This window comes from Pinus tabuliformis, chromosome J (genome assembly GCF_031772625.1).
Source record: "Pinus tabuliformis cultivar Carrire ecotype Pingquan chromosome J, CPIR1, whole genome shotgun sequence".
Classification (NCBI taxonomy): Eukaryota; Viridiplantae; Streptophyta; class Pinopsida; order Pinales; family Pinaceae; genus Pinus; species Pinus tabuliformis.
The window spans coordinates 1,469,410,664-1,469,699,021 of NC_142295.1; the positions used below are offsets into that span (position 1 = coordinate 1,469,410,664).

Consider the following 288,358-nt stretch of genomic DNA (forward strand, 5'->3'; position numbering starts at 1 on the left):
GGATAAATCAACAAGTGGATATAGAGTGACCCAAATAATCCCTCTTTAGAAGAGGTTGATGAATATAGCTTTCCTGCTTTCTAAGCAAGGTACAATGTCTTCTAGGAGAAGGATGGGAGGATTTGAGGGTTAGGTTTAGGGAAAATAGTTTCCCCAATCCCTAAAATCCTTATTGAAATTGGTATCCCGGATGGTTATTGAAGAATAGTCTTTTCAAAGGAATGGGACCACACGGGACAAAGTGGCCCCAACCTAGGTTAGGAGGTAAGAGTTTAGCAACCAACAATGTTCTTAACCCAGACAAGGAGGGGAAAAGGATCAAAGAATGGATTTTCACTTAAATGTGTTGAATTGATCCTGTGAAGCACTAGCCTTGGGGATACTAGGGAAAATTTTGATCTCGGAGCTAGGGCTTGGATTTTCTCACAACTCCACTGTCGAAATGGCTTCAAAATTGGAGGCTTGAGGAGACACCAGCGCAAGGGAGGATAGGAGATCGAACTTCTTGGAGGGTTATTTTGTCGGAAAAATGATGCCCTAGGTGACCCAACATGGCTAAACCTAGGAAAAGGTGAAAAAGAATTGATTTTGGGTGACCACCTCTTGGTATATCAGTGCCTTAGTCTGGGGAGAATGGAGTTTATGATAAACATGAATGAGTACCTTGTTTCTTAGTCGTGGAGGCCTTAAGACTACCTCGCTAACCTCCTAAGGCGAAGGGAAGCAACTTTATAGATTTCATACTTCGACTTGCAAAAGGTGATGGCTTATCAAGATGAATTTGTTGATAGAATTATCCTTAGGAATTTTCATTCAAATTACATTGCCCATACATTAAGAGATGTTAAATAGAGACAAATTTCCACAATTTAAGTAGTAAATGCATGCAACAATTAGCCCTAAAAATAGTGAAAATCTCAATCCAATGTATATGACAAAGTAAAACAAGAATAAAATTAAAAGCATCTACTTACATCTAATTGAACATATCCAACCATCCACAATTTGACAATAGAGAAGCTCGAAGATAAGATAAACCAAATCCAAACGTCAAAATTCATCCATAAAGCTCCAATTCATCCTCCAAGAAAAAGTATCAAATTCTCAAGAGAAAGAAGAGATTCAATCCAAAGTGGTGATGAGAAAATGAATTCATCTCACTTGTATTTATACACTAATGTGGAGTTCGAATTAGTCTCATTGGCCTACATAAGCCCCAAAAATAAAGTAATGTGCTAATAATCTAACTTTTGGTGACAAGCCCACCAAACTAACTCACAAATGAAAGAATAAGCCTCCTAAGAGATTAGATGATGAATAATACATGTTGTATGGCCGTCCAAGAGGCCTGATGAGGTCCATAGGTGCCATAATGAAGAATAGGACCCTCAAAAGTGATGGACAATGGGTTGGCCCCTTGATCTCCAAACAATAAACCTATGGTGCTCCCAATGGGTGTGGGGGCACAATAATAACCTCATGAGTCTCCAAATGAGTCAAAGATGCCTGTAGATCATCTACAAGGGCTTTGATGATGGTGTAGGTGATGCCACATCATCCTACAAGTCCTGAGTCAACTGCCAAGTGTATGGTACATCTGTGGGGTCGACTGGGCAAAGGTGAACCAGGTGCATCTTCCTCGTCCAATAGGTGAATCTCGAGCATCTCTGAAAATCTTCGGGGATCCATGGAGTATTATCTACTACTGTGGAGGCCCATGGCTCTCAATACACACCCTGCATGTGCCAATGTAGCCCTATGGAGGATTAGGACTTTGTATAGGGAGACCAAACCCAAGATGGAAACCATTTGCAATCCTGCATAAGATCCAATGCATCCCCTAGCTTTCCAGTACAACAAGTCATTAGATAAATCGAGTAAATGGGTTTACCAACCATAGATCACAAGTGGAGACTTCATAATGGTTTGTCCTTCCATAATGAGCTTCGAGATGTGTCAATGGCTGCTAAACTCCAAATGGGATTAACCAAGTATCCTATTAGGTGGTTTCTACTTCTAAAGGGGATAATATGTTGAAGGTACATCATTCAAAAGGTGGTGGCATGCGACAGATAGGTGAATGAAGTAGAGGATGAAAGGGGGCAGCCCTGGGTCATATGCTGGGCTACAAGGGTAGCTAATAAAAATGAAGCCCACACTTGGGTTTATAATGTATAGGAGGGAGCAATCGTGGTACATGAGGTGCCCCAGCCTTGACTTTTCCACCCTTCTTTATATGCATGTTTCCTTTCAATGACTTTTTATGATTAACTGCTCGGGTCTCAAGGGGTAAGAGCATGATGCATAAGATATAGTAGTGAATACCCACTTTATGGTAGGGTGGTTCATTGTCCACCAGGGATTGGGACAATCATGGGTTCCTATATGATGAAGGAGGCTCATAGAACCTATAGGAACCAGGGTGATGGCCATGATGATGGGGTAGAGCTCATGTATTGGCTTTTACCCACGTGCTAAATGTGTTTGTCATGTCCATCTTTTGCATTTTGTGGTACATTTTCCTATTGAATGTGACCAAATATGCTTTTATCCTTCTTTTTAGCTGCATCAACCATCGGGGCATCATTTTAGGCTTGACCCAAGGTGGGGCAAGGGGAAGGGGTGAGCTAACCCTGTGTTGACGCCAATGGAGGAATGTGGACCTAGGTGGGAGAAATGATGAATGGGGTAATAATGAGTGGAAAGGGGGGATAATATATGTGGATAAGGGAGCAGGACCATGCAACCAAAATTAGGGTTTCCTGTCAAATACCATTCCTAAAGCCAAATGGTCAGTAAAAGAGATCCCACAGGACTAGGATCCAAGATTAATATCCAAAATGGGTTTAGGGAACAAGAGCACAGACCCATCCCATTCTTTCCATTGAATCCCCCTATTAATACATGCCCAAAAGTGTCCATGATAAGAAAACTACAATACTTAATTACTCAATGACAAGGCATACCTTTATGTTCAAAAGGTTGACCTTCAAACATACGATCATGGCAGATGGGCAAGGGACCACATAGTTGGCTCAGGTGGTGAAGAAATGGCACAATGAGCTAGCTGGTGGTTGCAAGGGGCTGTTGGCTATTGGTTGAGGACCATCTTGGAGAAAAAAAAGTTATCCTAGGGATATCACCCACAAAATGGTGGCTAACAAGCACTACAAGAGAGATTGTCCTAAGCTCGAGAAGGACAACAATAAAAGAGGAAAGGAAGAAGCGCATATCACTGAAGAAGTGGAATAAGATGAAAAGAAGAAATCCAATAAGGAAGAAGTGAAATATCTCTATTATGATTGAGATAATTCTTCTCCACCTAGCTCTTTTTAGTTCTTGTAAAACATGGCTATCATGGTAGGAATCATTAGAAGCAAGATAGGTTGCATCATTTTAAGAAATGACATCATAGGAGCATACAACTGAAGCAAGAGCTCAAGACGTCATCATAAGAAGCTTGAAAGATAGTTGAATTAGTATTCTATGACAGTCTTCATTAGAAGGAAGTAGCTCTTGGTAACCTCATTAGAAGCATAACACTTATGGGTAAAAATAAGTCTAGTATAGAACTCATCATACATCATTGGGAAGGAGCATCTGCAAGATGAGGATAATCAGGACCCTCTACTGGAATCTTCATTAGAAGGTTCACCTCTTGAAAAATGTCTCGCTAAGAATTCCACTTGGGATGGGATTCACTGTGTAGAAAAGAATGATGGTGCAATAATAAAGGAATGCAGCAGCACAAAGTTGATTGAAGCACTCTCAATCAAGGACATGAAGTTATTGAAGGAAGTATAGACGACCAAAGAATAAAATACGTATGTATGCATATATTCAATGAATCAACTCATGTCATTATATAGTTGCAGATAGTAAGAATGAATGGGCGTGATCAAGATAAAAGTGATCTCTTTCATTAAAAGGGTTGCATAAAGGTATGGGTCACATATTAACTAGATGAAATCAACATAATATGTTGTCATATGGAATATGAGGTGGTTGACAAAATGAAGGAACTATGATTGGGAGTTCCTTAGAAGTAACATGTGTGTACACCCAGTGTTCCATGTTTCTTGATTTAAGAAGGTGATTGGTGACAAGATCTCAATCCAAACTATTCTACTAGAAAGTAATGAAGCATGAAAAATAATATTATAAATGGAAACAATCTTGGAGGCAAAGACTAAGCAACTAAAAAATCGAGTAATTACTAAGTACCTCATCAAATGGGAAAACCTACCAATAGAAGAAGTGATATATTAAGATGAGTTGTTCATGCATAAACACCCACAGATAGCCAAGTGTTGGGGACAACACTTCTTTCAAGGGGAGGGGCATGTTGTGCCCTATATAAGCCCTTGTTAGCCTTAAAACCCCTCATTAAGCCCTAGATATTGAGTGATTACATTTCTATTATTATATTGTTATGTAGACTATAACCTCTCATGGTCTCATTTTATTATAATTTACCGTTTCTCCTATATATATAATAAGGATACCTAGTTCTAGAATCATCAAATATTGTCTTGTACATTTATTCATTGTAAAAAGAGGTCCCCCCCCTTGCCGAGAACTGTAATTATTGGTTTCTTATCATTTTTTAAGGTGCAAGGTTCATAACAATAAGGCATTGATTTTAACCAAACATTGGAAAAATGGATTGACAATGCTACGAACGAAAATCAAGCTCTAGCTATAGCAAAAATTGAGTGAAAATCACTCGCCAAGAATGAATCAATTTTCATGACAAACAAGCTTTCCCTTACAAGGTCTTTTATAAACTAACAGCTAGCAGGCTTATAGGTCATCAACACCTACACCCACGCCTCTCCAAGCTCTCAATTCTCCTACTCACAGTCAAGGGAATCCCAAGGTATTTAGTATGGAGCATCCAAGGACAACCTAAGTGCTACTAGTGCAAATGTTTGGCTCCTACTCCCTAACAATTGCAAAATCTCATTCTAACCCGGCATTAGACAATGAACCAACAACAAAGTTGAATTACTGGCAAACAACATTCTTCTAGACATTGTTATGGAAAAAGGGATATGGACATAGATGTTTATGGTGACCCCATATAAACCCCATGTTAACCTTAAAGCCCCCTATTAAGCCCTAGATAATAAGAGATATTGAGTGATTACATTTCTATTGTTATATTGTTATGTACGTTATAACCTCTCATGGTCTTATTTTATTATAATTGTACCGTTTGTCTCCTATATACATACGAAGGAGACCTAGTAATAGTATCATCAAATATTGTCTTGTACATTGTATTCATTGTAAAAGGAGGTCCCCCCCCCCCCCCCCCGCCTTACCGAGAACTGTAATTATTGGTTTCTTATCATTTTTTAAGGTGCAAGGTTCATAACAATACGGCATTGATTTTAACCAAACATTGGAAAAATGGATTGACAATTCTAAGAATGAAAATCAAGCTCTAGCTATAGCGGAAATTGAGTGAAAAACACTCGCCAAGAATGAATCAATTTTCATGACAAACAAGATTTCCCTTACAAGGTCTTTTATAAACTAAAAGCTAGCAGACTTATAGGTCATCAACACCTAAACCCAAGCCTCTCCAAGCTCTCAATTCTCCTACTCACAGTAAAGGAATCCCAAGGTATTTTGTATGGAGCATCCAAGGACAACCCAAGTGCTACTAGTGCAAATGGTTGGCTCCTACTCCCTAACAATTACAAAATCTCATTCTAACTTGGCATTAGACAATGAACCAAAAACAAAGTTGAGTTATTGGCAAACAACATTATTCTAGACATTGCTATGGAAAAAGGGATATGGACATAGATGTTTATAGTGACTACAAAGTCACCACTAGCAAGCTCAATGGCACAATCAAAACAAACAACATACTACATTAGGCAAGTGAGAGGAGCACTAAGGATAAATTCCCAAGTTTCAACAACGTTAACTTTGCTTACATTTTCATACAATTGAACTTGGAGGCAAACTACTTGGCCAAGGCAACGTTTTTGTCATGTGATTTACATATAGAAACATCTTTTGGGGAGAAAAACTCCTCAGACACGAAGATCCCTTTTAATTGATATTGAAGTTTCCTATTTTGTGTGATAGCAAATTGTCTCGCGACCTCTCTAGACTTTCTAGACACATGTCCAATGAATGGTTTGTACAAGTTTAATTTTTCAACCAATGCAAATGTGCTCACTTTATTAACTAATAGGTGTATATTTTTCCATGCATGGTTAAAAACAATAAATGTAAAAAAGTTGAAAAACAAATTCCATGTTTTAAAATAGGTCAAAGCAATAAAATTTGTATTTGAATATTGATGCATTGTTCTACATGTGTTTTCATACTAAGTTTATTTTCAACTAAATTCGTATTATGAGTTCATTGTTCTAGGAGTTTTCATATTTATTTTCCATACATGAGCAATAATATCATTGAAAAAAATTAAGTTTAGTGGAATTGTTATCCAAACATGTGCATGCCTTAACATTAGACAAAAAGAAATTACCTTTCATGTGGATTAAATTGAAGATTATGGACAACAACAAAAAATAATACAAGATGTCTACCAATTTATATCTTTCAAAAAAGTCTCTTTCAGAATTAACCACCACTAAGTAGGAACTTGAAGTCCATAGGAGTGAGCAAATCATGTCAAGTAGATCCCACTAGTTGCAAGTATGCCACAACCTCATAGGAGTGGCTAAATCATGTCAAGTAACTGATTATGTAAGGTCCCATTAGTTACAAGTATGCCACCACCTCCTGGAGTGATACTTCGCCTTCCAACACCATCACTTGCTAAGAACATTTCACTTCCATCCCAACTAGTGACCTGAACAATTCACAATTAGATTATTAAAGGCATTTTCATTATACACATAGCTCAAGCTCCAATATTTGATTTAACCCATAGCAAATAATTGAAAAAACAACTATAAATTGCTAACAAATGAAGGGGAATTGCATTTATAGATTATTATTTTAGCTTAATATTCTAGCAACAAACAATACTTATAATGAGATTGTGCTAATGACAGTTATATGATAACAAGGACACATTATTGATAGAAATTTAGTTTTATTTTAAACTAATGAATACACTTTTCCATGGAAAGCAATTTAGTAGAATGATGGCTAGGAATCTAGAGAAAACAAATCACTATATAAATTTAAGTTTGCTTAAACCCTTACTAAGTTGGACTTAAACATGATATATTGTAATGAGCACAACTAACTTGCTTTGTGGAATAGACACACTCAAAGATGATAGTGGACATTGTTACCCACCACCAGTGGGTGACCCCATAGGAGAAATTCTCTCCTAAGATTTGTCTTTAGTTGATAGAGCCCCTAACGGCCACCGGTGTAGCCGATATTGTGGCAAGATGTCTCTACTCCCTAAGTCAGTCATATGTCCCCTCGTCCATCTGTCAAGATCATATGTTTGAAGTTGGGCCATCTAATCCTAAAGGTATGGTTTTTCATTATGCAATCGAGTGCTTATGCTTGTTTTTCTTGGGCACACTTGGGTATGCCTTATTGGGTGACTTGGAAGGAGGAGAGATTTTGACTATAATTGTGTTCCCTTACCTTTATTGGGGAGTTAATCCTTAACCCTATTCCTGTGGGATCTCCTCTACCGGCTTACAACTTTAGGATGGGAACTACTTGGGAAACCTGATATTGGTAGCACGGTCTCATGCACATTACATGCCCTATTTCATCATCTTCCCTCTCTAGGTCCACGTGACCACTGAATCCACAAGGCTTTAGTATTCCCCCTCCCCTTGTCCACATGTTTGGGTCGGGCCTGGAAGGAAATAATACCACAAAATGAAAAGGATGGTCAGGACAATAAAATTTAGCATGTGGGTAAAAGCAAAACATGAGCTCTACCCATTATTATTATAGTCATCACCCTAGTTCCTAGGGCCCCTATGAGTGTCCACTGCATCATTAAGGAACCCATGTATGTCCCAACCCTTGGTAGGTGATGAACTACCCCACCTCAAGGGGGTAATCACTGGTATATCATACACATCATGCTCTCATCCCCTTGATCCCCGAGTAGTAAAATAAAAGAAAAATCAGTAAAAGGCAGAAGGCAAATGAAAAGGGATGGCAAAACAAAGGTCAAGGTGACACATGTACCACGATTTCTCCATCCTAGATTCATACACCCAAATATGTGGACATCCCTCACCATTACCACCCTTGAGCCCATGACGTTTGGCCTTGAGACACCTTGTGTCCCTATCCACCTCATCATTATCCACATGAAACCTACCACTTGAAGGATGTGCCTTGGACATGTTCTTCCCTTTAGGGGTTGGGAATACCTAATAGGGTTGTTTATTAACCACTCGTACTTAGGGAGGTAACACCATTACAAGCTCAAAGTCCCAAATTTGGAAGGGAAACCCACTATGAAATCTCATTTTTGCCCTTGAATAACAGGCTTATTCATTCGATTGCACTAATGAATTACTGTGTCTGAAGGTGAGGAGGCACATTCGATCTTATATAGGATTGATAGGTGGTTTCATCATGGGATGGGTAACTTAACTAAGGCCCAAGCCCACCAGAGGATCATATTGACACATGTAGAGGAAGCATTGAGAGCCATGAGTTTCCATCATGTGACATAACATTATCTCATGCCATGGGTAGCCTTAACACCTTCAACAACTTGTTCATTGCCCCACATTATATGTCAGATGATGCACTTGGACTAGCAATGCCCCTAGTCGGCTTAGCAGTATATACAGGGTTTGGCAGTTGATCCAAGGCCCAAAGGAGGTTTGTCTCATCCTTGAGACATGGGAGGGAAAGAACCATCTTATGTGCCCTCATAAGGAGCAATCTACAAGCTTATTTTTCACCAGGAGACCCATGAGACCACTACTTGTGCCCTAGAGCCACTTTGGAGCACCACATGATGCTTTACTTGGAGATCAAGGGGCCACCCCTTGACTATCATTCATGGAGCCCTCACTCTCATCATGGCACCTTGAGGATTCGATGAGGCCCTCCAATGACCCTCTTACACCATTGTTTCATCATTTCAGCTTCACTTTGGATGGCTTATTCTTCACTTTATGAGCTATTTGGTGGGATTGTCATGAAAGATATGTTATTTTGCAAATTAAAATAATTTTAGGGGCATCTTAGGCAAATTCGAATAGGATAGAGGATCATATATATTTAGATCTCTCCCATTGAGAGAGAGATCATCATCATTACACTTGGATCTATTTCTCTTGGAGATTTCACACTTTTTCCTTGGATGTCTATTGGAGATCTCTTGATGCATTTCGATATTTTTGGGAGTTGATTTCATTTTCTCTTGGAGAAAGTTTCTTGATCTTGGATTGGATATATCTCTTGTTATCTTGTAAGTGAATTTGTTGAATATTTTTCATGAATAATGTCTAATATGTGGAGTTATTGCAAGTAGTTAGTTCTTTTATGCCCTAATTTATTGAAAATCATTGTGAAGATTGTTAGATTGTGGAATTGCACATGTTACTCATTGAATAACAAGTAGATGATTGTTCCTAGTGGATTGAAACTTGTTTTTCTTCCATAAAAGACCATAGATCTTGGGTGGGTAAATGTTGAAAAGTAGGTGCTAGGGCATCACGTTTTAGCCTCTGAGGAATGATTTAGCCAAATTTCGAATCACGTAGACTCCATAGCCCAAGGGTAAGGCACTGATCCAAGCAAATTTGGTGGTCACCGTCTCCTTACCTCTCTTTTTCTCTTTCCCAAAATTTTCGACCCCTTTCCTAAACGTCCAACTAGGGCTCCCTTGCGAATTACATTAGAGGAAGTATTTTGAAAAACCACTTGCACAGGAATCTACATTGGTGTCTCCTCTAGTGATCCTCCAATTTTAGAGCAATTCCCACAGTTGGTTTGTGAGAAATCTCAAGCCCTAGTTGCATATTTGAAAACCATCTTGAGCGTCTTTGGTCGGTGGTCTTCTTAAGGGTCTCTTGCACATGGTATTTAAGGAATTGATTATTTTAGACCTTTTTCCCACCTATATTGGCCTAGTGAGCACATTGAAGGGAATCCTCCCATGCTTACTCATAAACCCTAGGTCTCGTATAGGTTTCTTTCTAGGCTTCTGTAGTGGAATGAAAACCCTATTTTGAAGAAGATTCACCTTGCAAAGTTCCTAGAGAAGTCTTGACTCTAGGCATATTGATCATAATTAAATATTTAGAACCCTAGGTCTTGATCTTCCTCTTAGGTCCTTCGTGGAGGTCCTTCCTTCATCAAGCCACAATTAAGCCTCTCCTTTGAATGGGTCTTGGGAATCACTTCATACATCATCATTGATCCATTCATTTCAAGTGATTTCCTCCATACCGAGACTCCTCCCATCGGTCATTAGAGAAATTTTGAGATAAAAAATGGGCCTTGAAACAAAAACGTAGAACAAAAATCAACTTTATAAAAACCAATAGGATTCAATATAATGATGTCAATCATGGGGATGATTCACCATTTTTGGACTAAAAAGGTAAAAATATAAAAAACAAAAGAACTACATTTTTCAACTTATCTCCCTACAATTTTACTCAAATTTCGAGCAAGAGCACTTGTTGGATGTCGAATTTAATTTTGCATCTAAGGAGTACCCATGTTGCATACTTTTGATGGACCCCACTACATAAAAAAATGTGAAATACATGAAAAAACATTATTGTAATCATGTTTTTTCATGTATTTCACATTTTTCATGTAGTAGGGTCCATCGAAAGTATGCAACATGTGTACTCCTAGGATGCAAAATTAAATTATGCATCTAATGAGTGCTCCCTCTCGAAATTTGAGTAAAATCGTAGGGAGATAAGTTGAAAAAAGTAGTTTTTTTGTATTGAACAACATTGCACATGAATAACGCTAGCACTAAATACATATAATGGTGTATGTGGCTCCAAAAATAATATTGGAAATGATAACGTTGCTCCAAAGGCACATGAAAATAACCCTGCTCCAAAGGAACATGCTCCAAAAAGACGCTTGCTGACATCAATCTTGTACCACGTCCCTTTCAAATCCTTTACATAGCATATATAATGACCAAAAAATGAAGCATTCAACACATCCAAATGAACAATCATTGCATACAAATTGTATAATGGTGGCTTATCACCAATGGAAACATGTCTAAGACGTCAGGGAAAGCAACAATCTCATTGTAGCTTACCAAATCTTCCAGTCTCAAATCTCCTTAGAACGATAGTAAGAACATTCAGAGCTTCATGCATAGTCAACTGCTTTTAAGTTTTCACATAGCTTTTACACCTTTCCGAATGACTTGATATATGTCACGACTTCGTTTAATGAATAAACACACCTTCCCAGCCGAGACAAAAGCTCGACAATGGCCACCCTTTCCAACTGGGGCTCCAACAACAGCAGAAAATCTTACAGAGGCATTCTTGCACCTCAAGCTTTCCTCGCAACTCTTTTACTCCTCTTGCACAGCTATGAAAACTATGTTGAAACCATATTGAAGGATTTGTTTGGCACCATTAAATAGAATGATCAAGAATACTAGGTGAAATTAATGCCATCAAAGCTTATCGTAGCCTTGCAGTGGTCTGGCCTTTCATACATCACAAGTTAATTGATTTTGAATGGTCTCTAACCCTTTCCTTTCTCGTGCCAACGACTTTAAGAGATGCGATAATAGTAAAATGCAGCACCAGAGGTCAGAAATGTTGGCAATTTATGTCTAATTTAATGTTTGTTGGGAAATCAGGATCTCCAAACGAACTTCAGAAAATCCACATGCAATCTCTTCGTAACATCAACACTGCCAAAATTATGAAGGTATGAAAGGTTGTAATGAGAATGCACTATCAACAACCTCAACGCAGCCATCATGTATCCTTTAGCAACACCTCCATATATTTTAATTACTGCAGATGAAATTAAAGTGACACCTCAATACATACTGCAGACATAGTTTGAATGAATCATGTTGCCAAACCATTAACTAGGGCATAAAACCCTAATTTACCAACTGTCTCCAGCTCATTAAAGCAATGTTATACACATCTTCCATTTTAGTGTCTTCACCAATAGAGTTCAATCCCAATCCAACAAATCGAAGATCCTCAACAGTAGCATTACCCATACCAACGGTAACTATATCAAAACTGTATTAAGAACAAGGTGGTTCAAACATCATATTTTCACTTATGCTAATTTCACCATCGTAAATGAAGTTCATTCACCACATAGAATTTCTTCATAACATTAACAACACTTTAATATATCACTGCGTTGATATATATGCCGCATTAATTGTAGTGTTATTGTCATCATTTGGCATCCTTTGCTCTGGCATGTTCAGACTGCTCTGGAATAGTGAAAATAATGAAAAATATGCAATGCATACCTTTTGTTGGTTACTCTCCTCTACACTCCTCATTTCTAGGCGCGCTATGTAACATATGCTCATAACTTAACGCACACTGCCATATAATGCACAATGAACTACAAATAATAATAAGATATAACTTGACACCATATAATCATTCAATGCACGTTGTAATAAATGCTTCGTTGCCAATAAGCTCATGTTGTTGTTGAATTTTCATGACCTTGGGGTCTAGGTTGAGTCTTAAATCGTTGACGCTACCAAACCAAGAATCTCAACCATAAACTACTTTGCTTAGCGGAAATATAAAGCAGTAAATCACACATGCACAACATAGACAATTTTTTAATTTTTCAACCCAACTTTGTTATATTAACAAAATATAATACAATAGCCTAGGGCTCCCATACCAGGGATAATGGCCTTAGTACAAGATACAAAACTAGGGCTTGTTGTTAGTCCATTGACAACCAATCTTCCCTCAACAAGATACACTAACCATCTGGTTGATGTAGTCGACTCTCTCAGCTCCCCTCGATCATACCCTGTACCTGCTTGGTCCTTCGGCTTCCGATCTACAGCTCATGCCTCTATCAATGCTCCAAGTCCATCTGGCCACTGAACCTCGGCTATCCAATCTGCTCACTAGTTGTGCGTTAGTCCATCAAGGACACAACACATCGAGACTTCTATCATGTTGTTCACAACTCCACTTGTCGACGACTCTCAACCGCTCACTGCTGCTCCTCAGCTACTTAGGGACTTTAGCCCACTATGGTCTTCCTGCACTGCACCTGATGAAGACCAACATAGGGCACGAAGGCTTCCACCTATCATTGCAAGATGTCCATCTCCCACAATGAACACGGGCTAGGAGGATTGCCCATCATTTGTTGTAGAAGTCCTTCTCCACACACAAGTCTTGGGCTCCAATCTGCTTTCAAGTAGCCTCTTTTGTCCATCAAAGAGCTACACATTAGGTTGTAATACTTCACCCAATCATGCACCAACAATGTCCTTCTTGTCTTCTGCTCTAGGGCTACTCCGGGTAGTCAACACACTGCCCTCCAACAGATCTATGACACCCAATCCATCATCCAAGGGTCCATCTGCAACACACCCTATTGTTGTCCTCTTGCCTTCTGATATGATGTGTTTACTGTCACCTTGGCTGCTTGGTATGCCTCCCAACGATCCATGTGGGCTCCTCCAAACAACTCCTAAGGCCTCTTCACGCCGCCCATCAAACGCTCCACGCAATAGTCAACACTTGGACCCAAAAATTACACTGTTGGTTTTGCTCCTAGGAAGATCCTTCAGCTCCTTGGAAGATCATCCACATGGCACCAATAGGATGCTCATCAAACTAATCCAAAAATGGTCAATCCTTGACCCAATACATCTTCTCAAAATGTTGTTGTCCTCCACCGTTTGAGGTCTGCTCATATGTTGCAAGTTTGGGCCTGATTAGGGCACAAAGAAAAGCCCCCTAACAGTGCCAAAATCTACCCAGATTTTCCCTTAATTAATGTGGTTGTCCTCCAAGGGAAGGTTGTCCCCTTCGCTGAAATTTTGGGCAGCCTTCTAGCCCTTAACAATGGCTTTGCCCTCCTCTCATTACAACGGCATCCTACAACCCTTAGAACAGGCTTGTGGCAGCCTTTCTAGAGGACTGTTCCACCGTCTATGAGCTCTCAAACAACTCCCTTTCTCCTTGGACTTCTAGCAAGATACTCGACCTCCTTTCAGCCCCCCAGTCTTCTTGAAATGGCTTCAAAACAGCCCTATTTCACCCACGTTGAATTGCCTCTTCTTGTTGCGACCTAAACTTCAAACTTCGACCTTCCTCCCTGCAAGAGCATTCAAGAACAACACCAAAACAACCTCTCTTTCCCATGCTGCACCTACAGCAAAATAGAAAACTTCCACTCTGCTTCTAGGGCTTCCACATTGTCCTTTAGTCTCCTTGCTTCATCGAAATTTCAGAGGATATATTGCTCAAGTTGGATGCCTAAACAATGAGCCTTTGTCCCCCTTGTATAGGAGTAAAGAGGGGCTCAACGTCTCACTTCAAGTGGCACATCTATTGGCTCTCTTTTACATCAAGTCGGCCTACTATCAATATCTCTCTAACGACAACTCGAATTCGGACGATTTTCATTATGTTGGAATCTTCTTTCCAAGCACTATCATTCTCATCCATCACATGTCGTAAATCCATCATCGCTTTGTCCCAAATCTCGATTGGTGCCAAAACCCCACACTTGGGTTCCAAGCCCACAAGCTTCCCTTGTGGTGTTTTTCTCTTCAAACCTTGAACCCTAGGGCTTGGAGTACCTCCCAAGCTACACAAATCAACACTACCTCTTAGCGAGGGAGGTACTTCCAAGACTACGAAGTAACTATCATCATTCAGCGACACTAGCCCATCTGGGATCCATCACTGCATCATACGTTGTAGATGAATCCGACAATCTCGGTAGTGCCTCTGCCTCATCATATCCGAACCTGAAGATCCCAAACCTCCATACGGTTTCTCCCTCTAAGGCTAGACTCCCTCCAAGCCTACACAATCTCCACTGGATCAGTCCTGCAAGCACTCATCCTCTTGGATCAAATACCACTCGTGCAAATCCCACCAATCTCGGATAAGAAACATCATGATCCGATGAAGACTCTAGCCTGCCAATCTATAGTCCATCACATGAAGCCATCTCGGTCAACATGATCTCGTTCATGCCAAACAAACCCTCGAGCTATCCCAACCATCCATGACAAGACATAGGAAGGCCACGATCTACAAACTGCCACAAAACATACTGAAGTGCACCAGGTTCACCACCAATCCACCAGAACTCCCAGCCTATCTCATCATGTAGTCTAACGAGACCGCATCTCCATGTCTCCAGCTAAACCCTCTGCTCCATGATCTAGACACTGACAACTCCCTCTGAGTTGCTTCGTTGTGCACACTCTGATTCACTGTCCTTCAAAGTGGCTCAGACACCCTCTGATACCATGTTGAATTTTCATGACTTTGGGGTCTAGGTTAGAGTCTTGAATAACTGACGCTACCAAACCAAGAATCTCAACCATAAACTACTTTTCTCAGTAGAAATATAAAGCAGTAAATCACACATGCACAGAACAAAGACAACTTTTTAGTTTTTCAACCCAACTTCGTTATATTAACAACATATAATACAATAGTCTAGGTCTCCCATACCAGGGATAATGGCCCTTAGTACAAGACACAAAACTGGGGCTTGGTGTCAATCCATCGACAACCAATCAGCCCTCAACAAGATAAACTGACCATCTGGCTAATGTAGTCGACTCTCTCAGCTCCTCTCGGTCGTACCCTGTACCTGCCTGGTCCTTCGGCTTCCGATCTGCAGCTCCTGCCTCTATCAATGCTCCAAGTCCATCTAGCCACTGAACCTCGGCTATCCAATCTGCTCACTAGTTGTGCCTTAGTCCATCAAGGACACAACACATCAATACTTCTGTCGAGTTGTTCACTTCTCCACTTGTGAACAACTCTCAACTGCCCATTACTGCTCCTCAGCTACTTAGGGACTTTAGCCCACTATGGTCTTCCAGCGCTGCACATGATGAAGACCAACATAGGGCACGGAGGGTTGCCACCTATCATTGCAAGATGTCCATCTCCCACAATGAACATGGGCTAGGAGGACTGCCCATCATCTGTTGTAGAAGTCCTTCTCCACACACAAGTCTCAGGCTCCAATCTGCCTTCTAGTAGCCTCTTTCGTCCATCAAAGACCTACACATAAGGTTGTAATACTTCACCCAATCACGCACCAACAACGTCCTTCTTGTCTACTGCTCTAGGGCTACTTTGGGTAGCCAACATGCTGCCCTCCAACAAATCTATGACACCCAATCCATCATCCAAGGGTCCATCTGCAGCACACCTTGCTGCTGTCCTCTTGCCTTCCGATCTGATGTGTCTACTGTCACCTTGGCTGCCTGGTAGGCCTCCCAACAATCCATGTGGGCTCCTCCAAACAACTCCTAAGGCCTTTTCATGCCGCCGATCAAACGCTCCATGCAATAGTCAACACTTCGACCCAAAATACACTGCTGGTTCTGCTCCTAGGAAGATCCTTCAGCTCCTTGGAAGATCATCCACATGGCACCAACAGGATGCTCATCAAACTAATCCAAAGATGGTCAACCCTTGACCCAATACCTCTCCTCAAAATGCTGTTGTCCTCCACTGTTTGAGGTATGCTCATATACTGCAAGTCTGGGCCTGATTAGGGCACAAAACACAGTCCCCTAACAGCCCCAAAATCTACCCAGATTTTCCCTTCATTAATGTGGTTGTTCTCCAAGGGAAGGTTGTCCCCTTCGCTGTAATTTTGGGCAGCCTTCTAGCCCTTAACAATGGCTCTGCCCTCCTCTCATTACAGCATAATCCTACAGCCCTTAGAACAGGTCTGCGGCAACCTTTCTAGAGGACTGTTCCACCCTCTATGATCCACCAAACAACTCCCTTTCTCCTTGGCCTTCTAGCAAGATACTCGACCTCCTTTCAGCCCTTCAATCTTCCTAAATAGGCTTCAGAACAGCCCTATTTCACCCATGTTGAATTGCCTCTTCTTGCTGCGGCCCTAAGCTTCAAACTTCGACCTTTCTCCCTGCAAGAACACCCAAGAACAGCACCCAAACAACCTCTCTTTCCCACACTATACCTACAACAAAACAGAAAACTTCCACGCTGCTTCTAGGGCTTTCCACGCTGTCTCCTTGCTTCACCAAAATTTCAGAGGATATATTGCTCAAGTTGGATGCCTAAACAATGAGCCTTCACCCTACTTTTATAGGCATAAAGAGGGGCTCAACGTCTCACTTGAAGTGGCACGTCTATTGACTCTCTTTTACATCAAGTCGGCCTAGTTGACAACCAAATTAATTTGTCAACTTCAAAAATCAATATCTCTAACGAGAACTCGGATTCGGACGATTTTCGTTGTGTTGGAATCGTCTTTCCAATTACTATCATCCTCATCCATCACATGTCGTAAATCCATCATTGTTTTGTCCCAAATCTCGATGGGTGCCAAAACCCCACACTTGGGTTCCAACTTCCAAGCCCACAAGCTGCCTTTGTTGTGCTTTGCTCTTCAAACCCAGAACCCTAGGGCTTGGAGTACCTCCCAAGCTACACAAATCAACAGTTGCAAACATAATAACGCTTCAATAGATTCACTCCATCAATAATATTATATGTTGCGCCAACATATAATATCTGGCAATATAATATCCACACACTGTATATACATTGTATTTACCAAACTTATATGCACTGAACACACCATAGCATTAAATTAAGGCACACACGATGATTCATTTCAGGCTTAGTAATGCACCATTATCATTGCTGAAGATTCAGGGTTGTTGGCATATGTTTGGTCATAGTCTGAATAACGTTCATCTGACCATCTGCATATTTCCGTTACTATTACATTTTCATCTGAATCGGTTCCATCTCCGAACATTCAATATATTGTTCCCTTGGTTATTCCTTTTCATTTTCTTGGCCATCACAGTCTTCTTTTCTTTCTCACCAGTTCATGATTTCTTTATCGCTTGGTAATATTATCACCAATTTGTCAGGGAGTGAAATGCTCTTCCATTGCCTTTGCTTCTATTGCCGTGTCATATTCATCAGTCCCACAAATTTATATGGAAGTGCATTACTCTTTCACATTACTGGCAGCTTGGGTGCAACAACACAGTGTTCCTTCCCAACTTCTGGAATATAGCCCATGGTCTCTGAAAAAAAATCTGAGTAAATGGATGCTTTCAACCAGCGCAATGAAACAATTGGGACCATGAGATTCGAAAAGGAAAATGAAAATGGGGAATATAGATTCATTTTCCAGTAAGTGCATGCCACCCTCATCATTACTTCAGAAACATGATTTGGAATGAGCCAATATCCATACAAAACAGAGAGAATAAAGGAATGTCAATTCCAGGGCTAATGTCATATTACGATACATATATTTATATAGGAAGATTTGATTCATGCCCCTCTAATTTCATTGTAATTTTCCTTTTATCGCTTATTTGAGTCTTCAATTTGCATGATAGCGTTAGGAATTTGATTAGGATTTGCTCCAGCTTATGTGCAATGTGTCTCACCATATCCATTATCTTTTCCAAGACATTTTTGGGGTGCTCTCCCCTTAAGATGGTGCTGGTCTGACACTGACTGGATGACTGCTTTCATTCCCTCCACTAGCTCCCCATGAGGGAAAGATGACTTCAATTTGCCATTGAAGTTTCAGGCTGCTCCTTTTTCTTTCTCTTCCATACCTTAGTTGGATACATCAACATAGCTGAGCTCATTTAACCTTTTCTTGGAATAGAGAAATTTTTCAACAAGAGAATATCTATGGAAGTCATTATGAATACCTCCCTAGCTAAGAGGGAGTGTTGTATTTTGTAGCTATGGTCAGTCTTCATAATCAAGTTTTAGCCCTCCAATTAATCAAGAAATGATAAATATATATGTGGATTCCTAGTCAGCTTCATAAGAAGAAAATTTGAATTTTAAAATCATGAATTTTCCCTCCAAAATGTAAGGTCGGCTTCAAGTCGGCCCCAGTGAAGGGACACACCAATTCGGCACATTCGACCACTATTTATTGGCATTTGCCCTCTCCATTTTAGCAAGAATTCGGATCACTTCTGAGGCCAAAATTCAGATTATTTCGGGACTAATGATGGACAAATCTGAGGTTAATAAAGAAAGATGAATCTAAGGAAGAATGAAGGACGAAATTTAAGGCAGACCTAATTCTCTGAGGAAGGCTGAAATTTCTGAGGCACAACAGACCAAATTTCTGAGGCTAATTGAGGGCTGTTTGACCAGGTTTGACTTGGGTTGGTTACTGGTCAGATTGTATTCCTTGTTGAATGGACAAATTTCTTTAAGAAAAGGTTGCTGGGTTTTTCCCTTGGTTTGGGGTTTTCCCCGGATAAATTTTGTGTCTCTTGTATTTGGCTGTCTCTACTGTCACTATTGTTTTACTGTTGATGATTTTCTTGTATAAATACTTAATGATGAATAATTACTTTTCTCTCCAGGAAAGAGTTTGAGGGGTAACAAAACAATCCTTATTCCTTCATGCAGTAGTTGGAGGCATAGACTGGTGGAGGATTGCCTTGAGAAATGGTGCCCATTTGTTATTTGACATGTTCACTGTTAGGAGAAATAATTGTTTGACTGCATAGACTAGTGGGGTATTGCCTTGAGCAATGGTGCCCATTTGTTATTTGACATGTTCACAGTTAAAACAAATAACTGTTCAACTTTCACAGAAGCATATCAAGGACCGGCACATGGCTAAACCTTAGAGCAACATTGAACTAGTATAATTTTTGTTCTATTCATATTGCTCAAAATAAAAAGTAACAAAAATGATACAACTTTCATACTCTTTGGACTGCTCTTAATATGCAATTTTAATTTATTTGTTGTTTTCTCCCATGCAAGACTTCCATTTCTAGCACACAATGATATCAGTATATGGAATTGTCTAACTTTTCTACTTTATGGACCTATTTTGGTTGTATATTGATCTTTTTTAGTCATGAATTCAAGGATTTTCGTCATATATGGGTCCAAAAAGTAGAACAGTTAGACTACTCAGCCTTTTACTTCAATCTTTCATAGATTTCTACTTATCATTCAGCCCATGCACATACATCAGTTTAAGCAACGTTAAAATAAAAGACAAGTCCGAATATTGAATACCTCTCCCCCAGCTTCAGAAACACAGATCATACCAACTGCGTGATCCCACACCTACATCGTATGAAACCCAGAATTTGCTCAGAATTCAGGATTTGCTGTGATGTACCAAACTATCTTTGAAATGAAGAACCAATTTCAACAGCAGACTCCAAGGCTAACCTTCACAGAAGGTTGTTTTTTCACTTGAAGCAGGAAAACTGAAGCTCTCCCCATAGCAACCATGAAGTATTTACAAAGGCTGGTGAGCAACACATCATTAAGCCTTGATAGTCAAGAATGAAATTATGGACATCACCAAAATTTTGTTTTCAATGCTGTATTTTTTTTAACAGAGATTGCTTGTTCATGTCATTCAAAGGTAGACTTAAAAATAAATAAAAAAATTAGCCAGTCACTTATATTAAATACTTTGCCTTCTCATTTGAATATCCACAATGAATTGAAGTGTCATCCTTGACATTATATATATATATATACACACACACACACACACACTCACAGATGGGGTAGAAAAAAAGTAGAAAAACAATAACACTTAATGAAAAAGAGGTGAAAATGACCTTCCACAACAAGTTGGTATAATTGTCGGTTGCCATCTCTCTCCAAACCCTTTGGGAGCGGAAGTAGCTGGTAATGCATTTGACAATGGAAGGAGTTCCCATGTTTCACGATCAGCAATGCAGAAGCGTGCTTCCTGTAATGAATCACATTTGTCCACCGAACACCTGATCCAATCATCAAAACTCCCATCTACATCCACATTAACTGTGTTCAATGAAAGCTTTTTCATCCATGTTCCATAGCCATAACATGCAGCCATAATGGCTCCAGTTCTAGGAAAGTCGCTTATTTCATTTTTATTTGTCATTCCTCTAGCAAGATTGTCTGGAAGGTACGTGCTATCTGTATCCCAATTTGGGCAACCCATAACTCCCAAAATGGGCCTTCCTTCAACTACAAGAGCCAATCCAACCTGCAAATTACATTAATTGCTTAGCCAAGAACCAGCAATGCTCCATTAAAGTTGATAAAGCAATATATAACCGCTGAAAATGTTAGACAAAAACTTTAAAACAATGTTTTTCACAAGCATCTGAAAATGGTTTTTCAAAATAACTCATTAAAAAATCCACACATGTTAATTTTTCCTTGAGCCTAGAACCCAGCAATTCATTAACCTAGAAGATTGCAAATGTACGGAATGAAAGCACAACTAAGTTCTTAACATAATTAGCAGATGCAAAATTACACAACCAATCTCAATCACAGTGACACAAACATATTCTGCCCAACCAACAGTTCTTCATTAAATCTGAACTTACTTGAGCTCCCATCCTAGGATAAAGGCCCAACTGAGAAAGTTACAATACAATATGCCTTGGATCTGATCCAGCAGATCAGGCCCTAGATCGGTCCTTTACCTCCTTGGCTGATCTGGATCTCCAATGCACACTAGAGTATCACACTGTTCACTTGAGAAAATCCCTCTCCAAGGCTAGTGTCATTGTATGATGTGTCTTCTCCTTTCTTTAGCCTTACTTTTATAGCTTTACAATGAGCTGAATCCCTAACCCTAATCTCCAAAGTGATTGACACCCAAGATTAGATATCGCCTCACTTGAGATCGATGGCTGAGATTGAAACATAATCACTAAAATAATTTACTTTATTTTTCCTAAGTTTCTCTAGCTCAATTAGCTAATATAATAATTATGTGCTTTCCAAAGTTAAAACTTAGGCTATGAGTTACATTAGCTATTAGCCTATTTTCTCACACTTGAGCAAATGTTCTAAGGAGATCTTGAGTGACTTCTTGCACGCCTAGACACTTAGGCCTGTGCAGAAGTACCTGCCCGAGCTACAAACATCACACGCAGACATCAAGAATACAAGTACAAATCAAATAAATTTCTACAACACTCCTTTAAACTTTGCTATTGTTGCCTCATAAAAATATCATTTCAATTACTATATTTTATTTAAATACATGCTATGTATTTCACTGAAATAGAAAGCATAAATGCAATGTCAACTCAAGTTAAACTTCACATGACACAAGTGACAAAATAGAATAAGATTGTTACAACTTAAATAGCCTAGAAGATTGTTACCCCATGTTGTCACACAATCTTGCACCTTAATGCACAACCTTCACAAGGTACAAAGATGACTAGAACATGGAAGCATTGTCACTGCCACCTAGACAATTGCTTCCCTCATTTTAAGGACAAGTCCAACACAAGGGAAGCTTCCCTGGTAGCACCTAGGGTTCCCAAGGCAAGACAAGTCAAGCCTGAGGTTGCCTAGGTCATTACCCAAATTATTACCAAATTTGTTATGATATTCAATTTAAATTTTTAGGTGATTACTCACAGTAAATTTCAGATTTAGGGTTTGCTCACTTTGGGGTTGTTTTAGAGAGTTTATTAAATGAGTATCCAATAGAAAATTATGACGAAACAGTCCAAATCTAAAAATTACTCGAAGTTGTCATAAAACATGCATAAAAGATGAACAAATTATAGAAGTAAACAAGTTACAACATCAATATATTTCAGCCCCTTAAACAAAGTATAAACAAGTGAATATTAGGGCTAAAAGAAGGAAAAAAGATAGGGTATTAGTAACTTGTATATTTTGAAATTTTAAGAGCAAGTGACAACCAATAAGGCCAAGATGTCCAGCCCTAAAAATTATGTTATACAGAACAAACATAGGATGAAAGGATCATTAAATACAGGTGTTGACTTTTTGCTTAGTTGGATCTTCTTCAGCAACAGCAGATTGCTCTCTTTCTTTCTTGATTTCTCTCTCCTCTTTTCTAGCTTCTATTCTATTGTACAGGAACATCACTGTATTAGTTCAGTAACTATCTTCTTGGTACAGCCAACCTCCTGGATTTTGTGGAATAAAGTTCGGTTTTGAACTTATTTCTCTGTGAACATCTTTTTTCGTAAAAAAATCTGCCATTTGAAGCACTTTCTTCCTATGTTTTATTTTGTCATTAAAAGATAATGCTGGCGTTAATTCCACCACTTTATCCACAAATTGTTTATAACCCCTTGGGCTGCTTAGTCGTTGGTCAAAAGAAACTTTTGCATACCTGTTTCGTGTGTTTCTTTCGCAGATTTACAGGGAAACATTGCATGCAAGTCTAGGGAAACCCCCCTGTGGTTGGCAAGTACCAGCCTGAGTGAAGAGGAATTTGCATGTGACAAATTAGGGTAAATTTTTCTAGATTTTGCACTGAGACTTTCCTATAATCCTATTACAGATCTACCAAGTCATTCACTTTCGAAAGGGGTAAATTTCTGTGCTAACAAGGCTACACATCCATATAGAAATGTATGCACTGTGGATTTGAAGGAAATCCAAGTGTTCGGTTTAATCAAGGACGTTTAGGTCAAGTTAGCAACTTATCCAGCTATCACGTTGCTGATGGTTATAGTTGTGACTGGGTCCCAAACGCATGGGGTATGCCTTTAGAAAGGAAATAGGTTGCCAGTCTAGGAGGAAGGCTTTTGATGGATTTATCATATATCACTATATCCACATGTTTAAACACATATATTACATTGTAAAAGGAGCCAATGAAGTATCATGTCGAAGATCATAATGATCCAATGAATGAGTTCGTTTGCACAGAGGACAATCTAAGAAATTATGCAACATTGGCTCACTCCTTAGCTCCTAAAATATAAAATATTCCAATCGAGGAAAGTCGGCCAAATTGGAGGATGCACTTTGATGGAACCCAATCTAGGACTAGAGCAACTGTAGGAATGGTTTTCACTTCTACTCAAAGTAACATTACAAGGTTTTTGTATAGATTGGAGTTCGATCACGCAAGAAATGTAGCGGGTTCTGAATCTTTACCACTAGGATTGGAATTGGCTAGAGACATGCGCACCAAGGTATTGAGAGGTATAGGTCATTAGGATTTGGTTGTCATGCTAGTTAAGGATCAGTTTGCACAAAGAATGATAGGTTGAGGAGATATGAGAATGCAATGTGGGACACAATAGAATTATTTGATGCTTTTTACCCATAAAATCTCTCTCAATAGAACAAAATGAGCAGGTTGGCGCATTGGTAGTAGCATTGCTACTCTTAACGGTGTAAATAATATAGGTAGGAGAAAAAAGATAGAAGTCATTTTTGGACCTTCTATCTCCAACATCTTTCAACATTGACAAATCTTTCAAGAGGATGCCCAAGTGATAAGATTTTTGAACAATTTGCAGGACTTTTTCCTAGTATCTGTAAGAACCATAAAATAGATGTAAATGTTTTTATCATGAACCTGTAATTAATTTCCTAAAATCTTACAAACTTAACCAACAAAACCGTTGAGGGTACTTACTTGTGCACTTGCGGTTGATGATGCCTCCAGCTCCCTGCTTTGGTTACCAAAAGACCGAATCCACCCAGCCAAATTGCGCAGAACCTGGCTACTTAGTCCAGTAAGCTTCTGAGTTGAAGCAGACTGTTCCCCCGTACCCAGAAACCTCAGAACAATCCTCGCTCTTCCTCTGGATAATTTCAGTTTATCATGTTCTTCCTCCTTCAGTTTTCCTTTTCTTCCCCCCGCCCCCTTCTTCAAATTCTGCTCAGTGGTTTTATCGGGTTTCTTGGCAGTGGCCGCTCTTCCACCAGTAGCCCACCACTTAACCTTCCAGTGACACCTTCCATGTCACGTAGCATATATAACTCGGTGATACCAAATTGTAAGAACCATAAAATAGTTGTAAATGTTTTTATCATGAACCTGTAATTAATTTCCTAAAATCTTACAAACTTAACCAACAGAACTGTTGAGGGTACTTACCTGCGCACTTGCGGTTGATGATGCCTCCAGCTCCCTGCTTCGGTTACCAAAAGACCGAATCCACCCAGCCAAACTGAGCAAAACCTGGCTACTCAGTCCAGTAAGCTTTTGAGTTGAAGCAGACTGTTCCCCGTGCCCAAAAATCTCAAAACAATCCTCGCTCTTCCTCTAGATAATTTCGGTTTATCATGTTCTTCCTCCTTCAGTTTTCCTTTTCTTCTCCCCCACCCCCTTCTTCAAATTCTGCTCAGTGGTTTTATCGGGTTTCTTGGCGGTGGCCGCTCTTCCACTAGCAGCCCACCGCTTAACCTTCCGGTGACACCTTCCATGTCATGTAGCATATATAACTCAATGATGGTCACGTATATAATTAATTTCATTTATAATTTAATTAATTATATTTCTTTATGATCTATTAAAGTACTTTTTAATATTAAGATTATAATTATAGATAGGTCGTTACAGTATCAGATTAATTGGCAAGGAGAAGGTGATGAAGGTTTGAAAGTTATTGACTGAGAGAAGGTGATGAAGGGTCTTATTCGTATTAGAAAATTTTCAACATACATGAATTGTATAAAGAGGGAAAGGAAGTAAGGACATGTGACAATATTGAAATAAATATTTGATCGACATAGAGCCCTGATCTCATCTGGATTGGAAATAATTTCTCAATAGAAGAAAGGAGAAACATAGAAAATCTTATCAAGGAATACAAGGATCTTTTTTTTGGTCCTGTGATGACCTCAAGGCATATAAGGGAGATATCAATAGGCATATGATCCCATTGAAAAAAGTAAAAACAATCAAACAAAACCAAAGATATATCAATCCTAAATTACCTCCTCTCAATCACAAAGAACTTCGTAAGATGTTGACTGCTCAGATCATAGCACCTACAAGACAATGATTCTAGGTCACAAATCTAGTAGTAGTGAGAGAAAATTGGTGAAATCAAGTTGTATGTTGATTCCAAGAACCTGAATCGAATATCTCTCAAACATAATTATTCACCTGCTTAAAAGGAATATCTGCTGCAAAAGGATATGGGATCAGGGATGTTATCCATCTTGGATGACTTTTCAAGATGTAATCAAGGGTTAGTCAAAAAGGAGGATCAACATAAGATAGTTTTCACTCTGCCATGGAGAGCATTTGAATATCTTCAAATGCCATTTGGTTTATTGAATGTTGGATCTACTTTTCAAAGAGCCATCAATTTTGCATTTGAGGACATTAACGGTAAGATCATTGAAATCTACCAAGATGCTTTGACAGTGTTTTCAAAGGAAAAAAATTATCGTGTTCATCATCTTAGGCAAGCACTTGAGAGGTGTAGAAAGTACGGCATACCATTAGATCTCAAGAAATCAATATTTGGAATTGATGAAGGAAAAGCCCTCAGACATGTAATATCAAAGAAAGGTGTTAAGATTCATCCATCCATAACAGAAGCAATTCAATAAATTCCATTGACTAGATGCAATGGAATTTATTGAATAAGAAAAATTGCAGGATATTGGTGCAATTTTTCTTAGGTATGTATCAAAAGGTTTAAACCCAAATTTGCAAAAATTATTAAACTATATCAAATTTGTTGAATAAGGATCAAGAGTTCAAGTCGAATGATGAGAGGAAAAATACATCCCAAATAATAAAAGAAGCTATTGTTACAACACTAGTTTTTGTAATCCTTGTTACCCATCCATATACATGGGTAACAGTGGGCCATCTGCCAAGTGCATGGTACAACTATGGGGTCGGCTGGGCATGGTGAACCAGGTGCATCTTCCTCGTCCAATAGGTGTATCTCTAGCAATCTCTTAGTGTCTCTAGGGATCCATGGAGTGTTGTCTGTTGTTGTGGAGGCCCATGGATCTTTGCACAGACCCTACATTTTCCAATGTAGCCATTTGGAGGGTTAGGACCCCGTATAGGGAGACCAAACCCAAAATGGAGACCATCTGCAATCTTGCATAAGATCCAATGCGTCCCCTAGCCTTCCAGTACAACAAGTCATTTAAAGAAATCAAGTTAAAGAGCTTACAAACCATGGACAACAGGTGGCACTTCATAATGGCATGCCCTTCCATAGTGGGCTTTGGCATGTGCTAATGTCTCCAAGCTCCAAAGGGGGTTAACCAAGTACCCTATTAGACAGTTTCTACCTTTAGAAGGGATAGTATGTCTAAGGTACATCCTTCAAATGGTGGTGGTATGTGATAAAGAGATGAATGGAATAGGGAATAAAAGGGGCAATCCTAGGCCACATGTCAGGGTACAAGGGTAGCTAATAAAGGGAAGCCCACACTTGGGTATATAATATTATAATGTATAGACGGGAGCAATCGTGGTGCATAAGACACCCCGGCCTTGATTTTTCCATCCTTTTTTATATGCCTTTTTCCTTTTATGATTTTTATTTGATTAACTGCTCGGGGATCAAAGGATAAGAGCATGATGTGTAAGGTATAGCAATGGATACCCCTTTTAAGGTAGGGCGGTTTTTTTCCCACCAGGGGTTGGGACAATCATGGGTTCCAAAATGATAAAGGAGGCTCATCTAGGGCCTATAGGAACCAGGGTGATGGCCATGGGTATGGGGTAGAGCTCATGCATTTGGCTTTTGCCCACATGCTAAATGTGTTTGTCCTGGGCATATTTTGCATTTTGTGGTACATTTTCCTATTGAATGTGGCCAATTATGCTTTTACTTTTCTTTTCCGCTGCATCAACCTCCGGGGCATTGTTTCAAGCCCGACCCAAGGTGTGGGCAAGGGAAAAGGGAGGCCAACCGTATGTGGACCCAGTGGGGAATATGGACCTAGGTGGGAAGAATAATGAATGGGACTATAATGAATGGAAGGGGAGTAATGTATGTGGATGAGGGAACGAGACCACACAACCAAAATCGGGGTTTCCCATGTAGTACCACCCTAAAATCCAAAGGTCAGTCAAGAAGATCCCACGGGACTAAGATCCAAGGGTAACATCCAAAAGAGGTATAGGGGACAGAAGCACAGACCTAGCCCACTCTTTCTGCTGAATCCCCCCATTAATCCATGCCTAGAAGTGTCCATGATAAGCAAACTACAGTACTCAATTACCAAATGACAAGGCATACCTTTAGGTTCGGGAGGCCCACCTTCAAACATACGATCATGATAGATGGGTGAGGGACCACATGGCTGGCTCAGGTGGCAGAGAAATGGCATAACGAACTAGTTGGTGGCTACAAGGGGTTGTTGGTTGTCAGTTGAGGACCATCTTGGAGAAAATTCTCTCCTAGGGATATCACCCACAAAATGGTGGGTAACATGTCCTTCCTATCAAATTTATCAATCAATCACCTGGTAAGCTCGATGTAGGAGGTGATATGAATGTGCCCTAGTGTGATCAGGCCATGGTACCACCACTCCTGGGCATACCCCTCTAAGTGCAAAGAGGAAAACCGAATAGCATTTGTCTCCCACATGGGGTTCAGGTGGAGGTAAGTGTCTAGCTTTTGCACCCATGTTTGGGAAGGGTGACTTTCCCAACTATCTTTTGAACCTCCTAGCTAGACCTCCCTCCTCTACAATGAGTCACTACTCAAGTGGTACGGCTCTCCTTGAGGTGGATATACTCCCCAAAGGACATGACTCTCTAGATCCTCAGGTCTAGCCCCTCATACTCATTAATATCTGAGGCAACCAAATTCACCAGATTTGCAACCAAATTGGGCTCTCTCTCCCACTCAAGCTAATCCACGAAATGGGGCATTGTAGGACGACCCGTTTGGCTACGCAAAGGAATGTGAGGTGGCTGGTATGTACGCTAAAGTAATCATCATTCAAAATTTATAAATTAATAATATATATATTACATTACAAAAGTTTCTGTGTATGTCTCTGAATTCAGTCATCAGTTAAAAATTAATTTATTTAATAGTGGTATCGGAGCTAGGTTGCGTCTGGTGACACCCCCACGTCACCCTGCTGGCCGTCAGGCCTGGCGGGCCTTCCATCTACGCGTCCTCAGCCCCTCTATTCCTCCACACCTCTGTCACGTCCACTACTTCACAACCCATCCCTACCTTCCTCCACATTCTGTTGCATCTACCACACCACATCGTACGTCCAACTCACCATTGTGGTTTGCGATTCGAGTGCTCTGTGACCTAGAGAAACATTCGTAGTGTCTACAGGTTTCATTTCTATGTAGCGTGAACAATCGGCCACCATTCATATCGCCTGTGTGTTCTAGCGCGAAGTAAACGTGTCGTCGGGCGTCTGCAGGTTATCGATGCTGCGTAGCGTAAACAATCCTTACGTCGCCATACGCTCAATCTGTGTTGTTGTGGCCCTATTATTGACCCGAAACGGCGGGTTCCAATCAACAATTGTGACTCAGTTATCCTGTCAACACCGTGGCTCAGTTATTGATCAGAAATTTGGGGTGTAGCACAGTCAGAACGTATAGAAAAAAAGTTTATATAATGACAATTATAATATATATATATATACATATATAACATATATATAATTTATAATTACATAACTATTTATAAAAAATTATTATTATTTAGAAAACAAATAAAATTGGGTCTACAAGAAAAAATCGAAACAAAAGGGCAACAACAATGACGATATGAAAAAAATTCAAGAGGACATCAGCAAGCTAAATAAATACCTGGATACGTCGAAAAGTCGGTTAGTAAGCAGGACCAAATGGCCAATGATATCTCTTACTTAAAAAACTTGATGAGTCGGTGCTTCAGAGAGACCAATCCACCTTCAGCAACACAAAGTCCCAAGACTTCGGAAGGTGAGACTTCTCTAGAGCATGAGTTCCTGAGGCATGAGAAGCAGCAAATACCTCAAATTCGCTTCAAAGGAAGCCAATATTATACTAAACTTCCGAAAGGAACCATCTTAAAATCAAAAATGAATTACCTAAGTATGATGGTAAGAACTTTAAAGGTGTCGTCGTATGGGTAAATAAGATGGACGCCATTTTTTAGCAAACCCTCCACTCGGCAAGCAAGAAAGAGTCATGACTACGTCCAACTACTTAGAAGCAAAAGCGTACAATTGGTTTTTGTGGTAGTCATCTAAATGTATGGGTTGTTCATTCATTTGGCAAAACTTTAAAAACACCTTGCTAAAAAGGTTTCATGATGAGGAGGAGGATGACGTCTACGAGAGATTCGTTCACCTGAAACAAAAAGGATTAGCGAGTGAATACACTCACAAGTGGGAAGTATTAGCAATAAGGCAAAGAGGGTTCTTAGATGAGGAGTTGCTAAAAATGTATTGTTGTGGCCTTAAAGATTACATTCGCGAAGAATTAAAATTGCATAAACCCAAAACCATTGAGGAGGCCAGACACGCAGCCATAATTATCGAGCGGAAATATAAACTTCACAAAGCACCATATGCCAGTAACGACAGAACTAACAACTATTCCAAGGGGAAGGCAGGTAAACCCTCGTCAGAGAATACTAGCAAGTACGTTCCACCACCATTGCGAAATGAAGGGAAACAACAATCTAATGTCGAAAGGAAAAAGGATGGCAAATGCTGGAAGTGCGGAGACAAGTATTACGCAGGACACAAGTGCGCAACACAAAAATTGTACAACTGTGAAGCTGAACAAGAAGAGGAATCTTCAGAAGACAACTCTGATGAAGAGGACAATGAAGAAAATGCAAACCCTAGTCCAAAATCAGAAGAAGATATGCCACAAATTTCCTTAGCAGCCATCACAAGGATAGCTCAACCACAGACACTGAAGCTTAAAGGTCACATCAAGAAGCAAAGCGTTATTGTTCTAGTAGACTCAAGAAGTACGCACAACTTTGTAGATGTCAATGTTGCAAAAAGACTGAACATCTTTGCTTACCCGGTAGCAGATTTAAAAGTTATGGTAGCAGATGGAAAATGTATAGATGGAGTAGGCAAGTGCCATAAGGTTAAGTTGCAATTAAGCGACTATGCAATGGAATCCAGTTTTTATACGGTTCCCCTAGGAGGAGCAGATGTTGTTTTGGGTGTACAATGGTTAAGAACACTAGGCACATATTTAGCAAATCACATAAAGCAGTTCATTAAATTCAAATGGGACGAAAGGAAATATAAGTTGTTTGGATTTCAAGCACCACCAACTCAAGTCATTTTTGCTCAACAGATGAAGAAACTTATTTGCAAGGGGGCACAAACATTTGTTGCACAATGTCAGCAGTTGGAGTTATTATCGACAGAAGGGACTCATCAATCATCAGAGATTTCATCCTTGATTCATAAATACGAGAAGGTTTTCCAAGATCTACCAATGAAGTTACCCCCGGAGAGGAAAATTGAACACATTATCGAAGTCAAACCAGACTCAACACCAGCGAATGTTAAGCCATATCATTATCCCCATCACTACAAGACAAAAATAGAACGCTTAATACAAGACCTGCTGAAGCATGGAATCATTATGAAGAGTAGAAGTCCATACGGTGCACCCATAGTATTGGTCATGAAGAAGGATGGATCCTTCCGATTATGTATAGATTATAGAGGTTTAAACAAAATCACTATTAAACATAAGTTTCTGATTCCGTTCATTGATGAAATGTTAGATGAACTACACGGCGCAGAATATTTTTCCAAGTTAGATCTAAGATCAAGCTACTACCAAATACGAGTAAGGTTAGAAGACGTCGAAAAGACAACATTTAGGACTCATGAAGGGCATTATGAGTTCAAGGTCATGCCATTTGGATTAACAAATGCGCCAGCCACCTTCCAAGCAACCATGAACGAACTCTTTCACCCTTATCTACGGAAGTTTGTATTAGTTTTCTTCAATGATATTCTAGTCTACAGTAAGACGTGGAAAGAACATCTCAAACATCTGGAAGAAGTATTGTCTGTTTTGGAAAGGAACCAGTTTTATGCCAAGCTATCAAAATGTACGTTTGGGCAAAAGGAAGTTGAATACCTAGGACATATTATATGGAGCGAAGGAGCCCAAGTGTACCCCAACAAAATCAAGGCAATCAAGAAAAGAGTCATGACTACGTCCAACTACTTAGAAGCAAAAGCGTACAATTGGTTTTTGTGGTAGTTATCTAAATGTATGGGTTGTTCATTCATTTGGCAAAACTTTAAAAACACCTTGCTAAAAAGGTTTCATGATGAGAAGGAGGATGACGTCTACGAGAGATTCGTTCACCTGAAACAAAAAGGATCAGCGAGTGAATACACTCACAAGTGGGAAGTATTAGCAGTAAGGCAAAGAGGGTTCTTAGATGAGGAGTTGCTAAAAATGTATTGTTGTGGCCTTAAAGATTACATTCGCGAAGAATTAAAATTGCATAAACCAAAAACCATTGAGTAGGCCAGACACACAGCCATAATTATCGAGCGGAAATATAAACTTCACAAAGCACCATATGCCAATAACGACAGAACTAACAACTATTCCAAAAGGAAGGCAGGTAAACCCTCGTCAGAGAATACTAGCAAGTACATTCCACCACCTTTGTGAAATGAAGGGAAACAACAATCTAATGTCGAAAGGAAAAAGGATGGCAAATGCTGGAAGTGCGGAGACAAGTATTACGCAGGACATAAGTGCGCAACACAAAAATTGTACAATTATGAAGCTGAACAAGAAGAGGAATCTTCAGAAGACAGCTCTGATGAAGAGGACAATGAAGAAAATGCAAACCCTAGTCCAAAATCAGAAGAAGATATGCCACAAATTTCCTTAGCAGCCATCACAAGGATAGCTCAACCACAGACATTGAAGCTTAAAGGTCACATCAAGAAGCAAAGCGTTATTGTTCTAGTAGACTCAAGAAGTACGCACAACTTTGTAGATGTCAATGTTGCAAAAAGACTGAACATCTTTGCTTACCCGGTAGCAGATTTAAAAGTTATGGTAGCAGATGGAAAATGTATAGATGGAGTAGGCAAGTGCCATAAGGTTAAGTTGCAATTAAGCGACTATGCAATGGAGTCCAGTTTTTATACGGTTCCCCTAGGAGGAGTAGATGTTGTTTTGGGTGTACAATGGTTAAGAACACTAGGCACATATTTAGCAAATCACATAAAGCAGTTCATTAAATTCAAATGGGACGAAAGGAAATATAAGTTGTTTGGATTTCAGGCACCACCAACTCAAGTCATTTTTGCTCAACAGATGAAGAAACTTATTTGCAAAGGGGCACCAACATTTGTCGCACAATGTCAGTAGTTGGAGTTATTATCGACAAAAGGGACTCATCAATCATCAGAGATTTCATCCTTGATTCATAAATACGAGAAGGTTTTCCAAGATCTACCAATGAAGTTACCCCCAGAGAGGCAAATTGAACACATTATCGAAGTCAAACCAGACTCAACACCAGTGAATGTTAAGCCATATCATTATCCCCATCACCACAAGACAAAAATAGAACGCTTAATACAAGACCTGCTGAAGCATGGAATCATTACGAAGAGTAGAAGTCCATACGGTGCACCCATAGTATTGGTCATGAAGAAGGATGGATCCTTCCGATTATGTATAGATTATAGAGGTTTAAACAAAATCGCTATTAAACATAAGTTTCTGATTCCGTTCATTGATGAAATGTTCGATGAACTACACGGCGCAGAATATTTTTCCAAGTTAGATCTAAGATCAGGCTACTACCAAATACGACTAAGGTTAGAAGACGTCGACAAGACAACATTTAGGACTCATGAAGGTCATTATGAGTTCAAGGTCATGCCATTTAGATTAACAAATGCGCCAGCCACCTTCCAAGCAACCATGAACGAACTCTTTCACCCTTATCTACAGAAGTTTGTATTAGTTTTCTTTGATGATATTCTAGTCTAAAGTAAGACGTGGAAAGAACATCTCAAACATCTGGAAGAAGTATTGTTTGTTTTGTAAAGGAACCATTTTTATGCCAAGCTATCAAAATGTACGTTTGGGCAAAAGGAAGTTGAATACCTAGGACATATTATATCGAGCGAAGGAGCCCAAGTGTACCCCAACAAAATCAAGGCAATCAAGAAAGAGTCATGACTACGTTCAACTACTTAGAAGCAAAAGCGTACAATTGGTTTTTGTGGTAGTCATCTAAATGTATGGGTTGTTCATTCATTTGGAAAAACTTTAAAAACACCTTGCTAAAAAGGTTTCATGATGAGGAGGAGGATGACGTCTACGAGAGATTCGTTGTTAAGTTATGGTATGTTCTATGCTTATAACAGTTTACTTCTTTTTCTTATTATATTCCACCGATTAGCAATCACATGTACATAAAGTAAAGTGCAGATAGAATATTAAACGATCGATAGAAAACAAGCCAAGACAAGAGACACAAGATGTGGCGGCTAGCCAGGGACAAACCCCACAATGTGTGGGGAAACCCTTTGATCAAATCTTCTTTTATCTTCAATAATTCAGCAGAGAGAAATAGTACAATAAATCTGATTCATATCAGCAGTAGCAAACCCTAAATCAGTAGCATCAGCATTAGCGGCTTCATTATCAAACTAGGGCAGACCATATCTCACAAACTGACGGTCGGATTGACTTCATTCCACCACCAAAAGTTTCGGCTTCCAGAGGAGGTTCAGATGAACCTACAGTGCAGTTCAGATGAGGAGATCTTCTAGGCGACGCAAGTCAATCTTTACTTCTGCAGTTGCAGCTTCAGTTTCAGCAGTTTCAAGCTTCAAACTAGGGCAGTCGATATCTTGCAAACCGTTCGTCGGATTGACTTCATTCCACCACCAAAAGTTGCGGCTTTCAAAGGAGGTTCAGATGAACCTACAACGCAGTTCCAAAGAGGAGATCTTCTAGGCCACGCAAATCAATCTTTACTTCTGCAGTTGCAGCTTCAGTTTTAGCAGTTTCTGGCTTCAAACTAGGGCAGTCGATATCTTGCAAACCATTCGTCGGATTGACTTCATTCCACCACCAAAAGTTGCGGCTTTCAAAGGAGGTTCAGATGAACCTACAGCGCAGTTCCAAAGAGGAGATCTTCTAGGCCACGCTAGTCAATCTTACTTCTGCAGTTGCAGCTTCAGTTTCAGCAGTTTCTGGCTTCAAATGTGTGAGAGAGAGAGACCCATTTCAGCGCAGTAGAGAAGAGACTCATATCTGTGCAGTAGAGAGAGAGAGATGTGATGAGATGAGTGAGTCCAAATGAGGAAAAGTCCTCTTATATTTATACACAACGTTGGTGGGTGAATAGATGCGACTGTTGGGCTTCTGAGCCTACATGAGTTGTAGGTCGGCTTGATAATAATTCCATAATCAAAATAAATTCATATCTCCATGAATACTTATCGGAATTGGATGATCTTTATATCAATCATACACCTCTCGACGAGAGGAATCTAATAAAAATATTATTAGCCATGAATAAGATGACCCACATGAAGTTTTGCCCTGGTTGCCAATTTTAACACTCCCTCTCAACCATGGAGAACTTCATCTGCAATCTGTCAATCGGTCGTTACTATTCATCCATCAAATGCACTGCCTTGTACAACCTGACCCTTGCCCTGCTTTGCTCTATTTTGCCTGTTCTGCTTTGTCTTGTTCTGCCCTGCACTGATTTATACTGTTTTGTTCTGTTCAGCTCTGCTCTTGCATTTTTCTATTCTACTCTGCTTTTGTCCGAATTATGAAGAAGAAGAAATGATCGAGGATGTATCATACTAACTCAAAGTTAGTCTCAGAGTATGTACCACTTGTCCCAGACCAGTCTCAACCAACCCAAAGTCAGCGTCATAGTGAGTACAACTCCAATGGTCCCAGACCAATATCATCCTCCACTGACTCAAAGTCAGTCTCAGAGTATGTACCACTGATCCCAGACCAGTCTCAACCGACCCGAAGTCAGCGTCATAGTATGGTACAACTCCTACCACTGGTCCCAGACCAGTATCATTGATCCCAGATCAATGGAGGTCATCCTAGCGTAGGGAGTACGGTAGTTACAAAGATGCGTCCATCGGTACTACTATGGTCCCTAACTTCATTTCCCTGCTCATTGATCAGATAAGAGGTACTTCCCATGAGTCCCAGACTGCATGGGTAGGATGCCTCGACAGGAGAACTAATCAATCCTGTCCTCACAGGAGAACACATCAATCCTGCTACAATTTGCCATGGAGAACACATCAATCCAGGCCTCACAGGAGAACACATCAATCCTGCTACAACTGCCATGGAGAACACATCAATCCAGGCCGCCATGGAGAACACATCAATCCAGGCCTCACAGGAGAACACATCAATCCTGCTACAATCGCCATGTAGAACACATCAATCCAGGCCTCACAGGAGAACTAATCATCCTGCTACACAGGAGAGCGAATCATTCGGTTCCACAAGAGAGCGAATCATCTTGTCCCACAAGAGAGCGAATCATCTTGTTCCAGTGTGCACCACCAGGGGAGGGTGAGTCACCCTGTGGTCATATGTTGCTCCAGTAGGAACCGCAAGCCCTCAAAGCTCCCAGAGCTCAATGTATGCAACATGCAGGACCCTTGTACAAGGGTTTCTTGCCGACTCCAAGTCGTTTGGGAAAATCACAGATTAGATCTTTCCTCGGGCTTTGACAAGGTGTATCAACCTGTACATCATCTTAATGTGATGGAGCTTCCTTGCTTACCATATCCCAGATGATGTCTATCTGCTGGAGCAATTGACAAATACGGGATTCCTCAATAATCGAATCCCACCTCTGGTTGTTACAGAGAATCACAGTGGTATCCAATGTAAATCCAAATAGCACACTGAAGAGCTTTCGCAACCAGACTGCCTCACACGAGGTTATGCTAGCAACAATATATCCTGCTTCGGCGGTGCTCAAAGCCAGCGACTTCTGCTTCCTGCTCATCCAGGATATCGAAGCAGATCCCAAGGTGAAACAGTACCCGGAAGTGTTCTTATGGTCCACCACACTACCTGCCTAATCAACATCAGTATATCCAAGTAGTCTCACATCTCCGGCAGTGTATCTTAATCCATGACAGATTGTGTCCTGAAGACATCTCAGAAGATTCCTGGCATCAATCCAATGAGGCTCAACCAAATATGAGCTCACAATGCTAACTGCAAAACATATGTTCGGACAGAGGTTCACCAAGAACATCAATGCGAATGAGTTTCTGAAACTCAGAGGCATTTCCCAAGTCTGGTCCGACATCACTACCATATAACTTCTAACAGTTAAGATCCTTGAGGTAGTCACAGGCTTGCAGTCCATCATACCGAATCTTTCCAATATATTTACCACATATTTTCCTTGAGATAGGAAAATTTCCCTTGGCTTCTGCCACACTTCAAGTCCTTGGTCCTTCATTTCAAATTCAGAAGCCATCTCCCTCTTACATTTGTGAATGAGAGGGTTTGCACCTGTTAGAAAGAGGTCATCCACATACAACATCAGTATGAGAGGCTTGTCATCTTCAACCTTAAAGTAAAGGTTAAGATCAGCTTCACTCCTAGTGAATCCCAGCTTCATCAAGTAGCTATCGATCCTCTCATACCATGCTCGGAGTGTTTGCTTCAGCCAATAGAGAGCCTTCTTCAACCTGCATACATGAGATTTTCAATCATAAATCTCAAATCCTTCAGGTTGCTCCACATAGACCTCTTCTTTGATAGAACCATGCAAGAACGCGGTCTTAACATCCATCTGATGTAGGTTCCATCCTTGTGAAGCCACAAGGGCTGGCAACAGGTGCAAATATCATAGTCTATACCTCCCTTCTGGGATAAACCACGAGCAACAAAATGAACCTTATACTTTTCCATACTTCCATTTGCTGCATGCTTTATCTTGTAAAGCCATTTTGAAGTAACAACAGTCTTGTCCTAGGGTCTGGGAACTACTTCCCAAACATCATTCTTTATGATAGACTCATATTCTTCGGTCATAGCATCCTTCCATACTTGATACTTGACGGCATCTGAGAATGACAAAGGCTCATTTTGTATGATCGTGCTCATGATGGTTAGGTATTCTTGATACCTATTAGGTTTCTTGCTTTCACGAAAGGTTCCTCGAGGTGCAGCATGTCCTTCAGCATCATCAAGTAACCCCTTAAGCCATGAGGGCCTCTTCCTAGAAGAGGAAGGCTCACTTGGAGGAGGATCAATTGGATCCATGGGTTCTTCTACATCAGGCATTGATTCATCATCCTTTTCTTTCGGTTCCCTGGTGTCAGCTTCTTGAGAGCTCCTCAAAGTCGGAAGATTGATCAGCTTGCTGAGAGCCATATCTTCGTCAAAGGTGACATCATGACTAATTATAACTTCCCTTTGACCGGCTACATAGATTCTATAGCCTTTAGTATTTTCACCATAGCCCACGAAAATTCCCTTCTTTCCAGATGCTACCAATTTATTTCTTTTCTCTTTCGGCACATGAAAGTATACAGGGCTTCCAAAAAATGAGAAACATCAGGTTTCTTACCGGTGAATTTTTCTTCAGGAGTCTTGGAACCCAATGCTTGATGAGGGCATCGATTTTGTACATATACGGCAGTGTTTGCAGCTTCAGCCCATAGAAACTTCGGAAGTCTTTGATCATGTAGCATGGCCCGGACAGCTTCCATAATTGTGCGGTTCTTCCTTTCTGCCACACCATTCTGCTCAGGAGTATGTGGTGTTGTAGTCTCCCTCTTGATGCCAGCCTCTGATATGTCTGAGTGAACTAGTTGTAATATATCGGAGGTCTTGCTTTGACTTGAAGGGAATGGTCCCCTTTTGAGCTTTCCTTCGGCACATCCCGGACATACACCTTCTTTCTCTACTTGGAATTCAGGCATCCCTGTTACCATCTGTCTTACATCGGGTAGAGCTTTGTAATGAAGGTGGGCAAACCTCCGATGCCAAAGTTCGGACTGAAGCGACGTGTCACAAGACATGACACCTAGCGGACTTCCACCGACTTGATATAAAGAATCAACTCGAAAACCAAGAGTGAAAGCATCTTTAACATTATTTTTCCATATGCGTACCTTACCTTATAGCCTTTGTCTTCCGTTCCCGAGATGGACACTAGGTTCTTTTTGAGGTCAGGTGCATTTAATACATCCTGGAATTTCTGGCCTTCCTGAATGCTTGTCCTCTTCCTTGATTCCCAGCTCTCCTCTTACCTTTGCTGTTGAATTTGTCATTCCTTTGATTTGCCATCAGAGGGATTTTGATCATCATCCCAGTGTGAGTCCTTTCTTTTCTTTGCATGAGAAGAAAAGGCAGCAGCAGGACCTTTAGGCATGGGCATTTCTTGCTCTTCTACCCTTGTTTCTTCTTGAATGCATCTAGCCATTAATTCCTCGAAACTAGGAATTACATTATTGTTCAGAAGAGTAGTTCTGAACACATACCATTCAGATGGTAATCCTACGAGAGTTGTGAGTGCCATTTCTCTGTCAGTAATGGTTTCCCCAATAGATAGGAGATCGTTCTTGATCTCAGTGATTCTTAAGAAGTATGCTTGCATCCTTTCATCTTTACCCTTCTTGATTTCCCTCAACTTATTTCTAAGAAACAAAACTTGATTTGCATCATTAACTTTAAATAAACTCACCAGTCTGTCATAGATTTCCTTGGAGGTGTCTAGATCAGAGATGTAGGCCACCAAGCGCTTGTCGATAGAGTCCCGGATGATCTTCTTTGTTTTGACTTCTCCATTTTTCCATTTGTTCCAGGCAGCAGCAGATGCATTTGATGAAGGCTCAACAATATTGCCTCTTACATGGTCCAGCACTCCTTGATCTTCAAGGGTTAGATCGATAGACATCTTCCATCCGTGATAGTCAGCTTTCTCACGAAGCTTGTCTTCGGCAGGAAAGAGTGTTGAGGACCCCATAGTTCTTTTAGGATAGCCTTGCCAATCTTCTCTTCAATGATTGCTCTTGCTCTTGCTCGGGCTTTGTCTTCACCTCAGCTCTAATACCATGTTAAGTTATGGTATGTTCTATGCTTATAACAGTTTACTTCTTTTTCTTATTATATTCCACCGATTAGCAATCACATGTACATAAAGTAAAGTGCAAATAGAACATTAAACGGTCGACAGAAAACAATCCAAGACAAGAGACACAAGATGTGGCGGCTAGCCAGGGACAAACCCCACAATGTGTGGGGAAACCCTTTGATCAAATCTTCTTTTATCTTCAATAATTCAGCAGAGAGAAATAGTACAATAAATCTGATTCATATCAGCAGTAGCAAACCCTAGATCAATAACATCAGCATTAGCGGCTTCATTATCAAACTAGGGCAGACCATATCTCACAAACCGACGGTCGGATTGACTTCATTCCACCACCAAAATTTTCGGCTTCCAGAGGAGGTTCAGATGAACCTACAGTGCAGTTCAGATGAGGAGATCTTCTAGGCCACGCAAGTCAATCTTTACTTCTGCAGTTGCAGCTTCAGTTTCAGCAGTTTCTGGCTTCAAACTAGGGCAGTCGATATCTTGCAAACCGTTCTTCGGATTGACTTCATTCCACCACCAAAAGTTGCGGCTTTCAAAGGAGGTTCAGATGAACCTACAACGCAGTTCCAAAGAGGAGATCTTCTAGGCCACGCAAGTCAATCTTTACTTCTGCAATTGCAGCTTCAGTTTCAGCAGTTTCTGGCTTCAAACTAGGGCAATCAATATCTTGCAAACCGTTCGTCGGATTGACTTCAATCCACCACCAAAAGTTGCGGCTTTCAAAGGAGGTTCAGATGAACCTACAGCGCAGTTCCAAAGAGGAGATCTTCTAGGCCACGCAAGTCAATCTTTACTTCTGCAATTGCAGCTTCAGTTTCAGCAGTTTCTGGCTTCAAATGTGTGAGAGAGAGACCCATTTCAGCGCAGTAGAGAAGAGACTCATATCTGCGCAGTAGAGAGAGAGATGTGATGAGATGAGTGAGTCAAAATGAGGAAAAGTCCTCTTATATTTATACACAACATTGGTGGGTGAATAGATGTGACTGTTGGGCTTCTGAGCCTACATGAGTTGTAGGTCGGCTTGATAATAATTCCATAATCAAAATAAATTCATATCTCCATGAATACTTATCGAAATTGGATGATCTTTATATCAATCCTACACCTCTCGACGAGAGGAATCTAATAAAAATATTATTAGCCATGAATAAGATGACCCACATGAAGTTTTGCCCTGGTTGCCAATTTTAACATTCGTTCACCTGAAACAAAAAGGATCAACGAGTGAATGCACTCACAAGTGGGAAGTATTAGCAGTAAGGCAAAGAGAGTTCATAGATGAGGAGTTGCTAAAAATGTATTGTTGTGGCCTTAAATATTACATTCGCGAAGAATTAAAATTGCATAAACCAAAAACCATTGAGTAGGCCAGACACGCAGCCATAATTATCGAGCGGAAATATAAACTTCACAAAGCACCATATGCCAGTAACAACAGAACTAACAACTATTCCAAAGGGAAGGCAGGTAAACCCTCGTCAGAGAATACTAGCAAGTACATTCCACCACCTTTGCGAAATGAAGGGAAACAACAATCTAATGTCGAAAGGAAAAAGGATGGCAAATGATGAAAGTGCGGAGACAAGTATTACGCAGGACACAAGTGCGCAACACAAAAATTGTACAATTATGAAGCTGAACAAGAAGAGGAATCTTCAGAAGATAGCTCTAATGAAGGGGACAATGAAGAAAATGCAAACCCTAGTCCAGAATCAGAAGAAGATATGCCACAAATTTCCTTAGCAGCCATCACAAGGATAGCTCAACCACAGACATTGAAGCTTAAAGGTCACATCAGGAAGCAAAGCGTTATTGTTCTAGTAGACTCAAGAAGTACGCACAACTTTTTAGATGTCAATGTTGCAAAAAGACCGAACATCTTTGCTTACCCGGTAACAGATTTAAAAGTTATGGTAGCAAATGGAAAATGTATAGATGGAGTAGGCAAGTGCCATAACGTTAAGTTGCAATTAAGCGACTATGCAATGGAATCCAGTTTTTATACGGTTCCCCTAGGAGGAGCAGATGTTGTTTTGGGTGTACAATGGTTAAGAACACTAGGCACATATTTAGCAAATCACATAAAGCAGTTCATTAAATTCAAATGGGACAAAAGGAAATATAAGTTGTTTGGATTTCAGGCACCACCAACTCAAGTCATTTTTGCTCAACAGATGAAGAAACTTATTTGCAAGGGGGCACCAACATTTGTCGCACAATGTCAGTAGTTGGAGTTATTATCGACAGAAGGGACTCATCAATCATCAGAGATTTCATCCTTGATTCATAAATACGAGAAGGTTTTCCAAGATCTACCAATGAAGTTACCCCCGGAGAGGCAAATTGAACACATTATTGAAGTCAAACCAGACTCAACACCAGTGAATGTTAAGCCATATCATTATCCCCATCGCCATAAGACAAAAATAGAACGCTTAATACAAGACCTGCTAAAGCATGGAATCATTACGAAGAGTAGAAGTCCATACGGTGCACCCATAGTATTGGTCATGAAGAAGGATGGATCCTTCCGATTATGTATAGATTATAGAGGTTTAAACAAAATCACTATTAAACATAAATTTCTGATTCCGTTCATTGATGAAATGTTCGATGAACTACACGGTGCAGAATATTTTTTCAAGTTAGATCTAAGATCAGGCTACTACCAAATACGACTAAGGTTAGAAGATGTCGACAACACAACATTTAGGACTCATGAAGGTCATTATGAGTTCAAGGTCATGCCATTTGGATTAACAAATGCGCCAGCCACCTTCCAAGCAACCATGAACGAACTCTTTCACCCTTATCTACGGAAGTTTGTATTAGTTTTCTTTGATGATATTCTAGTCTACAGTAAGACGTGGAAAGAACATCTCAAACATCTGGAAGAAGTATTGTCTGTTTTGGAAAGGAACCAGTTTTATGCCAAGCTATCAAAATGTACGATTGGGCAAAAGGAAGTTGAATACCTAGGACATATTATATCGAGCGAAGGAGCCCAAGTGTACCCCAACAAAGTCAAGGCAATCAAAGAATGGCCCAAACCCAAGAACATATCCAAGCTGAGGGGATTTTTAGGTTTAACAGGGTATTACAGAAGATTTATAAAAAATTATGCACATCTAACAACACCCCTAACCAATTTGTTAAAGAAGAATGTTTTTCAGTGGAATGGCCAAGCATACAAGTGTTTTGAGAAATTAAAGGAAGTGATGTCAACCACACCATTACTAGCAACTCTTGACTTCTCCAAACCGTTCGTAGTCGAATGTGATGCTTCTGGGTTCGGAATTGGAGCTGTATTAATGCAGGACAACCACCCTATAGCATTTGAGAGCAGGAAACTTAATAAACAAGAAGGCTTAAAATCAACATACCAAAAGAACTTAATAAACAAGAAGGCTTAAAATCAACATACCAAAAGGAGATGCTCTCCATCATACACGCTTTGACGAAGTGGCGCCAATATTTGCTTGGAAGTAAATTTTCAATCCGAACCGACCACAACAGTCTTCAGTTCTTTCTTCAGCAAAAGACATTATCAACAGAAGTGGATGGATAAGTTGTCAGCTTTCGATTTAGAAATATTATACAAGAAGGGAAAGGAGAATGTCGCAGCTGATGCACTCTCACATAAGGATGACAACCACACAACATGTGTCGCCGTGATAGTTGTTCCGGAATGGTTGGACGAAATACGAGCCAAATATGCCAAGGATAAGGATTGTGACTCCATGATTAACAATATCAGTCAATATACCAACTTCAAGTGGAAAAATGACATCTTATGGTACAAGGGTAGAATTTACCTAACACCCGCATCCAAATTTAAGGTGAAAATACTAAAAGAGTCTCACAATTCACCAACAGCCGGACATGTCGGATTCTACAAGACTTACTACAACATCCGACAGTCATTCTATTGGAAGGGTATGAGCAAGGAAATTCATAAATATGTTGCAGAATGTGATATTTGTCAAAGAAACAAGAGTGAAAATGTTCCAACTCCGGGATTGCTACATCCATTACACATTCCAAATCAGAAGTGCGAGGAGATTTCGATGGATTTTATTGAAGGACCACTTGCATCTGACGGAAAGGATAAAATATTTGTAGTAGTCCACAGGCTCACTAAATATGCCCACTTTATGGCTATTAAAAAGACTAACACAACTACGCAAATCGCTAATGTGTTTTGTAAAAATATTTACAAACTACACAAGTTTCCTAAGGTCATCGTTAGCGATAGAGATGTAAGGTTTAAAGGAAAATTTTAGAAGGAATTCTGCCATCAAGCAGGATTACCCCTCAACATGAATTCGGCCTATCACCCCCAAACATATGGGCAAAGTGAAATTGTTAATAAATGCTTGGAAACATATCTTCGTTGTTTCATTACAGACAAACAAAACAGATGGACACAGTGGCTACACCTGGCAAAATGGTGGTATAATACCGCGTACCACACGTCAACTAAGATGACACCCTTCCAAGCCTTATATGGTTAGGAGCCACCTAGGTGGAAGGACTTTGCACTCCTTGATTCTAGGGTACCAGCAGTTAAAGGCCACCTAGGAGAAAGTAAAAGAGGCATCAACTTACTAAAAGAAAATCTAACCATGACTCGTAATAGAATGAAACAACAAGCCGACTAACACTACCTTGAAAGAGAGTTCGAGGAGGGCGATTGGGTCTTTGTTAGACTCCAACCTTATAAGCAACTATCACTAAAACAATAAGGGAATAATAAATTGTTACTAAAATATTATGGACCATATCAAATAATCAAAAAGATAAGTATTGTAACTTATGGGGTAAAGTTACCGGACAACTGTCGAATTCATAATACCTTTCACGTATCAAGTCTCAAAAGAGTATTAGAGCAAAACCAAATAGCACAAACAGAAATACCAGAGATCGATGAAGAAGGAAGAATAGTACTTGAACCTGAAGGTATACTCGCTACCTAAGAAAAGGTTTTACGATCCAAGACAATAAAAGAATACCTCATCAAATGGAAGAGGTTACCAAAGGAAGATTCATCTTGGGAATCAAAATGTTTCTTGCATCAACACCCAGGCCTACCTATGCTTTGAGGACAAAGCATCTAAGGGGAAGGCAATGTTATGAACTTAAAATTCATAACAATTAATTAAAATATTAGAATATTATTTAAATAAATACATTATTAATTATAATCAATTAATTAACAGATAATTAGCTAAATGAAGAGACATGTCCCCCTGAAAAAATGACTCCTTGGTACCGGGGTGGCATTACCTGGTTTTATCTCCCCACACTGTCCAAGAACATGCTCTGATACCACTGTAATATTCCTCAGTGGAATTAACAGTAAATAACACAAGCATGTAACTTGAAACAACACTTCAAAATAGTAAATGCACACACATATAACCAGAGACACTATTAGTAGCACCAAATTTGATTTATTTATTAAATTTTGGGCATAAGAGTACAATATAAACGAGGAGAAATGAAGCTAGGCTTGCAACAACAAGCTAAAGCTAAACCCAGGTGGTAAAATTGTTGCCCGAGCTCTAAAGAAGCCCACAAAATTTTGTAGCCACCCAAGAGATTTTTGGCACTACTGCTAGATGGAAATGAAGTTTTCTGCTACCTTTGTGCTCAGAATCCTCTTAAAATGTAGTTGGTGCCTCTCCTAATTTTTCTCCACACAACCCAAAAAAGAATTGGCCTCAAACCTAGCCACTGGAAAACCCACAAAAAGTGTTATTACTAGCCTTACTAGATGTGTGGTAATTTCTAAGTCTAACACATCAGAAACCCCTACTGCATTACCTGGTTTATTATCTCCTACTTGTTCATTCCATTAACAAGTTATTTATGAATATAAATACCGAAATAAACACAAATGCAGCCTTCACACATATACAGATCAGCAACTGAAATAACTGAGACAAACACACAAGGGACACCGTTATTTTTAGACAATTGTCCCCGAAAAAACCCAAATGCGAGAACGTCGGTGCAGCAAATATGAGGGTTTTATTACTATGCAGTTTCTGAATACAGCTAGGGTGCCAGAAATGGATCACCCTTCAGAGATTATCCTTAGCAAAAGTACCTCTCCTCGGAGACAAATATTCTAACTGATCAACAACCAGAGGATTGATCCTACAACAACTTCGGCAATTCCTTAGCTAGACAGCGAAAGCCGCTCCAAGCTTCTCTCTGGAACTGCGTCACCCTCCAGGGACTACGTCACTCTCTACAACTCTGCGTCTACCTCTCAGCTCTCAGTTTGGCCCACGAAAATTCCTCAGCGCTGCCTCTTCAGCGCAACGTCAACTCTAAAACTCTCTGCGCAGCCTCTGCTGCCATTGCGTCAGCCTCTTGGCCCATTGCGTCACCTGTGTTGGCCTTGTCAGCCTCTGTGTCAGCCTTCCAAGGCTTTGCGTTGTCTCTTTGGCACTTTCTCTACCTCTCTGCAATGTATTCTCGGCCTTTTGTCGAACTGTCCCTCACTGCAACAGATCATTAACTCGATTTCTCAACAAAACCTGCCCGAGCAAATTGAATTGACTGATCAACTTCCTGTGTCTCCAACTGACCCTCAAGCCTCCTCTTATACTTTTCTTATTGAGTCTTCACGGCCGAAATTAAGTCCCTAACCAACGGCTAAGATTAGGTTTGGCTTGATCCTCGTCATTTAGAACTTTCTCACCCATTTTATATTAATATGCATTAATATTTTAATTTTCCTAAGTTTAGACTTAGGAACCCCATTAAAAATATTAATTATTTTATTATCTCTCCATCCGAGTGGAATTTCCCTAAACGATTTCTGGGTCTTGGAGATCTCATGTTCCTTAGCCTCTCCACCAATTTTAATGGCTAGAGCACATCCGATGCTACCACAAATCAACACTCCCTCTTAGCAAGGAATGTGTTCTAGTAATGCTTCACTACAGAAACATCACACTGATCCTCCGCATTGGTACCTGTGCTGATGTTGGGCCTGCTGCCTCACATCCTCTACATTGTTGCTTCTTATACTGCTGCCCATGACACTGCCACTGCCACTGCTACATCTGTACTACAGCTCCCTCTCAACATGCTTCCCATGCTGCCCCTAGCATTGCCACTGCTAACTGCTGCACTACAACTCAATTACCGAGAAGTAGGTAACTGACTTCCCCCAAATACTGACATCCTAGTCAATCTGGAAACCTCGTGATGCTGAAGCTGCCTCTGTTGCTATCTTGTGCTCCATCTACTGCCACTGTGCTGCTGCATACACCTTTGTGCCTCTCGCACTGCTGCAACCTCCATTGCGCTGCCTCAAACTTCTGCACTCAAGCATTGCCTTGCTACTCCACTACACTTTGCTCCACCCGACATCTGTCATCATGCTACTATCATTAAGGGCTCCCGTAGCCGGATGTGATCCAAGAGTTTGGGTACCTCAAGTATCCTGTCCCTAGCATGTAGTCCTCCTGACTACAACTCGATGTCTCCCCACCTCTTCTCTAGAGGCGCATAAGCACTCATGGCACAATCGTCATTAGTCTCGATCTCTTTCTCCGCCTTAGCTGGAGCTGCCTTTGAATCGGAAGCCTCTCCCTTGTTTTTCTTCCTGGGACACTGGGATGCATAATGTCCCAACTCCCCACAATGGAAGCACTTAACCTTGGAGATGTCCTTCTTCTTCCTCTTCCCTTGTTGTCCCGCAGATGCTAGAGCTGCATCCTCCTCCTCTTTCTTGATTCGACCTCCCTTGCCACTACTCCCTGCCTTGGTCATCCTCCTGATCTCTTCCTAGCGAAGAGCTGCCCACATCTCCTCCCAACTGGTAAGAGTAGCCCTACCCAAAATACTTTCAACAAATGTCTCCCACTCCTCAAAGACTCCATTCAGGGTAGTCCTGACCATAAACTCTGGATCTGGTGTAGACCCCATGGAAGTAAGTTGGTCATGAATCTCCTGCAACCTGAGAAGGAATGGATCTATCTACTCTCCCTTCTGCATCTGATATGACCGCAGTTGATTCTCCAATAGCATCTTCCTTTGCACGGAAGAGCCCTGGTATAAGGTAGTCAGTGCCTCCCACATCTCCTTTGTTGTGTTCTTCTCAGCAATATGTGGTATGACATGATCTTTGACCCTGTCTAGGATCAAACATTTTGTCTTCGCTTTAGCCTCCTCATACTTCTCATTAACATTCGGATCAACTGGGACAGCTACGGTTTTCAAGGTGAAGTCCTTAATGCGATGTATGTCCAGGATTACTAGGATCCTGGCCTTCCAGATGACAAAGTTGGAAGCCCCGTCCAACCTGTCCTAATCCCTCAATGCATTCATTTCCATTTCAGCTCCTCTTCTGAACTCCCTCTAAGTCTCGACTCCCCTCCTTGAAATCTCCCTCTAAGTCCTAATTTCCCTCCTGGAAATCCTCTAGCCAACTATCGAACCACTCCTCTCCAATCCTCCTTTGCCACTGCAACACGGATCTGGATTCCTTGGCTAGAAATCCGTCGAGGTAGTGATTCCCTCTACCTTAGCTCTGTCCCCTTAGACATTGTTCTGCTTCGACAAAACCAGTGTCCCACCAGCTCCTCAAATCACAATCTTCCCACGGCTCCCCAAGCTCTGGCAACTGAAGAAACTAAGTCTTTTAGGCTCTGCGCAATCCCGGAAAAGGTTGAATCTGCCCCTCTGACCAACTACGTCAATCCTACCTGGCTGATCAAGATGACGTGGCTCTTCGTGAGCCTCTTCTGCCTCTCTTTGCCTCTGCGCTAGCCCTTCCCTTGGCTCGAAATTATGACGTAGGCTCTGCGTCACTTATTCTCTAGCTGCTTCTACTCTGGAACAGCGTTGTCTCCTGAGACAACGTCTACTGCTGCAAATTTCAGATTCCTGTTGGTGCCTTCAGTCCTCTTGTGATCTGCAATGCTCTTATACCATGTGGGAATTTGTAAGTCTGACACATCAGAGATCCCTACTGCATTATCTGGTTTATTATCTCCTACTTGTTCATTCCATTAACAAGTTATTTATGAATATAAATACCGAAATAAACACAAATGCAGCCTTCACACATATACAGATCAGCAACTGAAATAACTGAGACAAACACACAAGGAACACCGTTAATTTTGGACAATCATCCTCGGAAAAACCCAATGCGGGAAAACCAGTGCAGCAGATATGTGGATTTTATTATTATGCAGTTTCTGAATACAACTAGGGTGCCAGAAATGGCTCACCCTTCATAGATTATCCTCGGCAGAAGTTCCTCTCCTCGGAGATAGATATTCCAGTTGATCAGCAACCAAAAGATTGATTCCACAGCAACTTCGATAGTTCCTTCATTGGACAACGAAAGCTACTCCAAGCTTCTCTCTGGAACTGCGTCACCCTCCAGGGACTGTGTCATCCTCTATAGCTCTGAGTCTACCTGTCAGCTCTCAATCTGCCCCACGAAAATTCCTCAGCGCTGCCTCTTTAGCCCAGCATAAGCTCTAAAGCCCTCTGCACTGCCTCTGCATCAGCCTTGTGGCCCTTTGCGTCACCTGCGTTGGCCTCCTCAGCCTCTACGTCAATCCTAGCTGCCTCTGCATCAACCTTCCAAGGCTCTGCGTTGTCGCTCCGACACTTTCTATGCCCCTCGCTGCAACAGATCATCACTAACTCGATTTCTCAGCAAACCCTGCCCCAGAAAATCGAATTAACAAATCAACTTGGTGCATCTCCAACTGACCCTCAAGCCTCCTTTTATACTTTTCCTGTTGAGTCTTCAACGGTCGAGATTAAGCCCCTAATCAACGGCTAAGATTAGATTTGGCTTGATCCTCGTCATTTAGAACTTTCTCACCCATTTTATATTAATATACATTAATATTTTAATTTTCCTAAGTTTAGACTTAGGAACCCCATTTAAAATATTAATTATTTTAATATCTCTCCATCCGAGTGGAATTTCCCCAAACGATTTATGGGTCTTGGATATTTCATGTGCCTTAACCTCTCCACCAATTTTCTTGGCTAGAGCACATCCAATGCTACCATAAATCAACAAGATGAACGCACTGCCTGAAATTGAGTTGCTAGATACTCCTCCAATCTGCTAGAAAATCTCCCAAAATTCCTTGTAGAATTCCCCTCAAATTCCTCTTTGACTTCTCCAACCCTTAGACCCCTGAATTATGCTTGCTCTTGACCACACTTGGGCCACTGTCAAGAAGACTGTGCAGGCCCTAGAAGGAAATCACTTAGCCCATAAATCTTTCCCACTAATTGACCTCCAATCCACACAAAATCTCCTACAAATAATACTCCAATTCAGCCCTGAAATTCCCGGAAAATGAGCTGCTCCAAAGATGGCTCCCTCAAGTGGTGTGAATTCTCCTCCAGTGTTCTTGTTATGCGCAGAAGTGGAAGCAGACTCCTTTCCCTACTCTAGAATGACTCCAAAAATATCAAGTGACCCCCCCCAGGGTAGCACTCTAAGTCTACCGAAGTAAGAGCTGAGATCTCTGCCCAAAAATCTTCTTGTGCTAAGCAACACTTGTTCACCTGGCTAAGCAGCTCAAGCAAACAATTGAGTTTAGATATAAAATTGTCAAAAATCCCCAAACAAATGGACCTCACCTCTTATTTAAGCTTCTTGCCTCCTTTTTCCTCTTGGTGGGGCCCAACTTCCACTAACTTGAATTTTCCCTCCATTCTCTCTCTCCAAAGTGCATACTCTCAAAGGAGTGTGTATGCCTTGTGGGCGGTCCCCACAACCCACCAAGATTTTAATCATTGCCCTTTTCCTAAGTTGAGCTACCAAAAATGTGCCAATGCCAAAATTGCGTCAAAATTGGGTGACCTCCTTAGTATTAAAAATTTGGGTATATTACAAATTGACCTTGGTTTGGTTGCTTTAGCCCTTGGGAGCTCCAAATTTGGATACTAAACTCCAACGTTTCAATATTAGCCTCATATTCTTTCTTTACTCCATCATAATAGCCCCAAAGTGAATGATGTCATGCCACACATGTGGTACAAGTGCTTGGAAATGCCACCTTAGCTAGAGCGTTGAGCTAATTTGGCTTGTGCAAGTAACCTGCTAGCCACATCTTCCTTGTTCACTTCATCATTGAGCTTCAAATTATGTTGGTTGCAATGCCACATGGAAAGCCCCTTTGCCCCAAAATTGTGTCCATTGTTGTAACTAGACTTCTATGACGGCGTTCTGACTACTTTAAGAGACAAGTGGTTCATCTAGACATAGAGAATCAAATTGTGAAACCCAATTTTACATATTAACCAGAAATGTAAAATGTGTCCCTAAATTAAATCAAACCATTCCATAAGATATACCCACACTTTCATTTTACTCATACATTCAAATAATTGGGATGCAAAAGAATACATGGTTATCCATTTGAAGGTGTTTCTGGTCTGTTGTTGCTCCCGCTCCCGCTACCAAACCGACCTTTTCCTCCCAACCTATCTGGGATCAACCTATCCTGTCCCTAGATCCAGAACACTTCAAAATGGAGGTCTTTTGGCCCTCATGCCTAAATCTCTAGGAATAACTAAGGCTCAATCTTCCTTTGACTTTCTCGGTATGCCTCCTCTGTCTGTGAAAAACCCAAAGAAAATGCTTCCCACTAAAAAAATCCACCCTCTTATAGTACCTTCCACCTTTTTTTATACTAGAGAGGTTTCTTCACCGCCCCAATTTCTCCACTGCCTTTAATTAGATAACTTCGGGAATTTGCAAACGCGGTCACCGCCTTCTCTTGAGTCTTGACACCCAAACTTAATGAAATGTCTTTAATTATTTGTATTCCACCCCTTGTATCATATTATGGTTTCCTTTTGTTTATATTACATTACTTTTATAGTATTATGGTTTCCTTTTGAATCACAATTTAATATATATATATATATATATATATATATATATATATATATATAAGTCCCTTTATTTTAATATATATATTATATTCCCATCGATTTTATAGAATACATATATGATAGTTTCTTTTTGTTAGAATAATATATATATTATAATCCCTTTGTATTTTGTTCAATACATTGCATTTATCTTTAGTTTTATATAATAGAATTACATATTTTATGATGGTGGTACATACATCAAGCACCCCACTATATTCTGGTAAGTTAGGAATTTACTTCAATAGTCAATTCATTACCCTAAACATAGACATTTTTCAATATTAACCAATATGTATATTAGTGCAGTACATGCGAAGCATGCATATGTAGCTATCATATGCATGCCTCGTGTGCATGCTAATTAGTAATATCCCTATCCTCCCTTTAATTCGAGATGGATCATTACACAAATGGACACCTTTTGTGCCTCAAGTCCTGTAATATGATGCCTTGGGAGACACAAATGCATTGAACATTGTGAGACTATCAAGATGCAAAGCCAAGGCCAAAGAGAGTGCAAAATACATAAGACATGTTAGCCCTAAGGTGCAGTGCTGCTATTTTGAAGACTAAAGGAGGGAAATGGTCTATTCTGCTGCCATGGAGAGGTTCCCATACGATCCATCACCTCACTTTTCTCACTCATCCACTCCCATCCACGTTCACTCATGTCCTAGCCAACCGACACATCATAACAAAACTCACTTTCGCCTTGGCCCTACATGAATTAATCCATTTTTTGCCCCTCCTATGTATTATTATTTTTCAAAGCGCATGAAAACATGCATTAAGGCGCAAAAGCCCCCGAAAACCTTACCTTTCTGTCCCTATGCACCCTTTTGCACATTTCTCGAGGTCGTCCCATACCTTTGTGTCCCTCGCCGTCGATCTTCCCACTGATCTGACGGTCCACACTTCATCCGACCAATGTTATACGCTCACCCGCTTCGACCAATCACCACCATTAGATCATTTCCGCCAGATCTAACGACTATCGCGCATATCGCTCAGGCAACAAGAGAGAGGGATACTCGCCCGATAAAGCGGTTTCCTCTCTCTCCTTCGCTGCTACGTGGCGGGCGATGAATGGAATCGGGCGGGCTCCGACCTTTACCACTTACCGCCCGATATAAACCATTTCCGCTTGAATAAACCGCTCCCGAGCATTATCCTTCGAGCACCTCCTCCGCCCAATAGCCGTTCGATCTACCCATCTAAGATCTGACGGCTCAGACTTATTCCGCTCCCGCCACGACTTCAAGCCTCCGGCGATTGATCTCCTCCGCCCATTCCTCTCGATCCAACGGCCCTCGTTCACGATCACCATAGTTCATCCTTCGTCGCCTGACCAACATCCCGATCGTCGATCCACACCATCCAACAGCCCACGTGCCCCCGTACCCCACTTCCCATCAGTCACCCGGGGAGGAAATTTGTTGGCTTTGTCAGTGTTTTTGACAGTCGAACAGTTGAACTGAAATAACAGAATGCATGGCCGAAAGGGGAAAAAACAACAGCATGATGCAGCCGAACCAACATAAATGATCATGGAACATCGCTGGCACGAGCGAACCACCTGACAGCACGGCGAAATTACCAAAATTTGATTACCGCGTTAGTTAGAAACAAAGCTCTCTGAGCTCATGTTTGTTTAGTTATGGCATCAAGTAGTTAGAAGACAGAGGGGATAGATTAAGACATCTCGAGCCTCAAAGAGTTCGAGAGTATTGTAAAAAGCCTATAAATGGCTGAAAGTTCGAAGGAATAGAGGTTCAACTTTTGGAGACTGTGGATACTCTGTTCCTCCCAGCGTCTCATCTTCATTCCAGTAATACAAACTTCTTTTGCTGTTACATGTTCAATTGCCATCTTCTCCTATGTTCTAAGCTTGCACTTGAATAGGTTATTCATGTTTTCTTCTGTGTCTAATGCCAGATAACTGTCATCTTATCTCTGCGTTGGTAAATTAGATTTGCAAGCTTCATTTACTTTCTGTAGTTAGCCATCCATATGTGTTTATGTATGTATCTGCTGATTTCTTCATCTATTCATTGAATCTATAAACTATTGAGCATTAGTGGTTGAAAGCCTTGTCAAGCTGAGGGTGTTCATGCATGTCTTGAGTGGAAACAGAGTTGAAACAGTCATCTGACTTGATACAAACCCCAATCCATTCCAATAGTTCAGAGAACGATATTGAAGATTTATATGTTACCAAGCATCTCCGAGCTAGAACCTATGAGAGTTTCTTGGAGTGCTAACAAGACACATGGCACGTGTGGGGTAAGGGGGTGCACTGGGACTAAAAGGGATAATGTCAAAGAAAAGTACATATGTTGATCACCCTTACAAGGATTTATTGACGCAAGTGCTCCCTTAAACCATGATTCCTAGCAATGCTTATTCCATGATACCTACACACCATCCTAGGATATAAGAATATCCATCAAGGTAGAAAGTTACCACCCACCAGCGGAAGTTAGCAATGCCACAGAGGCAGACATATCATGAAACAAACAATACTAGAAATAGCCATGGTCGTCCACAACAATGGGCATTCGGATGTGGATGATGGTTCTCCATACCTAGGCCAGCGTCCCAAAGGTCATTTAAATTATGGTGCAAAATTCTCGGGCTAGCCCAAGATCCACAACTAAGCTATGGTGCATGTAGCAAAGTTGATCGACACCTGCTCCCAAATTGCACTTCGAACATAAGTGCTCATAAATTTCGAGAGCGCACTCCCAAAAAAAATTGCACTCCCTAGATTTTCAGGGAGCGATCACTCCCATATCGCTCCCAGAGCGATTTTAATGAAGAAGAACGATACGGGGGCGATTGCTCCCCGATTGCTCCCACCCAAAAAATTAAAAATTTCATCTATCACAACAATTGGAAATTATTTTCCTAATTGTTAATTTATTTGCAGGTTGCTACGACAAATACCAAATAATTCACACTGTGATTTTCACAAATAAATAATGCGGAAAAAAATACCACTGGAAATTGAGAAAATCTAGCACACATAAAAAATATGACAATTATTTTTGAACAAAAGTCCCCGGAAAAACCCAACTTGGGAAAACCGGTGCAATAGTTGAGGGTTTTATTATTATGCATCAATGAAATTTCAAATTCTGAGTACAATCTATGGATGCCCAACTGGAAATCCAAGCAACAAGAAAATCTGAACAAAACTATCTAAGGGAATTACCCTTCTTCCACAAGCAACCCCAACACAACTTTCCTTCAGAAACTTGTCCTCTTGGAACCCTTACGTTGACCTCTGCGCAGTGGCTGCACAGGTCCTATGATATCTAGCCCGAAACTGCCTCTAATGAAGTCGTTATACCTGTCTCTGTTGAGAAAATTGCTTCTACGGCTCTATGGAACCTCTGCTCGGCCTCTAGAATTGAAAACGATTTTTCCTCCAGCTAAATTGAGTTGCTAATAGGAATAACTCGGCCTCTTGCTGCTACCTCTCCAGATCTGGAAAACCTCCTCTGGATCACTATCCCTGCCCCTCACTATCTCTGCTTCGATTTCTGGCTCTCCGGAAACTGTTGTTGATCTCTGGAAATCGATCCACCAAGGAAATCGAACTGCTCAAGTCTATTCTCCAAGTGCCCACCGACTTCTTATAAACCTCTGTTGGAGCACCAATAGCCAAAATTAAAATTTAATCAAGGGCTAGGATCATCTTAAAGTCGATCTGTGTGCGTTTTTAGAGAATTTTCACCTTGACTTAACTAATTTTGATTAATTAACCAGTGTTCCTAATTTTAGACTTAGGAAACATGAAAAAATAGGTTAATAATCTAATTAGATCATCTCTAGGTGAAATTTCCAGAAACAATTTATGGGTTTTGGAAATCTCATGCATTCTAGTCTCTCCACCAAATTTCGTGGCTAGAACACATTTGATGCTACAAAAACTAACACTCCCTCTTAGCGAGGATTGTGTTCTAGTGTTGCACATCCTTCCACAACACACTGTCTTTATATCATCTCCTGTCACGATGTTGATGTCTAGCTACTGCTGACCACCAACCACCGCGCAACTCTGATATTGCATATGTGTTGTTCACACTGCCATGTTGCTGCTAACTTTGCATCTGCACTGCAACTCCCTCTCATTTGTTGTTGCTACAAATGCAACTACTACAACTGAGAAGCATCCAAAATATTGAATCATTTGTGTTCAATATGATGCATTTGTCTCCTGAGCCTTGACTGCTACTAGCTACTGCACTATCTACTAAAGTATCTGCGATGTTACTAACTCTGCACTGAGCCACTTGCTTTGCTGTCAATACTGCATTATGCTCCTCAACACCTAACTATTATTATTCTGCAACTGTCACTTTGGTACCGACTGCATCAACTGCCACTCATCCATCTTGCTACTGAATACTATGAGCCCCCGTAGCCAAGTAACGATCCATGAGGTGTGTTGACCCTGCCGCCTACACCTACCTACAAGTCAGTGAGAAAAGCCTTCAAAACCCCACAAGGTGTGGTTGGTGGCAGGGAACTTAGAGAAAGGGTTGTCACACTAATCCTGACTCTCTCCGTTTGAGCTATCTCCTAAGTTAGCTAAGGGGGGTGGTCCCTAATGAAAAGTTAAGTTAAAAGATGTGAGTTTCTAGGAGAGTGTCATAGTGAAAATGGATTACTTTTAAGGATTTATGGGCAAATATGAAGTGAACAACTTGAAATAACAATGTCAATCATTAATATGATTAAAAACCATAAAACCAGTGCCTTATAAGGAATTTGCTCAACAAATTAAAGATATATTTGCTCAAAGTAAAATGCAATGCTCTCAAAAGAGAAAACAAAGTAACCCTGAAATGTAAATAAGAATTGTTAGCACAAGATATGTAAGATACAAAATGCTTTTGAGATAATCAACCTTATAAATCAAAACATGTGAAACATATCTTGCCAAAACCCAAAAATTAGTAATTAACTTGAAAATGTAAAAGAAAGGAAGTGCTAAACCAAGACACCAATATGCAATTAGACTTGAGACATGAAAAGAAAACCCTTGTTTGAAATGATTACAATACTTGCTTTTGGAATAGAATTTGCATATGAAAACTCAAACCATCAAGAGACAAGTAAAGTAAATGTAATGAAAAGTGCTCTTGGTTAATTTTATTAATTAGCTCTACAACAAGATTACTATTTAACTCTTCAATCCTTAGACCTCACCCTTGCCCAATGATATGGATCTCACAGTGAGGAGTCAATAGAGGAGTAGAGGATCTCTAAGATGTCTACTTCAACCAACTTATGTTGGAGGTAAAATTTTAATGAGGTTTGGAGCCTTCCTACACTAAAATGCCTAGATGAAATGCAAATTGTGTTAATTCCCCAAATTAAAATAAAGATACATGCAAATGCTTCAAAGAGATTGATTTGCAATGCTTGAAAATGAAATAGTGTTCAACATAAGTTGCAATTATAACTTCAATTGGAGGAATAAAATTAGCTTACAAGTGTTGCATGTGTTTCATCAATGAATTAAAATGATACAAGTAATTTGCTTGAAAGTAAAATTTGTTTCAAATAGACTGACAATAAATTGCTCCAATATTCAAGATAACAATGTAGCATAAAATTGAAGCATGTATTCAAGTGCTCATGAAACAATTTACCAAGGTAAATGGAAACGAATCAAAGTTTGTTAAGAATATAAAATGTTTGCATGTAAAGGATGAATTGCCCAAAGTAAAGTGTAAGCTTGTAGCTCTAAACAACAACGAGAAAGAAAATGCAAAGCTCAAATGAAATTGTAACAAACTTTAACTTAATGAAATGTGATAGTGAGGTTGTGTTAATTCCCAATTAAAGCATGCATGTAAGTGAATGAAGTATGAGAGCTTAAACCATGCAAATGTCAATCCACCCAATAGAAGCCTCCCTCTAAATGGGGAGATAGGATACCATGGGAGAAATCCCAAGCTCCCACAAGCAAGTTAGATCTTTTATTAATATTACAATGAGAAGAGGGCCCTTCAAAGTTCTCAACTACACTTCAAGGAGAGTCCTCACAATAATTGCTTGAAACTTGGAAACTAGACCTCCTTTCTTGAGAAAGTAGTGACAAGATCTCACAAAACTTATGCAAGGAAAACAAGGTGTGAGTTTCCTCCAAATGCCCACGGCTTAAAGAGGAAAATGGGCAGCCCTCTAGTGAACTCGACCTGGCCAAAATAAGCCTCAAAAGGGCTCATGACATCCTTGGAAATCGAACCCACAACACTTGCCAAAGGTCCTACAAACACTTGTTAGATGTTGCGAGAAGTTGCTCTTCAAAATCTGCCACACAAGAGTTAGCAAACAATCCAAACAATGGCTGCAAAATAAGTTAAGTATTAATGAAAAAATCTGCAAGATAAAATGTATACGTACAATTATAATTTACAAAAGACTAAGCTAAAGAGTGAGAGTAAACTCTCATCTTTGCTTATCCATCTTCAAGCTCTTAGATAGCAATGAAAGAAATAAAGTACAATGTTTTTTTTAAAAGAGATTTAAATTTAGAAGTTCTCGGGTTGTGTACAAACTATGTGCCAAAATCTTTGCAAAACCACTTTGTAAAATAAGACTATGAAGGTTCAAAGAACAAATGAGAGCTTCTTTAAGAATATATCAAGAGTGGGTTGGTTTCTCCAAAGACTTCCCCTCACGCTTCATTCTGTAATCCCAACAAGATGTTCTCTCTACAAAACTTCAATCAAGAATTAGTTCCATATAGATTTAGCAATAAACAATGATAAGAAACTATAGAGATTTATTTAAAACCAACTAGAGCATTCTATACCTAAAGCATACTTCTAAATCAAATGTCAATGTAAAATAGCTCTACTTTAACAAATCTACAAGAGCATATGGAAGCAAATTAGATCAAAGCATGAGTAAAAGGAATTATACCAATGCTCAACAATTCATCACTCTCAAAAAGGAGGAACACCTCATGAATAAAACCCCGAAGTCTTTATTGATATTTTTGAAAGTGTACAAGGCAGTAGCGCTTTCGCAAGCACAATAGCTAGTAACAATATTATACAATGTGAGAGCCCATGGCTCTATTATATAGAGAATTGGGAGCAAATCCCAATGACAAATGGCATTGGAGTCAATCCCAATGTAGAAGTGATTAAACAAGTGGCATGAGGTGACAATTCCAAAGATAAATTCGAATTTTTTGAATGGAGCTCCAATGCCAAGTGTAAAAATCGAATTCTGGCAAGTGGACATCATTTTCTTCTTCCCTTATGTGCCAAATTCGAATTTTATGGTGGAATGACAAGTGTATATAGGTGGTAACCCATGTGGGGACAATTTCCCACAAAAATCTCCACCAAATATTCTCCCATATCCTCCCAAATGTGCATTAACTTCACAAATTCGAATTTCCAAACAGTTTTTTGATTTAATGCCAGAAATTCGATTTTATTTGAGCACATGTCCTTTCCTTGATTTTAGGAGTCCACATCATCTTGGGACTTCACTTTAACTCCCCCATAATTTTCCACCTCATTTCCACAACATTTAGCATGTGTGGATATTTATTTTTCTCAATTTATTTAATTTCTAACTTAATTAATTGTCAGATTTCCCACTAAACTTAAGAAAAATGAGTTTTGAGTGTCCAAAACACATTATTAACCCCTCAAAGTGTGTTATAGTAGAAAGTTGAGGGTGAGAGGTGTAATTTTGATTACTCATACCCCATACAACTTCTCTAGACTAATTACAATTTAAATACAATTTTATTTGCAATTTTGGACCTGTGGGAAATCTAAAAAATTAAAAAAAGACTACCTAAAAACCTAACCAAATTCCACAAAAAATTTTGTGTGATCTAGTATGGTAATATCTATGTTACCGGATCCGTCAACATCGGGGGATGGATTCGCGGATCCCCGGATCTGAGCCGGATCCGGATCCGGATTCGCTTGGATACGCCTAAGAACCGGTTTAAAAATGTTTCCTTCACCATAACACGCATCCCGGTGTTTAAACTACAGTTCGTGTGATTTTTGGTTTTTTACAATACAAATAAAAGTCTCTCTGTTTGTATTCGCTGAATTCCGGTCTTTTTGTTCACAGGAGAAATTCTTCCCCAATTAATACCTACCTTAAAACCTGGCTTGTAAACAGATCCGGTGTGTTGCTTGTACCCACCACTGCGGGGCACCCTCGTTGGGTCCTACCGGCACCAATAGAACATATCAGTATTGGACAAAAAGAGTGTTAAAACTCTGGTTCAGGCTTCAGCGCTATAACCCATCTTTGTTGATATCATGTTCACTGTATTAAACACATTCAGCGCTATAACCCAACATTGATGTTTTTTTTCCGTCGCACAACATAAGTTAGAAATATAGTCAAATACTATTTGTATAAAAAATCAGGGCCAAAAAATTAATGTTTTGGAGATTATTCACGCAGACAAATGTCGCAACTCAACTTCTAGGAATAGCAAAGAAGGGTAGTATTAATAACTAAATAATTTATAAACATATTAAAATGATAGTATAGATATCCTATAAAAAATTAAATTTATAATACTATAGTTTATAGGATTATATAAAGCAAAATAGAATCTGCCTCTTTCCTGAGTTTGACCGAGAGTTAAATGACCCACCTAATATTCAACCCAGCTAAGACACAGCCATTAGCGCACCCAACAACAAATCACGTTTTTATTAATGGTTAAGATGGCGGGTGGAGAATGACTCCACATTAAGTCCACTGTGTTGTTTCATGGCTCGTGAACTCTCCCATTTGTTTTAGGCATCTCGCATGACCCCGCATTATATATATTAATTAAGCTTTATTATATTTTAAAGTTACTTTTTATATTTAGATATTAATTAAACTTTGTTATATTTTAAAGTTACTTTTTATATTTATATATTAATTAAACTCTATTATATTTTAAAGTTAACTTTTATATTTATATATTAATTAAACTTTATGATATTTTAAAGTTACTTTTTACATTTATATTTATACCGTTCAAAATTTATAATTTATAATTATTATAAACTTGTCTTTTAAAAATTATAATTTAAAATTAAGTTCTATTACTTATATTATGATTTGTGTTGCAGGATAAATAGAAATATTAAAATTTATATATTTATAAAATTAAATATATTGATTTATTGTATCATATATTTAAAATATATATTAAATATTATACAAGTTATACATTTAAAATTTTGTATTTTTACAAGTTGTAATTTTTTTGACTAGCTACTGTTTATCTTCTCCGAAAGTAAGTAAACATATTAATGGCTCAAGGTCTAGAGGCATCTTGCAAGTTTGCAAGTCACCCTTATTACAAACCACACACAACTTACAAATTATTTTTAGAGGTGGTCAATTTTGTCTACACATAATGATGTAGCGACATGTTGAGGTCTTCAGATTGTACCAATAGAGGTTAGACTAGTGACCATAAATATTGTAGCCTTTTACCTACCATGGAAAATATTTATATACTATATATACCTGCCGTTTCCCCACCGTATCCGGATCCTGGCTTTTAAAAAATCTGACGGATCCGTATCCGGATCCGCATCCGGATCCGAATCCTGGTAACTTAGGGTAATATACATCGACTCTAGACACTAAGATGCATCAGGGGCTCAACCTTCAAACCGTCACCCTGGCTTTGGGGTAAAACATGAGTGAAAAAAACTAGAAAATAATTTGCCTCTAAAAAAGAAGGGATAATTAACTAGATAAAAAAACACTCTAAGGTGTACTCATTTGTTGATCGAGTCCCAACATCCTAGGCCTGTTACAGACTCAAAACTCATCATTACTAGTATCACTTATTACAATTCCCTGTAGGGTGTGGAATTTGGGTACAAGAAAGATGATGAGAAGATAGAAGTAGAGTTAAAAAACTCTATTGGATGATGATATATGATGGTACAAGTGTCCTCTCGATCATCCTTGGGCATGGAGTCTTCATATAATCATCAGGTGCCACTCTAGTAGTCAACAAGGTGGACTCCTCAAGGACCCAGCCCAATCTATGTAGCTCTATGGGACTACAACACCAAATCACCCGACCACACTCCTAGAGGTATATCTGCGAACATACAAAACTCTTCCTCTAGCCTAGAGGAAACCTTGTCTATTTCCACAGATGTTGCCTGCTAGTCCTACTTCTCCTGCTTGTCATTTTTCCTAAGAAAACGCTAAGTATTGTAGTGGCCAAACTCGCCATACCTGAAGCACTTGACCTTTGACAGGTCCTTCTTTTTCTTCTTCTGCTCCCCCTGCCCTTGACTGTGACCCTTAGATGTGAGGGCCACATTCTCCTCCTCCTTCACACCCTTCGATCTGCTGCTACTATTCCCACTGATGGAGCTCTTTAGAAGAGCTCGCCTCAACTCCTCTTGTTGCAAGTTAGACCACATCCTATCCCATTTTGGTAGCTTGTCTCTACCCAATATACTTTGGACAAAAACTTGCCAATCCTTCGAGACATTGTTCAATGCCAACCACACTAGCTCTATTGGTTGAGGCATTGCCCCAACAGCTGCAAGTTGATCCCAGACCTCCTGAATCTTGGTGAGGAAGGGATCTATGCCTTCCCCTTACTGCATTTTGATGCATCTCAACTTTTCTTCCAGAAACATTTTCCGTTGCTCGGAAGTACTCTGATATAGCTGGGCGAGAGCATCCCACATCTGTTTGGCAGTATTCTTGCCAGATATATGTTGTTGAAGAATCGAGGGCAAGTAGGATTGATGTGATACTTCTTAACTTGATAACTATTTGTGAGGCATTTTAATTTTCTTCTTAGCACAATCTTCTCTTTGACATTATTAGAGTGTGTTAAGTTATGGTATGTTCTATGCTTATAACAGTTTACTTCTTTTTCTTATTATATTCCACCGATTAGCAATCACATGTACATAAAGTAAAGTGCAGATAGAACATTAAACGATCGACAGAAAACAAGCCAAGACAAGAGACACAAGATGTGGCGACTAGCCAGGGACAAACCCCACAATGTGTGGGGAAACCCTTTGATCAAATCTTCTTTTATCTTCAATAATTCAGCAGAGAGAAATAGTACAATAAATCTGATTCATATCAGCAGTAGCAAACCCTAGATCAGTAGCATCAGCATTAGCGGCTTCATTATCAAACTAGGGCAGACCATATCTCACAAACCGACGGTCGGATTGACTTCATTCCACCACCAAAAGTTTCCGCTTCCAGAGGAGGTTCAGATGAACTTACAGCGCAGTTCAGATGAGGAGATCTTCTAGGCCACGCAAGTCAATCTTTACTTCTGCAGTTGCAGCTTCAGTTTCAGCAGTTTCCGGCTTCAAACTAGGGCAGTCGATATCTTGCAAACCGTTCATCGGATTGACTTCATTCCACCACCAAAAGTTTCGGCTTCCAGAGGAGGTTCAGATGAACCTACAGCGCAGTTCAGATGAGGAGATTTTCTAGGCCACGCAAGTCAATCTTTACTTCTGCAGTTGCAGCTTCAGTTTCAGCAGTTTCCGGCTTCAAACTAGGGCAGTCGATATCTTGCAAACCGTTCGTCGGATTGACTTCATTCCACCACCAAAAGTTGTGGCTTTCAAAGGAGGTTCAGATGAACCTACAGCGCAGTTCAGATGAGGAGATCTTCTAGGCCACGCAAGTCAATCTTTACTTCTGCAGTTGCAGCTTCAGTTTCAGCAGTTTCCGGCTTCAAACTAGGGAGAGAGAGAGACCCATTTCAGCGCAGTAGAGAAGAGACTCATATCTGCGCAGTAGAGAGAGAGAGAGATGTGATGAGATGAGTGAGTCCAAATGAGGAAAAGTCCTCTTATATTTATACACAATGTTGGTGGGTGAATAGATGCGACTGTTGGGCTTCTGAGCCTACATGAGTTGTAGGTCGGCTTGATAATAATTCCATAATCAAAATAAATTCATATCTCCATGAATACTTATCGGAATTGGATGATCTTTATATCAATCCTACACCTCTCGACGAGAGGAATCTAATAAAAATATTATTAGCCATGAATAAGATGACCCACATGAAGTTTTGCCCTGGTTGCCAATTTTAACAGAGTGTGTGTTCCTTATTTCATCAAATAGCTACCAAAACCAAAGAGACAAGAACACAAGATGTTTGGCTTTCTGCCAAGGCCAAAACCTCTCCCTCTTGGTGAGGAAAACCCACACACAATTCTTCTTATAGAGATTCCATTTGACGAATACCAAGACCTTGGCCCTTGACCTACTAGGCCACTCCAAGACCAAGACGCCAGTCCTCTAGCTGAGATCATCATCGTTGTTGCACCATTGAGGTCATCATTATTGCATCATTGAGGTCATTATTGTTGCACGATTGCTATTCCTTCACCTAGATTATTTTTTCATTCTTCTCTGTTATCATCACCATGTCTTCATCAATGCACTGAGGTCTTCATCATGCCCTTGTCTTCACCAAGATCATTATGTCGAGGTCATAACTGTGTACAGTATGTTGAGAGAGCATTGTTGTGGGATTACTATTATGTCGAGACAGTGATTAGTGTATCATCTTCATCTTCCCCATAACAAACATACCGAGACATTGATCAGCACTAAGGTCTATGTCATTACATCTATAACGAGATTGTGACTGTGGTCTTTCCTTGCACCCTAGATTGTCACCACCAAGGAGGAGAAGATTGTAATCTGCTTACTGAAATTATACCCGAAATAGTAGGGGTATCCAAGATGTGTCCTTCTATAATGCGAGGTTCAGATTCCTGTACCCATCCAAGAGGACCTGAGGTCCTGTACTTACCCAAAGTTTCAGAGTTCCGAGACACTGCTCTATTGCCTTGATCCGAGATTCCTGTACCTCCTGCACCCATATGAAGTTCAAAGAAGAATCTGAAATCTTCCTTTTCTGTGGTGACCCTAACTGCGTATATATAGTAGTTATGTCTTTGTATTTGAGCCGACGTGATAGTGTGAAGTGTTGTGTCCTTTTATTGAGCCGACATGACTTTCTTTAGTCTATTTAATTCAATTTGAGGCCGACATGACTGCTCTCTTTATCATTTTGCTTGTTGTCTTCTTCATGATGATTGTGCTGGTCTTGGAGGGCTAATCTAGTCATTAGGTAGACTTATATACATTACTGACTCTGACTTTCCTAGACCTATGAAATGAGCCAGAAACTCATTCTCATAATTTACAAAAAAACAATATTTATTTTTCTTGACAAGTACAAAGATCAAAATTACATTTGTAAATACCGAACCTAGTTACACTTTCTTCAACACTCCCTCTTAACTAGGGAGGTATTTATAATGGTACTTGGTCATTCTCAATCTAAATAATTTGTCATAAGAAGAATCGGATTAGTATAGCATCATAGTAACCAACATTGTTTCCACAGCAAGGCCTTGACTGACAGCTCTATCTCTCATTAGATCAGAGCACAATGTTGGCGAAACCAATGATTATAGACACCTTAATCATTGTCTCTCAAGGTACATACCCACCCAGGTGTTCACTGAGTATGGCCTTCTAGGACTATTCTTATCTTGGGTTCCCAACTCTCAAAGAATATTGGTCGTCTTGCCTACTCTTATCTTGGATGCCCTATACATCTTCAAAGAGCATCAGATGCCAAATGATTGCCCAATCCTCCATTCTTTCTTCTTAGGTGAAGACAATAATGTTGTGTCTATCATTTGTCTACATTTCCATTCATGGCCTTCACCTAGACTTACGACTGTTAGTACTGGTCTAGTGCATGACACATGAAATAGAAAAACACAATTGTCACTCCTTTGTAATCAGGGATGATTTAATTCAAGCTCCCTCTTTATCAGGACTAGTCAGAGCTTCCTCTTAGCTAGGGACTCTTCTATACATCAACGACTTCTTCTTTGTGGGTCCTTCAGCTGCTTGATCAACTTCTCTCCTTGATGTCATGAAAGTTAGTTGAGCTTCTTTCTTGTAGGGCAACAGTCATCGATCACTTTCCTCCTTAGTTTGTCATGTCATTCCTTTCTTCATGGAAAGTGGCCTTCTTCATATCTGGAACCTTCGTCATATGACTACTTCTTTCTCATCATACTTCTTCCATTCATTACATGAATATAGTTGTACTTGTAAGTAGCCCTGCATGAACTTATCCAGATATTATTCAAGAAATCAAATATATCATTAAATCAAATCGTACCTTACTAGGTGGCTCTTCATCATGACATCTTTCTGTAGGTATCATCATCCTACACACATATTGACATATCTCCCAAAGATATCCATTGTCAAGGGTCTTCATCTTTTCCAGACTTTCATCAGAGTTTTCATATCTTTCCAGGAGATTTCCTATTCAAATTTTCTTGGTTATTTGGATGTTGATTGCCTTCATCATGGTTTCATATCTCACGATCTCTTCCTTCCTCACACATTCCATTCCTAGTAGCTTTCAATCAGAGTTTCTTCATTGTAGTCAATCACCTCATACTTCATATGAGGACATATTATGTTGATTTCATCTAGTGTGACTTATGCCTTCCTGCATCCTTTCAAAGGAGGAGATCCTTTTTCTCTTGATCATGCTTCTTAAGATAGAAGCAATGATCCATGTTACTTGCAACCATATGACATGACATTATAATATTAAACACAATCATACATACCTTATTGTACGTTCAGGTCATCGACTTTTCTTCCAATAGCTTCCTTGATAGAAACGATCTTCAATCCCTTGATCCGCTTCATGTCATCATATCATCATCTCATGGATTCCATAAGTTGGAGTTCTTGTTGAAACACTTGCTTCCTCTCTAGATTAGTGAACCCTACGACAAGTATTCCATCCGAGAATTTTGAGGATCTTGTATATTCCAAACTGGCAGATGTTTCCTTTTTGACTTGATGTATGATGAGCCTTAGATGACTCCTTTCTTTCCTTCAATGTCCACTGAGGTTCCCAAGAGCTATATATCCTACATGTTGTCTGCCATGGATTTTGTCCTTCATGATCCCTATGGTGATGTTACGAGCTCTTGTTTCTAATGCTTCCATGATGCCATGATGCATCTTATTATCATTGTCATATCTTATAACACAAGATTTAGGAGCTTATGATAGGACCCTTTTGTGAGGGATACTATCTTACTCATAGGAGAGATTTGTTACTCCCTCTTTCCTTGGCCCTTTTCTTTAGCTTCCTCCATCTTTTAGTGATATGAGTTTCCAAAATCTTTCTATAGCATTGAATCTTAACTATACTTATTTTGTCTTGCTTGAGGACCAACCTTGCCTTTCCTTTTTGCACATGGTTGAGTTCTTTTAACCTTCAATATTTTTGCCATCAACTTGTCTTTCTCTATCTAGCATAGAGACCACAAGTTGTTGAATGAGGTAACCTTCTTGTTCATGGACATTTGTTACCTTGCCTATCAGTTAGAACAATGATGATTATCTTCCTTCCTAGATCTTGTAGATGGGACCTAATGAAGATATCCTACATCCTTGATACCCTTTTTACTTTCAGGAAGTGACCTTCTTCATTGCATCTTTAGAGAATGAGTTTATCACCTATATCACTTTGATGTCTCCAATATTGCTATGTGAGGGGATCTTTCATAAGCATCCCTTTCCATAAATTCAGAGGAGACCTATTGATATGTTTAATGACTTCAGCTACTTAGAGGATTATGTCTATCCTCTTTCTTCATGCAAGGAATATTGATGGCCCATCCAACCTATAGATGTCCTTGCAATCATGAAGTCATTTAACCAAATATACAAATTGAAAAGGTACTTACTTGTCATGTGAAGATGAAATCTTCACCTTGATTGCTTTGATGATGGTTGAAGCAGATACATTGATGCTTCCTCCAAATGAGATCCTTGATGTAATGGTATGAAGCTTGCCTTCTTGTCTTCAAGTTTCTTCAACTTATACATCTGATTCTTATGATTAGCAACCTGTCGATGAACTTGAGATAGCATTGTCTTGTTATCACATAAATGGATTATGGAACCTTGTAGTATGCAGCATTGTGTAGAACCATAAAGTCTTGATGTTGCTTGCCATGATGATCGTTTTATGCTATTGAGATCCATCAATGAACAACTTCATTCTATATTGAGATCCCTAAGACTATGAGAGGCATCGAAACCGCTGCCATGAACACGAGTTTTGAGTACTTGTGATTGAAACTTCATTCTTTTACAAAAGCCTTTGTTGTTGTAGACTATTGTTGTGGACTAATCCATTAATCTTGACAAAGCTCTTGCTTTGATGCCCTTCTTGAATACTAGTCCTTGTATGTCTCTTTTGTTGCCCTTCCTTTGACTTTAGCACCTTAGCTCTGATACCATGTTGAAGAATCTAGGGCAAGTAGGATTGATGTGATTCTTCTTAACTTGATAAGTATTTGTGAGGCATTTTAATTTTCTTCTTAGCATAATCTTCTCTTTGACATTATTAGAGCGTGTGTTTCTTATTTCATCAAATAGCTACCAAAACCAAAGAGAAAAGAACACAAGATGGTTGGCATTCTTCCAGGGCCAAAACCTCTCCTTCTTGGAGAGGAAAACCTGCGCACAATTCCTTATAGAGATTCCATTTGACGAATACCAAGACCTTGACCCTTGACCTACTAGGCCACTCCAAGACCAAGACACCAATCCTCTACTGTTGAGATCATCATCATTGTTGCACCATTGAGGTCATCATTGCTGCATCATTGAGGTAATTATTGTTGCACCATTGCTATTCCTTTACCTAGATTATTTCTGCATTCTTCTTTGTTATCATCACCATGCCCTTGTCTTCACCAAGATCATTATGTCGAGGTCATAACTGTGTACAGTATGTTGAGAGAGCATTGTTGTGGGATTACTATTATGTCGAGACAGTGATCAGTGTATCATCTTCATCTTCTCCATAACAAACATGCCGAGACAGTGATCAGCACTAAGGTCTATGTCATTACATCTATAACGAGATTGTGACTGTGGTCTTTCCTTGCACCTAGACTGTCACCACCAAGGAGGATAAGACTATAATCTGCTTACTGAAATTATACCCGAAATAGTAGGGGTATCCGAGATGTGTCTTTCTATAATGCGAGGTTCTAATTCCTATACCCATCCGAGAGGATCTGAGGTCCTATACTTACCCAAAGTTTCAGAGTTCCAAGACACTGTTCTGCTACCTTGATTCGAGATTCATGTACCTCTTTCACCCATCTGAAGTTCAAAGAAGAATCTGAAATCTTCCTTTTCTTTGGTGACCCTAATTGCGTATATATAGTAGTTATGTCTCTGTATTTGAGCCGACGTGACAGTGTGAAGTGTTGTGTCTTTTTATTGAGCCGACATGACTTTCTTTAGTCTATTTAATTCAATTTGAGGCCGACATGACTGCTCTCTTTATCATTTTGCTTGTTGTCTTCTTCATGAGGATTGTGCTGGTCTTGGAGGGCTAATCTAGTCACTAGGTAGACTTATATACATTACATATATGCTCAAGAAGAGCTCTTTGACTCTGACTTTCCTAGACCTATGAAATGAGCAAGAAACTCATTCTCATAATTTAAAAATAATATTTCTTTTTCTTGACAAGTACAAAGATCAAAATTACATTTGTAAATACCAAACCTAGTTACACTTTCTTCAACATATGCGAGACTGTATGTTCCCGGACTCCATCCAGGATCAAACGCTTCGCCTTTGCCATTTCCCTCTGGTATTCCTTCAGCTGATCTGCATCCTGGGGAACTGCCACAACGTTTTCTATGTAGAGTTGGTTCTACTATACGCACTCCCTTCTAGAGTGAGAAAACCTGCACTCAACTACTGCCAATTTGTTGTTGCACTCAACCACTGCCAATCTGTTGTTGGAAAATCGAACTTTTGAGACTCAAAGTTCCCTGAGAGAAATTTTCCCTCAGTGTGTTCTTTTCTCTTCCACCCGACGTTGATTATGTTGCTGCAAAACCCTCTGTGTCCAACTAAGGAATCTGCCCAGCGAAAATTTGAGTTGTTTTGCTCCCTTTGACTGCTGGAATCACTATCCCGACAACTTGACTTTTCTACTAACCTGCAACTGAAAATCGAATTGTTTCCCCAACAATTCGGCCTGCCTATCAATGAACTATGCAATCTCTAATAATTTTGTCCTGTTGCTCCCTCTTAACAGCGAAATGCCCTTCTCCACTTCTGAGCTTCCCAGTGGATCACTTATGCTCTGATACCATGTGAAAATTTCATCTATCACAACAACTGGAAATTACTTTCCTAATTGTTAATTTATTTAACAATTTATTTGCAGTTTGCTACGACAAATAATAAATAATTCACTTTGATTTTCACAAATAAATACTGCAAAAGAAAAATAGTGCTAGAAACTGAGAAAATCTAGCACACAAACATAAAATTGACACAATTTTTTTTGGACAAATGTCCCCGGAAAAACCCATCTTGGGAAAACCGGTGCAGAAGTTGAGGTTTTTATTATTATGCAGCAGTGAAATTTTGAGTACAATTTATGGATACCCAACTGGAAATCCAAACAACAAGAAAGTCTGGCCAAAATTATCTAAGGGAATTACCCTTCTTCTAGAAGCAACCTTGGCACAACTTTCCTTCAGAAACTCATCCTCCTGGAACCCTTGCACAGACCTTTGCACAGGCCCTATGACGTTTGGCCCGGAACTGCCTCTGATGAAGTTGTTATGCCTGTCTCTACTGAGGAAATCGCTTCTCCAACACTATGGAACCTCTGCTTGTCCTCTGGAACTGAAAACGATTTTTCCTCCAGCAAATTGAGTTGCTCTTCTGAAGCAACTGCGTAGTCTTGTGCACTACACCACTGGGAATAAATCGGCCTCATGTTGTTGCCTCTCTGGATCTGGAAAACTTCCTTCAGATCACTGTCCCTGCCCCTCATTATCTCTGCTTCGATCTTTGGCTCTCCGGCAACTAATGTTGCTCTCTGGAAATCGATCTGCCAAGGATATCGAACTACCCAAGTGTATTGCCCAAGTGCCCATCGAATTCCTCTTATAATCCTATTTTGGAGCACCAACTACCAAGATTAAAACTTAATCAAGGGCTAGGATCATCTTGAAGGCAATCTGATTGAGTTTCTAGAGAATTCTCACCTTGACTTAATTCATTATGATTAATTAACCAATTTTCCAAAGTTTAGACTTAGGAAACATTAAAAAATAGGTTAATAATCTAATTAAGTCATCTCTAGGTGGAATTTCCATTAACGATTTATGGGTTTTGGAGATCTCCTGCATTCTAGCCTCTCCACCAAATTTTGTGGCTAGAACACATCCGATGCTACAAAAACTAACAAGAAAAACCACTCTTGCCCAAAGACACCCGCGCACAACCAAGAAAGGGGGAATTTTATTTTGGATGGAAATGGGAGGGGCCAAAAAGAATAAAATACCTCCTCCCCTCCCTCAAAACATCATTTTATGAGGGTGAGAGAGATTGAGAGGGTTTGAGCCTTGAGGAGCTTGTGAGAGATAATGGGAGCTTGCAAGGGAGATTGAAGGCTGCCATTTGTGAGAGCTTGGGAGATTAAAGGTTGCTACAACCATTGGAGAGCCAAAGAGGTAGGCTCTAATCCCATTCTTTTTTTTCCAAGTAACATTTGAGTTTTTTATATGTTGAATGAATCTAGAATCTAGATGTTCTCTTCTCCTACTCTTTCCCATTCCTCCCTCATTTTATTGCAGGTAAGAATCTCAAGCTTCAACAAACATGATGGGTATATGGCTTAGCCTTATCTTGTTGGTTCCATTTTTTGCTATGATGATGGTGTTGGGAAATAGAAGAAGAAGTGATGAAGATGATGAAGAAGTGGGTAGTGGTGGACTAGGATACCCTAGAGAAGAGGAGTACCAAGAGGAAGAGGAGGAGGATAATGGGAGTGAAGATGATGGAAAGAAAACCAAGGTAGACCAAACAACCTTGTGGAAATATGTTACAAGGCTTGGAGGAGGGAAAGGGGGTGGAACCACTAATTTTTTATGCCCCCATTGCAAATCTACTAACATAGGTTCATATACCCGTACCAGAAGCATCTATGTAAAAAAAGACCATGGGATGGAAATAAGCAAATAGGAATCAAAACTTGTGCAAATGTGCCAGCACAATAGAGAGCCAAATATATAAGGTAAGAGGAGGAAGCACAATACAAATCAAAAAGATCAAATGGTGAATATGACACCACTAGCACACATAGAGCAAGAACTCCATCAACATCCACCCATGGTAGTGGATTCGCAACCACAGGTACAGACATCCCTTTAAGGCGTAGAACAATATCATAACTCCTTGATCAAGGTTGTAGGGATGACATGGATGCAAAAATTTTCCGGTTTCTCTTTGCATGTGGCATACCATTCAATGTTCTTCACTCACCTTATTGGCATGAAATGGTTGCCGCCATCAATGATGCCCCTAAAGGATACAAGAGCCCTGGGTATGACAAAGCTAGAACTGTGGGACTTGATCGGGAAAAAGCCAAAATAAAAAATGCTTTGGGTAAATTCACAAATGCTTGGAATGAATATGGGGTATCCATTGTATCTAATGGTTGGACAAATGTAAAAGGCAAGCCATTGATAAGTGTTCTTGGTGTGTCTGCTACTAGTGTAGTCTTCCTTTCATCTCATGACTACTCAGATAAGTTCAAGACCGGCATCAACATTGCAAAACCATTAATTCAAACAATTGAAAGTATTGGGCCATACAATGTCATCCAAGTCATTATTGATAATGCTTCTAATTGTAAGGTAGCAGGAGCAATCATTGAGGATAGATACCCCAACATATTTTGGTCTAGGTGTTTGGTTCACACAATGAACCTTTTGATGCATGACATTATTAAGATAAAGGAACTTGAATATAAATGGATTGGTTCATTGTATAAGAAAGGAAAGTAAATGATAAGATTTATTACCAATCATAGCAATGCCCATGGCCTTTTCCGTAGTCACTCAAGGTTGGAGCTATTGAAGATTGCAAAGACTAGATTTGCTAGCTATTACCTCACCTTCAGGCACCTTTTGAAGGTAAGAGAGGAATTGACTGGCATGGTATCAAGTGAATCATGGTAAGTATTAAAGGACAGGGCTACAACCAACTCTAACAAGGAAGATTTTCAAGAGGTGGAGGACACCGTTCTTGATTGTCAATTTTGGGCGAGTGTGAAGTATCTTTTGCAGTTCACTGATGAGCCCCAATTTTGGTACAATTTGGGCTCATTTTGGCCTATTCTACTTGCTCAAACCATTCATTTTTTATTGCTTATGCATGCATTTCTTAGTTTGTTCATGTTGTTTGTAGGAAGAAGGGTAGGCACTCTATCTACGTGACTAATGCATTATGATTCCAGGTTTTGGCATTAAAAGGGAGCAAAAGACAACGAAAAAGGAGACAACGAGACAACGAGGTGGCACTGCTGGTTTAGGAGAGGATGTCCACGGTCTTGGGGACATTCCTCGGGATTCCCACCAAGAACTCCGAGCTCCAATCCATCTCCCCTCCGAGCTTAGAAGCAGCCAGCTGTTCTACAGGAACAACAGTTACAACTGTTCTACAGGAACAGCACTTATGACTGTCCTACAGGATCAGCAGTTAAACTCTAGTTGGACAGCCGAGCTCCTAAAATCAAGGACACTTGTTGGATCACTGTTTTGCATAAGTATAGAGGCCGTAGCCTTTGATAGGTTGTTGAAACTTTCGCATTACTATTGTAATTTTTGAGCACAGCTCGGTGTTAGTTCTTGTTGTAAGCCAGTTTTGGCATAACATCAGATTATGAATAAAGAAGGCAGATTTTGATCTAGCTCTGAGTTTTTCTTAAGGAGACTATAGCTCTCAGGTTAGGGCCCAACCTGAGAGCCATAGATCCCCTCTGCTGTAGTGTTGTTTCCATTTCGTTTCAGCACTCTGAGTTTTCATTTTCACATGCAATTTGAATTACAGGTTGTTGAATTAGTCTTTTTCATGAGCATAGATAGGACTAGTTTATGGTTGAATTGCTTTCGGTTGTTTAGTTAGATTAGCAGGTTGATAATACATTGGAGCTCCAGCAAAAAAGGTTGAGGAAGTCTCCACTGCCATCTCCGTTTGGAGATTGGAGTGCAGCCTATACCAGCCACAAAAACACGCAATTCTTCACTTCATACATGCTGCAACATAGTCTCGTTATGATAGATCTTTCCACATGATTCACACCTGCACACACACCTTCATCACAGCTTCATGCACATTCTCCTTCGCGTTTTGGATTGTTGTTCATTGAATTTATACGCACAGGTAGTTTAGGTTGATGCATTTTCGGTTTGGTGACAGTCATAAGCATTTGTTTCACTTACACTGCTCTCTCTCGTTCCAGTACCTCATTCTCCATCTTGATCACGCATGCAACCACATCGTTGACCCCTGCTCCGCTCTGTTATCTCCCAAAGTCTTTCACTCCTCACATAGCTTCACTCTCTAGCCCTTTCGTTGACCTAGTCCTCTATCTTCCAACCTACTCCCTACACTCACTCCCTATCCTATTCTTCCACTTTTGAGCCATCACCAGCCTTATTCCTACCTTACACATCTCCCCCTACCATTCCATCACTCCTCCATCACTTCAAACACTCACGGTAGGTCATCCTGTAGCAATTTGTAGACATCCTGTAGAAATTTCTGCGTATCCTGTAGGATCCCCTGCAGACATCCTGTAGGAGGCCACTCACTCGGTTGCTGAGCATCTGAATGCGAGGAACCTCTGTGGATGGATGCTAAGGATCCCTAGGGACCTCTCCTAGCCTCCCCAACCTGTCCCACGCTTTCCTTCCTTCTCCATCCCATCTGCACAACCAAACCCTAGTTAGCACAAACTCACAATCATTCCATCCACTTAAAGGAAAAATACAAAAACATGTCTTTTATGATGCAAGTAGCTTAGATCCATGCATTTCCACTTATTAGAGGTAACAGCAGCATTGGTAGAGGTTTCATTCACATTCTTTGCATTATAGAGGTTAGACTAGTTAAATTAGGGTTTCCTAGGTTTACATGCTTTGATTTGCTTTCAGTCCATTTTGTCAAGTAGAGTAGTTTTCCTTCGAGAATAGCTTTCGTCCATCAATTAGCAAGCTTCTTCTGAGAGCCTATAGAAGTTGGCTTGAGCCCTAGCGGACTTGTGCCAGCTGACCAAGTGACAGCTGCGACAAGAGCTAGTACTTGTGCATATAGCACCGTCGCTTCCAAGTTTGTACGAACTACCGGGTTGATAAAATGAGAGACAGGAAGCCCCAGGAGTTGTAGCATTATTGCTACAATACTGGAGCTCACCATCTTTTTGGCGCCGTTGCCGGGGAAGCGTCAGAGTATTAGTAATTGTTGCTTTTCTTCTACTTTCGTACTCTTACTTCTGCTCAGTAGTCTATTTCATTTCCATTCTGCAAAAGTAGCTTAGTATTTCCTGCTTTCCTAGCTTAGTATTTCCTGCTTTCATAGATTAGCATTTCCTGCTTTCTTAGCTTAGCATTTCCTGCTTTCTTAGCTTAGTATTTCCTGCTTTCATAGATTAGCATTTCCTGCTTTCATAAATTAGCATTTCCTGCTTTCATAGATTAGTATTTCTCGCTTTCCTAGATCAGCTTTCCAATTCCGCAATTTCATTTGAGCAAGATAGTTAGTTGTAGATCACTCTGTTTCAGTTTTGCAGGTACCAAAGAGAAAAAGCAAAAGCAATCAAAAAAGAAAAGTCTTTTCCATTTCATGCCTCGTAGGAACCGAGATAGATCAGGCAAATTCCTACCAAACACCCCCACCACATCACTGAGTCACCCTTCTCTCTTCTTTGGTGACAGTGACCCAGAGGAACCTATAGGTGAACATCCTGAGATATACCAAGACCCTATAGAAGAAGAAGAGTTAGAGACCACTCCATCTGAAGCCATGGCTGATAATAGAAGAGAAGATGAGAGAATAGAAGGAGCTTTCCCCATCCGAGAGACCAATGGAGAGATGAAAATGAAGAACATTAGCCCCTCCGCCTTGCCTCACTTCCATGGACTGACCACTGAGGATCCTGATACCTTCTTGTTTGAGTTTGCTGTCCTTTGTAGAACCTATGACTATACTGAAGATGAGCAAAAGCTGAAGCTTTTCCCTTCCACTCTTAAGGATGCAGCACTACGCTAGTTCATGGGATTACCTGGGAATAGCATCGCTACTTGGGCTCAGATGCAGCAAGCCTTCAATACCAAGTATAGGGATTACTGTAGGTCTAAGGAAACCAAGGGAGAGATCTTTCGGATGACCATGGGGAATGATGAGTCCTTAGAGGATTATGAGGAGAGGTTCCAACTTAGCTATAAGCGGGCCAGGTGCACACTTGACCCTGAATCCCTCAAGTTGGTTCTACTCCAAGGAGTCCCTGAAGATCTCTTAGACACCCTTCACATGTTAGCTGGGGGGGACATTTACCAACTACCTTATGAGGACATCAAAACTGTGTTTAGAAATCATTCCAGGGCAGCTAGGAAACGAGGTAGAGGAAATCTCCTCTCCACTGGTGTCCCTTTCTCCAAACATGAGTTTACAAACCAATTAGAAGATCTTAAGAGTGAGGTGAGACAGACCATTGCCATGCAGCTGGACACATTCAGGATCCAGCAGAAGAAAGAAGAAGCTGAGAGAGCCTTGGCTGTCTTCTGTCCTAGGTGCACCAGAAGACACCCTAAGAACGAATGCCCATTGCATTCGGTTGAAGTGTGTTTCGTTTGTGAGGAGGACCACCCAACAAATCAGTGTCCAACCTTACCTGGGTTTAAAGCCATGTACCAAGGGACCGAAGCTCCCACAGAGCCTCTCTATTACCTCAACCAAAGGAGGCCACAAGGATCTAGACCTTATCAGCAGGGGATGCAAGGGGCATCTCAAGCCTATTACAACCCCAACCAGTCAACTCCTATGCCTTCCTGGGGTCCCCCTGCTCATCCTTCATGGTCCATGCCTCCTCCATGGTCTTATCCACCTCAGTACCCCACTCAACCTACTTCTCATCCATATCACTCACATACCCAGCCACAGCCTCAATGGAATGCACCTCAGCCGGGGTGGAGGCCTCAGTACAACACTCCACCCGCCATTCTGCCTCCACCTCTAGTTCAACCACAACCATTACCTCCTGCTCCTCCAAGGCAACCTCAAATGCCTGCTCAACCAAACCCGAACCCCAACAATAGACAGGCCCAGCAGGTATACACTGGGGAAACCTCATGCCCTACCTATGCTGTGGAGATCCAGGAGATCAATCTTAGATCTGGAAAGACTCTTCCAGATCGCCAGCCTCCTCCCCCAGAGGATGAGGAGGACCATCAGGAGAGTGAACCAAAGCCTATTCCACCCTTTCCTGAGAGACTAACAGCCACCACACAACCTAACCCAGAAGAAGATGAGCTTTTGGGTGAGCTCAAGCAGTTGTGTGTAAAAATCCCACTTCTCCAAGCCATCAAGGATGTGCCAATATATAACAAGCTGGTTAAGGAGAAGTGTTTCAAACACCCAGGCAGACGGAAGAAAGATGCCTCAACTATCAATGTCATAGGACAACTGTCTGACCTTATGCTAGGACAAGTCATCTGCCCAAAGTACCTAGATCCTGGAAGTCCTGTAGTAGATGTTCACATCAATGGCACCATTATCCCCCACACCTTGATTGATCTGGGGGCAGCCATCAATGTGATGACCAGGGATACCATGCTTAAACTCAATCTTCAGGGTTCCTTGAGAAAGACCTCGACAGTACTGCAATTAGCAGACCGCTCCACCGTGACTCCCGAAGGGATTGTGGAGGATGTCATGGTCTCCATCAATTCTTGGGAATACCCTGCAGACTTCCTGGTTCTGCAACCAAAGGCCAAGCTTACTGGATATCCTCTCATCTTGGGAAGGCCTTGGTTAGCTACTGCAGATGCTTACATAAGTTGTCGGGCAGGAAACATGACCATCAAAAATGGTCCCATGTCCAAGCAGCTAGTCCTATACCCTCCTGCCCAACCCTCTTTAGAGCATGATTTACCACTCTGGTTGGAGGAAGGAGAAGAAGACGAGGTGTATTCAGCACCTCTGTGTACCCTAGATACCACTAAAAGAAACCCCCCAACCGAGGATGACTTGATTGAGACTCTGATCCAAAACCCACCTACCAGTGCACTACCTTTAGAAAAATTGGTGGAGGATGCCCAAGCTAGCACCTTAGTGGATCTTTGTACAACCAACCCTGTCACTCCCAAAGTTAAGAATGTGGAGTTCGGCCCTGAGAAAGCATTGAAAATCAGCTCCTCCCTATCTCCTTCCCAGGAAAAGGAGCTGTGTAGTCTGTTGGCCAACCACCTAGATGCTTTTGCTTGGAGCTATAAAGAGATGAAAGGAGTCCATCCCTCGGTCTGTACCCATCATATATATATCAAAGAGGATTGTAAACCGGTTAGGCAACCTCAGAGGAGAATGAATCCAGCACTTAAAGACATTGTCAAGGAAGAATTGCAGAAAATGTTGGATGCCGGATTCATCTACCCCATCTCAGATAGTGAATGGGTGTCCCCTCTAGTGTTGGTTCCCAAAAAGAATGGGAAGTGGAGAATCTGTGTGGATTACCGTGAGCTGAACAAAGCTACCAAGAAAGACCATTTCCCTCTACCTTTCATAGATCAAGTGTTGGATGGACTGGCAGGAAAGAAGTTCTTCTCTTTCCTGGATGGGTTTAGCGAGTACAATCAAATCCAAATCAGCCCGGAAGACCAAGATAAGACCACCTTCACTTGTCCTTGGGGTACCTTTGCCTACCGAGTCCTTCCCTTTGGACTATGCAATGCTCCTGCTACCTTTCAGAGAGCTGTCTTGAGCATCTTCTCAGAGTTGGTCCATGATGCAGTAGAAATCTATATGGATGACTTTACTCCTTACGGGGCTAACTTCCAAGAAGCATTGTCCAACTTGGGAAAAGTCCTCACCAAGTGCATCGAGATGAACTTGTCCCTTAGCCCTGAAAAATGTGAATTCCTAATGACTGAAGGGACCGTGCTAGGCCATACCATCTCTTGCCAAGGGTTACAGGTGGATCCCAACAAAATTGCTCTAATCAAGAAGGTTCCACCTCCCCAAAAGGTCAGGGATGTTAGGAGTTTCTTGGGATTAGCGGGATACTACAGGAGATTCATTAAGGACTTCAGCAAGTTAGCCTCACCATTGTTTGGCCTATTGGCAAAAGATGTGGAGTTTAGGTGGACTGACGATTGTCAGAAGAGTTTGAATGAGTTAAAGGACAAGTTGGTGTCAGCACCAATCCTGAGAGGTCCAAACTGGGCCCTACCTTTCCACATCCACACTGATGCCTCGAACAAAGCCATAGGTGCAGCCTTAGGACAAGTTGAGCAAAAGCTTCCATATGCCATTTACTTCGTTAGCAAAAACTTGTCCAAAGCAGAGCTGAATTACACTGTAACCGAGAAAGAGTTCTTCGTTGTAGTCCATGCACTAAACAAGTTCCGTCATTATATCACTGGATATCAAACATTTGTACATACTGACCATGCTGCTATTAGATATTTGATGAATAAACCAGATGTGAATGCTCGTATTATTAGATGGTTACTTTTATTGCAGCAGTTTGATTTAACCATTGTTGATAAACCAGGTAGAGAAAAAGTTGTTGCTGACTTTTTATCTAGATTGGATTTGTCTGCAGATGAAGATGGGACGGTGGATGACCAGATGCCTGATGAGCATCTGTTTGCTATCTCAGTACTCTCTCCATGGTTTGCTGATATAGCAAACTACCTTGTTTCAGCTCAGTTCCCTCCGCACCTCTCTTCAAAAGAGGAGCAGAATCATCAGAAAAAGTGCCTCATTTACTTGGATCGGGGGCAACCTGTTCAAGCTTGGCCCCGATCAGATCTTAAGGCGTTGTGTAAGGGAAGAGGAAGTCTTTGACATCCTCCTCACCTGTCATGATGGGCCTTGTGGAGGACATTTTGCAGCAAAGAGAACTGCCTTCAAGATCCTGCAGGCAGGCTACTATTGGCCCACATTTCATCAAGATGTCAGAAGATATGTCAGCCAGTGTGACCAATGCCAAAGAATGGGGAAACCGACCCAAAGGGATGAGATGCCTCTCCAACCTCAAGTGACTCTTGAGCCATTTGAGAAGTGGGGCATGGACTTTGTGGGTCCAATCAATCCCCCTTCGAGGCAGAGATCCTACATCATTGTGTGTACTGACTACTTGACAAAGTGGGCAGAGACTAAAGCAATCAAAGCAGCAACAGAAGAGAAGGTGGTCGAGTTCTTAAGAGAGAACATCTTCTACAAGTTTGGCTACCCAAGAGAGCTGGTGACCGATCAAGGGAGCCAGTTCACATCCAACTTGGTTGAAGATCTACTAGCTCATCACAAGATCAAGCATAGGACTTCCACCCCCTATCATCCTCAAGCAAATGGGCAGGTGGAAGTCACCAATAGAGCATTAGAAGGGATCTTGACCAAAGTGGTGAGCAGCAGCAGAAAAGACTGGGCAGATCGCCTGGTTGAAGCCACATGGGCTTACAACACCACTTGGAAGACCACCACCGGCTTCACACCTTATGAGCTGGTCTATGGGAAGAAAGCTTTGTTGTCCATTGAGTTTGAGTATAACACTTTGAGGATGGCAGCTCAGCTGGACCTAGATCTCAGCCATGCACAGCAAGAAAGGTTATTGCAGCTGAATGGACTGGATGAGCACCGCATGCAGACCCTCCTTCACTCAGAAGTGGTTCAACTTCAGAGGAAGGTGTGGCATGACCAACATCTCCATGACAAGCAATTTCAGCCGGGAGATTGGGCTTTGTTGTATGATTCCAGATACAAAGATTTCAAGGGGAAGTTGAGAACCAGATGGCTGGGACCATATTCAATGGAAAAGTGTCATGACAATGGATCTGTCCTCATTCGAACCATTGATGAGGAAGCCATTCCCATGCTTGTCAATGGGCATCGATTGAAGATCTACAGGAAGCCTCCCTCAAGACAAGAGTTCATCAAAACAATGGAGAAGGCAGTATTGGTCATAGAGAAGGGTCCTGCCCCTGCTTTGGGCACACCCTGAAGATCTAAAAAATAAATAAATAAATAATAAAGATCCTTGGGTGAAAACCTCTCTGAGGCGCCCAAGGCAGGTGGTAGGGGTGAAAACCTCATTGAGGCGCCCCTGCTATCTTTCAAAAAAAAAAAAGAAAAAAGAGATAAAGATCCTTGAGTGAAAACCTCTCTGAGGCGCTTAAGGCAGGTGGTAGGGGTGAAAACCTCATTGAGGCGCCCCTGCTATCTTTCAAAAAAAAAAAAGAAAAAAAAACAAAAAAAAAAAAATACAAGATCAATAAGTCATTATGTGAAATTTGCATGCAGATTGCAGGTGTTCTATGGAGGAGAGGAAGCCTCTCAACTCAAGGCCAAAAGTCCTTATCATGCAGCCAGGACACCTCACCAGCACCTCCTCCAAGAATGCTTATGTTCTTCAAGGTATGTGCACTTTCATTATAGATTGAGTCTCCTACAGGAAGACACAGATTTTCTACAGGAAGGTGCGATTTTCTACAGGAAGGTGCCAGTTTCTACAGGAAGGTGCAAATTTCTACAGGAAGAGCTGCCTGTCTACAGGAAGCTCTGTATTTCTACAGGAAACTTCCTGTAGAAGCTCAGAACGGCCCAGAATGCGTTTCATGAGCAGATCTGATGACTACGGGTTGGTGTGGACGCATGCAAGCCTCTTTTGGGCCCATGCACGACGCTGTTACCTCGCTCCACCACCCGTGTCGACATGCGGCCAAGTCCCTGCACCCACAAAGAAAATCGATGAGTTCTCGCGGGCAAGCCATTTCCAAAAGTAACAAATGACGAGATCTCATACCATATGCATCAAGAGCGTTGGGATCATGATCGAGAAGCCAGAACCGCCAGCGTGCAGCATGCACCCAAGGAGAAAGCACTGTGACGAGACCCCTCGCGGGAATCCTGTAACAGTTCAACCTGCTCGAGTGAATAGCCTCCACAGCACTGCCATCCGAGATGAAACGCGGGCGCATGAAAGCAAAACCATCCACTCCAGCGTCAGCAACCTGTAACCATGAGCCTTCGGGTCTGTGTAAGCCGCGTGCAGCAGGTAGATCCGTCGTCCAAAAACTGAAAATCGTGTGCAGACGCGCGCAGGTAAGTGTCTCAACCTTCTCTCCATCAAATCGCATGAATATTACTTTGATTTGTTTGCATGGCGTAAGAGTGAATGGTTGAGCAGCCGTATGGCCAGTTGACTGGCCACGTCGGCTAGTTATGGTATAGTCGGATGATCGGGTGGCAGCCACGACAAAAAAAACACGCAGCACGCACGTGAAGATAGTCCCGTCAACCGAGAAACGAGTTTAACCGAAAAGGGCGGCGGCAGATCTGTGGGAATGAATGCGGCAGCGAGTGAATATGCAGGCGAATGATGGGTGACGTCGCCCAACGGTCCGGCGGGGACAGCTCACCCCCCGCGCCACGAGCTGCGCCGATTCAAAATCTAATCGGCTAGATTATGCGCATGTATTCATCAACCTCCACTTCAAAACTTGAGTGGCTCTTCTGATTTCCTCGGCACGTTGATACGCCAAGCTTTCGGCTACCAGAACACCGGTGAAGCGCACCTCAACCGCAGTCCAATTGCAGTCCTCCCCAAAGTTTGCATACTGCTCCTACAGGAACGCAGTCCTACAGGAAGCAGTCTCTACAGGAACGCAGTCTTCTACAGGAACGCGGGTGTTCACGTAAAAAAGGTGGCCGAGTAACGAGGTAACCCTGGACTCCTCATGCAATTGCTCATTTAAGGTGGTAGGATTGTCAGTTACTGTCTGGGTAAATGAGAAAGTAGACAAATTGCTGTCTGTGTGCCCATACTGCAATTCTACAGGATTGTTGCGTGGTTAGACTGTGTTGTAAAATTTTTGTGGGTTATACGCATTGTTCTGCACTCTGTCACCGAAACTAAAGTCTCTTCCACCATCACCACCTCCGGTTAAGAAAATTGTGCCATCATGTCGGGTGGATTTATCAGGCGAGAGCCCACTGATTCAAATACACTAAGAAGAAATCAGGGAGTGGTAGAGCTCTTCACCAGAGCACAATGGATGCCTTTTTGTGATAAGTTACAGGGGTACGATGAGGAAGTGGCCGAGGAATTCTTGCAGGCCCTGAGGCCAAAATCCAAGGTGCTGACCACAGTCAATTTCAGAGGCCTAAGCCTCAAGATCACCCCGCAGTCTATCAGTAGAATCACTGAGCTTCCTATGGGTCTCCCGTGGGATAAAGAAGAACGAAAGCTAAGCCAGCAAGCCAAGAAGGAGTTCTTCCCACCTGAAGAATCATTCACAGAGGACAAAAATGGGGTGAGGAGGACAAGCCTGTTGCCACCATGGAACGAAGTCAGTTTGCAAATTATGAAATATATCACCTGTGAGGGTCGTTACAGCATCGTATATGCATATCACTTCAGGCTGCTCAATGAACTAAGACACCGGATTGATCTTCCTGCAAAACAGAGGCTGAGCATTCCTTACTTTTTACTACAGTCCTTGATGGAGTGCTCCACAAAGCTCAAGGACGGCATTCCGGATCAGGTAGCCCACCATGGGTTAGTCAAACTTCTTGTGGAGGATGCTCTCCACTCATATAAAGTCCCCCTCGCATGGGAATCATTTAGGAATTTAACAAGGGAAGGGGACATAAAGATGTTGCTTGAAGAAACGGGGTCCTCTAGCGGTGAAGGAGAAGAGCCAGCAGTCGAGAGTAAGAAAGGGAAAAGCCAAAAGATCCCGACTCCAACACAGAAGAAAGAACGAAAGGAGAAGGAGGAGGGAAAGGATGACAGAGCAAAAGAGGACACCCCCATCCTGTCAGCAAGGGAAAAGAGGTTGAAAAGTAGGGCAGTCAAAACCGAGGTGGTCCCTGCCAGCCCAAGCACCTCGTCAGCTCCTGCAGTCAAAGCCAAAAGCAAAATCCATGCAGCCAAGCAAGAAAAGGTGGTGAGAGTTGCATCTGCAGGAACGCAAAAACAGGCTTCTACAGGAAGCCCGGAAGCAGCCTCTACAGGAAAACAAACGCAGGCTTCTACAGGAAGCCCAAGAACAACGCCTACAGGAAAGCAGACGAAGGCTTCTACAGGAGGCCCAAAAACAGAGAAGGGGTCTTCTACAAGAAACCCACAGAGCGTAAAGAAAGAGTCTTCTACAGGAGGGCCGAAAGTGGACAAAGTAGGGTCTTCTACAGGAAGCCCGAAAATAGAAAGGGAAGGGCCTTCCACAAGGAGCACCGGGAAAGTAAAAGGCACGGGAGAGAAAGCTGATCCTCTCGAAAAGGAGGCAGCAGCTGCGCTAGCTGCCCTCAGCACACCTGCAAAACCAAAAAAAAAGAGGGAGAGGGAGATCCCTCTACCTTCCGAGACCAGGAGAAGTCAGAGAATGAAGACAGACAAGCCGCAGCCTCCTCCCAGCAGCACAACCACTTTAGGGAGTGTTCCTACTTCACCCAGTAAGCAAACTCCCTCTAAGACACCGGCCACCCCCGAGAAAGGAAGCCCGAAGATCACCTCCTGGACACGAAAGATAGGCCAATCACCTTCCGAAGCCCGGCTCAAAGAAACAGGAAAGAGGGAAGAAGTTCCACCCTCGTCACCACCAGGGGCAGAGAAGGCAGGGCCATCAAAAGCAGAAAAGAAAGAGCCTGTTCCGGTCCCGAGTCCTCGGCCAAGGACAAGGAGTGGGAGCAAGGTTGCTCAAGGATGAGCAAATGGTTCAGCTGGGGGGTGATGATGAGCCCCAATTTTGGTACAATTTGGGCTCATTTTGGCCTATTCTACTTGCTCAAACCATTCATTTTTTATTGCTTATGCATGCATTTCTTAGTTTGTTCATGTTGTTTGTAGGAAGAAGGGTAGGCACTCTATCTACGTGACTAATGCATTATGATTCCAGGTTTTGGCATTAAAAGGGAGCAAAAGACAACGAAAAAGGAGACAAGGAGACAACGAGGTGGCACTGCTGGTTTAGGAGAGGATGTCCACGGTCTTGGGGACATTCCTCGGGATTCCCACCAAGAACTCCGAGCTCCAATCCATCTCCCCTCCGAGCTTAGAAGCAGCCAGTTGTTCTACAGGAACAGCAGTTACAACTGTTCTACAGGAACAGCACTTATGACTGTCCTACAGGATCAGCAGTTAAACTCTAGTTGGACAGCCGAGCTCCTAAAATCAAGGACACTTGTTGGATCACTGTTTTGCATAAGTATAGAGGCCGTAGCCTTTGATAGGTTGTTGAAACTTTCGCATTACTAGTGTAATTTTTGAGCACAGCTCGGTGTTAGTTCTTGTTGTAAGCCAATTTTGGCATAACATCAGATTATGAATAAAGAAGGCAGATTTTGATCTAGCTCTGAGTTTTTCTTAAGGAAACTATAGCTCTCAGGTTAGGGCCCAACCTGAGAGCCATAGATCCCCTCTGCTGTAGTGTTGTTTCCATTTCGTTTCAGCACTCTGAGTTTTCATTTTCACATGCAATTTGAATTACAGGCTGTTGAATTAGTCTTTTTCATGAGCATAGATAGGACTAGTTTATGGTTGAATTGCTTTCGGTTGTTTAGTTAGATTAGCAGGTTGATAATACATTGGAGCTCCAGCAAAAAAGGTTGAGGAAGTCTCCACTGCCATCTCCGTTTGGAGATTGGAGTGCAGCCTATACCAGCCACAAAAACACGCAGTTCTTCACTTCATACATGCTGCAACATAGTCTCGTTATGATAGATCTTTCCACATGATTCACACCTGCACACACGCCTTCATCACAGCTTCATGCACATTCTCCTTCGCGTTTTGGATTGCTGTTCATTGAATTTATACGTACATGTAGTTTAGGTTGATGCATTTTCGGTTTGGTGACAGTCATAAGAATTTGTTTCACTTACACTGCTCTCTCTCGTTCCAGTACCTCATTCTCCATCTTGATCACGCATGCAACCACATCGTTGACCCCTGCTCCGCTCTGTTATCTCCCAAAGTCTTTCACTCCTCACATAGCTTCACTCTCTAGCCCTTTCGTTGACCTAGTCCTCTATCTTCCAACCTACTCCCTACACTCACTCCCTATCCTATTCTTCCACTTCTGAGCCATCACCAGCCTTATTCCTAACTTACACATCTCCCCCTACCATTCCATCACTTCAAACACTCACGGTAGGTCATCCTGTAGCAATTTGTAGACATCCTGTAGAAATCTCTGCGTATCCTGTAGGATCCCCTGCAGACATCCTGTAGGAGGCCACTCACTCGGTTGCTGAGCATCTGAATGCGAGGAACCTCTGTGGATGGATGCTAAGGATCCCTAGGGACCTCTCCTAGCCTCCCCAACCTGTCCCACGCTTTCCTTCCTTCTCCATCCCATCTGCACAACCAAACCCTAGTTAGCACAAACTCACAATCATTCCATCCACTTAAAGGAAAAATACAAAAACATGTCTTTTATGATGCAAGTAGCTTAGATCCATGCATTTCCACTTATTAGAGGTAACAGCAGCATTGGTAGAGGTTTCATTCACATTCTTTGCATTATAGAGGTTAGACTAGTTAAATTAGGGTTTCCTAGGTTTACATGCTTTGATTTGCTTTCAGTCCATTTTGTCAAGTAGAGTAGTTTTCCTTCGAGAATAGCTTTCGTCCATCAATTAGCAAGCTTCTTCTGAGAGCCTATAGAAGTTGGCTTGAGCCCTAGCGGACTTGTGCCAGCTGACCAAGTGACAGCTGCGACAAGAGCTAGTACTTGTGCATATAGCACCGTCGCTTCCAAGTTTGTACGAACTACCGGGTTGATAAAATGAGAGACAGGAAGCCCCAGGAGTTGTAGCATTATTGCTACAATACTGGAGCTCACCATTCACCAAGCCCATTTATAACATGATTGGTTTTGTCAATGATTGGGGAGGTGTAGCAGATGGATATCATGTTATGGCAAATCAAAGATATTAACCGAAAGATGTCATCTTGTATGATCATATTCACAAACATGTGGTCAAGGGGTGGGATAATCTTAAAGTTCCACTCCATGCCTTGGCGTATGCCCTTACACCAAAATACTACTCTCCATCTTCATTGGCCAAACCTACATTGGGGTTGGGCTTAGAATAAAACCCCATATAGATCTAGAGGTACAAAATGGGTATATGCTAGCATTAGACAAGTTGGCCCCTGACATGGAGGAGTGTGCTAGATTGCGTGGAGAATTAAGCAAATACTTCAGTCAAAATGGAATGTTTGGCTTTTTGGATGCAATCGATGATAGAGATAGATTGGATCATGTTGAATGGTGGAAAATGTATGGCTTCAGGGGACCTTTGGCAAAATTAGCAGTTGAAGTGCTTTCACAGGTAGTTAATACTTCTTCTACAGAGAGGTGTTGGAACACATATAGCTTCATCCACAATGTTAAAAGAAATTGCCTCAATGAAAACCGAGCAAAAAGCTTGGTTTATGTAAACTACAACTTGAGGTTGTTGACACATTATTGTGAGCGGGCTTGATTTGATAGAGCACATATCACTTCGGACAACAACCCAGAGGAGGATAATTTGGAGGATGGAGTCTTACATTTAGAACAATTGGAAGCATAACTTTTGGATGATAAGGATGTAGCAACATCAACAGAAATGCCACCCCCATCCACTAGCAATGCTCAAGTTGCACCAGTTTTGCCACCAATTCCATCTGCAGCTTTGCGTGGAGGTCATGTGCCTTCCAGTTCTAGAAGTGGTCGTCAGACTACGCGAGGGAGACTCCCATTGTTCATAGATCACGAGAAAAGAAATTAGAAGTTTCTCATGACAAGAAGAAATTTTAGTAGATAGTAGATTTACTTGTTCTTTCTAGTTTCTAGTATTTTTTATAACTATTAACACTTTCATATTTATTATGGTATCTTTTGTAAACAATATATGACAATTTAAGTTTGAAGTTTGAAGTTGGCAATTATAACTCATTGGTAATGAATTATGAATATGATGCTTCGTGAAATGTTTCATTTCATGTTTGATATTCTTTGTTATAGTTTGGTAATGGTTACAAATACAACTTTAGTGATGACAAATGTTATATATTGAATTTTGAAACTTTAAAACTTTAGGATTGATGAGAATCGAGATGTTGTAACTTGTGGACCTGTGGTTGATGAAGATTATAACTACTAGATGATTGATGTTATATGGTTTAATCCATGTTTTTATGCTTTTTATAACTAATTCATCATTCTGCATGCTTTTGTTGACATATATGCACCAAAATATATAAAAATATATATTATATAAAAAACATTGCCAACCCGAAAGCTTCTGAAAATTGTCGCTCATGCTCCCACTTCCAAGCAGCCTTGTGCTGGAGTGATAATTGTTTTGATCCTACAATACATAACAAGGGGCAGGTGAGGATCGGGGAAAACTCTGTTGTGGGGTATAGGCATCTGATTTTTCTAAGATTGGATCTAATAAATCACTTGGATGATAAAGTTGTTTTCACCTTGAACTATATTTTGGAACCCCTCAATTACTTTTCATTTTAAGCTTCAAGAAGATTGCTTGTGGTGGTCAAAAATTTGGAAGATTAAAGTTGTTAGTTTTTGTAGCATCTGGAGGTGTGTTGAAGAATCAACGACAATAGTGTATAGTAGGATTCTTCTAGACTTAATAACAATTTGTGAAGCACTTTTACAATTTATCTTTGTTAGTTTGATCTTCTTTTTATTATCAATGTGTGGTTACTTCATCAAACTGCTACCAAAACACAATAAACAAGAACACAAGATGTTGGCTCTTTGCCATGGCCAAAACCTCTCTCTTAGAGAGGAAAACCCTTTTGTAAGTTTCTCTTATTGAAGCTTCTATTGATCAATGCCAAACCCTAGACCCTACACAAAAATGTCCTCCAAGCACAAGTCAAGTTCTTCCTTTCTGAACTTCGTTCCCCGGCACTTTGTCATCCTTCGGCCCTTCGTTCTTCTTACAACTTGTTGGTAGTCCTTGTTGTAATTTCCCAAGAAGAGACACTTATTCTTGGTCCCTAGTGAGGCCCTTCACTAAAGATAATTTTTTCCTTCTTCTTGACCAAACGAGCTTCTTTCTTCAATGCATAGGTGCAGACTTGATATGACAGTCCTACAACCCTAAATTCTCACACGTGTGAAAGGTTTCGTGGTGTATTTGGTTCCTTTCTCCTACATATGAGAGTCTCTTCTTCGCTCTAGTGTGAGGCCTTATAGGCCTAAGTTTCAAGCCCAAACAATGAGAAGTACGAAACTGTTGTATTGTTGCTATTATGAGCACAATAAGCCCTCCTTTTCTTGCACGTGTGACTGTGTTTTTCCCTAGAAACAATCCTCCAACCTTCGCTTAGACTTCTTCCTCCTTCGTGTGAAAATTTTATCACTGCAACAACTGATTTATTTTACCTACTTATTTCCCAATAAGTTATTTATGAAAATCCTTTAATAAACATTAAAATAAATTATGTTGCATATATCACACCATAATATAGAAATAAACACATGCACAAGAATCAACACATCAACACAGATATTTTGGACAACAGTCCCCGGAAAAAACCAATGTGGGAAAATCGGAGCAACAAGGGAGGATTTTATTATTCAGCAATTCTTCAGTACAACTGGGTGCCAAACTTGCTTACCCAACAGAGAGAAAATTCTCCAGCACTTCTCCCAATCTCAGCGTCAGACTAGCTGACCTTTGTGTGGCTCCCAAACCCTCTACGTCAGCTCATGCCTTTCTGCGTCAGCACTGGGCCTCTCTGTGTCACCCACGCAAGGCTTCCAGTGACTGCGCAGTATACTGCCTCTACGCCTGCCTGAGAGGCTCTACGTCTTCTTCTCCAACCTCTGCGCTGGTCTTCTGGTGATGTTCCCGACTCTCTGTTCCGTACTCGCTGCCTCCTGCTGTTCTCCAGACCACTAGTTAGAATTTCTCAGCTAACCCCGCTCCAGAAATCGAACTCACTGGTCTCCCTCAGTGTGTTCTCCAATTGACCCTCAAGCCTCTTCTACTTTTCCTATTGGTCCTTCAACGGCCAAGATTAAATCTCTAATCAACGGCTAAGATTAGGTTTGGTTTGATCCATGACTTTTGGAACCTTCTAACCCAGTTTTATATTCATACCCATTAATATTTTATTTTTCTTAAGTTTAGACTTAGGAACTCCATTAAAAATATTAACTATTTTAATACCTCCCAAACCGGGTACAACCTGTCCAAACCATTTTTGGGTCTTGGAGATCTCATGTGCTTTAGCCTCTCCACCAATTTTCATGGCTAGAGCACATCTGATGCTACCCCAAATCAACACTCCCTCTTAGCAAGGACTGTGCTCTAGAAATACTCCTCATTGAGTATCACACTGATCATCTGGCACCGGTACCTGTGCCGATGCTAGGCCTCCCTACCCAACATCCTCTGCACTGCTACATCCTATACTGCTGCCCATGGCTCTGCCTCTACCACTACTGCTTCCGTACAGCAGCTCCCTCTGCATCCCTGTTGTTGCTCGTCCTTTCTCCCAACATTGCATCTGCACTGCAACTCCCTCTGCATCTGTGCTGCTGCTAGTCCTTCTTCCCAACACTGCATCTGCACTGTGTCCTCTTCTCATCATGCTGCATCGTGCTACTGCACTACAACATCACCCCCATTTCTGCTACTGAAATGGATTCTTTATCATCCCCATCTTTTTCCTGAAATAATCAAACTTTGTTCTTCCAAGGGCCTTGGTGAGGATGTCTGCCACCTATTCTCCTATAAGAGTGTAACTCAACTGTACAGCTCCTCGTTGGGCACAGTCTCTGACAAAGTGACACCAGATATCAATATGCTTTGACCGATCATGAAACATTGGATTCTCAAAGAGCTTGATGCAACTATTATTATCGCACATGATCCTGGTCGCCTCCATCTCTCGTCTGAATAGGTTCACAAGCAGTTTTCTAAGCCATATGGCCTCACACGAAGCTGTACTCGCAACCATATATTCTGCCTCAACTGAGCTCAGAGCCACGGATTTCTGTTTCCTACTGCACCAGGAGGTCATTCTTGATCCAATGTTGAAACAGTACCTAGAGGTACTTTTCCGATCCACTGAACTTCCTGCCCAATCTGCATCAGTAAATCCACTCAATCTGATATCCTTACTCTTGGTGTACAAGAGTCCATAATCGACTATTCCCTGTAAATATCTGAGAACATGTTTGGCTGCTACCTAGTGCGCCCTCTTCGGCTCCACCATGAACTGACTGAGGGTGTTGAAAGCATAGCAAATGTCTGGCATGGTATTGACCAGATACATCAGGGACCCCATGAGCTGCCTGTATAAGGTGGGATCAACATTCTTGTCTTCTGATGCATCAATCTTCTTCCAATTGGTGATCATTGGAGTGGCCATGGGTCTAGAGTCCTCCATCCTAAATCTCTTCAAGATTTCTATAGCATATCTCCTTTACCCAAGGAAGATCTCCCCCTTTTGCTGCCAAACTTCCAAACCCAGGAAATAATGCATTCGTCCCAAATCCTTCATGTCAAATTCTATGGCTAGATTCTTCTTGCAGTCCCCGATGAACCTGGATGATCCTGTCAGGAAGAGATCATCCACATATAATACTAAGATTAGAGGCTCATTCTCTACAACCATATAGTAGAGATTTGGATCTGTGTCACTCTTAACAAATCCCATTTTCTACAAGTAGCCATTGATTTGACCATACCATGCTCTAGGTGCCTGTTTCAGCCCATACAAGGCTTTCTTCAATCTGCATACATGAGACTTCTTCTCATGTGTCTCAAAGCCCTCTGATTGTTCAATGTATACCTCTTCTTCTATCACTCCGTTCAGAAATGTCGTTCTGACATCCATCTGATGAATCTCCCACCCCATTTGTGCTACAAGAGATATCACGGTCCTAATAGATGTATACCTGGCTACCGGGGCGAAGGTCTCTTCGTAGTCAATTCCTTCCTTCTAAGCATACCCCTTAGCCACAAACCTGGCTTTGTATTGCTCAACATTGTCGTCTGCAGCGTATTTGATCTTGTAGATCCATCTCGAACCTACCAGTCTTGAGGCCTTGGCACTACCTCCCAGACATCGTTCACCATTATGGAGTTGTGCTCCTCTACCATCACATCCAGCCAAACCTGATGTTGAGTTGCCTCCTGGAAACTGGCAGGCTCCCCATCCTGAGCTACTAATGCCTGATATCTATCTGGTTGTTTTCGCTCCCTCTTATCGTTCGTTGGCACTCTGATGAAGTCCTCTGCATCTCGCAAAATCTGACAAAGTTCCCTGCTCATTCTTCCTCTGCCAGCAAGGGCTTCTATTAGCTCCTCCTCATCCCGTGATTCTTCCTGACCCGAGAAAGAATTCTTTTCTTCCGTTGGTTGAAGAGGTTTGACCAATGGTTCCTCTTTTGACTGCTCCTCAGAAGGCATTTCTCGATATTTTCTAAAAGCCCTATCCTCGATGAACTTCACATCTCCTCGAACTACTACCTTCCTGCTCCCTGGAAGATACATTCTGTATGCCTTAGCGTTCTCACTATATCCCACTAGATATCCATTCTCTGCAGTTTGATCCAGCTTCTTCCTCTTTTCCTCGAGTATGCGGCAATATGCTAAGCTCCCAAATATCCTGAAATGACCGACTTCAGGCGTCTTCCCTGTGAAGACTTTCTCTAGAGTAATCTTGCCCAATGCCCGATGAGGAGTTCTATTCTAAACATAGACTGATGTGTTGCATGCTTCTGCCCACAGGAATTTTGGCATATCCTGATCATACATCATGGCCCTAGTTGCTTCTACAACAATCCTGTTCTTTCTTTCTGCTACTCCATTTTGCTCTGGATTGTAAGGAGTTATCCACTCTCTTCTGATGCCCTCCTTAGCGCAAAAATTTACATACTCTCCACCATTATCTAAGCGCAAAACTTTTATTTTCTTCCCAGTCAAATTCTCCATTAGAGCCTTGAACTCTTTGAATTGACAGAAAACCTCATCCTTGGTTTCCAGAAAATAAATCCAAGTTTTCCTTGAGTAGTCATCAATGAAGGTGAGGAAGTACTCGGCATCACTAAGAGCCTTAATAGACATGGGTTCGCAGATATCTGTGTATCAATCCTAGTACACTCTTGGCCCTGTTTTTACTTCTAGGAAATGCTACTTTGGCATACTTTCCTAGAGCACATCCTCTACATACATCATCTCTTTCTGTACTAAGATCTGGAACTCCTGTTACAGTGCTCCTGAGAATTCTTAGAGCCCCATGGTGCAAATGTCCGATTCTTCTGTGCCATAGTTCATTCAAATCCTTGTCTCCATGACTGCCTATTAGTGCCATTGGTGATTCTAGTCGTAGTCTGTACAACCTGTTACTTTTGATCCCGATCTGCACTTTCTTTTTCCAACTCGGGTATTTGATGTATACTTTCTCCTTGATGAAGAAAATGCGATAGCCTTTGCCTTGAAGTTGCGACACAAAAAGCAAGTTCAACCCCAATCCTGGTACATGCAGCACATTGGTAGCGCAGAACCACTCTCCCATTTCTATTTGAAAAACTATGGTACCCCTCCCTACTGGAGTACACTTTGCCTTGTTCCCCATGGTGATCTGAAAGTTCATCTTCTTCTCTTGATAATCTGAGAAACATTCCTGGATTCCCGTCATATGCCAAGAGGCTCCACTGTCTATATACCATACCTCTGATGATGCAGAGCTAGTCACACAAGCCACTTCTTCTTCCGACCTAGAAGCCAACATAGAGAAATCGAAATTACTTTTTCTTGTGCAATTTTCTAAAAATCTATGTGAGTCTCCTGATGTAGATGCCTCTGCATCATGATCTTAACCCATAACTGATTTTCCCTTCCTGCCTCTGATTACTTGCTCTAATACCATGTGAAAATTCTATCACTGCAACAATTGATTTATTTTACCTACTTATTTCCCAATAAGTTATTTGTGAAAATCCTTCAGTAAACATTAAAATAAATTATGTTGCAGATATCACACCATAATACAGAAACAAACACATGCACAAGAATCAATCTCAACGTCAGGCTAGCTGACCTCTGCGTAGTCTGCTGCCTCAGATATTTTGGACAATAGTCCCCAAAAAAACCCAATGTGGGAAAACCGATGCAGCAAGGGAGGATTTTATTATTCAGCAATTCTTCAATACAACTGGGTGCCAAATTGGCTTACCCAAAAGAGGGAAAATTCTCCAGCACTTCTCCCAATCTCAGTGTCAGCCTAGTTGACCTCTGCGTAGCACCCAGACCCTCGGTGTCAGCGCCTGCCTCTCTGCATCAACACTAGGCCTCTCTGTGTCACCCACGCAGGCCCTCCAGTAACTACGCAGTCTGTTGCCTCTACGTTTGCCTAAGATGCTCTACATCTTCCTCTCCAACCTCTGCGTTGGTCTTTTGGTGTTGTTCCCGACTCTCTATTCTGTACTCACTGCCTCCTGCTACTCTCCAAACCACTAGTTCGGATTTCTCAGCGAACCCCGCTCCAGAAATCAAACTAACTGGTCTCCCTCAATGTGTTCTCCAACTGACCCTCAAGCCTCTTCTTATACTATTCATGTTGGTCCTTCAATGGCCGAGATTAAATCTCTAATCAATGGCTAAGATTAGATATGGCTTGATCCATGACTTTTGGAACCTTCTAACCCAGTTTTATATTAATACACATTAATATTTTATTTTTCCTAAAGTTTAGACTTGGGAACTACTACCTTCCTGCTCCCTGGTAGATAGATTCTGTATGCCTTCGTGTTCTCGCTATATCTCACTAGATATCTTTTCTCTGCAGTTTCATCCAGCTTCTTCCTATTTTCCTTGGGTATGGGGCAATATGCTAAGCTCCCAAATATCCTGAAATGACTGACTTTAGGCATCTTCCTTGTGAAGACTTTCTCTGGATTAATCTTGCCCAATGCCCGATGAGGAGTTCTATTCTGAACATAGACTGTTGTGTTGCATGCTTCTGCCCACAGGAATTTTGGCATATCCTGATCATACATCATGGCCCTAGCTGCTTCTACAATAGTCATGTTCTTTCTTTCTGCTACTCCATTTTGCTTCGAATTGTAAGGAGTTGTCCACTCTCTTTTGATGCCCTCCTTAGCGCAAAAATCAGTGAAGTCCTTATCGACATACTCTCCACCATTATCTGAGCGCAAAACTTTTATTTTCTTCCCAGTCAGATTCTCCACCAGAGCCTTGAACTCTTTGAATCGACAAAAAACCTCGTCCTTGGTTCTCAGAAAATAAATCCAAGTTTTCTTTGAGTGGGTCATCAATGAAGGTGAGGAATTACTCGGCACCACTAAGAGCTTTAGTGGATATGTGTCTACAGATATCTGAGTGTATTAATCCTAGTACACTCTTGGCCCTGTTTTTACTTCTAGGAAATGTTGCTTTGGCATACTTTCCTAGAGCACATCCTCTGCATACATCATCTCATTCCGTACTAAGATCCAGAACTCTTGTTACAGTGCTCCTAAGAATTCTCAGAGCCCCATGGTGCAAATGTCCCATTCTTCTGCGCCATAGTTTGTTCAAGTCCTTGTCTCCATTACTACCTATTAGAGCCATTGGTGATTCTAGTTGTAGTCTGTACAACCTGTTACCTTTGATCCCGATCTGCACTTTCTTTTTCCAGCTCGGGTGTTTGACGTATAATTTCTCCTTGATGAAGAAAACGGCATAGCCTTTGCCTTGAAGTTGTGACACGGAAAGTAAGTTCATCCCCAATCCTGATACATGCAGCACATTGGTAGCGTGGAACCGCTCTCCTGTCTCTGTTTGAAAAACTATGGTACCCCACCCTACTGGAGTACACTTTGCCTTGTTCCCATGGTGATCTGAAAGTTCATCTTCTCCTCTCGATAATCTGAGAAACATTCCCGGATTCCCGTCATATGCCAAGAGGCTCCACTGTCTATATACCATACCTATGATGATGCAGAGCTAGTCACACAAGCCACTTCTTCTTCCAGCCTAGAAGCCAACATAGAGAAATCGAAATTACTTTCTCTTGTGCAATTTTTTGAAAATCTATGCGAGTCTCCTGACGTAGATGCCTCTGCATCATGATCTCGACCCATAACTGATTTTCCCTTCATGTCTCTGGTTACTTGCTCTGATACCATGTGAAAATTTTATCACTGCAACAACTGATTTATTTTACCTACTTATTTCCTAATAATTTATTTATGAAAATCCTTTAGTAAACATTAAAATAAATTCTATTGTAGATATCACACCATCATACACAAACAAACACATGCACAAGAATCAACACATCAACACAGATATTTTGGACAATAGTCCCCGAAAAAACCCAATGTGGGAAAACCGGTGCAGCAAGGGAGGATTTTATTATTCAGTAATTCTTCAATACAACTGGTGCAAAATTGGCTTACCCAACAGAGAGAAAATTCCCCAGCACTTCTCCCAGTCTCAGCGTCAGGCTAGCTAACCTCTGCGTAGCTCCCAGACCCTCTACGTCAGATCTTGCCTCTCTGCGTCAACACTGGGCCTCTTTGTGGCACCCACGCAGGCCCTCCAGTGACTACACAATCCGCTGCCTCTGCGTCTGCCTGAGAGGCTATGCGTCTACCTCTCCAACCTCTGTGTTGGTCTTTTGGTGCTGTTCCCGACTCTCTGTTCTGTACTCGCTGCCTCCTGCTGCTCTCCAAACCACTAGTTCGAATTTCTCAGCTAATCCCGCCCCAGAAATCGAACGGACTGGTCTCTCTTAAAGTGTTCTCCAACTAACCCTCAAGCCTCTTCTTCTACATTTCTTGTTGGTCCTTCAACGGCCAAGATTAAATCTCTAATCAATGGCTAAGATTAGATTTGGCTTAATCCATGACTTTTGGAACCTTCTAACCCAGTTTTATATTAATACCCATTAATATTTTATTTTTCCTAAGTTTAGACTTAGGAGCTCCATTAAAAATATTAATTATTTTAATACCTCCTAAACCGGGTACAATCTGTCCAAACCATTTATGGGTCTTGGAGATTTCATGTGCTTTAGCCTCTTCACCAATTTTCATGGCTAGAGCACATCCGCTGCTACCCCAAATCAACACTTCGTTGCACTAGAGGATCCTTATCTTTGCACTATTTCACTCTTATCTCAGCTCCTTGTCTTCGCTAATTTCAGAGATGCTTGCTTGTCATTATGAGGGAGCAGACAACCTCTATATATAGAGGATTGTCCCTCCTTTAGGCAAACTTGAGGCCGCCTTGATGTCTTTAGGCCAACTTGGAGATTCTTGATCATTTTTGCTCCTTGGATGATGTTGTTGTATGGAGAGGACTTGACTTTGCTTGGAGATATTTCCTTTGACTCTTATACAAGTTTATACATAGTGTAACATGCCCTTAAGGGTCTTCAATAAATACATTGACTCTTTGACTTCCTAGAAGCACTTAAATATGTGTTTGACCTACTTCAATGAGCAAGAAACTCATTGATAAATATAACAAAAATAATATTTCTTTTCTTGAATAAATACAAATATCAAAAGTACATTTATGAAGACCTAACCTAGTTACACTTTCTTCAACACTCCCTCTTAACTAGGAAGGTATTCATAAATCATTACAAGGTGTTTGGAAATTTTTCAATCTTGAAGAATTCACATAAGAGAAACTGGATTGGCAATCCATATGTTATAGCATCATAGTAACCAACATTGTCCATAGCAAGGCTTTGACTAACAGCTCTATCTCTCATTAGAACAGAGCACAATGTTGGCGAGACCAATGACTTGTAGACACCTTAGCCATGGTCTCTCAAGGTACATACCCACCCAGGTGTTCACTGAGTATGACCTTCTAGGACTATTCTTGTCTTGGGTTCCCAGCCCTCATAGAATATCAGTCCTCTTGTCTACTCTTGTCTTGGATTCCCTAGACATCCTCAAAGAGTATCAAATGCCAGATGATTACCCAATCCTCCCATTCTTTCTTCCCAAGTGAAGACAAGAATGTTGTGTTTATCGCTTCCTCTCAATTGAGGAAGACATGCCCAAGTATCCTCTTACAAGGTACTTGTCCAAGTTCCTTTGTAATTGGGAACTTGTTATAACTCCCTCTTAGCTAGGGATTTGCCAATTCATCAGCAACTTCTTCTTCATGGGTCCTTCCGTTGCTTGATCTCCTTCTTTGATGTCATGAAGTCTCTGTTCTAACTTCTTCTTGGTAGGGCACCAGCCATTGATCACTTTCCTTCTTGCCTTGTCATGTCATTGCTTCTTCATGGAAAGTGTCCTTCTAGATATGTGTGAGCATCTTTTATCATCTAGCTACTCCTTTGTCGTATGTTTATGCTTTTAGAATACTTAACACATAGATGCTTAGTTGTACTTGCTTGTTTACATGCTTCAATTTGGTAGCCCTTCATGACTTTATCCTAACTTGCTTCAACATTAGATAGTGTTTTTGTTGGATGGCCTCTTCATCATGACATCTTCGTAGAGTTGAATCAGTTATCTGTGTTAGCGCTTGAATTTGGTCTCAGGCTGAAAAAGACAAAATCCAAGGCAACATCAAACCACTTAGCCTCGTAGCTAGCCCTACGGGAATAGGAGAGGGCTCTCTCCAGGTCTATCTCGGCAAAAGGTCTTCAAAGGGCTGAGATGACCAATAAAGAACACTGATTTTAGGCTAGTAAACTGATAGGGAAAGTTTGATTTTAGATTTTTAGGGTTTTGTTGGAAAACTGAGCACGGCAATTTTGGGTGTGGGGATGAGACACAGTTTTTGCAGAGGTCTTTTTGGGGCAAGGTAGGAGATTGTCTTGATGCCTTTGAAATAAGTGAATGGATAGATATGACCGGTGAGGAGCTAAGGAGAGCAAGAAACCATCGAGAGTTCTCCTTAAACAGATGAAAACATAGATATTAAGCAAACTTAAAGGCAGAGCATAGAAACCATGAATTCTACCTTAACACTTCATCTACTTAATTTGTAGAAGAGAGGAGCAGGAAAATAATACACATAACAAACTTACAAGTACATGACAGAAGCACACCATCAACACAAATCACCACAGGAATCCCAAATAGTGCTGCAAAACCCTGGTCTTTCCTTTGCCAAAATTGCAGAGGTACAAAGTGTAAAACAGTCTAAGATTATCCCTCAAGAGTCCAACCATGAAAATGACTAAGAAAATACATAATATAGGCAAGCTAACACATTCCCTTGCCTCTAGGGGTCGAGCTCATCATCCTAGGAGCTGTTTCAACCAATTCTAAACTGAGCACTACAATCTAGGCAATCAAAACAACTTGTCTCTATAAGCTAGGAAACCAATTCATTCATTAAATTTTTGCTATTTTATGAATGAATCTTCTAGAAAAGGTAAATAAGTGTCATGTCAACATGAAATTACATCAATTACATCAAGGAGGATGAAAAATCCAACCAAAAAGTCAAAAATGATCAAATGTTGCGTTTTCCTGAGCTGAAGGTGAAAAATTGAGAAAATGTCCTGATGCGTAGCGCGCCATTTCTCAATGCGTAGCGCGCCTTTGAGCCCACTTTTGGGGCACTTCCGGCATCCAAATGAGGCACAAGTGAGCTTGTTGGAAAGGTCTGGATGTCTACTCTCCAGCTCAAGTGGAATTTCTCAATTTGGTGGCCATTTGCCCCTCCAAAAATGCAATCTCCCAAGACTGCTTCCTGTGTGTCCAAAAAGTGGCAAAAGGTCATTTTTTGCATGTTTTTTTGACCTTTTGGGGGCTCAAATCTCCATGAAATGTCTTGGCAGTGGCTGAGCAAGTGTAATTTGTCATGACAAATCCAAAAATGCTGAGTTTTTGTGAAATGGACCTCACCAACTTAAGGGTAGCGCGCGGCACGCTACGCGTTGAGCCAAAACCCTGATGCGTAGCGCGCCTGAGCCCTACGCGTAGCGCAACTTTCAGATGCTTTTTGGAGGCCTTCCCGGTGTCCAAATTGGGCGCAGGATAGCTCGTTGGAAAGGTCTTTGAGTCTACTTTCCAACACAACTGGAATTTTTCAATTTGGAGTTCATTTTCCCTGTCAAAAATCAAATATCCCAAGACTGGTCAAAATGTGCCAAATGAGGCTGCCTCAAGGCAGAGTGCTGTTGCAGTCAACTTTTGAATGCCTTCCTCAACTCCAAATTGAGCTCATGATAGCTCATTGGAAAGCTCTTTGTGTCTAGTTATCATTTGACTCATCAAGAAAGTCATTTGGCCAACCAAGCTAGGAGAAAACTTGATTTTCCCAAGGTCACTTCAGAGGTGCATTCGATTCTCCTAAGGCGATTGTATTTTTGACATTTCTCTAAAACCATGACACCTGTGTAAAAAGTGAGGGAGGTTTTTCTTCTTTGGCATGTTGTGGACAAAAACCTCTCAGTTTTCCAAAATTCATCTTTGATTGCTCTGAAACATCTTTTGAGTGAAACTTATCCCGATGTGTAAAACAAGGAACTTTGTGGAAATGAAGCGCAATGAAGGGGATGAGGGGCTTCTAAATTCTTGGGGAAATTTTTGGAAGTAGGGAGGGATGTTAGGAAACAGGGGAAAGTGGAATCTCAGAAATCCAGTGAGGGGAAGGGGTCCAAAAGGGCAAAACACAGGTCCAACCTAGAAAATTGCCACGTTGTAGCAAGAAACTAGGGTTTGTGCGAAAATGAGGAATTTGGGGAATCTCAGTGATGGGAAGCATTTGATAAGGTACTTTAACGATAGGGGAAGGTGTATGAACATCAGGATACAAGTTTTGCCGATGATTTGACCGTCCAAGAGAAATTGCCTTCAAAACCCTAGGAGAGGGAAATGACCTTACCTAGGCGCAACTGAAGCATGAACAAGGTGTAAAATGACTCATTAGACACTGACATGATAATGACAACCCTATGAATGATGATAGACTCAACTGAATAGTGACATAGATTGGCATTTGGGCAATTTTGAAAAGAGTGAAAGCAAACCCTAGACCTAATGCCGAGTGACCAAATTTTGCTTGAAAACTCTTTGAGATGACAAAATTTGACCTGGACACTCCAAAATCACTTTGTAAGAGCATATTTGATCACTGGAGGAAGGCTGGAAAGGCTGACACTAACAATCTGCACCTTAATATCTCCAAGGCCTTCATAGGTGTTAAGGGTCGTTTGATCTTTTTCTTCCTTTGTCAGAGTTGTCATGCCTTCTTTCGGGAGATGTCTTTAATGGATCTTGTCGGATAGTGATTCCTTATGACCATGGTGTTTTTCACATGCTTGATCTCTTTCTTCATTTGCTTCTTCTTGAGTTGTTTAGATAACAACCTTATACTTCCAATGGGAGCACTTTCTTCTTTTCCTGCTTACTTGAGCTAGTCAGCGTTTCTTCTTCACATGTCTTTCAGTTAGCAATCTTGTACTCCTTAGGAGAGTATTTCTTCTTCACTTGCTTCATGGAGTAGTCAACAACCTTATGCTCCTTATGTGAGCACTTCTCTTGTTGACTTGTACATGCTTTTGAGTATGTCTTCGGTGAAAAAGATCCTTTTGTACTTGATCATGTATTAGATCTATTCCCATGACTTAATAATATATAAGATGACATGACTTTACCTTTTAGTGCATACATACCTCATCTTGATTCTGCTTTGATCATCTCAACTTCATTTGATGGTCCTTCTTGATTGATGTAGCCCTTCTTTGCTTCATCCATTCTTCCCTGCACATCATTCTTCCTTGCATTCCATGAATGGAATTCTTGTTGACACATTTGCGCCTATTTATGAACCTTCTTTTGAAGATTCTTGTCATAGGATCTTGTAGATCCTCATCCTACAAATGTCTCTTTCTTTTGATGATGGTGGCCTTCGAGGATATACAATCACGATCACTTATTCTTTTATCATGGATGAGGTCTTATAATAGGTATACTCCTTATATATGAATATCTTGAGCTATATGTATACTATGCTCCTATATTCTAGAAGATATTTCTAAGCATGCATTTTGTTCTATTTCTAGATGCTCCTTCTACATGAGTATTTTGAACTCTATGTACATCATGCTTCTAGATTCTAGTAGATGTTTCTAGCCATGCATTTTTATTCTATTCCTACATTCTCCTATACTACTCAAAACTTTGAAAGAAGGTTTTAAGTAAAGAAGTAGACTTAGTCATAGTAGAGATCTGGAGGATCTTCCTTCTTTTGCTTCTTGTCTTCTTCTTTCACCTCTTGAGTCATGTGAGTTTCTTCCCTTTTTCTTTTGTTGTTGTTGTTCTTTTTAAGTTTAGGACAATTCCTTTTGTAGTGTCCATATTCTTGACATCCAAAGCATTGGATTATGGACATATCTCTATTGTTTGTTCTTCGTGGACCAAATTTGCCAAATTTTCCCTTTTTCATGACCATGGTTGCAAATGCTTGCTCCTTTGATCCCACATCCTCTTTTGCTTTGAGTCTAGTTTCCTCTATCTTGCATAGAGACCATAATTCACTTAGTGGGGTAGCTTCTTTCTTGGCATATATGCTTGATGTGAAGTTGCCCCAATCCTCAGGTAGAGCATTGAGTACTACGGTTGTCATTTCTCTGTCAGACATGACTTCTCCTAGCTCTTGAAGTTGATCCCTCATCTCAGAGATCTTCATGAAGTATGGAGTTATTCCTTCCTTTGATATCTTCATCTTATACAAACCATTTCGAAGCGATATCACTTCTCCAGCTATGCTTACCGAGAATAGCTCTATTAGTTTGTCATAGATTTATTTTGGTGTTTCGAGTTTGAAGACATAAGGAATGAGAGTCTTTGATGGATTCTATTAGAATCCTTTGAGCTCTAGTCTCATCCTTATTGTACTTGGCTAAGGCTTGAGTTTGTTCCTTAGCAGGGATAGTGATATTCCCTTTGATGTGTTCTAGAAGTTCATTCTCCTTAAGAAGTAAATTAGTCCTCTTCTTCCATGCAAGGAAGTTAGTGGTCCCAACCAATTTATTGATTTCCTTGCAAAAAGACATCGATGTATAATCAAAAGGGGACATATACTTACTTGATAGAGTTTGAGATGCAGTGGACTTGCTTTCTTCTTGACAACTTGATGGCTTGCCTTCCTTGGATCTTGATGTTCTTGATTGATTGCTTGATGACTTGGCTTGTAGTGCTTTTCCTTTTGAAGATGGTGTGGCTTGATGTACGTCCCTTGATTTTCTCTTCTTGTAGGTGCCTTTATACAAAAGGCTTCTCCTTTTGCTTTGTAGTCTTCTTGTAGTCCTTTCTTGTCCTTGATGAGATTGAGACTTCTTGGCTTGATGCTTCAACTTTTGTAGATGTCCTTAGCTCTGAAACCATGTTGAAGAATCAAGGGCAATAGTATATGGTAGGATTCTTCTAGACTTGAAACAATTTGTGAAGCACTTTTACAATTTATCTTTGTTAGTTTGATCTTCTTTTTATTATCAGTGTGTGGTTACTTCATCAAACTGCTACCAAAACACAATAAACAAGAACACAAGATGTTGGCTCTCTGTCAGGGCCAAAACCTCTCTCTCCTAGAGAGGAAAACCCTTTTGTAAGTTTCTCTTATTGAAGCTTCTATTGATCAATGCCAAACCCTAGACCCTAGATAAGAATGTCCTCCAAGCACAAGTCAAGTCCTTCCTTTTTGCACTTCGTTCCCCAACACTTTTTCCTCCATGTTTGGCACTTCATTCTTCTTACAACTTGTTGGTAGTCCTTGTTGTACTTGCCCTAGAAGAGACACTTATTCTTGGTCTCTAGTGAGGCCCTTCACTAAAGATAATTTCTTCCTTCTTGACCAACCGAGCTCGTTCTTCAATGCGTAGGTGCAAACTTGATATGACAATTCTGCAGCCCTAAATTCTCGCACGTGTGGGAGGTTTCGTGGTGTATTCGCTTCCTTTCTCCTTCGTATGAGAGAATCTCTTCTTCACTCTAGTGTGAGGCCTTATAGGCCTAAGTTTCAAGCCCAAACAATGAGAAGTATGAGACTGTTGTATTGTTGTTGTTATGACAACAGTAAGCCCTCCTTTCCTCGCACATGTGACTGTGTATTTCCCTAGAAACAGTCCTCCAACCTTCGCTTAGACTTCTTCCTCCTTCACTGCACTAGAGGCTCCTTATCTTCGTCCTATTTCACTCTTATCTCGGCTCCTTGTCTTCGCTGATTTCAGAGATGCTTGCTTGTCGTTATGAGGGAGTGGACAACCTCTATATATATAGGATTGTCCCTCCTTTAGGCCGACTTGGAGATTCTTCACCACTTTTGCTCCTTGGATGATGTCGTTGTATGGAGAGGACTTGACTTTGCTTGGAGATATTTCCTTTGACTCTTATACAAGTTTATACATAGTGTAACATGTCCTTGAGGGTCTTCAATAAATACATTGACACTTTGACTTCCTAGAAGCACTTAAATATGTGCTTGACCTACTTCAATGAGCAAGAAACTCATTGATAAATATAACAAAAATATTATTTCTTTTCTTCAATAAATACAAATATCAAAAGTACATTTATGAAGACCTAACCTAGTTACACTTTCTTCAACAAGGTGTTATACTCTCGAAACTTTGTGGAGAGACTAAACACATAAGATCTCCATAACCCAAAAATCGTTTATGGAAATTCCACCTAGAAGTGTCTCAATTAGATTATTAGACTATTTTTTAATATTTCCTAAGTCTACCCTTAGGAAATTTGGTTAAATAATCAGTATTAAATGAGATAAGGTGTGAATCATTTAGAAACTCACACGGATCGATCCAAATATGATCTCATTCATCGATTATGTTTTAATCTTGGTTGTTGAAGTCCCAAATAGAGATTGTAGCATGAGGTCGATGGGTAGATGGAGAACACACTAGCGCAGACACTCAATGATCTAGGCGGATCAACATTTCCAATAGCAGAGTGATTCAGCAAGAGGATTCGAGCCAAAGATCGAGTAGAAGGTGGCACGGGAGTGAGGTAGTATTCTGATGGAGGTTTCAAGTGTCGAAAGGGTCAGATTGAGGGAGTGCAAGTTTTCCCAGAGAGACTGCGCAAGGACTCCGCAGGCAACAGCAGCAAAGCAATTCGATCTAGCTAGATGAGTCGTTGATTCAGTAGTTGGTGGACGGGATTTTGATCAGGGAGGCCAGTGAATTAGTTCCAGAGCTAGAGAGAAGCCAAGCTGTAGATTTCAGGAGTTTCCGGAGATAGAAAAAGCAAATCCTGCGGAAGCACTACGTAGAGGTTGACGCATAAGGAAGTGCGAATTGTTGAAGGACTTGTTTCAGGAGATGAAATAAGTTGTGGGGTGAGGAAAAATCCTCACAAGAATTTTGCCAGTGATTCTCTTAGATTGGATTGTCAATTTGACATACAAATTATTGTACTCAGATTTGCTTTCGAAGAATAATAATAAAACCCTCATCTGTTGCACCGATTTTCCCACATTGGGTTTTTCCGAGGACAATTGTCCAAAAATAACCGTGTCAAAATTTGTGTGTGCTAGAATTTCTCAGTTTCCAGCATTTTATTTTTCCCCAACGTTTTTATGGTGAGAATTGCAGTTGTGATTTTTTATTCATTGTTTGTTGTAGCAAATAAACTGCATAATTAAATTTACAGTTAGAAGAATAATTTCCAATTGCTGCAATAGTTGAAATTTTACATGGTATCAGAGCATGATTGATCAGTCGGGAAGCTTAGAAGCGGAAGAAGAAAATTTCGTTGTTCAGAGGGAGCAGTAGGCCTAAATTTATGTTGCGTAGTGCCTAGTCAGGCAGGCTGAGTTGCTTAGGGGAAGTTCGATTTTTCAATGCAGGGTGGCAAAAAAATTTCGACTTTCTAGATTGAGTAATTCCAACAGGTAGAGGGAGCAGCAGCAGCTCAGATTTTTGCGAAGCAGATTCCTCGGTTGGACATAGACGGTTTTGTAGCAAAACTACTAGAGAAAAATCTGTGTCGAGTGGAAGAGAAATAACAAACCAAAGAATTCTCCAATATGGCGATGGATCGATTTGATATTCAGGGAGTTTCAGACTTGTCTTCCAGATTGGAGGACGAATTTGTTGTTAGTTTTTGTAGCATTGGATGTGTTCTAGCCACGAAATTTGGTGGAGAGGCTAGAATACATGAGATCTCCAAAACCTAGAAATTGTTTCTAGAAATTCCACCTAGAGTCACTTAATTAGATTATTAACAAATTTTTAAATGTTTCCAAGTCTAAACTTAGGAAAACTAGTTAATTAATCAGAATTAATTAATTCAAGGTGTGAATCATCTAGAAACTCACACTAATCGACTCCAAGGTGATTCTAACCATTGATTAAGTTTTAGTCTTGGTCATTGGTGCTCCAATAGTGGATTATAAGACGAATTTGATGGGCACTTGGAGAAGACTCTTCTATAGTTCGATTTTCTTGGCAGATCGATTTCCAAAGAGCAGCAACAGTTGCTGGAGAACCAAAGATTGAAGCAGGGTTAGTAAGAGGCAGAGACAGTGATCCGGAGGAAGTTTTCCAAATCCGAAGAGGCAGCAGCAAGGGGCTGAGTTATTCCCAGTGAGGCAGTGCAGAGGACTGCGCAGTTGCTTCAGAAGCAATTCAATTTTGCTGGAGAGAAATTCGTTTTCAGTTCCAAAGGTCGAGCAAAGGGTCTAGAGTATCAGAGAAGCAATTTCCTCAATAGAGACAGGCAGAAGGATCTCATCAAAGGCAGTTCAGAGGCTAGAAATCATAGGGTCTGCACAGAGGCTAACGCAAATTATCCAAGAAGACGAGTTTCTAAAGAGAAGCTATGTTGGGATTGCTTGTGGAGGAAGGGTAATTCCCTTAGACAATTTTGCCCAAACTTTCTTGCTATTTGGATTGCCAGTTGGGCATCCATAGATTGTACTCAGATTTCACTGCTACATAATAAAATAAAACCCTCATTTGCTGCACCGGTTTTCCCGCAATGGGCTTTTCGAAGGACTTTTGTCCAAAAATAACAATGTCATTTTCATGTGTCTGTGTGCTAATATTTTCTCAGTTTCTAGCGCTATTATTTCCATAGTATTTTATTTGTGAAGGCTACAGTGTGCTTTATTTGATATTTGTCGTAGCAAATAAATTGTTAAAATAATTAATAATTAGAAAAATAAATTCCAGTTGCTGCAATAGGATTCCAGTTGTGGAATTTTCAATTGGTATCAGAGCGTGAGTGATCAATCGAGAAGCTCATAAGCGGAGAAGAGAATTTCACTGCTCAGAGGGAGCAGCAAGCCAAAATTCTTGAGGTAGTGCAATGCTCAGACATGCAGGCCGAATTGTTGAGCCAGCAATTTGATTTTCAGTTGCAGGGGTGTAGAAAATTCGATTTTCCCAGGAGAGTGATTCCAACAGTTAGAGGGAGCAGTTGCAACTCATATTTTCGCTGAGCAGATTTCTAGTTGGACGCAGCGGGTTTTGCAGCACCAGAACCATCGTCGAGTCGAGTGGAAGAGAAAAGCAAACACAACAGAGGGAAAATTTCTCTCAGGGAACTTCGAGTCTTAGAAGTTTGATTTTTCCTTGCAGATTGGCAGTAGTTGTGAGCAGATCTTCTCACTCCAGAAGGGAGTGCGAGTAGCAGAGCAGTAGCCAAGCAGAAGGAAAGGGGATTTTCAACAGTTTTCGAGATGGCCACTGCAGGGCTTAGAGATAAGGATAGGTTGGATGGATCATCCAAATACCTCATTTGGAAGGCCAGGATGTCCTTCCTTCTAAATGAATATGGCTTGAAAGCCTACATTGATAATGTAGTGGAAGTTCCTCAGGATGCAGACCAGCTCAAGGAATGTAGGACGGAGATGGCGTGGGCGAAGCATTTGATCCTGTATGGAGTCCCAGGACCATATAGTCTCACATATAGCGGCCAAGGGAATGGCCAAAGAAATGTGGGATGCTCTCTCCACGCTATACCAGGGTACTTCCAAGAAACAAAAGATGTTCCTAGAGGAGAAGCTGAGATGCGTTAGGATGCACAAGGGGGAAGGCATAGATCCCTTCCTCACCAGGATTCAAGAGGTCCGAGACCAGCTTTCAATTGTTGGGGCAATGCCTCAACCTTCAGAGCTAGTACGATTGCCACTCAACAATATCTTAGAGGATTGGCAGGTCTTCGTCCAAAGTATATTGGGCAGAGACACGCTATTAGGATGGGACAGAATGTGGGCCGATTTGCAACAGGAGGAATTGGGATGAGCTTTGTTGAAGAGCTCCATCAGTGTTGGTAGCAATGGCAGCAGACAGAAGGTGGTGAAGGAGGAGGAGAATGTGGCCCTAGCATCGAAGGGTCCCAATCAGAGGCTGGGGGAACAAAAAGAAGAAGAAGAAGGACCAGTCAAAGGTCAAGTGCTTCAGATCTGGTGAGCTCGGTCACTACAACACGTAGTGTCCTCTCAAGAAGAAGGATAAGTTAGAGAAGTAGGACCAGCAAGCAGTGTCAGCTGAGATCAACAAGTTGTCCTCCAAGTTGGAGGATGACTTCGCGATGTTGGTAGCCATACCTCCAGGAATGAGGTGGGGTGACTTGGAGTTGTAGCCCCAAAGAGCTACAGAGATTGGGTAGGGTCCTTGAGGAGTCCACCTCATGGATCATTACCTGGCTACGGGGGACCACTGTATTCAGTGGCAGGATGGATCAGTGGCAGGTGATGCAATCACTACCAGAGTGACAGTTGCAGACTAGTAGCAGTGAAATGCTAAGGAGCGCAATGTAGTGTTGGCAACAAAGCAGGTGGCTCAGTAGCAGAGTCAACAACAACATAGATTCTTCAGTGACAGTGCAGAAGCTAGTAGCAGTCAAAGACTCGGGAGACAGATGCACCATACTGAACATAGTTGATTCAGTATTTAGGATGCTTCTCAATTGCAGTAGTTGCAGTTCAAGCAGCAACAGATGAGAGGGAGTTGCAGTGCAGATGCAGAGTTGGCAGCAGTTCAGCAGTAGCACAGATGCAACATCAGAGTTACGCAGTGGTTGGTGGGAAATATGGCCAGACATCAGCAGCGTGACAGACGTGATACAGAGATAGGGTGTTGTGGCAGGATGTGCAGCACTAGAGAGAGAGAACACAGTCCCCGCTAAGAGGGAGTGTTAGTCTCTGTAGCATTGGATGTGTTCTAGCCACGAAATTTGGTGGAGAGGCTAGAATACATGAGATCTCCAAAAACCGGAAATTGTTTCTAGAAATTCCACCTAGAGATTACTTAATTAGATTATTAACCATTTTTTTAATGTTTCCCAAGTCTAAACTTAGGAAAAGTGGTTAATTAATCAGAATTAATTAAGTCAAGGCGCGAATCATCTAGAAGCACACACGAATAGACTCCAAGATGATCCTAGCCATTGATTAAATTTTAATATTGGTTGTTGGTGCTCCAACAGTGGATTATAAAAGGAAGTCGATGGGCAATTGGAGAAGACACTTCTGTAGTTCAATTTTCTTGGCAAATCGATTTCCAGAGAGCAGCAGCAGTTGTCGGAGAGCCAGAGATCGAAACAAGGTCGGTGAGGGGCAGAGACAGTGATCTGGAGGAAATTTTCCAGATCCAAAGAGGCAGCAGCAAGGGGCCGAGTTATACCTAGTGAGGCAGTGCAAAGGACGGTGCAGTTGCTTCATAAGCAATTCAATTTTGCTGGAGAGAAATTCGTTTTTAGCTACAAAGGCTGAGCAGAGGGTCCAGAGTGTCGGAGAAGCAATTTCCTCAGTAGAGAGAGGCAAAACAACTTCATTAGAGGTAGTTCAGAGGCTAGACATCATAGGGTCTGTTATCACTCCAGGAAACTCTCCGAGGTTGTAAATCGGAGAAGCCTGGTAACATATGATCTTTAATATTGTTCTCTAAACTATTGGAATAAATGATGGTTTGGATCAAGCCAGATAACCATTTCAACTATGTTTTTACCCAAGACATGCATGAACACCCCCAATAACTCAAGGCTTTAGACTGCTAATGCTCAATAGTTTGTAGATTTAATGGATAGATGGAGAACACTGACTATGCCAGCAGATTGCATACATGAACCTATATGAATGGCTAGCTACAGGCAGCAAATGAACTTACTGACTATACTGGCAGATGCATATATAATCACACATATAAATGGCTAGCCATAGGCAGCAGAGAATCTTGCAAATCTAACGTATCAAAGCAGAGATAAGATGACAGTTATCTGGCCTTAAACACACAGAAAACCTGAACAAATTGTTCAAGTGCAAGCATAGAACAGGAGAGAAATGGACATTAAACATGTAACAGCAAAAGAAGCTTGTATTACTAAAAATGAAGATGAGAAGCTTGAGTAGCAAAGTCTCATGAGTCTCCAGAAGTTGAACCCTTATTACATCTTACTAACAGCCATTTATAGCCTGTCTACAATGCTCCTGAGCTCTCTAGAAGGCTCCGAGTCTTAGTCTTCCTGATCTGTTCTCTAACTGTTTGATTCCCCCTACCGGCAAGCATGGCTCGGTGGTTTTCCTCTTCTGACAAGGGAATAACTGCATCCAGATATTTTGGGTAGTGGTTGCGCTGTCTGGGAGCTCTACCATGCCAGAAACGCCCCACAATCATTCTGTTTGTTTTCTGGGCTATGCTGTCGATCTCCATGATTGCTTCTCGGCCTTTGTCTCCCGGCAGTTATTTCCCGACCTTTGATTATGTGATAGAATGGGTCATTCGGGCCTCTGTTATACTTTAAATGCAATACGAGAACTGTTTTCTGGTATAACAGACAAATGATGCGACCGTGAGAAATCCCACCCTTCTTTGTTCTTTCGGGCTTTAACAGTCCTGCAAAATGGTTAATTCCTCCATCGGGTCCGCCCTTGGGTCGCTGTCACATGTCGCAATTGGTAACTAATTGCTCCGCCCTTCGGGTGTATGATACAAGTCAAAGGCATAAGGACTGTATGGCGGACGCATGAGCAAGCCGGGGATTACATATCAGCTGTTGGATCAAGTGAACGGACGACAGAGATCTCTTGGCGGGAGAAATCGGGCGGAAATGGTAAGCGGAGTTGATCGCACCGCTTTTGGGAGGAGAGCGGTAAACGTACAATGGCCAGCGATTCCATTTAGGTGATTACACGTGGTAGACGGGATAGGGGAAAACTGCTTTATCGCGAGTTATCGCGCGGGCGGCTTGCGAGAGTGGGAGGAGCGATCACCATTGGATTGAATGGATGGACGACAGAGATCTGTTTGCGGTGGGATGTGAGAGCGAATTGGGCGTGGGCTGTTGGATCTTGGCAGAACTCTCCAACGGTGGAGGAGCAATCGCGATATCACATCGACGAAAGTCAAGGGAGAAGAGCCCTTATACGTATCCGATCGCTGATAGCGATTTAAGGCCCGGACCCGATACACCACTGTAAAATGAATTATCGCAATATCGCATCCGAGGGGCAATCAGCAATCGGCCATCGGCGATTGTCAAAGACATGGATTATGAAAGACCCGCTGAAAGCTCTGATGGCGATGAGGAATGAAAGCGCCGAGGTTATATGGTAGGGTCTTATGGAAGGCTTGCACTTCATGCTTAAGGAATGGGGGCTAAAACAGGGGCTTTGTTGGGTTTCGGAGGGTTCAAACGGGGAACGGAGAGGTTTTAGGAGGAAAAAACAGAGATAGCGGGACTATGGAGTATAAGGAAAATGAAGGAGAAGGGAGGAAAAGACTGCTGCGATCTGCCCTTCTGAGCGTAAACACACGGCCACGCTGGTACTTGGTCCTCCAAACGTTGGAGTATGTAGCAGAGCTAACACTAGCTCCTTCTGGGGATGAGAGCCTCCCTGTGAGGTCTCAAGAACTTACAGAGCAATGCCTTTCCTATAGAAAACAAATTAGCCAAAATTTCCTAGTGTTCCATTGGGCATGGAGTCTACTTTGCTTATACTAAACTGATAAAATAAAATATTTACAGTTTTAAGGCCCAAAGACCTTAAATCACATAAATTTTCAGAAAACGCCCATTGACTGGGCCATCAAAAACTGCTTCCCCTTCCATGCTCTTCAGCATGAAGGTATTGTTCCCTTGGACCTGAGAAATGATAAAAGGCCCTGTCCAGAAAGCATCAAACTTCCCATGGTTGCCTTTCTTTTCTTTTAGTGCATCCCATTTAAGGACCATGTCTCCAACTTGAAGATTATCTGTTTTTGTCCCTTTGTCAAAGGCTTCCTTGATCTTTTTCTGATGTGCTGCAGACTTTTCAACCAGCTTCTCTCTAATCTGATGTACCTCTGCTAAATCAGTGATTCTTTTTGCCATACCTTCTTCCTCATCCTGTTCTTGTTGCAGGAACTTTGCCACAGGGAGAGTTAACTGAATTGGGAACACAGCTTCGGTGCCATACACCAGCTTGAATGGAGAATTTCCTGTGGATCTTTTAATGGTCACTCTGTCAGCCCAAAGTGCATATTTGAGCTTAGAATCCCAATTCTTTTTGTTGTCCTCCAACAGCTTCTTAATTATCCTTATCAGACTTTTGTTGGAAGATTCTGCTAGACCATTGCCTTGAGGGTAGTATGAGGTGGAATGAACCAGTTTAATGCCCATTGAGTTACACATTTCCACCAATTCTTTTGCTCTGAAGGCTGCTACATTATCTGTGACTAATTTATGTGGACAACCAAATCTGGTGAAGATATGCTCAATCAAAAACTTCATGACCACATTATGATCAGCCTTTCTAGTAGGGATTGCTTCAATCCACTTAGTAAAATAATCAATGGCTACTAATATCCATCTGTGCTGGCCACTGGAATGTGGATTGATTTCTCCAATGAAATCCAAGCCCCACTGCTGAAAAGGTCCTTTTGCATGTACTGGTTTTAAGGGCAGGGACTTCAATTGTTGTTTCCCTTAGAATCTTTGGCACCTGTCACAAGATTTAACAAATGAAAAGACATTAGAAAATAAAGTGGGCCAATAGTACCCAGCTCTGAGGATCTTGTGGGCTGTAGTTTTCTAGTAATGATGTCCTCCACACATGCTGGAATGAAATTGCTGCATAACTTCCATTGACTGTTCTTTGTCCAGACACCTCAAAAGCATTCTAGATGGGTCCCTCCAATAGAGCAGATTTTCATGGATGCAATATTTTGCTGCCCTGAGTTTAACAGTTCTGGCCTGACTTTGAGTAAGGCCTAGATGGATTTCTAGCTTCAACAAGAAATTAGCTATTGCAGAATACCAATCACAAGAAGCTAGATTCTCTGTCAATGACTGCTTTTCTCCTGGTTCAGCTGCTTCCTCTTCTTCTATTTGACCATTCTCTGAATTTGAACACATGAGGTTCATGTCCAATGTTCTGCAATTTTCTTCAGCTAATAGTCTGGCAAGACCCTGACCTCTGACAAGCTTAGTGGGCTTCAATTCTATATTAAATTCAATTAACTTCGCGATCCATTTAGCCCTTCTTCCATCAGCATCAGGTTGTGTTAAGACATCTTTTATTGCAGCAGAGGGTACATATGCAACTATTTTGGAATGCAGAATATAAACTTTGAAATCTTTCAAAGACTTCATAAGAGCGTATGCTTGTTTCTCAATAATATCATACCTCAGCGCAGCATCCCTTAAGGTTTTACTGAAAATGTCACTGGATGCTCTGAGCCTTCTTCATCTGCTTGCAATAAGACTGTTGCAAGGGTGTTGTCAGAGGAAAAAGAAAATATGTGGAACTCCTTGCTGTAATCTGAACTGATTAAAGTGGAAGCCTCCATAATTGCCATTTTAATGGACTCAAATGATTTTCTTGCTACACCATTCCATTTGATCTCTGACCCCTTCTTCAACATAGAGGTAATATGCTTCACAAGTTCTGCAAAATTTGGGATAAACCTCCTTACAAAATTAATCTTGCCCAGAAAGGACTGGATGTCCTTCTTCGATCTCGGGACAGACAAGGTCTGTATCACTTTTACTCTTTCTGGGTCAATTCGAACACCTGCAGTAGAAACAATATGTCCCAACACCTTGCCTTCTTCTAAAGCAAATTGTGACTTCTTAGGATTTACTGAAATCCCAAACCTTCTGCACTTCAAAAACACTTTCTTCAAATGTTGCACATGATCTTGATGGCCACTGGAGTATACTGTTATATCATCAAGGTAGATAAGGACAAATTTATCCTTCTCTCCCACAAATGCTATATCCATAGCTCTCTGAAAGGTGGCTCCAGCATTCATCAACCCAAAAGGCATCTTGGAATACATAAAGGTGCCCCAAGGAGTGGTAAATGCAGTCTTCTCCTGATCATCTGGATGCACAGCAACCTGATTATACCCTGAAAATCCATCCAGGAAAGACATCACTTTGGCTCCTGAGACCTTCTGCAGCAAGTGCTCCATCTTGGGTAGAGGATAATTGTCTTTCTTGGAGCATTTATTTAAGTTTTTGAAATCAACACAAAGTCTGATTTCTCCACTTTTCTTCCTCACCACTACTAGGTTGGCTACCCACTTGGAATATCTGAGAGGGACTATGATTTTGGCAGCCAACAACTTTTTTATTTCTTTTTCAATCAGAGGGAGGAGCATAGGATTTATTGGTCTCAGCTTCTGTTTGAAAGGTATGGTGCCTTTCTCTAAAGGGATTTTATGCTGGATGATATTCTTATCATATGTTTTCAGGTCACTATATTCCCAGGCGAAGACATCAGCAAATTGCTTCATTAATTTGCAGTATTCAGAACTTTGGTCAGCAGATAGATGAGAAGACAGATTTATGTACCTAGGCTGACCTGGACTCCCTATATCACGCTGACAGACTACAGATGGATCTTCTTTTTGGGCAGCCTTATAAGGTACATCGTTTTGGTCAAACAGTCTTTCTAGAGGAATTAGACCCTTAGGAATATGATTGTTGGGAAGCTGGACAATGCTATCTTTGCCAATTTTGTTTCTAAGCTGGGATTGGGGGGTCTCTTGCAAGGCTTCATTTTCTTGGTCAATTTGCATTTCAGAAAATTCATCAATGACTTGCAGAAACCTATTTATCTCATCATCATCATCAAAAACTTTCCAATGCTGGACATTATCAGGCAAGGATGGTCTATATTTCATTTGGACTTCATAAACTAGTCTGTGAGGCATGGGAGGGATAAATAGACTAGCAGACACAGCAGGGGAATCAGCAAGCTGATTTTTGGCTCTAGGAATATATGAAATACAGAAATAATCAAAAGAATCTCTGATCCTCCATACCTCATCTCTGTATGCTTTCAGCCTTGGGTGCTTTGCTTGAAATGTTTTATTTACTTGCTGAATGATCAAATCAGCATCTCCAAATACCTTCAGATTCTGGATTCCTCTGTCTTTTGCTGCATTAAGGCCCAGTATCAGAGCTTCATACTCTGCTATATTATTGGTGACTTGGAAGGCCAGCTTAAAAGACAGCTGTGTGCTTTCTTGTTTTGGAGATATCAGCACCACCCCTGCTCCTGCAATCTCCCTGGAACATGCTCCATCAAAGAACATCTCCCAAACCTGATTTGCTTGCTCCCCCTCAGCCTGAACAATTGGTTTCTTGAGCTGCAACGAGGCCTTCTGAGATTCTTCAATTTGGAGGATACATGCTCCAAAATCAGTGTCCACCGCATAAATGGGATGATTAGAAGGATTCTTTTCATCACTGATGATATATGCCAGCTGTGCTTCTCTATACAATCTCCTACTTTCTCCTCCGAAAACTGGGACAGTGGCATAAGATAGGTCATTCTGCAATGTCCCACCTAGTCTCTTAATCCACCCTCTGGACAACAGCATGCCAAACTTAGGAGGGACATCTGCCACCACAATATCCATCATTATGCTCTTCATGGGCAGCTGGGTTAGGGTAATGGCTAAATCTTTAATCAATCCCAGACATTTCACCTTTCTTGAATCAAATGAGAATAGGTCATGATATGGTCTGGTGATGTCAAGGCCTAACTCTTCCATGACAGTTTTAGGCATCAGATTGTGACTGGCACCTGTATCTAGCAGGCAGTTGTGGAGAATTTTGTCATGAATGGTCAAGGAGACATAAAAAGATGGAGAATTATCATTGGCAGGTTCAGTCATTGGGCTTAGCACAACTGCAGGCCTATCGTCTTGCAAATTGACAAAGTCAGTGGAGGTTTGTGTGGTTTTCAGCTCAAGAGCTTCAAGGATAGGCTTTCTAAACACTTCACTCTTCACCAGTTCTATCAGAGGCACAGATATTTTTAACTTCTGAACTTTTGATTCAAAGCTGAAAGAGAGAGGTAACTTGTCAAAACCTCTTACCTCTTGAACTGGTGCTTTGAGGATGACTGGATCAGCTGCTGGTCTTCTCTGCCTGCTATTCTGGGTCTCTGTTTGGACGGCAGCTTTTTGGGCAGGATTCTCCTTGACATTATTTGCATTTGACCTCAGATTATATCTTTGCTGCTCCTCAGTTTGTAGAACAGCCTCTCTGTCCCACCTTTGACTGTCTTGCTCCTGCAGCAAAGACTCTTCGTATGCAGCCAATGTCAAAAAGGCATCACTGCCTTTATCTTCCATACAGTGAATTTCATCCTCATCTTCAATCTGTTCCTCCTCCATGACTACATTTTGGAAAGGAGCTTTAACTCTTTGATCCTCATTAGTTTCTTTACCCTTCTGAATGATCTGCATTTGCTCATTTGTTCTTCTGAATGGATTTGAATTTCTTAGAGCAAATGTATTTGGGAGCCTCGCCTTCCCAGAGTTCTGCTCAACCTCCAGCTTAGATATTTTAGCAGCCAATGACTCGATCATTCTAGTCATTTTATCAAGTTTGGTATCTGAAGATGAAGCAAAGGGAGAAGAAGCCTCACCTCTCTGCCTCCTTCTATCAGCGTGACTTTTGAGCTTTTCTGCAGCCATAATGTTAGATTCTACCTCTAGTGCCGCATCCTGCATTTCAGCGAGGGTAGCACATCTTCTTTCTCTCAGCAGCAAACAGAAATAAGAGTCAAAGGCACTGACGTAGGCAAGTTTGGCAGAGGTGGGGGTAGGCTTTACCTCAGCTGGTATCTTACTATACATACGATTGAATCTTTTATTAAAATAGGGCAAGGATTCCCCATTTTCCCTCTTCAGGTTCCCAAACTTCGTATGATAGTATAGCAGGTCCTTTTTATCTCCCCAATGTTTTAGGAATGTACCATCTAAAGCTTCGATATCTACTATAGATCTTGGGGCTTGTTCTCTGAACCATTTCCTAGCCTCCCCATCTAGGCTTTGGACAAAGACTCATCCACACATCATCTTCACTAATATCCAGATTATCAGCATAGCTATAAAATGACTCAAGGTGTTCTTCAGCAGTGACACCTTCAGTCCCAGTGAACTTAGGCATATACTTCTGATATTCTCCAGTGGGCATAGCATTCAAAGTAGTGGGCAATATTAGAGGTCCATACCTAGCGGCTATGATTCTTTCCATTTTGGTGGGTGCTTGCGGACCTGCCATAACTGTGGTGACTAAAAGAGTACTAGAAGTCTGAATGACAGAAGGCGGAGGAGTGATTGACGAGACCAAAGGAGTATGGTGAATAGGAGGCGAGGTTCCCTTTGGGCTAACAACGAAAGGAGAAACTAAAGAATAAGGAGCTTTATGAATTTCTAAGGGCTTTTCTTCACTGCTAGTATTAGAATCTATACTCTCAACATGTATTTGTTCTATTGAAGGATCTTCTTGAAGAGATATAGAATATTGTTTAGGTTTACCTGAACCCGATGCTCCTTTCTGCGATACTTTCTTCTCCTTGATGGTCTTTTCCGGGTCAGGTACTGGGTCAGCTTGCGATTTCTGAGGATTTCTCTGAGTATGCCTCACAAACTGAGCCAGAATTATGAAGTGGAGTCGCCAAGAGGTTCGGCCTCCAGTAGAGTCGCCAGATAGATGATTACAACCAAAAATGTGCCCAGACTTTGTCTATCATCAAAGTTGGGTCTATGTCGTTTCCCAGGGAAGCTGAGCTTCAGTTTCCATTCCCCGGCAACGGCGCCAATTATGTTATCACTCCAGGAAACTCTCCGAGGTTGTAAATCGGAGATGCCTGGTAACATATGATCTTTAATATTGTTCTTTGAACTATTGGAATAAATGATGGTTTGGATCAAGCCAGATAACCATTTCAACTATGTTTTTACCCAAGACATGCATGAACACCCCCAATAACTCAAGGCTTTAGACTGTTAATGCTCAATAGTTTGTAGATTTAATGGATAGATGGAGAACACTGACTATGCCAGCAGATTGCATACATGAACTTGTATGAATGGCTAGCTACAGGCAGCAAATGAACTTACTGACTATACTGGCAGATGCATATATAATCACACATATAAATGGCTAGCCATAGGCAGCAGAGAATCTTGCAAATCTAATGTATCAAAGCAGAGATAAGATGATAGTTATCTGGCCTTAAACACACAAAAAACCTGAACAAATTGTTCAAGTGCAAGCATAGAACAGGAGAGAAATGGACATTAAACATGTAACAGCAAAAGAAGCTTGTATTACTAAAAATGAAGATGAGAAGCTTGAATAGCGAAGTCTCATGGGTCTCCAGAAGTTGAACCCTTATTACATCTTACTAACAGCCATTTATAGTCTGTCTACAATGCTCCTGAGTTCTCTAGAAGGCTCCGAGTCTTAGTCTTCCTGATCTGTTCTCTAACTGTTTGATTCCCCCTACCAGCAAACATGGCTCGGTGGTTTTCCTCTTCTGACAAGGGAATAACTGCATCCAGATATTTTGGGTAGTGGTTGCGCTGTCTGGGAGCTCTACCATGCCAGAAACGCCCCACAATCATTCTGTTTGTTTGCTGGGTTGTGCTGTCGATCTCCATGATTGCTTCTCGGCCTTTGTCTCCCGACAGTTATTTCCCGGCCTTTGATTATGTGATAGAATGGGTCTTTCGGGCCTCTGTTATCCTTTAAATGCAATACGGGAACTGTTTTCTGGTATAACAGAGAAATGATGTGACCGTGAGAAATCCTGCCCTTCTCTGTTCTTTCGGGCTTTAACAGTCCTGAAAAATGGTTAATTCCTCCATCGGGTCCGCCCTTGGGTCGCTGTCACATGTCGCAATTGGTAACTGATTGCTCCGCCCTTCGGGTGTATGATACAGGTCAAAGGCATAAGGACTGTATGGCAGACGCATGAGCAGGTCGGGGATTACACATCAGCCATTGGATCAAGTGAACGGATGGCAGAGATCTCTTGGCGGGAGAAATCGGGCGGAAGTGGTAAGCGGAGTTGATCGCACCGCTTTTGGGAGGAGAGCGGTAAATGTACAATGGCCAGCGATTCCATTTAGGTGATGACACGTGGCGGATGGGACAGGGGAAAACCGCTTTATCGCGAGTTATCGCGTGGGCGGCTTGCGAGAGTGGGAGGAGTGATCACCGTTGGATTGAATGGATGGACGGCAGAGATCTGTTTGCGGTGGGATGTGAGAGCGAATTGGGCGTGGGCCGTTGGATCTTGGCAGAACTAATCCAACGGTGGAGGAGCAATCGCGATATCACATTGGCAGAAGTCAGGGGAGAAGAGCCCTTATATGTATCCGATCGTCGATAGCGATTTAATGCCCAGACCCGATACACCACTGTAAAATGAATTATCACAATATCGCATCCGAGGGGCAATCGGCAATCGGCCATCGGCGATTGTCAAAGACATGGATTATGAAAGACCCGCTGAAAGCTCCGATGGCGATGAGGAATGAAAGCGCCAAGGTTATATGGTAGGGTTTTATGGAAGGCTTGCGCTTCGTGCTTAAGGACTGGGGGCTAAAACAGTGGCTTTGTTGGGTTTCGGAGGGTTCAAACGGGGAACGGAGAGGTTTTAGGAGGAAAAAGCAGAGATAGCGGGGCTATGGAGTATAAGGAAAATGAAGGAGAAGGGAGGAAAAGACTACTGCGATCTACCCTTTTGAGCGTAAACACACGGCCAAGCTAGTACTTGGTCCTCCAAACGCTGGAGTATGTAGCAGAGCTAACAGGGTCTACGCAAAGCAGCGTAGAAGCTTACGCATAGAGTCCAGGAGGACGGGTTTCTGAAGAGAAGTTGTGTCGAGATTGCTTGCGGAGGAAGGGTAATTCCCTCAGATAATTTTGCCTAGATATTCTTGTTGTTTGGATTGCCAGTTGGGCATCCATAGATTGTACTCAGATTTCACTGTTGCATAATAAAATAAAACCCTCATTTCTTGCACTAGTTTTCCCACATTGGGTTTTTCCGAGGACTTTTGTCCAAAAATAATGGTGTCATTTTTATGTGTGTGTGTTAGTATGTTCTCAGTTTCCAGCGCTATTATTTCCACAGTATTTTATTTGTGAAGGTTGTAGTGTGGTTTATTTGATATTTATCATAGCAGATAAATTGTTAAAATAATTAACAATTAGAATAATAAATTTCAGTTGTTGCAATAGGATTCTAATTGTGGAATTTTCACATTTTCTTTCCTATCAAGGTCATCTTCATAGGGTGTATGGTATATAGACAGTGGAGCGTCAACTCATATGATAGGGGTTAGAGAATATTTCTCTAACTACAATGAGGAGCAAATGAATTTCCAGATTACAATGGGATACAGAATGAAATGTACTCCAGTAGGGAGAGGTACCATCGATTTTCGGAGTGAGTCAGGAGCAAACACTAGTGCTACAGAAGTGCTGCATGTGCCAGGATTGGGTATGACCTTGATTTCAATATCCCAGCTACAGGATAAGGGATATGATGTCCACTTTGTGGGGAAAAGGTGTTTGTCAAACACCCAAGCTGGAAGAGGGTGAGACAAATTGGAATTTGAAGCAACAGGTTATACAAGTTGCAACTTGATTCTCCAATGGCACTAATAGGCAGTGACAATAGCAATGGAAAGGAACTGAATGAGCTATGGCATAGGGGAATGGGACATTTACATCATGAAGCACTCAAGATGCTCAGGGAACCAGTAACAAGGGTTCCAAAACTTGGCACAGTGATGTGTGGAGAGAGTGCGTGCTTGGGAAATATGCCAAGTCAGCATTCCCAAGAAGTGACAACTGAGTAGATGGTGAGTTAGGACTTATACACTCAGATATTTGTGGCTTGATGTCCACTAGAGTTCTCAGTGGGGCAGAATACTTTGTCACCTTTATTGATGACCATTCCAGGAAAACCTAGATCTACTTCTTTAAGACCAAGTGTTGATTTGGGGTAGCATCGGATGTGCTCTAGCCACGAAAATTGGTGGAGAGGCTAAAGCACATGAGATCTCCAATACCCAGAAATGGTTTGGGCAGATTCTAAACAGTTTGGGAGATATTAAAAAAAATAAAAAAATTTATGGAGTCCCTAAGTCTAAAGTTAGGGAAAATAAAATATTAATGTGAATTAGTATAAAACTATGTTAGAAGGGTCCAAAAGTCATGGATCAAGCCAGAGTTAATCTTAGACATTGATTAGGGACTTAATTTCAACCATTGAATTGTCAACGAGAAAAGTATAAGAGGAGGCTTGAGGGTCACTTGGAGAACACACCAAGTTGATCAAGATTTCGATTTTCTGGGGCAGGGTTTGCTGAGGAAGTCAAAAGAGTGATCAAAGTTGTAGTTGAGGGGCAATGAATACAGAAGCAGAGAGGCAGAGATAGTACCAGGAGGATCAACGCAGAAGTCGGGAGAGAGGGACACAAAGCCAGCCAGAGGTTCACGCAGAGCCAGCCAGGGCTCACGCAGAGCCAGCCAGGAGTTGTGCAGTGCCTCAGACAACCAGCGTGGATGACGCAAAGGTTCTAAAGGCTGACGCAGGCTGTGCTAGGGTGACGTTGGGCAGACGCTGGGCCAGAAAGGGCTGATGCAGCCCCTAGAGGCTGTCGTTGGGGTTTTCATGGGGCAGATTGGAGCTGGGAGCTGTTGGAGTGTTTATCCGGAGTTTCAGCCCGAACATCTGTCTTCGACTGAGAGGTACTATTGCCGAGATTATTCTCTGTTGGGTGAGCCGGTTTTGGCACCCAGATTGTATTCTGAAACTGCTTAATAATTAAAACCCTCAAATAACTGCAACGGTTTTCCCGCATTGGGTTTTTCCAAGGACATTAGTCCAAAAACAACGGTGTCACTTGTGTGTTTTTTTTGTTTCCTTCAATTGATGATCTGTAATGTGTTGAGCATGTACTTTTATTTATTTTCAGTATTTACATGGAATAACTTGTTAATTAATCAGAACAAGTAGGCAAAAATAAATCAGAAAAGTACATGAAGGGTTTCTAACAATTAGACTTAGAAATTCCAACATGGTATCAAAGCATGGTTGCAGACCACAGGAGAATTGAGGACATCAGCCGAGCAGACTAGCAGCAGCAGAAAACAGTTGTCCCAAGTAACAGAAGTTGTTCCTAGCAGAGAAGCAGCAAGGAAGGGGTGACGCAGTGCCTGCGTCATCAAGTTTGAGCCAGGAAGAGGATTAGGGCAGCGGCAGAGGGGAGCCGACTCAACCTACGCAATGCCCGGTCATCTTTCTCAATCAGGAAGGATCGGCGACCGTGGCTAGGAGGTGTCGATTTTGTTGGTGTCGGGATTGTGCAGAGCGTAGAAGCTCTAACCTTCAGTTTGCTAGAGCTTAGGAGGCTGTGGGTAAGTTGCAGAATGAAGTTGGTGGGGTACTGTAGTCAGAACAGTACCTAACAGGGCAAGACCAAGGAGGAGGGAGTTGCTACCAAGGATTTCTAGCCAAGAAATCCGGATCAGTGGTGCAGCTGCACTAAAGATCGGAGTGGGGGCATCTCGACATTGGAAGAAGGGTTTCCAGGAGGGAAATCAAGGCTCAGAGGGAGTCACATCAAGAACTTCCAAAAGGGAGTAGAGGAGCAGCGAGATGGCAGTGAAAGGGGTAAGAGACCAGGACAAACTAGATGGAGCCTCAAACTTCGTAGTCTGGAAGGCCAGAATATTGTCTGTTCTAGACAGGGATCGTGTCAAGCACTTCGCCTTGAAGACGATAGCAATTCCAGTTGACCCATCTGAGAACGACAAGTACGAGGAGGTAATGGCGAGGGCCAAGAGCATCATCCTTGACGGGATCTTAGTACTTATCAATTGAAGATCTAGAGAAGAAGAATTTTGATCGAGTTTTCCTCTCAAGAGGTGAGAGGTTTTGGCCCACGCTGAAGAAGCCTATATACTTTGTCACTTATTGTTATTTATTTTGATAATTGTCTTGATGAAAAGATGTTAATTTTAGGTATGTTCTATACTTAGAGAAATTTATTTCAATTTTCACAGTTAGCTCCATATCTTTTCCAAATTAGCACTCACATCAACATTAAAGTAAACTGCAGATAGAACATAAACATAAATCACAGAAGACAAGCCAAGGCAAGCGGACACAAGATGTGGCGCTAGCCAGGGACAAACCCCAATGTGGGGAAACCCTTGATCAATTCTTCTTATATGTTCTTCAATATTTCAACACAGAGAGAGAGAGAGATAGTACATTTACAACAAAAGTCAATACTTTGACTTATCTAGATAAGAGCACAGATCATCTCTAAGAAGATGATACATGAGATCAGTTGAAGACATGCTGCTTCAACTAATTCTCCAAGATGACTCCTTCACCTATCATTGTGCTGCATTTCATCATCATGTTGCACCTCACCGTGGTACACCATGTTGCACCCATCATCACTATGCTGCATCTCATCACACTTCATTAATCATGATTGTACCCATCATTGTACTGCATTATGTGCCATTGCTGCACCATGTTGCCATCCTAACCTATGTGTTGGTTGCACCTTGCTTGCTTGTTGTCCCTTGCTTGCTTGTTGTCCTTAGCATGCTTGTTGTTGCACGCTAGTTGCCCCTTGCATGCTAGCTGTAACATTGCATGCCTGGTGTATTTGCTGCTAAGTACCATACAATTGTCCCAATGTTAGTTAGATGTCCCTTGCATGTTGCTCTCCTTCGGAGACAGATGCTCCGGCTATTTCGGCAGTTCTAACAGTTCCGGTTATTCCCGGCAGTTACGGCAGTTCCAGTTGTTCCCGGTAGTTCCAGCAATCCCGGCAATTCCAGCTTTTCCGGTAGTTCTAGCTTTTCTGGCATTTCTGGCTTTTCTGACTTTTCTGGCTTTCCCGGCTTTTCTGGCAGTTTTGGCTTTTCTGGCTTTCCAGTATTTCCGACGATTCCGACAGTTCCGTCTTTTCCGACAGTTTTGGCAATTCTGGCTTTTTCGGCAGTTCCGTCTTTTCCGACAGTTCCAACTTTTCTGGTAGTTCCGGCTTTTCTGACTTTTCCGGCAGTTTCAACTTTTCCGACATTTCCGGCAGTTTCAACTTTTCCGACATTTCCGGCAGTTTCAACTTTTCCGACATTTCCGGCAGTTCCTGCTTTTCCGGCTTTTCCAGCTTTTCCGGAAGTTTCGGCTTTTCCGAAAGTTTCGACTTTTTGCCCTCTGGATCAAGGCAAAGTTATTCCTTAGGATCTCTCCTCCTACTAAAACCCAAAGACAAGTAGAGAGAGGAAGAGATCCCAAGAGTGTTGAAATGACTTGAAGGCCACCTCTATTTATACTAAAACGTTGAGCACATGTGGGGTTTATTTGGTTGTTGGCCAAACTTGACGAATTGTCTTATAACGCAAATAAATTCATAACTCCATGAATACTTATCGGAATCGGATGATCTTTAGATCAATCCTACACCTCTCAATCAGAGGGATCCAAGAAAAATATCATTTGCCATAAATAAGATGACCCACATGGATTTTGGCACTAGTTGCCAATTTTAACACTCCCTCCCAACTAGGGAGAACACCATCTGTTGATCCATATGTCCGACTGTACTATCTCTGCCATCAGTGCCCTACACTGCTCTGCTCTGATCTGCTAAGCTCTACTCTGCTATGCTCTGCTGAACCATGAAGAAGAAGAATTGACTGAGAATATCTCATACCATTCTCTACTGACCCGAAGTCAGTTTCATCTGAAGAGAGTGTGTCACATCACTCTTACTGACCCAAAGTCAGTTTTATTGATCCCAGATCAATATCACAAGAGAGTGTCTTAAACCACTCATATTGATCCTAGATCAATGTCACAAGAGAGTGTCTCAAACCACTCATACTGATCCCAGATCAATGTCACAAGAGAGTGTCTCAAACCACTCATACTGATCCCAAATCAATGGAGGTCATCCTAGCATAGGGAGTATGGTAGACACAGTGATGCGTCCATCGATAGTACTACTATGGTCCCTATCCTCATTTCCCTGCTCATTGATCAGATGAGAGGTACTTTCCATGAGTCCCAGACTGCATGGGTAGGATGTCTCGACAGGAGAACTAATCATCCTGTCCACAGGAAAACGAATCATCCTGTCAGTAGATGCCACAAAGAACTAATCATCTTGGCCCACAGGAGAACTAATCATCCTATTCCACAGTCGCCACGGAGAACAAATCATCTTGGCTCACAGGAGAACTAATCATCCTGTTCCATAGTCGCCACGGAGAACAAATAATCCTGGCCCACAGCAGAACTAATCATCTTGTTCCACAGTTGCCACGGGAGAACTAATCATCCCGGCCCACAGGAGAACTAATCATCCTATTCCATTGTTGCCATGGGAGAACTAATGATCCCGGCCCACAGAAGAACTAATCATCCTGTTCATAGCGCACCACCAGGGGAGGGTGACTCGCCCTGTGGTCATATGTTGCTCCAGTAAGTACCCCAAGCCCCCTAGAGCTCCCAGAGCTCAATGCATGCAACATGCAGGACCCTTATAAGAAGGTCTCTCAACGACTCCAATTCGTTCGAGAAAGTCACAGATTTGACCTTTCCCCGGGGCTTTGACAAAATGTCTGCGACCTGTACATCAGTATCAATGCGTTGGAGCCTCCTCGCTCATCGACTTACCATATCGCAGATAAGGTAGTATCTGATGTCTATTTGCTAGAGCAATCATTGAATACGGGAATCCTCAATAACCGAATCCCCCCTCTGGTTGTCACAAAGAATCACAGTGGTATTCATCATGTGTACAAACAACTCACTTAAGAGCTTCTGCAACCATGCAGCTTCACACAAGATCATACTAGTAGCTATGGATTCAGCCTCGGCGGTGCTTATAGCAACCGACTTCTGCTTCCTACTCATCCATGATATCGAAGCAGAATCCAAAGAGAACCAGAACTGAGAAGTGCTCTAGTGATCCTCCACACTGCCTGCCCAGTCAGCATTCGAATAATCATGTAGTTTCATATTTCCGGCAGTGTATCTCAATCCATGAGAGATTGTGCCCCGAAGATATCTCAAAAGATTCTTGGCACCAATCCAGTGAGGCTCAACCAAATATGAGCTCACCATGCTAACTGCAAAACATATGTTTGGACGAAAGTTCACCAAGAACATCAACGCGAATGAGTTTATGAAACTCAGAGGCATTTCCCAAATCTGGTCCGACATCACTACCATATAACTTCTGAAAGTTAAGATCCTCAAGGTAGTCACAGGCTTGCAGTTTATCATTCCACATTCGGAATCCAACTCCCTCTTACTTCTGCAAATGAGAGGGTCTGCACCTGTCAAAAATAGGTCGTCCTCATAAGGTGCCGGTATGAGAGGTCTATCATCCACAACCTTCAGGTAATGGTTTGGATCGGTTTCACTCCTAGTGAATCTCAGCTTCATCAGACAGCTATCAATCCTCTCATACTACGCCCGGGGTGTTTTGCTTCAAGCCATAGAGGGCTTTCTTCCACCTGTATACATGAGATTCCTGATCATGAATCTCAAACTCCTCAGGTTGTTCCAAACCTGTGGACCTGCTGCATGAGGGGAATGGTCCCCTTATAAGATTTTCCTTTTGTACATCTCAAACATGTACCTTCATGCTCTACTTGAATTCAGACATCCCTATCACCATTTGACTCACATCAAGTAGGGCCCAATAGGTAGACCTCAGGTGTTATAGATGCGATAAGTCAATTGACATGATCCCCAATGGACCATCCTGCAACTTGATACAAATTGCCAACCCTGAACCCATGAGAAAAAGCATATTTGAAAATTATATTTTTTAACATGTACCTTTCCATCGATGAATGCCACCCTGAAACCTTTGACTTCCATTTCCAAGATGGACACCAGGTTCTTCTTGCGATCAAGTACATAAAAGAGATTTTGTAAATGAATCGAGTTACCCTTATTCAATTGAGAGTTAACATTCCCTACACCCTTTCCGGGATAGGTGGCATCGGCTCCAAGTATAATCCCACAATTGTTTCCATCTCTACCAAATTACAGAGTGCACCCATCTATCCGATGAAGTGCCTTGAAGCACTACAATCTATAAGCCAGATTCCCAAAGAATCTAAAGGAGAGGGCCAATACAAGATAACGCTTCTTTATCTTATCAGAAACAACATTTGATTCTTCATACCTGGGGTTCCTTGCTTTCTATGAAGAGTCAGCCATTTCCTTAATGACCTGCATTACTTGTCATTCCTTTGATCATTGAAGATGTCCCTAGAATTATTGTTATCATCATCAACGGATGTGTCCCTGCCATCCGGACACTCCTTCGCATAATGGCCGAACTAGTTATCTGCCTTTCCTTCCACCCTGAGATCTGGTCTTCCAATGAAGTGATCTTTAGGTAGGCAATCAGAAACTTTTACTGCGCCATTCTGATAATATTCTCTGCTTCGACTTCACCCTCGGTGAATTTGAAGAGGGATGAGGAATCCACTGATCCTTTTGTCCTTTCCCCACTGTCTTCGGTGATTTCTCTTTCACTCCTGCTTGGGCATTGCCTTCACCTCAGCTCCAATACCATGTTAATTTTAGGTATGTTCTATGCTTAGAGAAATTTATTTCAATTTTCACAGTTAGCTCCATATCGTTTCCAGATTAGCAATCACATCAACATTAAATTAAACTGCAAATAGAACATAAACATAAATCGCAGAAGACAAGCCAAGGCAAGAGGGCACAAGATGTGGCGCTAGCCAGGGACAAACCCCAATGTGGGGAAACCCTTGATCAATTCTTCTTATATGTTCTTCAATAGTTCAGTAGAGAGAGAGAGAGAGAGAGTACGTTTACAACATAAGTCAATACTTTGACTTATCTAGATAAGAGCATAGATCATCTCTAAGAAGATGATACATGAGATCAGTTGAAGACATGTTGCTTCAACTAATTCTCCAAGGTGACTCTTTCACCTATCATTGTGTTGCATTTCGTCATCATGTTGCACCTCACTGTGCTGCACCATGCTGCACCTCACTGCGCTACACCATGCTGCACCCATCATCACTATGCTGCATCTCATCACACTTCATTAATCATGACTGTACCCATCACTGTACTGCATTATGTGCCATTGTTGCACCATGTTGCCATCTTGACCTATGTGTTGGCTGCACCTTGCTTGCTTGTTGTCCCTAGCATGCTTGTTGTCCTTAGCATGCTTGTTGTTGCATGCTAGTTGTCCCTTGCATGCTAGCTGTAAAATTGCATGCTTGGTGTATTTGCTACTAAGTACCATACAACTGTCCCAATGTTAGTTAGATGTCCCTTGCATGCTACTCTCCTTCGGAGACATATGCTCCGGCTGTTTCGGCAGTTCCCGGCAGTTCTGGCAGTTCCGGTCGTTCCCGACAGTTCCGGCTGTTCCCGGTAGTCCCGGCTTTTCCGACATTTCCAACTTTTCTAACTTTTCCGGCTTTTCTGACAGTTCGGGCTTTTCCAGCAGTTCCGTCTTTTCCGCAAGTTCCGATCTTTCTGGCTTTTCTGGCAATTCCAGCTTTTCCGGCAGTTCCTGCTTTTCCGGCTTTTCCAACAGTTCCTGCGTTTTGCCCTCTGGATCAGAGCAACATTATTCCTTAGGATCTCTCCTCTTACTAAAACCCAAAGACAAGTAGAGAGAGGAAGAGATCCCAAGTGTGTTGAAATGACTTCAAGGTCACCTCTATTTATACTAAAACGTTGACCACATGTGGGGTTTATTTGGTTGCTGGCAAACCTTGACGAATTGTCTTACAACGCAAATAAATTCATAACTCCATGAATACTTATCGGAATCAAATGATCTTTAGATCAATCCTACACCTCTCAATGATAGGGATCCAAGAAAAATATTAGCTGCCATAAATAAGATGACCCACATGGAGTTTGGCCCTAGTTTCCAATTTTAACAAAAGAACACACGAATAAGCTAACAAAGTGAAAGATCATAAGTAAAGAAGAACAAACATATCACAAGCAAATATCAAGTAGAGAAATTGCTAACATTAAAAGCCCTAGATTTCTCAACAAGCAAAGCATGCACAACCACTGCGCAGAGGTTGACGCAAAAGGAAGTTTTTGAATTAAGACTTTTGTGATCCATAATAATTGTACCAGCATCTTTCGGCAAAAATCACATAAGAAAAATTCTCGTCGACGCATTTCGAACCAACTGAAATCAACTGTGGGATGAGGAAAAATCCTCACAAGAATTTTGTCAATGATACTCTCAAATTGGATTGCTAGTTTGACATCCAAATTATTGTACTAAGATTTGCTGTTGAAGAATAATAATAAAACCTGCATCTGTTGCACCGGTTTTCCCACATTGGGTTTTTCCGGGGACAATTTTCCAAAAATAATGGTGTCAATTTTTGTGTGTTTGCTAAAATTTCTCAGTTTCCAGCATTTTATTTTTCTGCAGCATTTTTATGGTGAAAATTGCAGTTGTGATTTTATTCATTGTTTGTTGTAGCAAATAAACTGCATAATTAAATTTAGAGTTAGAAGAATAATTTCTGTTGAGAAAATCCAAAGAGGTGGCAGTTAAACGATTTCTCTTATTATGACATTATCTTGTGATGTTTTCGTTATTATTATGTGTTCTTTCAATTTATCTTTTCTTATCATCAACATTAATGCCAAGCAACAAATAGAAGAGGACACAATATGTAGGCACATTGCCAGGGAAAAACCCCACTCTTTGGGGAAAACTTGGTCAAAATTCTTCCTTCAATAGATTCAAGATGAGACGAGCAATACCCTTATACCCTAGACTGTAGACTTCCTCCATCAAGTCATCCAAGATCCATGTCAATGTGTTTGGACTGAGACATCATCACTTTGTTTGCACCGAGACCTCTTCACTGTCATGGCACCGAGATCTCCTCACTGTAATATCCTTGAGATCTCATCACTACCATGACACCAAGATCTCATTTTTGTGATGGCACCAATTTTTTCTCACTGTGATGACAGCAAAACTGAGAGACCTCCTTTTTGTGATGATATCGAACCTTCTTGCTATAGTGACAACGAATCCTTCTCACTGTAGTGACACCGAAACTGAGAGAGCTTCTTTCTGTGATGATACCGAACCTTTATCACTATAATGCACTCGAAATATCTCCACTATAATGAACTTCTTTTCTGAGATGATCTAAGCTTCTCCACTGAAATACCTATCTCTGAAATTGCCAACCGAACTTGTCTCTGTATTTTTATCCGAAACTTTGTGGTGGTATAATGCGAAAACCTCAGCTTGGTATATATAGTGGTTCGTCCATCATAAATGAGCCGACATGACCATATGAATAGATGTGTCACTGTATAAGGCCAACATGAATATATTGACTTGAAGATAATTTATTTGAGGCCGACTTGAAGAGGCTGACTTGAAGACTTTGATGAAGAGGCCGAGTTGATGACTTTGTTGAAGAGGATGACTTGATGGAGGAGTCTTTGACCAAACAATAAATGACTTTGACAACAACCTAAAGCCTACAATGGAGGCTTGACCTATAATTGACCCAAGCATGAAACCCATGCTTTAATAAGTCAATTCAATTTAATAATAAAATTCTTTTCACTTTCTTTTGACAAATATATTACATTTTAACTTCAAGTACAATTATGAAGACCAAACCTAGTTACATTCTTCAACAATTTCCAGTTGCTGCAATAGTTGAAATTTTCACAAAAACTCCATAAAAGACTAGGATATTCGTCTCGCTAGCACAAAGGAACAAGGGTCAAACTTGGGAGGTCATGCAAAAGAGATGTTGGGATGGTCCCAGTGTCTATGTCTTGTGTAAGAAAGCAGCTGAAACTCTCTCATCTGGCTATCCAATGTCCCTTTCCCCAGCAATCTTGGAGAGATGTAGAAAAGTGGACAGGTTTCTCAAATGTGTGGGTTGAGAACTTGTGGGAGTTTGTCTAAAAGCATGGTTTCTCAAAAAGGAGCTGAAGGAACTCAGAGCTATTCGATGTCCTATTTTATAAGCCATCTGGTTGTCATATAATGCCTAGCTTTTTGATGATAAGCAGATGCCATCTTACCTGGTTTTCTTACAAGTTTGTAATATGTTTCAAGGATGTAGAATGTGTGTTAAAGAAAAGCCTCCAAGAAAGGTGGGGGAGCATCTGATTAATAGGCTTCTTCCATGGGGTTTTCTTGATGGGGCCAATCAAGTTCCAGATCAGTGTGAAAAAAGTCCAATTTTTTGAGCTAGCCAATTTTTTGGCGACTTTTTGGAAAACAAATAATTGGGATTTTATCGAAAAAGTCTGGATAAAATCGGGAGTTTTTCAAAAAAATTGTGAGTGAGGTAGTTTCTTTAACGACTTTAAAAAAAAATATATGAAAAAATCGGGATTGTGTCGAAAAAGTCAAGATAAAATCAGGAGTTTTCCCAACATGAGTGAGGTAGTTTCTTTAACGACTTCTTAAAAAAAAATGAATATTTTTGTATTTTTTTTTATTTTGCCGACTTTTTCAAAAACCTCTTCCGATTTTAACGACTTTTTCAATTTCTGGACCCTTACCGATTTAATCCCGACTTCGACTTTTTTCAACATTGATCCAGATAGTTTCAGCAATGCTGGAGGCCTGAGTTTTATTTCTGATAAGAATTATTTCAAGTTCAATCTGGCTTGGGCACCAGTTCAAACAATTATGCAGGGATGATGTCTTTGAGATTCCTACTAAAAGTTTCTTTGAAGAAACGATTCTAGCAGTTTCACGTCTTTAGTGATTCATTTTGGTCATCATATGGAAGAAAGGAGAATTCAAGTGCACAAATTCCTTCTACAGCCTCTAGCAAATCAGTTAGAGGCTTCTGGTTAGTTAGACCAAATTATATATGCCTGTGTCTCAGGTGCTGACTACAGAAGTGGATACCTATCTAAGGAGGGACAGCAGCTAGAGGCTGGGATTTTAATTCTAGAGGAGCATTTGGATGATCCTTGACTGTGTCAAGGTAGACATTTTAAGTTTGTCACTTCATAATTAGTTGTTGACAGGTCTTAAACTGTTACAAGTCTACAGCTTTTTGTCCATATGTTATGCAAGAGATCTAATTTTGTGGCTGACTTTCTCAGTCCTTTTTTCTCAGAATTTTTGAGGTGTGGAACAGATGGTTCAAGCAGATATGTTAGTTTAGGGTTACTGGGCAGTCATGACCTTTGTGGTTCTCAGAGATTATGGTGTTTATACCCATACGGTTCACCCTTTTTTTGTGAAGTGCCTTATACATAAAAATGCAATTTTCATCCTAATTGAAACAAAAAAACGCTATTTTTTTGCCTTGACAAAAAATATTGTATGAAACTATATAATTTCCTTTGATCTTCATATATATACAACATCCCACACTACCCAGCATGTGACAAAATCTGTATACTCCTTGAGATGACTAGGACATCATCCACCATCCTGTATGTTTTTAAGGAAATGAAAGTTGTATCTCCATTATTCTCATAAGGATTATAAAAATAAGAATTTAAAAAACAATAATGCAGAATAGAAGTAAAAAACTAGTAGGATAACGTTACACCAAAAGTGTAAGTTTAGAATAACGTTAAAAAATCTGATATACTTCTTTAAATTGTCTATCCTAAAATTAAATGTAAGAAATAGGCTTGGATAAAAATCTTTATTACCACATATAAAGCCATACGACCCCTTAAAAACCCTCGAGTGCCATCAATGGGATCAAGTACCTGCACAATTGGCGAATTATCTTATTTGAATAGGGTCAACTGAATGGCTATTAAAATTTGTGATATCTTACTACAATATGTCTTCCCAGTAATGAAAATTGAGTTTGTGCAAGGGATCCTAGTCATATACAACACGCTTAAAAGAGGATGCGAATCATATATACTTTAAAGACAGATTCTAGTTGTAAGAAATCCCATGTGCAAATAATGGAAAATTTACAGAGTCCTAACTCACAAGATAAAGACCTATAGGCAAGGTTACTTGGAAGCGGGAGCGAAAACGGGAAGAGGGAGTGACATTTTTAGAAGCTCCCAGTTTGAGAGCAATTCCAGGAGCGTTTTTTATATATATATTATTTTGATGCATATATGTCAACAAAAGCATGTAGAATGATGAATTACATATAAAAAACATAGATTGAACCATATAACAACAATCATCTAGAAGTTATAATCTTCATCAACCACGTCCATAACTTAGTAACATAGTAACATACAACGTATTGAGTCTCATGATTCATCAATCTTAAAGTTTCCAGCTTTCAAAATTCAATATATAACATTTATCATCATTGATCACCAAAGATGTACTTGTAAGCTAAGTGTAACCATTACAACAAATAATATCTAACATGAAATGAAATGTTATAAAATGAAATGAAATGAAACAACTTTCAACTTTCACGAAGCATCATATTCATAATTCATTACTAATGAGTTATAATTTCCAACTTCAAACTTCAAACTTAAATTGTCATATATTGTTTACAAAAAATATCATAATAAATATGAAAGAGTCAATAGTTATAAAAGCTACTAGAAACTACAAAAGACAAGTAAATCCATTATCTATTGCTAATGCTTGGGCCTCTTGTCGCCATGAGAAATGTATTTTTTAGTCTTGTTGGAAAATCAGCATCTTTTCATCAATATCACCCTCTAAGCATTAATATCCAGAGGTATCTTTGTCATTGCCTATGGATCTGTATAGGGATCTTTGTCATTAATATCACCCTCTAAGAATTAACATAAGATAGAAAAAGCATAGCATGGCAAGTCAAGATTTTGTTTGAGTGATGCGTACATTTTCAGGAGGGTCATGATAGAGGAGTTCGACAACCAATGTCACTAACATCAAGGTACATAGAGGGATTGGTGCTCTTGATTAAATACGAGTTCCATACTCTAATACATGACAAAATCCAATGGAAACATTGCAATCCCCCCAATCCTAAAATCCTGAAAAACTGATAAGTATGCTGGATTTTGAATGAAATCTAAAATTCTACTTTCTCCATATGAAATCCAATGAGGTTGAAACCACTCTCAAACTTCCTGAGTCATTTCATGGTAATGTTAAAAATTTAAGTAAAAGGATGAAAATGAAGATTAAACATTCAGAGGATATAGATCAAACACGACGAAGGATTGAAACTACACAGTTGATCAAACATCCATATCGCGTGCCCTAAGAACATCCCGCGGGAACCTTCCCCACCATCGCACATCCATCTCAATTCGATCAAACAACCATCCATCGCTAATCTAATATAACATAGGGGTCCAAGCATCTGCTATCGCAGCATCATAGCAAATTCGAACTAACCGCCTTACTATACCAATCATGCAACCCGCCATCCGTCACTCCATCCCCTTTACGCCAAATATGATACTGAGAAGGCATCAATTATAAGAATCCTAAGCTGGAGAATCTATAGAATTCGCCATAGAGCCTAAAGAGTGAACTGTGGGAAGATCAACGCACGTGGAAGACAGTCAACTTTGGCCTTTGCCTCTGTTATTGATGCCTATGCAAGTGCTTCTGTGGGATCATTTACTAGTTCCCCTTCAACCTAGGTTACAAGTTCTCGAGCTGATTTTTTGGCTCTGCAACTGGCTGGGAACTTCGCACCCTTTCCAACACAAGTATCACGTGAATACCCTAGGCCTATAAGAACCAGAAAGCTGGTGGTGATTCCACTAGATATAAGCAGCGAGATAGTAGTGGGTAAGCTAGGACTGAAATGAGTACTGGTTCTCCCACCACTATTGGCTAAGGCTAAGCAACTCAATCTGTATCTGGAAATGGAACTATATCTGAAACTAGAGGATCTGCTACAATACTTGTTGCTTAAACAGGGCTTAAACTACTGGATCTCCATCTCGATCTTATATATCTGCATCTAGGATTCGAACTGTTGCTTGTGCCGCTTCTGGAACTACTGAATCACCGACTTCCTGCTTCATCGATTGAACCAACAGAATGAACAGGCCAGAATCGACTGCTCGTATTGCTAGCGTTGGTGCCATTGTTGGTACTAGTAGCGGATAAGTTGGAACGAGAGAAGCTTAAATTGGGATTGGCTATGATGCTACCTCTTTTGTATTTGGGACTAGATCTAGACCTGGAACTGATCCTGCTTCTTTATATACCCTCGTACCTTCCTTTGCTTCCAGTGCATCATAATCTGGATCCGGAACATCAAACTCTTTATCCCGATCCCAAACAGCAGGAACTGCGTCTGGGTCTACTATCTCTACCACTAGATATACTACTGTTGGATCAATTGAATAATCGACTACTGCAACTGGAGAATATGTTGGTGCTTAGTGTTGTTGATGCTAGAGGATCTGGAACAACTCTTGTAGCTTTCACTACTAGTGCTGCTGAAACAAGTGGTGTTTCACTTCCTGCTAGCTTTAGATCTCTATAAGTTGCTGGTGGCTATGAGTCTAGATCTTGAACTGGACAAGGGAAGCTAGAACAAGCTCTCGAACTTCAAACTCTTCATCTCAATCACTAAAGAAGGTCAGAATCTCGCTTACAAAAGTCATAATCTCTATATGAACCTCGAGCATCAGACTCTGAATCACGCTCTTCCCACAGGTATGCTACTAATCATGATGGGTATGTCGGGTATGTTACTAACCATGGGTATGCTACTCACAACGGGGAAGCTACATATCCCACGGACATAGAGTTTCTTTCTCGACCAGCCCCCCCCCTCAAGCCCCCACTCCCAATTCGCGGTCCGGGCAAGAGAAACTCGGGAGCACGCTCCCGGCAAAAAAAACACTCCCTAGTTTTTCGGGAGCATTTAGTCTTTTTTGCAAAAAAAAATTGCAGTAATATTCCAAATGCAATTTTTTTTCAAAGAAAGAAACAAGTTTTGAGTGGGGCAGCCTAATGGTCAAGCCTATGGCCTTAGTATTGATATGTGATTCATGGTAATGTTAAAGTCTTAATGTAAAAGTGACATTCTCCTTAATCTTCATTTTCATCCTTTTACTTTAAGACTTTAAGATTACCATGAATCGCATATCAATACTAGGGCCATAGGCGTTGCCCCACTCAAAACTTATTTCTTTCTTTGAAAAAAAATTGCATTTGGAATATTACTACAAAAAAAAATTGCAAAAAAGACTAAACCCTCCCAAAAAACCAAGGAGCGTATTTTTTTTGCCAGGAGCAATTTTGGGAGCGTGCTCCCAAGTCGCTCCCGCTCGGACCGCGAATTGGGAGCATGGGTGTGAGGGGGGGGGCACTCCCCCGCAACACTGCCTATAGGAAACTTGAATGGGTCATCCACTGTCACCTCAATAACCCACTACCGCTCTTTAAATTGGATGCTTTCCCTCAAGGGGGAAATCCCTAAAAGGGGTTTCAAGAGACAGTGTATATCTGATTTATTATCACATTAAGTTGTTAATTCTAAATTTATTAAAACAGAAAATGAACTTACAAAATATGGTAAATTGGAAGGCTCCTTAGGTTCAGTTTGAATCTAGAACCCAATGTAAATTTCTGCTGCAAATTCCAGATTTGAGAGTGGAGATTTCCACAATTACTCATATTTGTCAAAAAAAATCAGATACAAACTATGTAGTAGATTAACCCTGTTCGACATTTCGGGTGGACACTCCACCCATCATCAGGGACTAGAAAGCTAAAAGATGATGAAAGTGAGTGTTGATCAGTTCTAAAATAGGTCAAGAGATAACGGTCAAGAATATAAAATATTATTACATAAATTGATAAATGGACAAAAAAATTAATTTAATGGGAAAGAGTATGATAAACTATAAATAAATTAATAAACGGTCAAAAAATTAAATTAATCACGGTAAGAATAAATTATTAGAACAGTCAAAAAATATAACATTAATAAGAATATAATAAATAATTAACAGTCAACAATAAAATCTTTGAAAAGGGCAGGGGAGAGCGTGAAGTGGAAGAAAAGAGGAGAAGGCACAAGAATAAGTCCTAAAAACAAAGTAAAGAAGGAAAGAAAAATGGGGGAAGGGGGAGGAAAGGAGGTAAATGAGGGAAGGAGTCATAGAGTGAGTTGATGGATAATCGGCTTCCAGGAGGAGCTAAGTTTATATCCACCTTCTCTATTAAAGTTATTGGGGAGCTTCTCGATCTCGATAACTTCCCTGATGATTCGAGAATTATAAAATAGGACACAAGCTAGGATTTTTAACTGGTCAAAACAAATAAGGTGTTTGGTGTTAAAGGAGTGCTTGGCAATGGAAGATTTCGATACACGGTGATGGTTGGTATCAGCTATGTGCTCTTTAAGGCAAGTTATGAAGGGTTGGCATGTCTAGCCAATGTAAGACTTCCTGCGTGAACAAGGAATTCGGTAGACCACTAATCCTTGCATGGGGTTTGACTTATCTTTGAGGAGAAGGCACAAGAATAAGTCCTAAAAAACAAAGTAAAGAGGGAAAGAAAAATGGGGGAAGGGGGAGGAAAGGAGATAAATGAGGGAAGGAGTCATAGAGTGAGTTGATGGATAATCGGCTTCCAGGAGGAGCTAAGTTTATATCCACCTTCTCTATTAAAGTTATTGGGGAGCTTCTCGATCTCGATAACTTCCCTAATGATTTGAGAATTATAAAATGGGACACAAGCTAGGATTTTTAACTGGTCAAAACAAATAAGTTGTTTGGTGTTAAAGGAGTGCTCGGCAATGGAAGATTTTGATACACGGTGATGGTCGATATCAGCTATGTGCTCTTTAAGGCAGGTTATGAAGGGTCGGCATGTCTGGCCAATGTAAGACTTCCTGCATGAACAAGGAATTTGGTAGACAATTGATCCTTACATGGGGTTTGACTCATCTTTGGCTGAATAGAATAATTGTCGGAGGGTTTTATAAGGTTTAAATACGGTCTTTATGTTCTTTATGGCCAAAATCTTGGGAATAAGATTAGTGGTTCCTTTTATGTAAGGAAAAGAGATCTGGCCACTAAGAGGGGAGGGATTAGAGTGGTTGGATTTAGGGTTAGAGACAACTCGGAAAGATTTATGAATTTGGGAGGCAGTGTAGTCGTTGGCTCTAAACGCTTGGATTAGGTGGGAATTTTTTAAGGAGAGGAACTGGCGAGATGAGATTTTGATGGCCCTAGAGATCAGAGATTTTAGAACACCGGATTTTTGGGATGAGTGATGGTGAGAATGTGCGTGCAGACAACGGTCAATGTGGGTCTTTTTTTTGTAAACTTGATGGTAAGAGAGCCATAAAGAAGGTGGGTGATGAGAACATCCAAGAAAGGAAGGGATTTATTAGATTCAATTTCCATGGTGAATTGAATATGGGGCATAATGCTATTGAGATGGGAGAGAAAGTCATTGAGAGTTGGTTGGCCATGCTGCCAAATAACAAAAGTGTCATCGACAAACCAATACCAACACTTTAGCTTGTGATGCGATGAGTTAAGGGCTTTGGATTCGAAAAATTCCATGAAGATGTTTGCTACAACCGGAGATAGAGAAGAACCCATAGCTGTCCCTTCAATCTGTTCATAGATGACACCTTTGAAAGAAAAGAAAGTGGAAGAGAGGCAAATCTTGATAAGGTTGAGGGTTTCTTCGTCAACAAGCTCAAATATCAGATTTTAGGCTTCAAGGACAGGGATTTTGGTGAACAAGGATACCACATCAAAACTGACAAAAATGTCATGTTCATCAACGTGGATGTTTTTGGTTTTAAGAAAGAAATCAGCGGAATCTTTCATATAAGAGGGGGTGGAACCCACAAACTGTTGAAGCTTAGTGGCTAAATACCTCCCAAGTGCATGGTTTGGTGCTCCAATAGCATTGACAGGCCTAAAGGCAACTCCTGGTTTGTGGACTTTTGGTTGACCATAAATTTTATGAGTTTGGGGGGTATGAGGAATAAGACATTGTTGAATGGATTCGTCAAAAGAAGAGGATTTTATAGCCTTGGTCACAACTTAAGTAATGGAATTAATGGGATTCTTTGGAAGAACGTTATAGAAGGAAGAGGAAAGAAGATTAAGTAATTTGGATTCATAGTCTTCAGTGTTCATAACAACGGTGGCATTGCCCTTATCTGCCTTAAGGATAAGAATGTAGGGGTTATCATTGAGCCACTTGATGGTTTGGGCTTCTTCTTCGGAAGAATTAGGCTTGGGGGGCTTCGCACTCCCCCCCCCCCCAACCCCCCACTTTTTAATTTATTTATTTAACCTTTAATCTAACACCCTGCCCCCTGACCTTTTCAATCAAATAAATTATTGTTGACCATTATATTCTTATTATTCTTATATTTTTTTACCGTTTTAATAATGTATTCTTACCCTGACTAATTTTATTTTTTGACCGTTTATTAACTTATTTATAATTTACCATACTCTTTCCCATTAAATTAAATTTTTTGACCATTTATCAATTTATGTAATAATATTTGATATTCTTGACCGTTATCTCTTGGCCTATTTAAGGACTGATCAGCACTCGTTTTCATTATCTTTTGTCTTTCTCGTCCCTGATGATGGCTGGGGTGTCCACCCAAAACATTGGATAGGGTTAATCATTATACAGTTTGTATCTGAAATTTTTGACAAATTCCAGATTTGTTACACATCAAATAAGCATAACAAAGGATGATAAAACAACGGGGTTTTCAGGCTTAAAAACAAATCTGATCTTATATATGATTTAACAATATATTTCATAATTTATGACAGCCAAAGGAGTCTTTGGCTGGAAAGGAGGAGATCTAGGCAAGCTGACTATTCTATATAAATTTCAGATCTCAAAACATCCCACAGATTGGTGTATTTGGGCTTCAAGGAACGACATCTACCTTCAGATTTTTGCATTCACTTATTGCAGATTTCAAACCAGCAAAGCATAATATTGAAATTATTAGTTTTAGAGGGTTGGAAAACTTGACTGACTGCCTAGAAATTTTAATAGGCACATGGAGTCTATGAGATGACACTTTAATGAGCTTTTTCTCATGAAATAAGGGTTCATTGAGATTACAATAAATAAGTTACAGCGCCCCTATATCACTGTCCTAGAATGCAAAAAAAATGATTTCAAGGCCCTAATTAAGGAAGTGTTTCAAATACATCAAGGGGGTGTGTTTATCACTATGAAATGTAAATTCTAGCCACTTGACATGAAGAAATGTGACATTCTTTTAATCAATTATGGCAACAAACATGATGAATTTAGATGGGGATAAATCACACATAAACCCTTTCAAATAAAGAGCAAATTTACCTAGTTCAATGACTCCTTGATATGCTTGAAGAAATCCAATTAGCCACATTCAACTTCAGCAACATAGATCCAAACACATCAAATCTCGATCACCAATAAGCACCTTTGAAGATTATAAGATATAGAGTCAAGTGTCTCAATGGACTTTTAACAATGATTACAACACAGGGAGCCCATCCTTTATAGATAAAGAGGTTAAAACCTCCTCCAATAAAATATTAATATCTATCCTAAAACCCTAGAGCTATCCTAGGAAAACATGATCAAGTAATATCCATTTAACTAACTTGATGGACAAGTCAAACAAGTAATAAAATATGAGTCGATATGACACATGCAAAAATCTCCATCGAGATGAGCCAAGAGAAGTGTGATGCATCCTCCAAATAGGAAAGAGACCATGTTCAAACTGCAGCATCCTCCTCAATCTCCTCCAAATGAAATAGCTCCACTAACAAATCCATAATTTAATATGCAAGATTCACTCTCCAAGTGGCACAAGTGGACCTCCAAAACATGGATAAATGTGAAATAGATCCTCATAAAGTGGATAACCCTCAAAATAGGTGGTTGATTGAATGCCAAGTGTAGACACATGCCAAAAATAACCTCCAAAGCCGAGTCGTCCCTATAACCACCTCCCATGCATGGTCTCCAAGGTAATTACTAATAATCCTCCCAATATTGTGCAAGTGACTAGATCCATGAGAAACGACATCAAACCATCATCAATCCACATTAAAATGTGGTTAGATATCCAACTAACTACCAAGAAGAGGGGTCAGCCCCAACATCTAGTAATGAAATAGTGACAAAACACATGAGTGCCTCAACGTATGTGCCAAGAGGGTGAAGTCTCCACCTTGTTGAGAGGTCTGTCATTGATGTCAAAGCAAGGACCAGCCATGGTCAAAGTCAGATAGTTGATAGGCCCACAAGAGAACTGTAACCCACCAAAAGTGGGTACCCCTAGGAGAAATTTTCTCCTAATCATCTTCTTACAGCCAGCAACCCCTGACAGCCACCTTGTAGCCAATGTGATGTGCCATTTTATCTCTACCACCTGCACCAACCATATGTTTCCTCACCCATTTTTCAAGAGCACGTGTTAGAATGTGGGCAATCCAATCCAAAACGTATGTTATTCATTGTGCAATTGGGTGCTTATGCTTTTTTCATTTGGGCATTTAGCATGGATTATTGGGTGACTTGGAAAAAGGAAGGGTTTTTACCGTGGTTTTGTTCCCTCACCTTAAATGGGGGGCTAATCTTTAATCCTAGTCTAGTGGGACCTCTTCTAATGGCCCATGGCTTTAGGAAGGTCACTACCTAGGAAACCCTGATTGAGATAATGTGGTCCCGTTTTCCCATTCCATACTTATCACTTCCATACATGCATTACAAGCCCTATACTCCACCTCCCATCTCCGGGTCCACATGACCATGGGTCCACTAGGTTCTAGCACACCCCCTCCCCCTATCCACATATCTGGATCAAGCCTAGAAACTTTGCCCTAAGAGGTTGATGTAGCTAAAAGAAAAGTAAAAAGCATATCATGGCCACTAGCAAGAAACAAAATTCAATGAAGATTATAAAATGCAAAAGATGGTTGGGACATTAATATTAGTACATGGGCAAAAGCCAAGCATGATCTCTACCCCTAACCATTATCGCCATCACCCGATTCCAAGGGCCAATATTTCACCATCATATCATAAAAGGAACCCTTATATGTCCCAACCCCTGGTGGGCGATGAACTATCCCACCACTAAGGGGGTACCCACTGCTACACATCATTCACAACATGCTCTCATTTCCTAGAGCTTCGAGTAGTAATACAAAGAAAAAATCAAGAAAAGGAAAAAGGCAATAAGAAGGGTGGAAAAACAAAGGTCGAGGTAACTCATACATCTATGATTTCTCCCTCCTCACATATATATGCCCAAAATGTGGATTTCCTCATCATTGCTACCCCTTTGACCATGGAATTTAGCCTTGAGACCCCTTTTCCCCTCCATTCCATTATTATTCATATGCCATCTATTGATTGAAGGATGTACCTGTCTTTCCCTTTGGGGGTTGGGAACACCTAATAGGTTGTCCATTAGCCACTCCTACCTAGGGAGGTAACACTATTATGTGATCAAAACCCCAAATTTGGAAGAGAAGCCCCATATGAAGTGTCAATTTTCCCTTAATTAACAAGCTTTTTCCACTTAGATTCACTAATGACTATTGTATCTAATGGTGAAGATGGAGCACTAGACATTATGTGATCCAAGTCCAAGTGTGACAAAGGACCCTTCCAAGACCTTTTACTTTCGTGATGTGTTAGATTGCATTTTTAAGAGAACATAAATGAATACATTTGCATGCTATAAAGAAGAGGAACATGACAATCATCAGCAACATAAAATAACAAGACATTGATAACGGAGTTCGTCCAGGAGGGACTAAGTCTCCGAGCCTCGGTGTCAAGATGGTGTAGGCCACTGCATTAAGTGTTGTCAAAAGTGATGATGTACATAAGAGGTGACGTCGCTATCAAACAAGGAAAATGCCCTCACGCAAGAGTGGCTCCAAGAGATGTTCTGCTATAGGAACTCTCAGTCAAAAGGACTCCTATCAGTATGACATAAACTCATGCATGATGATAATCCTGCCAACATGGCATAAAAGGGATCTCAATGCAAACATACATGGCGACAACATGAGTATCCCATCAACATGACGACAAAGGGATCTCGAACAAAACATGACGAATCATGACAACAAGTACATCACACAGATGATTCCGCATTACATCAAGCAGGAATCATGGAAACAAAGAAGAAACAAGATCCCACATCAAACATCAAACGAGGATCTATGCAGCACAATGCATCGCAAAAAGAAGTACATGAACACTGCATATACCTCACATCCTAGGGCCATCTGAAGAAGAGGATGTCAAACTGCTGAAGTTGTTCGTACCATCGATCTCACTACATCAACTCGTATGGAAATGACTGCTCGCACATGAATGTTGACACCTGCACTCCACTTAGAAAATTGGCCGAAAAATGAAATGAGCAAATGGAAAATCCAAATGCACCATCAGATATGTGGCGTCGAATAGTGCAAAATAGACTGTCAAATTTCTGAATTCTGAGAAAGTGGAATTCTAGGGCTTAAGGAATCTTTTAGATTCCCCCTAGATTCCTTAAAGATTGCCTCCTCTGGGTCCTCTGCAAATCGGCTGCTCAGATCAAGAAACTGACTACGCCATTGGATTCGTGTCGTCGAGAGGTGTAAGATCGACATAAAGCTTGTCCAATTCGAACACTGCAAAAATTTCACCCTCCTGGAAATTTCGCTCAGTCGTGGTTCCACCTGCAATAAATTAATTAAAAACTCTGCCTCAATTTCCGTGCCCACTCTTGGTTCCTCCATCCTTGCTGGGCGCACTAACAACTGAGGTTTTTATATAAAGTTTTGGGCGGATTTATCAAGAAATTTGTTTGGTGTAATGGTAAATAAGGCAATTTGTTGAGGAGGGGTCGAGGGATCAAATCCTGCCCCTCCCAAATTAACTTACATTAGTTTTTTTTTACAAACTCTGTATACTTTGTTGGGGGGTTGGGTTCGCATTGGACGGCCAGCCCCTTAACTCCCGCAACCCCTTGCTTGTCGGTGCTTTAATTTTTGGTGCGTTGGTTTTTGTATTAAGGTTGGTTGGTACTGTTTGATGATGTGATGGTGGTACATGGTACGCACCATATATGGGGCCGGCCCACTGTGGGTCGGGCGGGTTCGGTCCCTGCCGGCCCCGCTTTAATATGGAAATTGTATGGCAAGGGTGTGGGCCGAGTCCACCAAAGGTGGCCCGTGCCCACCCCATATATACCCATGTATTGTTATGTGGAGGGTGTCATTGGACCGACGGGGTCATGGCCATTGGTCCTTATTTTAATTAAATTTTTGTTAATGTAGTTTTGTGGGTGGCGAGGGTGGTGACCCGCTAACACATTATATAATTTTTTTTTTATAATAGGGCATTTTTTAAAAAAATTGTCTAACATAAGGGTTATTAGACAAATTAAAGAGGCAACAATTTCGCCCGCTTTTGGGAGCTAGGTTTCATGCCCCGGGGTCGGTCAAATTGTAGGACACTTAAACCTGGCCCACAGTCCAACTTTGACCAAAACTTTGACTAGCTCGTTCTCCCTCATATGAGCTCGGATTGACGAATCGTTCACACCGCCACGATCAGGACGATGAGATCTACGCTCTAGTCCTAGTTCAAAAGCATTCTGATCACTTTGATTTTCGAGCTTTCATAAGCCCTCTTTGTCCTGTGTGTGTCTCTAGAGCCACCTGGATCAATCCTCCCCACTGAGGAGCTTTTGGTCCTCCAAAAGCATGAAAAACAATCTGCAACTTTTCTGTACCTTGTCTACATCACAAGCGTCCTGAAAGGTCTCGCTTCCATCTCCTTCACCTTTGTTCTTCGAAGCCTTAAGCGATGAGCCGACACCTGCAACCTCTGCAACCTGTAGTACATTGTTTTACAAATTACATGCTAAATTTACATGACCAACTAATGACCCAAGCATCCCACACTTGCCACGAGTTTATAACACATACTCGGTGGTCAAGTTTACATCGAAATGGAAACGATACCCTAGCGATGAAAACAAGGCCAACATATCATTGTTGCTTCAACAAGTGATGGAAAACGCATCATCACCGCAACACATGATTTATAACGAGAAGGCCAAACACTATTTGCTTTGACAAGTGATGGAAACACAACATCACTTTCAGAGTATAAAATGTGACTCAAAATAATACCAAACATCATTGTTGCGGAATAAGTGATGGACAACACATCATCACTTTTACATTTTAAAATGCAACAAATGATTTACAAAAGCACGACCATGACAAGCTAACATATTTAGAAACCATTTTCACTTATCAATGTGAATGAGTCACCTCCTTGTGGTGGTTTTGTTTGTCGAACAACTGCTTCACCTGGTTCATGCACCGACACTTTGTCTTTAAAGCGCTGCTCGGGATGGAGCCTCCAACAAGTGGCTCTTTGATGGCCACTTCTGTCGCAATGACTGCAATAGGTTTTCTTCCTCCATATTTGCTTAACATGTTTCTTTCCCTGCTGTCGAGAGGGTCCTTCATACCTCATCCTTTTGTGTGCTGCCATTCTTTTCCAACACTTAGAAAATGTATGGTTATGTAATCCACAAAAGGTACATGTTTTTCGATGCCATGTTTTACGTTCATTATTAAAAACATGATTATAATCGAAATTAACATTCAAAAATCGAAACTGGTTATACCTTTCCTTGCCATCTCTGATGTCATTGTGGCGATGAGAGCTTGTTTCAGCGCTTTTCCTGCAATGGATACTGCCATGGGATGATGGGGATGTGTTCCCATTATTCTCTTTCCTCGATGATTTCGACGATGTCTCGAAAGAATCTGACACCTTCGAGAATTCTCCCTCAGTGTATCTCAAGCCTACAAATTGAGGTCTTTGCACAACCTCCAATGGTTGAGTTATGCCTTGGTTATTAACACCAAGTCCTTTTCCCTCCTTGCACCTCATCCTGGTAAGGAGCCTCATGTTTGTCCCTGTAATTGGGATCTCCAAATTTCCAATAGAAATCGTACTATATGAAGACGAAACCGAAAGGAAATCAACATCTTTTATCTCCTCTATCGATTTGGAAAGAACTGATGAGGGCTTCTCATCATCTGTTGTTGGTTCGCTAGCTGTCTCGGTGCATTCCCCAACTTCCTTTCTGACATATCCAAGTCCTGCCTGACGGGGTAATTGTTCTACTTTGATGGGGTTGACGATGCCTTGGCCATTAACGCCCAAGCCTTTTCCTTCATACCCCATTTTCTTCAACAATTTGGAGCCAATTCCTGTGGTATGATTTTCAAAAACAGCGAAATCATCATCAGGACACATACATGAATTCGAAGAATTACATTTTACCTCACATGGGTCACGTTGCAACTTTTCCAAGGCCTCGTCCTTTGCTTGCAGTTGTCGTAGCAAACTATGTTTCTCCTCTTTCTCTTCATGTAGACGCATCTTCAATTCAGCGTTCTCTGTTTGAAGATTATGTTTGTTGTGCTTCAGTTCTTCCAGGGCCTCTTCCGTGGCTTGCAACTAAAGCTGCAATCACTCCTTTTCCTCTGTCTCTTTCTGTAGATTTTCATACATTATTTCCACCCTTTTGGAAATTTTGAGCATGGTCTCGTACATCACTTTTTCATCCTCTGTCGCTGCACATTCCATTGTTCACGCTTGCAATTCACATCCACGCAAAGACCGCTCTGATACCACTTGATCCAGGTCTAGGTGTGACAAAGGACCCTTCCAAGACCTTTTACTTTCATGATGTGTTAAATTGCATTTTTAAGAGAACATAAATGAATACATCTACATGTTGTAAAGAAGAGGAACATGACAATCATCAGCGACATAAAATAACAAGACGTTGATAACAGAGTTCGCTCAGGAGGGACTACGTCTCCAGGCCCCGGTGTCAAGATGGTGTAGGCCGCTGCATTAAGTGTTGTCAAAAGCGATGATGCACATAAGAGGTGATGTCGCTATCATACAAGGAAAATTCCCTCACGCAGGAGTGGCTCCAAGAGATGTTCCGCTACAGGAACTCTCAGTCAAAAGGACTCCTATCAGTATGACATAAACTCATGCATGATGACAGTCCCGCCAACATGGCATAAAAGGGATCTCAATGCAAACATACATGGCGACAACATGAGTATCCCATCAACATGACGACAAAGGGATCTCGAACAAAACATGATGAATCATGACAACAAGTACATCACACAGATGATTCCGCATCACATCAAGCAGGAATCATGAAAACAAGGAAGAAACAAGATCCCACATCAAACATCAAACGGGGATCTGTGCAACACAATGCATCGCAAAAAGAAGTACATGAACACACTGCATATACCTCACATCCTGGGGCCATCTGAAGAAGAGGATGTCAAACTGCTGAAGTTGTTCGTACCATCGATCTCACGACGTCAACTCGTATGGAAATAACTGCTCACACCTGCACTCCACTTAGAAACGTGGCCGAAAAATGAAATGAGCAAATGGAAAATCTGAACACACCATCAAATTTGTGGCGTCGAATAGTGCAAAATCGACTGTCAAATTTCTGAATTCTGAGAAAGTGGAATTCTAGGGCTTAAGGAATCTTTTAGATTCCCCCTAGATTCCTTACATATTCCCTCCTTTGGGTCCTCTGCAAATCGACTGCTCAGGTCAAGAAACTGACTGCGCCATTGGGTTCGTGTCACCGAGAGGTGTAAGATCGACATAAAGTTTGTCCAATTTGGACACTGCAAAAATTTCACCCTCCTAGAAATTTCGCTCAGCGATGGTTCCACCTACAATAAATTAATTAAAAACTCTGCCTCGGTTTTCGTGCCCACTCCTTGTTCCTCCATCCTTTTTGGGCGCACTGACAACTGAGGTTTTTATATAAATTTTTGGGTGGATTTATCAAGAAATTTGTTTGGTGTAATGGTAAATAAGGTAATTTGTTGAGGAGGGGTCGGGGGATCAAACCCTGCCCCTCCAAAATTAGCTTACATTAGTTTTTTTTTACAAACTCTGTATACTTTGTTGGGGGTTGGGTCCGCATTGGGCGGCCCGCCCCTTAACTCCTGCAACCCCTTGTTTGTCAGCGCTTTAATTTTTGGTGCGTTGGTTTTTGTATTAAGGTTGGCTGGTATTGTTTGGTGGTGTGATGGTGGTACATGGTATGCACCATATATGGGGCCGCCCAGTGGGGGCTGGCACATGTGGGCCGGGCGGGTTCGATCCCCGCCGGCCCCGCTTTAATACAGCAATTTTATGGCATATAGTAAGGGTGTGGGCCAGGTCCACCGGAGGGGGCCCGTGCCCACCCCATATATACCTATGTATTGTTATGTGGAGGGTGCCATTGGACCGGCGAGGTCATGTCCGTCAATCCTTATTTTAATTAAATTTTTGTTAATGTAGTTTTGGGGGTGGTGGCCCGCCACCACAATTACATTTTTTTTTTATTTTTTATAATAGGGCATTTTTTAAAAATTTTGTCTAACATAAGGGTTATTAGACAAATTAAAGAGGCAACAATTTCGTCCGCTTTTGAGAGCTAGGTTTCATGCCCCAGGGTCAGTCAAATTGTAGGACACTTAAACCTGGCCCACAGTCCAACTTTGACTAGCTCGTTCTCCCTCATACGAGCTCGGATTAACGAACCGTTCACACCGCCATGATCAGGACGACGAGATCTACGCTCTGGTCCTAGTTCGAAAGCATTCTGATCACTTTGATTTCTGAGCTTTCATAAGCCCTCTTTGTCTTGTGTGTGTCTCTGCAGCCACCTAGATCATTATGTGTGATTGGTAGGTGGTTTTCATCATGGGTTGGGCAACTTAATTGGGGCCCAAGTACACTAGAGGAGCATTATGACACCCTACATGTGAAGTATTGAGAGCCATGGGACTCTTACCACTTACATAGCATTGTTCTATTCCATGGGCACCTACAACACCTTGAGCAGTCTGCACTTTGCCCCATATTATTGATGAGATGATGCACTTGGACCAGAATACCCCTAACCAGCTTAGTGGTGTGCACATGGTTTAGTAGTTGATCTGAGACCCAGATGAGGTTTGTCTCACCCCTTGAGACATGGGAGGGCTAGCACCATCCTCAAAGCCCTCAACGTTGGAGCAGAATTAGGCTATTCTATCACCAAGAGACCCATGAGACCCATTTTGTGCCCCAAACACAAAATTGGGGTCCACACGATGATTTGCATGGAGATCTAGGGGCCAACCCCTAGATCATGATTTTTGGAGCCCTCTACACTCAGTTTGGCACTGGAGGAGCCCAACACATGCCCTCAAGAGGCCTACACATGCATGACAACAACATTTCGACCCTCTTGTGGGTGATCTATTATGATTTTACATTGGCTCTATGGTCATCTTGTGACCTTACCTAGTATTTGCCCATTATTTTATTGTTCAAGGGGCTAATAGGCTAAAATTAGACATCATTGGACACATATATTAGAGAGACCTCATTTGATCCATCTCAAAGTCAAACTTGTGAATTTAGACCTCTTAGAGAATTCGCACTTGCTTCTTGTGGGTGATTTTGGAGATGCTTGTATGCATTTTGATATATGGAAGTTGATTTTGACATTATTTGGAGCTATTTCTTTGTCTAATGGAAGCATATATTGCATGTTATCTTGTAAGTGTGAATATCTTTCTCTTGAATGTATAATGCATGGAACTAATATTCTGCGTTGAAATGATGTGCCCTAATTTGATGGAGATCAATTATCGAAGAATATTTAGATGAATGTTGTATGCATTACTCATTGTAACATGTAATGAATGTTCCTAGTGGAGTACTTGTTATTCTCCATCAAAATCCATTATTCCATTTAGTAGGTAATTGTTGAAATTTTGATAGCTAGGGCATCAAATTTCGACCTTCTTAGAAGGTATTTGGTTTATCTTAAACATCCTAGACTTCATATCCCCATAGGACAAGGCACTGGTCTTATCACTTGGTGATCAACCTTGAATTTTCTCCATAAATTTCTCTTCTCAAATCCGGTCCTTTTAAGGCTAGGAAGAAAAAGCAAGGCTTGGAGAGAAATTTTAGGGAGGAGGTTTTTTGGTGGTTTGAGAGCCTAAACATCAAGAGGTAGGTATTGACTACATAACCTATCATTTTGGTGGGCATCCACTCAAATTTCATCCATAAAATCTATTGACCTGGTTGTTGCTCTAAGAGGGAAACCCTAGTTTCTTCTCCCTTAACTTGAGGACTTTCTTGAGGGTTTCATGAGCCTTGGAATAGTCAATTATCATTGTAAGAAACGCTTTCCTTTTGGTCTTGACCTTGTGAACACTTATTTTCATCAAACATCTCAAAACCCTAGGTCTTGAACCTTATTTTATAGGGATTTTCTTTGAGAGAATTTTTCTTCTTCGAAGCCTTGAACCGTTATGGAGCCTCTCTCTTGCATGAGTTCTCACTTGATCATTTTGTGCCTTATACCTAGCTTATCTAGTTTAAGTGATCTCCTTCCTACCGGGACTCCTCCATCAATGAAAATCCATAAAGAGCAGGGGGTTTTGTTGAGGTGACATTGGACCTTGTTGAAATTTTGATGTTCTATGTTGTCAAAATCACTTAAATCCATAACTTCTTTATGTTGCAAAATAAGTTAAGTAATTGTAGATAGAACATAAACCATATAAACCGTATGCACAATGAAAGACAGTCAAGAACTCAATAAGACACAGAGAAGTTAGGTCAATGACCAGGGCAAAACCCACAAGGGGAAAACCCAACCAAATTCTTCTTCTATTAGAAATCAATTGTTCAACAGAGATACAAAGTACAATGAGAGAATGAAGAAGTTCACCCAAATCTGAAGAATATCTTTGATAGCAATAGTTGATGCAAACACTGAATCACTTTGGCTCTCCAATATTTTCTCTTACTCCAAGTCTCTCTCTCTCACAATCTCCTTCAAGTCTCTCCAACTCTCTCTCAAGTTCGAATTCATAATGCACAAGTGAGGTGAGATGATATGAGACTCATATATATAGGAAGGGAAATGAATTATTGACATTAAGGAGGAGCAATATGCATGCCTTTAGGAGGAGTTACATATGCCAAAATAGGATTGTAACTTATGCGATAAAGGATAGGAATGTAACTTATGCATTTAGGAGAGAAGTGTAACTTAAGCATTAAAGAGGTGTAAGAGGAATCTTTTTATGACGAGTCATTAAAGTGTGTAAGAGAGTGTAAGAGGTGCGTAAGAGCAATAAAGAGAGAGGAATGAATCCATTAAGAGAGAGAGTAACGTATGTATTAATTGAGGGGAGTTACATATGACATGATTGAGAGACTTGAATTTCCTTTTAATAGTAATATAATAATATCATAAGAATAATAATAATAATATTAATATTAATGATAATATTGATGATTAAGTCGAAATTGAACTATTAGGACTAGTTGATGATCAAAAGGGATTTTCCATCAACAATGCTTGATTACCAATTGATGCAAAGTGATTTACTATTTTTGGAAAGTCATACTTGAGACTTTCTATTTTTAGATATTCTATTTTTATAAATTCATCCCTAAGCTGCCAATTCTCAATAGGCCTCCACCCGTTGTTAGCACTTTGTCTAGCTTTTGTCTTGTAGGGTTTCCCTCTCCAAGGCTCGCCAGATTTTGTGGTAACAAGAACCATTTCCACACATGTTCTATTTGGTTTAGTGAAGGATATTGCTCAGTTTGCTAGTGCTAAAGAGGATATCTCAAAACAAAGTCAAGGTTATGGCATTCAAATGGGTGGAAAATGTAGAGCTCTACCAAGAAAGGTTCTAGCCATGGATATTATTTTGAGTATCTTTACTCTCACTTATTCAATCGATTTTTCTATCTCAAGATATCACCACCCAATGTGCTATTTGACAATTCATGGGTATTTTTCGATTTGGGAAATGCACAAGTCGGCCCAACCCACAAGTCGGCTTAATTACAAATTATAAGTCCACTCCCAATACAGGTTGACTCCAAAAATCCCCCTCAACCAATATAAATAAGACCTATAGATTCAATTTGGTTATCGAAGGTGTATACAGTCTGATTCCATTCAGTAATCGAAGGTGTATACAGTTTGATTCAATTCGGTGATTGTAGGTCTATATAGTCTTATTCAATTCAGTGATCAAAGGTGTATACAATCTTATTCAATTCGGTGATCATATGTGCAATCTGAGACCTTAAGGAGTAATTCGTCGTTGAAGTGTCACTAGAAAGAAGTCACCGATTGGAGAAGTGTGGGTTGATTGAAAATTGGTTGATAAATGAAATACTAATTCACCCCCCCCCCCTCAGTATTTCCAACAATTAGAATGAGAGCAAGTACCTTCAATCACAACCTAACAACTGGAAGGAAGATCCCCGAAGAATAGATGGCAAGGTCAAGAAGGAAAGCCTCCAAACCCTCTAAATAAATCTCCTCCTCGGTCATTAAATAAGATAATCAGGTTGGAAAAGCTCCCTTGTTAAACAGAACAAACTATATAACATGGATCTCAACAATGCAGTTCTATTTGATGGCTCTAGGATATGATGTATGGGATTCAATTGTCACGGGGTACACAGCCTCAAAAAATCCGTCAACAAATGCAACTGCAAAGTATTCAAGGGAAAACAACACAAAATCATTGAAATCCATCTTGAATGGCATATCATTCAAGAAAAATAGAGATCACAGTAAGACAAGAAACCCCAGAAATTAGGACAGTGGCCAGGGAAAAACCCACAAGGGGAAAACCCAGCAATCATTTCCTTGTAGAATCATATCAAAATGAGATATATCCAAGCCAAGACCAATACCAAACTGCCACCAAGATACCAAGTCAAACCTCCTTCAAGTCACCTCCAAAAGTCAAAGTCAACATTAGTCAAATCTACTCCAATTTAGTCAAACTCAAAAAAATTCAGTCTTGCAACAAGGGGCTGAAATTTGGCCTGTAATAACCTTGGAAATTCGACCTCTTCCACAAAAAAACAGTCCACATGTGCAAGCTGAAGTAGGTCATAAAATTTGGTCAAAGAGGGAATATTCTTCTATGCTTTGACTTGTCTTCTGTCTCTTTTGACTCGGCCTCTTCTTCCTTCGCTTGGTTCAAAAATACTTCTTTTAATGTGATGAATGAATCAACTCCAAGAAGGTCGAATAGGTCTCCAATCTAAAGTTGTCCAGGAGGGTCGAATAGGTGCCACTAGGACACATAAGCCGACTTGTACAAGGAGGGCAAACTTGGTCATCTTGAGGACTTATAGACTCAAAAATAAAAATCAATTTTTCTTTATTTTAAATGTCCAAATGGGACATGACAAAAATATTTTTCTTTTGACTCAATAAATTCTTTTGACTCTAGCATGAAGAACATGCTTGACAAAAATATAATAAATACATCAATGATAAATATACATTATAACCTAGTTACAAATTTCAACACTCCCTCTTAACTAGGCAGGTATTCATAATGACTCATCGAGATATTCTCGAGTTGAAATATTCTATAAGACAAGATCTAGATTGATAAGCATCATCAATGATAACATCATCATGACCAGCACTGTCAAATTACCAAGGCCTTGACAAGTAAGCTCTATCTCTCCACTTGATCAGAGCACAATGTTGGGAGGCATTCAATAGGACATCACACCATTGCCTCTCTGAGGCACATACACCACCTAGGTTCACCAAATTATGTCCTCCAAGGGACCATTTCCTACTTGTCACAAGGAAATGTCAATCAATCGAACAATTCTTAAACCAGGTCAATGTACTTGACTTAGGGTGTTAATCCTAATCGGCCATAGTACATGACACAAGAATGTCAGTCCAAGATGCTTATCCAATCTACCATTCTCCCTATCTGGGTCCATGTACTTGACTTAAGGTGTTAGTCCTAGTCATAGTACATGACACAGGGAGAACTAGGTGTCCATCCTCACTCCCTCTCAATCTGGGAGGAGTTATCCACAAGTCCAAGCTTGTCTCGAAAATGCTCATGCTTTCCCTTAGGAAGGGACTTCGTCAATACATCAGCTACATGTTCGTCAGTGGAGATATATTGTAGCTTCACGGCTCCATCATGCACTATGTTTCGAATATAGCGGTACATAATCATAATTTGTTTCGACCTCTCATGAAAGCCCGGTTCTCTGACAACTTTATACAGCTTTGATTATCACAAAGTATTATGGTCGAATCCAACACTCCTTCAAACAAATCAGCAAGTAATTTACGGAGCCAAACTGCTTCGCGGCTAACTTCACTAGCTGCCATATATTCAGCTTCAGCAGTGCTTAGTGCAACAAAATCCTGTTCTCTGCTCATCCAAGAAACCATAGCAGATCCCAAACAAAAACAAACGGCAGTAGTAATTTTCCCATCATTAGCACTTCCATCATAGTCAGAATCAGTGTAACCTAATAATCAAATCTCATTTCCTACAACATATCTCAGACAATGATGTATGGTACCACAAAGATATCTCAAGATGTGCATTGCTGCCACTCAATGATCATGTTTGGGCTCCATTTGGAATTGGCTTAAATTATTTACGACAAAGCATATGTCTGGTCGGGCGTTCACTAAATACATTATAGAACCAATCAGCTACCGGTATGTTGATGAATCAAAATGAATATGAACTCCTCAGCTTCTTCAAATTAGTTATCATTGGAGTTGCCATTGGCTTACAATCCATCATCCCAAATTTCTATAGTATCTTGATCACATATTTTCCTTGACCAAGAAACACTTTGCCAAGTTTCTGCCAAACCTCAAGACCCAGTAATAGAGCATCAATACAAGATCCTTCATGTCGAATTTTTTTGTTGGTTCCTTGTTACACTAAAGAATAATATGCTCTACACCTGTTATTAATAAGTCATCCACATATAGCAATATGATCATTGGTTCATTCTTTACTACTTTGATGTATAGATTCAGATCTGCAGTACTTTTGACGAAACCAAGCCTTATCAAATAGGCATCCATACGAGCATACCATGCTCTAGGAGCTTGTTTTAAACCATATAGAGTTTTTTTTTTTTTCAAACTTTTCTGATCCATATTAATTCTGAAACTGACTTTCGGATTAATCACATAATCAATATTTACTGGTCAACGTTTTGAACCCTCTAATGTGGTTCATCCTCGAGACCAAGATGAAAAAACCAATCTATTCTTAAGATTAAACAGCAGAGATGCATCACGTTCCAGAATTAGCCATTAAAAATATAGATTGCCAAAATCAACAAAAGAACGTTAGGGGAGAGTTCAAGACAATATTTAATAAAATAATAAAAAATATATAATATGATAAAAATGGTAATGTTAATAGAGATTAGGCAAATTAAAAAATAAATATATGTTAATAGAGATTAGGCAAATTAAAAAATAAATTTTATTATTATTATTATTATTAAAACTAAAACGGTTAAGGAAACTAATTGATAAAATTTGAAAAATCGAAAATATGGAAAATTAGAAAAATTTTGACCAAATTAATAATAAATTAATATATTATATATTGAATTAAGTAAAAGAAAGGGAACGAAAATTATAATTTTATTGTTACATTGGCATAAATAATTATATAATAATATTCTTTTATAAGATATTAAAACCCAAAGAAAAGATTGACTAAAAGTCAAGAATAAAATAATAAGGTTAATTTAAAGGTAAATATGATTAAAAAATAAAAATAAATAAACAATAAAAAATAAATAAACAATAATAATAATAAATAAAATTAAAATTAAAATAACTAATAATATCATCAACAAATTTTAATAGGAAATTAAATGAGTAATCGCTATGAAAAAGCCAAGAAAAATAGGATCACTAAGGGATTGTTTAAGACGAATAAAATTAAGGAAACAATATATGTATATATAAACATACTATATAAAAAAAAAAATTATAATAATAATAAATAAATAAAACTATCAAGGGGGGAGGGCAGGAATCTAACTCATACTCAATTTCCAACCATCATCCCAGTTGAGATTTTTTGCATATTTTTCAATTTCAATGGCCTCTCTTAACATCCTATGGTCGAAATGATCAATCCTTGTGATGACCCTAGAATCCTCAATGCAGACATGGTGCTTAGTTTTCTCTGCATGATCAGTGGGAACGATTGTGGTTAATGTCTGTTGCATGCTCTTGAATTCTCATATTAATGGAGCGGCCAATTTCCCCAATGTATGGAATCCCACAGGAGCAAAGGATTGAGTAAACATCTTTCATGTCTTTGGGGTTCACAAGGTCCTTAACTAATCAAAGGGAGCTTCTAATGGTATTAAGGGGCTTGAAGATAGCGGAGACATTATTCTTTCTAAGGATATGAGCAATCTTATCCGTGGTCCCATGGATGAATGGAAGTTGAACATTGCAAATTTGTTCAACCCAAGCTTTTTTAATCCTTGGACCTTTACTGGCTTTATGAAAAGCTACAAGACCTTGATGTTTGTTGTAGCCATTATTTTCAAAAACTTTCAAAAGATAGGATATCTCATCTTCTAGGTGATTATTATCATAGATCCTTAGAGCATAGGCAGCAAGAGTGTTATGAACACCGAATTTTTGCATAGGAAAATGGTGAGACTTGGCATGAAGATATTGTTCAGTGTGATTTTTTTTGCAAAACATCTGGTGAGATAAGGAACCATCTTCCATTTTAAAAAAGGAGAACATCAAGGAAAGGAAGACTACAATCTACCTCAACCTCCACTGTGAATTTGATGGAGTCAGATTGAGAATTAAGATGATTAAGGAACAAAACTTTCTTATGACCATGGGGCCAAACAACATAGGTATCATCAACAAACCTTTTCCATAGTTTGGGACAATGTTGAGCAAAGGCCAACGTTTTGGTCTCAAAATCCTTAATGAATAAGTTAGCGACGACAGCGGAGAGCAGAGAACCCATGGCTACTCCACATGTTTGTTCATAGAATTCACCCTGCGAGCTGAAAAAAGTAGAAGTAAGGCAAAGAATGGAAAATGGTTCCTTATCTCACCAAGTCTTTCGCAAAAAAAACTCATGCTGAACAATATCTTCATGCCAAGTCTCACCATTTTCCTTAGTAGACTTCCGGTGTTCTTAGCACTCTTGCTACCCGTGCTCTAAGGATCTCTGCTAATAATCACCTAGAAGATGAGATATCCCATCTTCTGAAAGTTTTTGAAAATAATGGCTATAACAAACATCAAGGTCTTGTAGCTTTTCAAAAATCCAGTGAAGTTTCGACGATTAAAAAAGCTCGGGTTGAACAAATTTCCAATGTTCAACTTCCATTCATCCATGGGACCACGGACAAGATTGCTCATATCCTTAAAAAGAATAATGTCTCCACTACCTTCAAGCCCCTTAATACCATTAGAAGCTCCCTTCGATCAATTAAGGGCCCTGTGAACCCCAAAGACATGAAAGGGGTTTCCTCAATCCCTTGCTCTTGTGGGATTCCATACACTGGGGAAATTAGTCGCTCCATTAATATGAGAATTCAAGAGCATGCAGCAGACATTAGGCACAATCGTTCCCGCTCCTTAGCGAAAGTTGATCATGCAGAAAAAACTAACCACCATGTTTGCATTGAGGATTCCATGGTCATCGCAAGGAGTGATCATTTCCGCTTTAGGAAGTTGAGAGAGGCCATTGAAATTGAAAAACTTGCAAAAGATCTCAACAGGGATGATGGTTGGAAATTGAGTAAGAGTTGGATTCCTGCCCTCCTCCCGATCAATTTTTTTATTTATTATTATTATTATTATTTTATATATAGTATGTTTATATATACATATATTTTTTCCTTAATTTTATTCATCTTAAACATTCCCTTATTAATTCTATTTTCCTTGGCTTTTTCATAGTGATTACTCATTTAATTTCCTATTAAATTTGTTGATGATATTAGTAGTTATTTTAATTTTGATTTTATTTATTTATTTATTTATTTATTATTATTATTATTATTATTATTATTATTTATTTTATTTTTATTTTTATCATATTTACCTTTAAATTGACCTTATTATTTTATTCTTGACTTTTAGTTAACCTTTTCTTTGGGTTTTAATATCTTATAAAAGAATATTATTATATAATTATTTATACCAAAGTAACAATAAAATTATAATTTCGTTCCCTTTCTTTTTCTTAATTCAATGTATAATATATTAATTTATTATTAATTTGGTCAAAAAAATTCTAATTTTCAATATTTTCGATTTTTCTACTTCTATCAATTAGTTTCCTTAACCATTTTAGTTTAATAAAAAAAAGGTATCTATATATATATATATATAAAATAAAATTTATTTTTTAATTTGCCTAATCTCTAACTTAACGTTACCATTTTGACCATATTATATATTTTTAAATATTTTATTATATATTGACTTGAACTCTCCCCTAACATTCTTTTCTTGATTTTGGCAATCTATATTTTTAACGGCTAATTCTGGAATGTGATGCATCTCTGCTATTTAATCCTAAGAATAGATTGGTTTTTTCATCTTGGTCCTAAGGGTGAACCTCAATAGAGGGTTTGAAACTTCGACCAGTAAATATTGATCATGTGAGTAATCCGAAAGTCAGTTTCAGAACATATAGAGCCTTCTTTAATCTGCAAACCTGAGATTCCTTCCCATGGACCTCAAATCCTTGAGGTTGTTCTATATATACTTCTTCATCAATTGTGCCATTAAGAAAAGTGGTCTTCATGCCTATTTGATGTATATTTCATCCCATAGTAGTTGCAATAGAAATAAGAGTTATAATTGTTGTGTATCTGGCTCTAGAAGAAAAACTTTCAACTCCCTCTTATTGGGAGAATCCTCTAGCCACAAATATTGCCTTGTATTTGTCAATGCTTCCATCAGCTGCATGCTTAATCTTATAGACCCATTTGGAAGTCACAACAGATTTGCCTTTAGGTCTAAGAACGATTTCTGGAACATCATTGTTTGTTATCGACTAATATTCTTCCATCATTGCATTCTTCCATACTTGTTATTCAGCAGCCTTTTCATAAGTAGAGGGTTCTGATTCAATGAGGTTGGTCATAAATGTTGCATAACTAGAATACCTTTTGAGTCTTTTACTTTCTCTGAATGTTCCACTTGGAGCTGCAAGTCCTTCGGCTTCTTGCAGTATTGTTCTAAGCCAAGCAGGTCTCTTTCTGGTTTCTACAATGATAATAGGGTCCACAGGTTCGCATGGTCCTCCAAGTTCTTCATGATGATCAACTGAGTGTTCTGGAGAATTAATTTGTTTTCGACTATCTTAATTAAGGAAGCCAAATCCTTCTTCTTCATCAAAATCGATGGGGATATCCTTGGACTTTTTAAATGCAATGCTTTCATCAAATGTGACATCTCTGCTTACATCAATGTGACTTTGTTCTTTGATGTACTTGTATGCTTTAGATAAATTACTGTAACCAAAAGATTCCTCTCATACCTGCAGAATCCAAATTCTTTCTCTTGTCCTTGGGAATGTGAATCTAGACCTGACATCCAAAGATTCTAAGATGATCAACATTAGGCTTCTTACCAGTAAAAGCTTCTTTCGGAGTTATGTCACCAAGAATTTTGTGAGGACTTCTATTTTGTATGTATACTGCAGTCATGGAGGCTTCTCCCCATAGGAATTTGGGAAGATCTTGATCATGTATCATAGCTCTTACACGTTCTTCAATGAATCAATTCTTTCTTTCTTCTACAATATTTTGTTGGGGATTATAGGGAACTATCAGCTCCTTAATCCCAGCTTATATACAAAAAACTACAAATTCTTTAGATGTATATTCACCTCCATTGTCAGATCTTAAGATCTTAATCTTCTTTTTTGTCATGTTCTCAACTTCGGCCTTGAATTCCTGGAACTTATCAAACACTTCATCTTTAGACTTCAAGAAATAGATCCAAGTCTTTCTAGAATAGTCATCAATAAATGTTACATAGTATAGATGACCACCAAGCGATTTTTCAGACATTGGGCCACACACATCAAAATGAATTAGGTACAAAATCTCCTTGGATCTTGAGTCATTGCTAGGAAAGGACTTCTTCACATTTTTGCCAAGAGCAGACCCTTTACAAATTCCTTCTTGTTCTTTTTTTAACTTGGGCATACTTGTAACCATATGACTCAAGGAAGGCAATATCTTATAATAAATATGGTCATATATTTTGTGCCATAATTCACATGGATTGATGTCGATATGTATTAAAGCATGAGAAGGAGTTAGAAGTCTATACAACCTCCCCTCACGAATCCCAATAGTCCTAGCACTATCTATACTAGATCCCTTGGCTCAAATAACCACCTTGCAATCAATAAATGCTATCATGTCTCCTTTATCTTCTAAACATGAAATAGAAAGTAAATTGTTTTTCAAACCTGGAACATAGAGGATGTTGTTGAGATGAATGTTCCCACCAAATTCCAACATGATAGAAGTAGATCCAATGCCTTTAACTAGGTAGCTATTTTTATCTCCAAGTTCAACCTTGTGAGAGGAGCTTCCTATTACCGCTCAAACTAGCAGGGGTCCTAGGAGGGGACCCTATAGAGCAACTACTAGGCCAAGGGGGAACAATGGAGAGTTAGCCCATTGTCACCTCCGATAAGCCTCCCTACTCTTTACGGACTTTCACCAATGGGAGGAGTCTCGGTATGAGAGGAATCACGAGAAAAGATGGATCAACGATAAGATATGATGATTCCTAAATCCTTTTCACAAGAGAGGCTCAAATAATTGGCTTGCTTGCTTTGAAAGCAAGGTGATTAGCTCTCTAAGAAGAGCTATGAGGATACCTAGACCTAGGGTCGGGCAATATCCTTTAACAAGAGGCATCCTAGACCTAAGAATCCTAAAGGAGAAATGCCTTCTATGTGACCCTTATGGGATGTGAATTACAAGGTTGTAGGACCACAAAGAACCCAAGTGGACACAAATTAGGTCAATGATGTGGAGTGGATCAACAACAGAGGGGCTTGACCTGGTTAAGGAGTAGAATAGGATCAAAGGACTAATTTTCCTTTGAAATTTGAATGCAATGATCCAAATGAGGACACTAACCCAAATCAACGTAGGGAGAGAAATGATCCTCAAGCTAGGGCGTGTGATATCTCGGGATTCCACCATCGAATTGTACTCAAACTTGGAGGACCCTTTGAGAAGAACCCAGCACGGTTGTGGACCAATTTTCAAGGTGTTTAGATGGCTACAAAATATTTCGCTTGATGCCCTAGGTGACCTACTAGGGTTAGGCCTAGAAAGAGAAGGAAAGGTGAAAAATAATATTCTTTTGTGATCACCTCTAGACTAGATCAGTGCCTAGCCTATTGGGAGAATGGATTCTAATGGAAACAATGTTTAGAGATGCTTAATTTCAATCAAGGAGTTCCCCAACAACTTTGCATGACAAAAGCAGCAACTAGGTTACAAGGGAAATTTATACTTCTAATTATTTGCAAATGATGACTTATCAAGATAATGCATGAGCAATCATGTATCTCTAGGACAATAATTCACCATACATTTCAACAATCAAAATGAAAAATCTTACAAAGACAAGGTCACCAACTTCGCATAAGCCCAAGAGCAGCTGCAACAGCTTCATGAACGAAAATAGTCCATAGATCATTTTATGAGACAAAATTACAAGATAAGCATGAAAAGATTACTCACAATGTACAGCGAGATTATTCCAATCATCAAGTGCAAGAAAAGCGAAGCTCCAAGATAGAAAAATCAAGATCTTCCAAACATCGAAATGCATTAGTTCTCCAATTCATCCATCCAAAAGGCTAGTGAAAATCTCAAGAGATACAAATGATCCAAATCCAAGTGATGATAAGAGAAATGAATCATCCTCTCATCTATTTATACAATCCAATAGGGGATTCAAATGGCCTAATTTGCCTAATTTAGCCCCAAATAATAAAATAATGTTCAATAATGATATGCCTTGGTGACAAGCCCACCAAGATAGCTCCAAAATAGAAAGATAAGTCTCTCAAGAGGGAAAAATAGTAAACATGATGAGACGTTGGGCCATTGAGAAGGCCTAGTGGAGTCCAAAGTGTGCCAAGTTGAGAGAATAGGTACAAGTGTGAAGTCGGTCGGGCATGGTGATCCAAGTGCATCATCCCCATCCCAAAAGGTGGAACATGAGCAATCACTTAATGGTGTTGGGGATCCATGAAGTGCTCTCTACTATAGTGGAGGCCCATGGCTCTCAACGCTCACCCTAAAAGTGTCATTGTGACCCTCTAGAGGGCTTGGACCCAGTATAGGGAGACCAAACCCTAAATGGAGACCCAACTGCAATCTTGCATAAGATCCATAGCGTCCCCTTGCCCTCTGATACAACAAATCATTAGAGTAATCAAGTAAAAGAACTTACAAATCATGGAATCAAATGGACACTTCATGGTGGCATGCCCTTCCATAGGGGGCTTTGGCATGTACAGGTGTCTCCAAGCTCAATAAGGGGGTTAACCAAGGACCCTATAAGGTGGTTTCAGCCTTTAAAGGGGGTGACATTTCCATGGTACACCCATCAAGTGGTAGGTGGCATGTGATATAATGAGGGAAGGCAATCCTGCATAAGATCCATAGCGTCCCCTTGCCCTCTAATACAACAAATCATTAGAGTAATCAAGTAAAAGAACTTACCAATCATGGAATCAAATGGACACTTCATGGTGGCATGCCCTTCCATAGTGGGCTTTGGCATGTACAGGTGTCTCCAAGCTCAATAAGGGGGTTAACCAAGGACCCTATTAGGTGGTTTCAGCCTTTAAAGGGGGTGATATTTCCATGGTACACCCATCAAGTGGTAGGTGGCATGTGATATAATGATGGAAGGCTCCAAACCATATGCCATGGTACAAGGGTAGCTATAATAGGGGAAACGCACACTTGGGTAGATGAGTGTAGGAGGGAGCAATCATGGTACATGAGTTACCCCGGCCTTTGTTTTTCCACCCTTCTTCATATGTCTTTTGCCTTTGATTGATTTTTCTTCAATACTGCTTGGGGCTCTAGGGAATGAGAGCATGATGTGTAGGATATAGCAGTAGATAACCCCTTTAAGGTGGGGCAGTTCATTGCCCACTAGGGGTTGAGACAATGTTATGAACAAATATATAGGAAATAATGTAAATGACAATAATCATAAATAATTATTAGTTAATTAGTAATTAGGTTGAAGAGGCACGTCTAAATGAGACATGACTCTCCATGAAGAGACAATTATAGAACTTTTACCTTAGTCGAAATTTTAAGTGATGCACAAAGACAAGCAATTGCAAGAGATTTAGGACAATTAATAGCAATATATAAGCAACGAGAGCCTGATTTTAATAAGGAAATGAAGAAAACAGAATCCACATTGCAAGTTGAACGTCCATCATCACTCCTACAAAACAATGTAAACCAGTGTACCAAGAAATTGTAGCTAGGAGATCAAGAGAAAGGCAAAATAGTCAAACTTCAAACAAGAAAGCGTTACAACAGGAACATAAAAATCTTGTGGATATGCATTACAAGGAAGTAATGGAAAAGGATGAAGAAATCTCTTGCCTCAAGTACCACGTTGAAAAATTACTTGCACAAGTAAAGAAGACTAAGGTCACAAAGAAAGAACTCAAGAAGCACTTATCTAAACAAGAAGAGGAAACTTTACGTTTAAAGAACCTTAATAAAAATTTATTAGAACAAATCAGAAATCTAAAAGATGAAAAAGTCAAAAGTCAAAACATTGAAAATAAGGTTGATGAATCAGAAACCAAAGAACTCTTACATCTAAGAAACCATAATCAAAATCTACTCACTCAAATTGAGAAACTTAAGGATGATAAGAAAGCATTAAAAAACAAGTTAGAACAATTCACTCAAGAAGTATCGAAATCTCTAGTCGTACAGTCCAAGTTGAAGATAAGGGAACGAATACCGATCCAGTGAATATGACAACTCAAGAAGACAAATCAGGGGAAGAAACGACACATTTAGATGTCGCGGCACAGATGATTAACATCCCAAGTGAAGGTTTCATAACCAACTCAACAACATCGTCCCCTAAAGTAAATCAAAAAAATTCCACACACTTAATAAGGGAATGTCAAACCAAAAAAGTTCCCTATCGACATCTGAATCATGAGAGTAGACAACTCAACCATGCTACATATCAGGACCATTCAGAACACAAACAACAAACTGATGTTCCAGAGAATAGTGATGTAACCTCAATCCAGTCCTATGATGACAAGTCGTTACAAAATTCCAGTGATAAGAATATTACATAGAAGATTAATCTAGGACGGTCTGATCCCTTCTCAGTGCGACAGTTTTGTTTGTCACTTAGAAGATCATATCAACATGTATCAACAAAGATGACAGTTTTGAGACAAAAAGACATTCGAAGTCGAAAAAGAGATCAAGCCTTTTTCATTAACAAGCTTTGAGGACAAAGCTTTTTGAGGAGGAAGGCAATGTTATGAATAAATATATAGGAAATAATATAAATAACAATAATCATAAGTAATTATTAGTTAATTAATAATTAGGTTGAAGAGGCATATCTAAATTAGACATGACTCTCAATGAAGAGACACCTACTTGGTATATAAGCAAGCCTCTCATTTTTCATTGTATGGTCATTCTTATTCATACATTCAATATATAATATTTGTATCCTCATGGATATCTTTATATTCCAAGTCTTTTGGAGTAATTAATCTGAAAAAGGAACTTTGTTAGCTTCAAGTTTACCTTGGGTACCATCCTCAAAATGAGAACTTCCCAGTGGGTTTCCCTAGAAAATGTATGATGCAAATATATATATATATGACTTAGTGACCCTCCTATTCTAAATATCGGCATTTCAAATATTGTCTCCACATTCAGTTACATGACAAATCTGATTGATATGTAAATATTAGTTGTTCATTCCTATACACAAATTTTGATCACTTATTACCAATACTCTTGAGCATTTATTTCAGTTATATTCTAATACTTGGAACTCCACTAAAACAGTTTCCAGTAGTAAAACACAATACAGCCTTTAGTCAAACCAATGTGCATACCTCATTCCATATTCTGTGTTCATCAATGATGTTAAATTTATATATCTGAACAAAATGTACAATTACATCTAGAACTGTTTGAAGATTTCTTTTCCAAGAAAAACCTTGTGGATAACCCTCTAAGTACTTCCTGTGATCCATACATCGTAAAAAGGGTAAACAGTCAGTGCCTAAGTTCCAAACACCTAACCCTGAGGGGGATCAAGTGATTCAAACCCATGACCTCCCCAATCTCAGGGAGGGATCTCACTTCTGGTTCATAACCACTTGAGCTAACTCTCAGAGCTTATAACTGTTTGAAGATGTACATAGAAATCTGTAATTCATTATTTTTTAGCACGGTGAGAACCATTAAAACAAGCATATTAAATCATATCTGTTGCCTTCTGTAAAGACACTCCAATAAAAGTAAAACCCATTTTTCTCAATCAACAAAATAAGACAAAATCACAGTACAGAATTAAGGGCACTAAATAAATCTCTCCTTCAATGCTTTTAAAGGTTAGATCTTACTTTCGCAAAAGCAGCAACATTGGTAATCAAGAAGAGCAGTAAATCCTTACAAAGACTGGTCATGCATCCTTACCCAATAAGTGGCAGGCTCTTCTTCCAGAGATGTTGTTTCCTTTCCACCTCTATCAATAGCTTTCAGGAGCTCATCATAATTCAGCAGATCAGGTTGGAGACTTGAAGAATTAGCAACAGCATTGGTTACGGCCTCAACAAGAGAATTAGAAGCATTGTTTCCATTTTGGTGAGAAGTTTCAAGGTCCAATAGCAACTGGCTAGAATCCTCTTCAGCCACTAAAGGAATAGAGGGGAATAACCTGGTGAGTTCTACAATAACAAAGAAAATTTTAGCATGCTGGTAAGCCTTGGGTTTGTGGCATTTACTCCAACAGAAGCCAAAGATAGATGTAAAATAGATTTTCACATAATAATAATATAATGCTGGCAAACATATTTGCAAATTACCAAGCTTTCCACATAACTCTTGTTTGATTTTTTGGTGAAACTAGTTTTGTGACTGGAAAATGTGATCTTTATACCAACTTATTATATGGTTCAAAACTCTGACTCTAAGCGAAACTACAAAAACAATTAAGTTAACAAAAGATTATAAGGAGCATTTTTTTCTTTCAGTTTTAAATAAAGGTTCATGATATGACATTGAAGGGAAAGCTCTACTAAAATGCAGGAAAAAATATATTTTAGAGTGTTAAAACCAGTACCAGATTCAGACATACCATATTATGGAGGAAAGTTGTAACTGAACCTTAAAGGTTTCCATGAACTCAGGATATGAATTGATCTAGTTCTTGCAATCAGAATAGGTCTTCACTATAGGGCATGATCTCTTTTCAAAGGAATGTGTGTATGTCTATACCTATATTAAGGCAAATATGAAGAAAATTAAACAAAAGTTCAACTGAGGTAATTTCCTTGGTGCATATTTGTGGCAGGACATACCAACACCCAGTTTTTATATGAAGTTCAGATTCTCTATTACTCCCCTACACTGATTAAAGTTTAATTAGGTCTTTGTCTACTTAAGCTAGAACTTTGTGAGGGTGTCATGTAAAGGTATAATGTTAAGTCTAGGCTCTGTGACTCAAGGGATAAACAGTATTTCTTATTGTTCAATAAAGTTCAATGCGTAGGCTCTTATCTAAATCCCTTAAATACTACTGGTTAAGGCCTGCCTACAGGACATTACTGGGTGAGATTGGTCTGAAAAAGGGTTACATTAGATCTTAGATCTAAATCTTTCTTAATGTAAATGTTACAAAAATTACACAAGAATTGAATTCAGATGGTTTCCTTAGTAGTCATATCTATAGCAGGATGCATCACCAAGTTCTTTTACTAAATTTAAACTGCACATTATAATTTATTCTCCTACAATAACTAGGGTTTGGTTAGGTCTGTCTAATTATATTAGAACTTTGCAAGGGTGTCATGTTAATGTATAATGCTAGGAATTGTTTCCACGGATCAAAGGATGGACGTATTTCTTCTTTTCAATATAGATAATTACATAGACTATTATCTAAAGCCCTCAAGTATAATATCATCATCTCTAGCATTGTTGGTTTAGATATTTTTCGCGAGGCCTCCCAATTGTTTCAGCAACCAGTTCTACCTCTCCAGTATGAACCACTCTAGACTGGTCAATACTGGTCCAGTGACCAGTTCAAACAGTGCCAATAACCTTGGGCACAACCTATGAGAGAAGCTTATGTAAATTTTCATTCTTTGATTAATAAATTGCCTGAAGTGGCCGCGTTGGCTCAGGCCGTGGACTGTTTCCCTCTTTGAGGGTTTTAACCACGTCAAAAATACTGGTGTATTGATCTGTGATCTGGTTGTGAGCAGTGTCCTTTTGGTGTTCTTTCTGAGGAACTTACCCTGTAAATTCCTACATGGTATCAGAGCTATTTGAGGGCCGCGTCCGTTGGTGATCCAAATCTGAAGCCGGTAGAACTGCATCCGACTGCCGTTTCCTAGATCTGTTGTTTCTGACTGCTTTCGGGCCGAGAGAACTGCTCTGTTGTGTTCGGAGCATCTGTTCCAGTGAGGAACCCCTTTCGTTTCACGCGAAAAGGTTTCCGGTAGCCCTAGCTGCGTCATTTTTAAGATCTGGAGGTATACAGTGTTTATTTGCAGTTTACTGTTATTTTCTCTCTGCTTATTTCAGTTTCGGTTTATTTAGCTTTTTTTTAACCGGATCTATACCTTTCATTTCTGCATATGCTCTTTGCCCTGCGACTCTGTGCGATCTGGGCAAATCAGAAACAGAAAGGAAGGATTTTTCTCATGCGTATGCTCTTTCCCCTGCACCTTAGTGTGATCTCGGAAAATTAGAAACATTGAGAAAAATATTTAGTTTTTTGGCTAAAGCTAACTTTGAGCCGCAAGGTTCAATTTTTGAAAATATTTAGTTTTTTGGGTAAAGCTAACTTCGAGCCGCAAGGTTCGTTTTCTTTGCATGTCCGTGTTGGGTTTTGTGTTTTTTGTTTTGTAGGGAAAAAGAGCTTTCTCAAAGCAAGCACGCAACCCAAAGCCCCCCCCCCTCTCTCTCTCTCTCTCTCTCAAATTTTTTGTATAGATCAATTGGTTCAAAGCTATTTTAAGAGAGTAGAGGTCTTGGGTTCAAGTCTCCATTTTGTGGGGGCGGACTTTTTCATTTCCGCACATTCCCGCACTTCGTCGGCAACTTCAACAACTTTTTTCCAAAAAGCCATAACTTCTTCATCCGGAAGCCTTTTTCAGAGCCGTTTTTTTTCCCAGCCTAATTTTTCGAGATCTATCCATTGGAACACTTACTTTCAGCATCTTCAGCTTCAGTTTCTGTTGAAATGGAAAGTCAATACCAAGTTACCCTTGACAGCACCAACTACTTCCAATGGTTGTCCTACATGGAGGATTTACTTAGAAGTAAAGGTCTCTACCGAATAGCCACAGGCCAAGAAAAGAAATCGAAAGATGAAGACAATGCTGCTAAATGGGAAAATAGACAAGATCAAGCACGTGGTTTGATAGGGATGTCTATTTCTCCAGATCTTAGATTCCATATTGCAGAACTTGAAACTCCTCATGAAGCAATGGAACAAATCAATAAAGTTTTTGGGATTAAAAATGAAATTAGAGCCCATCAACTTGAAAATGAGTTGCTTACATTGGACCCTAATAATTTTTCTTGCATTGAAGATTTCTTGTCTAAGTTCAAGACCCTTAGATATCTTTTGGAAGGTGTTAAGGTTAAGAAAGAAGATAGTAACCTTATTTATTCCATCCTTACTAAGTTGGGACCAGCCTACTCTGTATTTGTTTCCACCTTCCATTCTACAAGAGAAGCCTTCATTTCTCAAGGAAAAGACTACAAGCCCCCTTCCTTTGACTCTTTTTGTGATTCTTTAATAAGAGAACAAGAAAAACTCTTACACCTTGGTCTTCTTAATCTTGGAAACTCTTCCAAGAAAGCGTTAGCCGCCCAGCAGCAACCAAATTCAAAGAATCCTAAAAAGTCATATCCTAAAAAGAATGGTCCTAAACCAAACAAGGGTCCTAAGCAATTTCAGCCCCAAAATGAAAAATCATTTCAACAAAATGATAAGACAAATAAAAACAAAGGGAAGAAGACTGATAGACATTGCAATTTTTGTAATCGAGATGGGCACTTAGAATCAAAATGCTTTAAGAAGATGGAAGCCTTGGAAGCAGCAATGAAGAAGCATAACATCCATTTGGGGCAATCTTCAACTTCAACTTCATCTTCAGGAATGGCACTTTCTGCATGTGGTTGTCAAGCATCTCGGTCTGGCTATGCATTAAATGTATCTTCTTCTTCTCATTCTCATGAGTGGCTCATTGATTCTGGAGCTTCTTATCACATGGCCAAAAACAAAGCCATGTTTTCTTCTTTAAATGATTGTAACACCAAAAATATATATGTTGGTGATGATAGATCATAGATCTCTTAATGTTGTAGGGACTGGAACTGTTCATCTAGACAATGGTCAGTTTAATGATGTATTATGTGTTCCAACCTTATCCTGCAACCTTCTATCTGTATATCAGATAACTCATTCAGGTGAAGGTAAAATCGTTGAATTTTCACCTCATGATGTTGTAATCAAGGACTTAAAAGATCCTAAACAGATTTTGGCTACTGGCATTGCTGATGATTCTACAAGGTTGTATAAGTTTCACAACTTTTGGTCATCAAATCTTCCCTCAGTATTTGTTGCTCATAACGATGAAGTGAGCAAACTTTGGCATGAGCGATTTGGTCACTTAAACTATCGCTCCCTTCAGCATCTATGTAAAGAAAATATGGTGACAGGTCTTCCTATGGTATCTTGCAGAGATGGTGTTTGTTCCGGATGTGTACTCGGAAAACATCATCGGGACAGTTTTGAAAAACGTGCCTCTTGGCACGCCTCAGCCCCTTTACAGCTTGTGCATAGTGATTTATGTGGTCCACTTCCAGTTGTGTCATTCTCTGGTTGCAAGTATTTCTTAACTTTCATTGATGATTTCTCCAGACGCACTTGGGTATACTTCTTAAAACTCAAGAGTGAAGTATTTAACACTTTTTTGGCCTTCAAGGCCTTTGTTGAAAAACAATCTGGACATCAAATTGTTAAGTTAAGATCTGATAATGGCGGAGAATATGTTAAAAACACATTCATCAACTATTGCACTGAGAATGGAATTCAAATGCAACATACTATTCCATATACTCCACAACAAAATGGTGTAGCTGAAAGGAAGAATCGCACCTTAAAGGAAATGGCTAATTGTATGCTACAATCTAAAGGACTTGGTCTTAGTTTTTGGGCAGAAGCAATTAACTGTGCAAATTACATAATAAATCGCACTCCTACTAAGGCTTTAAAGAATATCACTCCAGAAGAAACATGGAGCTCAATCAAACCAGATGTAAGTCACTTTCGTGTTTTTGGAAGTGAAGCGTGGGCCCATATTCCAGATGAAAAGCATAAAGCTTTAGAACCTAAGAGTGAAAAATGTACTTTTGTTGGATATTCTGAAGATGTCAAAGGCTATAGACTTATTCCATTTAAGTCCAAAAATGTTATCATTAGAAGAGATGTAAAATTTGATGAAAATATATCGGCCTGCGAGCCTAGTCCGGCGGATGTGCCACCTCTCCCTATCTCTTCTACCTTTGAAAACATTTCTTCTTCAGATGATGAAAGTGAGGATGACAATCCTCCCCCACCATCTCAGGATCCTCCTTCAGCTCCTGAGCCTCCAAAATGGGTTCGTGCTACTCGAGATGCAGCAGGTGATCTTGCCAGTGATCCTACAGATCAGTGACGCACACGTTCTCAGTTCGAGAGAGCCTCTTCTTTACTGGCTCAAGCTCCAGTAAATTATGATCCTGACACCTTTGCAGAAGCTTCAGGCCATCCAGATTGGGAAGCAGCTATGAATGAAGAATATCATTCATTATTGGCAAATGATACATGGGATCGTGTTCCTTTACCAAAGGGACGAAAACTTGTTAGATGCAAATGGGTTTACAGAACCAAGTATGGACCAGATGGGAAAGTTGATAAGCATAAAGCTCGTCTTGTTGCTAAGGGCTTTTCATAGGTTGAAGGCATTGACTACACTGAAACCTTCTCCCCTGTTGCCAAAATGAACTCTATCCGCCTTGTTCTTTCCCTTGCTGCCTCTTTCAAATGGGAAGTCCATCAGATGGATGTTAAATCTGCCTTCTTGCATGGGGACTTGCATGAAGAAATCTATATGGAACAACCCATTGGCTTCATACAAACAGACTCCAGCCTTGTTTGTCGACTTAAGAAATCCCTTTATGGTCTCAAGCAAGCTCCTCGGGCTTGGTATGCCAAAATGGATAGCTTTCTTTTAGAATCTGGCTTTTCTAGGTGTCATTCTAACAATACTGTCTACACCAAGAAAGTGGGCAACTCTCTTATCATCCTTGTTCTTTATGTTGATGATCTTATCCTTACTAATAGTGATCCCAACCTTATAAACCATGTGAAGTCTAGCCTCAAAAGGAAATTTGAAATGACAGACTTAGGACACTTACACTATTTTCTCGGTCTTCAAGTCTTGCAATCCAAGGAGGGTATTTCCCTTTCCCAGTCCAAGTATGCTTGTGATATTCTACGTCATTTTCACATGGAAGACTGTAAGCCAGCCCCTTCTCCCTTTCAGTCTGGAGTCAAACTCTCAGTCACTTGTACTTCTCCTGAAGTTGATGCTACCTTATACCGTCAACTTGTAGGAAAACTTTTGTATCTAACCCATACTCGTCCTGACCTTTCCTTTGTTGTTGGCCTTGTTGCTCGGTTCATGCAAAACCCCCGTGAAAGTCATTGGAAAGCAGCTAAAAGAATACTTCGTTATGTTCGAGGTACAGTTCAGTTTGGGATTCATTACAGTGCCAAAGCATCTCCTCTATTGGTTGGTTTCACTGATTCCGATTGGGCTGGTGACCCTGATGATCGGAAGTCTACTGCCGGTTATGTGTTCACTCTTTGTTCAAGACCTATTACATGGGCTTGCAAAAAACAGGGTGCCATTTCTCTTTCATCAGCAGAAGCAGAGTATCGTGGTGCCGTAGAAGCTAGTAAGGAAGCCTTGTGGCTTCGTCAGATCCTGTCAGAATTTGGCTTTCAGCAGCAGCATCCGACTACACTTTGGTGTGATAATCAAATTGCCATTCAGCTATGCAAAGATCCAGTTCAACATCAGCGCAGCAAACACATTGAACTGCACATGCACTTCATCAGAAAGCTCATTCACGACCATGTTCTTGAAGTGCAATATTGTTCAACAGATGATCAAGTTGCAGACATCTTCACAAAGGCTCTCACAGAGGCGAAGTTCACTAAACTTCGATTTATGGTTGGAGTTCAGGAAGTTGTCACTAAGGGGGGATAGGCTCTAGTGCCTCCTTCCTTCTCCTATTGTGTCATATTTGTAAATCCTTCAATCCTATCCCAAGTTGTTCTTAAGGGGGGATGTTAGGATATTCTGACACATAGGAAATAGTTAAGTACAACTTGGTCTAGTATAGAGTTAGGTATAGAGTTAGGTAAAGTGTGTTTCTTTACCGTTGTACATTTTGTAACTTACAATCCGACGGTCACAATATGTAGTGATCCGACGGTTCATTCTCTCCTCGGTATTACCGACACTTGATCCGTGGCTTGACACCCGATTGGTCCATGAATTCTATTTAAAGCGCATGGAGGGTCATTTGTAGGGTAATCCGTGCATGAGAGAAGCTTATGTAAATTTTCATTCTTTGATTAATAAATTGCCTGAAGTGCGTTGGCTCAGGCCGTGGACTGTTTCCCTCTTTGAGGGTTTTAACCACGTCAAAAATACTGGTGTATTGATCTGTGATCTGGTTGTGAGCGGTGTCCTTTTGGTGTTCTTTCTGAGGAACTTACCCTGTAAATTCCTACAAAGATGTCACAGAAAATGATCTAGATGATGATCCTAATGAAGTTGATACAGATCAACATGATGATACAAATGAATCTGGTCTTAATGTGAATGAGAATGATGTAGATCAAGACGATAATGTTCCCTTGTGTATGAGGTTCCAGGTAAAGCAATTGAAAAAACCTCCCAGTGAAGGTCCCCATATGGGTGGTGTTGGATTACCCACTGGGCCGAATCCCTCTTCCATTGCAACAAATATGGCAGGGGTTTCAAACCCTGGTCCTAACCCCACCGCACACATGACAAACCTCCACTCAACAATTACACATTCGACTCCTGCATCCTCACACTTCCAGGTCCAGCCACAGTTACAGTCACAGACCCAACCCCAGTTGGCTGCTACGCCACCACAACCTGGCGTTTCCACCCTGTCAAACCCTAATTCTGCAAACCCTAAGCGTGGTCAGCAGAAGCCTCCTGTCCGCCCCATGGGAGCCACATCTCTAACTGGAAATCCTTCATCGTCCCCATTCAAACCCACAGAGTTAGCCCCGGCCCCTCGGAGGAAGAAGCGCAAGGCTCCCGAGAAGCAGGTTCCCGACCGAGTCGCTGCGCTACTACCGGAGTCTGCTTTGTATACCCAATTGCTTGAATTTGAGGCTAGGGTGGACGCAGCCCTGGCCAGAAAGAAGACTGATATCCAGGAAGCCCTCAAAAATCCGCCCTCCCTTCAGCGCACGCTGCGAATCTATGTTTTCAACACCTTTGCAAATCAAAACCACCACGCCCGTGGTACCGATGATAAACAACATATGTTGGAGCAACCGTCGTGGACCTTGCGAATTCTCGGAAGGATTCTAGAGGATGGCATAGAGACAGATGCTTCTGCTTCCGCTGGCACTATTCCAAAGCAACAGAGTTCATCGTTTCCCAAGTTTTCGTCTTTCTTTAAGAGGATCACAGTCAATTTGGATCCTAGTCTGTATCCTGATAACCCTGTCATTATTTGGGATAATGTTAGATCACTGACTCCTATGGAAGGGTTTGAGATAAAGCGGAAGGGTAGCAAAGAATTCACTGCATCTATTCGATTGGAAATGAATTATGTTCCGGAGAAATTCAAGCTCTCGCCTTCCTTGACTGAACTTCTCGGCATTGAGGTGGATACAAGACCGAGAATCATTGCTGCACTTTGGCAGTATGTGAAAGCTAAGAAGCTTCAACATCCTTCTGATCCATCGGTCATTAACTGTGACCCACCATTGCAGAGGATTTTCGGGGGCGAGAAGATTAAGTTTTCTTTTATATCCCAGAAGCTTTCTCAGCATCTCTATCCTTCACAGCCATCCACGTCCCCGCTGACCACGATTCCCTTTTCGACGCCTTCCTTGTCTTCATCGGTCGTCTTCTCCGGACAACCTGACACATTCCGACCACTGCAATTCCTTGGACCACCACAATTTCCAACCACTGTCGTAGACCACTAAAAATTCCTCGCACAACCCCATTAGCCGCCCTTCACTTCGCTGTTAGCACCAATTTAACACGCTACAACAACAGGTGTGATCGTTGGTCAAAAGGTGGGTCACAATTTAGTTTAAAAGCTATATGTTATCATAATATCATAATTACAAAATAGTTATATAATTTAAATATATATATATATATATATATAAATTATTATTGTTAATATTTTTTTTTTTAAAGTATTACAAAAAAAAATATTATTTATTACAACAGTAGTGACGAAGACCTTCCACCTTCCATATGTCGAGACGACAACAACAAAGACAATTTCCAGCAATATAGCTTTGAGGACAAAGCTTTTGAAGGAAGGGACTATGTTATGAATATAATTCATAACAAATTCATAACAAGTAAATAAATAAAATAAATGTAAATATTAAATATGCAAATATTGATTAGGTTAAATAGTCATTAAGTTAAGTGAAAAGGCATGTCTAGAAGACATGCCCAATCACGAAAGGACACCTGCTGAGGTATAAAAGCAGGGTCCTCATTGTAACATTTATCACCTATACATTTTATCTATATAATAAATTATTATTTCAAATACCTCTTGTGTATTTTTACATTCAAGTCGACAAGCTATCAGTTTTTATGCTTCATATCCAATGATCATGCTTCGGCTCCACTTGGAATTGACTAAGTACATGTACTGCAAAACATATTTCGGGTCGAGTGTTCACCAAGTACATCAATGGGCCAATCAGTTGTCTATATCTAGAAGGATCCACAGGGCTTGATTCGGAACTCCTTAGTCTTTTTAAGTTTGTGATCATCAGAGTGGTCATAGATTTATAGTCCATCATGTCAAACTTCTTCAGTATTTTGATCACATACTTTCCTTGACCTAAATAGACTTCATTAGGTTCCTGCCAGACTTCTAGTCCCAAATAGTAACGCATCATCCCAAGATCCTTCATGTCAAACTCTGTTGCCAATTGTTTCTTACGTTCTTTAATTCGAACTTCTACACCTGTCAAGAGAAGGGCATCTACATACAGAGGAATAATTACAGGTTCATTGTTTACAACCTTAATATATAGGTTCGAATCAGCAGAACTTTTCATGAAGCCTAATCTTTGTAGGTATGCATCCATTCTAGCATACCATGCCCTTGGTGCTTGCTTGGGGCCCTAGAATGCTTTCTTCAATCTGCAAACATATGCCTTTCTATATTTGATTTCAAATCTCAAGGGTTGTTCTATGTAGACTTCTTCACCTATAGTGCCATTTAGAAACACAGTCTTGACATCCATTTGATGAATGTTCCATCCCATCGATGTTGCCAAAGAGACTAATGATCGAATCGTTGTATATCTTGTTGTTGGAGCAAATGTTTCTTCATAGTCAATGCCTTCAAGTTGAGAGAACCCTCTAGTTTAGTCCTCTTCTCTAAGAATATGGACAAAAACTGAACTGCCAAATATGCGAAGGTGGTTCACCTCAGGCTCACTCTTATAAAAGCCTCCACAAAAGTCTTGTCCTCAACTACCCTGTGAGGACTCTTGTTCTGCAAGTAAACATATGTAATGCAAGCCTTTGCCAACAAGAACATAGGCAAGTCATGTTGGATGAATGAAAGTCAGCGCTCCCAACATGTTTCGTGACATGTGCCCAGTAGCCCCTCGAGGATCCGTTAACTCTGGCGATGCATCCGTTTACTAACACTTGCGGATTTTGGTGTAACGACAATCGTGATTCCATCAAGTCCTAATCATGGATCATTGCCTTCACTGCTCCAACGATGGTCCTGTTCTTCCTTTCCACAACCCTGTTCTACTAAGGGTTGTAAGGCACTATGAGTTCTCTCTCGATTTATGCCTCCCTGCAAAAACCCATGAACTCATAGGAGGTATACTCACCCCCATTATCTGATCTCAACACCTTGATCTTGTTCCTAGTGTGGTTCTCCATAAGAGATTTGAACTCTTAGAACCGACTGAAGACCTCATACTTAGTCTTCAGGAAGTAGATCCAAGTCCTCCTGGAATAGTCATCTATGAAGGTCACAAAGTAGTTGAACCTCATGATCAACTCCACTGACATAGGACCACATACATCTAAATGCACCAAGTCCAACACTCCCTTAGACCTGATCTCATTGTGAGGAAAGGTTGCCTTGGCATGCTTGCCAAGTGCACATCTTTTACACACACACTCCTACTCCACCCTCATCTCCGAAAAACCAATGACCATTTACTCCAACAGTGGTAAAGCCTTGTAGTGTAGATGTCCCATCCTCCTATGCCAAATCTCACTCTAGCTGTCACTATCATGCACCAAGGCCTTCACAAGCTATCATCTCAACAAAATTACAAATATAAGTTGCTCCCCTTGATCCCTATCACATGCCTCACGCTGGGATCTACTCCATTCAGCCTCACATAAACTTAATCTCCCATGAAGTTGACTTCTAGTCCCCTGTCCACCATGGCTAAAACAAAGAGCAAGTACTTCTCCAACCCCAGTACATATAACACCTCAACCTCCATAGGATTGCCTAAGTCTAGCTGGAACTATATAGTTCCAACGCTTCCAACGCCCTCCACTGCATATCTCACATTATCTCCAAGCTCTACATGGAGATGTTGGTGCTTCTTGGCAAATCTAGTAAAGAGGTCTCGAGATGTCGTCATATGACGAGAAGCTCCACTGTCCACAAACCGCATACCATGAGATAAGGTGCCAAAAAAGCAAGAGACCAAGGAAAACTCCTTGTCAAACTTCTCGGAAAGCTCATCCATCTACATTGTTATTGTTGTAGAAATTTTACTTTACCCTTCTTGTTTAGAGAGTGTTTGGCATAGTGATCGAACTTGTGACATGCAAAGCACTTGACTTTGCTCATGTCCTTCTCCTTCTTACCTTGTGAAGTTCCTCCTCCACCCTAGTTCTGCTTGGCTTTGCCCTTGCCCTTCTTTACTTTCCCAACATGAGCAAGATCCACCTCATCTCCTCCCCTATGTTGTCCACCAATGATAGAACTTTCCCAAATCTCCTTTTGGGTAAAGTTGTCCCACAACCAATTCCAATTTGGAAGTTGTTGCCTTGCAAGGACCCCCTCTTGAAAGGTGGTCCATTGCTTAGCACGCCCCTTCAAATCTACTTTTAAAAGCTCTGAATCAACTACAGCTTCTCCCACACTTGATAGCTCATCACGAGCCTTCTGGATCCTGGTGAGATATGAGGTCAGAGCCTCAGTTTCATTCATATGAATATTGTTGAGCTACTCTCGCAGCACCATCTTCTTGTTCTCGTTAGTACTTTGGTATAGACTGATCAAGGGCATCCACATCTTGTATGCAGTGTCCTTCCCTATCATGTGAGGGATGATGTGATCCTTTACATCATCCAAAATAATTCCCCTTGCTTTCACATCCTTTAGCTTGTGATTGGTTGCTTGTGCAAGGTCTATAGAAACGAAGATCTGCATGCTTGCAAACTCCCACGAGCCATTCACTTCTAAAACAATGGAGATTCGTTCCTTCCATGAACTAAAATTACTGGCCCCCTCCAAGTTATCTTCATACCTCAAACCTGATGATGCCATAATAACCAAATCGACTTAGCCACAAAAACCCAGTAAATAATTTTAAATCTACTTTCTAAAAAAATTACTATCAAACCTGTGATATCTCCTGTCAAAGTTTCAGAGCTCTAATGCCATGTTAATTTAAACTCTTATCAGCCATGATTTAATTTAACTCACCAATTTAACAATACCCCTTATCTTGTCAAACACTCAAAGTCAAACTAGTTTTAGGGCTTGTAGACTTATTATTTTGTAAAAGTGAAGGAATAGACCTCATATAAATAGGTGATCCCTCCACTTCATTTGCGCATCATCACACATGAATTTTACCTCCTTAGAGAGAGTGCAATTTGCCTTATCTATTTTGCTACTTGGTAAAAATGTCATTGTTTATGGAGCATCTTTATATTGGAGATTAAATTTTTCATTGGAGACATCTTTTTGGGATTGAAAGAAGGAGAGCCTTCTTGAAGGAATTTATAAATTAATTGCTTATTTTTTTATATTTTGCATGTGAATGAATTTATGCTAGGCTTTCTAAATGTTCCATGACTAAATGCATATTGTTTATTGGAAATCTTGGTGAAATTTTGCATGTTAAAATTATTCTTCCTTGAACCTCTAGAAGAACTCTTGGGGCATATCTTCTATATTTAGTTTCTCTCGTCACAAAAAAGATGGCTAGGGTTTTACAAGAGGAAAAATATATTTCCCCCTATCTCCAATCATTTTTCATTTTCCTTTAAAAAATTTCCCTAAAACTCCATTTTCCCAAGGGATTAGGCACTAGCCAAAATTGTGTTGATCAAAAATATTAAAATTTAAATATTTTCCTTTCTTGCATCTCTCCTAGGTTTTTTAAGGCAAGGCGCTAGGTCATTTCTAGGGCCAAATTGCTAATAGGGTAATTTTGAGTGGATGCTTGTGGATGAAATTCCAAGATTTTCCTCTACAATTTTTTTAAATGCAATCTAGCATTGATTGTGAAACCTCCCTAAGTAGGGCTAACATCATCCTTCCCAAACTCCTTTGAGCCTTTAGAGACCCCAATCCCTAACCAAGCTTCAACATGAAGCCTATCTAAGGGTTTTCCCTTTTTACTTCGTTGATTTAACCATTAACGAAACCCTTTCTTTGACTTCTACATGTCTAGGTACTCCTCCATCATTGCATATCAATAAGCCCTAGCTTGTAGTGATCCATGGTCTAGAGTTAGAATACTTACTCCTTCATAAAGAATATTTGATCCTATTTCAGCTTGAAGGTATTTTTTTCCATAAACTATTCATATCACCTCAAGCCCTCTAATTAGAAAACGCTCATGGGTGAATAGAAGGAAGCCTCCTTTATGGGGAAATTCCACTAAACAGCAGCAGAGATTGTTGAACTAACAGTGACAATCCTTACTCATTGTTGCCATAGATTTTGGCCCTTGCCTTGAGAATCCTCTCACAAGGCCTAAAAGATTTTATGGCAACATGTCTTGTTACCACAAAATATAGCAGGCCTTGGAGAGGGAAACCCTGCAAGACTAAAACCTAGACTAAGTGCTAACAAAGGGGCAATGGTCAACTATGATCACAACCAAGGCCCCCTGCTCTATACAGATTTTCACCGATGGGAGGAGTCCCGATACAAGGCACAAAGTGACCCTACTAAAGCTCATTCAAAAAGAGGCACAATAAAGGTACAAAGCTTCAAAGAACAAATCGCTTTCAAAGGAAGGCTCAAGACCTAGGGTTTTGAGGTTTTTTGATGAAAATAGGTATTCACAAAGTCAAGGCCCCCCAGAAAGAGTTTCTTATGATGATAATGAACTAATACAAGGCTCATGAAACCCTCAAGAAAATCATCAAGTTGAAAGAAAAGAAATTAGAGTTTTCCTCTTAGGGCAACACCTAGGGCAAGAGATTTTATTAATAAAATTTGAGTGGATGACCATCAAATTGATAAGTTAGGTAGCCTAGACCTATCTCTTGATGTTTAGGGTCTCAAATCACCAAAAAGCCTCCTCCCTAAAATTTCACTCCAAGACCTAGTTTTTCTCCCTAGCCTTAAAAGGACCGAATTTGAGAAGAGAAAATTATGGAGAAAATTTAAGGTTGACCATCAAGTGATTGGACCAGTGTCTTGTCCTATGGGTATATGGAGTCAAGGATGGCTCTAGATAAGCCTAATTCGTTTCTAAGGAGGCCAAAATTTGATGCCCTAAGTATCAAAATTCCAACATTTACCCACTCAATGATAAATGGAGTTTCTCGGGAGAGATTTAAAAAGATTCGCCGATAGGGACATTCATTACATGTTATGCATGAGTAACATATGCAACATTCATCTAGAAAGCCTTTCAACAAATTAGGGCACAAACTAGCATAATCTAGAAGAAATAGTTCCATACATTAGACATTCAAAATGATAATATTCAACAAAGAGCATTTACAAGATAACATGCAATATATCCATCCATTTTCCAAAGAATAGCTCCAAAGACAATCCAAATTAAGCTTCCATACATCAAAATACATTCCAAGAATCTCCAATCCACCCACAAGAAGTGCAAAATTTCTAAGAGGTCTGAAATTCACAAGTTTGATGATGAGAGAGATTAAATGAGGTCTCTCTAATATATATGTGTCCAATGATGTTTAATTTTAGCCTATTAGCCCCTCAACTAATAAAATAATGGAAAAATACTAAGTAAGATCACAAGCTGGCCTTATAGCCAATGTGAAAACATAACAATTAACCAATAAGAGGGCCAAAGTGTTGACATCATGCATGTGTAGGCAAGCGTTGGGCTCCTCTAGTGCCAAAATGAGTGTAGAGGGCTCCAAAAATCAAGGTCTAGGGGTTGGCCCCTAGACTTCCATGCAAATCATCCTGTGGACCCCAGTTTTTGTTTGGGGCACAAAAGTTGGTCTCATGGGTCTCCTGGTGGTGAAATAGCTTGGTTCTACTCCTAAGTTGAGGGCATTGAGGATGGTTCTAGCCTAAGTCACGTGGCTTGGGTTCGGCAACCATTAAATTCAAATCAGGTTCAAATTTTTCAATGAGGTCCGAATTTAAGTTCAACTATATATATATATATATATATAGTTTAACAATTAATACAATGTGTATATATATAAAGTGATAAAAAAAATATATGATATATATATATATATATATATATATATAATGTATCAGACCATTAAGCAATGGGTGAGCCGTTGAACAGTCGTGTGGGACGAATTGAACCCATAGAGCAGCATGGTTTTAATAATAAATAATGTATAATATACAAATTTAAAAAAAAAAATCATAATTAACCACTTTAATTTTTTACGGTAGTCTGTAAATGAACACTGGTTAGGCGTAATTCATCACGGTGTGACCATCACATATGGCGAATCGCAACCTCACCACAGGCCCGCAAGTGGGAAGTCATAGTCGCAGTTGCCTAGTATAGGGAATTAACAACACCACAATATAGCGATGAGGTTGATGGTTAAAATTGGGTCAGTCGATGGTATGGATAAGATACGCAGAATTGCAAAAGCATGCAGAAAACTCTATGACATGTAAAACCCACATCAAGGCACATGGGAAACTGTCATTAAAACCCACAACAATACATGGAAGTGGTTGGCAGTGGAAAACCTCATCAAACCATAACAAACTTTAAACATCCTTTGGGGTTTGTCGAATTTCAAACTTCAACCTAGAAGTTCGACGAACCCTATGACTTAGGTGTTAGCCCTCCCATGTCTCAAGGGGTGAGAAAAACCTCATCTTGGCCTCGGATCAGCTGCAAACCATGTGTACAGTGCTAAGCCAATTGGGGCATGTTGGTCCAAGTGCATCATCTCATGAATAATGTGGGGCGAAATGCAAGCTGCTAGGAGTGTTGTAAGTGCCCATGGAATGGAATGATGCTTTGCAAGTGGTAGGAGTCCCATCGCTCTCAACGCTTCACCTATAGGGTGTCATAATGCTCCTCTAGTGGACTTGGGCTTTATTTAAGTTGACCAGCGCATTATGAAGACCATCTGCCAATCACACAAAATTTCTAGTGTTACATCTTCACCATTAGGTACAATAATCATTAATGCATCTAAGTGGACCAAGCTTGCTATTTAATGGTTCCAAATTGGGGGCTTTAATCACGTAATAGTGTTACCTCCCTAGGTAGGAGTGGTTAATGGATGATCTTATTAGGTGATCCCAACCCCTAAGGGCAAGACAAGTCCCTAGTACATCCCTCAACCAATAGATTTCATGTGAATAATGATGGAACGGAGGAGGCAAAGGGGTCTCTGGGCCATATGCCATGGTCAAGGGGTTAGCAATGATGAGAAAATCCACATTTTGGGCATACAAATGTGAGGAGGCATCAATTGTTGATGCATGAGTTACCCTGGACTTTGCTTTTCCACCCCTCTAATTGTCATTTGCCTTTTCTTGATTTTTCTTTCTATTACTGCTTGAAGCTCTAGGTAATGAGAACATGTCGTGAATGATGTGTAACAGTGGGTCACCCCCTTAAAGGTGGGGCAATTCATCGCCCACCAAGGGTTGGGACATGCAAGGGTTCCCTTTATGATGTGGCAGGCAACATTGGCCCTACAAACCGAGTGATGGACATAATGATAAGGGGTAGAGCTCATGGTTGGCTTTTTCCCACGTGCAAATGTTAATGTCCCGACCATCTATTGCATTTTATAATCTTCTTTTTCTTTTATTTCTTGCTTTTGGTCATGATATGCTTTTTACTTTTCTTTTAGCTACATCAACCTCCCAGGGTAACATTTCAAGGCCCGACCCAAACATGTGGACAAGGGTAGGGGAATGTATGCTAGAACCCAGTTGACACATGGTCATGTGGACCTAGAGATGGGAGGTGGGGTATAGGGCTAGCAATGTATAGAGGGAAGTGGTAAGTATCTAATGGGAGGTCCCACTCGATTAGGATTGAAGATTTACCCCCCATTTCAGGTGAGGGAACAAAACCACAGTCAAATCCCTTCCTTTTTCCAAGTCACCCAATAATCCATGTCAAATGCCCAAATGAAAAACAAGCATAAGCACCTAATTGCACAATGAAAGCGAACATTGGTTGGGTGTAAGTCATCACAGTGTGACCATCACAAATGGTGAATCGCAAACTCACCATAGGTACAAAGGTGGGAAGTCACAGTTGCAGTTGCCTAGTGTAGGGAATTAACACTACTAATACAACGATGAGGTTTATGGTTAAAACAGGTTTCGTCAATGGCATGGAGAAGATAAGCAGAATTGGAAAAGGCATGTGGAAATCTCTATATAAAACCCACATCAAGGCATGTGGAAAACTACCATTAAAACCCATAGCAATACACAAAAAGCGGTTGGTAGCGGAAAACCTCATCGAACTGGAACGAACTTTATATATTATTTGGGGTTCACCAAATTGCAAAATTCTACCTAGAAGTTTGACGAACACTGTGACTTAGGTGTTATCCCTCCCATGTCTCAAGGGGTGAGAAAAACCTCATCTGGGCCTCTAATCAACTACAAAACCATGTGTACACTACTAAGTCGATTGGGGCATGTTGGTCCAAGACTCCAAGTGCATCATCTCATTAATAATGTGGGGCGAAGTGCAGGTTGCTTGGGGTGTTGTAGGTGCCCATGGAATGGAATGATGCTCTGCAAGTGGTAGGAGCCCCATCACTCTCAACGATTCACCTATAGGGTGTCATTATGCTCCTCTAGTGGAAGTGGGCCCTAGTTAAGTTGCCCAACCCATGATGAAATACATATGCTAATCACACAAAATGTCTAGTGTTACATCTTCACCATTAGGTACAATAATCATTAATGCATCTAAGTGGACCAAGCTTTCTATTCAATGGCAAATTGACACTTCATGTGGGGCTTCCCTTCCAAATTTGGGGCTTTGATCACGTAAAAGTGTTACCTCCCTAGGTAGTGTTGGAAAATCAGAAAGGCAAAGATTTTCTTGATATTGATAATTACTTGTGATGTTTCTTATTATTACGATTCTTTATATCTTCTTTCTTTAGTTCATCAAGCAATTACCAAAAGCAGCGACACATAAAACCTAAGTCCCCTGACACGGGGATTCGGGACACGTAGGGTTCGAGATTCGTGGTGTCGGATTCGGACACGCTGACCCCCCAGAACAGGACACGTTAGGACACGTTATATATTATTTTATTAAAAAATATATATATATATATATATATTTTAAAAATATACATATATATTAAAAATTAGATATTATCATATTTCTTACACAAATTTTAATTAATGATACAAATTTATTGATTTCAAACATAGATCTTCATCTATAGCTATTAGCATGCATAGTATATACAAAATTCAAATAAATGTCAGTGGTACTGGTCACATAAATGATAAATCTATTAAAAATTTAAACCATGATTCTTAATTCATAATTGAAAGACAACTTACAACTACAAGATAGTAAGATAAACACACTGACAACTGTAGTTTTCTCATTAAGTCATCAAATCAAAATGTGTTACATAGGTAGTGTTGGTGCAATGCCAATGGCAAATAGAAATAGAAAATATAAAACAACTACAGGTATACAAGCCTCAAGGCATCAATCAGCATCAGAATCAGCATCATTGTCCCCATCATCATGGTCCCCACTGCTCTCCTCTACATCCTCCTACTCCGCTGTATCCATAGTCGCCTCTGCATCTGCTGGTATGGAGGTTGACCCCTCTAAGTCATCAAATCTAACAGGCTCTAGCACTGCATCATTGAGATCCATGTTGGCCAATGCCAACTCAACAGTGGTGTCCAGACCCATATCATCAGGAACAGTGTTACTTGGGAGCGGGAGCGAAAGCGGGGAGCGGGAGCGAAAACGGGAGCGGGAGCGACATATTCAGAAGCTCTTGGTTTGGTGCTCTTGATTAAATACGAGTTCCATACCCTAATACATGACAAAATTCAATGGAAACATTGCAATCCCCCAATCCTAAAATCCTGAAAAACTAATAAGTTTGCTGGATTTTGAATGAAATCTAAAATTCTACTTTCTCCATATGAAATCCAATGAGGCCGAAACCACTCTCAAACATCCTGAGTCATTTCATGGTAATGTTAAAAATTTAAGTAAAAGGATGAAAATGAAAATTAAGGAGAATGTCACTTTTACTTTAAGAATTTAACATTACCATGAATAGCATATCAATACTAGGGCCTAGACTTGATCATGAAGCTGCCAAAATGGTTTACTCCTTGCTCCAACAGCACAAATCACTTGCCAACAGCACAAATCACTTGCCAAATGACAATTTTAATGAGCAAACACGCCCTTTTCATTCCCGCGTTGAGCTTAGTGAGTCCTGGAAACCGAACACGTGTCCTAAAATCGCGACACGCTTTTGAAAATCGCGACACGCCCTCGGACACGACGTGTCCTGTGATTTGGACATGAATCCGGACCGAATCGTGTCGGATTCACCGGATTCGGGATTCGCAGGGGGTTTAGGACGAATCCGATGACTTAGCATAAAACAATAGACACAAGATGTAGGCACATGCCAGGGAAAACCCCCTTCGAGGGGAAAACCCAGTCAAGATAATTCCTCCTTTCAATAGTATTCTTTGAGACTCTTCACCTTAGACCAAGACCAAACCTTCCCTCCACACCAAGTCAACCTCCCAGAATTTCAACCTCTTCCCAGCAACTTCGACTATGCAGCAACTTAACTGGTAGCTTCCGGCAGCAGTGAAACTTGGAAGACTTCGATCTCCAAATCCAAGACACGAAACAGAGAGAGAGACACCAAAATTTTGTTTTTCCTTGTCTCCTTAAACTTCCCCAAACTCACATTCACTTCGGTTTCCAGACAACGGACTTCACACCTTTTCCCAGCTACAAGAGAACTTTGCACTTCTGCACAGCAACAAGAGATTTTCACACTTCTTCCCAGCTACAAGAGAATTCGAACTTGAGGAGAAAATGATGCTCCAAATGAATTCGATGACCTTCCTTTTATAGGCTTCTTGTGGGGTCGAATAGGGTCCTTAGGTCGACTTGATCTTCTCTTAGGCTGACATGGTGTGGAGGTTACATAATTCATATTTGACTCAATACTTAACCTTTTTACATGATTCAAAAGCCCAAGAAGGGTCTCTTTAAATGTACAATAATTCTATAGACTCAGAATAAATCCTAGAAGTCCACAATGGGGACTTTGACCTAAAACATGGTGACCCAAGCATGAAACCCATGCTTTAATAAGTCACAATAATAATAATAATAATTCTTTTCTTTATTCTTTTGACAAGTACATTACATAGTGACTCAAGTACATTACTGGAGACCGAACATAGTCACATTTTCCAACACTCCCTCTTAACTAGGGATGTATTCATAATGTACAAATATAATGGAAGATCTCAAACTATATGAACCATGAAGATCTTTAGGCATCGCAATGCCATGGACTAGATTCCTGACCAGGGCAATCTATCCAAACAGTCATTCAATAGTTTAGGCACCGTAATGCCATGGACTAGATTCCTGACCAATGCAATCTATCCAAGTGGGACTAAGATGGACTCAAGCTTTCAGCCTCTTTAGGTACACTCAAGCTTACTTGCTAACCATCAACCTAAAATCTAGGTGTGTATCCAAACAGAGCTCTTTGATCAACACCATCTTTCCAACTTCGGGACTCGGCCATCAACACAAAGTGTCAGCCAGATGTCTTCTTAGGCAAATGCTTCACTCACAAAGCCTCAACATCCCATGATCCAGCAGATCAAGAATGACCAATCTCTCCCAATCAACTTGATTGGTTACCAGCATGCTATCAAATCTTTTGAGAGATTCACCTATACAAACACAACCCCAATCAATAACATACTTTCACATTTACATAATCAAATACAAACCTTCGAGGTCTTTCAAACAACTTGATGTTGCTTCTCAATTTTCATAGTAGGACTATCAACTAAATCTTTCACAGAAGATTCCTCAATTATATCCTTTCCTTTCCTACTTCTTATCCAACAAGATATCCTCTGAAATACATTGTTTCAATCAAAACCAAGCTATGCGCTCCCTCTCAACCAAGATGCACCTCTTCATCCAGACTCCCTCTTAATCTTAGGGAGATCTCTTCTATTCATGCTTCCTCTGGGAAATCAACTTCTTCTTTTCGACATAGGAAAATCTTTCATGGCTTCCAACCATTTCATCAAAGTTATCATCATCCTCATCATGCTTGTCACATCGAACATCTTCACCAAGTTGAAGATTGTGTACTAGTACAGCTTGCTTGTCATGTCGAGAATCTTCACCAAGTTTAAGCTTGTGTACCTGCACAGCTTTAGATAGCAAGTACAACCAAATCTATAGAAGCATAAAGTTAACCATCAGAATCATGGAAGCATTTCATCTTTATATAAATCAGATACCCAGACTTTTAAACAAGAGACATATACTCTTCAACGTCTTGCTAGGGACTTTGTTATACACCCTAGACTACTTCATGACAACATTCATTCCATCTAGGGTTTCGATGTGTCTTCCAAAGGTATGACATAACTTACTACAACATATAGCAAACCCTAGAAACAGTTCACACAAGTATAGATCTACAAAACATCTAACAACCTTTCAATATACATATGTTAGATTTTTCACTAGGGATTCATACAAATCCTAGATTTCATTCAAACAAATCAATCAAATTCAATTACAGCTTAGTCATTAACTTCACCAGCTACCACTAGGGTTAGTTCTTGTGAAAATTCCTAGATCTAACAATCTCAGGAATCCTACTGCAACCCGCTAAATCTATTTCACCTAGATCGTAAATTACATTACAAACTTATTTCAGATTTCTTCTTGAAATATTGAAGTAAATTACTAAAGAAGTCTACACCAACTTAAATATGATTCTAAAACATAGAAACTGAGCAAGGAAATACAGACACATAGGACATTGTTATTTTTTGACAAATGTCCCCGGAAAAACCCAATGCGGGAAAACTGGTGCAGCTGTTCTAAGGGTTTATTATTATTAAGCAGTAGCAAATTCTGAATACATCGTTGAATACATCACAGGGTTATTCATTTACAGAGAGAAATACTGGCAGAATCTTAGTGATATTACCTCACACAATCACTGAGAAAAAGTCTCGGTTATTCCAATTGTTGGATGAGGTGCCCCTGGCAATCCCTGCGCTGCCTTTATGCTGTCCCAGCGTCAACCCTCTCAGGCACAGCGTCACCCAACTAGGAAATCGGTTAGTAACCAAGAGTAACTGCTCTCGGCCTCCCAGTCTCACACCCCAGCTTCTGGCTGTTGAAACTGACTCTCTGCGCTGATTTTCGACTTTCTCTCTCTCCCTCTACGTTGCTTCTGTGTGGCCCTGCATCAAGGCTACTAGATCACTCTTTGCCTCTCTCTGTTGATGATTCTCCGGCTGAGAATCTCTCTCTCCGGAAGCTGCTATCCCTGCCCCTCAACTGCAAGAAATCTCCTCAATCGATTTTTCCTCCTGAGAACTTCTCACTTCAGAAAATCGATTTCTTGATCTCTCTTGGTGTATTTTCCAAATGACCCTCAAGCCCCTTCTTATATCTTCTTGTTGGACAACCAACAACCTAGATTAACTCCTAATCAAAGGCTCAGATCGTTTTGACTTGATCTCCATCTTTATCTAGAAGATTCACCCACAATTAGATTAATACCCATTAATATTTTAATTTTCCTAAGTTTAGACTTAGGAACCCCATTAAAAATATTAATTATTTTAATATAATTGCTTATGGGTGGAATTTCCCAAAATGGTTTCTGTGTTCTTTGGAATGCATGTGCCCAAGCCTCCCTGCAAAATTTGAGGCTTAGAGCACATCCGATGCTACCCCAAATCAACATTCCCTCTTAGCGAGGAATGTGTTATAGCAATATATTGTTGTTACACACTGCTCTGACTCTGAAGCATCGTCCTCTGCGTTGTTGATGTCTGACATGATGTCCACGAACTACTACGGTGTTGCTGCAACTGTACTGCTGCCTTTGACAGTACCACTACCAATGCTCCATTTGTACTACATCTCCCTCTCAAATGTTGCATTTGCTATGTTGCTAGCACTACCACTACTAACACTGCATCCATACTGGTGACAATCGTCACCGGAAAAACCCAATTCGGGAAAACCGGTGCAGCATATATGAGGGTTTTACTATTAACCAGAATTCTGAATACAACTAGGGTGCCAGAAATGGCTCACCCTTCAGAGAATATCCTTGGCAGTAGTACCTCTATCCGGAGACAAGCATTCCAGCAAATCAGCAACTGGATGAACAATCCCACAGTGGCTCCGGTTGTTCCTTGTGCTGGACAGCGAAAGTTGCTCCAAGCACTGCTTTGGAACTGCATCACCCTCTCTCGACTCTACGTCAGTTGATCAGTTCCCAGTCTACCCCACAGACTCTCCCAAAGCTACCTAAGAAGCCCTCTACGGCTTCTGCGTCAGCCTCTATAGCTCTCTGTGGCTTCTGCAATAGCCTCTACGGCCCTCTCCGTCCTCTGTGCTAGCCTCCTTAGCCTCTGCGTCAACCCTCCTAGGCTCTGCGCTGCCTCTTTCGGCACTTTGTTGCTTCTTTGATATGTATTCTTCAGCCTTGGATCGAAATCCCTTGCTAAACTGCCCCTCACTACAATTGATCACTCACTCGATTTCCTCAGCAAACCCAGCCCCAGAAAATCGAATTCTTGATCTCTCTTGGTGTGTCTCCAACTGACCCTCAAGCCTCCTCTTATACTTTTCCTGTTGACGATTCAACGGAGAAGATTAAGTCCCTAATCAACGGCTAAGGTTAGAACTGGCTTGATCCGCGTTATTTAGAACTTTCTCACCCATATTATATTAATACACATTCATATTTTAATTTTCCTAAGTTTAGACTTAGGGTCTTATTAAAAATATTAATTATTTTAATATCTCTTCATCCGGGTGGAATTTCTCCAAACGATTTCAGGGTCTTGGAGATCTCATGTGCCTTAGCCTTTCCACCAATTTTCATGGCTAGAGCACATCCGACGCTACCAAAAATCAACCCTCCCTCTTAGCGAGGAATGTGCTCTAGTAATGCCTCACCATAGAAGCATCACATTGATCTTTCGCATCGGTACCTGTGCTGATGCTTGGTCTGCTGCCTCACATCCCCTGCATTGTTGCTTCCTATACTGCTGCCCATGACACTGCCACATTTGTACTGCAGCTGCCTCTCAACTTGTTGCATCATGCTGCCCATAAACTGCCACTGCTAACTGCTGCACTGCAACTCAGTTACCAAGAAGTAAGTAACTGACTTCACCCAAATACTGACATCCCGGTCAGTCTGGAAGCCTCGTGATGCTAAAGCTACCTCTGTTGCTATCCTGTGCTCCCTTTGCTACCATTGCGCTGCTACAAACACCTTTGTGCCTCTCGCACTGCTGCAACCTCTACTACGCTGCTACAGACTTCTGCACTCCAGCACTACCTTGTCGCTCCATCACACCTTGCTCCACCCGACACCTATCATCATGCTACTGTCTTTAAGGGCTCCCATAGTCGGATGTGATCCAAGAGTTTGGCAACCTCAAGGATCTTGCCCCTCTTCTATAGTCCTCTCGACTACAGCTCAATGTCTCCCCACCTCTTCTCTAGAGGCGCATGAGCACTCATGGCACAATCGTCATCAATCTCGACATCCTTCTCCGCCTTTGTTGGAGTTGCCTTTGAGTCGAAAGTTTCTCCCTTGCCTTTCTTCCTGGGGCACTGAGAGGCATAATGTCCCAGCTCCCCACAGTTGAAGCACTTGACCTTAGAGATATCTTTCTTCCTCCTCTTCTGAACCCCCTGTTGTCCTGCAGATGCGAGAGTTGCATCCTCTTCCTCCTCCTTCTTCATTCGAACTCCCTTACTGCTACTCCCCGCCTTAGTCAATCTCCTGAGCTCTTCTTGTCGAAGAGTTGCCCACATCTTCTCCCAACTGGGGAGAGTCGCTCTGCCCAAAATGCCTTGGACAAACAGCTCCCACTCCTTGGAGACTGCATTCAAGGCAATCCTGACCATTAACTTTAGATCCGGTGTAGACCCCACAGAAGTAAGTTGGTCGCGAATTTCTTGCAACCTAAGAAGGAATGGATCTATCTCCTCTCTTTTCTGCATCTAAGATGACCTCAACTGATTTTCCAATAACATCTTCCGTTGCATAGAGGAGCCCTGGTATAAGTTGCTTAGCGTCTACCACATTTCCCTTGTTGTGTTCTTCTCGGCAATATGTGGTATGACATGATCCTTGACCCCGTCTAGAATCATGCATTTCGCCTTCTCCTGGGCCTCCTCACACTTCTCATTTGTAGTCGGGTCAACTGGGACAGCTACTGTTCTCAAGGCATAGTCCTTGATGCGATGTTTATCCAAGTTGCCAGGATCCTGGCCTTCCAGATGACAAAATTGGAAGCCCGACCCAATCTGTCCTGATCCCTCAATCCGTTCACTGCCATCTCTGCTCTTCTCCGCTAGACTCCCTCTGAGTCCTGATTTCCCTCCTGGAAATCCTCTAGCCAACTGTCGAACCACTCCTCTCTAATCCTCCTTTGTCGCTGCAATCCGGATCTAGATTTCTCGGCTAGAAATATGTTGAGGTAGCGCTTCCCTCTACCTTGGTTTTGTCTCCTTAGACACTATTCTGCACTGACGGAAACACCCACCAGCTCCTCAAATCACAATCTGCACATTTCCCTTAGCCCCAGCAAAGGGAAAATCTGAGCCCTTCAAGCTCTACGCAATCACTGCATGGGTTGAATCTGCTCCTCCCGGCCAATTGCATCAATCCTTTCTGGCTGAGAAAGATGACGTGGCTCTATGTGAGCCTGTTCTGCCCCTCTCTGCCTCTACGTTGGCCCTTCTCCTGGCTCAGAATGCTGACGCAGGCTCTGCGTCACCCTCTTTGCACTACGTCACTCCTCTTGCCTCTTCAACTCTGGAACAACGTTGTCTCTTGGGACAACTGCTTCTCTGCTGCAAATTCTCAGATTTCTTAGGCTGGTGTCTTCAGTGTTTCTTGATCTGCAATCGCTCTGATACCATGTGAAAATTTCTGAATCTAACACATCAGAAACCCCTACTGCAATTTCTGGTTTACTATCTCCTACTTATTCTTTACATTAACAAGTTATTTAACTGCATAAACATCAAAGTAAACACAATTGCAGCCTTCAGAAATATACAAATCAACAATTGAAATAAACTAAGACAACAGAAGGGACACTTATTTTTGGGCAATTGTCCCCGGAAAAACCCAATTCGAGAAAACCGGTGCAGCATGTATGAGGGTTTTATTATTAAGTAGATTTTTTAATACAATAGGGTGCCAGAAATGGCTCACCCTTCAGAGAATATCCTCGGCACTAGTATTTCTATCCGGAGACAGATATTCCGGCAAATCAGCAATCGGATGAACAATCCCACAATGACTCCGGTTGTTCCTTGTGTTGGACAGCGAAAGCTGCTCCAAGCACTGCTTTGGAACTGTGTCACCCTCTCTCGGCTCTATGTCAGTTGATCAACTCCCAGTCTGCCCCACAAACTCTCCCAATGCTACCTCTAAAGCCCTCTTCGACTTCTGCGTCAGCCTCTACGGCCCTCTGTGCTAGCCTCCTTAGCCTCTGCATCAGCCCTCCTAGGCTCAGCACTGCCTCTTCTGACACTTTGTTGCCTCTCTGTTATGTATTCTTCAGCCTTGGACTGAAATCCCTTGCTGAACTGCCCCTCACTGCAACTGATCACTCACTCGATTTCCTCAGCACACCCAACCCCAGAAAATCGAATTCTTGATCTCTCTTGGTGTGTCTCCAACTGACACTCAGGCCTCCTCTTATACTTTTCTTGTTGACAATTCAATGAAGAAGACTAAGTCCCTAATCAATGGCTAAGATTAGATCTGGTTTGATCCTCGTTATTTAAACTTTCTCACCCATATTATATTAATGCACATTAATATTTTAATTTTCCTAAGTTTAGACATAGGGTCTCATTAAAAATATTATTTATTTTAATATCTCTTCATCCGGGTGGAATTTCTCCAAACGATTTTTGGGACTTGGAGATCTCATGTGCCTTAGCCTTTCCACCAATTTTCATGGCTAGAGCACATCCGATGCTACCAAAAATCAACCCTTCCTCTTAGCGAGGAAGGTGCTCTAATAATGCCTCACCATAGAAACATCACATTGATCTTCCGCATCAGTACCTGTGTTGATGCTTGGCCTGCTGCCTCACATCCCTTGCACTGTTGCTTCCTGTATTGCTGCCCATGACACTACCACTGCCACATTTGTACTGCAGCTCCCTCTCAACATGCTGCATCATGTTGCCCATAGCACTGCCATTGCTAACTGCTACACTGTAACTCAGTTACCGAGAAGTAAGTAATTGACTTCACCCAAATACTGACCTCCCGGTCAGTCTGGAACCCTCGTGATGTTGAAGCTAGCTCTGCTGCTATCTTCTGCTCCCTCTATTGCCATTGCATTGCTGCAAACACTTCTGTGCCTCTCGCACTGCTGCAACCTCTATTGCGCTGCTACAGACTTTTGCACTCTAGCACTGCCCTTTCGCTCCATCACAACTTGCTCCACCTGATACCTGTCATCATGTTGTTGTCTTTAAGGGCTCCCATAGCTGCATGTGATCCAAGAATTTGGGCACCTCAAGGATCTTTCCCCTCTTCTATAGTCCTCTCAACTACAGCTCAATGTCTCCCCACCTCTTCTCTAGAGGCGCATGAGCACTCATGGCACAATCATCATCAATCTCGACATCCTTCTCCGCCTTTGTTGGAGCTGCCTTTGAGTAGAAAGCTTCTCACTTGCCTTTCTTCCTGGGGCACTAAGAGGCATAATGTCCCAGCTCCCCACAGATGAAGCACTTGAACTGGGAGATATCTTTTTTCTTCCTCTTCTGAACCCCCTGTTGTCCCACAAATACGAGAGTTGCATCCTCTTCCTCCTCCTTCATTCGAACTCCCTTACTGCTACTCCCTGCCTTGGTCAATCTCCTGAGCTCTTCCTATCAAAGACTTGCCCACATCTTCTCCCAACTGGGAAGAATCGCTCTGCCCAAAATGCCTTGGACAATCATCTCCCACTCCTCGGAGACTGCATTCAGGGTAGTCCTGACCATGAACTTTGGATCCAGTGTAGACCCCATAGAAGTAAGTCGGTCGCGAATTCCTTGCATCCTAAGAAGGAATGGACCTATCTCCTCTCCTTTCTGCATCTGATGTGATCTCAGCTGATTTTCCAATAACATCTTCCGCTGCACGGAAGAGCCCTGGTATAAGGTGCTCAGCGTCTACCACATTTCCCTCCTTGTGTTCTTCTTAGCAATATGTGGTATGACATGATCCTTGACCCCGTCTAGAATCATGCATTTCGCCTTCACCTGGGCCTCCTCATACTTCTCATTTGCAGTCGGGTCAACTGGGACAGCTATTGTTCTCAAGGCACAATCCTTGATGCAATGTTTATCCAGGATTACCAGGATCCTAGCCTTTCGAATGACAAAATTGGAAGCCTCGTCCAATCTGTCCTGATCCCTCAATCCGTTCACTGCCATCTCTTCTCTTCTCCGCTAGACTCCATATGAGTCCTAATTTCCCTCCTGGAAATCCTCTGGCCAATTGTCAAACCACTCCTCTCCAATCCTCCTTTGTCGCTACAATCTGGATCTAGATTTCTCGGCTAGAAATATGTTGAGGTAGTGCTTCCCTCTACCTTGGTTCCATCTCCTTAGACACTGTTATGCACTGACAGAAACAACCTCCCACCAGCTCCTCAAATCACAATCTGCACATCTCCCTTAGCCCCCGCAGAAGAATCTGAGCCCTTCAAGCTCTGCGCAACCTCCCACCAGCTCCTCAAATCACAATCTGAACATCTCCCTTAGCCCCGCAACTAAAGAATCTGAGCCCTTCAAGCTCTGCGCAATCACTGTGTGGGTTGAATCTGCACCTCCCGGCCAACTACGTCAATCCTTCCTGACTAAGAAAGACGACGTGGCTCTGCGTGAGCCTGTTCTGCCCCTCTCTGCCTCTGGGTGAGCCTGTTCTGCCCCTCTCTGCCTTTGCACTGGCCCTTCTCCTGGCTCAGAATGTTGACGCGGGCTTTGCGTGAGCCTCTGCGTCACCCTCTTTGAACTGTGTCACTCCTCTTGCCTCTTCAACTCTGGAACAACACTGTCTCTCGGGACAACTACTTCTCTGTTGCAAATTCTCATATTTCTTCGGCCGGTGTCTTCAGTGTTTCTTGATCTGCAATCGCTCTGATACCATGTGAAAATTTCAGAATCTAACACATCAGAAACCCCTACTGCAATTTCTGGTTTACTATCTCCTACTTGTTCTTTACATTAACAAGTTATTTAACTGCATAAACATCGAAATAAACACAATTGCAGCCTTCACAAATATATCGATCAAGTTATCAACGACTGAAATAAACTAAGACAACACAAGGGACACCGTTATTTTTGGACAATCGTCCCTGGAAAAACCCAATTCGAGAAACCGGTGTAGCATATATGAGGGTTTTATTATTAAGCAGATTTCTGAATACAACTAGGGTGCCAGAAATGGCTCACCCTTCAAAGAATATCCTCGGCAGTAGTACCTCTATCCAGAGACATATTCCAGCAAATCAACGACCAGATGAACAATCCCACATTGACTTCGGTTGTTCCTTGTTCTGGACAGCGAAAGCTGCTCCAAGCACTGCTTTGGAACTGCGTCGCCCTCTCTCAGCTCTAAGTCAACTCATCAGTTCCTAGTCTGCCCCACAGACTCTCCCAACGCTGCCTCTGAAGCCCTCTTCACCTTTTGCATCAGCGTCTACAGCACTCTGCGCTCGCCTCCTTAGCCTCTGCGTTAGCCCTCCTAGGCTCTGCGCCGCCTCTTCCGGCACTTTGCTGCCTCTTTGATATGTATTCTTCAGCCTTGGATCGAAATCCGTTGCTAAACTACCCCACTGCAATTGATCACTCACTCGATTTCTTCAGCAAACCCAACCCCAGAAAATCGAATTCTTAATCTCTCTTAGTGTGTCTCCAACTGACCCTCAAGCCTCCTCTTATACTTTTCCTGTTAACAATTCAACGGAGAAGATTAAGTCCCTAATCAACGGCTAAGATTAGATATGGCTTGATCCTCGTTATTTAGAACTTTCTCACCCACATTATATTAATACACATTTATATTTTAATTTTCCTAACTTTAGACTTAGGGTCTCATTAAAAATATTAATTATTTTAATATCTCTTCATCCGGGTGGAATTTCTCCAAAAAATTTCTGGGTCTTGGAGATCTCATGTGCCTTAGCCTTTCCACCAATTTTCATGGCTAGAGCACATGCGATGCTACCAAAAATCAACCCTCCCTCTTAGCGAGGAATGTGCTCTAGTAATGCCTCACCATAGAAGCATCACATTGATCTTCCGCATCCGTGTTGATGCTTGGCATGTTGTCTCACATCCCCCGCACTGTTGCTTCCTGTACTGTTTCCCATGACACTGTCACTGCCATCGCCATTGCCACATCTATACTGTAGCTCCTTCTCAACATGCTGCATCATGTTACCCATGGCACTGCCACTGCTAACTGCTGCAGTGCAACTCAGTTACCGAGAAGTAAGTAACTGACTTCACCCAAATACCATCCCGGTCAGTCTGGAAGCCTCGTGATGTTAAAGCTACCTCTGCTGCTATCTTGTGGTCCCTCTGCTGCCATTGCGCTGTTGCAAACACCTTTGTGACTCTCGCACTGTTGCAACCTCTACTGCGCTGCTACATAATTTTGCACTCTAGCACTACCTTGTCGCTCCATCACACCTTGCTCCACCCTACACCTGTCATCATGCTATTGTATTTAAGGGCTCCCATAGCCGGATGTGATCCAAGATTTTGAGCACCTTAAGGATCCTGCCCCTCTTTTATAGTCCTCTCGACTACAGCTCAATGTCTCACCACCTCTTCTCTAGAGGCGCATGAGCACTCATGGCACAATCGTCATCAATATTGACATCCTTCTCCGCCTTTGCTGAAGCTGCCTTTGAGTTGGAAACTTCTCCCTTGCCTTTCTTCTTGGGGCACTAAGAGGCATAATGTCTTAGCTCCCCACAGTTGAATCACTTGACCTTTGAGATATCTTTCTTCTTCCTCTTATGAACCCCCTGTTGCCCTGCAAATGAGAGAGTTGCATCCTTTTCCTCCTCCTTCTTCAGTCGAACTCCATTACCGCTACTCTCTGCCTTGGTCAATCTCTTGAGCTCTTCCTGTCGAAGAGTTGCTCGCATCTTCTCCCAACTAGGAAGAGTCGCTCTTCCCAAAATGCCTTGGACAAATGTCTCCCACTCCTCGGAGACTGCATTCAGGGCAGTCCTGACCATGAACTTTGGATCCGGTGTAGACCCCACAGAAGTAAGTTGGTCGCGAATTCCTTGCAACCTGAGAAGGAATGAATCTATCTCCTCTTCTTTCTGCATCTGATATGACCTCCGCTGATTTTCCAATAACATCTTCTGCTGCACGAAATAGCCCTGGTATAAAGTGGTCAGCATCTGCCACATTTCCCTTGTTGTGTTCTTCTCAGCAAAATGTGGTTTGAGATGATCCTTGACCCCGTCTAGGATCATGCATTTCGCCTTCGCCTGGGCCTCCTCATACTTCTCATTTGCAGTTGGGTCAACTGGGACAGCTACTGTTCTCAAGGCATAGTCCTTGATGCGATGTTCATCCAGGATTGCCGCCAGGATCCTGGCCTTCCAGATGACAAAATTGGAAGCCCTGTCCAATCTGTCCTGATCCCTCAATCTGTTCACTGCCATCTCTACTCTTCTCTGCTAGACTCCCTCTGAGTCCTGATTTCCCTCCTGGAAATACTCTGGCCAACTGTCAAACCACTCCTCTCCAATCCTCCTTTGTCGCTGTAATCTGAATCTAGATTTCTTGGCTAGAAATATGTTGAGGTAGTGCTTCCCTCTACCTTGGTTCCATCTCCTTAGACATTGTTCTGCACTGATAGAAACAACGTCCCACCAGCTCCTCAAATCACAATCTGCACATCTCCCTTAGGCCCAGCAACAGAAGAACCTGATCCCTTCAAGCTCTACGCAATCACTGCATGGGTTGAATTTGCTCCTCCCAGCCAACTGCATCAATCCTTCCTGACTGAGAAAGATGACGTGGCTCTGTGTGAGCCTGTTCTACCCCTTTGCCTTTGTGTTGGCCCTTCTCCTGACTCAGAATGCTGACCCGGGCTCTGCGTGAACCTCTGCATCACCCTCTTTGCACTGTGTCACTCCTCTTGCCTCTTCAACGCTGGAACAACGTTGTCTCTCGGGACAGCTGCTTCTCTGCTGCAAATTATCATATTTCTTCGGCTGGTGTCTTCGATCTTTCTTAATTTGCAATCGCTCTGATACCATGTGAAAATTTCTGAATCTAACACATCAAAAACCCCTACTGCAATTTCTGGTTTACTATCTCCTACTTGTTCTTTACATTAACAAGTTATTTAACTGCATAAACATCGAAGTAAACACAATTGCAGCCTTCACAAATATACAGATCAACAACTTAAATAAACTGAGACAACACAAGGGACACCACTATTTTTAGACAATCGTCCCCAAAAAAACCCAATTTGGAAAAACTGGTGCAGCATATACGAGGGTTTTATTATTAAGCAGATTTCTGAATACAACTAGGGTGCCCATAACGGCTCACCCTTCAAAGAATATCCTCGGTAGTAGTACCTCTATCCGAGACAGATATTCCGGCAAATCAACAATCGGATGAACAATCCCACAATGACTCTGGTTGTTCCTTGTGCTGGACAGCGAAAGCTGCTCCAAGCATTGCTTTGCAACTGCATCACCCTCTCTCAGCTTTGCGTCCACTGATCAGCTCCGAGTCTGCCCCACAAAATCTCCCAAAGCTGCCTCTGAAGCCCTCTTCGACTTCTGTGTCAGCGTCTGCGGCTTCTGCGTCAGCCTCTACGGCCCTCTGCATCCTATGCGCTGGCCTCCTTAGCCTCTGCGTCAACCCTCCTAGGTTCTACGTTGCCTCTTTCGACACTTTGTTGCCTCTCTGATATGTATTCTTCAGCCTTGGATCGAAATCCCTTGTTGCACTGCCCCTCACTGCAACTGATCACTCACTCGATTTCCGCGACAAACCCAGCCCCAGAAAATCTAATTCTTGATCTCTCTTGGTGTGTCTCCAACTGAACCTCAAGCATCCTCTTATACTTTTCTTGATGACGATTCAACGGAGCAAATTAGATCTGGCTTGATCCTCGTTATTTAAAACTTTCTCACCCATATTATATTAGTACACATTAATATTTTAATTTTCTTAAGTTTAGACTTAGGGTCTCATTAAAAATATTAATTATTTTAATATCTCTTCATCCGGGTGGAATTTCTCCAAATGATTTCTGGGTCTTGGAGATCTCATTTGCCTTAGCCTTTCCACCAATTTTCATGGCTAGAGCACATCCTATGCTACCAAAAATTAACACTTAGCAGTTGCTTTGTTAGCAACGTGGCACACCATGTGATCCTTGATCCCATCGAGGATCATCCTCTTGGCCTTTGCCATCTCAACCTTGTACTACATCAACGGATCTGCATCCACAAGTTCAGCTACCACATTATTGACATACGTCTTGAGGCATGCTCATCTAGAAGGAAGGACATTCTAGCCTTCCAGATGACATAGTTGGAAGCTTCATCAAACCTGTCCTAATCCCTCAAGCCACTGGTTGCCATATCCTCCGAAAACTATTAAGCAGCTCCCTCTTTCTCCCTACTGCGTAGCTTCTAAGCTAGCTTACGTACTCCCTGATGGAGCTGGTAAATCTATTGCTCCTCTGTTGCCCAGCAAATGAGAAATATTGATTTCCTCGGCAAGAAACCACTGAGGAAGTATTCCCTCACTATGTGATCTACTTCCTTCTTCTGATGACTTTTCTGCGTAGCACTCAGTTTCCAGAAAATTGCGTCCCTCTAGCTCTGCATTGAGGCTCTGCATGGCTCCCTCTGCCTTGGCAAATTCTCGATCCAGCAGTCTTACCTCTCTGTCGACTCACTCAAAGAGAGACAACCTCGAAAATATAGCCCTCCTAGCTAGAACTGCGCAATCCCTCAGGGGATTCGAACTATTGCTTGCTAAAGCAAGTTGGCCCTTGCTTCAGTGTTGGATCTACTCTTCCTATTTCACATCAACACCTCTGATACCATGCGACAATTCCTAGATCTAACAATCTCAGGAATCCTACTGCAACCAGCTGAATCTACTTCACCTAGATTATAAATTACATTACAAACTTATTTCAGACTTTTTCTTGAAATACTAAAGTAAATTACTGAAGCAGCCTACACCAAATTAAATATGATTCTGAAACATAGAAACTGAGCAAGGAAATACAAACACATAGGACACTGTTATTTTGGACAAATGTCCCCGAAAAAACCCAATGCGGGAAAACCGTTACCGCAGTTCTGAGGGTTTATTATTATTAAGCAGTAGCAAATCTTGAATACATCGTTGAATACCTCACAAGGTTATTCAGTTACAGAGAGAAATACTGGTAGAAGCTTACTGAGATTACCTCACACAATCACTGAGAAAAAGTCTTGGTTGTTCCGGCTGCTGGATGAGGTACCGCTAGCAGGCCCTGCATTGTCTCTGCGCTGCCTCTACACTGTCCCAGCGTCAACCCTCTCAGGCACAGCATCACCCAACTAGGGAATTGATCAGTAGCCCAAAGTCACTGATCTCAACCTCTTGGTCTCATACCCCAGCTTCCGGCTGCTGAAATTGACTCTTTGCTCTGATTTTCGACTCTCTCTCACCCTCTGCGTGGCCCTTATGGCCCTGCGTCAGCCTTTGCATCAAGGCTACTAGATCACTCTTTGTCTCTCTCTGTTGATGATTCTCCAGCTAAGAATCTCTCTCTCCGAAAGCTGCTATCCCTGCCCCTCAACTACAAGAAATCTGCTCAATTAATTTTTCCTCCTGAAAACTTCTCACTTCATAAAATCGATTTCTTGATCTCTCTTGGTATATTTCCAAATGACCCTCAAACCCCTTCTTATATCTTCCTGTTGGACAACCAACGACCTAGATTAACTCCTAATCAAAGGCTCAAATCGTTTTGACTTGATCTCCATCTCTAGCTAGAAGATTCACCCACAATTAGATTAATACCCATTAATATTTCCTAAGTTTAGACTTAGGAACCCCATTAAAAATATTAATTATTTTAATATAATCGTTTCTGGGTTCTTTGGAATGCATGTGCCCAAGCCTCCCTGCAAAATTTGAGGCTTAGAGCACATCCGATGTTACCCCAAATCAACAGTTCCAACCCCTAGATTTTCAATCAACCATCAATCAGTCACTAACATGACCAGCTACCACTAGGGTTAATTTGCAAACCCTATATTTCCGAGCAATCATCAAACTCAACCAAAAACTCAAATTTCAACAATCAAATCTCAAGGTATCATATAGTCATTATACATCAGATATTTCAACTTCGACTAAGATTTAACTTCAAAACCCTAGAACTTCAATTTCACAATTTCAGCAATCTTCCACAGATTTCAAAACATCCTATTTCAGAGATTTTACGTTGGCTAAGGTTTAACCCCAAAATCCTAGAATTCCACAATCTCAACAATCATTAAATACATGGATCTCAGGTTGTCACACATTAGACAATGTCACTACTAGGATTTAACTACAAACCCTCGATTTTCATTCTCCAACAATCATTTAAATAGATTTCAGATTGTTACATCACACATACTAGACAATTTAACTCTAATAGGGTTTAGCTATAACACCCCAGATGTCCAAATATCATCATCCTAGAATCTCAGACAAGGACATCCATTAAATCCTATAACTTATGACCATCAATAACTAGATCAACACATGTATCTAGGAATTCATAATCACTCATAAGCATATCATTTGTCCAGTAACATTAATACATCTGACCTAGACCAACCTAGGATTTCAATCAAAATGACATATCTATACATGCCTAGATTTCATCATCATGAAAAATACATTTCGTGGCATGTGTTAGTCAAACCCAACTTCACAAAGATCAATAAGAGTTAGACACACAACCATCTTGATTACACTAGGGTTTGATCAGACAAACACACCCATACTAAGGAAAATATTTCTAAGGCAATATAAGGGTCTTGCTCACACATTCCACCAAACCCTAATGAGCTAGGGTTCCAATGTGCAAACATAGAAAAGCCGACATTACCAAAACTTCAAAGGTTTCGAGATTTTAGACCTTATCACTCAACCCTAACAAGTTAGGATTTCCAAAACATGACATCATCAATAAAAACTTCAAACATCATTTCACAATGTCCCTAATCAGCTTAGGTTTCAGGGATTCACAATAGCATACCCTTCGATTAGAGTTTTCAAGAACCTGTCTAGGGTTCTACATAGTCAATCAAGAGTATGAGTGGGGTGGGTAGATTTATCAAGAGATGAATCACCCAAACAAGAATCACTAAGATTCAAAACAGCTAGTCATAACAAAGTTGGTACTAGATCATCAAATGAATAACCCTTTCAATCACTGTATTTAAAGCATACCTTTGTTTCTTGACTAACCTTGTCTTGAGAGATCCTCTTTCTTGCAGATGTTTTCCCTTTGACTTACCTTGTCTTGAGAGATCCTCTTTCTTGCAGATGTTTTCCCTAATCAAGACAATAGAGGGAGAAAGGTGATTAGTATTCAATATAATCAAAACTGAATGAGTACATGAACCCAAAACTAAAAAGACATGAAATGCTTATCTTCACAAAGAAGGTTTCTACATCTTCTTTAGTCATCCCAATATTCCTAATAGTAGACAGCTTCGAAAAGGCTTCATACATCTCCTGAACAGGATGGATGTTAGGTATGAATGGGACAAGATTGTCTTTTATCCCTTCTACCATCAAAGCCATAGCCACCAATTCTAAATCCCTAAATTTTGCTTTGTCGACATCACTGGCTTCTTCTGTAGGTTTCTTTACATTTCCTTTTACCAAGTCCAACACCTTGTTTTTCTCGAGGATTAGGTCAATCCTCTTCTTCCAGGATCTAAAGTTAGATGCTCCTTCAAGCTTGTTCTCACTCTTGATTGAATTAGACGTCTTCCTCAAATATAATAGACTCCTTCCCTGAGATAGTACCTATGAATGGATCAAGTGCTTGAGACTGCCTTTTTCTTTCTTCTTCATCAAAGCTCCAATACCATGTTGGAAAATCAAAAAGGCAGTAAAGATTTTCTTGATCTTGATAATTACTTGTGATGTTTCTTATTTTTACGATTCTTTATATCTTCTTTCTTTAGTTCATCAAGCAATTACCAAAAGCAACAGCACATAAAACAATAGACACAAGATGTAGGCACATGCTACGGAAAAACCCCCTTCGAGGGGAAAACCATAGTTTTAAAACTCTGACTCCGACTCCGAAACGGTAATGACTCGGCCGGCTCGATTTCAATGACTCGGTCGTTGTAAAAAATACATTAAATATTTATTTTTTTATTATAAAAAACATAATTTTAAAGATTTTAAACATAATTTTAAAGATTTTCATTCATGTTTCCAAACACACAGCATTATAATATAGATGGAAGACAACATATGATCAAAGTAGGCTCATGAACCAATCCATTATATCAAAATGGTACCCAATGGCAATACATAGTCAACTGTCATACATGATCAAAGACTCAAAACAAAAAACACATAACCAAGGAGGCTAGAAATGGCCTCTACAACAAAAGTAAATTGTGACCAGACTCCAGTACTAGTACTACAGCTACTGGCTAGTAGCTACTGCCAAGAGGAGCCAAGATCATGTCGATCAATCTCTGGATCATCATCAGAGTCAGATAGGGGGCCCCATGGCTCCTCATCATCATCATCATCTCCAACTGCAGCTGTAGAAGTGGTACCACTAGCAGGCCGTGCAACTGCAGCAGATGCAAGCTAAGATAGAGTAGATATGCGGTTGCGCTTCTGTCGTGGCTGAGCAGAGGAAGCACCTACAACTGGCGTCCTTGTTGGCTGTGAGACTGAGGCTGGTGGATTGGGATCTGCATTCAACTGAACAACATGTTCAAGTTCAATTGATGTCTCGATATCTAAATCTAAATCAAGATCCTCATCAGGATCAAACTCTGCTGGACGACTCTCCACTCCCCAATCTAATGTTGGATCAATGTCTTCCAACACAATGGGATCTGAATCAGGTCATTTGTTCAGCAAATGGTTTCGTCTGAGCTGGAGGTTGTATTGGACATAAACTAGATCATTTAACCGTTTTTGATCCAAACGGTTTCTCTTCATTGTGTTACTTGGGAGCAGGAGCGAAAACGGGAGCGGGAGCGACATTTTTAGAAGCTCTTGGTTTGGGAGCGAATCCAGAGGAGTTCGACAACCAATGTCACTAACATCAAGGTACATAGAGGGATTGGTGCTCTTGATTAAATACGAGTTCCATACCCTAATACATGACAAAATTCAATGGAAACATTGCAATCCTCCAATCCTGAAATCCTGAAAAACTGATAAGTCTACTGGATTTTGAATGAAATCTAAAATTCTACTTTCTCCATATGAAATCCAATGAGGCCGAAACCACTCTCAAACATCCTGAGTCATTTCATGGTAATGTTAAAAATTTAAGTAAAAGGATGAAAATGAAGATTAAGGAGAATGGCACGTTTACTTTAAGAATTTAACATTACCATGAAATTTGAATAGCATATCAATAGTAGAGAGCATTTGAGTGTGTTAAATAGGGTTTGGGAGGGGGAAATGGACCCCAAATAACATTTAGCTAATTCATAAAACACCTTGAAGTCCAAACCAATCAACAAACCCCTTAAAATTTCATTAAAATAATGTTAAATTGTTGTTTTAGTGGGTTACGGGCCGCTGTTTGTGACTCGGCCGAGTCAGTACCGGACACGGCCGAGTTGGCCGAGTCAGCCATGACTCAGCCAACCGAGCCGTTTTTTGTACCGAGTCACTTCGAAGGGCAATGGAACGGACCAACTCGGCCGTTTCCGTTTCGAAACGGTCGTTTTTTAAAACTATGGGGAAAACCCAGTCAAGATAATTCTTCCTTTCAATAGTATTCTTTGAGACTCTTCACCCTAGACCAAGACCAGACCTTCCCTCCACACCAAGTCAACCTCCCAGAATTTCAACCTCTTCCCAGCAACTTCGACTATGCAGCAACTTACGGCAACTGGCAGCTTTCGGCAACAGTGAAACTTGGAAGACTTCGATCTCCCAATCCAGGACATGAAACAAAGAGAGAGAGACACCAAAATTTCGATTTTCCTTGTCTCCTTAGACTTCCCCAAACTCGCATTCACTTCGGCTTCCTGGCAACAGACTTCGCACCTTTTCCCAGCTACAAGAGAACTTCGCACTTCTGCCCAGCAACAAGATATTTTCGCACTTCTTCCCAGCTACAAGAGAATTCGAACTTGATGAGAGAATGATGCTCCAAATGAATTCGATGACCTTCCTTTTATAGGCTTCTTGTGGGGTCGAATAGGGTCCTTAGGCTGACATGGTGTGGAGGTTACATAATTCATATTTGACTCAATACTTAACCTTTTTACATGATTCAAAAGCCCAAGAAGGGTCTCTTTAAATGTACAATAATTCTATAGACTCAGAATAAATCCTAGAAGTCCACAATGGGGACTTTGACCTAAAACATGGTGACCCAAGCATGAAATCCATGCTTTAATAAGTCACAATAATAATAATAAAAATTATTTTCTTTATTCTTTTGACAAGTACATTACATAGTGACTCAAGTACATTATTGAAGACCGAACATAATTACATTTTCCAACAGGTAGGAGTGGCTAATGGATGATCTTATTAGGTGTTCCCATCCCCTAAGGGGAAAACAAGTCCCTAGTACATCCCTCAACCAATAGATTGCATGTGAATAATGATGGAATGGAGGGGGCAAAGGGGTCTCCAAGCCATATGCCACAATCAAAGGGGTAGCAATGATGAGGAAATCCACATTCTTGGGCATACAGATGTGAGGAGGGAGAAATTATGGATGCATGAGTTACCCGACCTTTGTATTTCCACCCCTCTTATTGCCTTTTGCCTTTTCTTGATTGTTCTTTGTATTATTGCTCGAAGTTATAGGAAATGAGAGCATGTTATGAATGATGTATAGCAGTGGATCACCCCCTTAAAGGTGGGTCAATTCATCACCCACCAAGGGTTGGTGTTGAAAAGTGTAATTAGGTTTGGTCTTCATAATAACATGTGTAATAGTGATTTTATGTAATTGATGTAAAGAAGAAAAATAAAAATTATTATTGTAATGCTTGTTTCATGGGTTTCATGAGCAAGGAATTTTATTTTTAGTTATGGCTCCCATTGTGAGCCTTTAGCTTTTGTCATCAAGTCATAAAAGTCAATTTGAGTCAACGTCATGTATGAAAGACCCTTCTTGGGCATGTTACATTTTTGTATAAGTCATTAAATGTATAAGAAGGACCTCCAAGACCAAGCAAAGGCACCTCCCTCAAGTCGGCTTCAAGATGGAATAAATGATCTCCTCCAAAAGACATGTCGACTCTCCCTCACTGAAGCTAGCCTATTTGATGAGCAAACCACTATAAATAGAGCAGCTCAGATTTCATTTGGGGCAGATATTTTCAATCAAGCAAGTCTGCAACTAGGAGTGTGAGAATCACTTAGAAAGAAGTCTCATAGCCAGCAAAAGGAAGGAAGGAAGAGCAAGGATTGTTTGGGTCTATTTTAGGGTTAATCCTCACTCACATGTGTGAAGAAAAGCACAGTTTTTGTTGCAGAAGACGCTGAAGTATTGTAGTCCCATTAGAAGGTCAAATCAAGGAGGAGACAAAAGTGTATCTCAAGCCAAGTTGTCAAGGAAGCAGCCTCCACCTAAAGTGAAGGGAATCAAGGTTCCAAATTTGATCTTTCACATGTGCTAGGGTTTTTGAAGGAAGCCGAAGTCTAAAGAGTAGTTGTGAAGGAAAGAAGAATCAATAGTTTGACCATCATTGACTCAAGCAAGGAAAGGGTCAAGCTAAGAAGCTTTGTGTCTTGGTCTTGGAGTGGCAAATAGGTCAAGGGTCTTGGTCTTGGTATTCGTCAATTTAAGACTCTATAAGAAGAAGAATTTATTCAAGTTCTCCTCTCAAGTGGGAGAGGTTTTAGCCCTAGCTGATAGCCAATATTTTGTGTCTCTTGTATCTTTATGGTTTATGCATTGGTAGTTGTTTGATGAAGAATAACACTATAATAACATAAGCAAAAGAAGATCCTAATCTAAGAAGTAAAAAGCATTCACAAGCAGTTATCAATAGAAGAGAAATCACTTAATCTTGATGCCCTAGAGTTCTCAACATGGTATCAAAGCTAAGGTGCTAAGTCAAGGAAGGGCATCTTATCAAGGAACGCTCAAGGGTCAAATCTCAAGGAAGGCATCAAAGCGAAGATCATCTTGAAGTCAAGATCTACAAGGAAGTGACAAAACCCTAGATCAAAGAAGTCTACACTAGAAAGAAGTCTTAGAATCCTCAAGTCATCTCAAGAGACCTCAAAGACCCTACTCACGTTGAAGGGCTTATACATCAAGTTCCTTTCTAGAGAAGCAAGACCAATGTTGTCATCAAGATCCTACGACGTTCTCCCTCTCGTCGAAGCAAGGCCTTACCATTGAAAACATAATCAAGAAGTCATCATTGATCTTCATCAACAAAGACATCACCATCAAAGGATCCAAAGAGATTTCCCTATCTGTGAGATCAAGGATCATTCTTGAAGAAAACTATCTGTGAGATCAAGGATCATTCTTGAAGAAAACTATCTCAATCAAGGAGAAGTTTTCTATCCTATGTATCATCATCAACATCAAGGAAGCAGCAAGGAGAAGGAGCATCCTATCAAGTAAGTATATTTATGTCCACATCTGAATCTGTCAAAATGTCTTTTTGCAAGGAAAGCAACAAATTGGTTGGGGCTCAAACTATCTTGCATGGAAGAAAAGGACAGATCTTAATCTCATTGAAAATTATGTTATGGAACATATCAAAGGATCTATCACCAAACAAGCAAACGAAGATGCGCAAGCACTTGCAAAGTATATGAAAGGGGAAGTTAGAGCTCAAAGGATTCTCATAGAATCCATCAAGGATCCCCTCATCCCATATGTATCAAAACTCGTAACTTCAAAAGAAATCTATGACAAACCGGTAGAATTGTAATCCATAATCGGTAAGCACTGCTGAAGAAGTCATCTCATCAAGGCAAGAACTCTACAAGCTAAAAATGTCAAGGGAAGATGGAATAGCCTCATACTTTGAAGATATCTGAAATCAAGGATCAACTTCAAGATCTGGGAGAAGTCATTTTGATAGAGAAATGACTACAGTTGTACTAAATGCACTACCGGAGGAGTGGGGTAACTTTACTTCAAGTATTTATGGGAAGAAAGAAGTTACTCCATTCTAGGATCTATGGTCACTGTGAAAAATTGAAGAATGTAGACTAAAGGCCAAATCTGATGTGAGAGCAGATGGGCAAAATCAAGCTTGTGCTACAATGACAAGAAGAAAGGGAAAATTTGGAAAGTCTGGTTCTTAGAAAAAGAAAAGGGACATGGCTAAGATTCAATGCTATGGGTGTCAAGAATATGGGCACTACAAAAGAGATTATCCTAAGACCAAGAAGGACAATAACAAAAGAGGAAGAGAAAAAGCCCATATCACCAAAGAAGTGGAGGAAGCTGAAAACAAGAAGTCCAAGAAAGAGGAAGTAAGAGATCTCTACTACGATTGAGATAGTATTCCTCACCTAAGTTCTTTTCATAGTTCTTGAGTCTTTTGTTGTAAGATATGACTATCATGATTCACTAAGAAAAATTATGGGATGCATAATGGCATCATAAAAGCATTAAAAGCAAGAGCCTGTGACATCATCATAGAGAAGCATGAAAGATGGTTGAAATTGAAATCTATGGCAGTCAACTATGTAGGATATAGCCCATGGAAACCTCATTGGAAACATAAGTGGCACTTATGGAAAGGAAAAAGTCATCCATGACAAAGCTCATCATATATCAGTCAAAAGGAAACATCTGTTGGATGGGGATACTCAAGATTCTCTTATGGAATCTTCATCGAAAGGTTCACCGATCAAGGGGGGAAGCAAGTGTTTCATCAATAATTCCAAATATGTGGAATTCATGGGATGATGGTATGATGACATAAGAGGTGAAGCAAATCAAGGGATTGGAGCTATTTTCAATCAAGGAAACTGTTGCAGGAAGTTTGGATGACATAAAGGAAAATGAGGTATGTATGCTTACATTCGATATTGTATAGTCATGTCATATGGTTGCAGATAACATGGATCAATGCTCTATCCTGAGAGCATGATCAAAAGAAAGGATCTCTCCTTCAAAATCACTAGATGAAATCAACGTAATATGTCCTCATATGTAATATGAGGTGGTTGACTATAATTGAGGAACTCTGATTCGAAGATCCTGGGAATGAAATCTGTGAAGAAAGGAAGGAAGAGATCATGGGATATGCAACCATGGAAAAAGGCAATCAACATCCAAGGACTAGAAGATTTGACTAGGATATCTCCATGAAAGATATGAAGACTTTGTTGTAGTCTGAAAAAGAAAGAGACCCTTGACAATGTATATCTTTGGGAGATGTGTCGCCATGTATGGAGGATGATGATGCAAACTAGAAGATGTCTTGATGAAAGACCATCACAAAGGTAATTTTAATTTAAGTGTTCATTTCTTATTTTTTAACAATATTTGGACAGGCTTATGCAGGGCCGCCAAGGGAAGAGCTATGGATGTCTTCCACCACTGTTGACCATGTAGTAGGAAGGAAGTTCCTTTAGAAATATTGGCATGAAAGAAGGCAACATGGCATGAAGGAAGGCCAGATATGGACTGATGGATCACTTTCTAATGATGACATGACTAACTCATGAATGAAAGTGATGGATGGTTTGTGCCCTGTGAAGAAGTCCCAAACATAAAGACTCCTGAATAATGAAAAGAAGTTCATGACATCTTGAGGAGTTCTTCAAGCAGCTAGTTGTCCCATCATCTCCACCTGAGGAGCTGTTGTAGGTTCCTAATTAAGAGGGAGCTTAGTTACATTCCTTCTGTAGGAATGAGTATAATCCTTTATTGGAATAGATATATCCTCCCTAATTAAGAGGGAGAGATAGACACATCATTCTTGTCTTCACTTGGGAAGATAGAATGGAAAATTGGGTAAACATCTGGCATCCGATACTCTTTGAGGATAAGTTAGGGCATCCAACGACAAGAGTAGTCGTAAAGGACCCATATTCTTGGAAGATTGGGAATCCAAGATAAGAATAGTCCTAATGGAACACACACCCTGAGAACCCAGGTGGTGTATGTTCCGAGAGAGACAATGATGAGGATGTCTATACATCATTTATCTCGCCAACATTGAGCTCAGATCTTATGTAGAGATAGAGTTGTTAGTCAAGGCCTTGCTATGTGACAATGTTGGTTGATATGATGCTAAACAAATGGGTTACTGTTAAAATTGGCAACTAGGGCCAAACTCCACATGGGTCATCTTATTTATGATCGCTGATATTTTTCTTGGATTCCTCTCTCCGAGAGGTGTAGGATTGATCTAAAGGTCATCCCATTCTGACATGTACAAATGAAGTTATGAATTTATTTTGATTATGGACAAATTGTCAAGGTCGGCTAGCAAACTCATGTAGGCTCAGAAGCCCAACAGTCACGCCTATTCATCCTTAACATTTGCCTATAAATACATGATGCCTCATCCTCATTTGGACATCACTCGTCTTCACACATCTCTCTCTCTCTCTCCTCATCTGATTGGGTACGGATTTCTGGGCAGCGCCTCTCTCCACACGTGCGAAGGAAAGGACAGAAATTTCTCTGTTTCAGCATTGACCAAGTTTGACTAAATTTCCAGAAGGCTATTTTGGGTTGCGTTGACCAAGCATTGACCTGTTTTAGTGCGATTTTGGGTGGAGGAATTCTGTCCTAGCAGGCCGCAGATCTAGGCACAAGAACCGAGGCAATTTGACCTCTGTTTGATCAGCGTTGACTGTGGTTAGGGATGACCGCAGGTTGACTGTTTGACCAAACTTTGACTGGGCAAGATTCTGTTGTTTTGAGGGTTGTTTCATCTTGCTGTTTGAAGGTCAAAGTTGACTAAAGTTGACGAAATCTTTGAGGGTCAAATTTGCCATGTTGACCAGCGTTGACTTTTCTAGTTAGGGCTCTTTTATTGCTGTTCTAAATTATCAGAATTTGTAAATTGTACTATCTCTCTCTACTAAACTATTGAAGACTAAAAGAAGATTTGATCAAGGGTTTCGCCACATTGGGGTTTGTCCCTGGCTGGTGCCACGTCTTGTGTTCTCTTGTCTTGGTTTGTCTTCTAATGTTTATGTTTATATTCTATCTGCATTTTACTATCATGTTGATGTGATTGCTAAACTAGATATTGATATTGGGCTAATAAAGAAATTGAAGTAAAATTGCTCTAAAGCATAGAACATACCATTGTTGCCTAAATTAACATGGCATAAGAGTTGAGGTGAAGAAAAAGCCCAAGCAAAAGTGAAAGAGTAATCACCAAAGACAGTTGGACAAGGACAAAAGACTCAATGGGTTCCTCATCCTACTTCCTGGCTGAAGACAAGCTCCATGATAAATCTGGCAATCATGGATGGAAGATGTCTCTTGATTTGACCTTGGAAGAGAAGGAAATGATGGATTATGTGCAGGCTAAAATCCCTGAGCCTCCTTCAAATGCACCGACTGCTGCGAAGACCAAGTACAATAATGTTGTAGTTAAAATGAAGAAGATTATCAGGGATTCCATTGACAAGCATCTGGTGGCCTATACCTCCGAATTGAAGACGTCCAAGGAGATATACAACAGGTTGGTCGACATGTTCAAGGTTAGTAATGCTAATCAAATTCTCGTTCTCAAGAATAAGTCGACGGATATTAAGAAGGGCAAGGACGAGGACATTCAATCCTATTTCTTGAGGATTACTGAGATGAAGAATGATATGCTCTCGATTGGAGAAGTCATTCCTGACAGATAACTTACTCTCACCACCCTTAGAGGACTCCCACTTGAGTGGTATGTATTTAGAACCACTATACTCAACAATGATCGAATTCCAAGGTTTGAAGAATTGATGTCGAGATGCATTCAAGAAAAAACAAGAATGGTGGAGCAAGAAATGCCTTCTAATAGAAGCAACCCCACTGCATTCTCCGCTCATGCCAAGAGGAAGAACAATGCAGGTTCAAAGAAGCAAAGTCATGGAAGACCAGGATTCAAAAATGGAAGGAAGGGAAGATGCTCTGTTTGCAATAAATTTGGCCACTATGCAAGGGAGTGTCCTAAAAGAAGGAATACACCTTGAGATGATGACTATCATAACAACTCCAGGAGCAACTTCAACGACAACGATCAACGGAACAGCAGGTCCAATGGCAAAGGAAAAAGGAATGCGGGACATCAAGGAAATGGTCGACCCTCCAAGAAATCGAGGAACTCCAGGTATGATGAATCCAATGTTGTTAACAATAAGAAAAAAGAGTATTATCTTATATCGGCCCTCTCCACTGCCTCTCCTCAGAACACTTTGGGAAATTGGCTGATTGCTAGTGGTGCCTCAAGGCACTTCACCGAATACAAGGAAGCCCTCTCTAATCTGATAGAAAAGGAGACAAACTTGGAGATTATCATTGGAGACGATGCCACCTATCCCGTGAAGGGAGTAGGGAATGTTACCCTTCAATTGAATCAAGGTAACACTATTCAGTTGCAAGAAGTACTATATGTACCCAATCTCAAGAAGAACTTGGTGTCCATTTCAACAATGGAAGATAAAAGATTCAAGGTGGCTTTTATAGATGGAAAGGCACGTGTTTGGAAAAGAAATTTCAAGGAAGCTTTTACTCTTGGGTTCAAGGTTGACACTTTGTATCAAGTTGGAGGAAGTCCAATGGGAGCCATGTCTTGTGACACATCTCTACAATCTGAACTATGGCACCGGAGGTTCACCCATCTTCATTATAAGGCCCTACCCGATGTAAGATAGATGGTGATAGGTATGCCCGAATTCAAAGTAGAGCATGAAGGTGTATGTTCGGGATGTGCCGAAGGAAAACTTACAAGGGGACCATTCCCCTCAAGTAATAGCAAGACCATAGACATATTGCAATTGATCCACTCCAACATATCTGGTATGATGCCCGTAAACTCCTTGGGAGGATACTTATTTTATCTCACCTTTGTGGATGTTTATTCTCGCAAGACCTAGATCTACTTCTTGAAGAAGAACGATGAAGTGTTCACCTGGTTCTGACAATTCAAAGCCTTGATCGAAAACCAATTCGAGAAGAAAATCAAAATACTGAGGACCGATAATGGGACCGAGTATGAATCCAATGAATTCCAAGATTATTGCAGAGAAGTTGGCATTAAGAGGGAGACTACAAAGCCATACACTCTCGAGCATAATCGCGTGGCTGAAAGGAAGAATCGCTCTATTGTAGAAGTTGTTCGTGCCATGCTTCATGATCAAGGCCTTTCGAAGTTTCTATGGGCTGAAGCTGCAAATACCGCCGTGTATGTTCAAAACCGATGCCCTCATCAAGCATTGGCCTCCAAGACTCCCGAAGAAATGTTCACTGATAAGAAACCCGATGTCTCTCATTTTAGAATTTTTGGAAGCCCCGTATATTTTCATGTTACGAAAGAGAAAAGAAGCAAATTGGGTGCATCTGGGAAGAAAGGAATCTTTGTGGGCTATAGTGAAAATTCTAAGGGATAGATAATTTATGTGGTTGGTCAAAAAGAAGTTGAGATAAGTCACAATGTCACCTTCGATGAAGATATGGCCCTCAGGAAAATCAACAACCTTCCCATCCTAAGGACAAAAAAGCTGACACAGGAAATCAGGGTGAAAAAGAGGACGAAACAATGCCTGATGTTGATGAATGTATGGATCCTATTGATCCACTCCCTCAAGAGCCTTCCTCCTCCAAGAGGAGACCCTCATGGCTTAGGGAGACTCTCGAAGATGCTGAGAGGCACATAGAACCAAGGGGGACTTTCCATGAAAGTAAGAAGCCAAACAGGTATCAAGGATATTTGACTACCATGATCACTATCATTCAAAATGAGCCTTCATCATTCGAAGAAGTCGTGAAGCAACAAGTATGGAAGGATGCTATGAATGAAGAATACGAGTCAATTATGAAGAATGATGTTTGGAATGTGGTCCCTAGACCCCAAGACAAATCGATTGTCACTTCTAAGTGGCTCTACAAAATCAAGCATGGAGCTGATGGAAGTGCAAAAAATTTCAAGGCTCGCTTTGTTGCCCGAGGCTTCTCTCAAAAAGAAAGTGTAGATTATGATGAGATATTTGCACCTATTGCCCGATACACCACCATCCGCTCGATCATAGCCCTTGTTGCCACGCAAGGATGGAACCTATATCAGATGGATGTCAAGACTGCCTTCTTGCATGGTTCAATCAAAGAGGAAGTGTATGTGGAACAACCTAAGGGGTTTGAAGTACATGATCAGGAATCTCATGTATGCAGGTTGAAGAAAGCTCTCTATGGATTGAAGCAAGCACCCCGGGCTTGGTATGAGAGGATCGATAGCTATCTGATGAAGCTGGGATTCACTAGAAGTGAAGCCGATTCGAACCTTTACTTTAAAGTTGAAAATGATAAACCTCTCATTCTGGTACTTTATGTGGACGACCTCTTTCTGACAGGTGCAAACCCTCTCATTCACATATGTAAGAGGGAGTTGACTTCTGAATTTGAGATGAAGGACCTAGGACCGATGCACTACTTCCTAGGGTTGGAGATCTTGGAAAAGCCAGGTGAAATTTTCCTCTCTCAAGGAAAATATGTTGTGAAGATATTGGAAAGATTTGGGATGGTGGATTGCAAGCCTATGACTACTCCGATGGAACTTAACTTTAAGAAGTTATGTGGTAGTGTTACTGGACCTGAATTGGGAAATGCTTCTGAGTATCGTCAACTCATAAGAGCACTGATGTTCTTGGTGAACACCCGTCCGGACACATGTTTTGCAGTTAACACATTGGGCCAGTACACGGTTGAGCCTCATCATATACATTAGATTGCCACCAAGAATCTTCTGAGATATCTTCACGGCACAATCGCTCATGGACTGAGATACACTGCCGGAAATGTAAGGCTACATGGTTATTCTGATGCTGATTGGGTTGGCAGTGTGGTGGATCGCAAGAGCACTTTTGGATGTTGTTTTTCTTTGGGTTCTGCTTCGATATCTTGGATGAGCAGGAAGCAGAAATCAGTTGCCTTGAGCACTGCCGAGGCTGGATACATAGTTGCTAGTATGGCCTCCTGTGAAGTTGTCTGGTTGAGGAAGCTCTTCAGTGAGTTGTTTGGACATGTGTTTGATACCACCGTGATCCTCTGTGACAACTAGAGTGGGATCCAATTATCAGAGAATCTCGTGTTTCATGATTGCTCCAAGCATCTAGATATCAGGTACCACTTTATCCGGGATATGGTACAACGAGGAGCAATAAGGCTCCATCACATTGGGACTGATGAACAGGTCGTCGATATTCTAACAAAGCCCCTAGGGAAGGTCAAATTCTTGGCCTTCCGTGAACGACTTGGAGTCGTGGAGAGACCCTCTTATGAGGGTCCTATATGAGATGGACATTGAGCTCCGAGGGGTTTGGGGTACTTCTTGGAGCAGTGAGCAACAATAGGGTGAGTGGTTTAGTCTTCCCCTACTGGTTTGTTGTGTACAGGGTGAGTGGTTCATCCATCCATGTGATACCCCTTAGCGACATGTGAGTAGGACAAGTGGTTCATCCTTCTCCTGCCGAGACATCTTACCCATGCAATCTGGGACTCATGGGAAGTACCTCTCATCTGGCCAATGAGTAGGGAAATGAGGATAGGGACCATAGTACTATCGATGGGCGCATCATGTATACCGTACTCACTATGCTAGGATGTCCGATATTGATCTAGGATCAATGGGAACTGACTTCAGGTCAATAAGAGTGGTATGAGACACTCTCTTTTGATTGGAACTGACTTTGGGTCAGTAAGAGTGGTATGACACACTCTCTTTTGATTGGAACTGAATTTGGGTCAGTAAGAGTGGTATGAGACACTCTCTTTTGATTGGAACAGACTTCGAGTCAGTAGAGAATGGTATGATACATTCTTGATCACTTCTTCTTCTTCATAGTTCAGCATAGCAGTGCAGAGAGATGCATTGATGGAAGAGATAGTACAGATTGGCAGATAAATTTGCAGGTGGAGTTCTCCCTAGTTGAGAGGGAGTGTTAAAATTGGGAACAAGGGCCAAACTCCACATGGGTCATCTTATTTATGACAACTGATATTTTTCTTGGATTCCTCCCTCAGAAAGGTGTAGGATTGATCCAAAGATCATCCCATTCTGATATGTACAAATGAAGTTATGAATTTATTTTGATTATGGACAAATTGTCAAGGTCAGCTAGCAAACTCATGTAGGCTCAGAAGCCCAACAATCACTTCTATTCATCCTTAACGTTTCCCTATAAATACATGATGCCTCATCCTCATTTGGACATCACTCATCTTCACACATCTCTCTCTCTTCATTTGATTGGGTACGAATTTCTGGGCATCTCCTCTCTCCACACATGCGAAGGAAAGGACAGAAATTTTTTCTGTTTCAACATTGACCAGGTTTGACCGAATTTCCAGAAGGTTGTTTTGGGTTGTGTTGACCTGTTTTAGTGCGATTTTGGGTGGAGGAATTCTGTCCTAGCAAGCCGCAGATCTGGGCACAAGAACCGAGGCAATCTAACCATTGTTTGACCAATGTTGATTGTGGTTAGGGCTGACCGCAGGTTGACTGTTTGACCAGACTTTGACTGGGCAGAATTCAGTTGTTTTGAGGGTTGCTTCATCTTGTTGTTTGAAGGCCGAAGTTGACTGAAGTAGACCGAATCTTTGAGGGTCAAATCTGCCCTGTTGACTTTTCTGGTTAGGGCTCTTTCGCTGTTGTTCTAAATTAACAGAATTTGTAAATTGTACTATCTCTCTCTGTTGAACTATTGAAGACTAAAAGAAGATTTGATCAGGGGTTTCCCCACATTGGGGTTTTCCTTGGCTGGTGCCACATCTTGTGTCCTCTTGTCTTGGCTTTGTTGAAGAACCTAGGGCAAAGTAGTGTAGTGTGATTCTTCGTTACTTGATAACAATTTGTGGAGTCTTTTTACTTTTCTTGTTAGCTCATTCTTCTTCTTCTTCTTATTAGTGCATATGTGTGTACTTCATTAAACCGCTACCAAAACATAAAAACAAGATCACAAGATGTTGGCTCTCTGCCAAGGCCAAAACCTCTCTTCTCTTGAGAGGAAAACCCTTTAGTGAATTTCTCTTATGGAAGCTTCTATTGATCAATGCCAAACCCTAGACCCCTGACAAGAGTCTACTCCAAGCACAAGTCAAGTCTTCCCTCCTTTCTGCACCTTATACTCCGGCACTTCTTCTGACACTTCGTTTCCCAACACTTTGTCCTCCTTCTTCCAACACTTCGTTTCCTGACACTTCGTCCTCCTTCTTCTGGCACTTTGTTCTACTACTCCTTGGTGATAGGCTCTCTTATACTAGATCTAGAAGAGATGTTTCTTCTTGATTCTAAGTGTACCTACTCACATAGGATGATGCTCTTCTTCTCTTCACCAATCAAGCTTCTTCTTCATGTAGGATTGCAGACTTGAAGTGGCAGCACTACAACCCTAAATCCTTGCATGCGTGGGAGGATTCATGGTGAGTTTGGTTCCTTTCTCCTTTGTATGTGGGAGTCCCTTCTTTGCTTCAATGAGAGGCATTATAGACCTAAGTTTCAAGCCCAAACAATGAGAAGTATGCTACTGTTATATTGTTGTTGATCTATCCACAGAAAGCCCTCTTTTTCCCACACATGTGACTGTGGTTTTCCCTAGAAACAATTCTTCAAACTTCGTTGTTCCTCCTCCTTGCTTCGCTGCCCTAGTAGACCCTTTACCTTGGCTTCCTTCGTTCCTCTTCGCTTCCTTTCATTTGCAGATTTCAGAGCTGAATTGATGCGTTGTATTTGGAGTGGACAGCCTCTATAAATAGAGGATTGTCCCTCCATTTACGCCGACTAATCAACTGTTTGTAGGCCGACTACCCTCTTTGGGCCACGTGAACACCGTATATCATATCCTGACGCCCAGTCTTGTTACTCAATTTCCCTCTCCTTATCAGTCGAGCGTGCTTCCGCACCCACCAGTGAAAGGAAGTAAGGCCAGATGAGCGTAGGAAGGAGAACTTGATAGGCCAAGTATGAAACTCAAGGTGAGGTGAAAGAGTGGGGGAAAAAACAGAAGAAAATGCAGGAGGACCCGAGATGGGGCCCATACATAACACAGGGGTATATAGCACTGGATGGATGCAATTATAGACGATGCTTACGGTGATATGCAATTCGAGGAGCAGAGTGAGTGCTAATGATGGATGGTGCAACATGAAAAGTGAATAAGCTACTTGTGGTATAATTACGTATATAATGCAAGCTTCAAAACTGACCTGCCAAGAAAGGCGTTACCCAGATTCCCAGTACGCATTCACTCCGCCTTCAGTTCAATACGCAACAGTCAACATCTTATCCAAGAAAGGCGTTCCCACCAAACAATGACCCATCTCACGGGAGAGGCATTGATTGATTGGTGGGGTCTCTCAACTAATTAGTTTCTGATGAGGTTGGCCGGTAAGGAGTGGCCAAAGGCGACTGATTAGTATTCCGGGGAGGCGAGTTGATTGATCGGATTCTCTGAAGATTCACTCACTGCCATGGTAAGTTTATACAGGAGGCTCGCTGTCCAACTAGATTGAGTCTTCTTGAGCAAGCCCAACCTCATATAGAGCCCTTCAGTGCACTCCTAGAGCACCCAAAAACCCATCTATAGAGCCTTCTAGCTTCTCTAGCCCTAACACTCAGAGTACCTTCAGAGCTATTATTGATCCACCCAGCCTCCTATAGAGCAAGTGGCAGATTGGAGGCTGATTTTTTGAGCAAACTGCAGATAGTTTTCATGGTGATGTAGCATGCTTAAAGGAGCTTCCTGAAGGTGCCATTGCATAGGAGTAGACTTGACTTTGCTTGGAGGTTTTTCCCTTTGACTTTAATATATATTTATACATGGTGTAACATGCCCTTAAGGCCTTCAATATTTTCTCTTGACTATTTGACTCACCTATAGCACTTTGACATGTGCTAGACCTACTTCAATGAGCAAGAAACTCATTGACATATATTATAAAAATAATATTTCTTTTCTTGAATAAGTACAAATATCAAAAGTACATTTATGAAGACCGAACCTAGTTACACTTCCTTCAACAGGCTTATCTTCTACTGTTTATGTTTATGTTCTATCTACATTTTACTATCATGTTGATGTGATCGCTAAATTGGATATGATATTGGGCTAATAAAGAAATTGAAGTAAAATTGCTCTAAAGCATAGAACATACCATTGTTGCCTAAATTAACAGTTACCAATCCGACTCTTATGAGAATTCTTCAAATTGAAATGACCAATTACCATTATGAATAACTCCTTAATTAAGAGGGAGTGTTGAAAAGTGTAACTAGGTTCGTTCTTCATAATGACGTGTAATAGTAATTTTATGTAATTGATGTAAAGAAGAAAAATAAAAATTATTATTTTAATTCTTGTGTCATGGGTTTCATGAGCAAGAAATTATATTTTTAGTTATCGCTCCCATTGTGAGCCTTTAGGTTTTGTCATCAAGTCATAAAAGTCAATTTGAGTCAATGTCATGTATGAAAGACCATTCTTGGGCATGTTACATTTTTGTATGTCACTAAATGTATAAGAAGGCCCTCCAAGGACAAGCAAAGGCACCTCCCTCAAGTCAGCGTCAAGATGGAATAAATGATCTTGTTATGAAACCAGCTCACAAAAAGATAGAAAAGAGAGATCCACGCCTTAGAATTCAGCCTCTTCGAGGGGGCAACCTCCTTTACATTACATAAATGAACAATTCTTGGATGATACAAATGACAAAACCTCCTTTCTATATATAGGAGTCTAAGGAGTCACAATATAATCCAGCCGACCCAACAATAATAATATAAAGCCACAAAAATAACAATAGAGGGATTCTATGGGGCACAGAAATAACAATATGGGGGTAATAGGGGCACAACAATATAAATAAGGGGTATAACTACAATAGTAATGGGGTAATCACTAGTATTATAGGGACCCAACATGCCCCTCTCCTTCAAAAAAAGTGTTGTCCTCAACGCTTGAGTAGTTCTGGATACTTCTGCATAAAATTCTCATCCTCCCATGTGGAATCTTCAGCGGATAAGTTCTTCCACTTGATAAGATACTCTGAAATTGATCGATTTCGTAGCTGTCGAGTTCTTGTTTCTGTGATTGCTTCCGGTTCCAATATAATTTTTCCTTCCTCGTCAAGTTCTGGCAATATTGTTTGAATTGGGAGCTTGTCACCTATAACCTTCTTTAAACATGAAACATGGAAAACTGGGTGCAATCGAGAAGCTGCAGGAAGCTCCAATTTGTATGCCATAGTACCAATCTTTTCCAACACCTTGTACGGACCATAATACTTTGGTGATAATTTATTATCCTTCTTAGCTTGCTTTAGGGACATTTGCTTATATGGTTGTAGCCGTAGGAATACCCAATCACCTACATCAAAACTTCTTTCACTGCGATGTTGATCTGCCTGTTGTTTCATTCTATTTTGTGCCAACACGAGGTTATCCTTTAAGAGTTGGAGGACTTGTTGTTGATGTTCGATGTGATGTTCCACTGCCTGAACCTTAGAATTTTCTCTTAAATATGATGTGATGGATGGTGGTTGATACCCATAAAGTGCCATAAATGGGGTCATTTTTGTTGCTGTATGGAAGGAAGTGTTATACCACCATTCAGCCAGAGGCAACCATTTGACCCATTGTGTCTGTTTATCAGATACAAAGCAACGAAGATATCCTTCCAAACATTTGTTTACTATCTCAGTTTGCCCATCAGATTGAGGATGATAAGATGAGCTATGAGCTAACTGAGTACCAAGACAAGAAAATAATTCTGTCCAAAAATTTCCAGTGAAAATGGGATCTCTGTCACTTACAATAATCTTTGGGTTTCCATGTAGCTTTTGAACTGTTTCCATAAATGCAGTAGAAACTGTACTGGCTTTAAATGGATGTGATAATGCACAAAAGTGTGCATACTTGGTAAGTCTGTCAACTACCACCATGATGACACTCTTTCCCTCAGACTTGGGTAAACCTGTGATAAAATCCATTGAAACCTCCTCCCAACGTTGGCTTGGAATGGATAAAGGTTGTAATAGACCCGGTGTCTTAATTGTTTCAACTTTATTTTGTTGGCAAACCAAACATTCCGCCACAAACTTTTGAATATCTGATTTAAGGCCATCCCAAAAAAATTCCTTCTTAACCCTGTGGTAAGTTTTTAAAAATCCTGAGTGCCCTCCTAAGGGAGAAGTGTGCAATTCCATAAGAATCTTTTGTTTTAGCTGGGAATTCTTACAGAGGTATAAGCGATCTTTGTACCATAACGAATCATTTTGCCAGCTAAATGTATCAGAAGTACTGGAATCTTGTTGTAGCTTTTGAATAAGTGCCCACACTTCTTCGTCATTCTTCCATTCCTCCCTTGCTTCGTTTATCCAATCTGGTTGGATAATAGAAATGGCACACAACAATGCTTCCACATCCTCATCCTTTCTTGAGAGTGCATCTGCCACCACATTTTGCTTCCCTTTTTTGTAGATGATTTCAAAGTCATAACCCAACATCTTTGTGACCCACTTTTGTTGCTCTTCAGAGGATAATCTTTGTTCTAAAAAGTATTTAAGGCTATCATGATCCGTTTTTACCTTGAAGTGTCTTCCCATTAGGTAGGGTCGCCATTTCTTAAGTGCATGGAGTATTGCCAACATTTCCTTCTCATAAATAGCTTTGCTTAAAAACTTTCCCTTGATTGGACGACTTTCAAAAGCAATGGGTCTTTCATCTTGCATTAGAACAGCACCAATTCCATTTCCTGAAGCATCACATTCCACAATAAAGGTTTTTGTGAAGTCCGGTGTAGCTAAGACCGGTGCTTGGCACATTGCCTCTTTAAGATGTTCAAAGGCCTTTGTTGCTTCCGAAGTCCATGAAAATGAATCTTTCTTCAATAATGTTGTTAGAGGTGCTGCTATTCTCCCATAATTCTTAACAAACTTGCGATAATACCCTGTCAACCCAAGAAATCCTCGCAGATGCTTTATGGATGTGGGGATTTTCCATTCCTTAATGGCTTTAATTTTGCTAGGGTCTACCTTAACTCCTTCATGAGATACAATATGACCCAAATATTCCACCTCCTGGACTCCAAAGAAACATTTGGATCTTTTTGCATATAATTGTTTCTCCTCCAATAGTTGTAGCACCCTGTCAACATGTTCAACATGATCCTTCCAAGACTTGCTGTAGATTAGTATATCATCAAAAAATACTAACACAAATTTTCTAAGGAATGGTTTGAAAATTGAATTCATCAAACCTTGAAATGTTGAAGGTGCATTGGTAAGGCCAAAAGGCATGACCAAAAATTCATAATGACCCTCATGAGTTCTAAATGCCGTTTTCGGAATGTCTTCAATCTTCATTCTGATTTGATGATATCCCGAACGAAGATCCAACTTGGTGAAGTAAATTGATCCATGCAATTCATCCAGTAATTCATCAATAACAGGAATGGGGAACTTATCTTTAATAGTGAGCTTGTTGAGCTCCCTATAATCTGGACACATGCGCCATGATCCATCCTTCTTGTGCACCAATACTACTGGAGCTGAGAAAGAACTTTGACTCGGTTGAATTATACCAGCCTCTAGCATTTCTGCAACCATACGTTCAATTTCACTTTTTTGGACATATGGATATCTGTACGGCCTGATGTTTGGAGGAACACTTCCTGGAATCAGATGAATAGCATGATCATGATCACGCATAGGTGGGAGACCTTTGGGAGTCTCAAATACCTTGGAATGATTGTCCAGGACTTTTTGGAGATCTGGAGAAATAGATGATTCCAATGTGGAAACATCTAGCGAACATAATTGTGCAATTACACCTCTTTGCTCCTTTTTTAGAAGCTTTGTCATGCCATTAGAGCTGATTATCTTTCCTGGTTTCCCTGCAATACCCCTTAATTCAACTTCCTTTCCTTCCACAGAAAATTTCATGAAAAGTTCTTGAAAATTAAAAGCTATTGTACCCAAGGATTGTAGCCATTGGACTCCTAGTACAACATCAGCACCTCCCATTGGAATGGAAAGCATTGGGCTAGTCAATACATATTCTCCCATGGATAGCTTGATATTATGGCACTTTCCAGAACAATTTATTGTTCCTCCATTTGCAATCATCACTTGACACTCTGGTGCTGGATATAGGAAGCAATTCAATTCTTTTGCTACCCTACAATGAATAAAATTGTGGGTGCTTCCTGAATCAATCAACACTATTACCTTTTTCTTCTTGATTTGTCCTTCTATCTTGATGGTTTGAGGAGTGGTAATTCCCGCCAATGCATTACAAGATATGGTCGGATTTATTTGTTTTTCATCTAGGCTTTGTTCCTGGAATATATCCTCTTCTTTTGACCTTTCTTGCTCCTTTTCTTCTTCCTCTTCACAATCTATGTAGAATAATTTCTTCTCAGCACACTTATGACCTTTTGTGTATTTGCTATCACAATTGTAACAAAGCCCTTTTGCTCTTTTTTCTTCCAATTGTTGTGGTGTCAACCTTGTAGGTTGTGGAAGACTATGGGCAACAACACTTCCGTCTTTATAGTTGTGAATGGTATGCTTCCTAGTTGCCATAATTTTGCTTTCCATTTTTCTTGCTAACCTGAATGCCTTCTCTAATGAATCAGGTTCCCAAAGGCGCACATCATGTTGGATATTATCCTTTAAAGACCCTATGAACACATCAATCCTATGCTCCTCTGGAATATCTTTTACCCTTATGTTCAATTTTTGGAACTCCTCAATGTGCTCCATTATTGAACCCTTTTGTTTGAGACTTATCAATTGGCTAAAAAAAGTGTTGCTTTTTGTATCCTCATAATGTGCTATCAATTCTTCCGTAAAAATTGCCCAAGTGATAAATTGTTTACGAGAACAAAGCCATTGATACCATACAAACTGATTTGGTTCCAAATATAAAGTTGCCATACGTACCTTTTGTGTGTTTTGCACATTATTGAGATCGAAGAATTGCTCCATCTGTAATATCCATGTGGCGGGATCCTTGCCATCAAACTTCCTCATATCGATTTTTGGAACATGGTGAGTCTTCGATCCAACATTAGAGTCTATGGAATCATGATTAACATTTCTTTTGTTCTCATCATGAGTTTCCTTTACTACCTTTTCACCATTAGTGACCCTTTCTTGTAGCAACTTCTTCAATTCTTCCATGTCTGTCTTCAAATCTATCTTCAAATTTGCCATCGAATCCTCCATCTTAGCTTCCATGCCCTTTATCTTAGATTCCACGCCATTTACCTTAGCTTTTGTGAGCGTGACATTTGTTGCACTTGTTCTTGTAATTTTGATATATCATGTAGCATTTCTTCCTCTTCTTCATGAGTCATGCTAGAGCTTTCAGGTTCCTTACTAGGTGTTTGCATTTTCTTTCCTCGGGGCATCAGTTACCGATAATAATGCTTTACTATGCCCTTTGAATTCCGTTAAACCAAACTTACACAAAAATTAAAAAAAAACTACACACCTTTTTTCACTTTATAGAAGCCTGATATTGAATCTGATGTATCTCTGTAATTTCGGATCATCCAATTCTGAAATTGCTACCTGTAGTAGCCTTCTGCGTCCTCTTTCCAATGCCACAAGTCTGAGCCAAATTGGATTCTCCAAGGAAGAGTTATGTGAAATCTCCCACAGTGACTTGCTTTTAGACTGGTTCAGTAGAGCAAACTTGTACGACGTGCCACGAGTCCCTGTTTCAACCTTTGAATCTGGAACACACATACAAGAAACTACAGTCCGTCCTCTTTCTGTACCTTCTTACGAAATTTCAATCCGATCCCCAGAGAGAAAGTTATGACGATTTTCCCCAGGTCACCTGTTTTTAATGTAATTCAGGAGTCTGCAAAAAGACCAACTTCCTCAGATCATATCTCCGCAAATGTCGCGCGAAACGCTCTGAAATTCGGACCCAAGGTTCAGCGCGATTTCTTCTCAAATGGGTTTTTTTTGCGACTTCTGAAACGTCACAACAAAAAAAGTTATAGCGAAAATGCCACGATGACCTGTTTGGAGCAGCGAAACCCTAGAATCCAAAGCTCTGATACCAAATGTTATGAAACTAGCTCACAAAAAGATAGAAAAGAGAGATCCACGCCTTAGAATTCAGCCTCTTCGAGGGGGCAACCTCCTTTACATTACATAAATGAACAATTCTTGGATGATACAAATGACAAAACCTCCTTTCTATATATAGGAGTCTAAGGAGTCACAATATAATCCAGCCGACCCAACAATAATAATATAAAGCCACAAAAATAACAATAGAGGGATTCTATGGGGCACAGAAATAACAATATGGGGGTAATAGGGGCACAACAATATAAATAGGGGGTATAACTACAATAGTAATGGGGTAATCACTAGTATTATAGGGACCCAACAGATCTCTTCTAAAAGACATGTCAACTCACCCTCATTCAAGTCGGCTTATTTGATGAGCAAACCAATATAAATAGGGCAGCTCAGATTTCATTTGGGGCAGAGATTTTCGGTCAAGCAAATCTGCAATTAGGAGTGTGAGAATCACTTAGAAACAAGTCTCATGGCCAACGAAAGGAAGGAAGGAAGAGTGACGATTGTTTAGGTCTGTTTTAGGGTTAATCCTCACTCACATGTGTGAAGAAAAGGACAGTTTCTATTGCAGAAGAGGCTGAAGTATTGCAGTCCCATTAGAAGGTCAAATCAAGGAGGAGACAAAAGTGTATCTCAAGCTAAGTTGTCAAGGAAGCAACCTCCACCTAAAGCGAAGGGAATCAAGGTTCCAAATTTGATCTTTCACATGTGCTAGGGTTTCTGAAGGAAGCCGAAAATTGCAGGAAGCCGAAGCCTAAAGAGTAGTCTTGAAGGAAAGAAGAATAAGTAGTTTGACCATCACTGACTCAAGCAAGGAAAGGGTCAAGCTAAGCAGCTTTATGTCTTGGTATTAGAGTGGAAAATAGGTCAAGGGTCTTGGTCTTAGTATTCATCAATTGAAGTCTTTGATAAGAAGAAGAATTTGTTTGGGTTTTCCTCTCAAGTGGGAGAGAAAGAAGAATAAGTAGTTTGACCATCACTGACTCAAGCAAGGAAAGGGTCAAGCTAAGAAGCTTTATGTCTTGGTATTGGAGTGGAAAATAGGTCAAGGGTCTTGGTCTTAGTATTCATCAATTGAAGTCTTTATAAGAAGAAGAATTTGTTTGGGTTTTCCTCTCAAGTGGGAGAGGTTTTGGCCCTGGCTGATAGCCTATATTTTGTGTCTCTTGTCTCTTTATGGTTTATGCATTGGTAGTTGTTTGATGAAGAATAACACTATAATAACATAAGCAAAAGAAGATCCTAATCTAAGAAGTAAAAAGCATTCACAGGCAGTTATCAATAGAAGAGAAATCACTTAACCTTGATGCCCTAGAGTTCTTAACAATCGGGACATGCAAGGGTTCCTTTTATGATGTGGCAGAGCAACATTGGCCCTAGGAACCGGGTGATAGCCATAACGATAAGGGGTAGAGTTCATGCTTGGCTTTTTCCTACTGTGCTTGGGTAGAGTTCATGCTTGGCTTTTTTTTGGCACTCTGAGAACAGTCTTTATTGTTGGCTATGGCCTGCGGCCTAGCCCAGCACCAAGATAGGCCTCCAGTCCTTTATCAAGCAGCAACCAAGCAGCATTATTTTATCCTATAAGAACTTTGTTGTGAGCCCTTTCAAACATCCAACTGTTTACATAAGCTGATATAGGGCAGATGCATTCCTTCATTATGTAACAGTGAATTAACAACCTTGCACATAGTCCTTAAGGCATGACTTAAATGTCTTCTATCATCATGTTGTAACCGACAGCAATCTGAATTTATACTTTATCATGACAACAACTAGATGACTACAGTGGATGGGACTTCTTTGACTGCGGATTAGGGTTGCGTATGAAGCTCCCTTGGACAGCGAATAGGTCCTCTTCATAAGTCAGTTGCAAGGGCTTCCTTCAACTATGGCTAGGCTTCATGACTGCGGCTAAGCTGTGGCTAAGTCTCCTTGCTAGAACAGCAGCTAAATCATTTCCTCTAGGACTGTGTATAGATCCTCCTTCTGACAGCGGATTAAGAGTCTCTTTCTTGCTGTGTATAGGGTCAATAGACAGCAGATTCAGGCCTTCATTTAGGGCCTATATTAGCCCTCCTCTCATCTGTGGATTGAGCCTCTTGAGACAGCGTATAGAGGTCTTCCTTTCTGCTGTCTAAACTCTTCTCAATACGGTGGCTAGAGTCCCCATTCAACTGCGTCTAGGGCACACCAGAACAGCAGCTATGACACTTGTTTAGACTGCAACTAGGGCTTGTTAAGGCCTCCTCTATACAGCGTATAAGGATCCTCCTTGACTGTGTCTATAGGGCCTACGTCTAGATGTCTCCTCCATGACTGTAAATTGGGGCATCGTAAAAGACTAGGGCACTCCCTCTAAGACTCTTCCTTTAGGACTACGTATAGGGCTATCCTTTAGACCTCACCTTCCACTACAAACCCAAACGAGTGGAGAGTGAGATCACAAGAGATGAGTGTCAAAATGACTTGAAGACCTCTTCTGTTTATAGTAAAACACTGAGGATAAGTGGGGGTAATTTGGTTGCTATCCGACCTTGATGAATTGTCACATAACACAAATAAATTCATATCTCCATGAATACATGTCGGAATTGGATGATCTATAGATCAATCCCACACCTCTTGACGAGAGGAATCCAAGAAAAATATCAGTTGCCATAAATAAGAAGACCCACATGGAGTTTGGGCCTAGTTGCCAATTTTAACACTTCCTCTCAACTAGGGAGAACTCCATCTGTTAATCCATATGCCAGACCGTACTATCTTTGCCATCCATGTAGTGCCCCTGCACTGCTCTGCTGAACTATGAAGAAGAAGAAGTGATCGAAAATGTATCATACCATTCTCTACTAGCCCGAAGTCAGTCCCATATGAAGAGAGTGTCTCATATCACTCTTACTGATCCGAAATCCGTTCCAAATAAAGAGAGTGTCTCATACCACTCTTACTGATCCGTAATCAGTTCCAAAATAAAGAGAGTGTCTCATACCACTCTTACTAATCCGAAACCAGTTCCAAAAATAAAAAGAGTGTCTCATACCACTCTTACTGACCCAAAGTCAGTTCCAATTGATCCCAGATCAATATCATCCTAGCATAGGGAGTACGGTAGTACACGATGCGTCCATCGGTAGTACTATGGTCCCTATCCTCATTTCCCTGCTCATTGGCCAGATGAGAGGTACTTCCCATGAGTCCCAGACTGCATGGGTAGGATGTCTTAGTAGGAGAAGGATGAACCACTCATCCTGCCTACATGTCGCCAGGGGTATCCCAGGGAAGGTTGAACCGCTCACCCTGTACACAACAAATCACTAAGGGAAGGTTGAACCATTCACCCTATGATTGTGTCTTAGCAGGAGAAGGATGAACCACTCATCCTGCCTACATAGCAAACCACTATGGGAAGGTTGAACCACTCACCCTATGGTTGCTCATTGCTCCAAGAAGTACCCCAAGCCCCCCCCCCCCAAGAGCTCTCAGAGCTCAATATCCATATCATACAGGACCTCAAGAGAGGGTCTCTCCACAGCTCCTAGTCGTTTTCGGAAAGCCAAGAATTTAACCTTTCCCAGGGGCTTCATTTGAATATCGGCGACCTGCACATCAGTCCCAAGGTGTTGGAGCCTTCTTGCTCCACATTGTACCATATCCTAGATAAAGTGGTACCTGATTTCTATATGCTTGGAACGATCATAGAACAAGGGATTCCTCAATAATCAAATCCCACTCCAATTGTCACAGAAGATCACGGTGGTATCCAGCATGTGTCCAAACATCTCACTGAAGAGCTTCCTCTACCAGATAGCTTCACACGAGGTCATACTCACAACTATGTATTTGGCCTCAACGGTGCTCAAAGCAATCGACATATGCTTCTTGCATCCAGGATATCGAAGCAGAACCTAAAGAGAACCAGCACCCAGAAGTGCTCTTGCGATCCTCCACACTACTTGCCCAATCAGCACCAGAATAATAATGCAGCCTCACAGCTCCAGCAGTGTATCTCAGCCCATGAGTGATTGTGCCCTGAAGATGTCTCAGAGGATTCTTGGCACCAATCCAATGCGGCTCAACCATATGTTGGCTCAACATGCTAACTGCAAAACATCTATTCGAACAAGAGTTCACCAAGAACATCAATGCTACTATGAGTTGACGAAACTCATAAGCATTTCCCAATTCAGGTCCGGCAGCACTACCGCATAACTTCTTCAAGCTAAGCTCCATCGAGGTAGTCACAGCCTTGCAGTTCACCATTCCAAATCCAGAATCCAATTCCCTCTTACTTTTGCAAATGAGAGGGTCTGCACCTGTCAAAAAGAGGTCATCTTCATAAAGTACCAGTATGAGAGATCTATCATCCACAACCTTAAAGCAAAGATTTGGATCGGCTTCACTCCTAGTGAATCTCAACTTCATCAAATAGTTGTCAATCCTCTCATACCAAGCCCGGGGTGCTTGCTTTAAATCATAGAGAGCTTTCTTCAACCTGCATACATGAGATTCCCGATCATGAATCTCAAACCCATCGAGTTGTTCCACATCTATGGTCTTGCTATTACATGAGAGGAATGGTCCCCTTGTAAGATTTCCTTCGATACATCTCGGACATGTACCTTCATGCTCTTCTTTGAATTCAGGCATCACTGTCACCATCCGTCTTACATCGGGTAGGGCCTTGCAATGAAGATGGGCAGACCTCTAGTGCCATTGAAGACGTGACATGGTCCCCATCGGACTTCCTGCAACTTGATACAAATTGCTAACCCTAAACCCAAGAGTAAAAGCATCTTTAAAACTCCTTTTCCAAATACATACCTTTCCATCGATGAATGCCACCTTGAAACCTTTGTTTTCCATTGTCGAAATGGATACCAAGTTCTTCTTGAGATTAGGTACACAAAGAACTTCTTGTAATCAAGTTACCCTGATCCAATTGAAGAGCAACATTCCCTACACCCTTTATGGGATAGGTGGCATCATCTCCAAGGATAATCTCCAAGTTTGTCTCCTTCTCTATCATATTAGAGAGCGCTTCCTTGTATCCGGTGAAGGGCCTTGAGGCACCACTATCAATAAGCCAATTTCCCAAAGAGTCTGGAGGAGAGGTAGTGGAGAGGGCCGACATAAGATAATACTCCTTTTGCTTATCAGAAACAAGATTTGATTTCATTCCTAGAGTTCCTTACTTTCTTGGAGGGTCGACCATTTCCTTGATGTCCCACATTCCTTTTTCCTTTGCCATTGAACCTGTCATTCCTTCAATCATTGAAGATGCTCCTGGAATGATTGAGATCATCATCAGTGATGTGTCCCTTCTATTTGGAAATTCCCTCACATAATGGCCAAATTTATTGCAAGCAAAGCATCTGCCTTTCCCTCCACCCTTAGATCCAGACTTTCCATTAAAGTGACCTTTAGATAGGCCATCGGACGCTTACCAATGGAATCTCCGATGATCTTCTTCGCTTTGACTTCACCCTTGGTGTACTTGTTCTTTGTAGTAGTCGGTACATTTGAGGGATTTTACCCTTCATGAAATCCAGCACTTCTTGCTCTTCCAATGTCAGATCCAGAGACATCTTCCATCCATCATAGTCAGACTTTTCACAGAGTTTGTCTTCAGCCAGCAAGTGGGATGAGAAACCCATTGAGCCTTTTGTCCTTTCCAACTGTCTTCAGTGATTGCTCTTTCACTCTTGCTTGGGCTTTGTCTTCACCTCAGCTCTGATCCCATGTTAAATTTAGGTATGTTCTATGCTTAGAGCAATTTACTTCAAATTTTCATATTAGCCCAATGACAATATTCATAATAGCTCAATATCAATTCCAGATTAGCAATCACATCAGCATGATAGTAAAGTGCATATAGAACTTAAACATAAACAGCAAAAGACAAGAGGACACAAGATGTGGCACTAGCTAGGGACAAACCCCAATGTGGGGAAACCCTTGATTAATTCTTCTTATATTCTTCAATAGTTCAGCATAGTGTTACTTGGGAGCGGGAGCGAAAACAGGTGCGGAAGCGACAATTTCAGAAGCTCCCGGTTTGAGAGCGAGAATCGCGGAGCGTTTTTTATATAATATATATATTTTTTATATTTTTATATTTTGATACATATATGTCAACAAAAACATGTAGAATGATGAATTAGATAGAAAAAAACATTTCAAAAAAAAAAAACATAGATTGGACCATATAACAACAATCATCTAGAAGTTATAATCTTCATCAACCATGTCCACAAGTTAGTAACATAGAAACATACAACATATTGAGTCATGATTCATCAATCTTAAAGTTTCAAGCTTTCAAAATTCAATATATAACATTTATCATCATTGATCACCAAAGTTGTACTTGTAAGCTAAGTGTAACCATTACAACAAATAATATCTAACATGAAATGAAATGAAACAACTTTCAACTTTCATGAAGCATCATATTCATAATTCATTACTACTGAGTTATAATTGCCAACTTCAAACTTAAATTGTCACATATTGTTTAAAAAAATATCATAATAAATATGAAAGAGTCAATAGTTATAAAAACTACTAGAAACTAGAAAAGACAAGTAAATCTATTATCTATTGCTTATGCTTGGGCCTCTTGCCACAACGAGAAATGTCTAATTTTTTAGTCTTGTTGGAAAATCAGGATATTTATCATTAATATCACCCTCTAAGCATTAATATCCAGAGGTATCTTTGTCATTACCTTTGTATCTGTATAGGGATCTTTGTCATTAATATCACCCTCTAAGCATTAACATAAGATAGAAAAAGCATAGCATGTCAAGTCAAGATTTTGTTTGAGTGATGCGTACATTTTTAGGAGGGTCATGATAGAGGAGTTCGACAACCAATGTCACTAACATCAAGGTACATAGAGGGATTGGTGCTCTTGATTAAATACGAGTTCCATACCCTAATACATGACAAAATTCAATGGAAACAATGCAATCCTGAAATCCTGAAAAATTGATAAGTCTGTTGGCTTTTGAATGAAATCTAAAATTCTACTTTTTGCATATGAAATCCAATGAGGTTGGAACCACTCTCAAACATCCTGAGTCATTTCATGGTAATGTTAAAAATTTAAGTGAAAGTGACATGATTTAACATTACCATGAATCGCATATCAATACTAGGGCCATAGACTTGATCATTAAGTTGCCCCACTAAAAACTTATTTGTTTCTTTGAAAAACAATTGCATTTGGAACATCATTGCAAAAAAAAAAATTGCAAAAAAGGAAAAACACTCCCGAAAACGGTCCCAAAAAGGCAGGGAGTGATTTTTTTTTAGGGAGCGCGCTCCCAAGTCGCTCCCGCCCAAAGCGCGGATTGGGAGCGGGATCGAGGGGGGGGAGGCGCTCCCTCGCAACTATGCCTTCAGCAGAAAGAGAGAGATAGTACAAAATATAAAAATCTGAGATTTTGTGACAGCAGTAGAAAACCCTTGACCAGAGAAGTCAATGTTGGTCAAACTGGAGAGAATCTTTCATCCAAGTATCATCAACAAGAAACTCATCACACAGAGCCAAACATAGTCAAGCCTTGACTCAATATAATTGCCAAAACGTTGTAGTTTTCTTGTTGCATAAACTATCCATGTTTCATAAGATAGGACATCATACTTCATTCTCCATATGGTCAATAAGGCGGGCCTTCAAAGGCTGAGATGAACCAAGGAGAGACTTCACCACTACAACGCTATCCAGGTCTCATTGGCACTCTGAGAACAGCCTTTATTGCTGGCTATGGCCTGCAGCCTAGCCAAGCATCAAGATAGGCCTCCAGTCCTTTATCAACTAGCATCCAAGCAGCATTATTTTATCCTATAAGAACTTGACTATGCTGTTAGCCCTTTCAAACATCCAACTGTTTACATAAGCTGATCTAGGGCAAATGCATTCCTTCATTATGTAACAGTGACTTACCAACCTTGCACACAGTCCTTTAGACATGACTTAAATGTCTTCTATCATCATGTTGTCACCTACAGCAATCTAAATTTATACTTTATCATGACAGCAGCTAGATGACTGCAGCGAATATGACTTCTTTGACTGCGGATTAGGGCTGCATATGAAGCTCCCTTGGACAGCAAATAGGTCCTCCTCATAAGTCAGCGGCAAGGGCTTCCTTCAACTATGGCTAGGGTTCATGACTACGGCTAAGTTGTGGCTAAGTCTCCTTGCTAGAACAACAGCTAAATCATCTCCTCTAGGACTATGTATAGATCCTCTTTATGATTGCGGATTAAGAGTCTCTTTCTTGCTACGTATAGGGTCAATAGACAGCGAATTCAGGCCTTCATTTAGGGCCTATATTAGCCCTCCTCTCATCTGTGGATTGAGCCTCTTGAGACAGCGTATAGAGGTCTTCCTTTCTGTTGTCTAAATTCTTCTCAATACGATGTCTAGAGTCCCCATTCAATTGTGTCTAGGGCACACCAGAACAACAGCTATGACACTTGTTTGGACTGCGCTAGGGCTTGTTAGGGCCTCCTCTATACAGCGTATAAGGATCTTCCTTAACTGCGTCTATAGGGCCTGCATCTAGATGTCTCCTCCATGACTGTAATTTCGGGCAGTGTATAAGACTAGGGCACTCCCTCTAAGACTCCTCCTTTAGGACAACGTATAGAGCTATCCTTTAGACCTCACCTTCCACTAAAAACCCAAACGAGTGGAGAGTGAGATCACAAGAGATGAGTGTCAAAATGACTTGAAGACCTCTTCTATTTATAATAAAACGTTGAGGATAGGTGGGGGTGATTTGATTATTTGCCGACCTTGATGAATTGTCACATAACACAAATAAATTCATATCTCCATGAATACATGTCAAAATGGGATGATCTTTCGATCAATCTTACACCTCTCGACGAGAGGAATCCAAGAAAAATATCAACTGCCATAAATAAGAAGACCCACATGGAGTTTGGCCCTAGTTGCCAATTTTAACAGTAACTAACACCACTATCCAATTGACTCATCTTGATTATCAATGTCATGTAGACAACCTTTCATTGTTGACAGTGACACCTTAGCAAGGCTTCCACTAATCCTTCAACTCACAACATGGAATGCATATTTTATTAACATGATACACATATAAATACATAATGTATGACCATTGGCTTCATCATCTAAACAGCCTCTTCGACTCTAGATGAGACTTTATATTCAATTGAGACTCTTCATATTCCCTAAAGTGAATAATAATACCAAAACCCTAATGGATTATGTTTCCAACAAGTTCAACCTCCCCTTTTGTAACTAACATCACTATGCAATTGACTCACCTTGATTATCAAACGCCATGTAGACAACCCTTCATTGCTGACACCTCAGCCAGGCTTCCACTAATCCTTCAACTCACACATTCATCAAATACTTACAAAAATTTCCCTGCTTAGACATCAACATATGCAGACTAATCCATTTAGTCAAGTCGATACGCTAGTCTACTTCATTAGTTAGTTTTCATGCAATTGATTTTTCTTCATCGGTCGATGGACTTGGTTCAGTCAACTTTCTTAGTTCATCATACCTCCAATGTTTTAGATTTCTCTCTAGTTGATCCAATTTCGGATAGTGAAGAGACTAGAAGCTAGAAGGTAGTCAAAGGCACCAAGACGAAAGCCCTCACTAAACTTGTCGGGACCATAACCATTGCACATGAACTCGAATTTGGATGCACGAGAACTCATTAGAAATTTCTCCACAAGGAGAACGATGTGAAACAATGTGAAAACATGCTGAACATCCAAGGTGTGTTTGGCTCCATTGTGGAACCAAAAACAATGGGAAGGGTCCCAAAATTGCTTTGTAAGTATAGAACCCAAATGGTCCGAAAGGGTGGCTAAATCACGCCTCGGCGTTCCTGCTCAATAGCAAGTCCATTATGCAGAATACTGGAATGATAACAGAACTAATGATTGTAGGTACCTTGCGAACGACCATGGTTCGATCTTTGGCCTAAGGATTTATTTCATATCCATATGTAACAGGTTTGAAGTTATGAATTAAAATTTCTATAAGAGCTTTGGCCTAACGATTCATATCCATATATAACAGGTTTGAAGTTATGAATTAAAAATTCTATAAGATCAAAAAATTACCCATGCTAACGAGGGCCTGAACTCCAAAATCAGCCACAGTGACAGGAGTATGATCGCTTTTCTCCAATATACGCCCGTGCTTTTGAAATAACTGGGTTTGCACCTAGAGACATTACACATAACAGTCAAATGACAGAAGGAAAAAGGGGGAAATTCAATAAAATAAATGTGAGGAAGGGGAGGAATTACGTCGACGCAAAGACGGCAAGCTTTGTGGACGACATCCACGGCAGCTTCCAATTCTCGACGGTAATTCACATTCCCTGCTAAAAAAGACAGTTCAGACCTGCGCAAGCGATTAGGACTTGGAACGAGACAGCAGTGATATTGGAGAGTATGCATATAAATATATTTACCTGATTCGATGAATGCGAGGAGCTCTAGTGAAACATGGAAGGGATGATGGCAGACATATGCTCTTCATTGTCATTATCTGCCCTGCACTTCGCGTCTCGAGGTCTGCTTGGTCCGCTTCCTACGCATCGGCTGTAAATTGCGCGCTGTTTTTTAATTACAATGTCTGGTATTTTCTTTCTTCACATTTTCCTGCTGAAATCGAATTGGCACCGTTATTTGCTGACATCGTTGCCTCGTGGATTTGTTTAATTGGTGGAGATCCATCTTCAAATGAGATATGCACGCGTGGATCAATATATGGGAACGACTTAGGTTTGCTCCTCTTGCAAATGTTTCCATGAGCTTTATAATCGTGGAACGTGAGATGATCAAAGCCACCTACTCTTTTGGGTTCACATCCTTTCTTTGTCTCATTCATGGGAGGTGGTGGTGAGGCTATCCTATCACTTTAGTGTTTTCCTATTATATCCGGTAGTGTTGTTTTGTATTTTTATTAATTCAAGATAATATATAAGTCTTAATATACTATTTTTAGGTTAAGACATTATATAAGTCTCAACATACCATGATCTTTGTCTCAAAGGGACTATCTATAAAAGTAGTGGCACTTGTATTAATACAATAATTGATTGGCTCTGAGATGAATACGCTTTTTTGATTGGCCTCCACCTCTCTCTAGGACTTGTTGTTTGAACGCATGTGTGAGATAGTGGAACTTGTTGCTTGGATGCATGTGTGATGTAATAAAGATGATCATTAAATATAGAAATATATAGTCGGATATGTTATGTTTGATGCCTTGGAATAGTTTCTATGACTTTTAAATTTATTTTTATGTCAAGGGAGTGTCCATGAAGGAAGTGACCCTCCTGCTAATTTAATGGTTGATTAGCCACAAGATGAAGATGTTTACTTGCTCATCCCATCCCTCCATCTTTTTGAGACATGTTGCATGTGAGTGTGTGTGATAATAGACAGTGTAATAAGCAATGAAATACATCATGCCTAGTATCTTATAATAGTTTCCATGACATTAAAGTCTCATCTTCTAGATAATACTTGTGTGATATATAGATCCCTTCCATGTGTGCATTGTGGAACCCCTCTTATTTACAAGTCCCTTTGTTGTGCATTTTGAAACCCCTTGGTTGTTCTGAATTGGATCATCATATTGTTTGGCATCCATCTCGATGCTTTCACGATGGAAAAATTAGATAAATTAGTTTACATGAGTGGAAACCTTCCAAAGCCAGTTTGAGCCCTTAAATGAAGTTCTTTTTTTTGCAGGAACTTTATCATTCAAAACTTGCACGACTTGGCACTATTCTACACTCGAAGGTCTTTCCATTGCTGCAAAAATGGTGTCAATCGGAGTTTGGACACAAAAGTTATGCCTCCCGGAAGTTGCCCTATCATGATTGACCACCATAATTTGAGAGGATACCATGCCATCCCCCATTATTCATGGAGAAGGAGCTAGCCATGTGAATATTAAGAAGAGGACTCTAAAAGGGTCATTTTGTAACTCATGTTGAGGGTTGAATGAGCTAAATTTAAACCCTAGTTGGCTATCAGGTTGTGTTAAAATCAAGCCATTGGGAGGAAAAGGGGTTCCATTCTATTTGAGTGCATTTTGTTCCATACTATAGCAAAATAGCTAAGAGTAGCTAGGGAGAGGATAGAATAGAGAGGGTTTATGTTTTGTAGCGACCTATGGCCTGAATGTTTCGCTCATTTGTATTTGCATCATTTCCATTCAAAGAAAGATAAAATAGAGCAGCCTTACCGTCCAGTTGGGTTTTCTCCTGAAAGGGTTTCCCAGGTCATACCCTGTGTTCACTGTAATTGGTGTGTGTTTATTTTTCATTGTTCTCTATTTTTTGCATTTTATCTATTACATGCATAAGCAAAGAAAACAATAAATAATGAATCTAGGAATCTAAGGAAAATTAACCCACGTAGTATAGATTTTAGATTTGAGTCCATTTTTTCATCATATATGTCATGATGAATTGTCTAGTGGAATATCCACAACAATTTGTGTTGAGAAGTCTAGGGCAGCTTAGTTAGGGCTTATTTAATTTTATTTCCCTTAACTTTGATAGTTGCTTATGATATTCTTTTTAGATTCTTCTTCTCCTTGTTATTATTATGTTCGTTTTCATCAAACAACTACAAAAAACATGAAGATCGTCAAAGACAAATGGACACTAGATGTGGGCACTTAGCCAGGGTAAAACCCCTATGAAGGGGAAAACCTGATCAAGCTCTTCCTTAAGTAGAATCAAATCAATTTGAGACAATCCAAGACAATTTGACCTAGACGAAGACATAAAGTTCTTTCATCCAACAAGTCAACCCTTAGCACAAATTTCTTCCCATCAAGTCATCTTGCAATTCGCCTTCTACCCTGCAACTTATGAGTTTGACTTATACCTTCAGCTCCTGCAATTGTCCTTAAATCCCTAGCACATGTGGCAAAAACTTTGGTCTTTTTACTTACTTTGTCTCCTATAAAAAGATTCCTTATTTTCTTGATTTTGCATCCTTTTCTTGATATTTCAATTGCAAACTAAATCCTTGCTTGGTGTATATGACAATAGGTCGAATGCTCATGTTATTTATAGTCTCTACAAACTGGAAAAATCCCTTCATGAGGCCGACTTATTCTTTCTTGGGGCCAATTGGGTGGAGGAGGCAAGAATGACATTTTTTACTCAATAATAAAATTAATAATGACAAAAACTATGACTCTTGGCATAAACCTAGAAGACTTCAATGAAGGCTTGAACTACAATAAGCATGAAATTCATGCTAATAAATGATTTTCTTATATATATATATATATATATATATATATATATATATATATATATATATATATATATATATATATATATGTAGATATGTATGTATATATATATATGTACATATGTACATATATATATATACATATATATATATATATATATATGTATATATATATATATATATGTATATATGTATATATATATATGTACATATGTACATATATATATATACATACATATCTACATATATATATATATATATATATATATATATATATATATATCTTTTGAAAAATACATTGCATCATGACTCAAATACAATTATGAAGACCAACACTAGTTACATTCTTCAAAACTCCCTCTTAAGTAGGGAGGTATTCATAATTATACATATATATATAGGTACAAGGATGTACTCAAAATGATATATTCTACAAAGAGTCATAGCATACTAAAGATTAGATACTTGACCAAGGTATCTAATCGGTTGGGACTAAGTTGTATTCCAAGCTTCTGCCACTATACGTACCATCAGGCTTTAGCTCTCACATCAACCCACTGGGATCTAGGTATCATATCCAAGGTCAGAGCTCCACAAGACCAATGATACCCTCCCTACTTCGAGATCTAGACATCATCACAGGTCGGCCAGATGTCCTCCCAAGCATCATACAAGTACGCAGCCCAAGATGCTTGCAATAGCCCCGGGTTAAAAGTTCATGTAATAAAGTTAATAAAGGCAAAATAAGACCAAGGTCATGGGACACATATTCCAAGCAAAATGTTGGGTAAAACATTATAGTGGGCATCACGAGTTGTTTACTATGGCTAAGATAAATTGGCAAAGGCAATGAAAAAGGCTTTGAAAAGGCAATAAGGCATTATTGGCATTTATTTTATGGAAATAAAGGAAAATAGGAGAAAAGGAAGGTGAAAGGTCACAGATTTGCATGAGGAGGAAATTGAAGGAAAAATAAAGGAAAATGAAGAAATTAGAGGCATTGGTAATAAAAAGACATCAAAGCATCAATTTGGGGCCTTTTGTAAATTTGATTTTGGAATTAATCTGAGAGAAGAGAAGAGCACCAAGAGTAGAAGGAAAGCAAGCAAGCAAAGGAAGGACAACGAAACTAAAGGAAAGTAAAGATCAAGGAAGGAAAAGTTGGATCAAGTGGATTTAGCGGGAATACTTGCAGGTAACAAGTTGCATGTATGATTTCCTAGTTGGTTTTAGCATGCACGGTATATGCATGTGTGTATTTGGTTCATTTGTTGTTATTGGCATGAGTTTTATCGGGTTTCGACAATGGTTTTAGCCTTGCCTTGCCATTTCCAGATAGCCATGGTGTGGTGGGACTCGTTCTTGGTTGAGCATTGGATTGTTGAAAGGTTTTGGATCTGAGTGAGGTGATCTTAGGAAAATCCCAAGGGTTGGGGGTGGAGATGGTTTTCTCCGAGAAGCCCTCAACAAGTGGGTGGAGACAAGAAAATTCCTCAAGGGATCGTGAAGGAATTCTGAGGCATCCAAGCTCGGTTTTGTTTTGTGATCTCGGGACCGGTTTAGGTGAGATCATGGTAGTGTGAGGGTGGAGGTGGATTAAACTCTAGATTCCCTTGGTTGTTTATGGATTGGTTTATCCCACGAGATCCCACATTCATGCTTGGAATATGGCACAGGGGTAATTAGCTGAAAGAAAGATTTGGTCCAGCCTAATCTATGGTCAGGTAGTACGTGGAAGTCCCTGACTTAGTTTGCTTTTGCATATGGTTGATAAGAGTTAAGTTCCTCTTGTCTTTATGGGTAGATGTCCTTCTTATTATGTGGCTTTAACAGTTGTTCTATTATTGTTGATTATCCAGTTATACTTTGGTTATAAGCATGGTTTTATGACAGTTTTAAGTATGGCTCTTTTCACCTTTTAATTAATGAATGACTGGTTAATGAATGCATTACCTAATTGGTATTATTGCAACTGTTGTGAGAGGGCGTTTGTCCTTCTTGGTAAACCTCAGATAAGTTTCAAAAATCTATGTTCAGATATGCATTCATGACCTGTAGGTTGCATGTTCACTATATGCTTGACGGAATGATTTTCATGGTTAAACCGAGTTAGGTCAAGTCCTTGAGTAAGTTTTGTGTTATAAGATTTGTCTCTGTATTATTTATCATCTCTGGAACTTTCATTAAGTTTTGGGAAGGGTTCTAGATCCTAACCCTAAAAAAGTGGCTTAAATCTCGTAGTCGTTAGCACAAAACTTCGTAGAAGAGACTACAATCATTGGGAAGCAGGCCTGTGGGAGCGACTGGAGGGTTACAGTCACTTGGAAGCCTTGTCATGGGAGTGACTGGGGGTCTAGTTCACTGAAAACAAATTTATCTCAGGGGTTGGATACCCAAAATGGTTGGTTGGTTCCTGGGTGTCCTATAGCACCTGAGGGAAGTTAGTAAGGTCTTATTTTATTGGCTCCGTTTCCTTAAAGTCATTTAGGAGGTTGAGTCATGTCACAGTAGCCCCTCATCTCATGTCTACCCCAGGCAAGCTAGTGAAAGCGGGAGATACGAGAGGAAGCGTGTTATAGAATGCTATCAAAGCATGGTTCAAACACTTGGACGTGAGGGGATAGGTGCATGTGGTTATCCATGCATTGCCATGGTTATGGTTGTCATGCACGAGGTCATGGTATGTAGTTGGTATTGTCATGCATGGTGTTGATATATTGATACGGTTATGATTATACATGCAAATGCTAATGTGGATTGATTTTGCAAATGGGATAAGCCTCCCTTGAGCGTCATTGAGATATGATTTTGATTATGGTATCTATTTATTTATCTAACATGGTACACTTACACGAAAAACAAAATCAAAGATGACGAGCAAAATGTTAGACTACAGTTCACGTGACTCTCCCTATAGATCATTTGGGCAACAAGGAGATGAGTATTCTCCCAATATAGTAAATACATTGAGGTGTTTGAAGGCAGAAATTAGGAGTTTCAAAGCAGACAATGACAAGTTGTTTGATGCCCAGGAGAGACTTGCAAGGGCTCAGGAAAAGCAGACAGAGTTTAATGTAGTTATCCTTCATATTTTGTCAGACTTGCAGAGACAGGGGCAATTAAGGATTAGTCAAGAGCAGGAAGAGAAGACTAATGGAGCCTATGGTAACAGGTCTCGATCAAGATACAGGTTGGATAGAAGGGACACAGTCAAAGGTGGTAGATCATTAGATACAACTGATAAGAGGACGGGTATGTATGGGTATCACCCTAGTTCCTCGTCCAGGAAACATCATCATCACTATCGTCATCCCTATAGGAGGAGTGAGTACTTGCCTGAGGAATTCAAGAAAGTCAAGTTGCCTACATTTGATGGAGAGATGAAGAAGTTAGAAGATGCAGAGGCATGGTTGCTTGGGATGAAGAAATTCTTCAGATTTCATAACTACTCAAAGAACATGAAAGCCAAAATAGAGACCATTAATCTTAAAGGGAAAGCAGATATCTGGTGGGAAGATGTGAAGAATGCCAGAAGCATTCAAGAGGAAGAGTTTATTTGGGATGAGTTTGAGCGACTCTTCAAGAAGAAGTACTTGTCTGAGAGGTATTATGATGATAGAGCTAAGGATTTTTATGAGTTTCAGAAGGGCTCTATGACATATGATGAGTATACTAGTAGGTTCAAGGAACTATTGAGGTATGTGCCTTACCTCAAGGATGAGAAAGCAAAGATTCAAAGGTTCATCAGTGGGTTGCTAACAACATATAGAGGCCAGATTGAGTTTGATGAGCCACGGTCATTGGAGGAAGCCATCAGGAAACTGAAGCATTGTTATGAGTAGTCAAAGCATAAATTTGAGCCTAAGCATGATTTGAAGGGGAATGAGAAAGTTAAAGGGAAGTGGCCACTGAAGTGGGGAAGACCTCAGGATGCAGGTGAGAAAGAAAATGTTGTTCCTTACAAGAAGTTTAATGTAGTGGAGAAGGGACATGGATCGTGTCCTGGAGGGCAGCAGAACAAAGGTGATGGTAGGGGATTGCTACAGTGTTGGATATGTAGCAATGATCATCGCAAGAAGGATTATCCATTCTGCCAGGGTGGTAGCCCTCAAATCTATAGTGCTCAGGAGGTGCAGATAGTTGGGGATGTTGGCCATAACATTCCTCGAATTTATGTATGGACAACAAGCAGGCAGATCACCAATCATCCATTATTGAGATGGAAGGTAAGCTCTGTGGTCAAGTTGTTTCTATTTTGGTTGATCCTGGATCTAATTACAGTTATGTTAATCCTAAACTAGTGGATAAGTGTGGTTTGATAAAAGAAGTGCATGGAGAGTCTTGGTTGGTGTAGTTGTCTAAAAGTGTTAAGAATATAGTTCATCACTGGGTAAGAGCTTGGCATTTGAGTTGAATGGTATGCCTACATTAGTGCATCTAAATATACTTCCATTATGGTCGTATAGTATGCTTTTGGGTATGGATTGGTTGTACATGGAGAGGATGAAAGTAGATTGCTATGAAAAGCCTATTGAGTACCTAGATGATAATGGGAAAAAGAGAATATTTCATGGAATTAAGAAGCCTACATCAGTGAGGATGATTACAACTATGCAGGCTAAGCGCAGTCACAAAAAGGGGTGTGTACTATTTGCAATCCATATTTCTAGTGACAAAAGTAAGGATTTGAGGATGCAGAAATCTTCAAGAGGTAACCTATATTGCAATAGTTTCAAGATGTGTTTCCAGCAGAAGTTTTAGAGTTACCTCCTCACAGGGAAGTGGACTTTTCTATTGAGTTGGCACCAGGAGTGACACCAGCATCGAAGGCACCTTACAGGATGAACACTCCAAAGTTGGTAGTATTGAAGTTGCAGTTGAAGGAAATACTTGATAAGGGATACATTAGGCCAAGTGTATCGATGTAGGGTGCACCAGTGTTGTTTGTGAAGAAGAAGGATGGTACTCTCAGGTTGTGCATTGATTACAGGTAATTGAACAAGGTAACCATCAAGAATAGGTATTTGTTGTCGAGGATTGATGACTTGTTTGATTAGCTGAAGGGAGCGGTTGTGTTCTCGAAGATTGATTGAGATCAGGATATCATCAGTTATGCATTAAAGAAGAGGACATCTACAAGACTGCTTTCCGGACTAGGTATGGGAATTATGAATTTGTCGTAGTTCCTTTTGGTCTAACTAATTCTCCTTCTACTTTTATGTGCTTGATGAATAGTTTGTTGTGTCCTTATATGGACAAGTTTGTTATTGTATTCATTGATGATATATTGATATATTCTAAGAATGAGGAAGAGCACGTTGAACACTTAGCAACAACATTGAGATTGCTAAGAGAGCATCAATTGTATGCCAAGCTTAGTAAGTGCAACTTTTTTAGACATAGGTACATTACTTGGGACATGTTGTTCCCAAGGAAGGCATAGCAGTGGACCCGGCACAAAGATAAGGGCTATCATGGAGTGGGCAGCTCCTAAGAATGTGGATGAGGTCAGATCATTCATGGGGATAATAGGTTATTACAGGAGGTTCATCAGGAATTTCTCACGATTGCATATCCTATTACATCATTGCAATGAAAAGGAAATAAATTTGAATGGATCGAAGAATGTGCAACAAGTTTTGAGAAGTTGAAGTAGTCGTTGACAAATGCTCTAGTGTTAAAGATTGAGGATCCAAATAAAGAGTTTGTATTGTGCACAAATTCTTGCAAGAGAGGATTTGGTTGAGTCTTGATGCAGGAGGGACATGTGGTGTGCTATGAGTCATGGAAACTAAATGAACACGAGCAAAACTATGTGACACATGATCTTGAGTTGGAAGCGATCGTCCATGCATTGAAGATGTGGAGACACTATCTTCTTGGTAGGAAGTTTGTATTGATGAGTGATCACATTGGATTGAGATACCTATTTGACTAATCGAATCTGAATGCCAGGCAAGCTAAATGGTTGGCTACCCTTAGTGAGTTTGACTTTGAGAGAGGATACATTAAAGAAAGGAGAACAAGGTTGCATATGATCTTAGCATAAGAGTACAGGTAAATCACATAGAAACTATGAGTACATATGGGATAGATTTACAGGATCGAATCTTACAAGAAGGACAACAGGATCACAAGTACAAACAACTTAGGCACAAGTTACAGTAGCAAGGTACAAGTGATCAGGATGTGGACTATTATCTCATATCAGATGGTTTGGTAAAATTTAGGGACATGATCTATGTGTCTGATGACAGTGATCTCAAGAAGTATATCTTGAGGGAGTTTCATGTCAAGCCATATTCAGGTCACCCAGGAGACCAAAAGACATTGACAACGGTGAAGAAGTTCTACTATTGGTCGAATCTGAAGAAGGAAGTGGCAAAGTTTGTTACTAGATGTTTATATTTCCAATAGGTAAAAGCAGAGTGTAAGCATCCAAGTGGTTTACTACAGCGGATTTCGATTCCTGAGTGGAAATGGGAGGTCATTTCTATGGATTTCATACAGGTTTGTCGAGGACATCTAGACAACATGATTCCATCATGGTTGTGGTGGACATGTTGACAAAGGTAGTGCATTTCATTCTGGTAAAGTCTACTTATTTGGCTAGTGATGTGGCACATGTATTCATCAAAGAGATAGTGAGATTGCATGGTGTTCCGAAGAAGATTGTGTCAAACATAGATGTTAAGTTCACCTACAGGTTTTAGAAGGGGTTCTTTGCAGGTTTAGGTATAGATTTGGTCTTTAGTACAATTTATCATCCGCAGATAGATGGACAGACAGAGAAGGTTAACAGGATTTTGGAGGATATGCTTAGGATGTATGTCATGCATCAACAACATAAGTGGGAGGGGTATCTTCCACTGGTCGAGTTTGCTTACAACAATGGTTATTAGGAGTCACTGAGGATGAGTCTGTTTGAGGCGCTCTATGGGCGAAGTTGTAACACTCCCGTCAGCTGGAGAGATCCGGTAAACAAGGTACTTATAGGACCGGATATGTTAATAGAGATGGAACAAGAAATGTAGGTTATAAAGAATAATCTAAAGGTAGCACAGGACAAGCAGAAGAGTTATGCAGACCAGCACAAGACAAGTAGAAGAGTTATGCATACCAACACAGGGCATTTAAGGAGTTTTAGGTTGGGGAGCATGTGTACTTATGCATCATGTTGAGATTGCAACAAGATGATGGAGCTTAGTGAAAAGAGTCGCCTTCACTAAGTGGGCCCGCAGGCAAATTATGGCGCAAGTTCTATTTTTGATCACAGTGTGGATGACCACAGTGTGGGTGACCACAGTGTGAGTGATCACAATGTGGGTGACCAAAGTGTGAGTGATCACAGTGTGGGTGATCAAAGTCTATTTTTAGACTGGCTGTCAAAAATAGAAAAGTCAAATATTATTGTCTCATAATAATATTTGGACTATAAACTTGATCTTATTCTCTTGGAGCACTTCAGTTTGAGCTACAGATGTGGCCCATGCAGCTGTCAAAAGGAATTACGCTTTTCTTATGAGTCAATTGAGTTGTTGCATGCATGACTTCAGTTAGAACTCAATCAGTTGAGTTTGGTGGAGTTGATTGTGGAGTTGATGGAGTTGTGTTCAGTTTGACTTGGTTAAACTAGTTGTAGTTAGTCTAACTGCAAATAGACTAATGATGAGTTGTTAAACTAATTATTAACTCATAATACAACTATAGAATACATCAGTTAACTCAGTTGCATGTCAGTGCATGTTCAGTTCAGCAGGGACAAGTGTTAGAGAATCAGATTGCTATCAGTTGTGACTATAGTTGTGCATCAGATCTTGCACAATCAAGGGATTGAGTATGCCAATGAGTTTGCTCATGTATTTGCCCAGTTTGTAGCTTCTTCTCATGTCTTACACATTGTGAGTGATTCTTTGGAGGTGAAATACGAGTTTGGTAGACCATTCTCATTCAATTCTTGAGCAGGTATTGAGCAGTGGAGGCAGGCAAGCAGTGGAATAGATTTGGAGATCAGATCTTAGCTGTATTGTGTGTAACAGGTGGAGCTGGTACTGGATTACTTGTGATAAGCATTTTACTTTGTAATGTTACATGGTCTCAATCATTAATATACAGATAGTGTGGGGTTTTTAGCGAGATGCTTTCCCCGGGTTACATACTGTGTTAATGTGTGAATGCTCTTGATGTTTTATTGTTATTGATGCTGCTATATTGATGATCAACGTAGAGGAGCTTATGTATTGTGTATGTATTCCGCAATAGTACATGATCAGGATAATCTCTGTTGAATATGTGCTAAATTATTCAAAATTTCTACATGGTATCAGAGCAAGCTGATTTGTAGAAGAAATTTCTACATGGTATCAGAGCTGTCGATCATCAGATCTATTATTCAGGAAGTGTTTACATTCTATTTCTTTAGGCAGAGTCTATAATCGAGCCAGGTAGCCTTTGGATTCATCCTTCCTTTGGAAGGTGAGATATCCGGTGAATGCCCATACAGTCAATCTCTGTACGAGAAATATTGTGTTCTCACGAATCTTAGATCCGAGGCGGTTGATTTGGTTGCTGGTGGAATTCGAATTTGCAGCAGTGTTTTCTTGGTGACAACGCAGCAATGTCTTTCAACGGATTGCGATTGGAGTATGCTCTTGAGGGAAGAGCAAGAAAGCTTCTCAGTCTGGTGTGAAAGGCAAGAAGCAGGATATGCCCAAGGTGAAGTGTTTTCACTGTCACCAGCACGGACACTATGCCACTAATTGTCCGCAGAAGAAGAAGAACAAGCAGGATGTTGGATCTTCAGCAGGAGAGGCTCTAGCCTCACAGTTTGAGCTTGATTTTTCATTGATCGCATGCTTGGTTTCAAGTGTGATGGGATCAGTGTGGTTCTTAGACAGTGGTGCGTCTTTTCACATGACGGGAGATAGAGATTTGTTCTCTGATCTAGAGGACAAAGATCTTGGAGTGCACATCGAGATGGGTGATGATGGTAGTTACAGTGCGATCAGTATCGGTACCATTTCCTTTGAGAGGGAGTCTGGTAAACCCTTCGTATTGAAGGAAGTCATGCATGTTCCAGGATCGATGAAGAATCTCATCTCAATGGCGATGTTAGAAGACAAGGGGTATGATGTTGTTTTCAGCGAGGGAAAGGCTTTCCTGCGCAGCAAGACAACTGGTGAGACCCGGAAGATAGGGGTTCGAGTGAGGAACCTTTATCAGTTGCATGTAGATGGATGCGCAACAATGACGGGCAAGGCAGAAGGATTGGTGAGCCGGGATGATGGCGAGTTGTGGCACAGGAGATTGGGTCACCTTCACCATGGAGCCTTGAAGATACTGCAGTAGATCACTACAGGGCTTCCTAAAGGCACACTTGCGCAGTCAGATCAGTGCAAGGGGTGTACTTTGGGGAAGTTTGTGAAAGCCACCTTTCACGAGAAGGATAGTCGCGCCACGACGATCCTTGAGAGAATTCACACAGACGTGTGTGGACCTTTCTCAGTTGCTTCGACAGCAAAACACAGGTATTATGTGATTTTTGTTGATGATTTCTCTCGTAAGTGTTGGATCTTCTTCATGCAGAAGAAGAGCGAGACATATTCAAAGTTATGTGAATTCAAAGCACTGGTCGAGAAGGAGTCGGGGAAGAAGGTGAAGGCTCTTAGGAGCGATAATGGTGGTGAATACATCTCGGATGAGTTCAAGGATTTCTGCAAGGCAGAAGGGATTCGTAGAGAGTTCATAGCTCCCCATAACCCACAGCAGAACGGGGTAGCTGAGCAGAAGAACAGAACGATTGTGGGTGTTGCACAGGCAATGTTGCATGATCAGGGCCTACCCCTTCACTTGTGGGTGGAAGCATGCAATACAACAGTTTATGTGCAGAACCGTTGTCCTCATAGGATACTTGGCATGAGTACACCTGAGGAGACTTATTCTGGTAAGAAGCCTGATCTTTCTCATTTGAGGATTTTTGGTGCTAACGTTTACATGCATGTGACGAAGGATGCCAGGAAGAAGTTGGAGCCGACCGCAGAGGTTGGGATATTTGTGGGGTACACTGATATGCCCCACAACTATCGTGTGTATTTGCCAGACAGTGGTAAAAATGTTGTGCGACGGGATATAAAATTTCAGGAGGAGAAAGCCATGAAGTGTTCGCTTGAGAGGGAGCTACACTTGCATGTAGATGAAGAGCTATTAGTTCCTAAGGATGAGCTTCAGGACGTGGATCAGCCACAGGACGAGGTTCATGGAGTGGAAGAGACCACTCATGCAGCGCCAACCATCAGAGGGCGAAAGCACTTGACAGAAGCTGAGCGACTGGCTCAAGATGCAGAGAAAGTTGTAGGACCACCTACAGCCCAACGCAGGCAGAGACAGTCACCTGATCGGTACACTGGATACATGGCTCTGATGAGCAAGTGTGTTGTGATTGAGCCATCCTCTTTCGAGGAAGCTGTGGAGGATCCCGCATGGGTAGACGCCATGGTGGAAGAGTATGATTCTATTGTCAGAAATAGTGCATGGGAGATTGTTCCTAGACCGGAAGGGAAATCAGTGGTGGGTTCGAGATGGATCTACAAGGTCAAGCAGGCAGCTGACGGGAGTGTGGAGAAGTACAAGGCAAGATTTGTTGCCCGAGGCTTTTCACAGATAGAGGGGATCGATTATGAGGAGACCTTTGCACCTGTCGCAAGGTATTCTTCCATACGGACGATTCTTGCTCTCTCAGCGCATATGGGATGGCACATTCATCAGATGGATGTGAAGATTGTGTTCCTCAATGGAGTCATTGAGGAGGAGGTGTACATTGAGCAACCCGAAGGCTTTGAGGTATTCAGCAACGAGTCGCATGTGTGCAGGCTCAAGAGAGCGCTGTATGGGTTGAAGCAAGCACCATGTGCTTGGTACACACGGATAGACAACTATTTCACAGGACTTGGATTCTCCAAGAGCGAGGCGGATCCTAACCTATACCAGATTGTGGTGGAGGGTAAGTTGCTTATCATTGTACTGTATGTTGATGATTTGATTCTAACGGGTGATGAGCTGTTGATACTGTCATGCAAGAAGGATCTTGCTACAGAGTTTGAGATGAAGGACTTGGGCCTCCTTCACTATTTCCTAGGATTGGAAATATGGCAGCGCAGTGGTGGACTGTTTGTTTCTCAGGGCAAGTATGCTTGGGAGATACTGGAGAAGTTCAACATGCATGGCTGCAAGCCTGTTGATACTCCTCTTCCTGGAGGTTGGAGGAAGGAGGATGCCACTTCGGGAGAAGAAGTGGATGCCACTATTTATCGACAGTTGGTGGGGTCGCTGATGTATTTGGTCAATACGTGACATGATATATGCTATGCAGTTAAACAGCTTTCACAAGCTATGGTTAAGCCTACCAAGCTCTTCTGGAAGGCGGGCAAGCATGTATTGCGCTACTTGAGAGGCACATCGGGATATGGTTTGTGGTACAGACAGGAGGATGAGGTGAAGCTATGTGGCTTCACAGATGCAAATTGGGCAGGGAGCCCAACGGACAGAAAGAGCACATCAGGAGGGGTCTTCAGTATTGGATCGACAGCAGTTTCTTGGTACAGCAGGAAGCAGAGATCCGTGGCACCCAGTTCAGCGGAGGCCGAGTATATGGCAGCAAGTTTGGCTGCATGCGAGGCTATATGGATGAGGAAGATCCTGGTTGGTTTGTTCGGTTCTCATTTGGATCCTACTGTGATTTACTGTGATAACCAGAGTTGCATTAAACTCTCGACTAATCCTGTATTTCATGATAGATCTAAGCATATTGACATCAGGTACCATCATATCAGAGATTGTGTGCAACGGAGGATCATGTTGCTTTCATACATTCCAACGGAGGATCAGGATGCTGATATTCTGACGAAGGCTCTCACTAGGAGCAAATTCGAGTACCACTGAGGCAGGATAGGGGTTGCTGATAATCCATATCCTGTCGAGAGGGAGTGTTGAGATTGCAACAAGATGATGGAGCTTAGTGAAAAGAGTCGCCTTCACTAAGTGGGCCCGCAGGCAAATTATGGCGCAAGTTCTATTTTTGATCACAGTGTTGATGATCACAGTGTGGGTGACCACAGTGTGAGTGATCACAATGTGGGTGACCAAATTGTGAGTGATCACAGTGTGGGTGATCAAAGTCTATTTTTAGACTGGCTGTCAAAAATAGAAAAGTCAAATATTATTGTCTCATAATAATATTTGGACTATAAACTTGATCTTATTCTCTTGGAGCACTTCAGTTTGAGCTACAGATGTGGCCCATGTAGCTGTCAGAAGGAAGTACGCTTTTCTTATGAGTCAGTTGAGTTGTTGCATGCATGACTTCAGTTAGAACTCAATCAGTTGAGTTTGGTGGAGTTGATTGCGGAGTTGATGGAGTTGTGTTCAGTTTGACTTGGTTAAACTAGTTGTAGTTAGTCTAACTGCAAATAGACTAATGATGAGTTGTTAAACTAATTATTAACTCATAATACAACTATAGAATACATCAGTTAACTCAGTTGCATGTCAGTGCATGTTCAGTTCAGCAGGGACAAGTGTTAGAGAATCAGATTGCTATCAGTTGTGACTATAGTTGTGCATCAGATCTTGCACAATCAAGGGATTGAGTATGCCAATGAGTTTGCTCATGTATTTTCCCAGTTTGTAGCTTCTGCCCACGTCTTACACATTGTGAGTGATTATTTGGAGGTGAATACGAGTTTGGTAGACCATTCTCATTCAATTCTTGAGCAGGTATTGAGCAATGGAGGCAGGCAAGCAGTGGAATAGATTTGGAGATCAGATCTTAGCTGTATTGTGTGTAACAAGTGGAGCTGGTACTGGATTGCTTGTGATAAGCATTGTACTTTTTAATGTTACATGGTCTCAATCATTAATATACAGATAGTGTGGGGTTTTTAGCGAGATGCTTTCCCCGGGTTACATACTGTGTTAATGTGTGAATGCTCTTGATGTTTTATTGTTATTGATGCTGCTATATTGATGATCAACGTAGAGGAGCTTATGTATTGTGTATGTATTCCGCAATAGTACATGATCAGGATAATCTCTGTTGAATATCTGTTAAATTATTCAAAATTTCTACACATCAAGCCCAAGAAGAGCTCCCTAAGGATTGGGTCATGTGCGAAGTTGGCACCTCAGTATTATAGACCTTTCGAGATCCTTGAGAGGATTGGATCAATGACCTACATACTTGCACTTCCTCCGACAGTGAAAGTCCATGATGTTTGCGATGTTTCATTGCTTAAAATATATGTAAAGGATGTTGATCAATTGATTGATTGGTCTCTATTACAGGTGGAGCCAGAAGGAGGATTCCAACCCGAACCTCTATGCATATTGCAGCGGAAACAACTCATGCTCCAGAACAGAGCAATCGAGTAAGATAAAGTGCAGTGGAAGGACTTTGGGCCCGATGAAGCTACATGGGAGATGGTTGATCAGATGCGGGCTATGCATCCTTCATTGTTTGTCGGTTGAGGCAAAGCAGTTTTGGTATATGTGCATATTTATGTATGGTTGTTATCATAAATATCGCAATGAGCTATGTTATAAAGCTCCAATAAGTAGTATGGTTATCATGTTGTCATGTTTGTCATGATGGTTTTGCTTTTGAGCAGGTTGTTCATTGTAAGTATTGCAATGAGATGGGTTATAAAGTTCCATGGGTAGTATGTTTTGTTTTTCAGCAGTTTTGTTGTTTGTAGGTGTCATTGAACATCAAGGACAATGTTCCCCTAAGGGGGACGGGTCTGTAACAACCCAGGTTAAAAGTTCGTGTAGTAAAGTCAATAAAGGCAAAATAAGACCAACGTCATGGGACATGTATTCCGAGCTAAATGTTGGGAAAGACATCATAGTGGGAATCACTTGTTGTTTAGTATGGCTACGGGAAATTAGCAAAGGAAATAAGGCATTGTTGGCATTTATTTTATGAAAATAAAGGAAAATAGGAGAAAGGAAGGTGAAAGGTCACAAATTTGCATGAGGAGGAAATTTTTGGAAAAATAATGGAAAATGAAGAAGTTAGATGCATCAATAATAAAAAGACATCAAATCATTAGTTTGGGGCCTTTTGTCAGTTTAGTTTTGGCATTAGTCAGAGGAAAAGAGCACCAAGAGGAGAAGGAAAGAAAGCAAGCAAAGGAAAGACAAGGAAAGTAAAAGGAAAGCAAAGATCAAGGAAGGAAAAGTTGGATCAAGCGGCTTCAACAGGAATACTTACAGGTAACAGGTTGCATGTATGATTTCCTAGTTGGTTTTGGCATGCATGGTATATGCATGTGTGTATTTGGTTCATTTGTTGTCATTGGCATGGGTTTTGTCAGGTTTCGACAGTGGTTTTAGCCTTGCCTTTCCATTTCCGGATAGCCATGGTGTGATGGGATTCATTCTTGGTTGAGCTTTGGATTACTAGAAGGTTTTGGATCTGAATGAGGTGGTCTCAGGAAAATCCCAAGGGTTGGGGGTGGAGATGGTTTTCTTCGGGAAGCCCTCAACATGTGGGTGGAGACAGGAAAATTCCTCAAGGGATGGTGAAGGAATTCTGAGGCATAAAAGCTTAGTTTGGTTTCGTGACTCGAGACCAGTTTAGGTGAGATCACAATAGTGTGAGGGTGGAGGTGGTTTAACCTTTGGATTCCCTTTGTTGTTTATGGATTGGTTTGTCCCATGAGATCCCACATTCATGATTGGAATATGGAACGGGGGTGGTTGGCTGAAAGAAATATTTGGTTTAGCCCAATATATGGTCGGGTGGTAGGTGGAAGTCCCTTACTTGGTTGGCTTTTGCATATGGTTAATAAGAGTTAAATTCCTCTTGTATTTATGAGTAGATGTACTTGTTATTATGTGGCTTTAATGGTTGTCTATTGTTGTTTATTATCTAGTTATATGCTAGTTATAAGCATGGTTTTATGACAATTTTAAGTATGGCTCTTATCACCTTTTAATTGATGAATGATTGGTAAAAAAATGCATGACCTAGTTGGTTTATTGTAGCTATTGTGAGAGGGCATTAGTCCTTCTTGGTAAACCTCAGATAAGTTTTAGATCTTGTCAGGCCAGGTAAATCCACATTGAACGAGAGACAAAACTCATTGATTTTATTCATTAGCTAACACATTATTTATACATACACAAAAACGGATCAGTTCATCTTCTAGATGACTGTCCAGCTTCACCTCATCCGTTTCGGATTAGGTGTCAACATTCCCCCCCTTAATCTGAAGGGATGTTGGTGAGTCCAAGCATCGTTCTGAATCTTTCAAGCTTTTCTCTTCCAAGTGCTTTGGTGAAGATGTCTGCAATTTGCTCGTTTGTGGAACAATGACGGAGATGGATTGTTTTGGCCTCAACATGATGTCGGATCAGATGATATTTAGTATTGATGTGCTTAGTACGATCATGGAACTTTGGGTTCTTGGCCAACTTTATTGCAGAGGTGTTATCAATCATGAGTGGAGTTGATTGTATTTGTTTTACCTGCAAATCTTCAAGAATTTTCCTGAGCCACACAATTTCTTTCGTTGCTTCAGCTGCTGCCACATATTCTGCTTCTGTTGTGGAATCTGCTGGTACTGATTGTTTGCGTGATCTCCAGGAGACAGCTCCTGATCCAAGACTCATAGCATATCCTGAAGTAGATACCCCAGTTTCTTTGTCTCCATCGAAGTCTGAATCAGAGTATCCAATCAAGTTGAAGTCGTCCACCTGTGTATACTTGATTCCAAGGTCTTGAGTTCCCTTCAAGTACCTTAGAACTCTTTTTGCAGCAGACCAATGTCCCTCACAAGGCTTTTGCATAAACCTGGAGAGGATTCCAACAGCAAATGAAATGTCTGGTCTGGTAGTAGTGAGGTAGATGAGACTTCCTACAAGCTGTCTATACTTTGTTGCATCCTCAAATTCCTTTCCTTCAATAGATGTGAGCTTCAAGTTTTGTTCCATTGGAGTAGAAAGGGGATTGCACTCTGTCATGCCAAATCTGTTTAACAAATCTCCAATGTATTTCTTTTGAGAAAGAAATATGGACTTTGGATGTTGGGTTACTTCAATGCCAAGATAGTAATGAACATAGCCCAAATCAGTCATTTCAAAAATTTTTCCTAATTCTTTCTTTATGGATGCAATATAGCTTTCATTGTTCCCTGTCATTAAAAGATCATCTACATATACCACAAGATATACAACTGTTTTGCCAACTTTCTTGACAAATAAAGTTGCATCATCAAGATCAAAATGTTTGAAGTTGAGTTTAGAAGATGCTCAGTTAGTTTTTCATACCAGGCTCGTGGTGCTTGTTTGAGGCCATACAAGGACTTCACAAGTTTGCATACTTTGTGTTCATGTCCTTTCACAGCAAGTCCTTCAGGCTGGGACATAAAAACATTCTCTTTTAGATCTCCATTCAAGAATGCAGTTTTTACATCCATTTGATGGACTTTCCAACCGTTCTGAGCAGCTAGTGCAAAGAGTGTCCAGATGGTGGCCCATTTTGCTGTGGGAGCAAAAGTTTCCTCATAATCGACCCCTTCCTTCTGTGCAAAACCTTTTGCCACAAGCCTAGCTTTGTGCTTGTCAAGTGAGCCATCAGCTTTGTATTTGTTCTTGTAGACCCACTTGCAGCCAATTGGTTTGGTTCCAAATGGAGGATCAACCAGCTTCCAAGTGCCATTCTTTATGAGGGCATCATACTCCTTCTGCATCGCTTCTTTCCATTCATCATGAGAAGCAGCTTCTTTGAAGGAAGTTGGTTCAAAATCTGTAGACAAGTTCAATTCACAATCATAAGTAACATCCATATCAACAGGTGAATTAGAGTTATCTACATCACCTCCATCTTGTCGGTTTGAATTTCTGGTTCCTGTTTTTCCAATTTCATCAGGATGAACACTTTCAAGTGTCTTTGTCAGCCACTTTGGGGGACCTTTCTGAGATGGTCCAGGCTGTTCTGTTGATTGAGTTGGGTCTGAATCAAGATTGAGTCTCCCAATTCTATCAATTACATCACTTAAAGCATCATCCGTTGTTGGAGTGTCATGCAGGGGAGATTGTTCTTCAGAAGAAGATTCCACATGTTGATCTAGTATAGGAATCCCCCCTTCAAGATGTGGAATCTGATTATCAAACTCTTGAAATGATTTTGGTTTTGTGAATCTATCCAAGCGATCAAGTTGCCGCTCAACAACACTGTCAGATTTGGATGATTCAAGAAAAATGACATCTCTAGATAAAACAAACTTTTTATTTACTTCATCATAAAGGCGGTATGCTTTAGATGTGTTTGAATACCCCAGGAAGATACACTTACGACTTCTAGCACCAAGTTTGTTTCTATGTACCTTTGGTATTAAAGCATAACAGGTGGAACCAAATATCCTGAGATGTTTTACTGAAGGAACATGTCCATACCACAGTTCATAAGGAGTCTTGTTTCTTATAGCACTAGATGGACATCTATTCTTTATATATGCAGCACATAGAACAGCATCAGCCCAAAACATTGTCTTTACATTTTTGAAGAAAAGCATAGATCGTACCATATTCAAAATTGTTCTGTTCATTCTTTCAGCTACACCATTCTGTTGAGGATTATAAGGCACAATTGTTTGATGTTTAATCCCATGTTGGCGAAGATAGTGTTCAAATTCATTTGATGTATATTCTTTTCCATTATCAGTGCGAATAGACCCAATATGAGATTGTGCATCATTTTCAATCCACTTATAAAAATTCTTGAATGTTTGAAAAGCATCAGATTTGTTCTTCAATAAATAAACCCAACACATTCTGGTGTAATCATCAATAAATGTCATGATATACTTATTTCCATTTGCAGAAGGAACAGGCATTGGACCACATAAATCTGAATGAATAAGTTCAAGCTTCCTATGTGCTCTTGAATGTGAATCATGAAAAGACTATTTGCTATGCTTTCCTAGAATGCAAGCATCACATTGTTTATGTTTTCTAGGAATTGTAGGCAAACCAGCAACACCATTTTTCTTCAACAAGCGGAGACTATCATAGTTCAAATGTCCAAATCTAGCATGCCATAATAAACTTGATGGAAGTGTACCTTCATCATGATGAGAAATATATGAAAAATGCTGTGCATGAGCAGAGGTTCCTTGCAGTTTAAGAAGTCTTTCTTCTTCTATACCCCTCATGACAAGTGAATGGTCAGATGCCTTTCTTACCTCAAGCTTTCCATCAAACATATGAATGGAGTGACCTTGCTGGCGGATGTGGACCAGGGACAACAAGTTTCTCTTGAGCTGTGGGAGATATAGAACATGATCCAGAAGAAAGTCTGGAAGACCAGGCAGTTTAAGCCTGACTGTGCCAAGCCCTGATGGCTTGATTTTTGACTGATCTGCAAAGTATACTGCTCCATCAACATTATCAGTGAAATCTTCAAAAAAATCTTTCCTATGAGTCATATGACAGGTTGCTCCTGAATCAAGCAACCAGTCATTTTTCGACGAAGTAAGTGAAGCATTAAACAGATCTTCATTTACTCCAATGTTACATTGTGCCTCAATATAGTGAGCGGATTCAGGTGCTTTACCTTTGTCTGTGTCATCAGTTTTACCTTTCTGCTGTTTTCTTCTCTGCTCAATCTTTTCCCATGGTAGCTTGCATGTAGAAGCATCATGAGATCCTTTTTGTTTGCAGCGAATGCAATGTAAGTCTGCCTTTTCTTCTTGAGGGTGTCTGCCCCCCCTGCCTCTGAAGTATCTTTTTCTTTCTCTTGAAGGCATACTGTAACAAAAAAACTTCTGCTGATAGAAAAAAAATACTTCTGCTGAAAAAAATCCTTATGCCACAGCCTTATGCACTTTATTTTCCTTCTAACATTTGCATCAGCATCACCATTTTTTTATATCACAGCCACACTACTATGTTTTGAGAGAAAAAAAAAAGGCACTAAGGGATCTCTTCAACATATATCACTTCAATATATATCAATGCAAAAAATGTTAAGAAAACAGCGCAATATATAAAACTCTCTGACTGATATAAACACTCTGACTGCTTTGAAAACTGCTTACCATACAATATTCAAACTGCCAGCACAAAACTGATTACCATATAATACTCAAACCCAGCACAAAACTGATTAATACTCAACCCTGGTCAATGCGCATATACCCACAACGCAGTCTTCAAATCCACGGTCTTCAATTAAAAAACGCAGTCCACAGCATTAAAATGCATATACCATGACAGCGTTTCTATACATAAGCTTAAAATGTATATACCAGTCTTCAAATAAAAACGCAGTCTTCATGTACAGGCTTCAATACAAGGCAGTCATTTTTCAAAAAGAAATGTATCAACGCAGTCATCAATACAACAATACAACGCAGTCTTTAATACATCAACGCAGTGGCAGTCTTCAATACCTAACACTCTTTTTCAAAACAATTCTTCAAGTTTTTCGAAAAGGGATACAACACTGACATAATCAAAAGGGCTGCGTATTATTTGTGCTGCCTGGATGCAATTGGGGACGCTCAAAAGTGAGCTCACCGTTGGAAAGACCAAACCCTGGTCTGTAGTCTTGATTCTGAAGAAAAGATTGTGGGATTGCCCCATACACGGAAATTAAAAGACGATCAAGCGAGCGTGAATAGAGGAGAAGCTTGGCATAACCGAGCAGCACAGGGATTTTCCAGAGCGGCTATGAATTTGAACAGATCAGTATCCAAGTCAACAGCAATACAATTAATATAGATAAAATTTCTGGGAGGTAGGACTTGAATTAAATGTAGCCAATCACAATGGACCAATACAATACAGCGCAGCTTTACCACAGTTCTGAAGTGGGAAACGCAGTCTATACCAATGTATATAGTCAGGCTTCAATAAAAAAAACGCAGTCCATTACAAGCTTTAATCTTCCTCCACAACCGTAATAGCTTTAAAATAATACAACGCAGGTTTTAATACAGTACAACGCAGCGTTTCCATTACAAAAACAAACGCTGTCTTTATTAAAATGAGAACGCAGCCACCATACAAGCAACGCAGTCGCAGTCAACAGCAGAAGCGCATCAATAACCTTGTTTGAATGGAATGAGATAGGTTTTTTTTTTTACCAACAGCAGAAAACGCATCAACGCATAGTTCCACGGACAGAGGGCGCAGTCTCCATGTCAGGACAGAGGGCGCAGTCTTCAGCAGTGTCAGGAATCTCTCAGGATGATGCAGCGCTCAGCAAGAGTTACACTATTTTGAGACCTGTGCTCTGATACCATGTCAGGCCAGGTAACTCCACATTGAACGAGAGACAAAACTCATTGATTTTATTCATTAGCTAACACATTATTTATACATACACAAAAACGGATCAGTTCATCTTCTAGATGACTGTCCAGCTTCACCTCATTCGTTTCGGATTAGGTGTCAACAGATCTCTATGTTCAGATATGCATTCATGACTTGTAGGATGCATGTTCACTATGTGTTTGACGGAATGACTATCATGGTTAGATCGGGTCAAGTCAAGTCCTTGAGTAATTTTTGTATTAGAGGCTTTGTCTTTGTATTATTTATCATCTCTAGAAGTTTCATTAAGTTCTAGGTAGGTGTCCAGATCCTAGCCCTGAAAAAGTGGCTTAAATCTCGCAGTAGTTGGCACATAAATGCTTGGAAGAGACTAGAGTCACTGGGAAGAAGGCCTGTCGGAGCAACTGGAGAGTTATAATTGCTTTGAGGCCTTGTCACGGGAGTGACTAGGGGTCTAGTTCATTGAAAATAAATTTATCTTAGGGGTTGGAAACCTAGAATGGTTGGTTGCTTCCTTGGGATCTTATAACACCTCAGGGAAGTCAGTAAGGTCTTATTTTGTCGACTCCATTTCCTTAGGGTCAACTAGGAGGTTGAGTCATGTAATAGTAGCCCCTCAGCTCATGTTTACCCCAGGAAAGCTGGTGAAAGTGGGTAGATATGAGAGGAGGTGTGTTACAATGCTTCATCTCTCCCTGTGGACTAAATAATATATCCACTAGTCCAAACATGCATCCAAAATGTTCAACCTTCTTATGGAGAGATCTGCATGTACAATCACAACCCCAATCCAAATTTTGTTTGCTACTTTATCCATTAAGAACAATCAACTGTAGTGCTTTAGCTATTCTCCGATCTTATTTTTCCTTATCGTTATTCTTCATATTTCCAATATCATGTACTCTTTTGGAGGATATGTTGTACGTGTTTTCCATAGGCAGCCCCTGGCTGCAAAAACTACGTCAGGAAACCAACTCAACTAGCCTTTAGGTTCAAGCTGGCCCTTGAACCAGAGGGGGCTCCCTTAGTTGTTACGAGGCCTTGTTTAACGTTGTTCACTGTCACTGAAAAACAACCTATGAAGCACAATGGCCAGATTTATGATTTAGTTTGGGTGGTTGTTGATGATTGCACAATCCCTGTTCATGAATAAATACCCCTCTTATAGAGTCCTTCCTCAAAGTGTCAGCTTCTAGCCTAACAGAATAACATGATTTATAAAGAATTTGACAGAAGAATATAAGGATATTCCTGATAATTAAGCAGTCAAACTGAATACTTAATCAATCAGGCAAATTTGGATGCGGGTAGAAAACTTCTACAACCCAACAAAACACATTGCAGAGGATGACAGAAGGCAATAATTAGTAAATATGTAGAGGAGCTATCTCAGACAAATAGTCCAATAAATTGATCTCTTTAAATGATTATAATTTTGCAGGGGATTTCAGAAAGATTGATACTCAATCTATTCTTACCCAGAATCTTCTATGCAAACTTGAACATGTGTAGAAAGAGAGTATGAAAGAACTGGAAAAACAACAAGAAAGACAAGTTCTTTCATAAAGTGGAGCTGAAAGGCTTTGATTAGGAATTCTGTAATAAAAGTTTTACAAAGCTTATAGGTTCTTGGCATCAGAAGTCAACAACTATTTATTACAAATGATGGAATATATAGAATAAACTCTCCTAAATGGTTACAATATATCCTAAGCAATATACTAAAAATGAAACAATCCCTCGATACTTTGCTAGAAATTTGGAATTGTTTGAGAATATTGTGCCTTGATATCTACAAATTAGTTAATGACGGCTGAAAATATGTAGAATGATCCTCCATCTGCTGGTCTTTTGCTGTTAGGTATCTTCTGAATGTTGATATCTCCATGCCCTTGAAATCTAGAGCTCTTGATTCTGCCATTTGTCTTTCAATTGATAATTTTGTGCCTTAAAATTTGGGGTTTGTGAAGCAAGATCTTCTTGGAATGATTTTATGCCACTTTTTGACAATGCTTCACCAATGTCATAAAATATTTGGAATGAATTATTTTATAAATGTTTTCAAACATTATGTAAATGAATTTTATATTTTTCTATTTTCACGAATTTATTAAATGAAATTCAAAATATCTCCTTAAATAATTTTATTAAATAATTCATCCACTTATTTGAAATTGTGTCTTGTTTTTCCTTCTCATGTATTCCCAAAACCATGTGATATTTTTCCTTCTCATGGATTCCCAAACCATGTGTTTTGTTTTTCCTTCTCATGTATTCCCAAAACCATGTGTTATTTTTCCTTCCCATGGATTCCCAAACCATGTGTTGTTTTTCCTTCTCTGTAAAAACTCATTTTTACTTATTATCCTCCATTTACTTTCATAAACCTCAATTCATAAAATTTATTTAAATCTCCCTTTGTTTTCTCTTGTAAATCCATTTCCTTGCATGTGGGAATTCATTTCACCTGTAAATGTAAATTTGTTTTACGTGCACCTCTAATTAATAAATGAATTTCCCCTGTAAAATCTTATCCAAGCTTGTGAAGAACCCTTTTAACTCCACAAAAAAATGATTAATCATTTCGATTAATCCAACGGACCAAAAATATTTCGGCCAATCATATAAGATTTAAATGTAATAAGGAAGTGGTTTTGGGAGGGGTAGGTAGGAAGTGGTTTGGGAAGGACGGGTGCGAAGTGAAAAAGTAGCTAACATGTCTAAAAAAAAGTAATTTAAAAACATCCCTTTTAGGACCCCCCTTTGGTTAAATGTGAGAAGAGTTGGGGGTGCGAAATATATTTATAAATTTTAGATCTAATGTGCCCATATCTTGAGGAATGAGAAAATAGGGGTTTTAAGGGTGGGCCATGGGCTTTGACCTTTTAACTTGCTTTTGAGATTAGGCTTACCTAAATAAATTTTTATAACATAAATTTTAACTTTAAAAATATATTTCCATAAAAATATATCATTATATTTTTATAAAAATATGATTATTTTAAAACCAAAATTATTATTATAAAAAAGAATTTATATCATTCAAAGTACTTAATCAGTGTATATCTTAGCATTTGGCCAAGAAAGAAATTGGCAATTTCTCACTAAAAATTTGTAATTTTAAGTGTACCAAAATATGTTACATCACAGGCCCCAATGAGGGTCCAATGGGGACTGCTTTCCTATGGGATGCAGAGAACTAGTAGACCAACTGCCTTTTTGTTGGGCAATGGAGTCATGCCATCAACCTAAGCTACATCCCGCCCGCTATAATCAAACTGAACAGTGCAATCTTTAACTGTACCCTCAACTTATAATCTAACCACTGTAACTTGTGAACTATTCCAAATCCTTTTCTCAGATATGACAATATATCTGGCTTTTTATATCAGTTGTCAACATAGCTCATTGTTCCCATCCAATGCTCATCACAACCCTTTGATTCACCAGCAATTATTTCAACTTTGGATTAGCTATGCGATTTTTGATAAGTGATATTCAAAGCTTCATTAAAAATAACTTGATTTCTGACCTGTAGCCCATACCTTTAAGTGTTTGTGGTACATCAAATTTTCAAAGCTACTGTAACTAAATTTATGTCCTTGAAAACATCAACTTTCCCATCTATATATTGTGAAAATATTAAAGAGTTCATAGTTGAGAATCTGTCAATGTCTAGGCCTCCAAATTAATTTGAGTAATACTTTTTGTTTCCAGTTTTTGTCATTTATAATACTCTCAACTTTATGTCCTTGAAAACATCAACTTTCCCATCTATATATTGTGAAAACATTAAAGAGTTCATAGTTGAGAATATGTCAATGTCTAGGCCTCCAAATTAATTTGAGTAATACTTTTTGTTTCCAGTTTTTGTCATTTATAATACTCTCAACAACATCTCTCTTACTGTCAAACAGTGATGCAGAATAAAATTGAATGATGATGTCCAACCTAGATAGGCTTTCTTCCAATATAATTGATGTAAGTATGACATCAAACATATGACCAATGTAAACAAGATTGCATGTATGTCCATTACTGACTATTCCCAGCAGAAATAATACAAATCTTAAAATATTTAAGAAAATCTCACCAAAACCTCCAACACTGTTTCCCAACACTGTTTACTCATTTACCGCTTACCAATTGCTTAAAATGAAATAATCCTTATGCTGTAAACCAACCACTGATCTACTACACAGAAAATAATTAATCAATCCCACACACCTCTATCTAACTTAATTGAAAAAACTTTACACTGTTAGGTGTAATATGCTTTCCAATGTAACCAAATGAGGAGTGGGTTTATTGACAAACCACGTTGCCAACAACTGAAAATTTGAAAAATATATACAATATAAAATTCAAATTCCATATAAAAATTATACTCACAAGTGAACTTTGGGAGTTGCATCCTTTATGGAAATATTAGATTTCTCAAACTGCTATTTGTCTTTCAATTGATAATTTTGTGCCTTAAAATTTGGGGTTTGTGAAGCTGTCACTGAAGATCTGCTTGGAATGATTTTATGTCACTTTTTGAAAATGCTTCACCAATGTCATAAAATATTTGGAATGAAATATTTTATAAATGTTTTCAAATATTTTGTAAATGAATTTTATATTTTTCTATTTTCATGAATTTACTAAATGAAATTCAGAAAATTTCTCCTTAAATAATTTTATTGAATAATTCATCCACTTATTTGAAATTATGTTTTGTTTTCCCTTCTCATGTATTCCTAAAACCATGCGTTTTTTTTTTCCTTCCCATGGATTCCCAAAACCACTTGTTGTTTTTCCTTCTCTCTAAAGACTCATTTTTTACTTATCCTCCATTTACTTTCATAAACCTCAATTCCCCTGCACTAGTAAATTCAAATTCACCACTTGTTGTTTTTCCTTCTCTCTAAAGACTCATTTTTTACTTATCCTCCATTTACTTTCATAAACCTCAATTCACCTGCACTAGTAAATTCCAATTCACATATACCTGTAAAATATATTTCCCTTGCACTGGTGAATCCATTTCACATGTAGTTGTAAATTTATTTCACCTTGGCCTCTTTTACCTCAGCCTCCCATGGTAAAATGTATTTACATGAATCTCATTTTAGCTCACTTGTACATTAGTTTCATAAACATATGATTGCAAAAGTCTCCCTTTACTTTCTCTTGTAAATCCATTTCCTTGCACCCAGGAATTCATTTCACGTGTAAACGTATTTTACGCCAATCATATAAGATTTAAATGTAATGGGGAAGTGGTTTGGGAAGGGGGTGAGAAGTGAAAAAGTAGATGACAAGTAATTTAAAAACATCCCTTTTCGGACCCCCTTTGGTTAAATGTCAGAAGAGTGGGGGGGGTGCGAAATATATTTATAACCTTTGGATCTATTGTGGCCATATCTAGAGGAATGGGAAAATAGGGGGATTTAAATGGTGAAGTGCGGGGTGGGAAAATAGGGGGATTTAAATGGTGAAGTGCTGGGTGGGCCATGGGCTCTGACCTTTTAACTTGGTTTTGCGATTATTACCCAAATAATTTTTTATAACATAAAATTTAACTTTAAAAAGATATTTCCATAAAAATATATCATTATATTTTTATAAAAATATGATTATTTTAAAATCAAAATTATTATTATAAAAAACAATTTATAAATCATTCAAAAGTACTTAATCAACATATATCTTAGCATTTGGCCAAGAAAGAAATTGGCAATTTCTCACTAAAAATTTGTAATTTTGAGTGTACCAAAATATGTTACAAGAGGATATACACTTTCCTTCATCAAGTTCGCTCTCAATTCAGGGATATCAACAATTATATAGGCTCTTTTATTTGTATCATCATATCATTGAAGAAACTTCAAATTTTCAAACCTTCATTTCTTCAGAAACAACATTCTTTCTATGGCAACAAGATCATCTATTTATCTTTAATATCATCATCATTCTAAAAGCTCCTTCTTTTTATTATGCTCAACATCATCATCAAGTCATCAACAAGTATGAGGTATCTTCACCATCTTGAAGACCATATACCTATAATTCTTCAACAACAAGGATAACCAGGTACATATATAAGAGCATAAAGTCAATTATATCAAAATAGGGTTAGCATGTTATCACAATGGGAGCATCCAAAAACTTTGAACAAGAAAAACAAACTTTAGATATGCAAAACCTAAACCTGGTTAGGTATAAGGGTTACATCCCCTAGACTTCTTGCAACAACTTTACCTAGGGATTTGTCACAAACCCTAGGTTTCATTATCAAAACTAAATCATAGATATCAATCATCAAGTTAGCATTAATCATAGTGAAATCATCATATTTCTAGGGTTTTCATTATCATACCCTTGAATCTAATTTAAATCTTTACTAGGGTTTTATTGTAAACCCTAGATACATAAAACTTTAATGTATATATACAGTAACTTGACCAAGCAAGGGTTTTAGGGATATAGAAGCACATGCACCTAGGGTTTCATTCCTAGGATCTTATATTAATTATTACAAGGGGTTTTTCTATAAAACCAAATTTAATGAACACTAACAATCTAGGGTTTTACCATAACATTGCCAAAACCCTAAGAATCAAGATATTAGAACTTCATTATGTGTTATAAACTTTATTAACAAACCCTAAGTAAACTAGGGTTTCATCCTTAACATACCCTAAGAATAAAAAAGCTAGGGTTTTACATTGAACCCTAAAGGTTAGGGTTTCGTCAAAGTAAACAAAAGATAAGGGTTGATTTAATTTGAGGATTAATCACCCTAAATAAGAATATTTATAATTCAATACCCTAGGCATAAGAGAATTAGTAATACAAAGAAAATTTTAAAATTATCATACCCTTTTAATGAAAAAGATTAGCTACATATCCCGTGGTCTTAAACATACGTGGAGTTGCTCCTTTTACAAACCTTGCAGGGTTTCCTTTATTGAAGGGCTCCCTCTGAATTATGACAATGTCTTCATTGTTTTTTCATTATGATTCAACTTGTGCCCAAGAATCCAACTCGATTTATCAAGTGACCACACTTGCAATATTTATTGACAAGCACAACCAAAATATACAAGTACAATAGCATAATATTTATCTAGGGTTTTCATTACCTCTTAGAGAATGAATTCTAAGGGATTTTGAGTACAAACCCTTTGAGTACCTATAAACCCTATCTTCATAAAATATTATCACATACACACAAACCCTAAATATCATGATTTAGGGTTTATTAGAGGGACAAAGAGAATTTATATAAGAGTATCTATATATTTTATCGAGGATTTAAAATCCTTGGATATTAGCATTCTTTATTTTCGAACACTAGAAGCAACTAAACCCTAAAAACATTTCATGCTAGATTATAAACAAACGATCATGCTCTACTTACCTCAAGATTACATACCTTTGTCTTTCATGCTTGAAATATTGATATTCCTATGAGCTTGTTTCCCTTTTCTTGCAAATTGAAGACAAATTGTTAGATAACTAAAACATGAAGAGTAAAATCAATATTTACTTGAGTTAGATGAGGTCTTGGTGCCAAAAATGTTAGATGTCTTCTCTTGACTGTAGAGGTTTTCAGGAATAGGTTGCTACATATTTCCAAATAGACCTCTCCTTGATCTAAATTACCTGCTTTTAAGACAAAGATAATATACTTTCTTGTATATCTTGAACCTTTTCATCGTTCCACAAATTACAAGACTTCAAAAGATTGAGATTACATCCCAATATATTAGACTTCAAAACAAGTCTTATTATGTCAAGTATTGTGATTCTTCTAAGTCAACTTTTAATGCTACCGTGGAAGCTTGTCCTTCTTGTAAATATATACATACAGGTATGTGTTTATTCTTACAGGGATCTTCTTTCCTTTTTCTTCTTTGGTGACTGCAAAATAGGCGTTCAATGCTTTTCAACAAATCAATCTTTTGCTTGATATGGGAATTTCTTTTGTTCCATGAATGATTTGTGTTATATGGTCACCTCTGCAATAGAATTTTGGATCCTTTTTTAGATATTAATTTTATGCACAAAGGTTCGATCCTTTTTAGAAGGACTCACCTTTGACTAGTCTTATAGCATAGTTATTTTGATATCCAAAAAATGCAATTCATATCCCCTCATTATAATGTCTTTCAAGATCCGAGTTGCGACCCTAATTACCTAGGTCTGCGGCCTAGTTGCATATGTATAAACTTATATTTTTGCCCAGAATGTGTTGAATCAATTTGGTTCTCCTTTTGGGTGGCTCGACCTTGAAAGGTATTATTTTAAACTCTTGTTTTTCCAACCACATTTTCCTTTACATCACTGACCTCATCTCTGATACCATGTTGAGAAATATAGGGCAACTTAGTTAGGGCTTATTTAATTTGATTTCACTAAACTTTGATAGCTACTTGTGATATTCTTTTTAGATTCTTCTTCTCCTTGTTATTATTATGTTCTTTTTCATCAAACAACTACCAAAAAACATGAATATCATCAAAGACAAATGGACACCAGATATAGGCACTCAACCAGGGAAAAACCCCTATGAAGGGGAAAACCCAATCAAACTCTTCCTTAAGCATAATCAAATCAATTTGATACAATCCAAGGCCATTTGACCTAGACCAAGGCATAAAGTTTATCCATTCACCAAGTCAACCTTAACACAAATTTCTTCACATCAAGTCATCTTGCAATTTGACTTCTACCCCACATTTTCTGAGTTTGATCTATACCTTCAGCTCCTACAATTGTCCATAAATCCTTCGCACGCCTGGCAAAAAATTTAGTCTTTTTACTTGCTTTGTCTCCTATCAAAAGATTCCTTATTTTCTAGACTTCACATCCTTTTCTTGATATTTCAATTGCAGATCGAAACCTTGCTTGGTGTATATGGCAATAGGTTGAATGCTCATGTTATTTATAGTCTCTACAAACTGGACAAATCTCTTAATGAGGTTGACTTGTTCTTTCATGGGGTCAACTAGGTGGAGGAGGCAATAATGACATTTTTGACTCAATAATAATTTTTTTTCTCTATTTTACAAAGCATGAGAAGGGTCTAGATAATAATGAAAAAGACTATGACTCTTAACATAAACCTAGAAGCTTACAATGGAGGCTTGACCTGCAATAAGCATGAAACCCATGCTAATAAATAATTTTCTTTTATAAATAAATTTATCTTTTTCTTTATTTTGACAAATACATTACATCATGACTCAACTACAATGGAAACCAATATTTACAAGTCTATCGAACCATAAATACGCGGGGGCAGTATATGCCCACCATTGGATTTAAATAGGGACATTATCCAACGATGGACACATATTGACCCCACGTATTAATGACTCTATAAACTTGTAAATATGCCTAGACCGACACTAGTTACATTCTTCAACAGTTTACTGATCATTTTTTGTTTGTGGATCCCCTTCTTTATGAGCCCCTATGTTGAAGTGTTTGTGATTTGGGAATAGAAAACGAATGATACTAACACCATTTAATGGTACTTATGCTTTGTAGATCCCCTTCCTTCCTTGTTTGTCAGTATACTTTCCTATATGCTTTACCCATGAGGTTTAGACCAATTCATTCACCCCGGGTTTAGTCCTAGTCAAGTCTCATATTTAAATTTCATGGGAAGGGATTGAGAGTGGGAACCAATTGTGGTGGATTACATTATCCCATGGGGCATTTGGGCTCTATTGAGTCTAGCAAGATGTTAGTGATAACATCCCACTATTGGGAAGATCATTCTTCCATCCAACATGGAGGTTGGTCCCGGCTTAAGCATGGCCTAATAATGAAACATTTTTTTGTTTTTTTGTTTTGTTTTTTGGTTTTGTTTTGTTTTGTTTTGTTTTTTGTTTGTTGTTGTTGTTGTTTTGGTTTTTTTTTTGTTTTTTTTGTTTTTTGGTTTTGTTTTTGGTTTTGTTTTTGTTTTTTTGGTTTTTTTTGTTTTGTTTTGTTTTTTTAAATGGTTTATGTATCCCCTCCCTTATTTGTTGGTCCCTTTCCTTGTCGATGCTTATTTAAAGGAATCTCTGGTTTTGATAGAAGAATAACGATTCTAGCATTATTCAATGTTACTTTTGTGTTATGGATATCCATTTCATCCCTTTTTCATGACCCCCCTTTCATATGTATGTTATGGGTCCCCTTCCTTGTGAGTGCATATGTTAAACGGATCTTTGTTTAGGGATAGAAGAAAAATTAAAATAAAGTTGCCTAGTGGTACTTTTGTGCTTTATGGACCCCTTGCTTCCTCACTCGTGGGTTCCCTTCTTGGATACCTTTCCTTATTCTTAGGTCCCCTTTCTTGTGTGTTATGGAACACATTCCTTCTTTTTTGGTCCCCTTCCTCATGGGTGCATATGTGAAAATGATCTTGATTTGGAAACTGATGAAAAACAATACTAACAATACTTAAATGTACTTGCGTGTTTTTTAGATCCTCTTCCTTCATTTTTGGTGGTTCTCTTTCCCATATGCATTCTTGATCCCCTTCCACATTTATGGTCCCCTTTCCTTATGCTTGTCTATGTTAAAATGTTCTTGATTTGGTAATCAAATAAGATTAATATTGAAATCATTTAGTGTCACATGTGTTCTTTGTAGATCCCCTTCCTTCCTCGTTTGTGATCCCCATTTATGTATGGATACACTTGCTTATGTGAGTCGAGTATCTCCTTCCTTGTTTTTGGGTCCCCTCCCTTATGTGATGTGAGGATCCCCTTCTTTGTTTATGGGTCCCCTTTCCTATATGTGACATGGATTCCCTTCATTGTGGATGCATATATTAAAGCAATCTCATTATAGCAGTAGAATAAAGATGATATTAACATTATTCAATTGTACTTGCTTCTTGTAATTATGTCTTTCCTGAGTAAGCGTTAAACCTTGTAGAAGGGCATATAATTATACATGATTATTTGTTCGGTGTCCCAAACCCAAAGAAAATGTTACTTTGATTGTTTATTTAGGGGAAAAAATGGCCCCTCCCACTCCTGCCACCTCGATTTTTTATTTTTATTTTTTTAACAACCTGTAAAAAACCAAAATAACTAAGAATATGATTCATCATTAGTGAATTCCTTTGTCTGGTAGTGTTTTTGTAGCTTATACAAGATAATTGTAAAGAAAATATCATGTAATGAGAAGTCATTGTCAGAGAACTGAAAGTATCACCCATCATTAATGAAATTCATCTATCTAGTAGTACTTCAATAGCTTAAACATCAAAATTATAAAGTAAAAATCATGTAAAGAAAGGAAAAATTCGGTAAAAAACACATCATCAGAGTTTTGTCGACGTGTTTCGAACCATCCATTGTGGTTCATCGTCAAGACAAGATGAACCATGGATCGTCGTGTAGTTAAGCCTAAAGATCATGTATGAAATCATATATATGCCTATCTTTATTTTTTTGTAATACACCATCTACCTCTATCCATTCCTAGTCCTACTTTGGATAAGTTGTCCACCAACCTATTATTGTCCCTATAGATGTGAGTAAAGGAAATAAGTGAGAATCTTGCCTCTAGATATTATACATCACAAAACAAATGCTATAGTGTAAAATTCCTCAACGTCGATCTCTTCCTTATCCATTGAATAATAAAGAGCAAGTCACCAAAAAATAGAATGTGTTTTATTCCATATTATTGTGCCAACATCAAAACTAATTAAAGTGTTATCAACTCACAATAATTATTTTTTTGTTGACCAATTCTAGCTTTGAAGGAGATGCCATCATTTAGGGAGAAATAAATAATTCATCCCACCTCGTCCATAAAAGGGATCCCCTATGCAACTCCATCAAAGAATGCCCATGGAATATCTCTATTTGTTTCCTCTTGTATAGACAAGTGGGATTTTTGGTTTTTCTAACCTTGTGGGAAATCATTTAGTACATTTATTGCTTGAACAACACATTTCCTCTTTCTCTTCCCTCCTCTCCTCTCTCCCTCACTCTCTCTCCATCTCTCCCTTGTCACTCCCTCTCTCTCTCCCCGTCAAACTCCATCTCTCCCTCCTTCCCTCTCTTCCTTTCTCTCACACCTCCCTTTGTCTGCCCCTTCCATCAATCTCTCTCTCTCTCTCTCTGTCTCCCCCAACTCTGTCACTATCTCCCGCCCTCTCTCCTTCTCTCTCTCCCCATCTCTCCCCCTTCTCTTTGTTCCTCCTTGTTTGTCTCTCTATCTAGCCCCCCAAACATACACAATCTCTCTTCATCTCTCCCTTGTCACTCCCTCTCTCTCCCTCTACCTTTCTCTCTCCATGCCTTTATTTTTACCTCCCTCTATCTCCCCCTCCCTATCTCTTTCTCTCTCTCAAATCCTCTATGTCTTCCTTCCTCTCTCTCCCACATCCCTTTGTCTCTCCCCCATCTCTCTCTCTCTCTCTCCAACTCTGTCACTATCTACCTTCCTCTCTCCTTCTATCTCTCCCCCTCTCCCCCTCGTATCTATGTATCCCCCTCTCTCTTCCCCCTCTCTCTCTTCACTGCTTCTCTCTCACTTCTCTCCTCTCCTCTCTCCCTCATTCTCTCTGCATCTCTCCCTTGTCACTCCCTCTCTCTCCACCTATATCTTTATTCTTCCCTCCCACATATCTAAAATTATTAAATGTAATAATATTATTAAATTTCATATTATACCAAAGTTTTTTCACCCTACTATTTTCATTATAATACATAATAAACTTAATATTATATAATGTATAATAATAGTTTGTGGACATTTAATTGCGTATTAACTTCATATAATAGCAGATGTAAAATATTTTCATTCATATTACAATTTTCTGATATAAAATTAGTGTAGCATGGGAATATGTCGCTATTTACACATTAAAGCATATTAAAATGTTTAGATCGTCGAAATCTGAACGTAACCTAGGGCACGACCTTATATTTATGTACAAAACTTATTAAGGATTGTAGTTTTATATTGCTATTAAGCAATTCTCGACAAAATGCAGGTAGAGAAATTCTTTAGTTGGTTGTATATGATAAATTTTGCAGTAAAAAATAAAAAAATAAAACATAAAATTATTTTCTTACTTTTAATTTGGTTGTCACGTGAGAAACCGAAAATATCTACGTCTTTAAGCTCTGTGGAGGTAAGGTATTTGCGTGACCTCGACGATGGGATTGGCGGCAATTGGTGGAGAAGAAGAAATGAGAGGCTTGATTTCTTTGTTCTTGGGAACTCTGATCCTGGAATTATTTTTTACTACGAGGAAAAAATGTAATTTTTTTAATGTTTAATATGGAGATGATATGAAATAATATTATTGACATTACAGTATAATGTATTTTACATTTAGGTTATATGTGATATTTAAAACAAAAATATTTAATAAAAAATTATTTCGTAAAATATTTAAATGTTCATATTAAACCAGTTTAGATCCATCTTATCTTTGAATCTACCATGCTTTGAGAGAGATCAAATCTCTTTTCACTTTAAAAGAGAATTGTAGATGATGAGAGGGATCTTTTCACTCTAAAAGAGATTTGCAGATGATGAGATGAATCAAATCTCTTTTCACTCTAAAAGAGATTTGCAGATGAAGAGATTTGATCTCTCTTGGCTCTTAGTAGATCCATAGTTAAGATGGATCTGGGCTAGATTTATTCTTCCCTTTAAATAGGTTGTATTCTACATGAATATGGGTTTTCAATACCATATGCCACTTTTATTTTTATAGGGTTATTTTTATTTTTATTATTTTGACCAAGTTAAAATGTTTACATTACTTTAATCTTTTTATTTATTTTAATTCCAATTTTATTTTTATGTAATTTGACTTAGTCAAAATGTTAAACATGGCATGATATTTCTACCATAGTGGGCTAGAGAAGGCCCCTTCGTGCAATAAAATATTTTAATTTTGAAATGAGTAGTGGGTTTTGGGCAAGTGGTACTAATAATCCATGGTATTGTAACAAAGTCTATGTACAAGTTAAGAATATCCATGGTAAAATGGGGTGAATATCCATGGTTAAGAATCTTGTCATATTGTATGTTTATTGTAAGTGTTAAGTTTTAATTTAAAAAATGTATAAAATTAAATTAGAATAATATATATATATTTTAAAATTGCATTATGGTTTTTGGGTATGTGGTATTGATAATTCACGGTATTGTAAAAAAGGTTATTTAGAAGTTAATAATATCCATGGTAAAATGGGATGAATATTCATGGTTAAGAATCTTGTTATATTGTATGTTTATTGTAAGTATTAAGTTTTAATTTAAAAAATGTTATAAAATAAAATATTTATAATTTTTTGTTTCTTTTTGTTTTTTAAATTGAGTTATGGTTTTTGTGTATGCGGTATTGATAATTCATGGTATTGACCCATGGTATAGGCTTATTAATTAAATTTAAATATAGTTATAGAATCATTATTTTAATTTCTATGTTAAAATGGATGCTAATTTATAAGCATTATTTATATGTTATATATTTTAATGTGATATGTATATTATGATTTTCTTTTATCTAAAATATCGTTCATAAATTTATTAATAAAAACAAAATAACAATATAAAAAAATGAATTTAAAAAATATTTGTCTAACGTCTACACATCTATCATACTGGTTTATATCTACTTTATATAGAAAAAAATAATTTTCACTTTCCATAACTAGGGACATGTGTAATTTATTTTATTTATAATATAGAGTTGATATATAAGATTTTAAAAATATCAATAACTATTATTATTATTATTATGGTAGGCTATAAATAAAATATTTCAATACCTACGTTGAGTAAAAGACTTTACCATGAAACATATATAGAGTGAGAAAGATTGAGATAATTCTTATTCCATTAATAGTTACTTTTTAATTCAATGTATGAGGGATATTTTTAATCCTTTCAATGCTTAATATGAATTTGATATATAATTTGATATATACTAGCATCTGCACCAAGAGGGGTAAAGACATGCATATAATGTTTTGGTTTTTTTTATTCTTTCGAATATATATACAATAACATTTGAAATAGAAGGGTTTCGAATGTCTTACTAGAGGTTGAGGATCGATTGGTCGCGTACCTCTTCAAAGGTCTAGTGTGTCGAGGGCCTTGACCATAGGGATGTCTTTTTTTTGTATCCCTGAGGAACCCAACAACGCGTCTAACAATATACAATAACATTTGAAATAGAAGGGTTTCGAATGTCTTACTAGAGGTGCGTCTAACAATATACAATAACATTTGAAATAGAAGGGTTTCGAATGTCTTACTAGAGGTTGGGGTTCGATTGGTCACATACCTCTTCAAAAGTCTAGTGTGCTAAGGGCCCTGACCATAGGGATGTCTTTTTTTTTTTTGGTATCCCAAAGGAAGCCAATAATTTATCTAACATGTAACTAACTCTGGGGCTCTATGGCCCATACTCCTCTCCGGGTCACAATTGAGGGGATTTGAACCTTGAATCTCTCAATTTTCACATATTTCATATTACTTCGATCACCAAATAAGCTGGATTTTACGAATGTCGTTTTATAAAATCTTATTTTTTTTTTAATATAATCTCTTTATTGTTATTAATAATAATTAATAAATCAATTATGTGCTTGTATATATGATTCCAATATAATTGTATTTTTTTAGTAAAGAAATAAAATTGAATAAAAATAAAACAACAAATAATTAATATGTATTTTTTTTAATTTTAAAATTAATTAGTTTAAATTTAAATTATAATAATATAATTAAATTATTTATTCAGTAATGTTAATCATTTATATTAAATGAAAATTTTGAAACAAAATATATAAATCGTGAACAATGCTCAAAGCATTATTCAATTAATTACATTAGTCAATCCTTCAAAATATAAAAATCGATTTAATGTAATTATAAAATTAAAAATATTTGTATTTTTTTTATCAAACTATAGGAAAAACATTGTGCCCTTCATCGGAGGTGTGGAACTAGTTTATAATAATGGTCATCACTCCTCCTATATATCGTTCCAAGTTATTAGCTTGTCCGCTTAATATGTAAGCATTTTGCTATCGCAATTACATTATCAGATTAACGTCGGAGGAGTGAGATATTGTAAAGGTTTTAGAGGTGAGGGGGAGGTGAAGCGAAGAGGACAAGAGGTAATGGGTTTGCATTTTGAAATTCCATTCGATAACAATAAGGCAATCGAGGCATTGGAGCAACAACATCTTTATCTCAATCGTGAGGAACACAAAAAAGAGTGGGCCAATCAAAACAAATCGAAGTCCACTGAAGCTAAGAGTGTGAAATGGATCAAAGAATGATGCATTTTAACCATTTTTGTTCAACATTTTGAAATTATCTTTATTCTTCTATGACCCAAAACCTCAAAACCTTTGTAATGATTGTGGCCTTAGTCTATGTTCAACTTTTACTTTTTGTGTTTTATATAGTCTCAATATGTAAGTATTATCAGTTGATGCAGACCTTAATCCTTACATTCCCTTATGATATTATTAAATTGTGCTTGTAGCTGGGATCCATGCACATCGATCATCTCATTTTTTAATCCAAAAAATACTCCTATTGATCCAAATATGTACAAGACATTTTAAACTAACCACTAGGTAAAAGTACCTGTATATTTGCTAGCCAGTAAGATTTAGATCCATAAACAAAATTTCCATACAAATTCAATGTTAAGTACATCAAAATAAAGTCAAAGTTCATGAAAATTAAAGAAACCTTCACATATTACCATGTCATTTCATGCAACATCAGGAATCATGTTCGCATTGGACAAAAGGTCATCTTTGTCTTGTGGGAGTGGCCTTATCCTTCCACAGCCAACTCAGGATCAATGATAATGGACTCCAACACATCCTTGCCCTCCTCCATCTTAGGAGGTGATAAACCTCAAAAACGACCAGTGCCAGGGCGGGGAACTTGGCCAATTATTGCACTAAAAGATTGTGCCTTCTGGATTAATTTCTAATCAAGAAAACAACTAGGCTTGACATGTCTAGAATAGGTGATTTTTTTTTATGTGAGCAGTGTTAGCTTTGTATTGGAGGTCTACATTTTTAGCATTCATAACCATTAAAAAAGAATGACACAATAAAAAAATAAATAAAAATAAAATGCATTTGGACTCCATGCAAGGGAGGCCCTTACATGAGGCACACTTGGCCTCTCCAGTGAACGATCACACCTAATAGACTTCTTACATTCCATCCACTTGCATTCTTCACCAATTGACCATTATCCAAAATGAAACTTCTACGTGGTTCCACTGAGTGCACTACTACTGTAAGGTCATAGAGTGGAGAACTATAGTTTAGTTTTCCATGTTATTGTAAATAACAGATCCTGATTTTTCTTTTGTTCATCATAGGTACCAGTCCATTCAACATATCGAACCACCAAAGCAAACTGGTATGGTATTATTACCGTGGTCAGATTCTATGCTTTTACTGCCTCCAAAGACGAGAATGGTAATGGCAAGAATGGAATACTCGAGGATGAAGCACACTTCCACGATAGAATTTTCACACTAGGCACTAGAGAGGAGTATGAAATATGGCGAATCGCCACATGGTTTTGAAGTTTAAGTATAACCAACTGACTTTGTATGCCAGTTCACTATGGTAGCATGTTGTAGCCGACCAGGGTGATGGTTTCTTTAATGTAGTATTGTTTGATCGGGAATTTATCTAGTTTGGTGTTTAGGGTTCCATGGGATTCACAGTTAGGCCTTTGATCTAGCTGGATATTTGTGGCCACCCACCTATTCCACCTAAACCTCTAGTCGGTTTCAATTGTTTCCTTGTTTATTTCAACATTTACCATTTGTAGCAGTTTTTCGGGCCCTAAACTTCCATCGCAATTTTGACCCCCTAAACAACGTTTTTTTGAGGTCTGCGCCAAATGGAGATAATATGACCAAGTTACAACCTCGGGAAGTTGGTTTCCCAACTAACCACAATGAGGCCCATAAACTCTTGGTGTTTCACCTCCTGGGGTTAGGGTTTTTTTTTTTTGTTTAGGGCTTTATCGTGTTTTTCAATAATAAATAGGCCCTTGAGTCTCATTGTAACACAATTCAGAGGCATGTAGATGCGACATTTCTTCTCGAGATAAGCTACCATCACCCGAGCTAATCGTATTTCCATTCTGTTTGTAAGCATATACCAGTATTTGATATTAATGAAATGAAGTGTTATTTCTGTTGCATCTTTTTATTTATGGTTATATATGTAATTTTTTGCGTTCCTTTTCAAATTCAGATCAGTGGTACCAGGGCTAATCAACACGAGCATGGGAACAAACAAGTTCAACGAAGTATCCGTGAGAAGAGTATTTCGAAGCATGGAAAAGATAACAAAGGAATAGCAAGATGACAAGAGATCCTGGTATATGATAAGAAGACCACTTTCCACAAAGGAAGCAATTACATAACAAACCAAGAAGGAAAGTGATTGATGGATGGTGCCCTACCAAAAGGAAGTTCCAACCAAGACGTCATGACATCGAAGGAAAGAAGAAGATCAAGCAGCTAAGGACCCACGAAGAAGAAATTGTTGATGAATGGACAAGTCCCTAGCTAAGAGGGAGTTATAACAAGTTCCCAATTACAAAGGAACTTGGACAAGTACCTTGTCAGAGGATACTTGGGCATGTCTTCCTCAATTGAGAGGAATAGATAGACACAACATTCTTGTCTTCACTTAGGAAGAAAGAATGGGAGGATTGGGTAATCATATAACATTCGATACTCTTTGAGGATGTGTAGGGCATCCAAGACAAGAGTAGGCAAGAGGACCGATATTCTTTGAGGGCTGGGAACCCAAGATAAGAATAGTCCTAGAAGGTCATACTCAGTGAACACTCGGGTGGGTATGTACCTTGAGACATAATGACTAATGTGTCTATAAGTCATTGGTCTCGCCAACATTGTGCTCTGATATATTGAGAGATAGAGTTTTCAGTCAAGGCCCTGTTGTGGAAATAATGCTGGTTATTAAGATGCTATAACAGATAGATTCCAAATCCGATTTTTCTTATGTGAATTCTTCAAGATTGAAACATAGCTAAACACCTTGCAATGTTGTATGAATATGATCTGATTTAGAATATTAGATTACAGTGCTAAGATCCTCCTCAAATTAGAAACAAAATGTTTTCATTGTGCTTAAGGATTCATGAATTTTTGCAAGTGAAATGTTGATTTTTTATGTTAATTTTATGAGCAATTTAATATAAATAGGAGATTGAACAACATCATAAACATGTACAGAACATCATCAAAAACACATTACAACAAGAACATGATAAAGGAGTTCACCCCTCTTGGGCTACGTCTCCTTAGTCCAGCTTCCAATGGCTTGAGCCTCTCTATTATGCTCAAAAGTGTAAAAATATGTGTTTACAATGCTCCAATGCTTTTGAAACCTACTCCCATGAGTCCAGAATACTAAAAAATGGTACCCCAACCTGTTTTTGCTCCTCATTTGGTCGAAAAATGCCTCAATTATGACTTCTGTCAATCTTTCTAAAATTTCCTCCTCCAAATCTGGCTAACTGCTAGTTAAATTCATTATATGGAGTTAATTCTGGTAGTTCCGTCGAAATTGGTGGTCCCGCCAACTTCCCCGCCTATCTCGCGGTTAAGGTCGAGTGGTTACATGCAAGGTGGTTAGGTCCAGTGGTTAAGGCGTCAGTTCCAGCTGCTCCATCACAAATCGTAATGAACGAGAATCGGTGGGTCTTATGGTTTGTGAATGCAGTTGTCGGCTATCTGCAATTGCGATAAGCAGTGGACCCGAAAAAACTATCAACTGCAGTATAATCTATATCGTATCCAGGATATATCGTAATCGACGGAGCCAAGGTAATTCATATAACGAAACTTGCATTGTTCGATATCGCAATTGCAACCTGATCCTGTCGTGGACGATTCTGTAACCTTTCCCTGTTTCGATGTGTGATTGCGATTATCGCATCGCACCCTAGCTTTGCTCTAGGGACGATTCTTTAATCGTTGAATTGCCTGCGATATGTTAGTTAAGAATCAATGATCCAGGTGGATATTGGTGGCCACCTGCCAGGTCCACCTGGACCCCCACCATTGTCTTTCTCAGCATTTTCAGTTTCCTTAATTGTAGCACAGTTTACTATTTTTAGCAGTTTTTCGGGTCCTGAACTTCCGGAGCCGTTTTGAGGCCCTAAACGACGTTTTTTTGGAATTCTGGGGCAACTGAGCCCTACGTTGCCTCCCAAAGTGGTAGTACTCGGATAGATCTTTCTAACGAGCTATCGTACGCGTCAAACGGAGATCGTATGCCAAAGTTACGACCCCGGGAAATTGATGTACCAATTTACCCAAACGGGGCCCACAATTTGGCGTTTCATCTTCTAGGGTTAGGTTTCGGTATGTGAAGGGTTTTCCATTGTTTCTCAACAATAAATAGGCCTTCGAGCCTCATTGTAATACAGTTCAGAACAGTTCAGAGGCATGTAGCCATCACATCTCTTCTCAGAGATAAGCTACCATCGCCCTAGCTAGTTTATTGCCATTTCTGTTTGTAAGCATATGTCAGTATTTTCCATTAATGAAATGAAGTATTATTTCCGCTGCATCTTTGTGTATATGGTTATCTCTGTAATTTGTTGCGTTCCTGCTTAAATCTGGATCAGTGGTATCAGAGCGGTCTGCTTTTTCTCTGTTTTTCTTTGCATGTCCCCAACAAGGTCGGGATATAAGGAGTTAGGGCTTGAACTGGTTGAACCTTTGCAAGACCAGCCTCGCAAATCCCGACGGCCTCCCATGGCGGACGAGAAGAAAGACGAGGGGGCAGGAGATCCCATCAAAATCTTGCTCGAAGAAGCGCTCGAGCGACAACGGAACGCGATGATGGACAGCTTTGCGCAGATCCTTCAGCGGCTACCCAGAAGCGGCGCATCGGCTTCCAGCAGCTCCTCTGGAAACGCCACACCCTTTAAGGTACAAGTTAATTTTGAAATCCCCATATTCGAGGGTCAGATAGACGCCGATGCCGTAGATAAATGGTTAAATCTGCTAGAGGGTTATTTTTCTGTTCATGAATTTTCGAGTCGGGAAAAGATTGTTTTTGCTCTTCTCAAAGCAGCCCCCCACGTCAAGGACTGGTGGGAAACCTACTGCGAGCAGAAGGATGAAAGTACTGGCTCACTATTTTCAGCCGCACCCACCTGGGATTCGTTCCGGGATGCCATCAAGGAGCAGTACTACCCTGTCGGAAGCTATGAGGATGAATACATAAAGTGGACCACGCTGCGGCAGGGAAGGGACCAAGATGTGCCGGAGTTCACCAATCTTTTCCATACCCTTCGCACAAAGTTGGGTATCAAGGATTCGGAGCAACATTTGATACTCAAATACCGTGGCTGCCTGCACAAGTACATCCAGGAAGAAATACAGTTCCTAAACATCCCCTCGCTCGGCGCAGCATACCGGTATGCCGTCAAAGTCGAGCAGAAGTTTAAACAAAAGAAGCGAGACTTTGGATCTGCGAATCCAAAGCAGGGGAAAGGTGCCCCTAAACCACAGAACAAAGGACAAAGCCAAGGCGGGACAGCCCAAGACAACCAGCTGAAGCTGCAAGCAAAGAGCAACGCCGCGAAGCCGAGAAAGGACACTGGAAAATGGTGCGAGTTCCATAAGAGCTCCACTCACAACACAAGTGAGTGTCGGGCCAAACAGTCACTGGTGGCTGAGCTAAAGGTTTCAGAATCAGATGCATGTTCCGACTCTGAGTCAGAACCCGATAAGGGGTATGAAAAAGGGAAGCAGATCATTGATGCGGATCCCAGCGCCACTGTTGCTACCGCAAAGATCCAGAAAAATGAACCCGAAGATCCAGAGGAGGAGGAGCGTCTCTTCCACTCCCAGATGTGGGTCAAGGGCTCCCCGATACAGTTCATTGTTGATAGCGGGAGTCAAAAGAACCTCATTTCGGCAGAGGTCGTGAAGCGGTTGGGCTTACCGACCACAGCACATCCACAACCATACACCATTGGGTGGCTTTACCAAGGGCGAGATCTTCGCGTGAGCCAGCAGTGTCGCCTTCCATACAACATCAAGCCCTTCACGGATGAGGTATTGTGTGACATTGCTCCCCTTGAAGTTTGTGATGTATTACTAGGACAACCATACTTGTGGAAGCGACATGCTGTGTATGAATCAAGGCCCCGTGCTGTTATTATTACATTGGGAAATAAGTTGTTCAGGATACCAGAGGTACCACCACCTGCCGCCATCTCTTTGATTACTGCAAAACAATGCAGTAAGATCATTTCCAAAACCAGGAAATTTGTTTTCCTGATGATACGCCCTCAAGGGAAGAAGAAGACAGTGGCCGCGGCCTCCAAACGAGGTCCCTCTGCACGGCAGCTACAAATGGACAAGATTGTGGAGGAGTACAAAGACATCTTCACCTCCCCGGCAGGGGTTCCTCTGCACTGTCAAGTCAAGCACTCCATTGATCTGACCCCAGGTGCGCCGCTACCCAATGGACCAATTTATCGGCGCTCCGTTCTGGAGAACAATGAAATCAAGAGGCAGATTCAGGAGCTCCTACAGAAAGGTCACATCCGTCCGAGTTCTTCGCCCTGTGGGAGCCCGATAGTGTTGGTACAGAAGAAGGATGGGACGTGGAGACTCTGTATTGACTATCGGGCGCTGAACAAGATCACTGTCCGTAATAGGTACCCGATCCCGCGGATTGATGACCTCCTAGACCAACTAAAGGGGGCGAAATATTTCAGCAAGATCGATCTGAAGTCAGGATATCACCAGGTACCAATTGAACCCTCAGATGTGTGGAAGACTGCCTTCAAATCCAAGGAGGGCCTCTTCGAATGGTTGGTCATGCCTTTCGGATTGACGAATGCTCCTGCAACCTTTATGAGGCTAATGGATGACATCTTGCGGCCATTCACCAACTCCTTTGTAGTAGTATACTTGGATGACATTCTGATCTTCAGCCAGAGTTGGGAAGAGCACCTCCACCACATCCGACAGGTTCTCCAAACACTGCGGCAACACAAGCTATGTGCCAATTTGGAGAAATGCACTTTTGGCATGACCGAGGTCCAGTATCTGGGATACATCATTGATGAACAGGGGGTGCATGTCGATCCAGCCAAGGTCCAAGTCATTCGGGATTGGCCCTCTCCAACCACTCTAACAGAGCTCCGCAGCTTTCTAGGTCTTGCCAACTTCTACCGCAGGTTTGTGTTGGGATTTTCTCATATTTCTTGGCCCTTGAGTCAAGTCACCAAGGGCGGGGCGAAAGCAAAATTCTTTTGGTCTGAATCTCAACAGAAGGCATTCAGGGAGTTGAAGGATCGCCTCTGCACGGCACCAGTGCTCGCGTTACCAGATTTACAACAACCATTTGAGGTCGAGACAGATGCCTCTGACTATGCTATTGGGGCAGTCCTTACTCAACATGGACATCCAGTGGCATATCACAGTGAAACACTTTCAGACACAGTCCGGAAGTACCCCACTTATGATAAAGAGATGTATTCCATTGTACAGGCCTGCCGACAATGGAAGCATTACATTTTGGGGAAGGAAACGGTCATCCACACAGACCACCGACCTCTGCAATTCATACAGACCCAAGGGAAATTGCAGAATGATCGCCATCAGAAGTGGTCTACATACCTGCAACAGTTTCACTTGAATATCAAGTATAAAAAGGGCAGCACCAATAATGTTGCAGATTGCCTCAGTCGACCACCGATCATGGCGCTAACCACCGTGCTCAACTCTTGCGGGCACGAGACTTCTGATTGGCCACTTCTCTACAAAAGCGACCCAGAATTCGGCCACACATACCAGACACTCTTGGAGGGTCGGCAGGTTGCAGATTTTCACCTCCAGGATGCCCTATTATGCCACCTCGGTCACCTTTGTGTTCCTTCAAGCGAGCGTGCCAAGATGATTTGGGAAGCACACTACAGTCGGGCTGCTGGGCATTTCGGGGTCGAGAAAACAGTGGCAGTACTGCAAAACTATTTCTATTGGCCGAATCTTCGACAGGATGTTGGGAAGTACATCCGATCATGTACTGCCTGTGCCATTGCCAAACCGACCATTAAGAAGCAAGGCCTCTATACCCCGTTGCCTACCCCTAGTCGACCTTGGGAATCCATCTCCATGGATTACATGTCAGGCCTTCCTTCCACTAAGCATGGAAATGACTGTGTTTTTGTGGTCGTCGACAGGTTCTCAAAGATGGCCATTATGATGGCCTGCAAGAAGAATATCACAGCAGAAGCCACTGCTAAACTCTTCTTTGAACGAGTGTGGGTGCACTTTGGGATCCCACAGTCTATCATCTCAGATCGGGACAGTCGGTTTCTCAGCACATTTTGGTCCAGTCTCTGGTCAATGCTGGACACCAAACTCACGAAGTCCACAGCCTTCCATCCTCAAACTGATGGCCAGACAGAGGTTGTCAACAGGATGATTGTGCACATTCTGCGCATGTATAACTCAAAGCATCCACGCACATGGGACGAGAGCCTCCCCTATGTTCAGCACAGCTACAACCGAGCTCTTCACAGCTCCACTGGCCATAGCCCTTTTCAGGTGGGTTTAGGATTCCAGCCACTATGCCCCATTGATGTGGCCATGCCACTTGCAGCTACTCACATGAATTCAGCTCATGTCCAGTCCGAAACAGATAAGGCCACCAGCTTCATTGAGCGCATCCAACATATTCGCCAGCAGGTCCATGACATTCTTGAGAAATCAAATGCCAAGTACAAGCAGCGACATGATCAACACCGGGTGCCACACAAGTTTCAGGTGGGCGACAAAGTCTGGTTGCATTTGCAAAAGGAACGCCTTACTGGAGCCTATCGGAAATTGAGACCACTTCGATATGGTCCTTACACCATTACTAAGGCTATGGGAGACAATGCATTTGAGCTCAGCATTCCCCCATTCCTTGGCCTGCACCCAGTGTTCAATGTGGACCGCCTTCGGCCATACTTTCCACCATTGCTAGACACATCCGACATTGCAGAACAGCTCAAACCCACAGAATTAAATCCAGATTGCATGGAACAAGCTGCAACTGATCGGATCATGGACACACAGATCAAGAACACTCGCCAACAGCATATCCAACTGTATCGAGTTGTCAAAGCAGGCCAACTCCTTCAGCAGGGCAAGTGGCTCACCAGGGAACAAGTTCAGCAGAGGTTTCCTCATCTCATGGAGGAGCTCAACGCAATGGGGACCATTGCTTCCTAAGGGGGGAGGAATGATCCAGGTGGATATTGGTGGCCACCTGCCAGGTCCACCTGGACCCCCACCATTGTCTTTCTCAGCATTTTCAGTTTCCTTAATTGTAGCACAGTTTACTATTTTTAGCAGTTTTTCGGGTCCTGAACTTCCAGAGCCGTTTTGAGGCCCTAAACGACGTTTTTTTGGAATTCTGGGGCAACCGAGCCCTATGTTGCCTCCCAAAGTGGTAGTACTCGGATAGATCTTTCTAACGAGCTATCGTACGCGTCAAACGGAGATCGTATGCCAAAGTTACGACCCCGGGAAATTGATGTACCAATTTACCCAAACGGGGCCCACAATTTGGCGTTTCATCTTCTAGGGTTAGGTTTCGGTATGTGAAGGGTTTTCCATTGTTTCTCAACAATAAATAGGCCTTCGAGCCTCATTGTAATACAGTTCAGAACAGTTCAGAGGCATGTAGCCATCACATCTCTTCTCAGAGATAAGCTACCATCGCCCTAGCTAGTTTATTGCCATTTCTGTTTGTAAGCATATGTCAGTATTTTCCATTAATGAAATGAAGTATTATTTCCGCTGCATCTTTGTGTATATGGTTATCTCTGTAATTTGTTGCGTTCCTGCTTAAATCTGGATCAATCAATGTGTAGGTAGAGTGGTTAGTTTTTTGGTCTATTATGTGGGTGGTCGCGGGGTCAAGCCCGACCTCTGACCTATCTTTCCAATAAAATTTTGATCGACCATTAGGAGGACACGTGGCGGCCTCCGGCTTAGCCACGTGTCACCTCCTTATTGGTCCAAACCCAAAACACGCAGACCAATGAAATTATGACACTTGTCACCTTCTGATTCACCACCTGTAAGGAATATTCTTAGGATATTCCATGGAATATTCCAATGAAATATTATTTTTGTCAATTGGACTGTAGGAATGCCCAGTTAACATCCTTCTCAGCTCCTGCACCAAATTTGTCTGTTTGGGAAAATAAACAGATCACGTTTCTAGGAGCATATGGTGTCCATTTTGCGCAAAACGAGTTTGTTGGATTCAGGATGACGAGCACTACACGGTTATTTAGGTTCCACACCATTCTGACAACTTTTATTTTAAGCATAATTTTGAGCACCTGATCACTCCTCCACACTGGAAGCCTTTTGGACTCCAAAAGATCACTTTCAGTTGTCCAACATGTGAGGGTACAGTTCCCTCACTTTTCCAACCTCTATCCATTTGGATTTGTCCATGTTAATATCAGTAGCAACATCCTTCTTACCAAGATGATACAATACATTATGATGCAAATGGTAATCAAATTCCTCTACTTGATTCCTTTGACTCAAGCTTGAATATACATCTTGAAAGTATGTATTTTGTTGAACATAACTTTCATATAAAACAAAATTATGCTTGAGGATAGTTATTACACAAACTATAGGCCTAGAAAGTACATCAACAAACTTGTCACTTATACCTTTTGACCAAGTGGAATAGTAGAAGAAAACCCATCCAATGAAAGTGCCCTTGTCGCTGCAACTTAAACACTGCACCATTGAAAATTTATGAATAAAATGAAATGGGATTACCATATTGCATAAAGACTGCGCCCATGGCATAGTCACATACATCAACTTGAAACTCAAATGACTTTTTCAAGTTTAGAAGAACAAGTATAAAGGTTGAACTGATCTTTTGTCTTAAAGCATCAAATGCCTCTTGTTGTTTGCCTCCCCACTGGAAGGCCTTTTGCACAACTGCCAAAGAATGAAAATGAGCTACTATAGAAGAAAAATTAATTTTCCTCCAACATTGGGCTGCTCCCAAAATACCTCTTATCCAAATGACTATCTTGAGCATTGACCAATCCATAATGGCATCAATCTTGGAGAAGTCTAGCTTCAACTCATCTTCTCCAATATCACGGCCCAAGTACATCAAAGAAGTTTTATCCAACATATAATTTGACATCTTCAATAACAAATGTTCTTGACATAAGACATCAAGTATTTCTTCTCATAATGAAAATTTCTGAAAAAGAAGATGTCATCCAATTAGACTATCATGTCTAGAAATGGCTTCAACACATCTTTATTCATATGCATGAAAGTAGTAGGAGCATGGAAAAGACCAAAAAGCATAACAAGCCATTCCAACAAACCTTGCTTGGTTTTGAATGTCATCTTCCATATGTCTCCTTCAACAAATCTACTTTGATGAAAACCACTTCTTGAATCCCATTCAATGAAATGCTTACCATACTTCTTGGGCGCTAAAACAAGAGGTGCACCACATGGTAAAGGAGAAGGTCGAATGATCCTTTTATTCAAAAATCCTTAGATTTGTGTTTTTATTTCTGCACTTTCCCTTCTTGACATCTAATGCATGTCAATGTTAGAAAGAAGACACTTTTGCTGCAATGGTGTTTCATGTTGGATTCTCCTCTTGGAAGGAAATCCCTTTGCTTTCTGAAACACCTCATCATCATGGTTAGCAACATCAACCAAATAAATTTTCAAATTTGAATTACAACCATCAAATGCTTCATAATCAACATCAACATTGGGTTTGATCATAAGAAGCACTAAATTCTTGCTTGAATTCACTAGTCTTTTCATTTTCCCTGCATTAACTAATGAAAGATTTAGTTTCTTGCGATGAGCTCTCACAATATACTCCACACCATCCTTGAACAAGTGGTACTTGTTTTCATGACGATATAATATTTCTTTTCTATCATAGAGGTAAGGACTACCCAAAACAATTCCTGATATATCAAGCGGTACAACATCTAATTCAACTTCGTCAATGAAGTTTGCTGTGATTGCAAACCGAAGAATACATTTTCTTGTAACCTATAAGTTTGTGTCCTTGCATATCCAACCCAATGGATATGGCTTGGGATGTAAAATGGTTTCAAGATTAAGTTGTTTGACTAAGTTATCAGATATCAAGTTAGCTTGAGACCCACTATCAAAAAGTGTGTCAATTTTTGTATGTTTTGAGATTACTCTCACATGAAATAATTCAATCCTTGTTTCTTCATTTGGAGTACTAGTGTGACAATTTGATATACTAGTGCTAGCAATGGATTATT

At 40.3% G+C, this 288,358-nt stretch overlaps 1 protein-coding gene and 1 pseudogene across 2 annotated transcripts; one reads left to right on the forward strand and one right to left on the reverse strand.

Moving 5' to 3' along the window:
- Positions 1–6,492: 6,492 nt before the first annotated feature.
- Positions 6,493–237,111, reverse strand: LOC149232915 (Inositol monophosphatase family protein). Of its 2 annotated transcripts, XM_089379545.1 has the most exons (9): positions 236,818–237,111; positions 236,651–236,747; positions 236,462–236,564; positions 166,134–166,384; positions 133,145–133,204; positions 20,765–21,177; positions 20,364–20,442; positions 20,205–20,255; positions 6,493–6,838 (listed from the first exon to the last, which is right to left on the reverse strand). In XM_089379545.1, exons 1-9 carry the CDS (start codon positions 236,889–236,891, stop codon positions 6,707–6,709), a joined length of 1,260 nt encoding a protein of 419 aa, XP_089235671.1. In that variant the 5' UTR covers positions 236,892–237,111; the 3' UTR covers positions 6,493–6,706. The 2 variants fall into 2 exon arrangements, with proteins under 2 accessions (XP_089235671.1, XP_089235672.1); XM_089379546.1 differs by lacking the exons at positions 20,205–20,255; positions 20,364–20,442.
- LOC149232916 (SWI/SNF complex component SNF12 homolog pseudogene) lies at positions 173,704–174,987 on the forward strand (annotated as a pseudogene).
- Positions 237,112–288,358: the final 51,247 nt, after the last annotated feature.

Bases quoted from the DNA above. Each gene is read 5' to 3' on its own strand.
- LOC149232915 (XM_089379545.1), bottom strand. From the start codon at position 236,891: ATGACAATGAAGAGCATATGTCTGCCATCATCCCTTCCATGTTTCACT. The intron at 236,748-236,817 runs GTAAATATATTT...TCGCTTGCGCAG, and splicing joins CCTCGCATTCATCGAATCAG to GTCTGAACTGTCTTTTTTAG. The intron at 133,205-166,133 runs GTAAGGATGCAT...CCAATTGTGCAG, and splicing joins AAGAGCCTGCCACTTATTGG to GTACTTGATCCCATTGATGG.